Source organism: Paroedura picta, chromosome 2, assembly GCF_049243985.1.
Source record: "Paroedura picta isolate Pp20150507F chromosome 2, Ppicta_v3.0, whole genome shotgun sequence".
Classification (NCBI taxonomy): domain Eukaryota; kingdom Metazoa; phylum Chordata; class Lepidosauria; order Squamata; family Gekkonidae; genus Paroedura; species Paroedura picta.
The window spans coordinates 10,906,386-11,194,743 of NC_135370.1; the positions used below are offsets into that span (position 1 = coordinate 10,906,386).

At 47.1% G+C, this 288,358-nt stretch overlaps 4 protein-coding genes and 1 long non-coding RNA gene across 8 annotated transcripts in view; 1 reads left to right on the forward strand and 4 right to left on the reverse strand.

The window, feature by feature from the left end:
* Positions 1 to 2,161: 2,161 nt before the first annotated feature.
* On the reverse strand, positions 2,162 to 58,212 carry FAM171B (family with sequence similarity 171 member B). 3 transcript variants are annotated; one of them, XM_077319365.1, is made up of 8 exons: positions 57,880 to 58,212; positions 23,111 to 23,344; positions 19,940 to 20,032; positions 16,507 to 16,665; positions 11,238 to 11,408; positions 9,778 to 9,894; positions 8,260 to 8,365; positions 2,162 to 3,692 (listed from the first exon to the last, which is right to left on the reverse strand). In XM_077319365.1, exons 1-8 carry the CDS (start codon positions 58,061 to 58,063, stop codon positions 2,375 to 2,377), a joined length of 2,382 nt encoding a protein of 793 aa, XP_077175480.1. In that variant the 5' UTR covers positions 58,064 to 58,212; the 3' UTR covers positions 2,162 to 2,374. The 3 variants fall into 3 exon arrangements, with proteins under 3 accessions (XP_077175480.1, XP_077175482.1, XP_077175481.1); XM_077319367.1 differs by having other exon boundaries at positions 8,260 to 8,368; positions 57,880 to 58,206; XM_077319366.1 differs by lacking the exon at positions 9,778 to 9,894 and having other exon boundaries at positions 8,260 to 8,368.
* Positions 58,213 to 69,310: 11,098 nt separating this feature from the next.
* Positions 69,311 to 152,478, reverse strand: ITGAV (integrin subunit alpha V). Its single transcript, XM_077319368.1, has 30 exons — positions 152,039 to 152,478; positions 132,814 to 132,941; positions 119,860 to 119,951; positions 117,070 to 117,184; positions 113,581 to 113,642; positions 110,900 to 110,945; positions 109,308 to 109,433; positions 107,836 to 107,880; positions 105,535 to 105,578; positions 105,390 to 105,446; positions 103,425 to 103,477; positions 100,384 to 100,586; positions 96,973 to 97,164; positions 96,700 to 96,745; positions 95,143 to 95,250; positions 93,845 to 93,903; positions 93,427 to 93,581; positions 92,811 to 92,948; positions 91,703 to 91,770; positions 88,664 to 88,811; positions 86,258 to 86,350; positions 85,953 to 86,032; positions 85,081 to 85,161; positions 84,134 to 84,239; positions 82,621 to 82,779; positions 79,166 to 79,279; positions 75,936 to 76,049; positions 75,421 to 75,531; positions 73,134 to 73,256; positions 69,311 to 71,890 (listed from the first exon to the last, which is right to left on the reverse strand). Exons 1-30 carry the CDS (start codon positions 152,461 to 152,463, stop codon positions 71,795 to 71,797), a joined length of 3,387 nt encoding a protein of 1,128 aa, XP_077175483.1. The 5' UTR covers positions 152,464 to 152,478; the 3' UTR covers positions 69,311 to 71,794.
* Positions 152,479 to 179,628: 27,150 nt separating this feature from the next.
* On the forward strand, positions 179,629 to 191,785 carry LOC143828608 (uncharacterized). Its single transcript, XR_013227761.1, has 2 exons — positions 179,629 to 180,357; positions 191,471 to 191,785. It is a non-coding gene; the product is annotated as an uncharacterized LOC143828608 (long non-coding RNA).
* A 9,603-nt stretch (positions 191,786 to 201,388) lies between these two features.
* LOC143829070 (adenylate cyclase type 10-like) lies at positions 201,389 to 273,968 on the reverse strand. Of its 2 annotated transcripts, XM_077319369.1 has the most exons (35): positions 273,613 to 273,968; positions 268,303 to 268,407; positions 267,112 to 267,150; positions 265,094 to 265,237; positions 262,317 to 262,522; positions 258,951 to 259,047; positions 255,273 to 255,361; positions 254,945 to 255,136; positions 254,080 to 254,201; positions 252,835 to 252,911; positions 251,243 to 251,429; positions 249,704 to 249,759; positions 244,227 to 244,380; positions 241,874 to 242,066; positions 240,758 to 240,844; positions 238,084 to 238,367; positions 235,675 to 235,811; positions 234,589 to 234,711; positions 232,837 to 233,118; positions 231,604 to 231,948; positions 229,776 to 229,838; positions 228,113 to 228,184; positions 227,663 to 227,713; positions 225,961 to 226,009; positions 224,714 to 224,945; positions 221,332 to 221,439; positions 217,975 to 218,147; positions 215,477 to 215,636; positions 214,141 to 214,345; positions 213,960 to 214,056; positions 210,556 to 210,671; positions 208,153 to 208,270; positions 205,347 to 205,542; positions 202,986 to 203,168; positions 201,389 to 201,661 (listed from the first exon to the last, which is right to left on the reverse strand). In XM_077319369.1, the coding sequence occupies exons 1-35, from the start codon at positions 273,776 to 273,778 to the stop codon at positions 201,467 to 201,469; spliced, it is 5,103 nt and encodes a 1,700-aa protein (XP_077175484.1). In that variant the 5' UTR covers positions 273,779 to 273,968; the 3' UTR covers positions 201,389 to 201,466. The 2 variants fall into 2 exon arrangements, with proteins under 2 accessions (XP_077175484.1, XP_077175485.1); XM_077319370.1 differs by lacking the exon at positions 265,094 to 265,237.
* A 7,970-nt stretch (positions 273,969 to 281,938) lies between these two features.
* The window catches only part of ZC3H15 (zinc finger CCCH-type containing 15), a 16,304-nt gene continuing 9,884 nt past the window's right edge, over positions 281,939 to 288,358 (reverse strand). Inside the window, exons 6-10 of the mRNA XM_077319371.1 lie at positions 286,471 to 286,653; positions 285,669 to 285,815; positions 285,416 to 285,517; positions 284,623 to 284,749; positions 281,939 to 282,266 (exon numbers count right to left, since the gene is read on the reverse strand). Coding sequence (XP_077175486.1) covers positions 282,073 to 282,266; positions 284,623 to 284,749; positions 285,416 to 285,517; positions 285,669 to 285,815; positions 286,471 to 286,653 — 753 coding nt within the window. The 3' untranslated portion in view covers positions 281,939 to 282,072. The remainder of the gene's footprint in view (positions 282,267 to 284,622; positions 284,750 to 285,415; positions 285,518 to 285,668; positions 285,816 to 286,470; positions 286,654 to 288,358) is intronic.

Consider the following 288,358-nt stretch of genomic DNA (forward strand, 5'->3'; position numbering starts at 1 on the left):
TTCTCATAGCTACATTTCATGCAAAAAAAAATCTTTTGGTAACCCTTTTCAACTCTACAATAAATTCTCTTCCGTTAATGGCTGTTGTCCTATTGGCCAGATCCAGTGTTTATCTTCTTCCTGCTTGTAAGTTAGCAGTAGGCAGTGCCCGAAAGCCTGATTAATATACTCCACAGTGCACAATGTGGCTTAGGAAACAATTTGGGGCACATACAGATAGACAAACATAAGGTGAATAGTGGACCTTGATGGAGAAGCATGCTGAACATGTTTTATACAGATGTACAACTTTCCCTTTGAGTTTCCATTGAAGTCCCTCAAATCCAGACATACTAATTTGCATATTATGCAAATTGCAAATATGCAAATCAGGCATATCAAGTCTGCATGTTATTTTGTGTGCAGACCTGGCAATGGTGCAAGAAGCCCGGGCAGGGTCTGTTTACCTGATGCTCAATTGGTTCTCTCTTCCCAAGGCAGCAGAGGGCAGGACTCACAGTAATGGGTTTAAACTACATGTAGAATGGTACTGGCTAATGTCATGGGGGAAACGTTCACAGAGTAGTTCAGCAGTGGGATGGGCTGCCTAAGGAGGTTGTGAGTTCCCCCTCACTGGCCATGTTCAAGCAGTAGCTGGACAGATACTTATCCTGGATGCTTTAGACTGATCCTGCATTAAGCAGGGGATTGGACTCCATGGCCTGTATGGCCCCTGCCAACTCTATGATTCTAAGACATGATGCATTGAGGGAAGAAGGCTATTGAATCATTCAAAAAATTGTTAAGTATAGCCCACGTTTCCACTGCAAAAAGATTGGGTAGGGAAGCCAAGTTTTCTATGCAAGGGAACAATGACTGTGACTGCAGACAAAACCAAATGTACCTTTAGGTCGTAATTCTGCACTTATCTAAACTCTTTCTATCCTGTTTTTCTCCCTGACAAATGGGACTTGGCAGTAAAATTCATTGGAATTAATGGGATGAGTTGCTAGCTGAAAGTGTTTAGGACTGTACCATCATATAATTTTGGCAGTAATGAATCATTACTTAAATATGGGATTGACTATGACTACTGTTGGCCAGTAACATGCTGGCTATCAGATTAGGGGATAAATACAGTACAAAACATTAGGCCAGGACTGGTCCCATAAGGCCAACCGGGCCAGAGAGAAGAACCTTGTGGTTATGGCTAATCTTATTTGTAATCACAGTTGAGTCCACCACATTTTCACATATAATTTCCTCTAATAAATGATGGACTCTCAAGACTGGGGGTCAAAGTACTTCAAAGCTAAACGAGGCACACAAGTCAAATAACTTTTATGTTCTAGTTGTTTTTTTTTATAAAGGCTATGCAACAGCCTTTTTACTGGATGAAATCTCTTCCCCAAATCCCTTCTGGCTATTTGCAATATTAAGACACTGAGGACCAGGTTCTGCCCTGTTTATATTGGCACGAATCAACTTCATGTCCTAAAAACAAGAGCACAATCTGGTTCAATTCATACTGGAGTTGAACTTGAAAAGGGGAAGAGTCCGGACATCTGAAATAACGTCCAGAACAGATAACATCCCTGAATTCCCCCCACCTCAGATTATACCGAGAACTTCATGACAAAACAATATGCAAGACATCGGCCAGAGAACCAGGATGATCGGTCTGTAAATGTGATGCTTAGGTTTCCGGTCTGTGGTTCAGATGAAAAGAGGCAGACTCTTGATGCCCAGTTGGATAGCTACATCCGGTTAAATCCACAGTAGAATCTCCATTACCAAATGTGGGCTGTGAAAAAGAAGCTACATTTTTTAATCTGTCTGCCTCCTTCCCCATGGCAAGTCAATATCACCCGGGATGAATGGCACAACACTCCTTTACCGAGTGCCCGACTCCCGACCAGAGAAATCAGACATCATCAGGTTTCTTACAGAGGACTGCATGGAAACCTTCACAGAAGCTCCACAAATCTATTTTAACACATTTTTAAATGATTGCTCAAACAATGGATGACTGTGATACGATTCGGTTTCAACGAAACATTCAGAGCAGGGGTAGTCAAACTGCGGCCCTCCAGATGTCCGTGGACTACAATTCCCAGGAGCCCCTGCCAGCATTCGCTGGCAGGGGCACCTGGGAATTGTAGTCCACGGACATCTGGAGGGCCGCAGTTTGACTACCCCTGATTCAGAGTCTCAACTAGATACTAAGAGCCTCTTCCGGCTGCACTGATGAAGGAGCATCGTCCTCTTCCAAGTATGTAACTTTATACTGAACTCTGATGGCCCTGTGATGAACTGAATACCGCATATAAGAAGCAGAAGGATCGAGGGGGGAAATCCCACAAGTCTCCAGAATACCAGAGATGGAACCGTCCTTCTAATTGATGGGGATGAGCGGCCTGTCTTCTCTCTTTTTCCGAATGTTGCTTTTGCTCTCTCGTTTGGTCAGAACGGGCCTTCCCCGCTTCTTTGCGGGAGGAGGGCTGGCCTCAAACTCTTCAGCTGTGCTTTTTGTCCTAGGAGCCTCTTCGGTGGGCTGTCGAAGGGCTGGATCAATCCCTCCACCTGGCATCTGTTTGACCGTCTGTTCTTCAGGGGTGCAAACGGTGGTCCCACTTTCACTGCCGCTGAGATCCAAGTCTTCCAGGTAGATGACCTTAGGATGCTGCATACTTTTAATGAAAGTCTTCTCCCTCTCCAGTTTCCGACTGGGGTTAAGCTCGTTCATGTCCACGCCAGAGTCCAAGCTGGTGTCGTTGCTCTCGGTTTTCCTGCCCTTCTTGAGATCGATGAATGAGTGTCTCACTTGAGCTATTGGCTTGCCGTCCAAGGACACAAACCATGCCCTGGGATGCGGAGACTGTTTTCCTTTCGAGAGCTCCAATAAGGTTTGCTCTGAGATGCCCTGAAGCTCGGAAGAAAACGGTGTCATTACCACAGCCTCATTGAGCGTCCCCGGGACGGAAACCGACTCCAGCAAGCTGTTTGTGTAGCGCCCCCAGGTGGCAGCTTGGGGTGAAATGCTCTGCTGCCCGTCCGACACGGCCGTTTCATCTCTGGAAGTCGGCGGCTGCAGGTGAGAGTGTGCTAGCATTTTGGGTAATGTCTGGGTATAACTCTCCCGACTCAAGGGCTCCATCATTGCACTGTAGACTAACTGCCCTTTCCTTGGCAAAGTGGCCGATTTGGCGGTGTGTAACTGCTCTGGGGAGTGGAAAAGGTCAGATGTTTGAAGGATGGCGACAGGCTGTCCGTAAAGGTGCAGCAACTGTTCCGGGAGAGGGGAGAGCCCGTATATTTCCTCCTGCGTTGAAAGATACTGGTTCTGCAAGTGTGAGTCTCTAGAAGGAGAAATGCACCGTGTTGCTTGCAAACGTCTTGCTCCCCTGCTCGGTTCCCCGGATGGAGCTGAGCTGGAGTGAGTGTTCCTGCTAGGCGACCCGCACAAAGTGCCTTCTGAGAAGTTTTTGAAATTGTCACGGGCTTTTCTCTCTTCGGCCTCTGCCAAAGGCCCTCTCTGCGGGCTGTAGGATGACAACTTGGGTGAATACTTCTGAGATTTGTCTGCTGGCTGGAATGACCCTTTGGCGGTTCCGAGGTGATTTATGTGACTGGTCGATGTCATCTGGTCCCTTTTTAAGGTGTCCAGTTTAGTCATATTTTTCCCTCTCCTTCTTGACTGGCTGCATCGATCCCTAAGAAAAAGGGAGGCATTTTTTTTTAATTGAAAAATCTTTGTATATCAGGAAATGACGGTTGCAATCCTGAAAACCGACAAACGGCAATCCATGGGATTTAAACAGCCTTTGTTTAAGACCGCAACCGAAATGGAGAGCATCCCGCTTGTTTCGGGCATGTACCTACAAAACTTTAATCTACTAAAAATCTACTAAAAAAGAACACTAAACAGTCCTAAAGCTAGGAAGTTTTTTTACATGTGAGCAGCAAAACAGAGGGAGATTAACTCTCATTGAGCAAAATATTATAAATATGCATATTATAATGCATGCAGCTTTCAGGACAAAACAGACCCGTAAGGAATCACTGCCTTTTTTGGTTGTTAAGAATTATCCATATTTACTGCCTTTGGGGAGGACAAAGCAAACTCCTTTCTTGCCTTATCTCCTAACAGATAGCGGATGAACCGTATAAACAGTTCAAGACCATTGCTGCAAAAATGTAATCATTGGGGGGGGGGGGCTTCCCACTGGAACTCCATCCTCTGGTCTCTTGAAAATTCCTGAAATGCTTCCCCCAATTTCCAAATCTATGTAATATGTCAACAAACAGAAAGCCAGCATGGTGTAAACTGAAGGGGCTTTAAACTGAAGCCACAAGGGGAAGGAGACGATCAACATAGGGCGTGTGAGGAAGGAGACCGATCAGGGGCAGCCCAACCAGGAAGGCCAGCTCATAGGGAACCAAAAGTAAAAGGATTCAGATGTCTTTATACTAACGCCCGAAGCATCTAGATGAGGGGGTGGAGGGACTATTCATCAAGTTTGCAGATGACACCATATTGGGAAGACTGGCAAATACTCCGGAAGATAGAGACAGAGTTCAACGAGATCTGAACACAATGGAAAAATGGGCAAATGAGAACAAGATGCAATTTAATAAAGATAAGTGTAAAGTTCTGCATCTGGATCAGAAAAATGAAAAGCATGACTACTGGATGGGGGAGACGCTTCTAGGTAGCACTGTGTGTGAACGAGACCTTAGGGTACTTGTGGATTGTAAACTCAACATGAGCAGGCAGTGTGATGCAGCAGTAAAAAAGGCAAATGCCATTTTGGGCTGTATCAACAGGGGCATCACATCAAAATCACAAGATGTCATAGTCCCATTGTATACGGCACTGGTCAGACCACACCTGGAGTACTATGTGCAGTTCTGGAGGCCTCACTTCAAGAAGGACGTCGATAAAATTGAAAGGGTACAGAGGAGAGCGACGAAGATGATCTGGGGCCAAGGGACCAAGCCCTATGAAGATAGGTTGAGGGACTTGGGAATGTTCAGCCTGGAGAGAAGGAGGTTGAGAGGGGACATGATAGCCCTCTTTAAGTATTTGAAAGGTTGTCACTTGGAGGAGGGCAGGATGCTGTTTCTGTTGGCTGCAGAGGAGAGGACACGCAGTAATGGGTTTAAACTTCAAGTACAACGATATAGGCTAGATATCAGGAAAAAGTTTTTCACAGTCAGAGTAGTTCAGCATGGAATAGGCTGCCTAAGGAGGTGGTGAGCGCCCCCTCACTGGAAGTCTTCAAGCAAAGGTTGGATACACACTTTTCTTGGATGCTTTAGGATGCTTAGGGCTAATCCTGCGTTGAGCAGGGGGTTGGACTAGATGGACTGTATGGCCCCTTCCAACTCTATGATTCTATGATTCTATGGGCAATAAGAAGGAAGAGCTGGAACTTCTCATGCTGATGGAAAGGTATAATCTAGTAGGCATCACAGAAACTTGGTGGAATGATTCTCATGACTGGAATGTAATAGTGGATGGATATGAACTGTTCAGAAAAAACAGAATAGATCAAAGAGGTGGAGGAGTGGCACTGTATGTGAGGAAACGGCTTACCTGTCAGGAAATTCTAGTGAAGGAGAGCATATATCTACAGTGGAAAGCATCTGGGTGAAAATAAGCGAGGGGAAAACAAACAGTGTGGTGGTTGGTGTCTGCTACCGACTGCCTGACCAGCGAGAGGACGTGGATGCTGCACTTTGTGAGCACCTTGAGAAAATATCCAAGCGGCAGGACCTTGTCATCATGGGTGACTTCAATTTCCCAGATGTGTGCTGGGAAACAAACTCTGCAAGGCGTCCTCAGTCATGCAACTTTTTGACCTGCCTGGCTGACAATTTCATTTATCAAATGGTAGATGAACCCACAAGAGGTTCAGCCATACTGGACTTAATACTGACCAACAGGCAAGAGTTGGTGGATGAGGTGAAGGAGGTGGGGACCCTAGGGGGAAGTGACCATGTCCTCATAGAATTCCTTTTGAAATGGGGAGGCAAGGAAGCTTGTAGCCAGACAATCAATGACTATCCCAGAAAGACGAAAACACTGCAGGAGCGCTAAGAAGCCTATTTGGATGAACAGAGAACTTCAAGAGGAACTAAGAAAGAAAAGGAAAATGTTCAGGAAATGGAGGGAAGGACAGAGCTCTAAAGAAGAGTAACTACAGGTTACTAGGCACTGTAGATCAATCATCAGAAAGGCCAAAGCTCAGAGTAAGCTAAGATTGGCCAGGGAAGCCCACTGTAACAAGAAAAGATTTTTCAATTATGTGAGGAGCAAACGTAAAGTAAAGGAGGCAATAGGCCCACTGTTGTGTGCGGATGGACAATCTCTAACGGAGGATGCAGAGAAAGCAGAAAGGCTCAGCGCCTATTATACATCTGTTTTTTCCCACAGGTCAAAGGGTTTAGGCCCATCTAGAGATGGCAGTAGCCAAGAGATAGTGTCTGGATGGCAGGTTGACATGGACAGAGAGGTTGTCGAGAGGCATTTAGCTGCACTGGATGAGTTCAAATCCCCTGGGCCGGATGAAATGCACCCGAGAGTGCCCAAAGAACTTTCCGGAGAACTTGCACAACCTTTCTCCATCATCTTCGGGACCTCTTTAAGGACTGGAGATGTCCCGGAGGACTGGAAGAGAGCAAACGTTATTCCGATCTTCAAAAAAGGGAGGAAGGATGACCCGGGAAACTACAGACCAGTGAGTCTGATTTCTGTTGTGGGTAAGATAATGGAGCAGATATTAAAGGGAGCGATCTGCAAACATCTGGAGGACAATTTGGTGATCCAAGGAAGTCAGCATGGATTTGTCTCCAACAGGTTCTGTCAGACCAACCTGGTTTTCTTTTTTGACCGAGTAACAGGTTTGCTGGATCGTGGAAATTCGGTTGATGTCGTTTACTTGGATTTTAGTAAAGCTTTTGATAAGGTTCCCCATGATGTTCTGATCGATAAATTGAAGGACTGCAATCTGGATTTTCAGATAGGTGGACAGGGAATTGGTTAGAGAACCGCACTCAAAGAGTTGTTGTCAATGGTGTTTCATCAGACTGGAGAGAGGTGAGTAGCGGGGTACCTCAGGGCTCGGTGCTCGGTCCGGTCCTTTTTAACATATTTATTAATGATCTAGATGAGGGGGTGGAGGGACTATTCATCAAGTTTGCAGATGACACCAAATTGGGAAGACTGGCAAATACTCCAGAAGATAGAGACAGAGTTCAACGAGATCTGAACACAATGGAAAAATGGGCAAATGAGAACAAGGTGCAATTTAATAAAGATAAGTGTAAAGTTCTGCATCTGGGTCAGAAAAATTAAAAGCATACCTACAGGATGGGGGATAGGCTTCTAGATAACACTGTGTGTGAACAAGACCTTGGGGTACTTGTGGATTGTAAACTAAACATGAGCAGGCAGTGTGATGCAGCGGTAAAAAAGGCGAATGCCATTTTGGGCTGTATCAACATCACCATCACATCAAAATCACAAGATGTCATAGTCCCATTGTATACGGCACTGGTCAGACCACACCTGGAATACTGTGTGCAGTTCTGGAGGCCTCACTTCAAGAAGGACGTAGATAAAATTGAAAGGGTACAGAGGAGAGCGACGAGGATGATCTGGGGCCAAGGGACCAAGCCCTATGAAGTTCCCAAGTTGAGGGACTTGGGAATGTTCAGCCTGGAGAAAAGGAGGTTGAGAGGGGACATGATAGCCCTCTTTAAGTATTTGAAAGGTTGTCACTTGGAGGAGGGCAGGATGCTGTTCCTGTTGGCTACAGAGGAAAGGACATGCAGTAAAGGGTTTAAACTACAAGTACAACGATATAGGCTAGATATCAGGATATCAGAGTAGTTCAGCAGTAGAATAGGCTTCCTAAGGAGTTGGTGAGCTCCCCCTCACTGGCAGTCTTCAAGCAAAGGTTGGATACACATTTTTCTTGGATGCTTTAGGATGCTTAGGTCTGATCCTGCGTTGAGCAGGGGGTTGGACTAGATGGCCTGTATGGCCCCTTCCAACTCTATGATTCTGTGATTCTGTGTAACAAGTTTCTGTGCTGGATCAGGGTTTGGAAGATCCAAATTCCAATCCTCACTGGCCTGTCATCCTTTCTCTGCCTGCTTTGAGGAGAAAGAGAAGCAGGAAGAACTTGAACTGAGCTCTGGGGGTGGGGATAGAGGGGCAAGCAAATTCATGAAATATAGAGTGAACTCCCTCCTCCCCGCTCTTGCCCTTACCTGCAGTAACACAGGAGGACTGCAAAGAACCCAGTGATAATGATAACGGTGCCTCCCAGTATGATCGTGAGGAACACTGTGTGGTACTCCGTTATATCCGTAATACCTGCTGTAAAAAGCACAAACATAAATAAGGAATAGATGCCTTTGTGCCTAAGGACATGCTTTCACTAACAAACCTCCTTTTCTCCTCTGTCTTTCCTAACTCTTCTTTTCTTCATTTGATATTTCACAGAGACTGAAACATGCAGTCTGATCCTGCGTTGAGCAGGGGGTTGGACTAGATGGCTTGCATGGCCCCTTCCAACTCTATGGTTCTATGATTCTATGATTCTATGTGTCTAAATCAAATGAAACAGGAAGAGTTCAAGTGGGAGGCTTGGATGATGCCCATTTATATCTGCTCTAGTCTAGAAATCCCATTTAGCGGCCATCCAGCGTGGCTGCTACATGATCTGTTATAGGCTGATAGTTCAACAAAACAAGACCCCTCAAACAAAATGCACAGGATTCCCTTCTGGCAAGATAATCTAAATGAAGCCCGGATAGGGAAGGGGTGGAAGGCATCAGGCAGATCAAGAGAGATACTTTTAGTTCTCTTGTTTATTTATTCAGTTTATAACTCACACCCTCTTTTCAACAGAGGACTTGAGGCAATTCACAGCATAGATAATAAAACCTATAAAATACGAATAAGACAGATTCTCATGACAGTTCAACCAGCTGTCAGTTCTGGGACAAATCTGAGCCACCAGCCAAGCTCATCCATTATCTTAGTAAATTAAATGCTGCACAAAACAAGGCAGCCAGCCTTCCAGGTCTTCCAGAACCTTAACAGATTTGCCAAGGCATGAATTTCCATGGGAAGCTGGTTCCAGAGGGCAGGGGCAGTCACCAAGAAGGCCCTTGCCCTATTAGATGATAAATGGGCTATTTGTGGATCAAGCTTCTGCAGCAGACCCTGAGATAAAGACCAAAGGGGTCAAAGTTGGGGGGAGGGACAACTTTATCTTGGAGCAGTACACCTATACACAATGACAGTGGTATGAAATATGGAAGAGTATTCACAATATTTAATTTGTTTTTAAATTAAGGGATGGAACTGCTCCCCAAAATGACACATACAATAACAGCAGATGGGGATTTCCCCTTCTGAATGACTTAAGTCAATGCAAGAGATATGAGACTCCTATGTCTTCTGGATTAATTCTAGGCATGGTTTGAAGTTACCACCCACATAATTCTTTCCCACCTGAACTGTTCAGGGAAGCCCCTTTCAACCATGCCATACAAAAGCATGCAAAAAAGCATTGCCCTAAAAAACAACAACAACATTTCTATCTCTCTTCTTCCCATCCCAAATGACTTTAAAGTTTAGGAGGGAGTTAGGACAGAGTCATTCTTTCCCAGTTGCATTATTGTCCCCCTGACCTTTCCTTCCCAACTTGGTTAACAATCACTGTCCTGAAAGCAACAACTGAGTTGTGTTCAAAATCATTCTGTGTTTCCATGATATACCTGCTGTTCCAGGCAGAGTGGCTGCAATCCAGTAACCAAGGCTTGGAGCGGTGTATGCCCACACTAAATGGTCACCTGCATCCTTTACCATGCCTGACCCATGATTTACCCAAGCACCTGGGGGAAAACAAATTATGCGATACTTTTTTTTTAAAAGGTAAAAGGTCTTTCAATCAAAACACAAGCAGTAAAAGCCACAGGGTTCTAACTTTAACAGCTGTAGGAAACGGCAAGAGCCCACCAGCACATTAAAGACTTACAAAATTTGGGGCAACGGATAAGCTTTCCCGGATCACTGCTCACGTCTTCAGATACAGCATATAAAGCTGTAGCTGAAGAAGTGAGCAGTGACTCACAAAAGCTGGCCACAAATTTTCGTTAGTTTTAAGGTGTTGCTGTCTCCATCCCTGAAGTGTACAGGGAAGCTCTTTTGCTATATAGAAAATTCACATTTATCAGAGATTCTATGTGAAGAAACCAGCTGCAGAATCAGGTAAGCAGCCCTCATTTGGAAGAATACTTTGGGCTTTTAGGCCTGAGGCTGATTTTAAAGTTTGCACTAAGCAAACTATTCCAGGTCTGGAATCAAAACAGGTTATTTAGCATGACTTTTATTTATTTGTTCATGATATTTCTATGTTGCCTCTTCCAAGTGCCACTCGTGGGGGCTTACAATTGAAAGCCACACTATCAAAACACGATATTAACACACATGCATAATGATTCAGGATTGAGTAAGCTTTAAGATCAGGTATATTCTGCTCTGTATGGGGTTACTCCAAGCTAAGCCTGTTTAATTCAAGGGACAGGCCACGACAATCTAGCTCTGGATACCACTGTTAAATGAATATACGCCCTGCTGACATTCATGCAAGTAAAATATATTCCCTGTTAAGAACTCATTATAGATAAACCCTGGCATTGCCTTTGAGCTATTTATTTTGGAGGCTATAAAGAGCCCCTGGTTCACAAATGCTTGTGCTGCAGATCGACCCGTTAAAGGCTGTAATCCTGGGCATATTCACTGGTGCTTGTCAGTGGGAGTTTCATTTAAGAAATCTCGTGGGAAATTTCCTTGGGGAAAACATGTCCAGGGTCAGAGGGCAAGTCTCAAAGGTCACCATGGCTCTCCCTGTGCCTCCCCCATGCTACTCTCCAAGACTCAAAGCTTCAGACTAGGGTTGGGCGATTCGGCCGCCGAAGCGGCCGTTCCGTCCGGGCGCAGCCAGCGCCGCGCCGCGCCGCGGGGGGAGGGCGGTGCCGGCAGCGGCGTGACAGCGGGCACAACCACGCAGGCGCGGAATTCCGCGCCTGCGTGGTTGCGCCCGCTGTCACGCCGCTGCCGGCACCGCCCTCCCCCCTCGCGGTGCGGCGCTGGCTGCGCCCGGACGGAACGGCTGCTTCGGTGGCCGAATCGCACAACCCTACTTCAGACCTGTGCATGAGTGCAAAACTCTTACCAGTGCTCATATCGAAGGTCCACGCCGGGATCCGACCCCCTGCTTTTACCGTTCTTGTAGGCAGAAGAGGCAACGTGATGTGGATCGAGCCGTCCACTTTCAGCTCTTTCCCGGCCGAAAACAGGTTGATGCATATTGCGGCAAGAGGGGTCAGTTCAATACTTTTGAAACCTAAAGATACACAAAGAGAGAGGAGGATGTGTTTAAAGCGCTGAAACTTCTCCTGAATCGAAGGCTGTGTACAGACTTAATGCTTTCAGAGCAGAGAGGGTGGATCGACTGACGGCCTCTTTGCTGTCCACAATTCCAGATTCGTTCCCTTTCCTTCTGTTGCAGGTACTGGTCATGCCAGTTCTGCATGTTTCCAAGTCAAATTTGGTAAAATCTGATTCTTCTTCCCTGAAGGGAGATTGAAGCAGATGACACAAGTATGCATAGCTACTGCAGGCTTTCTCAACCAGGCTTTCAGGAAACCCTGGAGTTTCTGGCCAGCCCTGGAAGGGTTTTCCAAAAATTAACTATTTACATATCTTTAACCGATCCTGTGGAGCGGATTAAATAAAAGGGTAAGGGCTATTGGGGAGGAGTTAGGGCGGGCCCTGTCCGGGATAAAAACTCGGAGGGCCCAATCAGGAGCTGCGAAGCGGCTCCTGATTGGGCCCTCCGAGTGTCTATCCAGGGCCAAGCCGCGGTGAGGCTGCTCCTGGGGCCGGGAGAAGGCCGAGGGATGCTGGCGGGTGGGTGGGGGCTGCAGCCTTCTCCCGGTGCCGGGAGCAAGTCCAGGGACACTCCCGGGTGGGTGGGGGGGCCGCGGCTTTCTCCTGTCTCCGGGAGCAGCCCGCGCCCGGGAGAACGCTCCAGGTCGCGCCCCAGTGGCTGCAGCATCCCAGCCCCCGGGAAGCCTTCACCCTGCAAAAGCTTCCCCGGGGACAATAGCCTAGCGCCCATTTTATTCCAATAGAAAATGGACTTAATTTCTAGTATATTTATGATTTGTCAGGTGATTTGACCATATATGGTCATGTCAACGAACACACCCTCCCAAAATGTCCAGTGATGAGCCTGGAGGGGGTGGGAAGGGGAGGGGCCCTGGGTGGGCATGTACATAGCTCTGCTTCCCAACCATCTTCTGCACAAGTGTGCCACTTCTGGGGTTTCTTGAAGCCTGGAGAATGCTTCAGGGATTTCTCAATGGTAAGAAAGTTGAGAAAGGCTGAGCACCTGCTTTTGATTCTCTTTTTTTAAACTAGGAAAAGGAGAAGGATGGAGACACTCACATATCAGCACATATATGGCTTCCAAACAAAAGAAAACAGAACAAGGCTCTCTTTCCTCTGCCACTGCACTGGCCCACCAATTCAAAGTAATGTTTTGAAAACAAGCGCTCATTGGACAAAGACGGCATTTCCATTCTCTAGTGTTATTTTTTAAAGTGTTTAAAGCTATCCACATGGAACAAAGCTCTACTTCTCCATCATTACCTTTTCTGAATATCTAGCAACTGAGACAAATTGGAACAAATTCTTCACTGTAACCATTAAGAGGGGACATTATGCAAAAATGCACCACTAGATGGAAATAAAATCTTCCAAACAAGCACCCAAATCTCACAGGAATGCCTGGATCCCATTTAACATTGATCTCTCTCTCTCTCTTAAAAGATCTGAATACTTATACCAAAAGGGGAGGGGGAGTTTTTCTCCCTTTGCAAATCAGCAATGAAAGAATTTCTCTACCATTTAACGTGAAAGTAGGAAGACGTTCACTTAACTGAGTTAGCGACAGATATACATGATGTGAGAAGTTGATCACTATGTACACCTTGATCTGGTTTACCATATTTAATTTTCAGACTTGGTCCTATGAATAAATTAATCTGGACCTTGTTAAGTAAACAAAAAGAAACACCTGGAGCCAGTTAATGGCATCCCCCCCCCCCACCAGGTCAAAATTCAGATTTTTGATATGCCAAATTATCATCAAGTAGAATATTTAGCTTAAACTAAACAAAGAAAAAAGTGTTTAAGGACAATTCAGAGCTCAGTCCCCCTGCCTTATCAAAACTGCCCACCTAGGGTCTCTCCCTTTTCTCCTAGCTTGAACCAATACAGTCCCCTGACAGAAATCACCAAAGGCTAATTCTCAGATTCCCTTTTTAAAACATTCCAGAGAGTCAGTTGGTTGCAATAAAACTTGTTGAAAATCATGGACCAATTAGTTTCCACCTGCCCTGGGTCATAACTCCCCCCTCCCCACTGGAGCACATTAATAATTTAAGATTGCTTCAGAGAGATTTCAAGAAAAAATGGGAGGGGGGGAAGAAATGGGAGCTGGTTTATTTGCCAATTCTTCAACTGCAAAAAGGTTCTGGGATAAATTATTCATCTCCCTCCTCCTCTCCGTGTGCTCAAGGGCCTGCCGCATCAATACGATCCTGCCGTCCACGGAAGGGGTTGAGGAAGGATTGGGGAGATGTTAAGTTAAACAAATCAAAATGTGCCATGGTAAAGGCTGACTCTAAAGCTTGTTCAGCAAACATATACATTCCAGGTTGTCCCTGCAGTCAAAATTCTACAGATACCGGGACAGACAGCAAGATTTAAGGCAAAAGAGCAACACAGTTTGAAACTTTTATGGCAGATCAGCTTTCTTCATGGAACAGTTCAACACCAAGATGTCATAAGAACATAAGAGAAGCCATGTTGGATTAGGTCATCCAGTCCAACACTCTTTGGCACACTGTGGCCAAAACCAGGTTCCATCAGAAGATCCACCGGCAGGGCCAGAAATACTGATGCAGATAACCCTCTATTTTCCTTTCTCAAAATTATTTTGAGAGCTTGAATTGTGATGAATCTATTCAGTGACATTAGATCTAATGGAAAAGGAGATTAATTTAAAATATATATATATACTGGTTCATCTAGAACAGGCTTTGTCAATAATGGTTTCCCGAATGGGTGAGAGTTAATTAATTTTAAATTTATTTTTAAAAATTTGTTCAAGATTTATTGGGTGATATGATTATATATGGTGATGCTGACCCGCCTCCTCCTCCCAAAATGGCCAATGATGGGCCTGGAAGGGGTGGGAAAGGGAGGGGACGCAGGTGGGCATGTGCACAGCCATGCTTCCCACCTATATTCTGCACGATCTCACCTCTTCTGGAGGTTCTTGAAGCCTGAAGAACGTTTCAGGGTTTCCCCAACAATAAAACAGTTGAGAAAGGCTGATCTAGAAGAAGGTAGGAGGATCAAAATCATTTGTTGCCTAGCACACACCTGAGTTGTTAATCCTTCACCCCAAAGAAACCTGATGAATTTGAAAGGGAACAAGGCTCTCCAATTGCATAGAGTACAATCGTTGCAGATTTTTCAATCTAGTGGCAGGGATTTGCTGAGGCCAAAAAGAGGCCACTGAGGTCATTTTCGATCTTTCTCTCCTGGCTTTTTCTATGACCTTGATAAGGAACAGAAATGAAGGGAATGCATAGAAAAGACAAATCTAGAACACAAATCTAGAACACATCTGTCTGGCAGCCAGCTGTCAATATCCCTTGTCATTTTGAGAACTGTCAGTAGGGGCAGATTATAACCCTTCACTTTATTAATTGGTCCATTACAGTATTTATTTAATTCATTTATAGCCATCCGATGGAGAGGCTGATTCTGCGAAGGCTTAAGGGGGTGGCAGGTTACAGTGGATGATCGATAGGGTTGTGAGTGTCCTGCATAGTGCAGGGGGTTGGATTAGATCAAGGATAGTCAACCTGTGGTCCTCCAGATGTCCATGGACTACAATTCCCATGAGCCCCTGCCAGCATTTGCTGGCAGGGGCTCATGGGAATTGTAATCCATGGACATCTGGAGGACCACAGGTTGACTACTTCTGGACTAGATGACCAAGAAAGTCCCTTCCAACTCTATGATTCTATCCTTCCTTACATCATCAATCTTCTGTGCAGTGCCACATGGGGACTTGTGCATGAGCAGGCCTGCCATTGGAGATGCTACATGCGAGTGCCAGAAATGTGTTCCCACCCAGAGACCACGTTCCCATGCAGCAGCAGCCCCTACCCTCAGTTCCTCTTTTGGCATCGGAGAAGGTCATCTTTTTGGAGTCTTCAGTATTTCACACTGGTCAGGAACTGGTTCCCTGATTGGGTGTTCTGGCTTTTGATTTTGTACTACGGCTCAGAAAACCCTTTTTAAAAAATGCACCCATTGAGGGGCGAGGTTGATCCAAACTGAAGCCAGGTGGGATGATTGTTGGCATAACTGATGATTATTGGTGGTTCAAGAGAGTATGTTAAAACCTGTCTACGTTAAGAAGCCTGCTAAGTCTGTTTACATGTACAGGCAGAACAAGATGGGAACATTATGCAGAGGACACATGGATACATCTGAGGAAGAGTGCTTGCACTCGAAAGCTCATGCCTTAACTAAATCTTTGTTGGTCTTAAAGGTGCTACTGGACTCTGATTTTATAATGCCACCCATGGGCATTGAAGAACACTTACAGTATTTGCTGGCGTATAAGACTACTTTTCCCCCCTGAAAAGCATGCCTCCAAGTGGGGGGGGGGGTCGTCTTATACACCGGGTGCACTTCAGTTGGGATAGACATAGCTACCCATAGTGGCCTCCCGATGCCCGCCCGGTGCCCATAGTGGCCTCCCGATGCCCGCCCACCTCATTCTACATACCATCCAGTATCGCGCGGTATCCAGCGTGGCCGCGGCGGGTTATCAGCGTGGCTGCAGTGAGCATCAGCAGTGAGACAGGGGTGCCAGCCTTTTCGGCGTGACCGGCCCGTTCTGCTCTGCGGGAAGCAGCGGTGCTCCGACCCGCCCCTTGTCTACGCAGAGCTCGCACATGCGCATTTGTGCACTAGTGCCGGTCACAGGGAGATGCAGGGGCGGGCCGGAGGTGCTGCGGTTGCGCTGCGGCCGTACAATGGTGACAATGACAGGTACTGTAATGTAATGTAACAAACTCTATATTTTGAGTGGAAATGTTGGGGGGTCGTCTTATATGCCCAGTCACCTTATACGCTGGCAAATACGGTAAATCAATAATTTCTCATCCACAACACAACATGTTCAGGCCTAGAATCTTCCAGTCGAAAGTCACTACATCTTTAACACAGGCTCATGGAAAGCCCATTCAGATCTTTTATGGTGACACTTCTGGATTGCAGCTGCAACACTTTCAGTAGCACATGGGACAAGAATGATAAAGCCTCAAGAGCAGGTAGCAAATCTAACATACCTGACATATTTAAAAGAATCCCTGTTGTATAGAGGAAATGGTCCACTTTCAAAAACTGTTGTGGCACTGTGAGATACGCTGTTACATTGGTAATGTGGTGGTTCCTAGGGAGTTTTATCAGTTTTTTGGGGAACTGAACACTTGGCTGAGATTTGGCATCTGAAAGAGATAAATAATTCCAAGTCAACAATTTAACAATGCTTTATTCAGACAAATAACATATTTATATCTACAACACCATCTAGAAACCCATGTTTACATACCTCCTCATACCCCCTTTCCAACATTTATAGTTAGGAATGTTCTATTTAGAACTCTTTACTGCATGTCAAACAAATAACCATCATGGTATGACCACAATTATCTTAAAACAGCCCCTCGGCGCTGCGGACTAAATAAAAGAGTAAGGGCCCCGAAGATGAGGAAGGGCCCTGGGATGAGGAAGGGTGCCGATAGGCCCCTTCCCCTGGACTGACCAGCGGAGGGCCCAATCGGGAGGCGCGAAGCGCCTCCCGATTGGCCCCTCCGCTGTTCTGTCCACCCCCAAGCTGCCAATCAGCAGCCACGCACAGCGCGGCTGCTGATTGGCTGCTTGCCCGGCCAACAACCAATTGGGAGGCGCGAAGCCCCACTCCCCACCAGAGCTTTCCTTTGCTCCACGGCGGCCATTACTTTGCTGGCCGCCAAGAGCGAAGGTAGGCTCCCTGGCCTCCGCCCCTTAAAACACCTTCCAAGCCCCGGGGAAGGCGCGGATTGCCTTCCCCGGGGCTTGGAAGGCGTTTTAAAACAGCACTGCCGCCTTAAAACGCTCCCCAAGCCCCGGGGCCTGGAGAGCGTTTTCCTACATGGGGGGGAGGGGAAGCAAACCCTCCCCTAGGGCCCGCTGTATTTTTTGGACAGCGGGCTCTACTGCTAGTCATCAATAAATCTGACCCAAATTCTCCTCTATGTGAATTCTCCTCTATGTGTCTCCAGCATGGTGGAGTTGGTGAGGAGCAGTAGGCACTAGTCTGGAGAACTGGGTTTGATTCCCCACTCCTCCTCCACAGGAAGCCAGCTGAGTCACCTTTGGCCAGTCACAGTTCTCTCAGAACTCTCTCAACCCCACCTACTTTATAAGGTGCCTGTTGTGGGAAGGGGAAGGGAAGGAGATTGTAAACCACTTTGAGACTCCTCAGGGTAGAGGAAAGGAAGGTATAAACCTTCTTCTTACTTGATACAACTGGTGGAGGTTACAGCCCTCAATGGAACTTCCAATTTATTCCAACAGTTCCCAAAGTAAGAGGAAAACGATGGAATCAGAAATGATGCTATATGGATGCTGCTCTATAAATAAATATTTATTAGGTTTGGAAAACAAAATATTTAAAATGATTTTATGCACATGGGACTTGAGGGATCCAAAGATGTAAAAAATAACATTGCCTGAGAAATACTGAATGCTGATCAAAGATGAGCATTAAATAAATAAATAAAATTCAAAATAGATTAAGTAAAATGGCCAAGGTGCGGTGTCAAGAGAGAGGACAGACGATGGAATTGGCACGATAGACAGATTGGTATGATCGATATGGCAAAATGGGCAGAAAATATCAACAGATAATACTAACCTTTTTACAAGTTACATTAAAGAACGTACAATCCACATATACGTACACTTAATTTTTAAAATTATTTTTTATTTGCACATGGTTATGTTACATTCAAAGCATGTACAGCTGAATGTAGGAATTAAACCCTAAGTTTATCCAGGTACCAGCCTCTGATTTCATATGGAAACTGAACACGCATTGGCTTTTTCTTACAAACAGGTATATGCATGTGTTGGCAGGGTGTACATCTGTTTACTATAATGTGCTGCTTGTGTTCTGAGAACAGGTGGTGGCATCAGTGCAATGTTGCTGGGTGTTACATTAAACATACAGACTAGGGTTGGGCACCTCAGTGCCCGAAGCGGCCGTTCACCCCTGCTGCAAACGCCGTGGAACTCCGCCCCTGCGTGTGTGTGCCCATCGGCACGCTGATCCCCGTGCCACATTGCTGGCTGCAGTGGGAGTGAACGGTAAGTCAATTAAAGTGGCACAACGAAACGGACAGAGGAAATCAGGAGATATTTTTCCTCCTGGTGGAAGACGACTTATGGTTAGTTCTTATATGTGAAAATCCTGCCCAAGACTGGGCCCAGAGGTAATTAAGATGTGTACTAATATGTACTAATATGTTACAGTATGATGTTAGCCAAGGTGGTTATAGTTATTAGAGCAGGAATTCAGGGTTCCAGGGAATCCTGACATTACACAAAACCTCCCCAGGGGTTTCATGACCTTTCCCTGAAGTTCAGATGGCTGCTGACATTAGGGTTGGGTGTTTCGGCTCTGCACCTGTGTGTGTGCTGACTGATGTGTCGATGCCCGCACCTCCCCTGAAGCGCCCAACCCTAGCTGACATCACTAGACGTCATCGGAGCCCATTTCCCCTGGAGCCTTGTCTCTTTCTCCACAATGGAAATGGTAAATGACCAATTGGCATCTTACTTCATGGGATCACATGATCACATTTCTCTGAAGGGGCAGGTCACTACTTCTGGAGTTCCCCAATGCCTAAAAAATAATCCAAGGGTTCCTCTACAGTCAAAAGGTTGGAAAAGGCTGTATTAGAGTGTCAGACAAAGATATGGGAGATCCAAGTTTGAGCCCCTTCTGCCATGAATGCTTTCTAATTGACCCTGGGTCAGTCACTCTCTCTCAGAGTAACCTACCTCACAGGGTTGTTGCTATGATGATAAAACGGAAGAGGGGAGTGCTGTAAGCCCCTCTCGGTCTCCATCAAGAAGTAAAATAGCTCTCTCTCTCTCTCTCTCTCTCTTTCTCTCTCTCTCTCTCTCTCAAAAAACAAAATACTATTAAGTGGGTGAGAGACAGGAGGCTGAAGCTATTTGTTGAAGAAGGCAGCACTTTCTATGCATGCGCAGAGGGACTTAATTCAAGAACTACGTACAAATGCTGGAAACTGATTTTTAGGCTAAACTTTACTGAACTCTTAGCCCCAATTAAAGAATTAATTCTGGTGAAAAATAAAATAACTGTATTTCCCATGACCCCATTCAGGAACAGGGTGTGCACATGTTGATTGCTTGGAGTGTTACAATACTTGAGTTACCCCAGGGACAGGACCTAATCTGGCGTCAAGTTTGATGCAAATCTTACACCTCGGGAGACCCACGGGGGAAAGCCTGAAAACAATCCAGTCAATGCATGCAGGAATCAATTAAACAGTTCAAGTCTGAAAAAAATTCTTGCAGCAATGGACAGACACACTCCCTTTTGGAGACCAGACTCCTTAATTACACATGATGAAACTGCATGCAACAACTGAACATCATGCATCCTCCTAAACAAAATTCTTATCACATCCTTGCATTACTGTTACTTACCAGACAGCTTCCCAGTTATTAGAACTGTATCCTCAAACAGCCATATATTTGCTTGGCTTTGAGGGAACAGCGAAAGTGTCACAGATGAATATACTGCAGAAAATACAATAAGAAGAATGTATTACTACAAAAGTATGCATCGCCAAAAGGCATAGTTACAGAGGGTGGTGGTAAATTTGGGGCAAAAAGAAACTTGGAGAAAAATAACTGATTTTATTTCCCAGATTGCATCAGGAAAAAGCACTGGCTTTACTGACTTTGATTTAGTAAAAATTGCGTGCCCTCAGTAAGTGCTTTCCCGGGACATTCTTCACATGAGCAAAACCCCTGCATACAATTATTCCGTTGCTTGTACAACTGCCAATACGCACTAGGAGAGGTCTGACAGACTTTGAAAAAACATAACTGATTTACAATGGAAGTTATGTTTGCCCTTAACTTCTAAAACATTTCTGTGGGTATCTTTATCCATTTTGTTCTGATTTTTTTTTTAAGTATGATGCACAATATAATTAAGAGACTTATAAAACTAACTTGGAACTGGCGTTGGCAATGTAGAACAGCTGGTGCGGATTGAACACGTCTGAAGGAACCGTAAAAGTAATGATGGTTTTTATTAAAGTGGGGTTTCAGTCTGTTTCAAAGACTGGTTGAGTGGTGCAGAACTCCATGGCTAGGGTTGCCAGCTCTGGGTAGGGAAATAACTGGAGATTCCAAAATTCCCCAAGGGTGGAGCCTGGGGAGGACAAGGTTTTGGGTGGGAACTTAGCAGGGCATAATGCCATACAGTCCACCCCCAAAGCTGCCATTTTGTCCCGGGAACTGGTATTTGTAGCCTGGAGGTGAACTATGAATTCCGGGGAATTACCAGGTCCTACTTGGAGGCTGACATTCCTCCACGATCCTGACCAGACCTCCATGTGGTGGGATGCAGCATTCTTGTCTCCCTCCTGCAACGTCCTCTTAAGAGCTGACTAGGCTACCCCACCTCCCATGGCTGTTTTTGTAGGTTCATATTACAACCACACAGAGTAACAACGTTCATAACACAGTTTACAACCTTAACCCATGTTCTATAGCTGAAGCTTAGTTTGCACCCCAGTACTGACCATGCTGAAAATATATTTATCGCTAGCACAGTACTGGAAGACAGCAATAATACTGAGCAATTATTATTATTATATGTGGACATAAGTTGGGATCTGGTGAGGAATTACAAGGGGAGGGGATGTCTTCACTGACCCACCATAATATCCCCCTCAAGGATTCTATGAGCTCCCAGGGAACTAATTTCTCTCTTTCTCAGTTTTCTTTGAACTGTCAGCTACCCTTATCATTCTCTGCCTCCTAGAACAGACTCCGATGGCGCTAGCCCATTTGATTTGTTTAAAATAAGGTGACCAGATTTTAACATTGGTAAAGCGGGATACCACTGACCGGGGGGGGGGGGTTCTTGATTAAAAATTTGCTCTATATGGAGCAACAAAATTTTTCATATAACGCATAGAATGCAAAAATAGTATTGTAATATATATTTTTAAATTTCAACATAAGTACAATTTGCCAGGTGCCCCCAGATGCCCCTCCAAAAGTGGGACAATCTGCTCACCTTAGTTTAAAAGTAACCTACAAAGCCCTATTTTTCTGCACACAATAATGTATTACCCCCCATTTTTTTGGTGCTGGGTAGCCCCATTGTACTGCTTTATGTTCAGGGGTGTGTTTCACTATTATTAGGAGTAATTAACTGTCTTCATAGCTGCACTGGGAGTAACTCTGAACACCTCCAAAACTCAAAGGAATCACAGGACAGAAGCACCTCTACTCTTCCTGTGGTGGGGGTTCAGGTGGGACTTCCTCAAGCTCCATGTAGTACCAATCCCATGCAAAACCCATGGCCTCCTAGCAATGGAATGAGGATCGTTCACTGTTAGAACTGAACACTTCAAAATCTATCCAAATATTCTTTCTATTATTAAAAATGTCACACAAGGCAACTAATTAACAAGCACATAAAAACAGCAACATCAACTCAAAGAGAATACAACAAAACTAAGAGAGGAGCATAGAAAAATAAACCACAGTATTGTGGTAAAATTAATAAATCATCATTATTAAGGCATAGAACAGCAGCAAAGTAAGTCTAATAAAACAAGCAGTAAAACCATAAGAAAATAAAAAACTATGGCCTATCATGATGAAACCAGCAAAACGTCAATATCCACCAGGTCAAGCAGTAAAATCATGCACAATTCGGATGGAAAAGATGCTTTTCTGAAGTGGGGAATTCCACAACCTAGAGGCCGATACTGATGTACAACCAATACTTTTTTTTCATTGACAATCTGTAGAAAAGGACACCCATGGATCTTGATTCACAAGTAATTTTATATAGGGCAGGGAGCTCCAGCAAGTTTCCTGGCCCTAGGATACTTTAAAGGTCCTGCTGAGCAGTGGTCCCCAACCTGCGGGCCGCAGCCCGGTGCCGGGCCGCGAAGGCCATGGTGCCGGGCCGCGGCTCCCTCTCCCCGCCCCCCCCCCCCGCAGTAAAAAACTTCCCAGGCCGCAAGCTTGCGGCCCGGGAAGCTTCTTACTGCGGGAAGGCAGGGAGAGGGAATCAGGGCCGGGCATCGCGCATGCGCGGCCCGATGTGCGGGCGCGGCCCGATGTGCGGGTGCGGCCCGCGGGCGTGGTCTGCGCGGGTGTGGCCCGATGCCCTGCCGGGCCACAGCCTCAGAAAGGTTGGGGACCACTGCTGCTGAGTATTATAAATAAGGCCTAAATGCAAAGGTTCTAAGAGCAAAAGTAACAAGACATTAACTGAAACCTTCCTGATTCACAACCATAATTTGAGGTAATATATTCTATACCCTCCTTCCAGCATTTCAACATAGACTCTTAAGGACATTTTTAACCCTCCTTCACTATTCTCTGCATATATTCAGTAAAGATCTTCCCACAAATACAGCAATTTTTCAATTTCATTTAAGATCAGTTTTACGTTTGCTTCAAGATATGTGACCTTCACACCCACGTTCAGGCTTGGTCTACTTTTGGTAGCTTCATTAAGTCACATTCATTAGGTGATAATCAGGTGGATTACTCAAGGAAAGAATGAAAGTTCAACATCATTCACTTTAATAACAGGGTTCTTAAAAGAGGCTTACTTACTTGGCATTTTCCCAGTCTTCCAAGGCAAAGGTGTTAACATATAACCATCTTTATAAGATGTGATAGTCAAACTTAGGCCTAGCTGATAGGGAACTCTTATCAATATTGCTCCATTGTTGCCAGTTAGTGTGGAATTGGTCTTGGTGTAATTGACAAAGACTTCTACAACAGCCTGAGGTAGGTATTGATGACTGATGATATCGTTGACTTGTACTTTCAGTGTAAACATAGATCCTTAAACAGAAGATGAAAAAAAGACAATCACAACACTGCAAAATTCAATTCCACCATGTGTTTGAAAGGGTGATTTTTAGACTTGCTTCCATATCTCAGTAGGAAGAAAAGTTGGTTTGTGTACCCCGCTTTTCATTACTTGAAGAAGTTTCACAGTGGCTTACAATTGCCTTCCCTTCCTCTCCCCACAATAGGTGGAGCTGAGAGAGCTCCGAGAACTGGGACTAGCCTAAGGTCCCCAGCTGCCTACACGTGGAAGAGTGGAGAGTCAAACCCAGCCCCAGATTAGAAGCTGCCACTCTTAACCACTACACAAAGCTTACTTGAGCTTTAGATGCCTGCTTGAGCTTTAGATTTAATTAGATTTAATTTAGATACTTGCTTGAGCTTTAGATTTAATTATTCAATCAGGAAAGGTATGCTTTGTGTACTACAGCTAAGTCCCACCTTCAAAAGAATACACAGCCAGAGTCGAAACACAATCTTGACATCTAGAGCTTTCCGTACATCTTAAAAAATAGCGTTACGCCAGCATAATGGCGTAGTGCTAAAAATAATCACACCTCTGGCTATTCCTCACCTTCTACCTGTCTTGCTTCCATCTGCTGCCTTTTTGCGCTCCATGCACTCTGCATGCCTGCTTGAAATGGCAGAAGAGAGCAATGCGCTTTACATGTGACACTCTTCCACCTGTCAATCAAGCCAGGCAACCAATCCCCGTTCTCTAACTTTTAAAGGGCTAATTTTATTTTTTTAAATTCAATCTTCTTGAATTTAATGCCTGTGCATCTAATCATAGATGCATAGTGCTTTTTGAATGCCACCCATTATGGACTCATGAGTCCTGATACTGAGAAAAAAAATCTTGTTCCTGATTGGGAGACTCATGCTTTGTGTGACTACTTGGGGAAAATGTTTTTGTTTTGCCTGCACACTTGTATACCTATTTGTATGCCTATTTGGGCAGGACATTGGAGGTGGAGATAGCGCTTCTCCTCCTCCACACATTTCTTTAGCCTGTGGTCTGCTGGTTGCTCTCCTCTATCTGGCACTTTTTAGCTTGGGGAATCCACTTTATGCGATTCTCCAGCTAGTGCTTTAAAATGGTGGATGTTGCTAGCTGTTTGCTGCTTGGACGCTGGATGTTGGCGACATCATGCAAAATGCCAAAAATGTGGCATCTTCAGCAGGTAAGCATTTCACTATATTTAGTGCGTGCAGAAAGGCCCTCAGAATACATGAAAAGTTGGGCAAGCCCAACCTTATTTTAGGCTAGTCTTTCTCAACTTTTTTATAGTCGAAAACCCCGAGGCATTCTTCAGGCTTGGAGAAACCCCAGAAGTGACACAACTGTGCAAAGTATGGTTGGGAAGCATAGCCGTGTACACACCCACTGGAGGCCCCTCTACTTTCCACCCCCTCCAGACCCATCATCGCCCATGGGGGGGAGGGCAATGACATGACCATATGTGGTAATATCACCCAAATGTTTAACAAATTTAAAAAATATTTTAAAAATTAATTAACTCCAACCCATTCGGGAAACCTGTCCAAGGCCACCATGAAACCGTGGTTGAGAAAGCCTGTTTTAGGCAATATGAGCCAATATGCTGGGGGCCTCTGCTGCCACTTCCTTAGCAACAAACAATCCATATATAAACCTAGGCCTGGTTTGCATAATTCTTCTCCATCAAAAAAGGTGGAAATTTTGCTACTGTCCAAGCTCTCCTTTATATGCAGCTCTTATGTCATTTACAAAATATGCGTGGCAGATATGGACACTGATTTTTCCTACCACATCACAGATGGATTTTTTAAATAAAATCACTGTTTAAAACCATCAAGTGAAAAAAAAATTGTCATGGATATAGCCTAGAACAGTGGTCCCCAACCATCGGACCGTAGCAAGGGGTGAGGAAGAATGGGGGGTTGAGAAGGGTAGGTGGCTGGGTGATTGGGGGCGGAAAAGGGGTGGCGGAAGTGAGTCGTGAGGGGGGCCACCTGGAAAGTGTGTGCGGGGGAGAAACGGGGCGGGAAAGTGGCGGCGGAGATGCATCGCAATGGGGGGGCAGCCTGGAAAGAGTGTGCGGGGGAGAAGGGGGGCAGGAAAGCGGTGGCGGAGCATGGGAGCGAAGCGGCGGCGGCAGAGAGAGGTGTTGAGGTGCAGGCCAGGGGGGGAAGAGGGGGGAGGCGAAGGGTGCGGTGGGCGGCCCGAGCCCCCCCCCCGCCCTCCAAGGGCCGCATGGCACATTAGGGCGGGCAGTTGCCCATCAGCCTTGTCGGCGGACAGCCGCAAAATGGAGGCTGTCAGCCGAAGGTGGCCCAGGTTGGGGGGGGGTGTTGGGTGGCGCAAAGGTTTGTGGACAAGGGGCCAATCATTGCCCCCCCATCACAGACTGAGCCCTCCCCCCACACCCCTTAGCGTTTTATTTATACCGCTCCCGCGGAGCGGTGTAAAGATATGTACCCTTGCTGATGGCCTGTATGGCCCCTTCCAACTCTATGGTTCTATGAATTAGCTATTCTTAAGATATCTTAAAACCCTATAAATATGAGAAATGGAATTGATCAAGAGCTTCTTCTCATAAGAGGCTCCTTACCTGTAATCTACTTATGTCTTTGGGGTAAGATATTATATGGACTAATTATGTCCTTGCTTCCTTTAATTATTTATGTAACAATAATAGATGATATAGTTTTCTCTTGAATTAGTCAATATTAAGAATTCAATAGTTACACTTAAGTAAGGGCTTAAAATGGAAGCAGATATTTTCTAATGGCCTTATTTGAGTAATATAACCGTATTGAACCTAAAATGTTATCGAGGTATTCTTCCAGGCAGAAGTTAAACCATCTGATAAAGGAAAGCTAAGTACAGTATTTGCTGGCGTATAAGACTACTTTTCCCCCCTGAAAAACATGCCTCCAAGTGGGGGGGGTCGTCCTATACGCCGGGTGCACTTCAGTTGGGATAGACAAAGCTGCCCCTAGTGGCCCATAGTACTGTAATGTAATGTAACAAACTCTATATTTTGAGTGGAAATGTTGGGGGGTCGTCTTATATGCCCAGTCGTCTTATACGCCGGCAAATAAGGTAGATGCCTAGGGCTTCTTAAGTGCATGCCTGTATCTGACCAGAGTAATCCAGAACACAATGAAAGACTATTTAAACATTTATATGTTTCCATCCATCCTCCCATAGGAGTAGGGAAGTAGAAGTCTTCCATTCTGAAATTCATGTACTTCCTGGACAAGACTGTATACAACAATTAAAATATAATGATTTAAAGCTTTGGTACATTTAGGACGATGAAGAAGTGTTGTTTTTTATACTCTGCTTTTAAGTGCCCAAGCGGCTTCCAGTTGCCTTCCCTTCCTCTCCCCAAAACAAACACACTGTGAGGAAAGTGAGGCTGAGGGAACTCTGACAAAACTGCTCAGTCAGAATAGCACTTATCAGGGATGTGACCAGCTTAAGGTTACCCAGCTGGCTACATGTGGAGGAGCGGGGAATCAGACCGAACTTGCCAGACTGGAAGCTGCCACTCTTAACCACCATAAAGGCTCCTGGCTGGCAACCCCCTGGGAAAGATTCATTACCAGTAGAGCAGGTGGCAATGACATCACAGCACCAGCAATGCTCCAGGACACCCTCCCCCCCAAAGTGGCATGTACAGGTGCCTTCCAAACGTGTTTAGGAAGTGGACCAAGCCAGAAGGGACTTTTTGAGAAGGGCTTCTGATTGGTCATTGGAGATCTGATTGATGTGCAGATTTTTTGAGAGTTCCTTTAGCAGTGGTAAGAGCCTCTTGTGGCGCAGAGTGGTAAGGCAGCGACATGCTGTCTGAAGCTGTCTGCCCATGAGGATGGGAGTTCGATCCCAGCAGCCGGCTCAAGGTTGACTCAGCCTTCCATCCTTCCGAGGTCGGTAAAATGAGTACCCAGCTTGCTGGGGGGTAAACGGTCATGACTGGGGAAGGCACTGGCAAACCACCCCGTATTGAGTCTGCCATGAAAACGCTAGAGGGCGTCACCCCAAGGGTCAGACATGACCTGGTGCTTGCACAGGGGATACCTTTACCTTTAGCAGTGGTTGCTACCACAACACAAAGATCTTCACTGCAATACTGAAGAAAAGCAGGAAAATGTTTCTTAAACATGTTCATTTTAAAAGGCATCTAGTTAAATAGAGCTTCTGTCTCTAATGTTGAAGAGTTACTATTAGAGTTACACATGACCACACGCCCTGATATGTTTTGGCTTGGCTCTGCCTCTTGCGGCAGCCATCTTATGGTTGTGCCCACCAGCCTGGGTCAGAATTCCAAAGGGGCTCGTACCCTTATTTGGAAGTAAGATCCATTGGACATTAAGTAGAGAGTGATAGACCCATGCTGAACAGAGAGGGGAATGGGTATGTATTTTACTGTCCACCCTCTTGATATTATGTTATAGTTCTAATTTGTTTAATGGGTGATTTTAGGGGATTTCATGTTTTGTATGGATTTTGTAAACTGCTGAGAGACATTTGAGAGCAGTGGTATATAAATATAAATAAATAAATAAGTATACTTTAAAAATCACAGAGGTAGAATATAAACAGTTGCATTAAATTCCTATTTCCCATTAAACCAGGTCAGTTTTTATGTGATTTTTTTCTTTCCAGCCTCCACTAGAAGGGATTTAACAACAGAGGCATGCATGAACTGCAACAGTCTACTTGGGCAAATGTCAAGGAAAACCAAGAGCCATAGGGAAAGCTGTGCAACTATTCTTTGACAGACCAAAGTCTTTACAAAGCGATTCTAAGATGGTGGACTCTGTGATTTAAATACATGCCACTGCGGCCTTTACATCCGTGTATATTCTACTGGATGTTGTCAGGCCCCGGGGGGTTCTGGTCCAAAGTCTTAGTGAGTTGGCTTGGCTCTGGCCTCAGATGGCACAGGGGAAGGGGGTTTCCGGGCACTGATCCCTTTCTCCTGCTCACAGTAGCCCAATTGCTCTCCTTGTGTCTCTGAGTCTTGCCTGTGTTCTTCTGCCCCCAGCCTGTTCCATGCCTGATGTTTAAATTCACCTTCTTAAGGCAAGATGCCACCGGGTTTTCCAATCCCCCCCCAGGTAGGATTCATGTAATGCAGGGGCAGTCAACTTGTGGTCCTCCAGATGTCCATGGACCACAATTCCCATGAGCCCCTGCCAGCAAACGCTGGCAGGGGCTCATGGGAATTGTAGTCCATGGACATCTGGAGGACCACAGGTTGACTACCCCTGACGTAATGGACATCCCTCATGCTCAGCAGGGCACCCTCTCTCTGGCCCCACTCTCCTGCCTTACCCATGCCATGGGGCTTCTGGCCCAATCTCCAGCCTCCCTTAACTGATGCTCCTGTTTGCCATTTCTTCCACCCCCACCACTGGCTTCCTCCACGCTCTGCCATGGCTTGAGAGAGGAAGGCCATGTCTGCACCAAACAAGGGATGCCCCAGTGGCGCTGGCAACCATCCCTCCTTTCCCAAGAGCTTCATCACTCATTTCCTCTTCTGGAATCCAGTCTCCGCCTCATCTGGTAAGTGCAGGAGTGTGGATGCCACCTATGGACAGTTGTCCTTCAATATCCGCAGTCCCGCTACATGTTCCCAAGGAATTATTTTCCTTTGAACCAAAATTTAAATTTCCAAAAAATCAAAAATCACCCATTTCCTTTCCAGTAGTTCACTTTACGACATTTGATCTATTAAAAAAAAAAGGGTCAAGAATTCCCAAGGAAGGCTGTGATTTTACTACAGCCGTTTATTCTAAAATTGGTGGTTGTAGCCATTTTACTCACAGTCATGCTTATGTACCCATGGACACATGCTAGAGACTCAAAGAAAAAAGAAAAGAAAGCTTTCACTTACCTAGAAAACTGCAGCCTATTTTAAAGGCCAGTTATCATGATGAGTAATGACTGGGGAAGGCACTGGCAAACCACCCCGTATTGAGTCTGCCATGAAAACGCTGGAGGGCGTCACCCCAAGGGTCAGACATGACCCGGTGCTTGCACATCATGATAAGATCTAAGGGGTTATGTACAATGAAATGTACAATGTACAATGTACAATGAAATGAAAGGGGTTATGTACAATGAACATTTGTTGCTGTTGTTACCCATTAAGTCACAACTGACTTATGGCAACCCACATACACTACAAATTATTCTGAAGAAGTGAACAAATTGTGATAATCTTTAAGGTGCTACTGGACTCTTGCTCTTTTCTTTACTACTACTACTACCACTACCACCACCACCACCACCACACATTATTGTTACTGAAGGAGGAAACTTCTTTTATTGCTCTCCATAATGAGAAGACAAAATGTTATCTAGTGCTAGAGGAAAACAAATGAAAAATGGGAACATTTCCCCTTCGTTTCTCCCCTCCCCACTTCAACAGACAGGCTTCATCATGTTACTTTCAAAAACAGCATACAAAGACAGAAAGAATCCCAACTTCAAAGATGGTGTTCCCCTATCACTGCCAAGTGGGAGCGGTGGGAAATAAATTTTTCAATCTTGCTTTTGAAAAAAGAAAAAGATGTTCTCTGCAAGTCACAAAAATCACTATTCTTTTCCCAGGGAGAAACAAGATGACTGATCTACTTTTCTATTTACAGAGCGGGAAGAAACCTCAGAGGGCCATCCGGTCCAGCACACACTCCTGACAGGTGCTCCTCCAATCTCCTCCTAAAAACTTCCAACAAAGGAGACTCCACCACCCTCCAAGGAAGCATATTCAGTCTATGAACAGCCCTCACCATCAGAAAATGCTTTCTAATATTTAAGTGCAACATCTTTTCCCATAATTTGAACCCATTGCTCCTAGTCCTGCTCTCTAAAGCTACAGTAAACAAGTTAACCCCCTCTTCAATATGTCTACCTTTTAGGTAATTGTGAGGACCTCCTGGCTGCCTGGCTGCTAGGGTTCCCCTGGTGCCTGACCCAGCACATGGGGTTCAGTTCCCCTTTTGGAGGGCACCCGATAGGTGGCAGGAAGGGGATGTCCTCTGAAAGGGGAAGCTGTCAGAAGCTTCCTCCTCCTTGCCGAAGCCTCCCAATTAGCCTCCTCTGGCTCCAACTTAGGGCCACGCCAAGCTGCCAACACCACTCACTGCTACTCCCTGCTCCTCTTGTGCTCCTCTCCTCTTGCCCCTCTCTCCCCGTCTCCAACTCTGCCACTCCACGCCTCCAGGTCATCCATCCAACCCTATCTTGTCTTTCTTCACACTGTTTATTCCCCCATTGTCCCTTGCTGTCTGCCCTCCAACCAAGATTATAGCAACCTCACCCTCCTTCTTGGCATCTTCTCCTTTGTTCCCACCTTTCCCCAAGCCTGTTAGCCACGGGCCCTGACAGCATTTCCAGGCATGCTCTGTGGGGCAGCGGCATCTCTGGCCACTTGCACCGCCTGCTTCCTCCTGCCATGCTCTGGCTTGGGCACCTTCACATTCCACTCCACTGGCCAATGGGTGAGTTGTGCATGCTACAGGTTTGTGGCATGAGCCTCTGGCTGACAACTCTGGCCTGTTTGGGGGCCCTCCAGGATGGTGGCTCAGTATGGTGCCTTCCTCTTTTCCAAGCTACACATGCCCAACTCTCTCAACCTCTCCTCGTAAGGCCTGGATTCCAACCCCTCAACCATTCTAGCTGCTCTTCTCTCAACACGTTCCAACTTCTCAATATCCTTCTTGAACTGTGGCACCCAGAACTGGACATAATATTCCAAATGAGGTCTAACCCAGTGGTCCCCAACCTTTTTATCACCGGGGACCACTCAACGCTTGACAATTTTACTGAGGCCCGGTGGGGGGGGTAGTTTACTCCTCTTCTCTCAACTACTGCCTTAACGCTCTCTGATCGCTATGGTAATGTTTAAACATCCCTTCAAAATAAGATACAGACACGCCACAACAAGGAACATAAGGAACATTTTATTTTCATGGAAATTTTAACTCATGACAATAATCAATGGGATAAGCTGTTTACAGGAACCGGGTAACGCCTGAGCTTGTTTCTCTGCAATGAGATAGTCCCATCTGGGAGCGATAGGAGACAATGACACCCAAAGTGTGTTGTAAAGGGCCAGGGGGGATGAAGTAAAGGGCTGGGGGGGGGAGAAGGCGTCCTTCGTGGCCCACCTCCAATTAGTCGACAGACCACATGTGGTCCGCAGCCCACAGGATCGCTAGTCTAACCAATGCAGAATGGAGTGGTGCAATTTTGCCTAGAAATAGCAGGAAAGGGGGGAAAGAGATGGTCCCAGCAAGTTCTTCCTTGTCCCCTTCTTGCATCCCTTAATTATCAACTTATATATGTTCAATGTCTCTGAAGAAGGATGGTTCAGGTGGGTAGCCATGCTGGACTGAAGCAACAGAACAAAGTTTGAGTCCAGTCGGGCATCTTTAAGACCAAGTTCAAGTCTGGATGTGAGCTTTTGAGCCATGCACGCTTCATCAGATACAGGGAAAGTTACTTCCATAAGCAGTGGCCATCTTCCATCCAGTTCTTTCTATCTGCCCAATGATTTTTAAAAAAAACTGGTAATTCTTCACATGTTCATTCAGTATTAACTAAAACACAGAGAAGCCTCGCAGCTAGAAAGACAGCCGATTTAGAATACATAATTTTTCTCCTGTTCATAATTATCAAAAGATAGCAGGAACTTGGCTACAAAATAGGGATGTGCACTTTGGTGCGGCGATCACTGAAGGCCGAGGGGGCTCATAGGTGTCAAGCGCTGACAAAACTCACAACCAAAACTTCTATAAGAAGAAAGCTTTAATTGGCAGTAGATCAGATCACTATAACATTTGAAGTCAAATCTGTTCGATACCAGAACAGCAGGCACTTATTAATACTTTTCTCCCGCCCAAAACTTGAGCGTTCCCAAGGGAGGGGGGAGCCCCTCACCCAAGTGCCATCCCCGGCTTCCTGCCAAGGAGTTGAAGTTAGCGCGGCCTTGGCCAGGCCGACGCCTCAGGCTAGCTGATAAGCTGTTTACAGGAACCGCAGGAACCGGGCAACATTGTTTCACAGTAGGGGGAATATGCAGTGTGAAAATGCAAGGATCAAAGCAATGGGGAATCAAAGGAAAACTACAAGCAGGGGTTTTGGTTACATGGGAACGTTCCAGCAAAGGCACAGCACAGACACAGCATACAAGATGGAGTCAGACAGGTTCACTGAACAGTAATCATGGCAGAGAGCAGGGACTGATCCTGACAATAGGAGGCCAGTGCCACAGTGCGGAGCGGAGGGATGGCGGTGGTGTGCCAGCCGGCGGCCACACTAAGACACGCTGGCCTCCCATGCACCACCTAGAGCTTCGGTGATTGCCAAGGCAGTGAAGAGCACATCCTTCCTATGAAAGCTGCTGTGGCCCTGCAAATTCTGTAGTGTGGGTGATGAAACTTGGTTTTTCCAATAAGCAGCTGGAAGAAGCAATATTTGGATCAATTCATCCTGTTCCTATTCAATCACACCCTTGGGGGCGGGGGGGGAGGGAGAATAGCCAATAATAGATTTCTAACTAGGGAGCACCATTTAAAAAAATCAATTGCATGTTCCTTGTTCATTTTAAAATGCTAGATCTTGACTCAATTGTTAAATTAAGATTAAAATTAGGCCAGCTTCCTGAGGTAATTGTTGCCTGACTGCCGCCATTGCTCCTCCTGCCGTTATTTTTGAACAGACTGACCCCCCTGAGACGCCTGCCCTGGGGAATCAATGATCAGGCTTGACAGAAATGTCTTTTCTCTGTAGAAGTATTTCACTCCTTCTAAAAAAGGCAGTAGTTCATCAAAAGGGTTTTAAGTACTCACAAAATTTCCGATTTCCCTATCACAATCTTTTCAAAAATTGTTTTATATGTGGGAGACAAAACGTAAACTTTGGAAATGCGAATACCCTGCACAAAATGTAATAACCACTCTGTCGGTAAGGCAGCAGACATGCAGTCTGAACCTCTGTCCATGAGGCTGGGAGCTCAATTCCAGCAGCCAGCTCTAGGTTGACTCAGCTTTCCATCCTTCCGAGGTCGGTAAAATGAGTACCCAGCTTGCTGGGGGGGTAAACAGTAATGACTGGGGAAGGCACTGGCAAACCACCCAGTATTGAGTCTGCCAAGAAAACACTAGAGGGCGTCACCCCAAGGGTCAGACATGACCCGGTGCTTGCACAGGGGATACCTTTACCTTTACTTCTTACATAGTATCAATGAGGCACAAGAGTGGGAAAGGAAGATATACTGTGAAATATCAGCTTAATATTCTTAGTATTGATGGTTCTGCAAATGAAATAGCGAGGCCAGCACTCACTGAGGCTGCTAGTTGTCATGGTGGTGAGCGGCTGGAGGGGCATGTAACCAGTGGGGTCCTCTGCTGCATGAGCATGTATGACAGCATGCTTGCACTAGTGGGGCAGAACAGGGCAGGGCCCTGTGGCACCTATATAAGGCAGATGTGTATTGGTCCCAGTCTCTTCCTCCTGGCTTGCCTGTGGATAGCTTGCTGTTTGTGAGGCAGGTTTCAAACGTGGCAGAGGTTTGGTGCCCCAGGGAGCAAGGAGGCTCGTTGTTTGAGCATTCTTCGGCGGCAACAGTGCTAGCGAGGAGGCAAGAATTTGGGAGCGTCCCTCTTACCCGTCCCACAGCATCTGCTGTGGCAGTGCATAGGCACCACCACTGGAAGCAGCCGAGTGGGCCGTCCGCTCCTTGTGGGGGCAGTGGGTGGTGAGAATGTGCCCCATGCCCCTGAATGAGGCGCAGGGTGCTGCAAAAGTCCCAGGGAGGCCTGGGCAGCAGCAATCCCCTCTGGGCGGCAAGGGGATCCACATTCCCTGCTGGGAAGTGGGGTGGGCCCCCAGAGTGCCTTTGAGAGTTGGGGGATGAGACAGCAGTCGGCTGACTTCCAGGTCAGGCTCCCTTCTCGTGGTTTGCCAACCCTTGTATTAAAATAAAAGCTGTGGCCATGTTAAAAGCCAAAAAATATGTTGCATCTCCTTCCAGCCAGCCAGTGCCCTCCTGCAAGTCACCATGCAGTATCTCTCCCCCACTCTTATCCTTATCCATTGTTGTTCCTCTATATATTTATGAAACAGCCTGGGGGGTGTGACATGTCCAGCTGTCCAAGTTAGAATAGGGCCAATTAGGGTGCAGCCAGCTTTGCCCTGATTGGCCCTGCCCCTGCGGCTCCCGCCCTCCGGCCCTGGACTCTAGCCTCTTTGCTCTCAGACGCCTCAGTTCCTGGAGCCAGCAGCAGGTGAGGGGAGAGGCCCTGGGCAAAGGGTCGTGGTGGAGGGCTTGTTAACGAGGGCTTCTTGGCCTGCTAGGCTGAGCCTGCTGACGAGGGCCTTCCGGCCTGCTGACTGCTAGTTAAGTACTGCTAAGGAGCTGACTAGCTGACTGCTAAGGAGCTCTGTCCTGGCCCTGCTAACGAGCTGCCCAGCCCCCACCCGCCCCACTTGATCTGGCTGTGGCCCAAAGCCGCCTTAAGCTGCCTGGCCAGGGGACCTTTACAAGGCCCGTTCTTAGGAATGGGCTTTGAAGCTAGTTCTCTCTATAATATCATGTTATATCCTTGTTTCTTGATTGAATAAAAATGTATATTAAAGGGAGAGGGTTGGGGAACCTCCTCTCCAATTTTCCTGCTTCCCCCCCTAAGTCTTCATATCTCTACATGTGACCTTGCAGCCTTTCTGGGCTAAGCAGGTTTAGGCCTGTTCAAGTGCCTGAATGGGAAAAAAAAAATAGGAATCTGCTGCGATTGCCTTGAATTATATGACAGAAGAAATATTCATTATTATCATCATCACAGACACACTGGATATTCTTCATTTTCTCACTGAGAAATCTTACCAGAAAATCTAGACATGCTTTTAGAAAATGGGTGTATATTGGAGAGCTGGAAATTTCAGGCTCCCTCAGGAGGCTCACTGCATGGATACGAATCAACCTGACCATATGGCCTCTGCTCATAAGAGACAGCACTGTCCAATCCATCACCACCACCTGCGTCCATCCATTCAGCAGCTATTATCAGGAACATTTTTATCGAATTCAGGGCTGCTTACATAGGACTTTCCCTCACTTAACTCCTGCAGCATTGACTGGCCGACAAACAAATGCAGGAATTCCTTCCAGTCAGCAAAACCACTCTATAGTCAAAGATTTATCTCTCCCTGCTTCTGAAGACAGCTCTATGCTTCCACAGAACTTTTCCCCCCCTGAATGGCTTGAGCAGAGTTGCCTGAAACTCAACCCCTCCAAGACAGAGGTCCTGTGGCTGGGCGGTACGGGGGCTTATCAGGAAGCGCATCTACCCACCTTGGCAGGGATGCAACTGACCATCGCGCCCCAGGCCAGGAATTTGGGGGTGACCTTCGATGCCTCATTAACTCTGGAGGCAAAAAGGGCAATAGACTTTTCCAACCTTTTGACCGTGGAGGAACCCCTGAAATATTTCTCAAGTGTCTCAAGACACTCCAGAAGTGGTGACCTGCCCCTTCAGAGAAGTGGGTGCAGAAGTAAGAGCCAGGAGTGAATCAATCAATCCACTGATCATTTATTGTTTCCCTTGTGGAGAAAGAGAAAGACCCCTGTATTTCAGGGGTCCCCAACCTTTTGGCACGTGGGGGCCGCATTAGTATGCCCAGTGCCTAAAGAGACCCACATCTTAAACCAAAATTTAACAAAATTATTAGCCTACTGAGGGTCACAGCAGCAGACAAGCATGTTGGAGGGCTGCACGGAAAGTGATCAAGAGCCGCATGTGGCCCATGGGCCTCAAGTTGTGGACCCCCACTGTAGAGCAACAGGGACAGTGGCCTCCAGTGACATCTAGTGATGTCAGCATCCATCTGAACTTCTAGGAAAGGTTGTGTAACCCTGTGGAGCTCTTCCGTGACCTCAGGGTTCCCCAGAACCCTGGTCGGGAATCCTTGGATTATACACTCATCCTTTCTCCACTCCAAATGGGGTTGCCAGCTGCCTAAATGTAAAAGAAGCGCCATCTCTTTAATAGAAGTTTGATGGGATATTATTTACCAGATGACGCTCTTTAACTTGCATGCACATCGGAAACTTCAACTGCCCATTTCCCGACATCAAATCCCCATAAATAGCCCAGGCTAGCCCAATAGGGTCAGATCTTGGTAGCTAAGCAGGGTTGGCCCCGGCTAGCACTTGGGTGGAAGACTTCCAAGGGTTGTGACACCGAGGCAAACCACCTCTGAAGCCTCTTGCCTTGAAAACCCCATGGAAGGGGTGGCCAAACTGTGGCTCTCACAATGTCTGTGGACTACAATTACCATGAGTCCCTGCCAGCCATTGCCCAACCTTGCCCTACAGGGTAGCTGCAAGTCAGCTGTGACTTGACGCCATTTTTCATCACCAAAGTCAGGCCGTTTTCCTCCAGCCCTGCTGGCAACTAGGGTTGGGCGCTTCGGCGTGCTTCGGCGATCACGGAAGCAGCCGAAGCACGCCGAAGTGCTCAACCCGAGCTGCAAACCTCCGTTCCTGAAATGGCTTTTCTTCGGAAGCAGCCTGCACTGCAGTTTTAGCAGATGCGCTTATTTGCATGCGGCGCTTTCCTTGGCTCTCTCTTCTCCATCCTTGAGACAGATTTATGTCAGTGTGGAAACCTCTTTCTTTTCTTTTTTAAAAAAAGTCTGCCCTAATTTGAAAATGCCAGGCATATGTTTAAGATTTATTTTCCTCCAGCATATCTTTCCACCTCACATGCTAAACAGCTGCAAGCTCCCATGCTGGGTGATTTGTTTGGTTTTAGCTGAATGAACAACCCTCATTCTCCACATTTTACTCATGCCTGAGTAGAACATGCTATTCCCTGCTCTGCCTTATTAGACACACAAATCGGGCAGTGACCTATAAAGATGACATCAGGCTTCTGAGGGCATCACGCTTTCCCATGTGCTAGCCCAGTGCAAAATGTGCCATGTAGAGCCAACAGCAATGTAAGAAGAAGAGTTTGTTTCTATACCTGCTTTTCATTACTCAAAAGCATCTCAAAGTGGTTTACAATCACTTCCCTTCCTCTCTCCACTGTCTGTAATGGGGCAGGACTAAAATCTTGGTTGATTCCCTCTCATAGAAATTTTAGCACATTATTTACTCTAGGGTGCAGGTTTTTACACGTGCACCACCTGACAAATGCCTTCCAGGAGCAACTGCATATGGACTGCTTCCTGGATGCTATAACTGTATCAGTCATTTTTGTGCCTTCTTTTTAAAGGAGAGACCGTTCAGCCTCCAGACAGTCAGACACAAAGTTAGCTCAGGTTAATTCAGACTGGCAGCTGGATAAGATTCTGATCCTTGATACCTGTAAGTTGCCCAGGGGCCTCGGTGATGACCCTATGCTGGTCTCCGTGTCTGATAAGCTGATCACTAGGGATGTTTCTACCCCCTTTTTCTGGAGCCTTGATGGGTCTCTGAGATTCAGAGAGAGGGAACAGGGGACATGGATCATAAACTGATCCCTTCATCTAGCAGAAATTATTAATATTTGGCAAACTAAGTTCAAAAAGGCCTCTGGCACCCCCAGGAACTGGATTGCGCTCATGTGCCCCATTCTGGGACTGAAATTGTCATCCTCTGCTGTCAACGGGGCTCCCAGGTGGCTGGTGAAAGTCTGGGGCTGCCTTTGTCCTATGTGGAGCCTTCTGCCTTGCCGCCAGAAGGGTTCATCCTAGAAGCAGGGGCCTGCACCTCAGCAGCACTGCTCTCCTTGTGCCGCTTCTCCCTGGCCCTGCTGTTTGGCTTGCATCTGTTAGGAGGCAGAGTGAGCTGGGTCCCCTGCCTCTCCATCTGGGGCCTCCCCATTGGAGAGGAAACTATCCCCCGGTAAGCCAGTTGCCATTGTGAGAAAAATTCTATAGGTGGGCCCTATTGGCAAAGTTATAAGACAGCAACAATTTTAGAAACCCTGACTCTCCCTCAATTTCACCTAAAAGATGCCCAGTTATCTATCAGCTCTAAGGGGGAAGAGGAAGGGTGGAAGGTGGGGGGGGGGGCGCGGGAAGATGGAAGCTGGAATTAGGGAAAGAGAAGCAAGAGAAGAACAGATTCTAAGGAAGGAAGAATTGGAGCTCTCTCGCCAACTACTGTCCCTCTAAGGCAGGAGGGAAAAAAACCCTTCCGACAAGGATTCTCGCCTCATGTGGAACACATCCACATAAGGTGGGGCTGGCACAGACTCCTTTCTTCCCCCAACTCCTCCCTTCCCTCTCACTTCCACAACGTTCTTCCTGGTCCCTCCCCCTCCCTCTCTCTTAGACACACAAGAAGAAACAAACACCTTCCCCACTGCTGGCCTTACCTATTGCTTCTCCGACCTCCTCCCCGGTCCCTCCCCCCTCTCAGACACACAGACACACACCCAGACTACTTCCTCCCCCCTCCTTACCTTTTGAGGCAGGAGGACTGCCGTGCTTGGCTGGGCAACCCCCTGGCTGCCTGCTACAGGGCTCCTTGGGCGCTCCTGCGGCGCAGCAGCTGTGCCAGCCTCCATGGGTGGCGGCCCCACAGGTGGGGTGGCCTGCTCCGCCACCCCAGCTACCCCGGCCTCCGCAAGTGCCGGCTCCATGGCTGTGCTGACCTGCTCTGCCACTACAGCTGCCGGCTCTATGGCTGGGGCAGCCTGCTCCATCACCACAGCTACCCCACTGTCTGCTGGTGCCAGCTCTGTGGTGGGCCAGCCTGCTCTCCCACCGCGCTGTCCCAGCCTGCGTGGGCATCAGCTCCGTGGCTGGGCCGGCCTTCTCTGCCACCATGGTGGCCCTGACTTGGTGGGTGGTACCCATGCTGCTGGGCCAGCCTCCTTCGCTGCTGCCACCACTGCTGCCCACCTCCTTGGCATCTGCCACTCAAGGTCTTCTGGTGCACTCGGTGGGTGGGATTACGGGCTACTTCCATTTCTGGCGAGCACGCCAGAAGATGTGTTCCACAACAAAAAACTGGAAAAGCAATAATTCCCACCAGGGAAACAGGACATGGAAGAAACAGGCTGACAGGTTTTATTGTGAGCCACCACAAGCCAGCTTGCTGGGAGTGGTGGTATATAAATCTAATAAATAAATAAAAATAAGATTAACTCCTGCCTCCCTAGCGATAGGCAAGAATCACCCAAGACAATGTCCTCTACCCCAAAGGGGAATAGTTCTCCTTCAATTTTAACTTCCCCACCCTATTAGTCAAATGATAATAATAACAATAACAACCACCACCACCACCATATGGGAATTCCAAAAATAAAGCTGTTCAAGAGTCACGATGAAAAGAAACTGCTACACTTCAGCACTAATTCCAGCAAAAGTGACAACAAATGTATCCCATCTGTCTGACATCTGAACATTTCTTTGGGTTGATATACTCCTAGCTGTCATTTGTGCAGCCTTCAACCATTGTTACAGGCACAAGGTTATAATAGCAGGAGCTTGTGAGCAAAGCTGACTCCCTGTCAAACAATGAGAAACCACGGCCCATTGGGCTAAAATTCTTGGTGACTGACAGGATACCATTGTGCAAGTACACAGAAACCAAGAAGAGTCTAAAATTTTAGGCCACTGCAGGCAAGGGCATACGGTGGACCTTCTGCTGGCATCTGGGTTTGGGCCAGAGTGTAAACAGAGTGTTAGACGAGATGGGCTACTGGTCTGATCCAACATGGCTTCTCTTATGTTCTTGGGACAGGGTTCCTCAACCAGGGTTTCTTGAAACTCTGGGGTTTCTTGACAGCCCTGAAAGTGTTTCCTGAATGGGTGGAAATTAATTAATGTTGCATGTGGGTGTGGGTTTGGGTGTGTATGTATGTATGTGCATATATGTATGTATGTATGTATGCGCATATATGTATGTATGTTTATATATTAAACCTTTTGTCAGGAGAAACCATATTCTGCACAAACACGACTTCTGAGGTTTATCAAAGGCTGAAGAATGTTTCAGGGGTTTCTCGGAGGTTGAGAAAGGCTGTCTTAGCAGTTCAAGAGTTGCCAATGGGGAACATGGTTAAAACCTAACCAGATTTTAATAGAGTAGAAATTAAAAAGTCAGACAGGAGTTCATGTGATAGAAATGGATAATCATATGAAGGTTTTTAAAAAATACAATTCTGATCATTAAATTACATCCTCCAGCAACTGTAATTAATTATAGAATGACTGCATTCTGCTAACTCAGGCATCTGGTTCTGTTGGCATAAAGCAGGGTAGTCAAACTGCGGGCCTCCAGATGTCCATGGACTACAATTCCCATGAGCCCCTGCCAGCAAACGCTGAAGGGAGTCACTGGATCCAATTCACGGTTTTCAGTGGACCACTTAAACCTGAATTCTACACCATACATCCATACCACACTTCACAGGAGAAGAGTACATCAATAGGATGTTCTGGTTTTAAATCGTTTCATTTTCTTTCAGAAATCTCACTTAAGGCTGAGCGAATAATGCTACTTTTATTGCTATAGTGTGAGAGGCAGTCTTCTCTTGAACAGGTTTGTGAAAGAAAAAAATTCAGTTGTTCTTTAGCTCTGAGGAAGATATGACAACACTACTGATAACATGTAGACGAATTTCACAACACAGCTTAACTAGAAACACAGAGACTGTCTTTTTCATTTAGTTAGGTGCAAGAAAATTTCGTGGGTGCTTAAAGCTTTAGCTTGTTTTATAGCTACTGGCAGATGTCCAATTTTGCCAATCCTTTTCTTGGTACTCCTACTGCTTTCAGTTCTGAATAGTGCAGTTGTTTAAGCAACAGACCACTGATCTAGCTCTACACTATGACAATATCGGTGACTCAGGCTGCACTCTGACACATCAATACATGTAATTCTCCATGTGACCAGATCCGTGGATACTTAAATCCAGAGACTGGAGTCATGAACAGACAAGATGATTCTTTCTACAAACCTGAGAAAAGCCTCAGATTTGAAAACACACAACACAACACAAAGCAGTGGGGTGTTTTTTTTAAAAAAACACACCAAATAACAGAAGCAGTGCTTATACCTTTAAGAAATAGATGCCCTCAGCAGTGGCCACTGTGGGGTTACTAGGCAACCACAACTGTAGTGCTAGTTAGAATCATAGAATCATAGAGTTGGAAGGGGCCATACAGGCCATCTAGTCCAACCCCCTGCTCAACGCAGGATCAGCCCTAAGCATCCTAAAGTTCTGTCAGTAAAACAGCAAAGGGGGACAGGGCCCTTTCCAGCACTTCTTTGACTTTCAAGGAAGACTCATAGGGTACATGCCTGACGGCAACCACTACACGAATTAATACCACATGACTTGCATGAGCCACCCAGGTCCAGCTGATTACTACTGTCCAATGAGCAGCTTCCACATGAAAGCCAGTGTGGTATAGTGACTAGAATAGCCTTTCTCGACTGGGCTTCAAGAAACCCCAGAAGCAGTATGATCATGCAGAATATGGCTGGGAAGCAGAGCTGTGGACATGCCCTCCTGGGGGCCCTCCCCTTCCCACCCCCTCCAGGCCCATAATTAACTCCCACTCATTCAGGACCCTGTTTGAGAAAGCTTCAATAGGAACTGGGAAGCCCATGTTCAAATCCTCACTCTGCCAACGAAGTTCACTCTGTGATCTTAGGTCAGTTACACACATTCAGCTCAACCCACCACACAGGATTGTTGTGAGGATAAAAATGGAGGAGAGGAGAATGATATGAGCTGCTTTGGGTCCCCATTGTGGAGAAAGAAGGGATATAAGTGAAGTAAATAAATAACGAACATAGCTGGTTGAAGGGCAGATAAAAGGCAGGGTGGCTGATGGGTGGGAGGAAGAGAAGGAAATACAGAAAAGTGAGGATATGGGAGTCACTGTGTGGATGGAAACAGGAAATAGTGTGGGAAGGTGGATATATGGGAGAAGGAAACAGGAAAGCTGATGGGGGCTTTCCCTTCCCTAGAAAGTGGCAGAGGGGAACGTTAGATGCCCCATAGAAGTCCTTGTGGGTCTCTCACTTATACTTATCTGAATATCTAAAAGTAAGCCACACACAAAGTTTAAAATTGGGCTGAATGTGTGCATTTTTTGGCTATATAAATTTCCAGGGACATGTCTATGAATTTAAGAAATACAACCAAAAAAGTAAAACAAGAGACCTTTTCTCAGAAAGGTGTATGCTAAATGGGATGGGGTGGGGTGGAGAATGATAACTTTAATTTAGCCACATGCTTTCCAAAAGTTAAGTCTGAAATATCACTTCACCATTCCTGTTTGGTCCAATTTCCACTTCACTCTGGGCACTGCTAATCTATAAAACCATCTGTTGTATGGCATCCAATTACATCCTTCTCTGGAGTCAATTCCATTTATGTAGAGTTCTGAACTGTGTAATCCATTAGGAGATAAAAAGGGAGAGAAGAGCTGGACGCATTCCTGACAGCAAGAGATACTTAATACATGGTGCGGGCAAAAATGTGCATCTCCTCATGACAGATATACACACCTTCCCTCTACATCGACTTACTAGATGCGTAGAGTTTCCATTACTAACCACTTCTACATGTCATGGGAAGGCTCTCAATTTATGTGCAGTGACGACTATTTCCATAATGGAATAAGAAAGTATTCCTTTGGCTACACTATAGTAATCCACAGTCACTATTCTAATTTCAGTTTTTACAATAGCTAATGTGTTTGCATAATATACAGTCTGAAATAAGTATTCTGAGAAATTTTAATGTTTGGAAGTCTTCCAAGATTTAAGAAATACGGCTGCTGCACAGCAATTTGCAGTAGACGTCACATCAGGAAAGAAGTGTGTGTTCATATGTGTGGGAGGGGGCACTAGGGATGTGGACTGGGAGCCAAGAAGGCGGCTGGCCGAAAAAGTTTGGAAACCAAAGGATTAGAGTGTCCAACTAGGATCTGGGGGACTCAAGTTTGATTCCTTAAGCACTGCAGAAGCTTGCTGGGCGACCTTGGGACAGTCACAGACTCTCAGCCAAAGTCAACCTTGCAATGTTGTTGTAAGAATATATGGAGGTGGGAAGAATGATGGAAACTACTTTGGGTCCCCACTGGGGAGAAAAGCGAAGAATAAACAAAGCAAATCTTTAAATCGTCCCGCGGCGCAAGGCGCCGCAGACTAAATAATACAGTAAGGGCTGTGGGGGAGGAGTTAGGGCGGGCTCTGTCCGGGATAAACATTCGGAGGAGCGAATCAGGAGCCGTGAAGCAGCTCCTGATTCGCTCCTCCGAGTGGCACTCCAGGGCCAAGTGGCCAATTGGGAGGCGCGCAAAGTGCGCCTCCCTGTTGGACACTTGGCCCGTCTCTCGGACCCCGTGCCACACACTCCACTCCCCCGTGCCACACACTCCATGCCTGGCTGCCGCCATGAGGACCAGGACGCCCCCGCTGAGCCGCTCCGCCACCACCGCTGCGCCTGGCCCGCCACCCCAGGACCACGCCTGGCCCGCCGCACCACATGCCTGCCCGCATCGCAGCAGCCCGCGATCCACCGGCCACTCGTGACTCGCAATGGGAGGCAGCAGGTATGCCCACTAAGAAAACTCGACCCCCCCCCCGGAGCCTTCCCCAGTCTGTCGGGGGGGGAGGAGGAAAGAGCCTCCTGCGACCTCGCCGCCCCGCCCCACGCCGACCACAGCCGCTGAGAAGCCTTTGGGAGTCGCCAGGGGGAGGGACAGGCCATCTAGCGCCCATTTTATTCAGATATAAAATGGGCTTTTTATCTGGTTTTAAATAATATGGTAGCAGACCCAGGGCTCTTTACATTTAGGTGGGTAGCTGTGTTGGTGTGAAGGAGCAGAATATTGTCTGGGGAAGTGTGCATGCACACAAAAGCTCACACCATGGTGCCTGACTGGACTCAAATTTTGTTCTTCTAAATTTTACAGTTTGAATCCACTTTTACTGCACTGGCAACAGGATTTTACTGCAAAAGGAACGTGCAAGTGGTCAGTGAAATTGATTGAAACTGCATTCTTTAGCTGCAAAGAAATGGGCGGTATAGAAATCTAAATAAATGGATGGATGGATGGATGTGTGAAAGTGCCCAAAATACCTGGCTGTGATATTTCTACAGGCTGGGTTTCCAATGAAGACAATGCATGAGTGAATCCAGAGGAGTTTCATATCAACTGATATCTACTTGAATACAAATATTACACAACACTTTATTGTCAATTGTGTATTTTATAAGCATGGCACGGCTGAATTTGCCAGCATTAATCTCCAAATGTCTTTACGCCAATAAAGGTTTTCTGAATTCTGAATCTCAAAATGTATGTCATTCCCTGACATCTCCTCTTCTGTCTCAGCCTTTATTTATGAGATGCCCACTGTCAAATTAATTCAGGCGCTATGCACGAAACTTAAAAGCTACATCCACTGTGATAAATAATATATGCCCCATAAAATATTTAGGCAGCACAGTTGGTATTTACATGGAAGGAGGATGATCTGTGCAAACAGCGTTTTCTTTCAACGTTGTTTCACTAAATTTTTCATATCAATGGCAAAAACTGGAGAAAGGGGCAGGTGACCAACAGGTTTCTTCAAGTAGCAAAATAATAATTGGTTAGACTTCTTATTGAAGTGCTTGCGGATGGACTTCCTAAAAAAAAAGAGAGATAATAATTCAAGGGAAATTATGAATTATGCTGCTTCTTCATGGCTTTAGATGTCTGAGAAGAGTTAAATAGTATCAGAACCAAAAAAAGGCCCCCAAATTTGTATTATTTAAAAATCCTGAGTGGAAACAGATTTAGCTAAACCTATCAGGAAACTGTTTCCCCGCATTTCCCCCCCATGCAAAGACAGGGGCTGTTAATCAATTATATTGAGCAGGGGTGGGCAAACTGTGGCCCTCCAGATGTCCATGGACATCTGGAGGGCCATAGTTCGTCCACCCCTGATATTGAGCCTCAGCATCTTCCTATATAATAGCATCTTTTTCTGAATCTACAGTGTAGTATTGTGCATCCTAACTTGGCTGGCCCAGGCTAGCCTGATCTTATAAGATCTTGGAAACTAACCAGGGTTGGCCCTGATTAGTAATTGGATGGGGGACCACCAACAAAGACCACGTTTGGTATGCCGAGTCACCAGTGGCCAACTACCTCTGTTTGTCTCTTCCCTTGGAAACCCCACAACAGCCTTTTTGAAACTTCTGACAGTGGAGGAGCCCCTCAAATGCCTGTTCAGGCTTCAAGGACCCCCCAGAACTGAAATCCATTGGCCATGCCTCCTGACCACACCCACCGGAAGTGACATCGACACCCACAGTTTTCAACCTCCTTTTGGTCCCTCCCCCAACCTTTACTACTACTATGGTGGCTCTGGAAAGAAGGGCAGGAGTTGAGAAGACTGCCTAGACACCCCACACCATGCCACAACCAACTCGCCCCCCCCCCTGATTTTAACACACAAAGCCTGCCCACTGAGCCTTCCCAGTGGAGACAGCCAGTTCCCTAGCTCACAGTCAAGTCCATTAAGGCAGTGGTCCCCAACCTTTTTATCACCGGGGACCGGTCAACGCTTGACAATTTTACTGAGGCCTGAGCGGGAGTAGTGTTTTGCCACTTGAACTGACTGGTTCAGGAACAGGTACCGGTCACTGGACCGGAGGTTGGGGACCACTGCATTAAGGCATTCCCTGTACTGTTTGCTGTTAAGGTTGTTAGAAAATACAGTGGCTGGACCACCACGTACCTGGGCTTTCAGCTTCTTTAAAAAACAGGCAAGATACAAATAACAGTAAAACCCTTCCTTCACGCAACAAAAATGTTGTTATTTCAACAGCAGTGTAAAACAGAACTGCCATAGGTTGGGGCTTTTTTCCAGATCTTATTTAAGCTTTATGCTGCAATAAAGACCAAGAAAACACCCAAGGACATGGGTCAGTTCCATCAATGGCACAGTTCCATCAATGCAGTTGCCAGGTTGCTAGTGGTGACCAGAAGTCTCTTTCGAGCAACAGTAGCGGTGGGCAAGCAAGATGCATAAGAGAGACTATCCTCGAATTCACTGAGGATCTGGATTTGAAAGGAAGGAAATGGATGGCCTCCCTTCCATCATGGGAGAAGCCCGTTGCATTTTTTACCAGACTGTACTATTGCTCTCCAGATTGAACTTGCTTTCATGTTGCTTCTCCCTCATACATTGCAAAGTTCCCTTCCACAGGCTAAAACTCTGGTCCCTGATCTCGTCCACCTTGATCACCATAACCTTCTTCTCTCTGGCCTGATCCTGCCATCCCTCAGGGTTCTTAGTTGTATCCTGAACTCTACTACACTATACAAAATGGCTCACAAATTTATTTGGATAAATTATTGGGACTTGAGGTGTACACTACTGTGTACAGTGTATTTTATGCAGGATCCTATTATGTAATTTCTGTATAGCTTAATGTGACCTATATATTATTTTATGTTTGATAAGATCATAATTAAAATTATAACAGAACCTAGATGATGTTAATATCTCCTCCCCACATGTAAGAAAAATATGTAGCATTAATGTTTATGTATTATTTGGCAACTAAATTCTGGGATCCTTGGGAAGTAAGTACATGAATATGTTTATTTAAAAAATGTTTTAGATATTAGCTTTTTAGGAATCGATACTTCAAAAGATGAGAAAGTTTGGATGTATAAAGTTGATATTGGGCAAAAACAATTATATTAAACAAAATGTAGGATGAAAATCAGTTTCTTTTTATCTTTTCTCTAAATCAAAATTTATATACAAAAATTGACCTGTTAATATTTATGCTACACCTCTGTTTCCTTCTAGTGGTTCTAGACTTCTGATATCCTAATGCGCTTGTTACTAAAGGTCCCATTTTGCTGACTGGCACTGATTCACTATGTGTCATCATCTCAAGTCTCTGGGACAAAAGCGGACTAAAGATATAATGTAAATAAAGTAAAATACCAAAATTATTCCCCCTTCCACTATCCAAGGTATAGTCTGCATGGGGCTTTTTGCCTAGTCCCAGTTTGAATGAATCCCTCCCATATACACAGAATTCAATTTGCATTTTGATTTTTGGTCTTTAAATTTCCCCTCTGCAACAAGCTTTCTTCATTCATGGTGACCCTACCTTTCCCCACAATATCCTGGAGTGGATATAACCCTTGATATTTCAAACACCACCATGAGTAAATGTGCAGATCTTTGCTCTTTGTGAAATAACTCTGCCTCCAACACTGTAGCAAAGAAATCTTCCCTGAATGGCCAGGGCATCAGTTCAAAGTCTTCCTGGTTCCTGGTTGCAAGGCTTGTCTTAAAGTGGCTGTGCTCCAGAAGCCCTAATCTCTCTGTAGAGATTTGCCTCTTGTTTCCCCCCCTCCTCTGCTGTCTCCAATCCTGTTTCTCCCCCTCATTCAAGAAAAGAAAGAGGTTCCTGCTGCACTTGGCTCCCTCCCCCTCCCGTTCTGGGCTTCCCCAATCAAGTGCAGAACACTTTCTGTTTCAATGGGGGGGGGGGGGAGAGGAAGACCCGAGTTCAAATCTATCTGAATTCAGCAGGATCCACAACACAACAAAGTGCAGAATCAGATCAACATTGCATGATATCCCTCCTCAAATCACTCCACTTGTTTCCCCATACCTACCTTAACTAGCACAAATTTCATTACCCCTATTTTTAACATTTTCAATCATTACATCAGCCTTTCTCCACTTTTTTACCCTTGAGAAACCCCTGAAACATTCTTCAGGCTTCAAGAAACCCCAGAAGTGGTGTGATTGTGTAGGATATGGCTGGGAAGTATAGTTGCGTACACATCCATCTGGGGCCACTCCCCACCCCCTCCAGGCCCAGCATTGGCCACTGGGTTTGGGGGGGTTGCGTCGTATCACCCAATAATTGTTTAACAAATGTAAAAACATATATAAAAATTAACTCCCACCCATTGAGGCAGTACTTCCAGGGCTGTCAATAAACCCAGGGTTTCATTAAACCCTGGTTGAGAAAGCCTCCATTACATCCTTGGCCACAACTGTTGTTCTTCCAACTCAGCCCAAACTTCTCTAACAAGGCTCCTCTATTGTTCCTTCTTGTCTCTAAGATAAAATGCTGCCTCTGAGAGCCATCTATCTTTTGTTCATAAATTATGTAAACCACATATAGACTAATGGCACAGTAGTATAAGAAAATACAGACCACAGTTAATACATATGTATAAAGATTTTGCACCCGGTGCAGAAATCTTGTTAAATGTTAGGCATCTGAGCAACAACAATCATCCTAGTTGCTATAGCAACCTTTGATACAATTTTCAAAATGCATCAGCTAGCCTACTAAACAATCAACAATTTGGTTATTGCAGCTGAAAGATTCTCACTTTGGGGCATGCTAAGATCTGTGGAAAGATTGATTTCTTCAGCACAGAAGACTACTTTTGGTGACCTGCACTGTTTTGTGCTGATCAATCCATCTTTATTTAGATCAAACTTCATTAAAAAAGTCCAGACAGACCAGAGCATTAAAAAAAACACAAACATAAAAACAGATAAGGGTATCACCAAAACCAAAGAACAGGAGGGCGAAAACAATCTAACGTCCTTAGAACGTAAATAAAATAGGATAAATCCCGATTTAAAAGGTCTAGATTTCATGGAAAAATCATTGCCCTGACTTGACATTTCTGACACAAGCAATATAAGTATTCGGTTAACATTCATGAACACAGAATAGCTGTGTACAGGACAAGCTAATTTCATAGATGGGTGAATAGGATAATTTAATGAGCAAGGTTTAATATTGAGAGTCTAGGAAAGATGTTGAAAGTAAATTTATATGAATGTTAATTGCAAACACGGGAGGTTTTTAAACAGCTGCTAGTTGAAGCATGTGCTTCTTCATATTTGAAGCAATTACCTATGAAATTAGCTACAGATAAGTATGACAGACTACAAAAAATGATTTAATTGCTTTGATACAAGTCCAAGAAAGACAGTCTCTGGATGATCCTTTTCAAATGCTGCAAGGTTTTTAAACTCTACCAGTCAAGTAAAGATGTCACAAAATTTTAAAACAGTTTATACCCTGAAACTACGCACAGCTTGGATCTGAGAAACCACACAACTAGTCAAATATGCCAATTGAGGATTAGAGTCAAAAATAAGCAGGGGCCACAGAAGTAAGCAATACACTCAGACAAAGGAAGACTCTGCGAATGCAATAAAGCAGTGGTACATGTGTAAATATCCAGAGGACTAAGCAACCAATTCAAAATACAGAACCACTAAATGTAGATAATACCTTTTAATGTGATGACATATTTACAAAAGGTCTATTAAACGGATACATTTTGAACAAGAGTCTCTAATTCCATTGCATAGCTACCAAGCGGCACAAAACCCAGCTAATACCAGATAGAATCGGTCTCCAGTAATTCCTCATTTCAATCTTGCCTTTCTCAATTATCTTTAAAACAAGCATCTTCAAAAAGTATTATATATTTACTAGAATTAAAGCCCATTTATAAAAATGGGCAGAGCAGGGGCGGCCCTCGGAGGCTGCTCCCCGCTCAAAGTGATGGGTGGCCGAAGGTAGGTGGCTGGTGGCGGGTCGGGCTGCTGGCGGCCAGCGGCGTGGGTAGGGCTGGGGGGCGGCACGGGTGGGGGCGCAACAGCGACCAGGCATGCGCGGAACTCTGCGCATGCCTGGTGCCTTGTGTCGGCGATGACTGGGGGGCGGGGCGGCCGTGGGAGAGTTATACCAGGCATGCGTGTAACTCCGCACATGCATGGTTCATCTGGGTGTTGTCCCGCTGGCTGTGCGGGCTGTGCAACCTGCGAGCAGCGGTGGGCGGGAGCAGATGGCAGGGGCAGCGAAGGGTCAACGAGGGGAAGGGTACGTAGGGGCGGCGCGATGGCAGCGTAGGGGGGGTGGGGGGAGATGGCGACGGGTGGGTAGCCGGGGGTATATGGGGGGGAGGGGTGGCGATTGTAAAGCGTTTCATGGAGGGGGAGACGGCGACAGGTGGGTTGTTGGGAGGGGGCAAACGTGCGACGAGCGGCATCTGTGGGGGGAGGGCCAGTTTGGGAGGGCTCTGGAGCTGGGATGGCAGGCGTTGGGTGGGTGGCGCGGTCTGGGGGTGGGGGGCCTTACCCTGTCCATCGTGGTGGCAGCAGGGTTCCAATGTGGCTGTCGAGGGGCCCAAGGTGTCCCTCCATGCGTAGCAGTGGGCAGGGCGGCAAGCGCAGCCTGGGTGGGAGGCTGGTGGGGAGGCTAGGCAAGGCTCCTTTCCCAAGCAATGTCCATGGTTCGCCAGCGGGAAAGGAGACGCGGCGGCCCTGCTCCTTTCCCTGCAGCGAACCATCTACGCGCCAGTCCAGGGCAGCTAGTCCAGGGCGGGCCAAGTAGCCAATGGGGAGGCCACTTGGGGATTGGCCACTTGGCCCCAATTGGCACTCGGAGGGGCCAATCAGGAGCCGCTTTGTGGCTCCTGATTGGCCCCTCCGAGTTTTTATCACGGACAGGCCCTTCCCTTTCTCCGCCCACACAGCCCTTACTGTTTTATTTCATCCACTCCGCAGGAGCAGTTAAAGATAGAATCATAGAATCATAGAGTTGGAAGGGGCCATACAGGCCATCTAGTCCAACCCCCTGCTCAACGCAGGATCAGCCCTAAACATCCTAAAGCATCCAAGAAAAGTGTGTATCCAACCTTTGCTTCAAGACTGCCAGTGAGGGGGAGCTCACCACCTCCTTAGGCAGCCTATTCCACTGCTGAACTACTCTGACTGTGAAATTTTTTCCCCCGATATCTAGCCTATATCGTTGTACTTGTAGTTTAAACCCATTACTGCGTGTCCTTTCCTCTGCAGCCAATGGGAACAGCATTCTGCCCTCCTCCAAATGACAACCTTTCAAATACTTAAAGATGGCTATCATGTCCCCTCTCAACCTCCTTTTCTCCAGGCTGAACATTCCCAAGTCCCTCAACCTATCTTCATAGGGCTTGGTCCCTTGGCCCCAGATCATCCTCGTCGCTCTCCTCTGTACGCTTTCAATTTTATCTACGTCCTTCTTGAAGTGAGGCCTCCAGAACTGCACACAGTACTCCAGGTGTGGTCTGATGTAGTGTCAATATGTAGGGTCAAGCCTTTGTGTGGACATACGTCCCTCAATGTGCTAATGACCTCAACAGGTCTTTAAGGTATTCAAGTCTTGCAAGGTGACACAAGCTCTAGACTGGGCTTTCTTGATGGCTCTGGAGGGGCCCCCTGAATGAGTGGGAGTTAATATTTTATATGTTTTTAAAAACGTTGAACACTTATCAGGTGATTTGACCATATATGGTCAGGTCAACCTTCTCCCCCAAGGCCATTGATGAGTCTGGAGGGGCTGGGAAGGGGAGGGGCCCCGGGTGGGCATGTACACAGCTCTGCTTCACAACCATATTCTGCATGATGGCGCCACTTCTGAGGTTTCTTGAAGCCTGAAGAATGTTTCAGGAGGTTCTCAATGGTAAAATGGTTGAGAAAGGCTGGTCTAGACGTATGCATACTGAATCTCCCCATGAAGAGAGTATGCATGTCTCTCGGACAGCAAACCCCTTTCTTGAAGCTGCGCTACAAGTCAGAAATTAGGGGTGAGCTCCTCAGCACAGTTTAGCCACCTTGGCGATCACCAAACTCCAAGGTGGTCAGTGGCCCCTCCTCTCCATGCTGCGGTGCTGGCTGCCTCAGGCTTCAGTAATCACCAAGGCGGCCAAACCACGCTGAAGCGTTCACCCCTATCAAAAACTCTATTGGGCGTACACCCCCAAGCCCTGGGATTCCACTATATCTTTGCAACCTGACCTACATACTTTCTTAGAAGCTAGTGCTAATCATTGCTTCCTGTTCATGATTACCTCTACTGAATGTAATGGGACTTAGAAGAAGCGTTACTTTTTATATCTCGCTTTTCACTACCCAGAGGAGTCTCAAGGCAGTTTAGGATTACCTTCCCTTCCTCTCCCCACAACAGACAGCCTGTGAGGTAGGGGGGGCTGAGAGAGTTCTAACAGACTTGCTCTTGGAGAACAGCTCTAAGAGGACAGCTTTCTGCATGTGGAGGAGTGAGATCCAAACCCAGCCCTTCAGATGAGAGGCTACCGTTTCTTAAGCACTTTGCCAAGCTTACTTCCAATAGGATGCAGCTATTGGGATCGACAGGGGCAGCAGCGTACTCCATCTGGCACTCTCTGTCCTCCCTCCCCCTCGATAGTGGGTAACCAAGGGGTAGAGTAGATAGGAACTGGATTTTTACCACATCTTGTTCTATTATCTGAATATTATGTATGATATGCTTTATATCTTTTATTGTATGTTTTTATTGGGGTTTTATATGGAATAAAGCAGATAGACAGACAGACAGACAGGAGACCCAATTTGCCAGGACTGCACTGTAAACATGTACAACATGTGGAAACTTCGGTTTCACACGCACAGTGTCTCCATGAGAACACTGTCCAGCCACAGGGGTTGTTGCCAAGTTTATGATGAACAGGAGCTGAAACAAATTGTTAAGAGGACTGAATTACTGGTGCTTACACGCACACACGCACGCACACACCCACATCTACCCCTCCTTCACGGGTGCATACCATTTAAGCAGCACATTTTAAGTGCTCCTCGTGTTTCACATTTGTCCTCTCAAAAGAACCTTCCTTTTTCTCGCTTCACTCCACAGAGTGTCAAATCACATTATCCGATGATAAGGTTTTTACAAGTTCTATTCATGTTAATGGAAAGGAGGAAAGGAAATTTAATAAAGTCAATTAAATTAAAAGGAGCTATCCTGCCTAGCTGTTCTGATGTGGAACAGAACTCTGCCTGGTATTTTTGCTTGCAAATCAGCAAAACCTTGTTAAAGCTATCTCCTCCCCCACCCCCACGAATCATATAGGCCAGCCTTTTTCTGCCTTTTTACCCTTCAGAACCCCCAGAAGTGGTGTTATTGTGCAGAATATGGTTGGGAAGCAGAGCTGTGTACTTGCCCTCCCAGGGACCCTCTCCAAGCACATCATTGGCCATTTTGGGAGGGGAGAGTGGGTTGACATGGTCATGTATGGTCATTTCACCCAATAAATGTTTGACAGATTTTAAAAATATATATAAACAATTTACCCTCACCCATTCAGGAAATCCTTCCAGGGATAAGAGGAAGCCTCAGGGTTTCACAAAACCTTAGTTCAGAAAGCCTGATATAACCTTAAGTTCTTAGTGTTTATACAACTGTGGAAAGCTCATTTCTCAAGGAACATATTCAGGGATGGCCGAACCATGGCACTCCAGATGTCCATGGACTATAAAATTTGAAATAACCTTTGTTTTATTACTCATGACTAGAGGGGAAGCCCATTTTAGAGGATAAAATGGGCGCTAGCATGGTGTGTGTGTCGGTGGGAGGGGGAGTTTGTAGGCAGGAGGATCTTGTAGCCATAAGCATGAGAGAGTCTGTGTCCCTCCCCTTCCTGCTAGCGGCGTGGGCCGAGCCACCTAGCTGCAGCCCTCTGTGGACTCAGAGCGGAGTTGAGGCATGAGTCCGGAGGCACTGGCACCTTGTGATGGCAAGGGCAGCAGGAGACACAGAGCATCCGGACAGCGGGCAGTGGCGTGTCTGCATGCAGGACATTAGTGCGGGAGGAGAGAAGCTGCAGGGGCAACACAGGCGCCGGCTGCTCTCTGTGCCCTCCTGCAGCAGCAGCCGGTGGCGAGGTGTGTCGGCTGGAGTGAGGGAGTAGCCGGGCAGCGTCTAACGCGACTGTAAATAGCATGCATCCGGGGCTGCTGGGATCCGTGTGGGGCACGTGGTGGGGACGTGGAGTGAAGAAAGGGGAGATATTAGGAGGGGGAGTGAGGCACAGGGAAAGCGAGGCGGAGGATCTGCAGCCAAGGCATGGAGAGCAGTGCGGGAAAGTCTGCCGGGCGAGGCCAGCACGTTCAACAGCAAAAGTGGGCACAAAGCAGAAGAGGTGAAAGACTGCCAGGAGGGTGAGAAGCATCTCTCCGGAACCTACCCGCCTCTACTTCCTCCATGAAGGTAGCTGTGGTGGTGGGGTGGGTGATCAGTAGGCAATGGTATGACATAGAGTTGGCCGTTGGCAGGGTGGAGTCACGGAGTGTGGCGGACGCACAGGCTCCAGCAGCCAAGTGCATATGCGAATAAAGTGGCGATTGGGCAGGGAGGGAGGGTGGGAGCTGTAGGGGCAGGGCCAATCAGGGTGCGGCCAGACAGCCTGGACATTCTCCACCCCCAAGACTGTTTCACAAATATTACGAGGAACAATGGATAAGGATGATAAAGGCACAAATTATGCTATTTTGCATAAACAGGCTGTGTGTGTGTATGCACGCAGACATTAAGTAATAGCGACCCTAAGAATTAATGAATTCCAAAACATCCCATCTAGAGTTGCCAGCTCTGGGTTACTAAATATCTGAAGATTTTAGGAATGAAGCCTGGGGAAGGACCTTAGCAGCTTATAATGACTCCCAAAGTAGCTATAAATAATAAATCTTGGTTGCCTACAGATAATTTTTAATAGCAGGAGATCTCCAGTGTGTCACCTGGAGGGTGGCAGCCCAAATCCTACCATTAACAGCCTTGCTCCAGTCTTGCAAACTGAGGGCCATGCCTTCCTTGACTGAATCAATCCATCTTATGATGGGTCTCCCGCTTTTCCCAGCAGTTCTATCTTCCTGATGCCTGCTTTCCTGAAGTCATTGAGTCATGGGATGAGTGTCTCAGGGACCTCTTGGGGCGGCCATCTGGCCCTCTCCCTGGAGTTCTCCCTCCCTGGTTCTCCAGCCTTTGGGCCATCTGGACTCCTATCATCAAGTACTGAATATTATGGCTGTCCTTTCCTGCCTTTAGGTGTCAAGTTGTAAACCAGGCACATTCTTTGACGATAACAAAACAAAATCAGAGTCCAGTGGCACCTTTAAGACCAACAAAAATTTATTCAAGGCGTGCGCTTTTGTGTGCAAGCACTCTTACTCATACTAAAGAGATTTCTCCTATAAAATCCCAGACTGTGATAACAAATTATTATTATTATTATTATTATCATTGTCGTCATCATCATCATCATCATCATCATCATCCTGGCGGAGATGGAAAAATGCCTGGCCAGCTACCTGTTTGACCTGTGCCTCGAGTGTTAGTGAGGCATCCATGGTTACCCCCAGGTTTCTGGCCTGAGACGTGATCTTAAGTTGCGTCCCGGCCAGAGAGGGCAAGCGCGTTTCCTGGTCTGCTCCCCTATGGCCCAACCACAGGACCTCCGTCTTAGAGAGGTTGAGTTTCAGGCTCTGCTCGGGCCATCCAGCCAAATGTCATGGAGGGGGCAATGCCAGGCTCTGTACCTGGTTCAATTTTTTGACAGACTTACAGCTGAGACAGAGTCCATTTGCGTCTAGCATGATGTTACCCCAAAACACATCAGGGGTTTTTATTTTAGCTGCAGCAAAAAGAAAAAGTCACAGGGGGACTAAATGCCCAGAGCTCCTGTGCCAAGAATAAAAGGGTTGCATAGGGTTTCATGCAGCTCCCTCAGAGGCCTGGACAAATACAAGAATGCCACTCCAGGTCATCTCCAGGACCACCCCCCAAAGTCTCCCAGCCAGCCCTGGAGCCCCTGATGTGGCCTGGGGTTACCGGGTCAGCACTCACCCCCAAGCTTACGTTCTACAGAGCACATTCTACCACCTCCCTCCCTCCTTCCCTCCCACCATGCTGAAAGTATCCAGAAGTTTTTGTCAAGTCGACCTGGCTCATGGGAATTGTAGTCCATGGACATCTGGAGGACCACAGGTTGTCTACCCCTACAGTGTAAATGACACATTTTCTTGTTCTGAAAAGCATCCAGAAAAACAAGTGAAGTCAGAGATTTCTGCCAGTCACGGAGAGGAATTAAGACGTTTGCTGGCTATAACATCCATCTGGTGATTATACTTCTAGCCGCCCCCAATTGCTGAGCCATGCTCACCAACATTCTAATTAGAGATTTAAAACAAAACAGAACACATTTTGGGCTTTCAGAAATACAGTCATCTACTAGAACTTTGTTGTTAGCAAATTAGGTCAACAGCATGATGTGTCGCAGAACCCCTGAGGCACAGGTTCCTCATCTGAGGTGCCACACAGCAAACCTGAGCATCAGTTCTGCTCTAGCGTGGTTAAGAGTGGTGGCTTCCAATCTGGAAAGCAGGGCTTGATTCCCTGCTCTTCCACATGCAGCCAGCTGGGTGACCTTAAGCTAGTCACTGTCCTATTAGAGCTGTTCCTCCAGAGCAGACCTGTCAAAGCTCTCTCAGCCCCACTGTAGGGAGAGAAGGGAAGGCAATTGTAAGCTGCTTTGAGACAACTTCAGGTAGTGAAAAGCAAGGAATAAAACCAATTCTTTTTCTTCAAAACATGGAGTTCAAATTCAGCACCATTTTACCTTTTCATTGCTGATTTACGGCAACCTGGCATGATTCTGAAGGCCAGAGACAAACAGCACCCTTTGTCTTCCTGGATGGACTCCCATCCAAATACCTACCAGGGCTGACCCTCCCTAATTTCCAAGATCTGACCAGACTGGCCTAGCCAGTTTGGGGCTTCTAACCCTAAAAAACGTCCACGTGAGAAAAAGTAAAGAGGAAATGGACCCCCCTCCCACAGGCCTCAAGGTGGTCTACAAGGTGGTAAAAGCCCTATCAACACCTACTTTCTTCACAACATTGTCATTTTGAAAACTAATCTCTAAAACGCCTAATCCCTTCCCTAGCAACTCGCTTATGATTCGTTTGCCACAGGGGTAGTCAAACTGCGGCCCTCCAGATGTCCATGGACTACAATTCCCATGAGCCCCTGCCAGCGAAAGCTGGCAGGGGCTCATGGGAATTGCAGTCCATGGACATCTGGAGGGTCGCAGTTTGACCACCTCTGGTTTACCATCTAACGACCTATCCCCCCCGCCCCCGGGTACTTCTCTGGGCGTGAGGAGAGCTCCGGCCAGCAGAGGCGCATTCCCACCGCCCTGAGGGGCGCCAAGCGCGGTCCCCGACACGGCGCCCTTTCCCCAGCCCCAGCTCTCCCGAAAGCCCCCAGGGCCCCGGCCCGGCCAGGGAAAACCGAAGCGCCGGAGATGAAAGGGCTTTTTTTTCGGGGGGGGGGGAGAAGCCAAGAGCACGAGCGCCCCCCTCCCGCCTGAGGAGCGTCCCCCGGGCCCTCGCCTGCCCAGCCGCCCGGGGAGAAGCGAAGGAAGGAGGCGACGGTCCTCGGGCTGGGCGGCGGGTCGTGCGCTAGCGAAGGGAGCGAGGCAGCGCCGGAGGTGCCACCTGGGCCGCCCGCCGAGCGCCCCGAGGGCCGCAGGTCGTCGTCGTCGTCCGTCCCGGGGTGAGTGGCTGCGTTCCCTTAAGAAGACAGCCGGGTCCGCCTTGGAAGGAGGCGCGAGTCTCCCCGCGCGGCGCGGCGCAAGAGCGCACGGCCGGAGCCCTTACCTGGAGCGGCGGCGGCCGCGGCGGGTAGGGCGCTCGGCGGCTGGGGCTGGCGGCTGGCGAGGCGCAGTCGGGAGGCGTTTGCGGCGTCGGCGGCGCCCGGGCGGCCCTTCAGCGGCAGCGGCGGCGGCAGCAGCAGCAGGAGGCCGAGCGCGGCGGCCAGTCCCGAGCACGACATCCCCGGCATGGCGGCCAGCCGGAGGGCAGCCGAGGCATATTGCGGGCCCGGCGGAGCGGACGGAGCGCGGCTCGGCGGCACCTCAGCCGCGCCGCGGCGCACGAGCCTGGCTGGCTGGCTGGCTGGCTGGAGCCCACCGGGAGGCGGGGGGGGGGGGGGGCTTCGCTCGCCCACGTGACGGGGGAGGCGCCCACGGGCAGCCGGCCGCGGCCTCCCTCACCTGGGCTGGCGGGCTGCGCCACAAGCGCTCGGCCAGGTTGCGAGGCGCGGGGGGGGGGGGGAGGGGGGCGCTTTGTTTGGTTGGTTGTTCGATTTATATAGCGCCCGCCCTCCCTCCCTTGCGGCGCTGGGGGCCTGACACCGAACACGCAGGAGAACATAAAGAGAAATACGCTGCCATTCGGAATAAGATCAGTTGGACAGCGGTGGATTCGTGACTGACGGCAGCCACCTGAGCAGCAACTGTGAGCCCCTCAGCGCCTGGGGAAGAGCGCCTGCGCTCCAAAGCTCACGTCTTGAAGAAGTGTTGGTCTTAAAGTTGCTGAGCCCCAAAGTTGGTCGATTCGGGGTTCTGTTCTGGGAGGCCCACTGGACGGGGACCTTAACCACGTGCTTAGAGGCTGTCAACCGCTGAAGCCCAGGGCCAGCGGGCAACATCAGGGGAAGGCCTTGGCCTCTGTGCCCTGCTGCCTTTCTACAGGAAGAGGTTGGCCCCTATATGATGGACGCCTGGTCTTTATTTTTATTTGTTTGTTTGTTTATGTGTTTATTTATATACCACCCTCCCCAAAGGCTCTGTGCCAGCAGGGCTCTTCTGATGAATATGGTTGGGGAACAGAGCTGTGTGTATGTCCACCTGGGACCCCTCCCCACCCCACCCAGGTCCATCACTGGCCACATTTTTATGGGGGGGGGAACAGGTCAACATGATCATATGGGGTCATATCACCCAATATTAGAATTAATTATCTCCCACACACTGGGGAAACCCTTCCAGGGCTGTCAAGAAACCCCAGGATTTCATGAATCCCCGGTTGAGAAAGCCCTGGTTGAGAAAGCCTTGCTGTCAGCTGTCCAGAGGAACTGGTTGGCCCCTGTGTAAGACACGATGCTGGGCTGGATGGACCCCCTGCTCTGTTCCAGCAGGCCTCTTCTGATGTTCTTATGAAGGCCTCCCATTTCCGTTTCCAGTTCATCCTCATGACGACCCTGGGAGGTAGGCAAGGCTGAAAATGGGTGACTGGCTCAAGGTTCTCCAGCAGGCATCCACAGCAGAGTGGAGATTCAATCCAGATCTCCCAGAATTGATTTCTGTCACTTGTTCTATGTGGGCCTGCCCTAGACCTTGACCTGGAAATTCCAATGGGTAAAAAATGAGGCTGCTAGGGTCTTCACTGGAACATCTTGGAGGACCCATATCCAGCCAGTGCTGAGGCAGCTGCATTGGCTGCCAGTTGTGGCCTGGATCAGGTTCAAGGTCTTGGTGTTGACCTTTAAGGCCCTTCGCGGTTTGTGGCCCACATATCTGAGAGACCGTCTCTCGCCCTATGTCCCTTGCAGGGTTCTGCGCTCGGCTGGTACCAATGTGCTGGTTATTTCTGGCCCCAGGGATGCTCACCTGACCTTGATCAGCGCCAGGGCCTTTTTGGTCCTATCTGGTGGAATGAGTTGCGGGCCCTCTGAGAGCTTTCTGCCTTTTGTAGGGCATGCAAAACCGAGCTGTTCCACCAGGTATGGTCAAAGCCAGTGCTAGAACAGGTGGTATGGGTCCCCCTTGATATTGGCATCGGATATCTTGACGCAGGTTGGTCTCTCCTTATGCCATCTTCGTAAGGTCTTTCCCCATATGAAATTTTGTCAGCTCTTTGGGGTTGTAATACTGTTGATTGGGGTTTAATGGGTTTCAGTGGGTATTTATGGGGTTTTATTGTTGGATTATTGTCGTTATCCGCTACGGGCTGGTTTCTGAGAGCAGCGGGTTATAAATCCAATGAATAAATAAATAAATAAATTCATTGTATAGCCATTATGCATTGCTAGGTCTCATTGGCTATGTGGATAGGCTAAAAGGAGAAGTGATTGGCTAATAGAATTGTGCTTGCCCGAAGCACACTTTCCTAGGAGTTTTCTCCCTCAAATGATACGGGACATGATTAGAGCTACTTGGAATAACTCCCTATGTTGTGTGTGCCCTTTGTCCTATGCACCTCGCTTTGCAGACTAATGTTTCTTTGAAAACATATTTCATTGGAGTGGTCACATCATAAAGATAGCTGCTTCTTTGATGTGCTCATTGCAGTGGTGATCTGAAAGCTGAATAGACCAGAGTTAGGTAGTGGAGCAAAATCTAGGAACCTGCTGATGACTGCTGTTGTGCAGGTCTCTGTACTTTTGTTGGACACACGTTAATTTTACATGATTATTTCTCCACCTGTACTGCCTTGCATGACGTTTTGACCCTTCTTCGTAATCACATCACTCTGTGTATGTGTCATATACCTGAATGGGATGTCTCTGTCTTGTATTTATGGGACTGCATCTTCCGCTGTAATCCCCCAAAGAGCACTGAGATCCAGTGATCAACACTTGCTCAGGATACCCAGGCCAAAAGAAGTAAAACTGGCCTCAACTAGAGCCAGGGCATTTTCAGACCAGGGTCCAATCTGATGGAACTCTCTTGGTGTGGACTTCTAATCAGGCTAGCCGGGTTTGATTCCGCACTCCCCCACATGCAGCCATCTGGGTGACCTTGGGCTCGCCACGGCACTGACAAAGCTGTTCTGACCAAGCAGGAATATCAGGGCTCTCTCAGCCTCACCTCCCTCACAGGGTGTCTGTTGTGGGGAAAGGGAAGGGAAGGCGACTGTAAGCCACTTTGAGACTCCTTCAGGTGGAGAAAAGTGGCATATAAGAACCAACTCTTCTTCTTCTTCAGTAATATCAGGGCTCTCTCAGCCTTGCCTCCCTGACAGGGTGTCTGTTGTGGGGAGAGGAAAGGGAAGGCGACTGTAAGCCACTTTGAGACTCTTTCGGGTGGAGAAAAGTGGCATATAAGAACCAACTCTTCTTCTTCTCCTTCAGTAATATCAGGGCTCTCTCAGCCTTGCCTCCCTCACAGGGTGTCTGTTGTGGGGAGAGGAAAGGAAAGGCAGGAATATCAGGGCTCTCTCAGGCTCTCCTACCTCACAGGGTGTCTGTTGTGGGGAGAGGAAAGGAAAGGCAGGAATATCAGGGCTCTCTCAGTCTCACCTCCCTCACAGGGTGTCTGTTGTGGGGAGAGGAAAGGGAAGGCAGGAATATCAGGGCTCTCTCAGTCTCACCTCCCTCACAGGATGTCTGTTGTGGGGAGAGGAAAGGGAAGGCAGGAATATCAGGGCTCTCTCAGTCTCACCTCCCTCACAGGGTTTCTGTTGTGGGGAGAGGAAAGGGAAGGCAGGAATATCAGGGCTCTCTCAGTCTCACCTCCCTCACAGGATGTCTGTTGTGGGGAGAGGAAAGGGAAGGCAGGAATATCAGGGCTCTCTCAGTCTCACCTCCCTCACAGGGTTTCTGTTGTGGGGAGAGGAAAGGGAAGGCAGGAATATCAGGGCTCTCTCAGGCTCTCCTACCTCACAGGGTGTCTGTTGTGGGGAGAGGAAAGGGAAGGCAGGAATATCAGGGCTCTCTCAGTCTCACCTCCCTCACAGGATGTCTGTTGTGGGGAGATGAAAGGAAAGGCAGGAATATCAGGGCTCTCTCAGGCTCTCCTACCTCACAGGGTGTCTGTTGTGGGGAGAGGAAAGGAAAGGCAGGAATATCAGGGCTCTCTCAGTCTCACCTCCCTCACAGGGTGTCTGTTGTGGGGAGAGGAAAGGGAAGGCAGGAATATCAGGGCTCTCTCAGTCTCACCTCCCTCACAGGGTGTCTGTTGTGGGGAGAGGAAAGGGAAGGCGACTGTAAGCCACTTTGAAACTCCTTCAGGTGGAGAAAAGTGGCATATAAGAACCAACTCTTCTTCTTCTTCAGTAATATCAGGGCTCTCTCAGCCTTGCCTCCCTCACAGGGTGTCTGTTGTGGGGAGAGGAAAGGGAAGGCGACTGTAAGCCACTTTGAGACTCTTTCGGGTGGAGAAAAGTGGCATATAAGAACCAACTCTTCTTCTTCAGTAATATCAGGGCTCTCTCAGCCTCACCCACCTCACAGGGTGTCTGTTGTGGGGAGAGGAAGGAAAGGCGACTGTAAGCCACTTTGAGTCTCCTTCGGGTGGAGAAAAGTGGCATATAAGAACCAACTCTTCTTCTTCTTCTTCAGTAATATCAGGGCTCTCTCAGCCTTGCCTCCCTGACAGGGTGTCTGTTGTGGGGAGAGGAAAGGGAAGGCGACTGTAAGCCACTTTGAGACTCTTTCGGGTGGAGAAAAGTGACATATAAGAACCAACTCTTCTTCTTCTCCTTCAGTAATATCAGGGCTCTCTCAGCCTTGCCTCCCTCACAGGGTGTCTGTTGTGGGGAGAGGAAAGGGAAGGCGACTGTAAGCCACTTTGAGACTCTTTCGGGTGGAGAAAAATGGCATATAAGAACCAACTCTTCTTCTTCTTCGGTGATATCAGGGCTCTCTCAGCCTTGCCTCCCTCACAGGGTGTCTGTTGTGGGGAGAGGAAAAGGAAGGCGACTGTAAGCCACTTTGAGACTCTTTCGGGTGGAGAAAAGTGGCATATAAGAACCAACTCTTCTTCTTCAGTAATATCAGGGCTCTCTCAGCCTCACCCACCTCACAGGGTGTCTGTTGTGGGGAGAGGAAGGAAAGGCGACTGTAAGCCACTTTGAGTCTCCTTCGGGTGGAGAAAAGTGGCATATAAGAACCAACTCTTCTTCTTCTTCTTCAGTAATATCAGGGCTCTCTCAGCCTTGCCTCCCTGACAGGGTGTCTGTTGTGGGGAGAGGAAAGGGAAGGCGACTGTAAGCCACTTTGAGACTCTTTCGGGTGGAGAAAAGTGGCATATAAGAACCAACTCTTCTTCTTCTCCTTCAGTAATATCAGGGCTCTCTCAGCCTTGCCTCCCTCACAGGGTGTCTGTTGTGGGGAGAGGAAAGGGAAGGCGACTGTAAGCCACTTTGAGACTCTTTCGGGTGGAGAAAAATGGCATATAAGAACCAACTCTTCTTCTTCTTCGGTGATATCAGGGCTCTCTCAGCCTTGCCTCCCTCACAGGGTGTCTGTTGTGGGGAGAGGAAAAGGAAGGCGACTGTAAGCCACTTTGAGACTCCTTCGGGTAGAGAAAAGTGGCATATAAGAACCAACTCTTTTCCTCTTCTTCTAATGAGATCAGGGCCCTCCAGGACCTTCAACCATTCCAGAGGGCCTGCAAGACAGCTGTTCCACCAGGCCTACAACTGAGGCTGGGAAATTAACACCGAAGAAATGCTGGCCTCCCTGCTCACAAAACAGCAAGGCACCATCCACAAAACACCAGCCCACCCAAAAGAAATTGGTTCCCCTTTATAAGGTTTTTAAGAAGGCGGTTTAATAATGTAATGTAATTTATATATTTTTCTTTAAAGCATTTAATAACTGTTTATCAATGTAAATTAATTGCTTCTGTATGCCTTGCCGTTACCCGCCCTGAGCCAACCGGGAAGGGTGGGCTATAATAATAAAGTTATTATTATTGTTATTACTGTTGTTGTTGTTAACCTAGGAGCTGCCCAATGTGGGCAATCAACACATTTTCTTCAGCAATTGCAAAACAACTCAGATTCATATTTTTGTTCTCTATTTTTACAGTCGTAGATCTTTTGGAGATACCGTATGGCATACATTTAATTCAGGACAACTTCAGCGGATTGTACCCCATTTCATGTTTCACTGGGCTTGCCTTTGGATTCCTGTGTTGCTCCAGCATTGATACAGAATCTGAGACTCTTCACGTGATTGCACACAGTAATCCTTGACCAGGAGTTGGAAGAGAAGGAGAAAAGTACTTATGCATGATCAATCAAATCAAATAAGCATAAAGCCCCAGGGTCTCCAGAAGGAAGAAGAGTTGGTGTTTATACCCTGTTTTTCACTATCCAAAGGAGTCTCAGAGCAGCTTCCAATCTCCTTCCGTTCTTCTCCCCACAACAGACACCCTGGGAGGTAGGTGGTGCTGAGAGAGCTCTGAGAACTGTGACTAGCCCAAGGTCATCCAGCTGGCCGGATGTGGAAGAGTGGGGACTCAAACCCGGCTCTCCAGATTAGAGGCCCCCACTCTACACCATGCTGGCACATTAAAGTATAGCAACCCCTTCCCTAGATTCCCGGAATGTTTTCTGCTCATACCAAGGCTGTGATATGACAAATTCATACATGCGCATTCATATGTCATTCATTTCATGCATGACCAAAACAGCGCTCACAAATCAACAAATGTAAATGGTACTTTATAATCTCTGGTTTCCAGTTGAGGCATTTCATCCATTCAGGATGAATTTGCAACTAGGGATGTGTGATCTGGCAGCCGAAGTGGCCGTTCGTGCCTGGCGTAGCCAGCGCCGCATGTGCGGCGCTGGCTGCACCAGGCGCAAACGGCCGCTTCGGCTGCCAGATCCCACAAGCATATTCGCAACTGTGTGCTCTTCAGGTATGTGTTCATACATGCATATTCATCATCAAGTTCAGACAAGCAATACCAGTCATGCATGTGTGAATGACTTTTGAAAGGACTAGCATGGATCATGAGCAACAGAAAAGTTCATATCACATCAAATGAGATGCTTTTTAAAACGGATTACATTGAACGATGACCATGCATAACTGAGAAGTGGATGGAGGTCCGACTGTAGCTGAAGAAGTGAGCAGGGACTCAGGAAAGCTCCTCCCCTGCCACAATTTTTTTTAGTCTTTCAGGTGCTCCTGGATTCTGGCTCTTTTCTACTGCTACAGGCAAACATGGCTACCCACCTTGATCCCTCTTCATCGGAGAAAGTGCCTCAACAGAATTGTGTATCAGACAAATCTTTAGCCAGGTTGTTAGTGGTAATTTTGTAAATAATTACTCAGGACTGATTAGAAAATTGTTTTGGATATGCTCTTGAACAGTGGTCCCCAACCTTTTTATCACCGGGGACCACTCAACGCCTTTTACTGAGGCCCGGTGGTGGGGGGGGGTAGTTTACTCCTCTACTCTCAACCACTGCCCTAATGCTCTCTGATCGCTATGTTAATGTTTAAACATCCCTTCAAAATAAGATACAGACACGCCACAACAATGAACATAAGGAACATTTTATTTTCATGGAAATCTTAACTCATGACAATGACAAATCAATGGGAACCCTGAGCTTGTTTCTCTGCAATGAGATAGTCCCATGTGGGAGTGATGGGAGACAATGACACCCGAAGTGTGTTGTAAAGGGCCGGGGGGGATGAAGTAAAGGGCTGGGGGGGGGGGGGGGGAGAAGGCGTCCTTTGGGGCCCACCTCCAATTAGTTGAAGGACCACATGTGGTCTGCGGCCCACAGGTTGGGGATCGCTACTCTTGAATACTAAAAGAATACAAAACCCCATAAAACGTGGGAGTTAATTGTTTATATATTTTTAAAAAATTGTTAAATATTGATCTGGTAATATGACCATATATGGTCATGTTGAATCCCCCCCTGCTCCAAAATGGCCAATGATGAGTCTGGAGGGGGTGGGAAGGGGGCTTGTATACAGATGGTCTGTACACAGCTGTGCTTCCCAACCCTATTCTGCACCATCCTGCCACTTCTGTGGTTTCCTAAAGCCTGAAGAATGTTTCAGGGGTTTATAAATGGTAAAACAAAAAGGCTGAGTTAGACCCTGGAGCAGAACATAGTCCTTAATCTGGGGTACACAACCTTTTAAGTAAAAACACCACCTCCACCACTCAATCTTTACCTATGGTAGCTGCTGCACTGGCTAATAAAAGAGGGGACAGGGGAGGAGTGTACTTGGCCAGATGCACCGAGAGTCAGCTTAGCCGCAGGGGGGTACCACCAGCATCCCAGAACGTTGCCTCAGACCCAATGTGTGGCTTTGGGGGTCCACGAAATGACAGTGGGCATAAAGCCCCACTGCCATTAAGAAAATGCTTCTTAGCCTGTCTTCAGGCATGTTAAGATGGGTGAAATCTCCTCATGAGGGCTAGAAGAGGTCAAGCTGGGTGGTTATCCACACTACTGGGAACGATTTGGAGCAGTTGGTAGCCAGCTGCCGGGAAAGCCAGTAAAAAAACAGTCCTGTGCAGAAAATTCTGCTCCTGAGTTTTGAGATTGCTCGTGGCATCTCAGTTTGGAAACTGTAACCCTTTCAAGGCAATTTTCTTGTTGTCTTGGTAGTCATCATAAAAAAGGCAACAGAACTCAAGCTTCATGTTTGGTGCTGGATTTTCTTCCAACATTATCTTGCTGCGACACTGCCAGTACCTCAGGGACTCATTTGGGTTGTGTCATGATCCTGTTCACATGTTCTTCCCATGAAAGACTGCCTATAGGCTTCTTTGGTTCTCACATGATGCTCCTGTTTAATAGTGCTCTTTTGACCCCGTTTAATAGTGTAGTAAATTTCCACAGATCTCTCTCATAACTTGTGCCCTGATCTTGGTGGTTGATGCGGTGGTTTGGAAATACGTATTGTCTAGTGAAGCTTTCTTGGGCTTTGTGTGGGAACACAGCTTGGGGAAAAGATAACCCCTGGCATTGTAAGTTGCACACCAAGAATCAAATTGGGGAACAGTGGAACCATCAAGGTATGCTAACTTGTTATTAAGTTTCAGCAAGGGATTCCTTGCTCCTGAATGTCATTTCTTTTGAATAAAGAGGTTTCTTTGCACCAAAGAGTCTGCTTATTGGAAATTTGACAGGACTCTGTCAGGTTGCTTGCTCAGAGAGGGTCAAATCAAATGGCCTGTCCCACTGCTGCTCAGCATGAGGTGAGAGTGTTAGGACATCTACCTCTGTGTGTAAGCACAGCCCTATGCATGCAAACAAACTTCTCCTCTCCTAGAATGAGTGAATGAATGAATTACTGGTTTTTAAACTATTAAATGTTTTAACCCATGTTGTCACCTGCCCTGAGCTACCAAGAAGGGCAGGATACAAGAATAAGATTATTATTATTCTACTGCATTATACTTCCCAAACCACAACACCTCTCACACCCCACATTAATGCTTTTGAACTGAAATAATAATGTAGCGACCTGCGCTCTGCCATTAACTTCATTAATTCATGTTATTTGCAGGGCTAAATACTGAAAATTTCAAAATGCCCCACTACAGCGGGTGAGAGTTGTAACTGCTTGTACTAGTGAGAATCCATATCGCAAAGACTTGGCACAAATGCAGAAGTGTTTCTACCAAATAATTGCATGAATATTCAAACAACTGATTCTGCAAAACATGGGTAATATATTAGCAAGCGTGTTTCGGTGTTGCTGAAGTATCTTAAAGAAAAAAAATAAGTTGATATAAAATCATAATCCAAGGACCAATTCTACCAGTTCTTTTTTTAAAAAAAGGAAGTCCCCGTGCCACATGGCTGCGTTGGCAGAGTTTTGGATATTGTTCTTGTTTTGCCATCGGGTGGGATAGTCCTTGAAAGCTCATACCCCCCCTCCCGGTCTTGTTGAACTCTCAGGTGTTAGTGGACTCAAATCTAGCTGTTCCATAGCAAACCAACTCTGAAACTATTCCAAAGAAATGTTTAAATCTCCATTTTCACATAAATAGACCTTGTGTGCACCAGAATTCTGTCTCTGGATTATGGTTATCTGCAAGGGAAAATCTCATACAGATGTCAGGAACAGCCTCATTAGGTACAATCGTAAATGAAAAGCCCTCTGTTAGGACATCCAATCTAGTGTTTCATATAGAGACTAATCCAGGGTTTCTCAACCAGGGTTTTGTGAAATCCTGGGGTTTCTTGATGGGTTTCCTGAATGGATGGGAGTTATAAAAATTGTTAAACATTTATCAGGCGATATGATCATATATAGTTATGTTGACCCACTCCCCCCTAAAATAGCCAATGATGGGCCTGGAGAGGGTGGGAAGGGGCGGGACCTCGGGTGGTTTCAGGGGTTTCTCAGTGGTTAAAATTGAGAAAGGCTGGAGTAATCGGTTGACCTGGAGGACCAACAAATGGGGCATAGAGGCCAAGGCCTTCTGATTTTGCCGCCCAACTATGGCATTCCAAGGCCTACTTTACTGCCTCAGAGGAAGAAAGTTCACTTTAGTCACTATGGCTAGTAGGTACCAAAGAACCTCATTAACCCCTTTCTAAGTGGCACGGAAGAAATCAAACCATTTCAGGATTTGAGGTTTTGAGTAGATGTTCCCAGTTGTTTATGCATGTCTTCTAATATTGTCTATATGGTATTCCCAGAGATTATTATGCATTATTACATAATATTACAGTGCCATTAAAATCATGTGTAAAACATTAACTATCTAAACAAAATCTGGCTTTTACAGGAAAGGAGTTAGAGCAGGGCTTCTCAACCTTCCTAATGCTGCGAACCTTTAATACAGTTCCTCATGTTGTGGTAACCCCCAACCATAAAATTATGCAAGTGTTCTTTCACAGAAATTAAACCTAAACTGACCAATGCAGCAAAGATCCACTGTTCATAGTTATATATAAATTTGTTTTTTTCCGGGGTTTCTCAGTTCAGTTCTGTCCAAACCATGCTGATCTTGCTCTTTTCCGCTGTTCCAGACAGATGAACGCTCTATCTTGATCTTCCCCGCAAGGCTGTTGTGTGGATGGCACCCCCCCCCAGGCAAACTGCTTGCCCTGCTGTAACCCCTGTGAAAGGGTAATTCGACCCCCAAAGGGGTCCTGACCCCGAGGCTGAGAACCACTGAGTTAGAGAAATTGAATTATTTGGACCATTGAGTATGCGGGCGATGACATCCCCTTCGTGGGGTTCAAGAATTTATGTGGGAAAAATTTGTTAGAAAAATACCTTATAGCAGGGGTAGTCAACCTGTGGTCCTCCAGATGTCCATGGACTACAATTCCCATGAGCCCCTGCCAGCAAACGCTGGCAGGGGCTCATGGGAATTGTAGTTCATGAACATCTGGAGGACCACAGGTTGACTACCCCTGCCTTATAGTGTTAAGCAGCAAAGGGCCTGATCCAGGGTATGTTTTCTTATCATTTAGTTCCATATAAGCAGATTTAGGGATAGAAACTAATAATTAAAAAGCAACAAAAAAGACAGTCTTTTTGCCTCTGTCACATACAAAATACAAATTCTTTGACAACATATCCAGTAGAAAAGATGTAATAAATTTTATTGTGCCTACTTTCTGTGACAGCTTTCATTTTTTTTTCTTAAAAAATATTTACATACAGTACAAGCTCATTCATCAGGATGGTCTGGAGGACAGTAAAAAGAATTCTGGGTATACCAGAGTACTATTTTACATAGAGTTACAGTGTCGTTGGCCAACATAGAAGATACAGTGTGGAGGAAAGAAGTTGGGTAACTAAGTACAGAAAATCATGGGCTTTACTGTGTTTTGTAGCTGATATTTAAAATTTTAGCAGCCTGGTGCCAGCATGATGTAGCGGTCAAGAGCAGGGAATCAAACTAGGTTTGATTTCCCCACTCCTCCACATGCCACCAGCTGAGTGACCTTTGGCTAATCACAGTCCTTAGTGCTGCTCTCACAGAGTAGTTCTCTTAGAGCTCTCTTAGCCCAACGTACCTCACAAAGTGTCTGGTGTGGGGAGAGGAAGGGAAAGGTGTTTATAAGCTGCTTTCAGACTCCGCTTGGACCGTTTATGCACTGGGAACTTCACTGCCCCAGCTTCCATGCAGGAGCACAAATTGGGGGCGGATGGGGTGCACCGGGCCAAAAGCTCCCCTGTGTGAATGCAGGAAGAGGTGGGCCAACCTGCCACAACTAAAACTCCAGCCTGCAGCCTGGCATGAAACCTCCAGTGCATAAACAGTTTTGGTAGTGAAAAGTGGGTTTTAAAACAACAGGTATTCTTCTCCTGTAGGGTGGACAGTATCCCATGCATCTGCCCAGCAGTGGTAGGTTAGCTGTTATAGCAGCTGGGGCTGTGACATCTGTCTCCGATAACCTCTTTTAGTTAAAAAGAGTTCTGTTTTATTTGAACTCCTGTGAAAGCATAAGAAATTATATTTAATCTGCTTTTTCTGGATGCAGAATTTGGATTCCCTTGCATAGAATCTGATTTTTTTTTAAATGCTGAAAATCAAAATTGCCACTTCCTGCAGGTAGAAGCGTATTTACCATGTCTCATAGTTCCAAGAATCAATCCATGTTGCCACAGACCATGAGAATTTGAAATTTTTAGGAGAAGGGCTGTTGCTCTTCCATAAAAAAAGGAATCTAAAGTGTTTCCACATTAAGTGTTTTGTGAATAAGTTAGTCAGTAGCTACTAGAGGTGTGAACCTGAAAATATTGGTATTTTCTGATATTTCTGAATCCCAATTTTGGTATGGTCTTGGGATTCAGAATTTTTCAGAAATCCTGAATTTTTCTGGCTGCACTATGGGGCTCACTAGAGTCAAGGGTTACCATAGGGTATAATGCAGAACCTACCTGGGACTCGGGGTGTGTGTGTGTGCATTTTTTAGGGACAGCCATCAAATTTTCCAAAACCTCCCAAAGCTTGACAAAGACTGCACCTAGGGTCCATTTCGGGGGCTTCTCAAAGAAGGTGCCCCCATTTGTTTCAATGGAGGGGAGGGAAAGGTGTTTAAAGAGATCGCACTCTCTTTAAATGCTTGCTCGAATTATATGTTGTAAACTGCCCTGAGACAGATGTGCTGAGAGGGGCGGTAAGAGAAATAGAATAAATAATAATAATAATAATAATGTCATGAGTGAACCCTGAAGGCATTAAAAGAGACTCTTTAAACACATTCTTCAAGCGGCGTGTTCACCCAGAATGCATTTAAAGGGACTGCAATCCCTTTAAATGAGCTTTGACTATCCAGTGGTCCTGAAAATTCCAAATATGTTCAGGATTTTTCATGCTTGGCCATTTCAGATAGCCAAAAAAAAAAAAAAAAAAAAACCTCAAGTCTATATAGGAATGCACACCCCTAGTAGGTACCATAAAACAGAGGTAGAACACTCCTTATCTATGATAAAGTCATCAGCAAGGAAGATCACTGTAGCAGATCTTTTGTATAGTTAGATATTGCTGGCTTAGAAATAAAATGTAACGGCAAGTGAGTACTTTGAAGAACTTGTAAGTACCTTAGGAAAGTCCCGTTGGGAGCATTCAAAAGTGAAAGTCGCTAGTTAATGTCCACATTGCTCGTTAACCCAAAGTACTAGCAACCGCAGGCGTAATGCTCAAGTTAGACCAATCCATAACACAATGAAGTAAATTTCGCCTTCTGAAGCTGGATAAGGAAAATCATGGCACTAAAATATGCTCAAGTATTAGCCACACATGTGAACGTGATTAATATGAGGAAAGTTAAAATGCAGTGCTTGGATTCTGCAGTTAAGATCATTCCCGATGCTCAAGGGACATTTTGCAGCACAGTTTTGGATTTCTCTGTCCCTTAACGGGGAAAAATGACTATTTTTAAAGGAAGACGTTGGCAATCGTTAAGTGGTTCAGTAAACGACACAGCTAAAACACTGTTTAGTCCAGGGGTGGGCAAACTGTGGTTCTCCAGATGTCCAGTGAGCTGGCAGGGGCTCATGGGAATTGTAGTCCGTGGACATCTGGAGGGCCATAGTTTGACTATCCCTGGTTTAGGCCTCTGATGTCCCTTCTCCGTTTTCGTGGGGCTGCAGCTGCTCCCTTTCTTGTTCCTCCTGAGGTGGCCGCACCCGTTTGAAGAATCCCATCTGCATCGAAGACAGAAAGAGAAAACACCAAATTGCGTAACGGGAGTAAATTAGCAAAAACCACAGGTGTGGAGACCAGACAGGTTCCTTCCTGTGCACAGATGGAAGTGTTAAAATTATTCCTCATTGTCAGACTGCTTGTACTAAGGGAACGCAATCATATCCCCGCTATCTCTCCTGTGTATGCAAACACAGGGTATTCCTTCTGACACAGTTTCAAAGATAAATGGAATGAAATCGGGTGAGCCATCTGTGGTACATTACATTGCTCCATATGCAAGCAGTTGTTTAGTTTAAAAAAATTATGTTAAGGTGCTCCAAATTGCTGCAGCTGTTACACTACTACTTGGGCAACCGGAACTGCACTAAGTACATTTTTGTTTCTGCTCTCCCATTACTGGATCTAAGCCAACATTTTCCTGCAAATCTAGAGCTTTAATCTGATGCATCTTTGTCTTTTTTTGTTGTCAAGTTGCAGCTGATTTATGGCGAAACCACAGGGCAGCCTTTTTTAATCTTTTGACTACAGCGGAGCCCCTGAAATAATTGTTCAGGATTTGAGGAGCCCTTGAAATGATGTCAACTGGTCATGCCTTCCTGCCACACCCCTGGAAGTGACATCATCACCTGCATTAACAGGCAGAATCGAGGAGCACAGGGGTGGTGGTGGTCTCGGGATGGTGTATATCTAATAAAATCAACATAGTTAAAACAATTCTATAAAAATCTCTAAAATCAGTGTCCCATACATTCCCATCACCACCCCACCCCTAATTGCCTGAACTAGATGGTATAGAAGGGAGTGTTTCGAGGGGGGGCGGTTCTTAGATATTCCCGGTGGCCTGGCATCAATCAAACGCCTGGTGGAAGAGCTCCGTTTTACAGGCCCTGTGGAACTGAGTAGGTCTCTACAAGGCCCATGTCTCCTCTGGGAGCTCGTTTCACCAGGTAGGGATCAGGACCAAAAAGGCCCTGGCCCTGGTCGAGACCAGGCACATCTCTTGTGAGCCGCTGACCACCAGTCTGTTGGAACAGCAGAATGCTGTTTGGGGGACATACTCAGAGAGCCAGTCCCTCAGATATACTGGGCCCAGACCGCAAATGGCTTTAAAAGTCTTCCATGCAAATACTAATCAGGACTGACCCAGGTTAGTTTCCGAGATCTGATGAGATCAGGCAAGCTTGACATCAGCACCAAGGTTAAAAAAGAAGAACAAAACAATTAATTAAATACACCACTTACTCTGTGCATGACAAAGATCAGAAGAGCCAAAAGTAGCAGCCCGGCTAGGACAGCCAATATGATTACCCATATTTGTACTGTCATGGGAGCTGGTTGGATACCCCACAAGATATTTGTGGTAACCTAAAGTAAAAAAAAATTAAGAAAAAACAATCTGAGTATTATGATGTTAATGGAAAAATGTGAAAATCCAGCACAATCGCAACTGTCTGACAGGCAGTGGTTAGAGTTTTGGACTAGGATCTGGGAGACCCAGGTTTGAATCCCTATTCTACCATTGAAGCTCGCTGGGTGTTCCTCAGCCAGTCACAATTTCTCAGCCTCACCTGATAACCTCAGGGTTATCATTAAAGTAAAATAAAGAATAGATCGACGTAAGGCACTTTGGTACTCCATTGGGGAGAAAGTTGGAGCATAAATGCAGTAAAATAAATACAAATAATATTAATAGGATGAAACAGTACTGTGCAAATTAAGAGGAAGGAAGGAAGGAAGGAAGGAAGGAAGGAAGGAAGGAAGGAAGGAAGGAAGGAAGGAAGGAAGGAAGGAAGGAAGGAAGGAAGGAAGGAAGGAAGGAAGGAAGGAAGGAAGGAAGGAAGGAAGGAAGGAAGGAAGGAAGGAAGGAAGGAAGGAAGGAAGGGAGTGAGGACTTCCTAGCCTATGACAAAGACTTTTGTATATAATTTGATTTTTTGGGAACGCAGAATTTCCCCCCAAACTTTGTCCATAATTCAGTTCCCTGAGAATCTTAGCATTCCAAGCCTATGTCCCTACTTTTTGATGGCTTGCTTGGAACCTTTCTTAAGATTTCAAGCAAGCCAGAGGTGTAGCTGGAGAGTGGCACAGTTTTTGAGTTCTGCCTAGTTCTTGCCCCTCCCCATGCAAAATGCTATAATGTTTTCTTCATTGACTTATTTGTTTGCATACAACCTCCCCAAAGCAGCTTATATGGTTCTCCTCTCTTCCATTTTATCATGAGTGGACAAACCGACTGCAGATTTGACAGTATGGGATTTGAACTGCTTTGGCACAAAATTTCATTGTTAAAAACAGAGCATATACGGATCCCTGATTTCACCATAAACTTTCTTATGCCTGTTATCCCATTACAAGTGGAAGACATGCAGAGCGAATCCCATTTCTCCCCAGATTGCAGAGCTCAGTGTGGCTCCAGCCCCCCCCCTCCCAATACCTGTGTTGACAATGTCTGGGAACCCCCCTGAGCCCAAAGTGGCTTCCAGTGGCGCCTCTGCCATCCCAACTGCAACGATTTTCTGGGTGCATGGTGCTCCTAATACAGGCCAATACACCCTCAAGGAATTAGCCCCACCTGGGTTTTTTCTCCTCCATCAATCCTGGTCTAAAGGCCAGGGAGGGGGGAGTGGTGATACTGGTCTGAGAATCTTTTTCATTTAAGACACTCCCGTTCCCAATGATCCCAGGAATTGAGAGTGTTGGCCTCGTGGGGAGATTGGCTGTTTTGTGTACCGACCATCTAATAGATGCCCAGCCAAACTTCTTGGAGCTGGTGGCTGGGTGGGCCTTGCAGTTGCTAGGCTATTAGTTCTGGGATATGTTCATGTCCATGCTGAGAAAGCCACCTCCTCTCAGAATTTGGGCCTAGTGTCTGCCATGGCAACGTCCCACGTTGCACCCTTGACATACACCCGATGGCAGCAAACAGCCTTGGAACCGAGCAAAAAGATGCATGGTGCCAATGACTGAAATTTGTAGAGGGCAACAGGGACATCTCACATTCAAATAAATAAATACATTTTAAGAACACCTTTTTATGATTTGTTTTTTTGCCATGTTTCAATGTTACAAAACTGCTGTTTTTATTCTGTGATTTTGCTCCTTTTAGACATTATATGCTGTAAATTGCTTTAGAGATCTTTGAGAAGCTGGACCAGCTGGTATCCTATGTGCGCATGCCTGGGAGGAAGCTGAACTGAACCCAGGGGGCTCTTTCCAGCCAATGTGCAGAGGATTATGGCGCCTATAATTTGTGGCTTGTGCTGTCTGGCTATCTAACCTCCGGGCCAAAATGGTAATCTGTGCACCGGAGCCAGCCCTACTAAAACAACAATGCAAAGATCAAGCTATTCATCTAAAGCTTTTAATTGAAGGCTAAAATTTAATTAAAAGCTTAAGCAGCATGAAATCAAACTTGTTCAACGTTGCACCCTTTAATATCAGCTATTAAAGCACAATTGTTTTTGCCTGTTCTTTCTGGCTTAATTATGCTGCTATGAGTCAAACCCATTTCAGATATGAAGCAGCTTACTATGGTAGAATTGTGAACATCTTCAGGAAAGGGAAGATTCCTGTATGGGAACTCGATCACATTGAAGGACGCCGATGACTTGAGTGAATATGAATGGTTCTGGTTTTCTTTCTGCAAAGGGAAGGGCATGAAACAAATATCAGAGCATATCTACCTCCGGGGTCTGCAAACTTTTTCAGCCTGTGGGCACTTTTGGAATTCCGATACACAGTGGTGGGAGCAACCATAAAATGGCTGCAGCAGGAGGTGGAGCAAACCACAAAATGGCTTCCAGAGGAGGTGGAACCACACACACAAAAGAAGGCCAAGCGCAGGGGAGAAGAGGGGTAATTTAAAAAATACACCAGGAAACAGAGGTGAGAGAGAAAAAAGTAAATTCTGTGGCGGCAGCTTACAATGAAACAATGTTATTTCAATCCGTATAGCCAATCAGCTTTTCAACAGCCAATCAGAAGCCCTATCTGGTCGCACCCACTTTCTAAAAATACTTGGTGGACATCAGGAAAAGTGCTCACGTTTATGAAGGTCTGAGTCCAAAGGCGAGACTTCAAATACAGAATTGCACTCTTCCCCCTTTCCAAGCGACCAACTTGGCAGAATATCCTCAAACATTCTGCAGTTCCACAGCCCTGAAATTAAAACAAAAGACACACAATTTACAGTGGTTTTAATGTTACATTGCATTTTCAGACAAGCCAGGTAGCATAGAATCCTCCATCCGGACACCTTGTTCTTTGATCTGTAGTGGTTAAGAAAGTTTTCAGAAGTTTTGTTTCAGTTTTAACAAACACAAAACCCAGTTCCTTGTGGCACAATTAGTACGCTGCCAGGGGTTGGACGGGAGAGACCCAGGTTCAAATCCACCATACATTTAATTAGGCCAGACATTTTATATCAACCTGACCGACCTCACAGGGAGTTTCAGGTGGATAACAGTGTGGGGTCTGTAGTCCAAGAGCAAGAGCACCTTAAAGACCAACCAGATTTCCCAAATATAACCCGGGGAACCCTGGTGTCATGCAAGAACTCCTCAGGGGTTGCATGGCCTTTCCCACAATTCTGGATGGCCCCTGATATCACTAGATGTCACTGGAGCCCACTTCCCCTGTTGCTCTACAGGCCTCGTCTCTTTCTCCACAAGGGCAATGGTAAACGATCAGTAGGTATTTAATACCCCCATTTTCTCTACCTTAAAGAGTCTCTAAGTAACTTATGATCTCCTTCCCTCCCCCTCAACACAACAGGCCCCTTGTGAGGCAGATGGGGCTGAGAAAGCTTATTACGCCACCCTTCTCTGAAGGCTCCGGTTAAAAGCACAAAAATCATTAGTAAAATCGTTAAAAACATTACAATCACTAACTACATAATATTACTGGCCTCATCAAAAAGACTCAATCTGTCAATTTCTGTTGAGTGATAAAGATGTTAATGTCACTTTTCTTACAGTTGATTTTTATCTACTGTTCTTAAATCCAAAACGACTGGTACAGTATGATTATATTCGTTTTCTTTGTTCTCAACCTAATTTTATGCCAACAGAGGCATTGTCTGTCTGTCTACTGATTATTAATCATTCGTTGTATACTTCATCCTTGCTCCAGGGGTGGAAGGGGGAAGAAGAAGAAGAAAAGTTGGTTCTTATATGCCGCCTTTCCCTACTCTGCTCAGTTTTATCAGTGCCGTGGCGAGCCCAAGGTCACCCAGCTAGTTGCATGTGGGGGAGCGCAGAATCAAACCTGGCATGCCAGATTAGAAGTCCGCACTCCTAACCACTGCACCAAAATGCCAGCATAGGTCAGATGGAACAGCTCTGTCTTGGAAGCCCTGTGGAATGACTAAATAATATGTTTATATGATCTTTGGGAGTCTCCAAAGCAGCTCGGGATAGAATAGACCTATGTTTGTAGATCCAGGCCCTGTCAGAACTAGTACAGTTCTGCAGGGCCTGTAAGATAGAGCTCTTCCGCCAAGCGTATGGTTGGGGCCCGTGAAATGCCTAAATCTACCGTCCCCCCAAAAAGATGTCCCATTGACCGCACATCTAGCTCAGATGGCGTCCCAGCCTGGGACTGTTGACGTTGATGGTGTTCTTCAGACTAACTTCAGTTGTCTTTTCAATTTACTTTTAAATTTTAAACTTTGGGCATTTTAATCAATTATCCGTTGTTTTAAGAGCCTCTTGTGGCGCAGAGTGGTAAGGCAGCAGACATGCAGTCTGGAAGCTCTGCCCATGAGGCTGGGAGTTCGATCCCAGCAGCCGGCTCAAGGTTGACTCAGCCATCCTTCCGAGGTCGGTAAAATGAGTACCCAGCTTGCTGGGGGGTAAACGGTAATGACTGGGGAAGGCACTGGCAAACCACCCCGTATTGAGTCTGCCAAGAAAACGCTGGAGGGTGTCGCCCCAAGGGTCAGACATGACTGGGTGCTTGCACAGGGGATACCTTTACCTTTACCTTTATCCATTGTTTTATGATGTTTTAAATATGCTGTCCACCCTGAGCCAGCCTGCTGGGAGGGCGGTATACAAATCAAATCAATAAATAATTCACAGTGATCACGCTTAGAATGCAGGGTGGTGTTGCTAGATCGTTGCCTTCAGCGTTGCACTAAAAATGTCAAGCAGAACATAAAAGAGAGGAAGGTGCTCTTTCCCCCACCCATGGTGTCTTTTCCTGACACCAATAAAACACTTTCAGACCACAGGAGGCCTCGCCCTTGAACTGACTGAGACGGAGATCAAAAGATAAGTTGTCAGCATGTTCTCTTGGGATTCCAGCGTCCTTGACATTCACCATCCCTGGAAAGGCTTGGGATAAGAAGCTGTTTGTCAAGCCTGGGGAATCAGCCTGTGAATCATACATCCTGGGTATCCAATAAACACAGGGCATTAAATCACTGCCAGCAAGGGCCATTAACGCCCACCGCTGGCCACACTGCAGCAGCTGAGGTCATGCCACACCACCCTCCTGTTGGGGGGGGGATGCTTTTAGGAACTGTCATCATGCAGACATGCACACTGCATTTCAAATGGCCCTCAGTCTGGGCTGGAAGGCAGAGGCTAAGATGGATTGTGTGTTCTAAGTGTACAGTGAAAAGTCTGCAGTGCAGATCAGGGCTGTTTATTTCCAAACCTGAAAGGGGACCCAATATGCTTGATGAGTATGTATAAATCAGTTCCCTTTAGGGTTTTTCCAACAGGGTAGGATTAAAGGCCTTGACTTGGATGGCTCAGGCTAGCTTGATGTCCTCAAATCTTAGAAGCCGAGCAGGTTTGGTGCCGGTTAGTACTTGGATGGGAGGCCTCCAAGGAAGTCCTGGGTCACTTACACAGAGGCAGCCAAGGGCAATCCGCCTCTGTTCAGATCTCACCTTGAAAACACGACAGCAGGGGTGAATAAATGCATGCCGGCAAAGGCTCATGGGAATTGCAGTCCATGGACATCTGGAGACCAAATGTTTGGCCATCCCTGCCCCATGGGCAGTTGCCTAAAACTTGGCAGAACTATCCATCACCCTTCTGAATAAGGTTCTGCGCTTCGGTGTCCGAAGTGGCCGTTCCAGGCCGAAGCAGCCAGTGCTGCGCTGCAGCACTGGCTGCTTTGGCCTGGAACGGCCGCTTCGGACACCGAACCACACACAACCCTACTTCCAAATGCTCCGGAAGTAAATGTTACTACAATTTTCACACGCCAATGCAAATAATGACAAGGATTACTGGCAAATTAACCTGCACCAAGACATTTACCAAAGTTTGTACATCTCCCTCGACAGCGCTCAGATCCCTCCGGTTGATATGGTGATCACGGTTGTCTTCTCCGTTTGACGTTTCGTTCTTGTCATCTTGGCCGGTAGCTGACATCTACAGAGGCAGCATCAAGAAAAAGTTTGTTGGTTGGTGTCTAAACATGGATCCAGCAAACCTACGAATTCCAGAGAGTTAACTGTGGTACAAAAGCTGCGAATGTTTGGCCACTCTTGACCGGTCTTATTCAATAATCTGCTTATTCACCAAGCCTCACCAGGTGGGTCCATAAGCAAGTGACTTCTTGAGCAGGAAAGTCTGTGCTTCCAGGTGGGCTGTGTTAGAATGTCCCTCCATCGTAGCCTGTCCAGACCTCCCGGCACGGAGGCTGGACTTACAGGACTCAGCTGACCCCCCTCCACCTCCTAGGGTCCTGTTGACAGCAAGAGGGGTGGCCTGACCCCAGACTCATACCCCAACGACCTGAGGCACTATGGGAATGTGCCTCCAAAAGTGGCAGTACAGAAGATGGGAGGCAGCCAACAGAAATGCCTCAGCAGCAGCAGCAGCCAGCCCAGAGAGTGCCACACCCAATCTCACACCTGATACAGGGCCCAGCTTAGAAGACGCAGCTCCGGACTCTGAGGCAGACTAGGAAGATGGAGTTCTAGCAGCAGCAACATTTGGGCGGCAGCCATTTTGTTGCTGCGTCCGCCATGCCGTGCCAGAATTTTAAACGGTCCAACGCAAGCTCAAGATGCCTGGGGACGCCTGGTGCAAATCAATGCAACAGTTACAACGATACGTCTAACAAGCACCATAAAAGGATTAGGAATTACAGAAATGTGAAACAGAGCTGTTGTCTGAATAAAGCCACAGGGCTCTGGAGTAAGGCTCCTTGTATGCTGACCTAAGGGACAACCCTCTCCTTTTATTGAAAAATAGGTAAATAGGGAAGCAAGCACCAGTATTGTATGCTAAATTCCATCTACAAACCCAGTCAATCCCATGAAGTAGAAACTGAAGAAGGGAGATCAACCACAAGGCTGAATAAATAAATCTTCTTTAATGTATTTAATGTCTGTTTATATTAAACTCAAGAAAAATTCAGGGAGCCAAGCTCAAATGAGGTCCGGATTCACTCTTGTTTTTAATCTAAGCCACTTTCATCAGTAGCTTGCTCCTTTTATTTATCTGTTCTGTAATTTCCAAGAGGTAAGTTCATCATAGTACTTGAGAATATCCAATAGACCATAGGTTCAGTTCTCTAACTGGAGGACCCTCCATGTTCAAGTCACTGTCAAATCAAGGACAAGATGTGGTCCACTGGCTTAGATGGTTACTGACTAGCCACCATTGGATAAAGGATACTGGACTATAAGAGGGATTCCCAAAATGGTGCCCATGGGTGCCTTGATGTCTGCCAACACCTTTTCTGGCACCCACCAAGTCTCTGTAGAAAGTGGTTAGGGCTAGTTAGGGCACTTGCTCCACAGAGCTTTTGACTGCCTCCTGGAGAGACCATTGGCTCTGTCTTTTGCAGCAGCCATTTTGTGATTGGGCTCCACCTTCTGCGGCAGCCATTTTGTGGTTACGTTCAGCCGCCTGTGTCAGAATTCTGAAGGTGTCTGCAGCCTCAGAAATGTTGGGGATCCCTGGACTAGACAGAAGGGTAGGTGTTTATACCCCACTTTTCTCTAAGCTCAGGAGTGTCAGAGCAGCTTACAATCACCTTCCTTTCCTCTCCCCATCACAGGCATCTTTTGAGGCAGGTGGGGCTGAGGAGAGTTCTGAGAGAATGGCGACTGGCCCACAGTCACCCAGCAGACTTCTTCTGGAGTTGGGGAATCAAATGCAATTCCCCAGATTAGAGGCAGCAGGCCTGATCCAGTATGGCTACTCTTAAGCTTTGTCCTTCAGCTCCTTCAAATTCCCCCTAATTCCCTCTGTCCTCCAGAGCCTTCAGATTCCCTCAATACCACTGTGCTCTTGAAAAGGGAACTTCCGGTCACAGAATAAAAGGAACAGTCCTAAAGGCTGGGGTGACTGAGACAGGCTCTGTAATCCTTTGCCAGCAGGAGCAAAAGGACAGCACAAAACACGGGAAGCAAGATCACAGACCATCCCCCTGAGGTTCTGGGCACAGTGCCCCAGCAGATTTTTGTTGGGCAACGTGATAGAGGCAGGTGTTAATGCACAGAGCGGATGCACAGCTCTTGTGATTCAAGGTGTTCGTAACTCATGAATCCTACTGAATATAGTGAATGACTTCATGGCTTCCTGAAAAAAATGCAAAGTATTCCTGGAATGGAATAAAGCAACATTACTATTCCCCACGAACTACTTTTGACCCACGGTTAAAGGGAAGGCTGAGGCTCTCACTTGATCAATTGAAAGTGCTCTTAGAGGGTTACAATCAAAGCGAGACATTTTTCTTTGTAATTCAGGCATGCTTGCTGCACACATGAAAGCTGTCTTTTGAAATTCTCTACCCCTCCCCCCAAAAAGATCTGACAAAGAATTGTAAAAAGAAACGTGATCTCCTGCACAGGGAATCCATCTGTAGACCTGTTTGCAATGCCATTCTGAAATCACTAACCAGGGCACAGAATCATAGAGTTGGAAGGGATCCCCAGGGTCATCTAGTCCAACCCCCTTCAGAATGAAGGAAAATAGAACATTGCTACATTTATTTATATATAATCCATTGATCCAGTGGTAAAGGACAGAGCCAGTCTTGCCAATGCCATCCATTGGGGATTACCAATTTCAACCAGGGTCAGAGCTTTCTCCGGCCTGGCCCCCGCCTGGTGGAATGAGCTCCCAGAAGAGATCAGGGCACTACTGGAGCTAGAACAATCCTGCAGGGCCTGCAAAAGGGAGCTCTTCCGCCAGGCATTTGGTTGAGGTTGACCAAAGCAACAACATCTACTGGGCCCCCCAAAACCCCTCCCCCCTGAACTGAACTCTGAACTGACCAACCTTGGGATAGTTAACATGTTAAAATCATTTCACCAGTTACTGAATTGTTAATGTAACCACTGTCACTGCTGTTTATTCAACATCATTTCAGAATTATATGGTACTTATTCCTCTGTTCCCCATGTTCTATGTAAGGCACCCTGAGCCGAAACGGGAGCACAGTATATATAAATACAATTACTTAATTAATATATTTCCCCTCCTTCTCCTTAGAAGTCACTGCTGCCTGATATTTAGCCACATATTTAGCAGCAAAGGAACAGGAAGGAGCAGAACCTAAGAAACTATCACCAGCTGGATCAGCAGATCTCTCAAAGGGGCAATCAACACACAATCACAGAAAACAGGATCAAGTTTCAATTGCCCCAGGGTCACAAGCGCATCATCTGTCTGAGTAGGATGCTGTCTGGAATCTATCCACCAGAAGAGCAGAGAACGAACACCGGGATTAATTTTTTTAAAGGCCTTCCTTTTACCTTTATTTTGAGCGGGTTGATCTCCATATCTGAAGTGCAGTTCATAGGTCCTTCAATTTCGTACTGGATGATATACAGCAAGGTGTTATTGTTGTACTTGTACGGCCACTGAAGATTGAGCATCACTTTGCTGAAGGCACTTGGGCCATTATTCCTGAGCTGGAGGGAGGGAAGAATGGAAAAGCAAATGGGCCATGAGGGACTATATTCTTTCAGTTTTTTGCCAAGACATCCAATCCCATCTGGTTGTTGCGGCTCCAAGAGCTGGCTTGTGGGCTGTCAAGATCCCGTCTCCCTCTTTTTCATGGTCTGGCGATATAATGCTTTTTTGACCTATTTATATGTACTTGGCCCATCTTATGAGGTTTGACTTGCTGTGTGCTTTTTAGCATTGGCTGAGTCTTGTTCCCTTTGACCTGTCTTCAACCTGTGTTTTAATTGTGTAGTGGTGTTTTCATAGAGCCTCTTGTGGCGCAGAGTGGTAAGCAGCCGAAATACTGTCTGAAAGCTCTGTCCATAAGGCTGGGAGTTCGATCCCAGCAGCCGGCTCAAGGTTGACTCAGCCTTCCATCCTCCCAAGGTCGGTAAAATGAGTACCCAGCTTGCTGGGGGGTAAACGGTAATGACTGGGGAAGGCACTGGCAAACCACCCCGTATTGAGTTTGCCATGAAAACGCTGGAGGGCGTCACCCCAAGGGTCAGACATGACTCGGTGCTTGCACAGGGGGTACCTTTACCTTTATTTTCACAGCTTCTCCCCAGCAGTGTTTCATCATATTGACTGGCAAGCCAGTCTAAGTACATAGGAATTCATGTAGTGTCTGAAAGTTTAGTGCACACTTTTGATGGGAAACTTGGCCCTGAGAAAGTGGGGTGAGCGCACCAAGATTTGAATTTGGGGGGGGGGGGGGGAGGATTGTGAGGGATGCATAAAAGCATGCTTGTAGTTTTGTTGGTCAGTTTCAGCAAGGAAAACCCTTGCTTCTGTTCGCAATTTCTTCAATCAAGAGACATTTACAATGGTTCTGCTTACTGGAAACTTGACAGGAGACTGACATGGGTACTGCTGAAGAGTCCTGTCTCTGTTTCTGATCAAACCAAAGGAAGCCTCCTTCTTACAGCTCATGGGATTTGTCTGCCCTGTGCCCTTTTGTAGGCTTTACTGTGGAAAATCTCACTTCCCTCTATGTCTGCTAAAAGCACCTGGGGTACACCAGGGGTCTCTTACCCTCCTGCAGTAATTCAGCTGAGGCCATAGTAGATACCAGGCAACAAGGCACAGATCATAGAGTTGTTTCTTTTAATGGCTGTCTAGGGCATAATACAGCCTTTCTAAACTTTTTTTACCATTGAGAAACCCCTGAAACATTCTTCAGGCTTCAAGAAACCCCAGAAGTGGTGTGATCATGCAGAATATGGTTAGGAAGCAGAGCTGTTGACATGCCCACCCAGGGTGAAACCTTATGTATATCCTGCATTAGGGCTGGATCTGCATTAATGCAGTGAGATTTACCTCATAGATGTGTTGAACCAGAGGCCCGATATCATCTTCTGTTTCTGGGTTCTCCTTGGGTTGCCAGTTGGGTATCGGGAGAAAGATGTGATCAGGGGAGGAGACACTGCATTGGTCAAGGAACACCACAGTCACAGTCAGACACTGAACAATCTGTGGAAGTCGCTACACAACTCAGAAAATAAGCCTTTTGGTCAGTGGTTCTCAACCTGGGGGTCGGGACCCCTTTGGGGGTCAAATTACCCTTTCACAGGGGTTGCGGCAGGGCAAGCAGCTTGACCAGGGGAAGGTGCCACCGCCATTGTTGCTGCTCCTCCTGAAGGCGCCCGCCAATTTATATACAATTTATAACCAATTTATGTCTGACCCTTGGGGTGATGCCCTCTAGCATTTTCATGGCAGACTCAATATGGGGTGGTTTGCCAGTGCCTTCCCCAGTCATTACCATTTATAAAGAGCCTCTTGTGGTGCAGAGTGGTAATGCAGCAGACATGCAGTCTGAAGCTCTGCCCATGAGGCTGGGAGTTCAATCCCAGCAGCAGCTGGCTCAAGGTTGACTCAGCCTTCCATCCTTCCGAGGTCGGTGAAATGAGGACCCAGCTTGCTGGGGGGTAAACGGTAATGACTGGGGAAGGCACTGGCAAACCACCCCGTACTGAATCTGCCATGACAACGTTGGAGGGCGTCACCCCAAGGGTCAGACATGACTCGGTGCTTGCACAGGGGATACCTTTACCTTTACCTTTTTTAACCAATTTATATACAATCATGAACAATGGATCGTCACGCTGTTGATCAGTTTCAGTTTAATTTCTGTGAATGAACACTTGCATAATTTTATCGTTGGGGGTCAGCACAACATGTGTGCTTTTTAAGGGTCGCAGCATTGGGAAGGTTGGGAACCACTGCCCCAGGTGAAGGGAAGGAAAATGCGATTCAGGACTCACCCTCTGATTTCAACCGCTGCTAAGATAGCCAAGTCTGCCTGATAAGATGCCATTGGACTTCGGTTGTCATATAAGTTTGAGCTGTAGAAAAAGTACAACGGCATAGAGAGAACATTTAGATTCCGGACACCATCAAGGGAAGACTTGGTGGTTTTGTCCCAGCAGTATACCGGAAACCTAATGTGTCTGTGTGTGAAATGCCATCCCATCCCAGATGTCTTTCCAGCAACCACAACAAGATGCTTCAAGGTGAGCGAGAAGGGTGGGTTTGTCAGTGCCTTCCTCTGCAGAGTCTTCCTTGGTGGTCTCCCTTCCAAGTACTGATCCTGCATAGCTTCTAAGACAGGATGAGACCGGGCTATATGACGCCCCCTTCCTGGGAATCTAGTACTGTTCCTACTGGGCTATTCCTGTGATGCCTGAGAAGTGCCTCATTTCTGATTCCCCCCCCCCTCTTTTTATACTGTTTGAAGTTTTACAGACACCCAGCCATTGTTTCTTGCATCATACTCTCCAGAGGACAGGGATATTTTGATATCACGTGAGATACTTGTGTGTGTGTGTGTGCCGTCAAGTGCCCTCGTATTGTCCCAAAATTCCTCACTGCCCTCCTTTTACACCCCCCCCCCCACTTTGGGAACCCCTAGTCTCAATTCACAGGATCAGCATGGCTGTCAAATGGCCATGTGGCCTCTGCTCAAGATCTCCAAAGAAGGAGAGCCCACCACCTTCCGAGGAAGCCTGTTCCACAGAGGAATCACCCTGTCAGGACGTTTCCCCTAATGTTTAGCCAAAAACTCTTTTGGTTTCATTTCAGCCTGTTGCTTCTGGGCCCCTGTCTGGGAGCTACCTGTGACGTAACCGCTCCATACCTTTGTATCTGAAGATCAAACTTCACAAAAGTATCCATCTCAGACTCTTGATGCACATTGAAATGAAGACCGGCCGAAAGCTTCAACACAAAAGAAGAAACAGGAGGTCAGGAAAGCGTTAGGCAAAGAGAAGTGGACAAATACCACCTGAAACACTTTGCCAACTGGAGAAACCCCAGAACGTGTTACTGCCCCTCCTTAGACATTGCCTGCTATGCAAATGCAGGCTCGAGGCCTCCACAATGTAGCTTTCCTTGCTATTTTGTCCATTCTGGTAAATTAGTAAGTAGGTCATTCATTCTTACTTTTGTCCCGGCTTTCATGGGGTTTCCAAGATCACAGACGACCAGCCGTGTCTGATTCTCTGTTTTAAACGCACAGGACAGCCTTGCGAGAGCCTGCAGGGGAACAAAGTTGGTGGCCTTAAAAAAAACAAAAAAACACGCACACACAGCCCAGCACATTCTGTGCATCCCTAAGAACGCCAAAGTTAGTTCTAAATATACTTCCTTCAATGCATGCAACCCTTTCCAAGTCTGTCGGATAAGGTTTATCGAAATACGGCTCCAAGCCAGTTACAAAAACTCACACAATTTACAGGCCCATAATCAAGGCAGTGTACAAATGACCAACGATAAAAACACTTAAAAATCAAACATGTAAAACATTATAAAACTATCCAAACATGACAAGATTACCTAAGGCAAATTTCCAACAGCACAGTTTTGTCATTCTTTGCATGCCATGGCATGGTATTTGGCTATTTGTTTTGTGACTTCGGTATTTCCCCCAGAAAGGAGCCTCCCCCTCCTCAGAGTCACTGGGAATCCGGGGCAAGAGGGGGGGCAATGATTTTATTTCAAATTCCCACCTAAGGTGAGCATCTGAAGAGGACATGCCCTTTCGTCTCCAATTCCCTGCCTCCACATATGCATATTCTCTCTGCTTTTGGAGTCTTTCTGTAGCACCCCTCAAGCAAAGCAGACAGTAAAACAGCGCACCTCACAAGAGTGAATGCCCTCCTGTGGTTCTCAATCTTCTGAAAGGACAAATAAGCTGCTGGTTTCAGAATATATCTGTTTTCGGACGGGGAGGGGGAATGAACTTGGCGCTCTGCGTCATTAATCCTTTCTTTAATGACTTGACTTGCTTTGTCATTGCCCAGATGCAGTACAGCTTGTGTAGAGAACTTAAGATTCTTCCTACCGTTTGGTACTGCCATCTAGATCTAAAATTATCTTTAATAATTAAAGGTTTGGGGAATAGTGGGCCTTGAGCCACATCATAATAGATGAAAAGCCAATGCTGGCGTAGATCTTTTGCATGCCAGTTCCCAGGCAGATCATAGAGTTCAAGACGCATTTAGGGGCTTGTAATACAGCTCTAAGAAACTTACAAGGAGATGCCTGAAGCAGGGGAACCAAGGAATGTTCCATACAAAACCTGTGCAATTGTTTTTGCCTGGAATAGCCTGAGAACAGCTGGAACAAAATGGACCAGATGTCCCTGGGCTACAATTCCCATGAGCCCCTGCCAAGGGATTGAACACCTCTCCTATGAGAGGGGACATGAGAGAGGTTTACAGAATTATGCAAGAAATATATACATACATTCTAATGCCTTCACTGACCAGACGTGTTTCGGCGTTACCACCTTTATCAATGGTCAGGCATCAAATAAAACCAGCATACATAAAAATCAATACTTGTTGTAGCCAGTTGGCTCCTTTACATACAAAGATATATTCAATATACTATGGACCGATAGTCAGTTCTGTGGAGCAGAAGGCCAGATAAAACTAATATTTAAAAAACAGGCCCTGGCCAGGGCAAGCTCTTTAAGTGTCCGGTAAGTGACTTGTAATCAGGATTCTGTGAAGGCTCAAGCGGGTGGCAAGTTACAGTGGATGAGCCATAGGGTTGTGAGTTTCCTGCCTTATGAGAGAGGTTGGACTAGATGACCCAGGAGGTCCCTTCCAGCTCTATGATTCTAGGAGCCCACCTCCATCAGGAGTATGCTGCTCCACACCATTCCTTGCCTGCTGCTCCAACATCTTTCAAATAATCATCAGTTAGGAATAATATATGAAAACTGCCTTGCTGGATCAGACCAAGATTCATCAAAGGTAGCATTCTGTTTCCAAGAGGAGACAGCTAGGGTTGTGCTTGGCGGCGTCTGAATTGGCCGTTCCAGGCCGATTTGGACGCCACCGCGCACAACCCTAGAGACAGCTAGACGTGAGGCATAAAGTTCCTGTCCTCTTTCTGAAGGCACCCAGCACCCACCTGTAGCCTTTGGAACAGCAGCTTTCATTCCGAGCCAGGACACTAACAAAACATTTACTTGGCTATGAACAGTCACTTTGCTGCCCGTGACATGCCTACTGACATGGCTTGGTTCACATGAATGCAAAACCTGACAGGACAAGTAGTCCGTTTGCTTGTACCCGCACTGGGTGTGCACGCTAAGTACATGCTCCTACAACATGGCATGACACCTATTTTGGGGATCTGCCCGTTGTCCACAATCTCCTGGCACATGAGGCTGAAAAGGGCATCACCTGGATGCTGAATCACGGCATGGACTTCCCCCATGTGGCTGTGAAAAGGAACCAAAGATTTCAATTCACCTTGGGACTGACAGTGTCTGTGTCACCTGCTAGCATTCCTGACCATGCCGTTACCAAGTGACTACAAGACTGGAGGACCTACCTCATGGTTACGGACAATGCCAATAAAGTCGGCTTGAGGAGGGAGGGTAACAAGGAGTTCTGCTTCGTAGGCACCTTCCCCTTGATTCTGGGCGTTTACGATCAGTGTTAAAGGGTTGTCATCACCGATATAGATCTGCTTCTGGTCGCTGTACAAGGCCAACACGGAAGAAAAAGAGGGCTCTCTAAATCAAAGTGTGCTCATGAAAAGATGAAACGCAAGGCCTGGCGCCACCCTAGAATTGTGCTAGGTCAGCAGGCTGCCCCTGAAGGGCCGAATGGACATTTATCTAGGCAATTACAACAAGGTATGGCAGTCATAAACTACATGCTGAAAAATGTCATGAATATTTTTCGTTAAAGGCTCATCCCCAATGAATTACTTCATCTAGTATCTTGGCCCTGACCGGGAGAGCTCAAGCTAGTCTGATCTCATCAAATCTCAGAGGGCTGGTCCTGTTTATTATTTGGATGGGAGACCACTAGAGTGATCTAGAGGCAGGCCATTTCTGAACATCTCTTGCCTTGAAAATTCCACAAAGACCGTTTATGCACTGGAGGTTTCATGCCGGGCTGCAGGCTGGAGTTTTAGCCGTGGCAGGTTGCCCCACCTTTTCCTGCACTCACATGGGGGAGCATTTGGCTTGGTGCACCCCATCCGCCCCTGATTTGTGCTCCTGCATGGGAGCTCGGGTTCCCAGTGCGTAAACAGTCAAAGGGGTCACGGTATTCAGCACTTTAAATACTAAGGAATTTTCATGCCGCTCAGGCTACAGTGAAGGAGAAAGGTTAAATGAACAGCCTTAGCACCACAGTGAATATGGAAATGGGTGCAAATCAACACTGATGCTACACAATAAATTATTTCCCTCTCACCATGTTATCAAAAACGATGCTGTTTACAGCAATTAAATTATAATCAGCAGGAAAAAAAGATAAAACAGCCAAAAAGCAACAAAATGTTCTAGATTGAATTAAGCAAAGCAGTCACTGATGAATGATGAAAACTGTCTTTAGAAAGGAGGTGCAAAAGCTACAGAGCAACCCCTGTGAAGTGGTGCTTGTGACATCCCTGACAGGACCCTGCTCTAATGACATTCATCGGAAGACTCATGGGGGGGAAATTTCTTCCCCTGCTACCTAGCTGGGATTGGCAGGCATCGATTTGTACCCCAACGTGTTCATGACAGCCACAATGTGTGCTTGACAGCCACAACCTCCACACAGGCCAGTTGAACCCACAAAGAAACACAATTGATAATGGCTTAAGGTATGTTTGGGTTGGCTATTTTAATTAAGGTAGAAATATTTGTTATATAATTTTTAAATTGTCAAATTTATATTTAGGATTTAGCCACCGATGAAAGAGCTGACTTGTGAAAATGAGAATAAGCTTGGTTCGTGGTTAGGAGTGCCGACTTCTAAACTGGTAAGCCAGGTTTGATTCCCCACTCCTCCTCCACATGCAGCCAGCTGGGTGACCTTGGGCTCACCACAGCACTAATAAAGCTGTTCTAACTGAGCAGGAATATCAGGGCTCTCTCAGCCTCACCTCCCTCACAGGGGGTCTGTTGTGGGGAGAGGAAAGGGAAGGCAGGAATATCAGGGCTCTCTCAGTCTCACCTCCCTCACAGGATGTCTGTTGTGGGGAGAGGAAAGGAAAGGCAGGAATATCAGGGCTCTCTCAGCCTCACCTCCCTCACAGGGTGTCTGTTGTGGGGAGAGGAAAGGGAAGGGGATTGTAAACCGCTTTGAGACTCCTTTGGGTAGAGAAAAGCGGCATGTAAGAACCAACTCTTCTTTTTTTAAGCTTGTCGAGGAGTGGGGAATCAAACTTGGTTCTTTCGCATCACATACTGCCTGGTCCTTTTGACTGGAGATGTTGGAGATTGAATTTGAGATTAGGAATGCATGGTTTGGCTCATCCTAGCCTAACTGCCCATGCCCTGCATTTAAATGGGCCGAGTCAGGGTGGCTGAATCACAATTTGGCCCCAATTTGTCTGTTTAAATGCATCCCACTGCTTTCTCATGCAACGCCTGAGGGGAGGGGGGGGAGCATGCACCTAACAACTGATAATGGCAGGCATCCTGCCTGCTCCTTTTAAATCCCTCCCCCGCTTGGGAAGAATTAAAAGGGAGCAGGTGGGGCACCTGGCATGATCAGCTGTTTCGTGCACTGGATGCTCCCTTTAAATGCTCATTTAGTCTTTGCAGCCCGCGAGGTTGGGTGACTGTAAGGAAGAGCAATACAGCTAACAGCTGATAAAGACAGATGCCCCGCCCACTCCCTTTAAATCCCTCTCCAGCTGGTGAGGGCTTTAAGGAGACTGAGCAGGGGGGGGGGGTTCGGCATTATCAGCTGCTTGGTGGGCACTCTTCTGCCCCCTCCTTCTCAGACAGTGGAGATGTTGTTACCTGGGAAGGGAGGGGGGGGGAACCAAAGCATGTACAAAAAAAAAAAAAAAGCCCAGAATTGACAGGGCGAAATCTGAAAAGGTGAAGGGGTAATCTTGGATTTGGCTGAATCCTTTCTGGCTGAGTCTGAAACAGTATGAATTTTTATATGTGTTTGTAGATCCCTATCTGGGACCTTCTGCATGCCAAGCACAGGCTCTTCCCCTGAGTCAAACCCTTCCAAAGATGTGTCTGGGAGGGTGAACATGTCCTTGAAATCCTGCCTGAAGAAAAGCACTTGGGGAGAATTTACAGTTGGGGTGGAAATCACAGTGATTACGGTTACACAACCTCAGAGTGTGCCCTGCATCTCTGTCTCTGTCTCTCTGCCATTTTTCTTCTCTAAACTCCCTTCTTCCAAGGATAGTGCACTTACTTTAGAGAGAGGTGTTGGGCCACTGTTAAAAGTTCTTGCATGTAACATGTAGTTTGCCCTTAAGTTTATAGCAAGGGAGTTTCATACCCCACATTTTAGGCTTCCTTTTGCATCGCAAGAAATGTAGCTAACCTTATCTGTACACAGGGTGAAATACATGCAGTTCTTCCAACTCAGTTCTCTGCTGTTTGCACAGTTAAAACTCTACCTGCTGACGGCCACCCGCAGATCGGGACGACAGACGTTATCTTCACCGCAGTCCAGAAGAATATGAGCCTAAATTAAAAACAAACAAACAAACAAATGATTACAAACCCCCTGCTGTTAGGTTGTCTACAAGGGTTGGGTGCTGAAGCGCCCTACCTCCAGGTAGGCCTGGGAACTTCCCAGAATCACCACTGATTTCTAGATGACGGAGATCAGTTCCCCTGGAGAAAACAGCTGCTGTGGGGAATGGACTCAATGCACTGCTGGATTCCCTTACCTCCCCAATCCCTATCCCCCTAAGGCTCTATCACTGAACCTCGAGGGGTTCCCTGACCCAGAGCTGGCAACCCTACCTTGTCATTTACTTGAATCTGCAAAAATTACCACTGACAAGAATGAGGAGCATGAAACCTTCCCCCCATGGAAAGGCTGAAGTGGTTCTTGTGGTTTCATGCTGAGAGGACACCTGGTCACAGTGGAAAGTTGGCCCCTCCCCTCCTCAACACTGGAATAGGAAAGTGTACAATGAAGAGCCAGCTTGGTGTAGTGGTTAGGAGTGTGGACTTCTAATCTGGTGAGCCGGGTTCGATTCTGCACTCCCCCACATGCAGCCAACTGGGTGACCTTGGGCTCACCACGGCACTGATAAAACTGTTCTGACCGGGCAGTGATATCAGCTCTATTTCAGCCTCACCTCCCTCACAGGGAGGCCAACTTCACTATGTTGTGGGGAGAGGAAAGGGAAGGCGACTGTAAGCCACTTTGAGACTTTGGGTAGAGAAAAGCGGCATATAAGAATCAACTCTTCTTCTTCTTCTATTTTTTTCCACTGAAATCTAAATTGACTAGAGGAGCTTGTATCAGCTTTCTATCCTAACATTCCTCCAACAGATTTTACAAGGTGGTATGTCCTCATATCTGACCAATGAAATGGGGCAAAACATATTATGAAGACCCCCCCTCACTCTGAAATGTGCAGACTGAACCACACCCACCCCAGTGCCATCCAGCTTTGCCAAATCTTTCAGACTAAATCGGCCTATTTCTGAGAATCACTGCAATAATTAACTTTAGGAGACTTTACATGACTCAGTCTGTGAATGTTGTACCTGTTTGCTGATGTTCGCAGGAGTAAACTGGTCTAGGATGGGTTGCAAACCAGTTGAATCTGAAGCTGTTTTATAATCCAGTTGATATTCCATGAATATAGTGATAGGAGTGAGCTTGTCTCTGAATTCAGATTCATCCTAAAATGGAACAGAAACCAGGTCAGTGTGACTCATGACAAGAACACTATCGCTCACTGATACTGAATTTACAGTCCAATCCTGAGGATTTGCATCCCTTTATGTTCACTGAAGCCAATCTGTTTGGATTGAAGGATGAACCATTAGGTGTCTTATGAAACCACTATAATGATGCTTTGGAGATAAATTTATTCCTTAAAGCTATCCAGTTTTTGAATGGAAATAGCAAGATTCCACCTCAAGTCACCGGATAAAGAAAAATGTGCTTTTATAGCCTTCCATTTCAAATGAAGTCAGAATAGCATCTGACAATTCTTAAATTTCCCAACCCAAAGGGCCATTCCCCCCTATGTACACAGAAAAACCTTTTCCAAGACAGAAGGTCACTGGCAGCCTAAACCAAACTGTAAATGTTAGACAGTGGACCCTACAAATGTTGAGCCAACATCCTGAAGGTATGAGATTCATGTTCACTTACCCTTAAAAAGGCAAAAAGTTCTTCACAGTGCTTTCGGCCTCCTTTGACGACAGTCATATTTTTCGAGTGGCCAGACTGTTTGCTGTGGAGAAAGAGGGCTCTCCTGATAGCTCCTTTTTGCTTGAGTTTGTCCAACAGCAGTTCCACATGGAAAGCTATCAACAGATGCAAAAAGTTCTGTTTAGTTACGGAATGACTAAGTCTGTGGTACCCAGCCAGGTAATGTGCTGGGTGGAGGCCAAGAAGAAAAGGGACCCAGTATCCTTAAATCCAGGTGAAACAGGTCAAAGGTTCAGGGGAAGAGCCAGCTGGCCGACTCATGACAGGTGCCATAGTGTTACTACTACTACTAGTAATATAAATGGGTGGAAAGGCAGTATAATATCCTTCAAAGAATAAACAAACAAATTGTACTTACTAAGGTCCTTGGGGAGGCTCCCTTGGCCATCAGCATTTAAGCAGAATTTCACTTTAAAGCTGTTGGAAGAATTAAATAAATTTTAAAAAAACACCCTATTGTTTGGCGAAGATGGACCTAAACACAACCCCTACATTTACAGGAGGGACTTTGTCAGTGTAGGTTGTATCCCGGATCTTGCCCACTAGAGCGATCAACAACATCGTGAGTTGGTTGTGTTAGTGGCACTGCATTGAAAAATATTCTGCCCGCTCTTCTCCATTTCCAGTTATGAATTATACTTTCATGAGATAGTTGCTTGCCTGCATAAGCCTAAAGAAGTGAAACTGGCTCCAATCAGAGCCAGGGCCTTTTCGGACCTGGCCCCAGCCTGGTGGAATGCGCTGCTGGCAGAAATGTGAGCCCTGACGGAGCTATCAAAGTTCCGCAGGGCCTGCAAAGCAGCGCTATTCCACGAGGCCTACGTCTGAGGCCAAAACACACAGATGAATTGCACGACCCTCCCCCCCCCCAAGGACACCCCATGCCACCCAGATATATTGAGGCAGAGCACCAGGACTGAGTTTTCATTATTGATCGTACAGTTTTTGCAGCCTGATTTTAACTTTGTTGTCAAATGTGTTATATGCTGCCTCAAGTCTGGCAACAGAGAAGTGTGGCTAATAAACTGAATCAATAATAATAAATCACCCGGAATTTTGTAGGCAGCTTTTCTAAATGGTGAAATGGTGTACCTATTGAAGGAACACTTGGGAGGATCAACATAAGACGGCTATTTGGATATTCAAAAGAAGTGGCAAGAAAGGCCACATAAGAGACTCCTGTTTCCTCCCCATGTGCTTCCTGTTGCAGTCCAAAGCAGGGAAGATATGCATTTTTCCCATAGGGAGTTTCACGCATACCTAATCAAAGTGTGAGTATGTATTTCCCCAGTCCCATTTCACAATTCCTCTGTTGGATAGCCTTGTGCTCTGCTTCACTGGCTATCCAGAGAAGGTTTAGGATGTGGAATTCGAGGAGCACAGAAAGCATTAAATGGGACTCAACACCTTAATTAAGCCACTCTCCTCACCATCTGGAGCAGTCTAAAGTCAGGGGGAAATTTAGAGCAAACCTACTCCCAATATTTGGATGGTTCATGCAACTTTCCACATTGGAAATGTACGACTGTCTGGGAAAGCAAGCACGGTTCATTTAAAATTCCATTCCTAATTGCTTTTGCCCCTCTGAAGAGGCCCTCTGTCTATTAACCACTCCTGAAACATTAATTTAAGATACTCAAAAGTAAGCTCGCTTACCAGGAAACTTTCTGGCCACTTTCAGGAATGTCACAGGATTTGCTCTCTGGATTGAGAATGGACGGGGTAACTTCCAGGACTGCATTTACAGTAATGACCGGCCGGGCCCTTTTAAAAGAACCGAACAGTAAACAAAGAAACCGTATATCTCAAAATACTTCATGCACTTAAAGTAGGACGAGAGAGTAACAAGTAGCATCATAACAGATGCAGTAGAAAAGACAAGAGGGTCCAGTTGCACCTTAAAGACTAATAAATTTGTGGCAGGGGAGGAGCTTTGATGAGTCAGTGCTCAGTTCTTTGAAGACTCACGAAAGCGCCTCCCCTGCCACAACCTTTGTTGGTCTTTAAGGTTGGGTTTTTCAACCCAGTTACTGGGGTACAGCAGTGTACCTCAAGAGTCCCTAAGATGTACTGTGGCATGGGGGATTCCAAGATGGCGGCCACACGGAACCTGGAGCCACTGCAGCAGCTGCAGCAGCACTGCTTCTTCCCCTGCGGCTGGGCTAAACTGGCCCAGTGGGGCTTCTGTTGGGCTTCGGGGCTGCCTAGAGTGGGAGCGGCATATTTTAATGTGCATATAGGGCAATGCAGGCAAAGTGTGGTGAGGTGAGGTGAGGGGATGGGTGGTGGTGGTTTTTATTTGCATGAATTTATTTGCATATTTTAATTTTAATTTGTGTATGGGGGTGTGGCTGGCTGACATCACTTTCATGGTACCTCAAAGCCTGAAAAATATTTCAGGGGCTCCGCCACAGTCAAAAGGCTGAAAAAGGCTGCTTTAAGGTGCTCCTGGCCTCTTGCTCTTTTCTACTGCTACAGACCAGGCTTTCTCAACCAGGGTTTCCTGAATGGGCAGGAGTAAATTAAGGTTTCATATCTATTTTAAATTTATTAAACATTTATCAGGGGATACGACCATATACGGTCATGTCAACCCACCCGTTCCAAAAATGGCCAATGTGTGTCTACAGCTCTGCTTCCAAACCTGCATGACTGCATCACTTCTGGGGTTTATTAAAGTCTTAAGACTATTTCAGGGGTTTCTCAACAGTATAAATGTTAAGAAAGGCTGGCTACAGACCAACTAACATGGCTACCCATCTTGATCTGTAACAGGTGTAGTCTGCGGTCTGGGCTCCATGGTAGACCATCTGCTTGGCATGTCAAAAATTTCAGGTTGGATCCCCAGCATCTCCATTTAATGGATCGGGGGTAGGGGGCATGAAAGACCTCTGCCTGGGACTCTGGAGAACAGCTGCCACCTGACCCTGATTGACCCAGGGTTTGACAGACAGTTCCATGGACAAGTGTATCCAAAACTAACAAGATAACCTTGTGAGAATTCTGTAGTCATTCTGCCGTGAAAGAGAGATTCTCTCCTCACCTTAGCCTTTCTATGACGGTCAAGGGGTAAACAAAGCATTCTGGGAGTACAAAAGCTTTCCTTGCTTGCTTGTCCTATACTGCCTGATAAAGGGAGGCCAACTTCACTATGTTTATTACTACAACAGATGTTTCACCAAGCTTTCTTTCACTTTTCTGAAGCTCTCTTACCTATATAAAGCAACTCTGTCGACACCAAAAGCTCCTACGATCAAGTCTGAAAACAGAATATGTTAATATAGATTTGGAAGTGAATCCGCTTTCTTTTTTTGGCAGGTGACTTTAAATCAGGAAGTCTATAAGAACATAGAAGAAGCCATGTTGGATCTGGCCAATGGCCCATCCACTCCAACCCACACTGTGGCCAAACCCCAGGGGCCATCAGGAGGTCCACTAGCAGGACCAGCATCAGCTGAAACAACCTGGTCATTATTGACACATCACCTGGGTAGCCATTTTTGTCCACGTCAGTAGCTCCTTTCAATGAGTATCCAAAGCTCGGTGGCATTGTTTGAGATGCCCACTGTCCTTCGAGGGTTTGAGACGGGATTCCGTTCAGACCTGTGACTCTCCCATTGTAGATGTACACCATCCCTTTCCTGTCCTCTCCACCATAAGGAGCGGACACCGCAATGTCTACCAGACAAAAACACGAGGAGTTCTTAAGATCTCCAAACAGGAAAAAAAATGTGTGAAATGTACCATATTTACCAAAATGTATGCTTAAAGAAGGTCAGCTTGGTGTACTGATTGTGCAGCAGCTTCTAATCTGGCGAGTTGGGGTTGATTCCCCGCTCCTCCACGTGCAGCCAGCTGGGTTACCTTTATTTATTTGTTTGTTTATTATTTAGATTTCTATACCGCCCATTTCTTTGCAGCTCTGGGTGGTTTACACTGAACATTATATAATACAAATTACATGGAACGATAGTAACATCAACTTTCAAATAAGGCATCAGAACATTGCAAATCCATATCTTTAACCACACCTGGCAGAGCAGATAATATAATCCGTTAAGGGCAACTAAGGTGGGCCCTGTCCGTGATGGAGAAGGATGCCCATAGGCCCCTTCCCCCGGAGTGACCATCGGAAGGCCCAATCGGCAGGCCCTCCGATGGTCACTCCGGCGCCAAGGGCCCAATTGCGAGCCGCACACAGCGCGGCTCACAATTGGGCCCTTCACGCAGGGCTGCCTAATCGGAGCCGCGAAGCACCTCCCGACCCACCCCCCCTTCCTCCTCGCCCGCAGCCATGCGCCCGCTGCCATAACTCCCCTCTCCTCTCCAACGCCAGCTAGTGGCCTCCGCACCCAGCCGCCACCTCGCCTCCAACGCTGCCCCAGGTAGCCAGCACAGCGGGGGGGGGGGCCCGCCAAGCCGCGACGAGCCACGCCTGAACACACTCGCTGCTCCCCAACTCCATGCGGCCCGCCCGACCTGCGCCGCGGCCCCATTGCCCTCACAGACTCCTGTGCCCCGGAAGAGCCGCGCTGCCCCACGCCCGCACCGGCCCCGCCGCCTCCCAGCCCCCGCTCGCCCCACGACTTACGCCCACGCCGGCCCCGCCGCCTCCGAGGACCTGTTAGCGCCCGCTGCATTAAGACTGCAGCGGGCTTATTTACTAGTTATAATATAAATAACAATTAACAGTAACATTGGGGGTTGATTCAGTCATGGGTTGGTTCTTTCAGTCATGATAATGCTGAGACTCCTTCTGGTAGTGAAAAGCGGGGTATAAAAACAGAAGAGATTCTGTGGCAACCCAGAATCCAACTAAGTCACTTTCCAATCCATTTGGAATAGTCCCTGTGTAGGTGTGTCAACTGACTGATAAAATATGATAAAAAATATTCAGATAAGTCAATGAGGGCTCAGAGTTTTTCAGTATGACTCAGCTAGCCTTGGCCAGATCCTGAAGATGAAACTCAAATACTTTGGCCACCTCCTGAGAAGGAAGGACTCCCTGGAGAAGAGCCTAATGCTGGGAGCGATCGAGGGCAAAAGAAGAAGGGGATGACAGAGAATGAGGTGGATGGATGGAGTCACTGAAGCAGTAGGTGCAAACTTAAATGGACTCTGGGGAATGGTAGAGGACAGGAAGGCCTGGAGGATCATTGTCCATGGCGTCGCGATGGGTCGGACACGACTTCGCACCTAACAACAACAAAGCCTTGGCCACAGCACACACACACAAAAAGATGCGGTTTAAACAGTATTTAGTGATAAAAAGGTCACCAACACATTGTCAGCTAAGGCAAAATGTCTTTCGCAAATAAGGACGTACATATTCACTGGGCTGCCAACTCTGGGTTGGGAAATACCTGGAGATTTTTGGCATGGAGCCTGGGGAGGGGGAGGGAACCCAGCTGGGGATAGAGTCCACCCTCCAAAGCAAGGGTAGTCAGAGTGCGGCACTCCAGATGTCCATGGACTGCAAGTCCCATGAGCCCCTGCCAGCATTCGCTGGCAGGGGCTCATGGGAATTGTAGTCCATGGACATCTGGAGGGTTGCAGTCTGACTACCCCTGCTCCAAAGCCATAATTTTCTCCAGGAGAGCTGATCTTGGTTGTTGGGAGGTCAACTGTACTGCCAGATCTCCAGGAGACATCTGGCTTTTGGCAGCCCTACTTATTCAGCGTTCAGAAATTAGCAGTGCCTTGCTCTCTGAATGGTTTTCTATTCCAACCCGTGCAAACGGAAGCACTTTTCAAAATCAGTTGGTGGCAGTAAGAAAAGAACAGGTTCCACTTGGCAGCCGTGTTGGTCTGAAGCAGCTGAACAAAGTTTGGGTCCAGGGGAATCTTTAAGACCAAGTAAGTTTCATTCAAGTGTAAGCTTTTCTGAAGAAGTGTGCACACACACAAAAGCTTATACCTTGAATACAACATTCTTGTTCTTTAAGAATGTAATAGTTGCCCTGTTGGATGAGGTCCCAAACATTTTTGAGCCTGCAGGCATCATTGGGATTTTGAGAAAGGGCGGACAGCACCAACCCAAAATGGCTGCCACAGGAAAGTGGAGCCAAACAAAACATGGCTGCTGCAAGAGAAAAAGGAGATACCCTGCTTTTCTCTACCCATAGAAGTCTCAAAGCAGCTTACATTTGCCTTCCCTTTCCTCTCCCCACAACAGACACCCTGGGAGGTGAGGCTGGGAGAGCTTTGAGAGAACAGCTCTAACAGGATTGGGACTAGCCCAAGCTCTCTCAACTGGCTGCATGGGGGAGAGTGGGGAATCCAGCTCTCCGGATTAGAAGCCGCTGCTCTTATCCACAACACCAAGCTGGCTTTCCTGGCACAGTCAAACGGAATATCTCCTCTCTCACTCACTCAGGGAAAAAGGAAAGCCTGAAGGGGCAAGGGAACAGAATCGCACACTGAATAAGGAAAGTCCAGCTGCTTACCAGCCCTCCTGTTCTTCCAGTGCAGGGGTGGCAGGGGTTCATGGGAATTGCAGTCCATGGACATCTGGAGGGCCACAGTTTGCCCACCCCTGTTCCAATGGATGGCTGTTATTACAGCTATGGAAATCCCTTTCCTTGGATTGAGGGTAGCCAATGACAAGCCTTGCCTTACACTGATCCTGCCCAATTTCTGAAACTTTTTGTAGCTGCCAAAGGCAGCACTGGCAGGACCCAGGTTCCAAAGACAGGGTGGAATATAAATCCCCAAATAAATAAAAATAAATGCAAATATCGGGGAACCCTGGATCAGACTAACAGCCGACCAACCTTGCGTTCTGGCTGGAAAGTGGCTAAGCGGAGTGAGTGAACAGCCCGAAGTGAGGTCGTCTGCACATTGCTGAAGTATAACTGTGAAACGAGGGGACCAAATCGTGTTTCGATGGCGCCTTACCGTTGAAGCCGTCCTGGTCCAGGTCTCCCAGAGGGGCGATGGAGCTGCTGAATCGGGCAAAGACCTCAAAGCCGTTCAGCTTCGTGGGGAGGAAGCCTCCCGTGGGTTGCTGCAGATACACCGTCACCTGGCCCACTTCTAGAAGTTTGCCGTCAGAACCACGGTCCATAAAGAGTGGGGCTCCTATAAGCAAATCTGTGTAGCTGTAAAAAAAAGTCTTTCAACTACTGCAAAGCAAAAATCCTGCTTCCTGCTTTCCGAATTACAGGCTCGCATCTCGAGAGACTAAGACAGGGGTAGTCAAACTGCGGCCCTCCAGATGTCCATGGACTACAATTCCCAGAAGCCCCTGCCAGCATTCACTGGGAATTGTGGTTCATGGACATCTGGCAGCATTTGCTGGCAGGGGCTTCTGGGAATTGTGGTCCATGGGCATCTGGTGGGCCACAGTTTGACTACCCCTGGACTAAGAGGTGCTGAGCCTCAAGTGGAGAGGAACCAGCTTTTGTAAGTCCATTTAGCGTTCTGTGCTTTTGGTTTAAGAACGGACGGGGCACGTATTAGACAGCCGTATTAATATATCAGAGTGATCCTTTTAAATCATATTTTATTATATGCAGAGTTGGCCAAACTGTAGCTCTCCAGATGTGCATGGACTACAGTTCCCAGGAGCCCCTGCCAACTGGCCATGCTGGCAGGGGCTCATGGTAATTGCAGACCATGGACATCTGGCAAGCCACCCCTGAATTATAATGACACGTGCGCACACACCATAATAGTGTGGTGCAGTGGCTAAAGTCCCGAACTAGGATTTTGGAGATCCAGGTCTGAATCCTCAAATCAGCCATGGCAGCTAGCTGGGTGACTTTGGGCCAGTCATACACTCTCAGCCTAACCTACCTCACAGGGTTGTTGTGAGGGTAAAAGGGAGGAGAGGAGAATGGTGTGTGAATGATGGGGGAGAAAAGGGAATTGGAAATAAAGTTTACACATAATAACGGATCACAAAGAAAGCACTCTGCACGTATACCAAGTAATTCTGTCCATGTACAGGATGCGGGATCTGTGAAAGGGCTTAACGCAGAGGAAGAAGGGTTTCACAAATGTTATGGATGCTAAGGAATTATACTTTTTGCACATTTTCCCTTCCAGACAGAGTGCCTAGTGTTCCAGGGAATGCCGCTCAGAGGGTCGCCCGGCCTCTTATTTATTTAGAATACTTCTATACTGCCTCTTTCCAGAGTCCTGCTTGAGGCGTCTTACAATGAAATCCACAAACCGCATAAAAAGCACAAGCTGCATCAATAAAACTACCCATAAAACAGAGGCAGACCATTAAAAAGCAGATGCGATTAATAAAACCCTAATTAAACGCCTGACCAAGCGATGTGTTTTAGCCTGGTGCAGAAATGAAACAAACTGCCTGACAAAACCAAAGGGAAGGGCATTCCGAATGGGAGACGCCACCACTAGGGTTGGGTGCTTTAGTGTCCGAAGCGGCCGTTCGCGCCTGAAGCAGCCAGCACCATGTGGCAGTAACAAAGCTATAAAATCAATTCAGTTACAGTACGATAAAAATCAGCCCAAAGCCTCCTTTCAAGCAAGGTATCATTGATTCCGAACAGTGATAGATGCACTTTATTTAGAAAACTAGATTTAAACCCCATTGTACTTTTAAGTACAATGGACGCAAGAAAGGGGGGAGGGGGGGAAGGAGGACTTTCGGGCCCGGGGGAGAAGGCCTCCGTCCCTCCCCTCACCCCCAGCAGCGGCGCAGCCTTCCCCCTGGACCTAGAAGCACATCCGGGGCCTCTTCGAGGCTCCGGGTGTGCTTCTGGACCTGGAGGAAGGCCTGCTTCTGTACTCACGCCATGGCGCCACTTCCCCATTGTTTTCTAGACTGTCCTGGTAAGGGCCCAATCCTGGTGATTAGGCCCTCACCCGGCCCGGCCCCGCCCACTCGCCGCCCACTTAGGCCTTAGCTTTTTATATTTAACAGTGACCCGCTGTTAAAGATGAGAACTGGGAGGGAGTGCGAGGAAAGATACAGGAAGACAAGAAAGAGAATTGTCAAGCTGGAAGGGAGATTTGGGTGGACCTGTGAAGGAGGAAGCCAAATGCTAAGGACATGGAATCTCAAAGACTAGCAAGCTGAACAGGACAGGAACCACCGGCTGCGATGGAGTCCAACTGATTCCCTAAACCAGAGCCAGCAGCACCTCCAGGATTCTGGCCCCAACATGGACTGGTGGACTATAATCATCACATCCCAAGACATAGGGGGTGAGGCTAAGGGAGATAACCAGGCTCCAGCATTGATGTTGAGTAATGATCTATCAATGATATGGCTATAACTCTGCAAACCTGTTTTGCAGAGCATAAGGTAGATCTTGCATGTGTGACCAAGACCTGGTACAGGAGGGCCAAATCATTGCTCTGAAAGAGCTGGCCCCACCAGGTTACTTGGTCCTCCATCAGTCCCAGACCACGGATCACGATGGAGAAGTGGTTGTGCTGGTCTGATAGTCTTTCTTCTACACGGCTTTCCCCACATCAGCAATCCCCAGGCTGGATGACTGTAACTCACTCTAGGTGGGGCTCCCCTTGGCCCTAACCTGGAAATTACACCTGATACAGAATGCCCCATGGAGGCATTGAGAGTTCTTCACCCCCCTAATCCAGCACTGTTGTATTCCTGAATGAAATGGGCTTGGCCCCTAGTTAGAAATAATAATGGGCAATTTGTGTTTGAGATTTCTAGATCTACAAACTGATAAACAGTCCCCAGTCTCCAGTTTGCTGTGTATGGTGTCCTCATAGGATAATGAAGTGATGTATGAACTGTCCAAATGCATTTTGGACAAGTTGCTATTCAAGGGATCTAACAGAACAAGACAGCAACAAGAATTAAAAGTAAAACCACGCCGTTCTTTTTCGTTGAGCTTTTTTGTCGCTCTTTGTTAATCCAGGATTCATTTTTTCCTCTTGCAAAGATGGATTGCTCTTTCCAGAAAACTAAATAAATAAAAGGCATAACTTACTCATCTCCATTGATATCCGTGGCCGCTACGGAATATCCAAAATATGCAGCCATCTGGGAAACAAGATGAAACAGAGAATTGTTGCAAGGGAAACAAATACTGAAGTGAGGAGATTAAAACAAATTGAGTACTTGTGGAACACTTTTTTATTATTTATTTGTTTAGATTTTTATACCGCCCTTCCCTACAGCTCTGGGCAGTTTTTGCTTCCTCATGCTTAAAAAAATGCTGATGTGTGAGGTTTTGATTCAGAGAAGAAAGAGTGTTTAACAAAGGTCAATGACATCTCATACACACTGTTTTTATTGTGAAACAGGGAAAAAGACAGGCAAAGAGAAGGTTTCTGTCTTTTTTCCTTTCAGGGGCTATAAATGGAACTGGGCAGGAGGACCAGTTGTCGTCAATGAATGAAACCATCTGGGGGTAGAAGTTCAGATTTTTCTTCCCCCTTCTCCCCATGTCCCAATCCGAATCAGAGGTCCACATAGCAGTGGTATCGTCTGTTCTGTTTTGGATCTTCTGCCCAGTAAAAGTTCCTTTTATATGTGCCAGGCCTACTTCTAAAGTTCCTTGCTCAAACAGTTTCTACAAGAGCCAGGGTGGAAAAAACCAAAACACCAGAATGTTTCCTTCCCCCTTTGCACAAAGAGTGACAAGCACAAATGCATTTTGCGCCATTTGTTGACCTAAAAGGCTAACGAACTTGCTAAATAGTCATCAGGAGTTTTCTTGCTGAAAGGGTGTGCGCTATGCCTTGGTTCGGCCACCTCAGTGGTCACTGAAGCCCAAGGCGGCTAGCGCTGAGGCTGGCGTGCTGCTGCCACCCCTCCTCTACGGGTCATGGCGCTGGCTGCCTCAGGCTTCGGTGATGGCCAAGGCGGCTGAACCGAGCTGAAGTGCACACCCCCTAGGACACATCACACACAAAGAGGCTTAGAGAAATACTTTCTGGGTCTAGAGAAGCACATCATGAAATGTGTGTTCTCAGACTTCTTAGGTCTCCAAGAGATATTACTCTTGATGACAAGCTGATGCCGCTGAATAGTGCATCCCATAATACGAATTGGGCCGATAGTAAGATTCCATGCTCCAATGAGCATTCTTGGGCTGGTTCCTCGAGTCAAAGAAATCTTTTCAAGGCCTGGTCTAAGAGGTTGGAGCGCTACTTTTTATAATCCAGAGAACAGAATATTTCTCTACTGACAGACCAGAGGTCCCCAACATGGTGCCCAAGGGCTCCATGGCACCTGCAGATATTTTTCTTTGTCCCCCCCTCCCCAAGTGTTTTTAGAAAGTGAGCTGGACCAGGTAGGGCTCTTGCACAGCAGGGGTTTTCATTTGCTGCCAAAGATCTGATTGGCTATGCAGATTCAAATAACATTGTGTTTATGGCACTTGCGATCTCCATGTTTGTATTGTTTTTCCAATGAGTTTTTAATTTAAAAAAGTATTGACCACCACCCCCAATCCAGCTGGCTTGTGGCAGTTTACATCAGCTTTAAAGTACAAAACCTGAATACCCCACCCAGCCCTCCTGACCTTCTGCCCTCCTGTCCACTCCATGGCTCTCCATCAGCCCCCCCCCCATGATAAAAGGAGGGGGGTGCTCAGAGGAGGTACCCAGCAGATGTTCCTCTCCTGGCCTCAACCAAATGCCTGGTGGAACAGCTCCATCTTTCAGGCCCTGCAGAATGATGTCAGCTCCGACAGGACCCTTTGCTCTTCTGGGAGCTAATTCCACCAGGCAGGGGTCAGGACCAAAAAAGCCCTGGTCCTGGTTGCGGCCAGATGCACTTCCTGCAGATCACCCCTCTTCTCCCTGCACTTGGGGTCCTGAAAAAAAATGAGTCCAGCTCTCCATCTTTTATCAAGCTCTTCCAGATTTTAAAAAAAATTATAAATCCTGTATTTTCTTCCCATTAGTAACACCACAACACTGCCCCCCTAATATAGATAAAATCATACCTGTTCTCCGGTAAAATTATACAACGATGCCATGGTTTTTCCATCATAAATGGACACCTGTACAAGACAGAAATTGGGAATTACATTATGCTGGTGGCTGCAGGTAAACATTTACAGCTTTGTATGTCTTACTGAAATTTCTTACCAAGCCCAACGTTCTTGCTGCTCTTGGGACACCAGAGACAAAATCTGAAGATAAAAGAGAAGATACATTCTTGTGCGGCCAGTGCAGGGGAAACAAAAGCCCTTGAAATAGCTCAACAGTTCAGTGGACCATACTGCCACATCACTCAGGACACGTCTTCCACTGACTTCAGTGGGAATTACTCCACTAATCAACTGCAAAGACTGAAAGCCTTACCTACCTAGTGAGTGAGACACTCTACAAGAAGCCCAAAACAGACCTCATTATTTGCAAGACACACAGAATACAGGGTTGATGGGAGAGGTGAGACACTGGCAACACACATATATATACTAGAGTTAAAGGCCATTGCATCTGTAAATACAACAGGCGCTAGCATCTCCTCCTCCGCCTTTTTGGGGAGGGGGGGAGGCCTATTGTGCCAGACTGCCCCTCACCGGGTTCACTGGGGACCGGTCCAGCCTCTGTTTCCGGTCCACTTTACTGTGCACGTCCTGATTGGCCCGTGGACTGGAAACAGAGGCCGGTCCAGCTCCACCCAGGAGGCCATTGCTCAAATATTATAAGAGCAGATAAGTTTTAAAGATAAAATTACAAAAAGATAATTTTGTCAGTGGGGGAACAAACAAGCAAGAAAAGGAAGGCGAATCTTGGTGACTCAGGGAAAGCTTTATGAACAAAGTGCAACTGAGCACATGATATAGTTTCAGTTCTGTGAACATGAGGCATGACATGTTTCCTCAAACCCGGCCCCCTGTCAAGCAACTCTGACACTCCACACACCTCAACCTGAAGCTGCCACCCAGTTGCTGTCTCCCCCCTCTGACCTGATCTATTACCCTGTGCATACGCTATCTGCTTGTTCTTGGTTATTACACCCTCTGTTCATATTGTTATACATGTTTTAAAGGTACTAGTTCTGCTGTTCCATGTACAGTGCCCTGATATGTTGCAATATGGGGCAGCCTATAAATAAATCAAATGAATAAATAAAATAAGTAAATAAACATGGGACCAATGCACATAAAGGGATTTATTTTTTATTTGGTGGATGGCACGTGCGTAATGTAGCCAAGAGAACCCAAGATTGTCTGGCTGCCAGGCAAGAGATGCTTGGAGGTCACTGGCCACTGCCTGCCTCCGTATCAAGACCCCGGGATTCCTTGGAGGTCTCCCTTTCAAGTGTTAGTCAAGGACGACCTTGCTTACCTTCTGAGATTAGATGGGATTGAGCTTGCCTGGGCTATCCAAGTTGGGTACATTAAGGGAGAGTGGAAATGACAAGAGAGGCCCAGTACTCTACACTAGTGGTCCCCAACCCTTTTAAGGTTGAGGACCCCTTCCGGGGGTGGTGAAGAGCCGGCGGCCCAGGCGCCGCGCCTGCGTGTTAGCACCCCCTGGTGGTGAAAACGCGCATGTGCGGCAGCTCCTCGTATGCACGTTTTCACCACCAGGGGGCGCTAACGCGCAGGCGTGGGAGTTCCGCACCTGCGCGTTTGTGCCTGCCGGCATGCCAGTGCCTGCGCCTGCATCCTCCCCGCCAGCTCTCACAGCAGAAAACTAGCCAGGCTGCGAGTGAAGCGGCCGCTTCTCTCATGGCCTGGTGAGTTTCTCTCTGCGGGGGGGGGGGGGGGAAGAGGCAGGCGTGGCGGCCCACCACCAAGGCCTTCGCGGCCCACTAGTGGACCGCGGACCACAGGCTGACTACCCCTGCTCTACACTGTATGAAGACATAATGCCTGGCTCAAGCAATTCAAATCACCTAATATATTTTTTGTAGTTATTTTTCTGAAACAGACATGTACCAATCGGTCTAAACTAGTTAGAATTGCAACTCGCAGCATTTTCAGATGTAACTAAATCCCAGTACTGGTATGGCATTGAATTGGTAAATATTCAGGAATGCCGACTTTTTCAGCTCCATTATGGTCCCCAATGATCCCCATGGGGTGTAATGGAGAACTGATCCAGGAATATCTGGGGCTTGGGGTGTTCTTACAGAAAGGAGCACGTAATTTGTGGCACAGCTGCTGGTGCTTCTCCTTAAAAAAACAAACCCAAGTTTGAAAAAGGTTCCACTTCTATGAGCCCCCAAAGAAGGTGCCCCCATCCTCCATTGCTTTCAATGGAAGCAAGGGGGGGGGAGGCATTTAAAGGGAACATAATTGTTCGTAGGTGGAATATGCTGCCTCAGAGGGTGGTGGAGTTTCCTTCTTGATTATACAATTCTTTAAAATATACTCCCTGCAAACCAAAATTTGCTGTTTCTGCCCATTCCATACAAATATTAATGAGCTGTACCTTCTGTGTTGTCACCATTGAAATCTCCCACAGCCACTGAATAACCTGTCAGTCAAATATTTAAAAAATTATGATTAAAATACATTTCGTTTTCTCCACATTGCATGACAAATTGTCTAATCCAGGGGTAGTCAAAACTGTGGCCCTCCAGATGTCCATGGACTACAATTCCCATGAGCCCTGCCAGCTCCTGCCATGGGAATTGTAGTCCATGGACATCTGGAGGGCCGCAGTTTGACTACCCCTGGTCTAATCTTTATCTGCTGGAACGCTTCAACATCTGTTTGGGTCTGTTCTTCAGGATGTGGCTATTCAGGCTGTCTAATGCCCTAACTGCCTCATTTGCTCCACCGATGGGAGGGGATGTCACAGTCTGCATGAGACCAACAGGGGGTTCTGCCCCACCCTTGCCATGGGAAATCAACCAGGGTACACAGTTACTAGCTTAGACTTTTCTATGCTACCCATTTTGGACAGAAGAGCAAGGAAGATGCCCATTTATCAAAGTATTTTTCATGTCCCAATGTCCGTCTTGATAAACAAACTGTTATTTTTTTATGGAAGGGGATTGTAGTTAAGCAGAATGTCCAATACAAAACATATAGCACAGTTGGACATGCTGTATGTTGTGTTAGTAGACCTGCTGAGGACCAACGCAGGACTTTAGGCCTGCAATGCGCAGCTAGATCCCATCTGCCGGATCTAGTGCACACTGGCGGAAGATCTATTGTGTGGCTTTTGTATATAAGTTGGGGTTGGTTGTGAGTTTCCTCAGTTCACTTTTGACTCTTGAACCATCAGACTGGAGTCACAATAAAGAGTTTATTGAACTCCCATGAATTATAAAGATCTTATAGAATTCCCTTGAACCCAAGGGCCTAACACTGTACTAAAGAAGAACTAATTTAGGCAGATTTAAAATAAGAAGAGCTGCTTCTTATATGCCACTTGGCTTAATATTATTAGACCAGGAGTCTCAAAGCTGCTTACAATCGCCTTCCCTTTCCTCTCTCTACAACAGAGCACTGCTCTGTTAGAACAGCTCTGTCAGGACTGTGACTAGCCCAAGGTCACCCAGCTGGCTGCACGTGGAAGAGTAGGGAATCAAACCTGACTCTCCAGATTAGAGGCTGCCTCTCTTAGCCACTACATCAAGCTGGCTCAGTGAGAAAGAGGAGCTATGAACAAAGTAAGTAAATCAATAAATTCCATCTGAAAACCAAAGGGCACATTAGCTCTGCAAATCCAGCCTGCACTCCCCACCCTCTCTTGCAGAAGAGCGCATTCTCTCCTTTCTGTTCTGGCAGGCTGTAGAGCTGCTGTCAGCATGGGAAGGAGTGAGCCTCCCTACTAACTGAAACCAGTGTGAACAGTGATGCTTCCATCCATGTCCTTGTCAAAAGAAGGAACCGCCCCAAATTTGTTCCCGTCCTCAATGCAAGCAGCGTTCCATTTCCTTTTGAGCCACCCACCCAAATAGCTGTCGTCAAAAGTTGCACTTGCTGCCCGGGTCGCTAGCTGGTTGTCATACTTGGTGGTGTAGACGCTGGCACTGTATTTGGACACAATCTCAGCCACCTGATCCGAAATGAGCTGGCCTGGAGGGAAGGGAGAGGAAGGAAGGATGCAAAAAGGGGATGCGGAGGAGAACACAGAAACCGTTTTTTACTCTTTCCATTCATCAGAAAGTAAAAGGAAACCGCACCAGAATAAAAACAAATGAACAGATTTGGCTTAATATTATCCCAAATTTTAAAATGACGTAGAATGCTTGAGCTGTGGTGAAAGCAAACCTTGCCCCCCCCCCCCGAAAAAAAATAAATCATGCATAAGAAAAGTGGAGAGTTACCACAAGGTACGGTTCTAGGACAGCCCTATGAATCCGCTGCAGCAGAAATAAGACTACGATCTTGAACGTAAGATCTTTTTGAGGAGAGGAAGGGATGGGATGGAAACTGTGGGAGGTTACCAACTCCAGGTTGGGAGACATTTGGGGATCTGGGCCTGGGACCTTCGGAAGACGCAGTTTTGGGTAGGGGATAATGCCATGCAGCCCCCTCTCTGAAGCAGCTGGGCGTATGGACTGCTGTTGTATGGAGTTCGGATGACATTCTAGAACAGGGGTAGTCAAACTGCGGCCCTCCAGATGTCCATGGACTACAATTCCCAGGAGCCCCCTGCCAGCGAATGCTGGCAGGGGGCTCCTGGGAATTGTAGTCCATGGACATCTGGAGGGCCGCAGTTTGACTACCCCTGTTCTAGAAGGTTTTCAGTAGGGTTGTGCGCTCTGACCACTTCAGCAATCACTGAAGCCCAGAGGGGAGGGGCAGTGCCAGTGTTGCCCCTCCTCTCTGTGCTATGGCGCTGGCCGCTTCAGGCTTCAGTGATCGCCGAAGTGGCCGAAGTGAACAATCCTAGTCTCTAGGTCCCACCTGGAGGCTGGAAAGCCCCTTTGCAGGGGTAGGGTGTTCCATCTTTTTCTTATCCATTCAGAATTCTCTATACCTACCTCTCCCCCAAAGGATTCCAAACATTTGCAAAGATCAGGGAACCTTGAGGGGAAAATTAACTGGGAGGGTGATCGGGGTTGAAAGATGGGCAGAAAAAAAATTGCTCCCCCCCCCGGCCAATTCTCCCCCTCCCCAAAGCAGCTGTCCGGGATACAGGGGCCACTGGGATCCGATTATAAACATTTCTTTGGCACTTATACACAGTGGTGGAAAGTCAAGTCCCAGCTGACGTATCGTAACCCGGAAGAGTTTTCAAGGCAAGACACGGTCAGAGGTGGTTGGCCATTTCCTGCCTCTGCGTAGCAACCCTGGACTTCCTTGGTCATCTCCCATCCATGTACTAACTGGGACTGACCCTGCTTAGTTCTCAATATTTAATGAGATCTGACAAACCTGAGACAGCCAGGTCAATGTCACAGGTCCATTGGTGGTTTTCAAGACCATCTTTTTGGCAGCAAGACCATCTTTTTGGCAGCACCTTCCCAGTAACCAGCCTTGTTGTTTATGTTTTTATCTTTGGTCCATGACCATAAATGAATCTGATCATATCTCACCTTGCCAGTAAAAGCTTCCAGGTCCCCCAAGAAGAACTCTGTCTCCCTAACATGAGAAAGACAATCAGGTAAGCGCTCTTGTAGAGTTGTTATGGCACAGTCACCTGCACAATAGATATTCCTGCTCGGTCAGAACAGCTTGATCAGGGCTGTGACTAGCCCAAGGTCACCCAGCTGGCTGCATGTGGAGGGGGAGCGGGGAATCAAACCCAGCTGGCCAGATTAGATGTCCACACTCCTAACCACTACTACAAGCTGGCAGTACTTCAATGAGCAACTTTTATTTATTTTGAAAACTTCTATCCTACCTCTCCAGACAGCCTGCCTTTTACATAACAGACAGACAGAACATGACACAATGTAAAAACACAAAGTAGCATAAAATGAGCCTTAAACAATCCTCAGCCTAAATACAGACTATACAACTTTTTAAACTTAATTAAAAACCTGGGCAAACCATTTTTTCTTTCTGCCTGGAACCCAGAAGAGACCAGTGTAGACTCCAGGTGAGCCTCAGACAGAAGTAGGATTCCCAGACCCCCCAGCGGGTGTGAAGGATCCCCCTGCTTTGGAGCCCCTTCCCCAAAACCATTTAGCCAGGTGGAAGGGGAATCTACTAGCTTAGGTCTCTGTCTGCACTGGGAATGACATTATGGTGCCAGTGGTGCATGGATCCCCTGGTATTTGGGCAAAAACTCTATGGTACAATGGGCTTCTATTGTTTTTGACCAAATTTCAGACCCGTGCATGCTGGTCATGACACTAGCAACAGAGGCTTGGTGCCTAGCCTATTCTCCATTATTTGTGGGCATTCCACATGCAAGGTGCCACTACTGAAAAGGCCCTGTTGCTGGCTGCTACTTGCCTTGCTTCTGAAGGCAGGGGTATACAGAACAGGGCTTGTGAAGAGGAGCAGGACACTATGGGAGTTGTAGTAATCCAGCCTAGAGTGACAGTTGCGTGGATCACTGTGGTGAAGCATTTCAGGGCCAGATAAGAGCGCTAGGAGTGTGGCAGAAATAGAAAAATGCCAGCTGCCAATGACCATGGCTCCAAGACATCTGGAACCTTAAAGGTAAGAATTATAGCTGGAAACAGAGGGACACGGAAGCATCCCTGTATTTTGTTCTTACTTATCCTCTGAGGAATAAGTTTCGGGCAATTCCTAGATACTATGGTATACTATGGAAGAGCCTCTTGTGGCGCAGAGTGGTAAGGCAGCCACCTGGAAAGCTTTGCTCATGAGGTTGGGAGTTTGATCCCAGCAGCCGGCTCAAGGTTTACTCAGCCTTCCATCCTTCCGAGGTCGGTAAAATGAGTACCCAGCTTGCTGCTGGGGGGTAAACGGTCATGACTGGGGAAGGCACTGGCAAACCACCCCGTATTGAGTCTGCCATGAAAACGCTAGAGGGCGTCACCCCAAGGGTCAGACATGACTCGGTGCTTGCACAGGGGATACCTTTACCTTTACCTTTATGGTAGAAAGTCCGGTAACCGTGTACCCCCAGAAAAGAATTACTAGGATTGCACTGCCTCTGAACATGGAGGTTCCATTCTCAGCTAACACTGTTTCATCTTGTGGCACGGTTGAATTATCATGATTACTAAGACCCATACGTTTCCCAGCTGTATTTTTTAAATTACAGTTTGGATTAAATTACAAGACTGAATTAATTACAAGTTTGAATTAAGCAGGCTTGCTACAAGACAAAAGGAAAAAGGAAATTCTAAAACAGGTTTTTTTATCTTCTATAATGAGATTAACAAACCAGTGGTAGGTAAGCTACCTCCTTTTCTTTAACTTCTTTTCTTCCTACATTTCCTTACAAATCCTTAAAAATCCTGAACTGATTAAAACAGGGGTAGTCAAACTGCGGCCCTCCAGATGTCCATGGACTACAATTCCCAGGAGCCCCTGCCAGCAAAAGCTGGCAGGGGCTCCTGGGAATTGTAGTCCATGGACATCTGGAGGGCTGCAGTTTGACTACCCCTGGATTAAAACATTCAATTTGGCAGCCACATCCTGAAGCATAAATATTAAGTGACAGAAATGAAGTGATAAGAATTCCTTCGCAAAAGCCCTGTGACAAACAGGCATTCATCAAATCCGTTTTTGCTGGCTCTCTTATCGGCAAGTTACATGAATGAAGAAAGAAACACTCCAACAGACTTTTTATCATCATCATCATGATTATTATTATTTAATTTCTAAATCGCCCCTCCCATGTGGACTTGGGGCAATTCACAGCAACAAAACCACATACATAGTAAAATATAACACAGTAGTAAAAATACAAAAGAAGTAACAGAGTTGTTTTTTAAACCCCACTTTTCACTACCCGAAGCAGTCTCAAAGCGGCAAACAACCACCTTCCCTTCCTCTCCCTACAACAGGCACCCTATGAGGTAAGTAGGGCTAAGAGAGCTCTGACAGAACTGATCTGTGATAACAGTTCTAACAGGACTGTGACTGACTCAGGGTCACCCAGCTGGCTGAAGGGGGAAGAGGAGTGGGGAATCAAACCCAGCTCTCCAGGTAAGAGTCTGCCGCTGTTAACCACTACACCAAGCAGTAAAACTCCAGTATTGAAAGACAGTTTAAAAGTCCCTCCCTGCCCCCCCTCACCCTCTTAGTGCCCTCTGCCAGCTACCCCAGACTGGAGAGGACAATAAATAGGTACCTGGGTGAAGTCAATGCTGAATCCCCCTTGACAAAAGCCTTGTCCTTCGGCCTCAATGTTTGCTGCAGGACAAGAGAAAAGAATTGACACATAAAATACATTCCAGCATAGGCTTTTTCCCCTTAGGGTTGCCAGCCCCCAATTGATTTTCAGACAACCAAGATCAGTTCCCCTGGGCGCTTTCAATGTGCCCTGGCAGCTGGATATTCCTGTATGGAACAGGACAATCTACTTCTAAAGTGCACTGAAAGTGCATTATCTAACATGCGCAGAATGGGGCCCTGGAGGAAATGGCTGCTTCGGAAGATGGATCCTAAAGCATTGCATCTAGGGTTGCGTGCGGCAGCATCTGAATTGGCCATTCCAGGCTGACACAGCCAGCGCCACGCTGTGTGTGTGTGTGGGGGGGGAGGTGAGGCACAGGCGCTGGTGCATAACGGCACACACATGCAGCCAAGTTATGCACCAGTGCCGTAGCCTCTCCCCCTCCCCCCCTGCGGCGCGGCACTGGCTGTGTTGGCCTGGAACAGCCAATTCAGAGGCTCCCACACATAACCTCTGCTGAGGTCCCTTCCCTTCCCAAATCTCCAGGTATTTCCCAACCCACGGTTGGCAGCCCTAGGTGCCCCTGCGGATAATTCTGAGTTCTGCCCAGTTCCCTTGGGTCAATGGGAGGGGAAATGTTCCCAGAAGCCTTTGAACCTAGCTAATGCTGACAGTGTGGCGGTTCAGGCCCTTCACCCCAGAACCTCAGATTCTCAGCCTCTGAAGAGACCACCCCTGACACAAGCGTGAGTCAGAGAACAAGGCTGGTAATGCCCCCCCCCCATCTGATATTGCTTCATGTCAGAACAGTGCCATGAGGAAAAACCGCCACCAAATTCCTCAGCCATTGCTCACCCCCCACAACAGTGACCTCAGGCACTCTGTCCCTCACACTTAACCTAATTAAATTAGGTGCAGAGGGTTGCTGCTTCCTTTGCAGGAACTATAGGCTAAGGCAGACGTTCAGGTTTTTTGTGCTGAATTAGGTCCAGGTTGCCTGGACCAGCTCAGGTTCCCTGCAGCCACAGAACAGCTGTGCAATGGCGGCTATTATAAAATAAAGCACAGCCTATTTGAACTAAAAAAAACTGCTTTTGGGGAAAGAAGGGGTCCTGCCACCCCAAGTGTTTTCCTGTGCCAAAAAAGGGCTGGAAGATGGTTGCTTTTCTGGGTTTTTTGCTCTGCACGAGGAGCAGCAAAAACAGGGGAATAACTCCTTTCCCACAGCTGTGAAAATCACTGTGGGGGGGGGAGCCCTTCCTTCCCTCATGGGGGCATTCTGAGCCCAAATGTGCTCTGCTTTATTTTGTAGTAGCCACTCCCCAAAGCTGTTGTGGGGAACCAAGTTGGGAACCCAAGATCCAACGCTTAAAAAAAAGCAATGTCTTATTTGACCCTGTAGCGCTCCGCATGTCCATGGACTACAATTACCATGAGCCTCTGCCAACTGGAAGTGGCATTATGCTGGCTCTAGGAATCACTGGAAATCAGGGGTAGTCAAACTGTGGCCCTCCAGATGTCCATGGACTACAATTCCCAGGAGCCCCCTGCCAGCATTCGCTGGCAGTGGACTCCTGGGAATTGTAGTCCATGGACATCTGGAGGGCCGCAGTTTGACTACCCCTGAGGGGGAAAAAAACAGAGTCTCCAGTGATTCCTAGAGCAATGGGATGCTACTTCTGGGTTTGCCCCCTAAGTGACATCATGTCATCCACCATGCAGGCAATTGAAGGCCGCATCTACTTACAGGAAGGACATGGCAATTCCTATAAATGCCCAGAATTGAAAAGGGTAGCTCTAGGAATCACCGGAAATTCTGTGTTAAAACAAGACATTCTTGACATAGAAGTTCCATAAAATCCCTAGACCTACTTTTTAATTTTTCTCCCGAGTAAAGGGACCTGGAGGCAGTGAATTCCTTGCTTTCACTGGGGTTTTGGCAGCCATACTATTGAACGGCCCTTCATAACTGGTGGGCTTTGTCTGCATTTGTGAATTAGATCATGCGGTCCTATAAGAACTGGTGCCAATAACACCATGACCGAGGCTTAGTAGGAAATCTAAACTACTCCTTTCCAATTTGCCTATATTTACAGATCAGTAAGCCATAGAAAGCTTTGAGATAGCACTTGTTTTGCAACAGGAAAAGAACACATTCCAAGTGAGACCAAGGAGACTTTTTAGGATATCGTTAATCCTCTGAGTAGCTTTACGACCGAAATACTAATAGGTATTTATCATTATCACGGCATATAATGAATTGTTCCCTTGTTTTGGGGGGTGATTCACAATCTCTCCTCAAATGGTTTCCTATTTAAATATGGAGGGGGCGGGCAAGAAAAGAAATAAACATTTCGGGACAGATCTTTGGTGTTTGTTGGTCTTCCGTAACGGACTGAGTAAAATTTGTCTGCCCTGTGGTGGTAAATGCCATCAAGATGCAACCGGCTTATGGACACCCTTGTAAGGTTTTCAAGGCAAGAGACTAAAAACCATCAAAACCAGCAAGAAAAGCTCCCACATCATTAAAACAATTAAAATCAGATCTAAACAACACATATTTATCTATTTGTCTATGTTGTAGACTGCTCCTCCCTGCAAGCAGGCTAGGGGCAGTAGACAACATAAAAATATGTTCATACAAAGATTAAAATCATAAAAAACATGAACCTTCCATCTCAGAGGGGCAGTATAGAAGAAAGAAAGAAAGAAAGAAAGAAAGAAAGAAAGAAAGAAAGAAAGAAAGAAAGAAAGAAAGAAAGAAAGAAAGAAAGAAACCAGCAGATTATAGAATAGAATCATAGAGTTGGGAGGTATCTCCATGGTCATCTAGTCCAGCCCTCAAATCTCCATGCATGAGAACCTATCCACACATTACATGCAGACTTTATGTAAACCTTGGCTGGGTTTTTTGGTGCTGGGAACTGAATTATTAGGTACATTTGATTTGGGCTGTGAGAAGGTAGGGCCACAGCCTCCCCGCCTCCAGTGAATTTGCAACAATAAGAACAAATAAAAAATGTTGAAAATCAAAATGAACCCAAAACAAGTATTTCTGAAGCTTCGCCCTATGCATGGGGCAACCTGCCCTACTGCATGGCCTGTGGAAAAGAGTGCAAGACACAGAGCAACTGCTGTCACACGCACTGGATAATGTACCCTCGATGCATCATACCAACTGCTTGCAACTGTTTCACACCGTTGCAGTTCAGAAGAAGAAGAAGAAGTTGGTTCTTATATGCCACTTTTCTTTACCCAAAGGAGTCTCAAATCAGTCGCCAATGCCTGTTAGAGTGCATTGAGAATGCATTTTTCCAATGAGAAAAGCAGCCAGAGAAAGAGAGAGTGCATGATATCTCCCTCCTTGTTGTGCGTTGAACATGACGGCACAGAGAAGAAGATGCTCAGGGCAGTAATTACAACAGCAAGGCATTCTCGACATACTTGACCTGCAGGGAGCATATTCAACAACTTTAGTCCCGTCATGAAGATAACAAGTTCCCACAGGTTCCCGCTCTGCTTTGTGTTCCGTTCTCCAGTGATACAATGGTGCGCACGCCTGTGGACGAAGCAAAAGAGAGAGCTTAATAGAAAGACTCACTGAAGGTCCGAAGAAGGGAGTGCGAGCATTGTAAGGCACAGAAAACTCAACAGGGAAGACCTGGCAGCACCAAAAAAGAATACTTCACCTGCACCTCTCCCTTGTATTAGGCGGCAATGCGGCAAATCAAAACAAATATTCTGCCTTGTTTGCAATCTGAGAAACGTAACAGACCTTGAAAGCACCTGCAAATTATCTGCTTTGCAACAGGGTAGGAGGGGTCCAGATTAAATGATGTCTGCTGACTTTCAGTAGCCCTTAATTTGCTGGTGCCACCCTCTCAGGAGGCAGCCTCAGCATCTCTTTTGCTCTGCCGGTCACTGGGGATCTATTGCACGTCAGTGCTGAAAAGCTCCAAGCCATCTGTATTTCGTGGAGGAGTCATTGCGTACTAGCTCTTCTTCCAATAGGGATCTGCTTGGCCATTGTGAGAACCAGGATGCTGTACTTGATGGAAGGTTGTCAGCTCCAGGCAGGAAAATACCTGGAGATTTTATGGGGAGAGTCGGAGGAGGGCACGGCTGGTGAAGGGGAGAGACTTCAGTGGGGTATAATGTCATAGTGTTCAACTTCCATAGTGGCCATTTTCTCCAGGTGAACTAATCTCTATTGCCTGGGGAGCAGCTGTAATTCCAGGAGATAGAATCATAGAATCATAGAGTTGGAAGGGGCCATACAGGCCATCTAGTCCAACCCCCTTCTCAACGCAGGATCAGCCCAAAGCATCCAAGAAAAGTGTGCATCCAACCTTTGCTTGAAGACTGCCAGTGAGGGGGAGCTCACCACCTCCTTAGGCAGCCTATTCCACTGCTGAACTACTCTGTGAACATTTTTTTCCTGATATCTAGCCTATATAGTTGTACTTGTAGTTTAAACCCATTACTGCACATCCTTTCCTCTGCAGCCAACAGAAACAGCATCCTGCCCTCATCCAAGTGAGAACCTTTCAAATACTTAAAAAGGGCTATCATGTCCCCTCTCAACCTCCTTTTCTCCAGGCTGAACATTCCCAAGTCCCTCAACCTATCTTCATAAGGCTTTGTCCCTAGAGTTGGAAGGAGCCACACAAGGCCATCTAGTCCAACCCCCTGCTCAATGCAGGATCAGCCTAAATCAGTAGTTCTCAACCTGGGGGTCAGGACCCCTTTGAGGGTCGAACGACCCTTTCACAGGGGTTGCAGAAGGATGAGCAGCTTGGCGGGGGGGGCACTGCCACTGTTGCTGCTCCTCTTGAAGATGCCCACCAATTTAAATACAATTTATAGCCAATTTACATACCATCATGAACAATGGATCTTCACTGCACTGTAATTTCTGTGAAAGAACACTTGCATGATTTTTATGGTTGGAGGTCACCACAACATGAGGAACTATATTAAAGGGTCGTGGCATCAGGAAGGTTGAGAACCACTGGCCTAAAGCATCCAGGATAAGTAGCTGCGCAGCTGCTGCTTAAAAGCCACCAGGGAAGGGGAGCTCACCACCTCTTTAGGCAGCCCATTTCACTGCCGAGCTACTGCCGCTATCTAGTTGGTACTGTTCTACACGTAGTTAAAACCCATTACTGCAGGCCCTATCCTCTCCTGCCAACAGGAACCTTTCCCTGCTCTCTTCTAAGTGACAACCCTTCTAATATTGATATTGTTATTATATAATAACAACAAGATTGGCAGTAAAGCATCTCTCTACCCCCCCCTCCCCGACAGTCACCCTAGGGCAGGGCGCACAGATGTTAGTGTGGAGACATGATCCCACAAAAGGGCCTCACCCAAAGATCTGACAGAAGAGCTCCATCCTGCAGGCCTTCTGGAACTGTGAAAGCTCGGACGGGGCCCTCAGCTCTTCCGGGAGCTCTTTCCACCTGATCGGAGCCAGGTTCAAAAAAGCCATGGCCTGGGGCAAGGCCAGCAAACTTCCTTAGGACCAGGGACCAGTTTATGTACAGAGGAGGAGGAAGAGGGAGGAACTCACAAGGCCATGCAGAATTCCTAATCTTATAACCAAGCATGAAAATACTATGCCTCTCCTGGGCCTGCAAGGTATTAGTTTGCCTTACGTCTTCTAAGGATAACAAATTTGGTTGGTCTTAAAAGTGCCACTGGACTCTAATTTTTTTCTGCTGCTTCAGAACCAACATGACAATCCATTTGAATCTATCTTGTAAGGATGTGAGATTTTTACTTGAATATTTTCAACCTGTGTACTGCATTACTGAGGTGTTTTCCAAGAGGGCCTCAGATATACCACGGTGTGGGGGATTTCAAGATGGTGGCCGCATGGAGCTGGCAGCCGAGGCTGCCCTTCAGCACCAGCCTCTACAGGGCTGCATGCAGCAGCAGCACATGGAGCCAGCAGCCTCACCTGGACCTCCCCACCCGGAGCTGACAGTCGCTCTGGATAAAGAATTCCAGAGAAAACCCCAAAGAGTTTTGTAATGTCATGAGGACAGTCATCCAATCCAGTTCATGATGGCCTGGCAAAAATGATGTAGATATATTTGGAGGAGGGGTAGGGAAAGAAGCCATACTGTGCACAAGAGGGTTTTTCCCCTTCTGTATATGTTTACAGTCAGAGTCCTGAGAGAGTTTAAAGACAGTAAGTAACACATGGAAAGCCTTAAATACGAGCCTTACCAAGATTTTATCGTTTTTAGATCTCACTGATGCTCCAAACCATTGATTTGACTTGAATTCCAATGGATCATTCACAGCAAAATTTCTGTTGCCTGAAAAAACAAACAAAATCAGTCGGGGAAGGGGAGATCTTGGAATGTTGCCATATTTGAACAGCTCAATGAGCGATGATCTCATGTGAATCCCAAAGAAAATGACTTAGGGCTGCCTCATGTGTAGGTCAGTCTTTGTTGTCTTGTAACTTGAGAACGAACTGCTTGATAACCGACAAGCTGATTATACAGAAAGATAATCCTTATCCATTGTTGTTCCTCTATATATTTACGAAACAGCCTGGGGGGTGGGATGTGTCCGGCTATCCAAGTTGGAAATAGGGCCAATCAGGGTGCAGCCAGCTTTGCCAGCTTTGCAAATGCTTTGCAAATGCAGCCAGCTTTGCAAATGCTGGCAGGGGCTCATGGGAATTGTAGTCCATGAACATCTGGAGGACCACAGGTTGACTACCTCTGTTGTAGAGCACATTAGAGCACTAGAGCACATTATCCCTGCTCTATCGTTTTTGGGGGTGAGGTGGGGGGGTCTGAAGTCCCTTGCTGCTCCAGCATCCGCCTCTCCCCTCTCTGTTCCGTAGAACAGTTCTTCTTCATGGAGTCAACAGACTCTCCTGTGCTGTCTCTGCCTCTCTCCTGTTGTAATGATGGTTTTGTTGCCATGAGGCAAATCTGAGGAAGCCTCCTATGTGTAAACAGTTATTAAGGCCAGCTTTATACACACGCTGTAGAAGACTTCATCCAGACCGAAGAAATCCACTGGCTCAGCTACATTTGTAAAGGGCGGTGGGATATCCTGCCTCCAGGGACTGCTGGGAGTTAGGTTTTCCTTTCTCTCACGCAGAGGATAGCTCCTGGCTGACGAGGTGTGTGTGTATTCTTTCTGCTCTCTTTGCGTGGAAAGAGGCACCCTGGTCTTTTGGCACCTCAGACAATGGCCTGATCTGCTTCTGTAGCTGGGCCAGTTCTGGTAAGCAAGGTTGCACTTGGTGGGTAACCATGCAAAAGAATACCTTATTTATACATTTAAAAATATTATGAAAACACTTGTAACACCACATAAACAGGCAAAAAGTGCACTTGGGGCTGCCAGAGGGCACCAGGAGACCTCTTGGAATTATGACTGATCTGCAGAAGACAGAGAAAAAGACTGCTTTGAAGAAGAGGTGGGTTTTATACCTCGCTTTTCACTACCCGAAGGAGTCTCAAAGCAGCTTGCAATCGCTTTCCCTTCCTCTTCCCCACAACAGACACCCTGCGAGGTAGGTGAAGCTGAGAGAGCTCTGACAGAATTGTTCTGTGAGAACAGTTCTAAGAGGACTGTGACTAACCCAAGGTCACCCAGCTGGCTGCATGTGGAGAAGCGGGGGATCAAACGTGGCTCTCCAGATTAGAAGCCTTCACTCTTAACCCCTACCTCAAGTTGGCTCCTTGAAGAGAAAACATACGAAATGGTTGCTTTGCAGAGTGGAAACTACAGCATTTATAGCACACTGAGGTTTCTCCCTTCAAACCAAGGTACATCACCGAAGCTCCAGTAATTTCCCTGCCCAAAGCACCAAATTTCATGAATTTTCCAGCCCAGAGTTGGCAACTAAGCAGCTGGTCAGAGGGGAGGAGATGATGCTGACGAATGCAGAATTTTCCAGGCATTCTCTAAAAGCAGCCAAGCACCACAACAGTTGTGTGAATCAGTCCTTATTAGACACAGAAAGCACCTGCTTGCCACAGAATGAGCAAAGAATAGTAACTTCATCCGGCAAAAGGAGTTTATTTGATTAATACAGCGTGAACAGCACAGAACACCCCCCCCTCCAGTTAAGGCCCCCATAAACCCAGTGAAATCCATAGAGGCATCTCCCTAACTCCATCCACAATGCCTGCTATTCTTGCTAAGAACTGCACGCTGCCAAGCAGGCAGGCTGCCCCTCCTCCCCATTTTGCCTTAGGCATCCTGGTCTGAATCAGGGCCTAATTTGTTTGTCAGCATAAAATGTAAATGTATCAGCAGAAATCGTAGCTTCTTGGAGCCAAAATTGACGCATGAGGGTTTTAATGGAACACTCTCGCTAGGCAGCTGCCAGAAAAATTAGACACATCAGATTCGTATGGTCTTTTTAATTGTCTCGCCTTCCACTACTTTGGCACTCCAGCAAGCAGGAAAAGAGGAGGATTAAGACAAAGAGGCGTTTTATTGGGTCTAGTCAATGGTCTGCCTCACTTGTTGAGGTCGAATCTTGACACCTACTAGAGGGCCTGCAAAAGCTCACGCTTTGCATAAATCTTTGTTGGTCTTAAAGGTGCCACTGGAATCAAATTTTGTTTTGCTGCGTCAGACCCACACAGCGACCTGCTTTGACTCTGACTACTTAGCAGGCATTTTTGTTGCAGAAGAATAAGAGTTGGTTTTTATAGCCCACTTCTCACTACCCAGGGGATTCTCAAAGTGGCCTCCAATCACCTTCCCTTTCTTTCCCACAACAGACACCTTGTGAGGTAGGCTGGGCAGAAAAACCCCTGATAGAACTGCTTTGTAAGAACGGCTTCTAACAGAACTGTGACTAGTCCAAGGGCACCCATCTGGCTGCGTGTGGAGGAGCAGGGAATCAAACCGGGCTCTGCAGATTAGAGGGTGCCGCTCTGAACCACTGCACCAAGGTTATCTCAGTCATTTGCTGTACATTAAGGCTTGACTATTTAAGGGTCTGTTACTAATAAGGCAGGCAATGCTTCCTGAGCAGCGATGATTAATTCATCATGGGGAAATGGACAGTCATATTTCTCCATAAGTGCATCATAGTACTTAACCACACTACACTTTGCCCACCAACTTCTCTCTTGGTTCCTCTGATTATAATTGATCCATTATCCTTTTAGATAGCAGTCTGCCTTAAACTTTGGATCAATATTGTACCAAGTGCACATTTCATCTATTTTCATGATGTGAATGGAAGTTCTTGTATAAGCCCGTAGATTATCACCCTCCAGGCTCCACAAAAGGCAGGGTTGCCAGCTCCTAGTCTGAGAAATTCCTGGACCCTGGGGAGGGGTGGGATGCCAACCTCCTAGTGGGACCCCCCTCCCCCCCATATCAAAGCTTATCCTCAGATTCCAGAGATCAATTCCCATGGACAAAACTCTTTGGAGAGTAGATTTTATGGCATTGTACACCACTGAGATCCCTGTTCTCCCCAGACTCCATTCCCAAATCCGGATCAGACCACCCTAACCCCTTCACTTGCTGGGCCCTAGCAACCCACAGGATGGTGGGGTTTGAAGAGATGAAGGACTTCAGGCAAGCATCACACAACACAAGCTACCCTCCAAAGTAAACTGCAACATTGTATTAAGCAAAAGCAAAATCTATTTCATTACAAGCTGCAACAGAAACATAACTACCACACAATTCTATATTTAGCAAGGACGTTAAAGCACTCCCCGAACTGGACATTGCGTGATTTCAAATGGACAATCGTCGACTTTAAAAGAAAACTGGTGACAAACGGAAGAAGAGTATTGAAATGGCCTTTATCTGGAAGTCTGTCTCATATTTTGGATACCATTCATCATCAACCGTTTCAGCCCCTAATTGTTATGCAGCAGAAACACTGAGAAGATTGTCCACTTGAAATCATGCTATGTACAGTTTGGGGAATGTTTTATCATCCTTACTAAATATATAATTGTGTGGTTGTCATATGTATGTTACAGCAGCGGTCCCCAACCTTTTTCAGGCTGGGGATTGGGGGGGGGGGGGAACGGGACGAAGAAGGAGGCCCAGGGACTGGGGGGGGGGAGGGAGGCGCAGGCGCCTATGTGCCGGCGCCCACAAACCTCTCTACCCCCCGCGGTGCGGCGCTTGCTGCACTGGGAGCACATTGCGGGGGGCACAAACGCACAGGTGCAGTAGGTCTATGTAGGTATTTGTGGGCACAGGCGCCCGCAAACGCCCACCAGCCCCCATGTCTCCCCCCCCCTCACAGCATGGCGCTCGCTGCACTGGGAGGTGGCCGATCACTCCCAGCACAGCGACCGTGCACCACAGGGAGGGGGATAGGGAGGTGCGCCTCCTGGCGGGCTGGCGCTTGTTCCTCCATCTGCCCCACTGTGGCCTGGAACCGAGGCCTCCACGGCTCGATGCCAGGCCGTGGCCCAGTGACTGGGGAGCACCGTGTTACAGCTCCTAAAGAAATTAATTTCTGGCTGAGTGCTGCATTGTGGTTTTGTGCCTGACTTATTTACACTGTGTGCCTCCCTTGTTGTTTACCCTGCAAAGTAGCCAATAAACTGTGTACATCGAATGTAGCAAGAAAACACCAAATGAACTTATGCAGGCTCAATAAACAGTTTAATGAGGGAACCTCCAAACAGGAGTGTGCCAATTTCCAACAGAATAACAAGCAAGTTCCGGTGAATTACCCTTGTTTTGATATACTTCATCAGTTTATCATGTAACAGTCAATGGACAAAATGAGATACAATGACAAAAGTTCTTTCTTCTTTCCATCTTTAGGCATATGCAGTGGCAATTGTTCATGCAATGAAGCATATCAAAACAAGGGTAATTCACCAGGACTTGTTATTCTTTGTACATTGGCACTCTCCTTCTAGGAGGCCCCCTTGCTAAACTGTTTATTGAGCCTGCACTGATTCATCTGGTGTTTTCTTACACTGCAAAGCAGTCATTTTTTTCTGGGGAAATGCATCAACTGGAAATCACCTGTGACTCTAGATCACTAGGCACTCCCTGGAGGCGGCAACCCTAGGGCTAGGAAGTCCAAAGATGCAGCATCAGGCTTCCTGATATTCAGATTCAGTTCCACTCTAGATGCTGCCACCATCTAAACCACTTTGCGCTGAGAAATAGGTCCTCTTTGGAACCACCCTTCACCTGAAATTCTGTATTCAGCAGGGATTCCCGTCTGGCTAGCTCTCTCACAGCTGTTCAGCACAGTTTTTGATTTACAGAACACATCCTCAACCAAAATTCCCAAGGCAGGATCAGGTTTTGAAGGCAAAAACAATCCATCCATAATGAAAAAGCCATAAAAATTTCAATTACCCTAAAAGTTAAAACACACAAACACATAGTGAACAACAGCAAACAAGGGCAAAGTCTGCACTTACTTTGTTTATTCTATTGTCAATGCTGTTGAATTCAGATCAATTTGAACTCGGGTCTTCCTCTCCCCCCCCCCCGCATTGAAACAGAAAAGTGTTCTGCACGTGGTTAGGGTAGTTCAGAAGGGGAGAGGGAGCCAAGCACAGCCTCTTTCTTATTTTTCTTGGAGGGTGGGGGAGAGGATTGAAGAAGACAGACAAGGGAGAAAAAAATCCAAGACCGACAGAAGTTGAGAGAAATTAGGGGCTTCTCCTTTAAGGCAAGCTGGTCACATGAGCAGCTTTGGCCAATCAGGGGTTCTCTACCACGGAGCAGAGCCCAGATTCAAAACAGCCTGCTTTCTCAATCCGATTCTTAAAATATTGAGGGTTAAAAGCACTCTAAGATATCGCACAATAAGGTAGGATCACTCCGGATCAATCCTGCTTGTTGCAGAAGGAAAATTTAAATCGCCCAAAATCAAAACGGAAATCACATTCTGTGTAGACAACAGGGACTGAATCGACCTGGGATTGGAATAAAAGCTCCGTGCAGTTTACACCAAGAAAACCAAAGATCTCATCTGTAATCTATCTATATAACCATTAATAAAACCAGTAAGGGGTGCTGGGAGGAGCTAGGACTCACCATCTAACCACCAATCAGGTCAGCTGTCCCGGCTGCCCCATTCCTGGTTGTCTATCTGTCCAACGAACACCATTCAGGAAGGATGTCCTGCCCAAAGAAGTCACGGCTTCTTCGGGATGTCCTGCCCCAGGTCGCATCCCCACTACAACTTCTTCCATTTGGAAGGAGTTCCAGCTTGGTAAGCAGGAGCTGGGAGGGAGGGCGGAGGGCCTGGGACTGAGGGCCGGTTGGGGAGGGTGGAAGGGAGCCCCTGCTGGAGGGAGGGTGCCCCAGGGAGTGCCCCCATCACCCTGAGCAATTTCAGCCGCAGCCTTGCCAGGCCGTGATAGAGCTGCCAGGGCGGCAAGAGGAGGAGCAGACTGCCCGCTAGTGCTTTTCTCCCCACCCGGAAAAGGCCTGCCAAGGCCTCTCCAAGCCTTGGCTGGCTTGCCCAAGGAGGGGGTGGTGGTGGCCTGGTGCTGTTGTATTCAGATATACAACAGGCTTCTCTGCTAGTAAATCAACATAAAGCCTCCACTGACGCCAAATTCCTCTGGCCACCCACCCTCTTCACTTCAGGAATGGAGGCAACTAGAAAAGGCCCTCTAAAGCAGAAAATAGACGTTCTGGGTTGTTTCAGTAACTGTTGCCGCCCCTGTTATTTTGTTAGCCTGACTTCAGCGTTGAAAAGGATCAGCCTGCGTTTTTCTATTTTGAATTTGCAGGCAGCAGCCACAGCCGGCTGCTGGCAAGATCCGTTTTAAAAATCAGAATAAACTACAAACAAAAAAGGACCTTCACGTGACCCCCCAACAACACAGCCTTCGAACAATGGCACATTTGAATGTCCTCCACTTCATTTCACCCCAAGGACTGAGCAGGGCTCCTCACAAATCCCCCCCCCCCTTTTAGACCATTGACATACATTTTCTGCCCTGGAGGAAGTCGAAGGAAGCAGTGGACCAATTCTCTTAATCGTAGCTCGGTAAATGGGTCACAGAAAACGGCTGTGCCAGGGAGACAGCAGAAGCTCTGGACAAAGCTGTGTGTTGTTGGTGTGGGATTATCCTTCTCTTACCAGGCAGCTTGGAATGTGGCTATGCTGCCGGGTGAAGAGGAAAGGTATACAATTTTTTAAGCCACGGTCCCCTATTAACACAGGAACGGGACCAAAGCCATGCCTGAATGTCAAATGGGTATTTCTGTACATATCAGGGTTTAGCAGAAGGGATGTGGAACTAAGTGGGTTTCCGGCGCACTGCGTCCAGTAAACCTCAGTCTAAATAATGTTTTCAGACAGCTCACACTGGCTGGGGAGGGGGGCCGGGAATCTCAATTTTGATGCCTACCGGTCTGATGTGCTCAATTTTCAGTGGGTGGTTGAATGGACTGGGTTGTTTTTAAAGGCAAAAGCCTTACATTAAATCAAGTGAACTAAGTTTGAGTCCAGTGACACCTTGAAGCCTAACAACTTTAATTCTGGGTACAGACTTCCATGTGCCTGTACACAAAAGCTGATGCCCAGAATTAAATTTGTTGGCCTAAAAGTGCCCCTGGATTCAAAATTTGTTCTATTACTTCAGACCAGCACGAGCGGAGGGGGTGGTATAAAAATTGAATAATTATAATTAATATTTTATTATTCATTCCCTGTTACAGTTATGTACCAAAAGAGAACCACACTTTTGTTTATTTAGCTATCTACACCTCACTTTTCTCCTTAATGGGGACTAAAAGCAGCTACATCTCTGTTTTATATTGCAACCAGAAAGTGGGAGGGATGCTTTAAAGCAGTGGTCCCCAACCTTTATTAGGCTGGGGACCGGCAGGGCATTGGGCTGCGCCCGCAGGGACCGCGCGGGCCACGCCCACGAGCCGCGCCCGGCCGCGCCCGCGGGCCGCACCCGCGAATCGGGCCGCGCCCGCAAGCCGCGCCCGTGGATTGGGCCGCACCCGTGGGCCGCGCGGGCGCGGCCCGGCCCTGATTCCCTCTCCCCGCCCTCCCCGCAGTAAGAAGCTTCCCGGGCCGCAAGCTTGCGGCCTGGGAAGTTTTTTACTGCGGGGGGGGGGGGGCGGGGAGAGGGAGCCGCGGCCCGGCGCCATGGCCTTTGCGGCCTGGCACCGGGCCGCGGCCCGCAGGTTGGGGACCACTGCTTTAAAGAAGGAATTTGAGATGCAAAGGTACCGTGCATATTATAATCAGCTTGTTTATTAATAATAACAATAACAACCACAATAAAAATATTTTTAACCCAAGCTTCCAATGTTACTCAGAGCAGGTAACAACATTTCGTAAAAACTATATATACAAAGTTAAAACCACATTAAAACAATATTAATACACAGGTCCCCAACTATTGTTCCAGTTAGGGGTTCTGGTATCAGGAGCTGATCTTTCAATCAGCCTGGAGAAAAGGAGGTTGAGAGGGGACATGATAGCCCTCTTTAAGCATTTGAAAGGTTGTCACTTGGAGGAGGGCAGGATGCTGTTTCTGCTGGCTGCAGAGGAGAGGACACGCAGTAATGGGTTTAAACTACAAGTACAACGATATAGGCTAGATATCAGGAAAAAGTTTTTCACAGTCAGAGTAGTTCAGCAGTGGAATAGGCTGCCTAAGGAGGTGGTGAGCTCCCCCTCACTGGCAGTCTTCAAGCAAAGGTTGGATGCACACTTTTCTTGGATGCTTTAGGATGCTTTGGGCTGATCCTGCGTTGAGCAGGGGGTTGGACTAGATGGCCTGTATGGCCCCTTCCAACTCTATGATCCTGTGATTCTGTGATTTTCTCCTAATGGTGGTGAGGCCAGCATTTATTGGCAGATGTTATTTCTGGCCCAACCATAAGCCCGGTGCAATAGCTCCATCTTGCAGGCCCAGCGGAACTGGTTACAGTCCTGGAGGGCCCTGATCTCCCTCTGGAGCGCATTCCATGAGGCTGAGTCCACGGCTGAAAAAGCCCTGGCCCTGGCCCTAGTCAAGGCTAATCTTACCTCTTTTGGGCCAGGGATCCTCAGTAGATGTTGCTCTGCAGAACTTAGTGATCTTGGGGAAACATAAGGGAAAAGAGTCCCGTGGAGAAGAGGGGAAATGCTCAAGAGCAGAAAATTAGCATCTATAGTTAGATAAGAAACCATTGTCCCTTCTTCAGCCTGGGGGCGGGGCGGAGGGGGCATGTCCGCTGTTTTGTGAGTGAACCAAAGTCATGCAATTTCATGTTGTAACTTCCCTTTGAAGTTTCTTTGTTTGAAGACTGCCACCCTTAAGTTCTCCCACTGTCTTTTCAGTTAAAATCTTTTGGGGCCTCTAAGGGGTCAATGTATTTGAATCTACTGAAGACCAACTTAGCTGTTCTCCAAAACAATAAAACAAGAATCAGTGTACTGCTTTTAAAATCAACTAGATGACAGTAGGGTTGTGATCACCAAAGCCCGAAGCATAGGAAGCCAGCACCATGGCACAGAGGACCACTGGCTAGCGCACCACCCCGCCGCCCCTCCTCTCTGCACCATGGTGCTGGCTGCCTTGGGTTTCGGTTATCGCTGAGGCGGCCGAACCGTACTGATGTGCACAATCCTAGTACCAAGGGGCATCACTCCAGAGTGGATTCCAGGATCCTGATTGAGGACAATTGGCCAGGATCCAAAGATTTTTGAAGCCTGTTCCCTACACAGACTGGTGCTTTTCTGGTTCCCCCTCACCAAAGCAGCTTCCCTCCTCCCTCCGGAAAGGTAGCAAGAAGACTCTTAACTGTGAAGACCACTTCATTAGGCAAAATCCTGCAAACATATGGAAAAAGAGGCTAGATAGCCACCTGACAGAAATGCAGATACCTTAGTCAGATTGTGAGTGGGTGGCAGGAAGGGATTGTGTCAGTGCTTGGCTCTTCCCTTTCTTGCATGCCCAGGGAATGCTGATCGCTACTTTGGGGTCGGGAAGCAAATTTCTTCCGGGCCAGACCAGCCAGGGATTCTGGTTTTCTTGGGGGAGTGAACTCCCGGAAGAACTGAGGGCCCTTACGGGACTAAGCCAGTTCCACTGGGCCTGTAAAACGGGAGCTCTTCCACCAGGCATTTGGTTGGGCAGATTAACATCTAGATGACCTGACCAAACACCCCCCATATATATACCTCCTGCTGGAAAAGCCAATATACTCTGACTATTCTAGTTGCCCATACAATTTAAAATGCTTTAAATAATATTTAACAATTCTTTATAATTTACCTATTTATGCTACTTTGGAAACCACCCTGAGCCAGCCAGCAATTCCAGGAGTGGCGGGATATAAATCAAAGAAGCAACATCACCTGGGCATGAACTGGGGTCGCTGTGGGTGGGCAGGGAGTTGTGAGTTTCCTACATTCTGCAGGGGGTTGGACAAGATGACCCTGGAGGTCCCTTCCGATTCCATGATTCTACTTGCATGCAGAAGATGGCTGGATCTTGGACACTCAACCCAAACTTTGTCAACTTTTTGGATTATTTTGTGCAGCTTGTAATTTAAGATAATATCTTACTGGCATTTTACTTAAAGTATATTCCTGTTTATATATAAATACTACACGATAACCAGCCACTGCCAAATGGCTGAACTCACTAAGAGCTTGCTATGAAAATCCTTTCCCATGACATGTAAGCCTTTTCCACGTGCTCACTTATTAAAAACGGGGGTGGGGGTGGGGAGAATTCAACATCATCAAGGCACCTCAGTTTGCCTTTGTCTGCCTTTGTAGAGCTAAAGAATGCTAATTAAATCCAACAGAGCAGGGAAGAAGGGCAACAACATTATTTATTACTTACAAAAAAACTGACATGCCCGATTGTTATGTTCTGTATTTGTTACTCGCAGTCCTGTGGCTGATGGTCTGCAGCTGTTTTAAAGACCCTGGTCTTCAACTGGCGGTTCAGGTCTCAAAAGTGGGTCACAGGCTCTCTTGCATTGGCTTGTGAGGCCTGGAAAAGGAGGAGCTGGAAGTCCCAGGTTCAAATCCCCATTTTGGCCATGGAAGCTTACTGGGTGACCCTGAGCCAGTCACACACTTTAAGCCTAACCTACCCTGCAGGGCTGCTGTGAGGATAAAAAGGAGGGGAACCCAAAATACTGCTTTGGGTCCCTATTGGAGAGAAAAGTGGGGGTATAAATGAAATAAATAATATGGAAACCAAGTAGGTATCATCTCGGTGATGGAAAGTGGCTGTCTAGCATCTTGAAAAGATACATAAGCAAAAGTTAATCCAGTTAATGCTGTAACACAGTTTACTAATGGATTAACTTCTGCTTATATATTCCTACCATCATGATGGTAGTTCTTAGTCTGAGGAAGAGTATATATATATATGCCTAGATAGATATCATTCTATGATTATATATATATATATATATATATATATATATATATATATATATATATATATATATATATATATATATATATATATATATATATATATATATATATATATATATATATATATATATATATATATATATATATATATATATATATATATATATATATATATATATATATATATATATATATATATAAAAAGAGAGAGACAGAGAGAGAGACAGAGAGAGACAGAGAGAGAGAGTTTGTGGTGATCACCCTTTGCTGTTTCTGGGTTTTATCCAGAAGCAATGCAGCAACATCAGTAATGTAGAGTAGCTCTAGGAACCAGGCAATGGTGACAGGCAATGAAGCTGGCCATAAGAAAGACTTCTGCCAGGCAGGAGGCCAAGCAAGCCTACTTATTGTGCACATGTATCTGATAGAGCAGGCTCCAGTCCACAAAAGCTCACACAAAAATGAATGCATTTATGGACTGATTTTATAATTTAAAAAATCCCAGGACTCCTGCCTATTCTGACCGAATCAGAACACCAAGGATACCCTTCTGTCACAATTACCCTGTGCTAGGTCAATGTTTCCCACAGCAACATAATGTGTGTATTACATACATTATCTTCAAAGTCCAGGTATATATATTGGGCCACACTGGCCAACCGGACACCCAAAGGTAGGTGATCAGGGGTTTAAAGATGTGAAAGCGCAGGTGACAACCACTGACTGGGATTTGCTGCAGGAAAACTGCAGGGCCCATGCTCAGAGAGGCCTACAAAGAGTTCGGCACGAGCCATTCCCAGACCTCATCTAATCACTCATAGCAGGCCTAAGTCCCTGTTTTACACAGCCTTGGGCGATTTCTCCATCTTATCTGATGGGATTACAGGTTTCTGCAAGAGGCCAACAGAAACAAACCCTTGAATCAGAAGATACAGTAAATGTCAAGGCCAGGCTTCAACCACTATGCCTCAAAACCATACCATTCCACTTCTATACACATAACCCCCAAGCACTGAGGCAGCAAAACTCTGAATACCAGTGATGGGAGGTGACATCAGAGGAAGGTTGACTTGCCAACAACCTCCAGGTAGTAGCTGGAGTTCTGCTACTACAACTGATCTCCAGGTGACACAGATCTATTCTCTGATCATCCTGCTGGAGTGGCAGGACTTTCAGAACTCCCTCTCGTCCTGCAAAGGCATTCAAATTTGCCTAAGCCCTGCCTAGAGTGAGAGGAGGCATGACGTATCCAGTTTTGGAGGACTTCCACCACTGGAGAAAATGGCTGCTTTGGAAAACGGACTTGATCACATTATACCCCACTGAAGTCCCTTTCAACCCCCCCACCCCCCAAAAAAAAACATTCCAGATATTTCCAAACCCAGAGCTAGCAATTCTAGAGGGAGCTCTCTATGCCTTCTTGTTGGCCCTCCAAGGCAACTTGTTGGCTGGCCACTGTGTGAAAAAGGATGCTGGTCTAGATGGACCACTAGCCTCATCTAGCAGGTTGTACTTATGTTCTTATGCTTTTTGCTGACTGTCCCACCACACCCCATTTTGCCCAGAGCAGCCACTGGATTTTCATATGGTTAGCAGCCCATTGTCAGAAACATTCAGAATCTCTCACTTCAATCCCTTGTACATTTGTAGGACGACAACGTAACATGTCACGACCCTCAAGACTTTGGTCATCATGAACACTTATGACAACACAATGTGCTTGGGTTGTTATGACCCTCCATGTAAAATCTCTCACAGGTATATTGGCTTGTTTTCCCTTCTGCAGTTCCAACGCCATGGAAGGAAAGTGCTGCTGTGATATTGGCCATTACCTGTAGAGTCAAATATAATAGGAAGGCAGTTTGTGTTGGGATTCCAATTGCACTTGAGAACTTGGCCTCCTTGAACTATTCCAGGCTGACTTGTGTTGGCCTTGGGCGCACCCACTAGAATATATGTCCTGCAAGAAAAAACAAACAGAAAAGACCATTCAAAACTGCTCCCTGTTCCATAGAAGGCAACTAATTATGCACCCAACCTACAAATTGGAGTTTAAGTCAGCCTTTCTCAACTTTTTTACCATCGAGAAACTCCTGAAGCATTCTTCAGGTTTCAAGGAACCCCAGAAGTGCTGCAATCATGCAGAATATGGCTGGGAAGCATAGCTGTGGACACACCCACCCAGGGCCCTTCCCTTTCCCACCCCCTCCAGGCCCATTACAGGCAATTTTGGGAGGCGAGGAAGGGTCAACAAGACCATATATAGTCATATCCTCTGATAAATGGTTAGCAAATTAAATTAATTAATTAATTGGCTCCCACCCATTTGTGAAACCCTTTCAGGGTCATCAAGAAAATCCAGGGTTTCATGGAAAGCCGGGTTTAAGTCAGTACAGAGCACAGGGGAATACAGCAGCCGTAAGAGCACTACTATAATGTAATAGCTAAGAAAATGAGAGTTGGTTCCCAGGGGTGGGATTAACGAAGGAGCTCTCTTTTCTACAGTTAAGACTTGCTCATTCACGCCTCCACAACAAGTGACCCACCAAATCCACCGGATGCTCAGGTAAGTGCCACCAAGTTGCAACCGATTAATGCCTTCCCAAGCAAGGGACTTCCAAGGCAAGTGATAATCAGAGTTAGCTTGCCATGGCCTTCCTCTGCAGAGCCTTTCTTGGTGGTCTCCCCCTCAAGTACCATCTCTTCTTAGCTTCGAAGAAGAAGAAGAAGAAGAAGAAGAAGAAGAAGAAGAAGAAGAAGAAGAAGAAGAAGAAGAAGAAGAAGAAGAGTTGGTTCTTATATGCCGCTTTTCCCTACCCGAAGGAGTCTCAAAGCGGCTTACAGTCGCCTTCCCTTTCCTCTCCCCACAACAGACACCCTGTGAGGGAGGTGAGGCTGAGAGAGCCCTGATATTACTGCCCAGTCAGAACAGTTTTATCAGTGCCCTGGCAAGCCCAAGGTCACCCAACTGGTTGCATGTGGGGCAGCTCAGAATCGAACCTAGAACTAGGGCACTAGAAACTTCACAAGACCCCCAGGTTTTGATGTTTGCCAGGCTCTGTGAAAGTGGAAGGGAGGGGAATCAAATCCCTGCTTGGCCACAGTACATGGGTGCAGCAGTACAATCCTGTTGCTTGGTCCTTTCTAGTCCTGTAAGAGCAACAGAAGCCAATGGATCCTTGCAGTCGCCCAGCAACCACGGCGGAACTGGCTCTGGATTACTGAGGTCTGGCTGTATTTCATGACTCTCCCTGTCTTTTTCCCTTGCCAAGACTAGAATCTGATTCAGCTGGAATGGAAAAAAAAAACATTGCCCCCCTCCCAACTGCAGCCAGCCTAGAGAGCCAGGCTGAGAGAGAGAGAGAGAGAGAGAGATCAACTCTGATAGCTAGGTCTTCTGGCAACTCAGATGTTTCCATCAAAGGGTCTGAGTAAACAGCAGAACATTCAGTGTTCAAATGCTTAAAAAGTAACATGTGAGTATTAGTAATTCCCAACCCTGGGGGAAACTTATATATTATTTATATTTCATTTCTTTCAACATACCATAGGCCAATCCCAAGCTCCAGCACCTCATCTCAGAAAGACATGGGGAAAAGAAAACTCCACTTCAAAAATAAAATAAATAGCTCCTGGACATTATAACTCTACAGAGCTGGCACTCCATATTGTTGGACCCACTCAAATAGTTTGGACTTGGCATCCCTATGAGCAAAGGTTAAAGAGGTTACGGCTCTTTGGCTTGGAGAAATTAGTATTCAATTATGTATGAGATAGAGAAGGTTCTCGTAAATTTGTATAAATGAAATCAATGAGCACTAGGCTTAGATCCGATCAAAGGAAACTCCAAGAGTAATTAAGGTGTTGAATTCCCTGCCACAGGAAGTGGTGGCAGGTACAAAGGGAGACAACTTCAAGGGGAGATAAAAATATGTAGCAGAGGTCCATGAGTGGTTAATAGCCCCAAGGTATAGATGGCACACTCTGTCAGGGGCAGTGATGCTTTGTATTCTTGGTGCTCGGGAGGCAACAGTGGGAGGGCTTCTGGAGTTCAGGCCCCACAGGTGGACTGATGGCACCCAGGTTTCGGCCACTGTGTAACATAGCATTGGACTAGATGGGACACTGGCCTGAACCAACATGGCTTCTCTTATCACATTCCTGGTAGCGGAAAGTGCCATCGAATTGCAGCCAACTCCCATGGCTTGCAAGCCAAGAGACAAACAGAGGCGGTTTGCCATCGCCTGCTTCCGCATAGCAACCCTAGACTTCCTTGGCAGTCCCCCTTCCAAGATCTGATGAGACCAGGATATCCACGGCCACCATGGGCTGGGCTAGCCTGGATCCCACAAGTCTTCATCACAAGGAAAAGAAACAGTCAACATATCACTGCAGCAATATCTTGATTCTAATACCGGCTAAGCCAGCTACTGAATGAAAAAATATAGCCCATGAGCCACTCTACCAACCTAGTGTCCTGCACTCTGTTTGCCAAGGACATGAGTGCTTGCCAAGAGAAACGTTTAAGCCTGAAGTGTTACACACTGATCTTACAGATATGAATTGCGGCCCTGGTAAACCGCAAACTAGGATGGATGCCAACATATTCCAAAAAGAATAAGACCTTTGTCTCTCCCAGAGGGCTGTGGAAGTTCCATAAGTACAGCTTTTTATATCTATAACTATATCTATACACACACACATATACAGTATATTATCTGTAACATAAATAAAGCTGGACATGAATGGTGGGAGGAGTTGGGACGCATTGCATACTTGATTGGCTGTCTGTCCAACAAACGGCCAATCAGGTAGGCTGTCCCACCTCTGCCCACATCCCCCTCCACTGCCAGCCCACTTCACTAGACTGACTATGAGGAGTAATGAGCACTAGAGGGGGCAGGGCCTGGAACTGCAGCCACAACCAGGGCCTGGGAGGGAAGGGAGGTGAGCCCTGGCCTCGCCAGCATGGGAGGCAGGGTGGGGAAAGCTGCGACTCCCACCAGCACTTCCCCCACCCCCAAAAAGCCCACCGCGGCCTCTCCAGGCCTCGATGGGCCTCCTTGGGGCTTGGGGGAAGAAAGAGGCGACTTCCCACCAGCGCTCATTGTGGCCTCTCTAGGCCTTGGCGGGCCTGACTGGGGCAGGGGGGAGGGAAGAGGGAGGAGTTGAGTCCTCACCAGCACTCCCCCCACCCAGAGAAGGCCCACCATGGATTCTCCAGGTTTTGGCAGGCCTTCCCAGGGTAGGGGGAGAGAAAGCTAGCACCAGTTGTATTTTAAATTACAACGGGCTATTTTGATAGTATATATATATATAATAAATAATTTAATAAAGCCTTTTGATGCGGGTGAAGGAAGAGAGTGCAAAAGTTGGCTTGAAAGTCAACATCAAAAAAACAAAGATCATGGCATCCGGCCCTCTCAATACCTGGCAAATAGATGAGGAAAAAATTGAGGTAGTGGCAGATTTTATTTTCCTGGGCTCCAGGATCACTGCAGATGGGGATTGCAGCAAAGAAATTAAAAGACGCTTGCTCCTGGGGAGGAAAACTATGTCAAATCTAGACAGCATCCTAAAAAGCAGAGACATCACCCTGCCAACAAAAGTGCGTCTAGTCAAGGCTATGGTCTTCCCAATTGCAATGTATGGCTGTGAAAGTTGGACCATAAGGAAGGCTGAGCATCAAAGAATTGAGGCTTTTGAACTCTGGTGCTGGAGAAGACTCTTGCGAGTCCCTTGGACTGCAAGGCGAACAAACTGGACAGTCCTAGAGGAGATCAGCCCGGACTGCTTCTTAGAAGGACAGTTCCTGAAGATGAAACTGAAATACTTTGGCCACCTCCTGAGAAGGAAGGACTCCCTGGAGAAGAGCCTAATGCTGGGAGCGATTGAGGGCAAAAGAAGAAGGGGACGACAGAGAAAGAAATGGCTGGATGGAGTCACTGAAGCAGTTGGTGCAAACTTAAATGGACTCCAGGGAATGGTAGAGGACAGGAAGGCCTGGAGGATCATTGTCCATGGGGTCGCGATGGGTCGGACACGACTTCACACCTAACAACAACAACTTCCGTAATAAATAATTGTCTGCATTAATGCTTCTGCCAGATTTCAGATTCCAAATTTTGTAACTGATCTAGTTTTCCACTATTTTATTAATTTAATAATTGCTACATAATCTCTGTTACATGTTTTGTCATTTCTACATACTAGCACTAGTTCTGAATATATCAAAATTTGGAGGAAAGTCTTTTATCTCATGTTTACATGACCGATACTCCATCTCTCCTCAGATTTCAAATCAATTGTTAATTTTGCCATTACTGCACAGTTGAGCAAGTTAAGGCGAGCCAGCATGAAGAGTCAAAACTGCAGAAAGATTGCACCATTAATCTATCATGTTAACCTGCCCCACACATCCTAGCAATTAATCCATTATTCATGTTACTTAGCATGTTTGGGGAGAGCAGAATTAGAGATTTCAACTTCAAACACTATGGTCTTCCTCTAATGTAAGGGCAGCCAAACTGTGGCTCTCCCATGAATTGGACTACAATTGCGTGTCTGTGCTGGCAAAGGCTCATGGGAACTGTAGTCCATGGACATCTGGAGAGCCACAGTTTGGCCAACTCTGCTCTAATGTAAATTCTAACTATAGGCATAGTTGTCCCAAGTACATTTCCTCCGAAATGATGCCCAATTACTTCAGCAGAACCTACTGAACAAATTGTTGGGTTTACAGTTACTCACTTTGTTTCTTGGCTTTGGAATCAACACGGGAGCAGCAAGAGAAACAGCACATGAAATGAGTCACAGACTAAAAATAAAGAGAGGCTCCAACATTGATCTGACGTAGCCTAAAGCATAATTAATTGGAAGAGCAACTCGACTTAAAAGGGAGTTGCTAACATCTGTTTATACAGCCGCTGACAAGTGAAGCCAAAGGATTGGTGGGAAATAGAAGCCAGGCCTCGAATGCCCAAGAGCAGGGGTAATCAGCCTGTGGTGCTCCAGATGTCCATGGACTACAATTCCCATGAGCCCCTGCCAGCATTTGCTGGCAGGGGCTCTTGGGAATTGTAGTCCATGGACATCTGGAGGACCACAGGTTGACTACCCCTGCCCAAGAGGAATGATCCACAAAGAGTTACAAGACCCCAAAGATTATCTTGACAACAGGTAAGGTCAGGCTACGATATCTGGTGGACAGCCGAAAGGAGATATGGTGCTCACAGGCAAAGCAAGCCTGTATAATTTGTAATGCTTTCAGCCATCTTTAGGGATGGGCTGTAGGTCAGGGAGAGAGCCTCTGCCTGGCATGCAGAAGGTCCCAGGTTCAATCCCTGGCAACCCCAGTGGAAAGGAGCAAATAACAGGTGATTCAAAAGACCTCTACCTTCAACTCTGGAGAGTTGCTGCCAGTCTGAGCAGACAATACTGGCCCTGATGGACCAAAGGTCAGATTCAGTATAAGACAGCTTCACGTTTTCTGTGGAACCCTGCAGGTACTGAACAACCAGAATCACCAGAGCGGGGGGGGAGGGGAGATCCTGTCCCTTTAAGAGAGGCTCAGTGGGTGGAAATAGGCAGCTGCAGTGCCTCATGGCATAAAAATAAATAGTATTACTGAGTAAATAATATGCTATGATATATTAAAGGGATAGAACACTTTTTCTCCAAGCTGTTGACAAGTCTAGGCATGGAACACTGGTGGGCCACTGAATAAGCAATACAAAAAGGAAACACGTTCACACACATACGAGAAATCTGGACAAAAGACAAGTCCCAAGTCAGCTGTAGCACACCTGTGTGATGCTACTCTGCAGTTTACGTCACCAGGCAGGCAGAGTTCATTAAGAAAGTTCAAACCTGACAGTCAAATCTATTTTGTTCTGCAGGCGATTCTGGCACAGCCTGACAGGTCGCAATACAGTTGAGCCTCCTTCCATCACCCCTGCCCTGCCTTCCCCTGAGGACTGTTTCCTTCAGAAGGGGAGCTCTTCACCTATGTTTTAAAGAGGTTACTTCCTCTCGATATCTTTGCCCTAAGATGTGATTCATCAGCCGCTCAACATGTTTTGTCATGCAGCACCCATCTTTTGTCCTACGTTGGATCTGAGTGGTGAAGACAGCGGCAAAGATAAAGGCTACAGACAGTCCCATGACACTGTCACCAGGCTGCCAACTCCAGACTAAGAAATTCCTGGAGACCTGGGGGCGGAGTTTGGAGAGGGCAGGGGACTCAGAGGTGTATAACACCATAAAGACCACCTTTCAAAGGAATCATTTTCTCCTGGTCACTTGTAAGGTGGAGATCAGAGGTGGGGCCTGAACATCTCCGGGCCACAACTGGAGGTTGTCAGCCTTATCTAAGAGTCACCAGAGGCCACACCCCAAGGTGGCACAGTAGCACGCAGCGTCTAGGGCAGGGGGAGTCAACCTGTGGTCCTCCAGATGTCCATGGACTACAATTCCCATGAGCCCCTGCCAGCAAATGCTGGCAGGGGTTCATGGGAATTGTAGTCCATGGACATCTGGAGGACCACAGGTTGACTACCTCTGGTCTAGGGGATCCAAGCCAAATCCAGGCTGCCATGGCGTGGCTTCTTGGCTATGACAACTGAGGAAAGCCATGCCTGTTGTTTCTTGCACGTTGCCACTCTTGGTTGATTGGCTTTGGTCACTTGGGCAGTGAGCTTACCTTGCCCATAAAGTAGCTTGAGGAAACCCAAAGGTCACTGTAAAGAGGATATATGGACTAAGACCCTATGCCAGGGATAGTCAACCTGCGGCCCTCCAGATGTCCATGGACTACAATTCCCAGGAGCCCCTGCCAGCGGATGCTCCTGGGAATTGTAGTCCATGGACATCTGGAGGGCCGCAGGTTGACTACCCCTGCCCTATGCCATCAATGCTCTTAGTTATGTTCACGACACCGCAGACTCTCTGAGAAAAACTAGGGACAAAGCCTGTTGCATTCAGAAATACAAGCGGGCACTAGATTGGGGGGCATGGGGTTGAAGAACTCTGAGGATGGCCTCTCCCTGCCCCCAGGACCTGGAACGCCTGCAGTCTGGAGGCCCCCGGGAAGGGAACTCACCAGCAGGGGCAGTCCCACGCAGCAGAGATCCTCCGAGCCTCGGAGGGAAGTGGAAAGAGGAAGGGGTGGTCAGGGGTGAGAGACGGAAGGCAATTGGCTGGCTGCTGGACAGACAGGCAAGCCAGTTGGAGGAGGAGGCACTCGGGGTCAGGGCAGGGCAGCCATCCTGAGTGGGTGTTAAGCACTGAGTGGCACCTAAGCCACGAGACCAGCTCCTTCTCCTAGGCCTTACCAGAAATATTAAGTGGAACAGATGCCATCTTCCAGAGAATACTATTTTAGCCACCATGGATGTGGAATCCCTGTATATCAACATCACACAGAAAGATGAATTACAAGGCATAAGGAATACAATTTCTGACAACACACCACAGCTGATTCTGCCACCCAAGTGTGCCATTTTGTTCTTACCCATAACCACTTCAGATTTGGCAACAACTTGTTCCTTCAGATCACTGGTACAGCCATGAGCATCTCATGGAATGCCCAGGACTCAAAAATATGCTAACATCTTTATGGCAGACTTCGAGCAATGCTTCCTAAACTCCCACCCACTCATACCTCCCTCAGGCCAGTGATTCATTGATGACGTCTTAATCATCAGGACACATGGTGATAATGCCCTGGACACATTCCACATGACTTATATCCCCACCATCAACCTGACAATGAACCAGTCTATGCAAAAAAATACATTTTTGGACACTACTGTAAAAATACAGACAGACCCAAAAGAGACAATGGATGCCTAGAGACCTTATACCAAAAACCTACTGACTGATAAACATACCTGCATGCCTCTAACTACCATCCTAAACATACCAAACTATCCATTGTGTACAGCCAGGCTCAACGCTACAACTGCATCTGCTCCAATGTCACAGGCAGATATTATCACCTGAGAGAGCTACAACAAACTTTCTTTGAACAAAAGTTCAAAGCTACAACAAAAGCTACAACAAACCTTCTTTGAACAAAAGTACCCACCCAATAAGGTCAAGAAACCGCTTAACAAACCCAGAATGATACCCAGAGAAAACCTGTGAGAAGACAGACCCAAAAGAGTCAATAACAGAACACCACTAAAGGTCACTCATTCCTCCCAACTCAGGACAGTTTAGTGCATCGTCAGTGACTTACAACGTCTACTAGAAAATGACAGTTCTCTTTCACAAGTACTGGGAGGGAGGGGGGAGCAAACTGGGAGCACACAGACAACCCCCCCCCCCAGTTCAAACAACTCCTCGCCACGACAATGCAACAATGAACATGAGCACTGGTACCAGAGCTTGCCACAAACCCTGGTGCCAACTTTACCTCCACACACACTCAGACAACACCATCACTGAACCTAACAACATCAACTATCCCATCAAAGGCTTATTTGTGTGCTCATCTTCTAACATTGCATATGTCATTACAGGCCAACAGTGTCCTTCTGTTCTCTGCACAGGGCAAATGAGCCAAAGAATTAGTGGACATGTCTGACATAAAAAATCACAAGACTGAGAAACCTGTAGGAAAACACTCCAGCCTTCCGGTGCATTCAAAGAGGGACCTCAAAGTAGATGTTGCAATGAAACATCAAGAACACAGATTGGAAAGGGAAATTGCTGAGATGCAAGTTATTACAACAGTCAAAACAATGGAATCTCCAAGACTCAACAGGGATATTGCTATCTCGTTCAGCTGCAATGCTATCTGCATTCCTTACAAACCTCTCTTCATTTCATTCGGGACAATGGGACTGTAATGTGTAATGCAATTCAGAGTCTAACTCTCTGACCTTAGGACAGGAGACCGAGCTCAGCACGGCTTGTCACTTGTAGGGATGTGTCCATGTTTGGGTGGGGATGGATGGGGCTAGCGACAGGTCTCTTTTCATGACTTCTCTTTACAACTGGGAAAGCATCTGCCATTAAACACTAACCTTACTTTTATGATTTTTGTGAACGGCAACTGAACCCAAAGGTGAACTGAACTTGTTATTCTAGTGAGGCATTCTTTCTTCTTCATGAGGCTGCACATATGTTGGATAGCTTCATAATGCTGTTAATTTACTGCTAATTTACTCTCTCATATATCTACTCTTATGAGCCTCTTGTGGCGCAGAGTGGTAAGGCAGCCGTCTGAAAGCTTTGCCCATGAGGCTGGGAGTTCAATCCCAGCAGCCAGCTCAAGGTTGACTCAGCCTTCCATCCTTCCGAGGTCGGTCAAATGAGTACCCAGCTTGCTGGGGAGTAAAATGGTAATGACTGGGGAAGGCACTGGCAAACCACCCCGTATTGAGTCTGCCAAGAAAACGCTAGAGGGCGTCACCCCAAGGGTCAGACATGACTCGGTGCTTGCACAGGGGATACCTTTACCTTTATATCTACTCTGATCATTCCTACGTCATTGCCTGAGAAAAGTATGCATGCACACAAAAGTTCACAACTAGTGTTGAGTGGTTCGGTTCAGCTCGGTTCAGCCGCCTCAGTGATCACCGAAGCCTGAGGCGGCCGAACCAAGCCGAACTGCTCAACCCTACTCACAACTGGAATAAAACTTTGTTGGTCTTAAAGGTGCCACTGGACTTGAATGTTGTTCTCCTAAGGAGGTATTGTATAGAATGAATAGTCTACTATACAGAGCACATCCTTACTGTGTGGTTTTCCTTTCACTCGCCTTCCCTCTTTTCTTCACACAACACAGGGCAACTGACCAGGAGGGTGGGCTGCATGCAGCAACTTCTTTTGGGCCCCAGCTTGGAACTGCCAAAACAGGGGACTGGCCTACATTTCCCAAGGCCTCATTAATGCCTGACTGGTGGGCGGAGACTGACTTAATGAGCTGTGAGCTGCACAGGCTTGCCCAGTGAGCTCTGGGAAGTCCTTTCGGAATTCCCCCAGGTTTCGAAAATTGTTTGCCATTCACTTCCTTGAGGTTTGACAAATCTAAAACCCAAAGAGCAACTGAAACCAAGTGAGCAGAGATTTGGTTACAGGCTGTACTCTGGAGATCGACAGATGTTATTTTTGAACATACATTATTGTCCCATTTGAATTTAAACAGAACATGGGGGGGGGGGGAGATGTTAAAGAACTAAAAGGAAGTCTTATGTCAACGTTTTCTGTACTCCATTTGGAAATTGGACATTATATAGAACACTGCCATATAGCCATATGGGGGGACCCTGGGACCTAGCGCCCATTGCATTCCTGGTTTCAATGGGCTTTATTACTATATGCATAAGACAAGATATGTTTAGTTAGTTAAAAACGTAGAATCTTAGAGTTGGAAGGGGCCACACAGGGACACCCCCTGCTCAGTGCAGGACCAGCCTAAAGCATCCATGACAAGTATCTCTCCAGCAACCGCTTGGAGACTTTCGATGCAATGCCTGTTGATACAGCCCAAGACTGCATTTGCCTTCTGTACTGCTGCTTATATTTAGCTTACAATCCACAAGTACCCCAAGATCTTAGTCACACACACTGCTGTCCAGAAGTGTATCTCCCATCCAGTATGCCTGCTTCTAATTTGTGTAACTCAGATGTAATACCCTGCACTTATCCCCATTGAGTTGCATCTTGTTCTCATTTGCCCTCTTTTCTAGCATGTTCAGATCTCGTTGAACTCCACCTTCCATGGTGTTCGCTACTAGGCCTTTTTGCAAGCAACCTGCCTACTGCACGGGGTCCTGAAACCTGTGAAGAGCGCCGAAAAGGGCCATGGCCAAGAAAAGGTTGAGAATGGCTGTTCTATAGTATTGCAACTCTCATAATAAATACCGTATACGTTTTATGTTTATTTTTTCTACCAGTAAAAAATTCCATTCTGAAACAACCGAGAAGAACAGGTAATCCATTAGTATGGTGGTAGAAAATGCCAACAAGCCATAACTGACTGTCAGCGACCCAAACAGGTTTTCAAGGCAAGAGACATTGAGAGGTAGGTTGCCACGGCCTGCCTCTGCATGACCCTGATATTCCTTGGAGGCCCTGCTTAGGCAAGATTGGGCTAGCCTAGGCTATCCAGACCGTAACTGATAGTCTTTTATGGAGGCAGGTTTTCACCGATTGCAGGCCACTTCTTTCTGCCGCGTCTCCAGAAGTCATGTGTCACCAGAAGTGACATCACCCCGACACTCCCCCCAGAAGTGCCGGCAGGGATTTGTTCGGCTGGGGTCCTGCCCCTTCCCACTCCCTCCAGGCCAATCATTGGCTATTGGGGTGGGCAGGTCAACATGACCATATACATGATCATGATCACAGCATGATCAAAAAAACTTTTAAATAAAAATATATATTTAAAGGTGAATTAACCCTCACCCAATTGGAGAAACCCTTCTAGGGCCTCCAGGGTTTCATTAAAACCTGGCTGAGAAAGCCCAACCTAGACAAAAGGCAAGCCGTAACCAAATGGCTGGATGCATATCAAAGTAAAAGATCCCAAGAAACAGATAGCATGAATATATATATGGCAGAATAAAATCAGTCCAATAGCACCTTTAAGACCAACAAAGGTTTATTCAAGGCGTGAGCTTTCTAGTGCTCGAAAGCTCATCACGCCTTGAATAAATCTTTGTTGGTCTTAAAGGAGATTTTGGACTCTATTTTTGTTGTGCTACTTCAGACCAACACGGCGACCCACTTAAATATATGCCAGAATCACTGACTTCTGACACACGGCTGACTGGAATCAGCATTAATCGCACATCACATCCTACACCGAATCTCACTTAGCACCCTGCATCCCGACATGAACATCATGGCCTTCTGAGCATGACTGCCTATAATGAACAGAACACTTGAAGAACAGGCAAAGCTAGTGCAAATCCCCCTAATAATTTCCCATGTAGGAATTCCTTCGTAGCATATAAAGGAAAGAGTCAGCGCTCAGATAAGCAGTAGTCCCTTGTGCCTGTGTTGGGGAGGGGAGATCCACAAGCATAGTTCTAGCCCAGGTTTAAAGGATTATTTCTGGAGTTACACACGCACTCTCTTTTTCTTCCTAAGTGGAATTCTCAGCGGGCTAAATTCTAGTTTAGCATTCCAAGTGCTGGAGACGGGAAGGGGGGAACACTTATTATGCATGCCTGAATTCATACATCATTGATTGCCAGAGTTGTTTTTTAACCAGGATTGCCTTATCATGCTCCCTGCAAGTGACAACAGATTGTAGGACAATGGTAGTCCTCCCCCCCCCGCCCCCGTTTATGTTTAACTAAAAGAACAATCACTTTCTTGACTTTTATAAGAGTGTTCTACACAGTCAGGTAGTGAAGAACTTCCAACAATGGACTGGTGGGGCTTCCAGAGTGTTCCTTGGTAGGAAAGCGAGGTCTGAAATCTATCCTGCTGTTCTCTCTGTGAGGTATCTGTGCAAGCTTGATAAACCCATAGGATTAATCAGCTGCAACCTGTTTGATCAAGTGACAGTCCAGAGAGGGAGCAGCCACCTAGTCCTTTGAAGTTGGCAGCAATGGCACATCAAAGACGAACACAGAAAGAGAAACCTGGCAATGCCTTTTAGGGCTCCAGGTATGGAGCGGTCAGGACAGTGTCTTTCCAAGGTTGCCAACTCCAGGCTTGGGAATTCCTGGGGACCTAGGGACAGAGTCTGGGGAGGGCAGGGGCCTCAAGGGTCTATAATGCCATAGGTATCCCCTGTGCAAGCACCGAGTCATGTCTGATCCTTGGGGTGACGCCCTCCAGCGTTTTCATGGCAGACTCAATACGGGGTGGTTTGCCAGTGCCTTCCCCAGTCATTACCGTTTACCCCCCAGCAAGCTGGGTACTCATTTTACCGACCTCGGAAGGATGGAAGGCTGAGTCAACCTTGAGCCGGCTGCTGGGATCGAACTCCCAACCTCATGAGCAAAGCTTTCAGGCAGCTGCCTTACCACTCTGCGCCACAAGAGGCTCTTATATGAGAGCTCTAATGCCATAGAGTCCATATTTAAAGTAGTCAGTTTTCCGAGAGCAGGGATTCCCAACCACAGGTCTGTGGACTCCCATGGGTCCCCACATTTCTCTTCCTACCCTAATGGACTCAGCCACAAACTAGGGAACCGGTGGCTTCAATTGCTCCAAAGTAGGGGTGTGCACTTCGGTGCACTGTGGTTCAGACGCCTTGGCGATCACCGAAGCCCGAGGTGGCCAGCGCCATGGAGAGGAGAGGAAGGGTGGCAGTGCGCCAGCCAGTGGCTGCACGCAGGCACAGAACTCTGCACCTGTGTGCGGCCGCCGCCCCTCCTCTCCGCAGTGCTGGCCTATGCATTGCTTCAGGCTTCAGTGATTGCCGAGGCAGCCAAACTGAGCCAAAGTGCACACCCCTACTCCGAAGTGTGAGTCAGTTCCCTCGTGGCTCCTGTATCCAGGAGAGAGGGAGTAGCCTGCATGCCTACTCCCATCTTAAACTGCACCCTCAGTTTTTAAATTTAAACTGTCTGACGTATCCTGACTAACTTTGTTTATCCTGTTTATCTGCTTTATGCCAATAAAGGTATTGTATTGTATTGTAAAACTGCACCCTATCTGTCCCCACTCAGTCCTCCGGAAGCCTGCCTATTAACACAGGTGATGATGTCACTTCCAGTGCCATGTAACTTCTCTGGGGCGGGCCAGCTGACATCACTTCTGAAACTCCTCAAAACCTGAAAAGGTATTTCAGGGGCTCCTCCATCGTCAAAGGTTGGAAAAGGCTACTGTAGAGGAACTGATCTCTGTGAGGCGGAATTCAGGGGCAGGTCCTGGAGCTCTCCAGGCCCCATCTAAGAGGCACCGGAGTGCGGCTGTGTGCTTTGGCTCGGTTCAGCTGCCTTGGTGATCACCGAAGACCAAAGGGGCACGTAGGAAGCCAGCAGGCTTTGGTGATGGCCGAGTCGGCCGAACCAAGCTGAAGCACACAACCCTACACCAGAGGCAGCAATCCCAGGCGGCAGAGGGGCAGTATCCTGCTCATACAGCAGCCCGAGGAAACCCAAGGATGCCCTAAAGAGGTATGGTAGATCATGAACAGAGCTGTCAGGACAACCGATAAGTGCAACTAGGAATCCTAACTAGTTTCAGAAAGTAGCTGTGTTCATCAGTAGAAGACCTACATCCAAGTCCAGCAGCGTCTCTAAGCCTGGACTCTCACTAGAAACTAGAACAACTTAACTGAGGTGGTTGTACTTTGGCCCCATCATGAAAAGTCATGAGTCACTTGAAGAAACAATCACGCTCGGAAAAGTTGAAGGCAGCAGGAAAAGAGGAAGATCCCACAGGAGATGGATGGGCACAGTCAAGGGAGCCACGAGGGCCCTCCGTTGCCAAGACTGCAACTCCAAGGCTGTTAACAGGAAGATGTCTGGGTGGCTATTAATTCAGATCATAGTCTGGGGAAGGGTGCTTGCACTCGAAAGCTCACGCCTTGAATAAATCTTTGCTGGTCTTAAAGGTGGTACTAACTCTGATTTTATCAATTCAGAGGAACTTTTTTCAACCTTTTGACAGTGGAGGAGTAACTGAAATAACTTTTCTGGCTTCGGGGACCTTCGGAAGTAATGTCAGCTGGCCACACCTCCCTGCCATGCTCCCCCAGAAGGGCAGGAGCTGGGGGGTAAATGGGGGACCCCATACCCCACCTGGCTCCCCTCCCTTTGATATTTACACCCATGGCCATCTGGAACACTAGGCAGCAGAAATGTTTAGAATATTTTCTGCTTGTGTATGATTCAGGTATTCACAGTGATATACTTTGGGCTGAAGAGTTCAGCCCTGCTCTGACACACCTTCATATTAGCCCTGGAGAAAATAATTAGCTTGCAAGATTTTGGAGTTAAGCCTCCCAGGGTGGTTGGTGGTTTCATAAGCGGACGGGCTTATGATTTGGAAGTGCACTGCATAGTAAAGTATTTCAAGTAAAGTAAAGTATTTCAAGTAAAGTATTTCCAGTAAAGTATTTCAAGACTGAGTGTGTGTTTCTGAGGCTACATTTTAGATGGAACATTTGTGCAGTGACGTAATGGCAGTGGAGGTTAATTGGGTCGTAGATGCAATGACCCACACTGAGTTGAACCCAGGATTCGTATCCCTGTTCTGTTGGGGGCGTTAAGCTGGTCACTTGTTCTCCCTGCTTAGCCTGCCTCAGAGGTTGGTTGTGACAAGGAGATGGAAGAGGTGAGAAACTCAAGTTGCTGTGGCGCATGGGTGGAGCATGACTTCTGTTGCGATCACTGTACTTCTGGGCTTCCTAGAGACAGCTGGTCAGCCACTGCGGGAACAGAACGATGAACTCAACGGATCTGATCCAGCATGGCTCTTCCAATGTCCTTATGTTGTAAACCAGTGGAGTGAATGAGTACCGCTCAACCTGAGAACCCCTATTCTCTGACATCGCAGGTATTGTTTCTGAGAAAGGGTCAGAGTTTTAAGCAGGCTGTAGCCAGGAAGTACTTGTGGCTGAAGAAACTCTTGGATCTTATTTTACTTAAGCGTTTTTGTCTTTCTGATGAAGGAAGGAAAGTGGCATGGTATAGTCCAGTGCTGTCAAATCTCAGATGCTAACCCCGCCCCCCCTAAAAAAAAAAGCCAAGGGTAACTTATTTAGTAGGCACAAACCAAAAGCATAACCGAACACACGATATTAATGTACAACCAGAGGTAGTCAAACTGCGGCCCTCCAGATGTCCATGGACTACAATTCCCATGAGCCCCTGCCAGCGAACAATTCTCATGAGCCCCTGCCAGATGTCCATGAGCCCCTGCCAGGAATTGTAGTCCATGGACATCTGGAGGGTCGCAGTTTGACTACCCCTGAACTATGCAATGTATCCAAATACAAGCCGACAGGCATAGAATTGCAACATAATACAAAATGCATAGGAATATAGTAACTCTATTGCAGCCTTTTTCAACTGTTTTATTTATTCATTCATTCGATTTATATACTGCCCCTCACTGCGACATCTCACATTGAAACCCACGAGAAACCCCTGAAACATTCTTCAGGCTCCAAGAAACTCCACAAGTACTACGACCGGGCAAATTATGGGCAGATTATGGTTGGGAAGCCAAGGTGTGAACGTGGGGGCCTTCTCCTTCCCACCTCCTCCAGGCCCATCACTGGCCATTTTCGGAGGGGTAGAGGTAAACATAACATTTATGGTCATAAGGTAAAGGTATCTCCTGTGCAAGGACCGAGTCATGTCTGACCCTTGGGGTGACGCCCTCTAGCGCAGGGGTAGTCAACCTGTGGTCCTCCAGATGTTCATGGACTACAATTCCCATGAGCAAACTGGCAGGGGCTCATGGGAATTGTAGTCCATGAACATCTGGAGGACCACAGGTTGACTACCCCTGCTCTAGCGTTTTCATGGCAGACTCAATACAGGGTGGTTTGCCATTCCCTTCCCCAGTCATTACCATTAACCCCCAGCAAGCTGGGGACTCATTTTACCAACCTCAGAAGGATAGAAGGTTGAGTCAACCTTGAGCCGGCTGCTGGGATTGAACTCCCAGCCTCATGGGCAGAGCTTCAGACTGCATGTCTGCTGCCTTACCACTCTGCGCCACAAGAGGCTCATATATCACTAAATACATGTTTAACAAATTTTTAAAATATATAACAAATTCATTAACTCCCAACCCATTTGGGAAACCGTCCCAAGGCCATCACGAAACCCTGGTTGAGAAAAAATAGTGCTTCTACTTAAACCAGAGCATCCAGGCATGCAGAGGAGTAAAGCCCAGATGTTCCTGCTACAGGAAACCAGTTGCTTTTGGTCCTGGAGTTAGCTTCCTCTAGCCTAGACATGCAATGTCATTTAGTTGAAATAACAGAATCCAAATTTATCCAGGGCTGATTAAATCATTTTTATGGAATCATTCAATATTCATAGAAAACATCAGAGTAAACTCATAAAGAAGTACACCAGGTGATTTGATTTGTGTCTTCTACACAGAGTAGACTTGGCTTCTTTGGGAGGGAGTTGGTTTGTATACTGTGTACCCTACCCCTTTTTTTGTATTAGATCTCAGAAGCTAAGCAGGGGCAGAATTTGGAAGGGAGACCACCAAGGAAGACCACCCCAGGACAGTTGCCACTTGGAGGCATAATTCTGATTTTAGAAAGTGCTCCTCAAATGGCTTTCCCATCTAAAACCCCATAAAACAACAGCATCCTGTTTAAAACAAGAAGACCCCAATACAACATAGTAAGCATTAAAAAAAACAAGCCATCGTCTTAAACTTAAAAACACCTGTAAACCTTTGCGTTCTTTACAAGTATTCACAGGGGTAGTCAAACTGCGGCCCTCCAGATGTCCATGGACCACAATTCCCAGAAGCCCCTGCCAGCAAATGCTGGCAGGGGCTCCTGGGAATTGTAGTCCATGGACATCTGGAGGGCCGCAGTTTGACTACCCCTGCTCTAAAACAACCCTCCCAACCTTCTAATTAGGATAAAAGGACCCAGAGATTTCCATTCCTTCTCATATCTGATGAAGGTTTGACTTCCAAGAGCTTATATCCTGAAACTCTTGGTCTCTAACGTGCTACTGGATTCGAATCTAGCCAGTAAACTGGAATGACATCTAGCACTTAACAAGATAAAAGCAGGCACCAGGCATATTTGACTGGGACAGGAGTTCCATATCCAGAGGGCCAACACAGGAAAGGCCCTTGATTTTATTTATTGTTCTCCCCCTCCCCAATCTCACCCCTGAAGGAATGCTCAGAAAGCCTCTGCTGCAAAACTGAATTGTTGCACAAGTTGATACAGCTGCAGGTACGTTGCCGTGTTGGTCTGATGCAACAGAACAAAGTTGGAGCCCAGTGGCTCCATTAAGGCCAGCAAAGGTTCCTTGTGGGCTTTCATGTGCCTGCACGCTTCTTCAGAGACTTCTGGCTGCTCTAGAAACAGGGAATATATCTGGCCCCCAGAGGCTCCAACCAGCATTCTGAATGGGGCCTAAACAAGAAACAGCTGTCAGCTGCTCCGTGCAACAAGGAAAAATGAAATCCGGTAAATAAATATTTCAGTGTTGAGGGTATATTTTTTATCATTTTTAAATGCAGGGACATTACTAGTTTTGCTATACAGCTCTTCTGTACCAATTGGTAAAGGGTACCCCCAGTCCTGCCTACTCACTCATGCCTGGTCCCTAATCTCCCACTGTATTTTACAGCCTGGGAAAAGCGAACTACTTTCCCCTTGCCCTGATAACAAGTTGCCCCCCTGGATCTGTAAGGCCAGAATAGGTGCAGGAAGGGGGCTGGCCAGGCTCCAGCTTAGTCAGAACAAGGGTTTTGGCCAAATCCCGGACATCTCTTAGGTGAATTTTCTCCCAGAGATTTCGACAGAAACCCGCCCTCAATTAAAGACTGAACTCCTCGGCTTAGAAGGCAGTCCCAGGGAAGTCAGTGGCGCTTACTTCCGAGTAGAACACGCCAGAGATCAGATGCTACGGGCCCCTAGGCGCGGAGCCTGCCCAATCCGCGAGATCAGCGGGGATCTGGCTTCCCGGAGGGGCGGCTGGAGGAAGAGGTCCCTGCGCGTCGCTCGGAAGAGGAAAGGAAGGGAGCTCAGGAGAGCGACGCGGTTCCAGGGCTCCCTTCCCGGTCCGCCCCGTCGGCTCAGGCGCTTCCCAGGCACGTCCGAGGTCGGTTCCCCTGTTTGGCGCAGCGCAGCGAAAGTGCCCGGGAAGCGCATCCTCCCTGCCCTGGATCTCGCCCGCTGGCCCGGGAGGGTCTAGCCCAGGGGGGGGGGAGGCAAACTGCGGCTCTCCAGAGGTCCAAGGACTACCATTCCCATGAGCCCCTGCCAGCGTTTGCTGGCAGGGGCTCATGGGAATTGTAGTCCTTAGACCTCTGGAGGGCCACAGATTGAGCAGCCCTGTTCCAGCCCTTCCCTTTTCGGAAGCGGCGCGCTGCGGGGAGGCTCCGGGGCAGGCGCGCTCTTGCCTCCTCCTCCTCCCGCCCGTTACTCACGAGGAGGCGTCGGGCGCGAAGAAGTCCACCGCGAAGCCGAAGTAGCTCCCGCGCGCGCCTGCGAACACGGTCGGGCCGTCGGCGTCCAGGTTGAAGGCGCTGCCCGGCACGGCCAACCCCAGCAGCAGCGGCAGCAGCGGCAGCCAGCCCAGGCGCGCCATGGCCGGCGAAGGCGCAGGAGGTCGGGCGGCTCGGCCCGAGGCGCTGCCTTTTTGTTTTGTTCTCCGCTCCGCCGGGACGGGCGCGGGGAGGCGGGCCGCGCCAAGAGCCGCCCTCTCGCCGGCCGCGGGGCGGAGGCGAGCGCGCTCCTCACGGGGCCGCGCGGGAGGCGGAGCGAGGGCCGCAGGAGCCGGGCCGGAGGCGCACACGGCCGCTCCCGGCCCCGCCGGGAGTCCCCCGGGCCGGCTTTGACGGGAGAGCGCCATTGCCGCCCACCGGTCCCGCCCCCCGGCCTGCCGTCCGCAGGTTGCCTGAGCTGCGAAAGGAGGCTCCGGGGGGAAGCCGAGGGGGGCTGAAGCAGCAGGGCCGGTTGCCCAGGGAACCCAAGCAGTCAAAGGGCTGGGCCAGGGGTAGTCAAACTGCGGCCCTCCAGATGTCCATGGACTACAATTCCCAGGAGCCCCCTGCCAGCGTTCGCTGGCAGGGGGCTCCTGGGAATTGTAGTCCATGGACATCTGGAGGGCCGCAGTTTGACTACCCCTGGGCTGGGCCTTCCCGCTGAGCTCTGCAGTTCGCGCCCCATTTTCATTGTTGTGCCTGGAGAGCAAGATCTCTGCCCGGTGGCCCTTAGAACAAGGCCAGGATCCCAGAGACAAGCTAGGGCTGCTGGCACTTAGGAGTCAGCCCAGTGACGCTCCACTTTGGGGCTGTCAGTCCGGGCCCAGAGCCCTTCTAATGGCCTCAGAGACGGCCACGTCCCTCTGGGGGCGGCTGTCCCAGTCCCTGAGCATAGACTCCAGCCCTACTGTTGGGCCAAATAAGGCTCACTAACAGACTTCCACAAGAAAGAAAGGCCTTTATCAGTGCTGATAAGGAGAAAGCTTAGCCCTCTTTGGGGAGGACCTAAATATTTCTCAAAAAAACTGAGCAACCAGTAAGGCAATATATATATATATATATATAGCTCCTGTCCTCCCCCAGGACGGCTCTGGGTTGCGCTTCCACTGTGCTTCCTTAACTGCCCCAAAATCTACAACTTCGTACATCGTGTGTACATACATTATCCCTGGGCAGAGAAATTAATATTATAATGTCCTTAATAAGCTTTCAAGCCTCCACTCAAGCAGTTGACCTTTTGCTCTGTGGCTGAAAGATTATCTTTCCTAACTTGAGGTTAGAAGACCATCCTGTCTTAGTTTGGGGTCAGACTTTTAGTTCCCCTTTCCAATATTGCTATGCCTTGTGGTTTTACCTTCTGAGCACAGCATGCTGTAACGTCTTGCCTGAACTTCTACATGTCAACTAGATTGAACTATGGCTAAACTCAAATTATAGTCCTTAGACATTATGGCCCCTCATTAGGACTGCTTATTGGCCCAAGGGCCATCATTCTACTCTGAGGACCGTCATTCCACGCCCAGAACACTCATGTCACTCCTAGGGACCACTGTTCCATTCCAAGCATAGATTCCCAGAGGCTGTCATTCTATTTGGGGGTCATTCCAGACCCAGAACATTCATACCACGCCCAAAGACCATCATTCCAGGCTCAAAGCGGGTTTCTCTAAATCCTGTCTAGAAAAGGATGCATTTGCTGGCAAGGGCTCATGGGAATTGTAGTCCATGGATATCTGGAGGATCAATTTGTTCTAATTTGTTTCAATGTACATGCACGTCAATTGGCATTCCTTTACCCTATGAGTGCCAGTGATTTGTTTTCATACATTCCCCTACAACTCAGGGTCAAATCCAGACCTCTTGTAAAATATAATACTTCACTTCTAACTGCTTATATTAACGGTGACTCACTGGTACAGTCTAGCTCTCTGTAATGTTTAAATATTTACAAAATGCCGTGACTGTCCAAAAATGGTATCAGGAGTTACCAAGAAAAGGACTGAGTTGTTATTGCTTAGCTCAGCTATTTACCTTTCATGTATTTTGCCAAGAAGGGCTTGACTCAGATTTGTTTGAAACTGTTACCTTGAGAGTAGACACAGGATGGCTGTCCTGTCTGTAACCTGTACTGGCTAGATATTGGGGGTGGGGGTGGGGGGGATTTCACTGTCAAAGTAGTTAAGCAGAGGAATGGGCTGCCTAAGGAGGTAGTCAGCTCCCCCTCACTGGCTGTCTTCAAGCAGTGGCTGGACAGATACTTAGGCTGATCCTGCATTGAACAGAGGGTTGGACTAGATGGCCTGCACGATCCCTTCCAACTGTATGATTCTATGTAATGCCTTTAAAAAGTGGTAGGTCTCCTTGTGATAACGGAAGCAGAAAACCAAGCCATGCAGAGAAAAGGTCCAGTTTCTATAGGCCTCGACAGAGGGAAGTAAGCAGTGGGTCCCACAAGAATTGTTACTGGGGCTGGTGCCAGTAATTTGCTCAGAAATGATGTGGAACTGGGAGCAGAGTAGTGGCCAAGTTGTGATGAGTAGTGATGACACCAAATGATTCAGGATGGTGAAAAATAAGTTTCACTGTGAAGAGCTCCCAAAATACTAGAACTCAAGGGCACCCAGTGGAGTCAATGGGCAGTAGTTTCAGGATAGACAAAAGGAAGAACCTTTTCAGTCAATGAGTGACTAAAACATGGACTTTGCTGCCAAAGGATGCAACGCTACAGACACAGATGGCTTTAAAGAGGATCAGTCAAATTTTTGGTGGGTAGGTCTATCAGTGGTGTCTATGATGACTAAAGGGAAACTCCAAATCTGGAGACAGTAAACCTCTGAATAAGAGTGCCAGGAGGCAACTTCAGGGGGAAGATTCAGCCTCTGCTCCCTGTTGTTGCCAGATCAGGATTAGAAAATCCCTGGAAATTTGAGGGATAGAGCCTGAGAAGGACGGAGTTTCAGGGGATATAATGGGGTATAATCCCAAAAAATCCAAAGCAGCCATTTTCTGCCGGTGAATTGATCTCTGTCACCTGGAGATTGGTTGTAATCCCAGGAGATCTTCAGGTACCACCTGGAGGTTGGCAACCCTGCTTGTTGGCCATCCAGAGTTACTGGCTGGCTACTGCATGAAGATATTGGACTAGATGGACCACTGCTGTGATCTGTTAGGGCTCTTCTTATGCTTCCTTGTATGAAAATCTATAGCTTTGAACCTAAACAAAAACACCTCTCCCTGAATAGCCCACTGTGGAATGAATATCACCTGATAAATGTTGAACGAATTAGTATTTTAAAAATTAGTGTTAATGTTAAAAATGTTAAAATATTTTTAAAATGTCTAGTGTTTTACAAATCTCAAGAATATATTAAAATTAGTTAACTCATGAATCCCTGGTTGAGAAAGCCTGTATTACAGTGTTCAAGAAGACAATAACAAATTCTATGACTGTTTTACCCATTCTTACTCTGAGGTAGGTCCAATTGAAGTGGGTGGGACTTCTAAGTAAACACAATTAGGATGTTTGCTTGATTCAAACATGCAAACACTTTATCACACACCTCACTGGTGATTCACAGCTGCTTGTGAGAATGATTTCTCCTGGAAAGTTTGTTGTTTCAGACTAATGTAGTCATAATACTCCTAGGCTACAATCCCAAGCACTATTAGGGAACAAGTCTCCACGGCACTTGCCTATCAGAAGGGTGTCTGCATTTGCTTTATTGACTACAAGAAAGCTTTTGATTGTATCACAACAAATTGTGGAAAGCCCTGCAAAATTTGGCGGTGCCAGTGCATTTGATCCAACTGATGCAGTCACTCTACCGACTGGTTCAAAATGGAGAAAGGAGTGCGCTGAGGTTGTATTCTTTCCCTCTTCCTGCATAACTTGTATGCTGAGATCATTATGTGAGAGATTGAACTCAAAGAATCAATCACTGGAATTAAAATTGAAGGAAGGAATATAAACAATGCTGATGACACTACTCCCCTGTCAGAAACTAAGGAAGGCCTAGAACAGCTGATTACAAAGGTCAGTGAAGTAAGTAAGAAATTTGGCCTGTTCTTAAACACTAAAAGGACACAAATAATGCCCACTGCAAAAAAAAAAAGAAAAAGAAAAAGAAAAAGAAAGACTTCTCACAATAACAATCGATTGTGAAGAGATGGAATGCGTTCAAGAATTCATTTTTTCTTTGAACACAAATTGATGAGGGTGGCGATTGCAGTATGGAAATAAAACATCGAATTGCTCCAGGTCGCTCAGAAATTATCACCGAATCGGACATGGGAAAGCAAGGACATAAGCCTGTCTCCCCAATGTAGGTTTGTTAGATTTATCAAAGTTCCAATAATCATTTATGGCCGTGAAAGTTGGGTGACGGAAAAATCAGATAAGAGAAGAATTGACTAAGTTGAACTCTGGTGTTGGAGAAGGCTTCTGCAGGTTCCATGGACAGAAAAGTAACGAACAAAGAAATACTACAGTGCATAAAGTCTGGTATATCATTGGGAGGCAAAATCACGAAACTCCAGCTCACTTCAGTCATATCATGTGATCCAACTCAATGGAGAAAGCTAGGATTGGTCAATGGAAAAAGGAAACCAGGCCAAGAAAGGGCACAGTGGTTGGACGCAATCAAGATGGACACCGGCCAGAACATTGCATGGTTGAAGGAAGTGGTGCAGGATCAGGGATCATGGCAATAGTTGTGCCATGGGATTGCCAAGGGTCAGACACGAATGAATGGCTGACAACAACAACAATCTCCCGGTACTTAGAGTGAATTACTTCAGAATAAATATTTATAGGTGTTGTGTATGTGGATCTTCCAAGGACCAGAGCTTGAGGTCCAAGGCAGAATCGTATCCCAAGCCGCCAATTGGCTTGTGTCTGTCTGGTCTCCCCGCGGGAGACAGTGGATTTGTAAGTTTTCCACCATGCCCTGATTGGAGAGCATGTGGCCAGATCCACTAGGGATCCAATTGGTTTAAATCAATCTGTAACCAGTCACCCACCACCACAGGAAGTTCCTTTGTTCCAACATGTATATATTGGGGGTTTATTCAGTGTTTTTTCGGTACAGTTTGTACCATGAGCTGAATCACAATAAAGAGCTGAATGATTCCAATTCCTCCATGTTTCTTGACCCACAGACCGAATAATAGACTCTTACTGAGGTCCTAAAGGGAAGTTGGAATTTAGTAAGACATGTGTCTTTTGGCGGGGAAGATTTCTCTGATTGAATTCCTAAGGCATGGATGGATACATTTTCAAGGCTTTATATCCATATATATTGGGTGTTATAGAGGCATTGGTCTAGTTACTATTGCTCCAGATTAAGTTTGAAGACTCGGGCACCTTGAGAAAGCACTCAGCGAAACTGGTGAATGATGAGTCAACTGCCAGTTGGTTGCCATGATGGCCATGCCTTTTTACTGGAAGAAAATTCTTTGCTGTTTGTTGTTTGTTAATTCTGTATTCATATTTGTGTCAAACGCACAGGAAACTCACAACAAAACTTATTCAAAAGAAAAGAGTTTTATTGATTAGCACTATACGCATTGGACTGAAAGTCAAATCTGACCAGAGGCCAGATTTGCCCCAGCTTATCAATACATTTCTCCCGCCCAAAACTTGACAGTTCCCAAGGAGGGGGGTAGGAGAGAAAAGACATGTGTGTTAAAACAACAGGATTCCATTCTCCCAGCCTTGAGAGAGGTGACAACAACCCTGTGAGCCCACAACAAGATAAAGGTTAACATAACATCACTACTCTACTTTATAGCTTACAAACTACAAGGCCAGGGCAAGCAGGCGCCAGGCCCAATCAAGCAGTATAACTGACATGGAGGAACTCAGGCTAATTTATGACAGAGATTCTACAATCCTGACATCCCTCCGCATTAAAACTAACTCACTCCCCCACCTAGCCGGCATCCACCGGGCGAGGACAATCAGGGAATGCTCGATGGAAAGCCCGGAGAAGGCGGGGTGCCTTCATATTCCCAGCCTCAACCCACTCCTTGTCCCCAGAGGGAAAATCTTTCCAATCGACCAAATACTGGAGGCGACCCTTATGCATACGAGAGTCTAAAATTTGGTTAACTTCATAGTGGGTGTCTTTGTCGATGTATATCGGCACAGGCGTAGCTGGAGGAGGGTGCCATTCATCCGGGACGGGGGCTCTCCGCAGCAGGCTGGAATGAAAAACCGGATGCACATTCCTATAAGTCTTTGGTAAAGCAAGTTCCACAGTTACAGCATTTATTAGTTTAACCACTTTAAATGGGCCCACGTATTTTGGGCCAAGCTTCTTGGATTTTTGTTGACACCGCAAATTCTTTGTGGACAAATAGGCCAGATCCCCCACTTTCCATTCAGGTGCAGGTACCCGTTTTTTATCTGCCTGGGCTTTATAGGCCTGTTTCGCTCCTTTGAGGCTGGCAACTATCTCCGGCCACCCTGCACTGATGGTTGCAGCCCACTTATTTATGTCAGGGGCTTCGGTGGAGCTAAGTTCCCAGGTGGGTGCTGCCACTAAATCAGTCCCATACACCACCTTGAAGGGGGATACCCCCGTTGAGGCGTGGGCCCCATTGTTATAGGCAAATTCAGCGAGTGGCAGTAAGGAAACCCAGTCATCTTGCTGATGATTGATAAAGCAGCGTAAGTATTGCTCCAAGATCTGGTTGACTCTCTCGGTCTGGCCATTAGACTCGGGGTGATAGCCTGAGGTGAGGGCTTGTTCTATGCCTAACAACTTCAGGAGCTCCCGCCAGAACTTGGCAACGAACTGGGGGCCCCGATCCGTCAGAACACGTGTCGGGATCCCGTGCAGACGTACCACGTGGTTAATAAACATTGAAGCCAATTTGGCTGCAGTAGGCAAGGCCGTGCACGGGATAAAATGAGCCTGCTTTGAAAAAGCGTCCACTACCACCCAAATGACGGTTTTCCCTTGACTGGGAGGTAAGTCCGTAATAAAATCCATAGTGACATCCGTCCAAGGCCGAGAGGGGGTGGGCTGGGGCTGCAACAGCCCTTTTTTCTTTCCCCCAGCAGGTTTTGAGGCGACACAAATGGGGCACCCCTGCACATACTTTTCCACATCCTTGCGCAGAGAGGGCCACCAATACTGTCTCCTGACCAGGTGCAGAGTTTTCACAAACCCAAAATGTCCAGCTGTTTTCGCATCGTGACAAAGTTTTAAAACCTCTCCCCTGGCCGCAGCCGGGACAAAAAGTCTCTCGCCTTTGAAAAAGAGCCCCCCCTTCTCAGTCAGATCGGGGCGGAGGGAGTAGAATTCCGAGTCCTGTGACAACTCCTTCTGGACCCAACCCCCTGGAATGGGCGTTGCAGACTTCGTGTGGCTGCGCGTCACCGCGGCCATCCCCAGTTGGGCGGGGGTAAAAACTGTATCCACCAATGGGTCTCGTTTGCTGTTGTACTGGGGCAGGCGCGACAGGGCGTCTGCCAGAAAGTTCATTTTGCCGGGTAGATGTTTAAGGGAGAAGTTAAAACGAGCGAAAAACTCCGCCCATCTCATCTGCTTTGCCGAAAGCGAGCGGGGCTGCTTGAGCGCCTGGAGGTTTTTATGATCCGTCCAGACCACAAATGGCACTGCGGACCCCTCTAACCAATGCCTCCAAGTGGAAAGAGCCAATTTGACTGCGGCCGCTTCCTTCTCCCAAATGGCCCAGTTTCGTTCCGCCCCAGAAAATTTCTTTGAAAGATAGGCCAGCGGGTACAATTTCCCATCCTCCCCCTCTTGGAGGATCACGGCCCCCATTGCCACGTCCGAGGAATCTACTTGCACGGTGAATTGCCTAGTTGGGTCAGCATGGGCCAGCACCGGTTCGGACGTAAACAACAATTTCAGTCTGTCAAACGCGTCCTGGCATGGGGGAGTCCAATGGAGAGGCGCCCCCGGACGGTTAGCTGTCTTTCCCCCTTGTTTGGTTTTTAACAAATCAGTAAGAGGCAACGCTACTTTGGCAAAATTGGGGATAAAGGTTCTATAAAAATTAGCGAACCCCAAGAAACTTTGTAATTGCCTCCTAGTACGGGGGGGTTCCCACGCCAACAGGTCCCGCACTTTGCCCGGGTCCATTTCAATCCCAGCCTGGGAGACCCTGAAGCCCAGAAACTCCACCGCGTCTTGGTGGAACTCGCATTTTGACAGTTTGGCAAACAACTGGTGCTCCCGCAAGCGGCGGAGCACCTCACGGACCAGTTTAGCATGACTCTCAACATTTTCTGAATACACAAGAATATCATCAATATAAACCAACACCCCCCGGTACAATAAATCATGCATAATTTCATTAATCATATTCATGAACACGCCCGGAGCGCCGGCGAGGCTGAACGGCATTACGGTGTACTCAAACTGCCCCAGGGGAGTGTTAAAGGCTGTCAAATATTCGTGTCCCTTCTTTATTCGGACCCGGTAATAGGCCTCCCTTAAATCCAGTTTCGTGAAAATTCGCGCCTTCCCCAAGTGGCCCAATAAGTCCTTTATCAGGGGGAGCGGGTAGGCGTTGCATGTGGAGACTGCGTTCAAACCCCGGTAGTCGGTGCACAAACGCAGTGAACCGTCTTTCTTTTTCACAAAGAGGACCGGGGCCGCCAAGGACGATGTGGCCGGTCTAATAAAGCCCCTCGCCAAGTTTTTATCCAAAAATTCCCTGAGCTCCGCCATTTCCCGCGGGCTCATGGAGTAAAGCTTGGCTTTGGGGAGGGGTTCCCCCTTCTTCAATTCAATTGCACAGTCAGTTTTACGATGGGGGGGAAGTTGGTTGCACTCCACCTCCGCGAACACATCAGCAAAGTCCCGATACTCGGGAGGAAGCGCTGCCCCCCCGGATCCCAATGCGGCCACAACCCCCGAGCTCGGGGGGCTCTGCGGCCGAGCGTGCTGCTCGCAAGCGGGAGAGGTGAATTCCACAGTCCCTTCTTTCCATTTCACTAGGGGGTCATGTTCCTTCAGCCAATCCAATCCCAACACGCAAGGGAAGGCAGAGTGAGGGGCTACCAAAGGTTGGATTTGCTCCCAATGTTTTTTTATGTCCAAGTCCATTGGGCGCGTTTTTGCCGTGGCTTCCCCTCCGGGGGCACATTTCCCATCTAATTGGGTGATTGGCAAGGGTTCTCTCAGCGGCACCTTTCCCACCCCCAAAGTCTCGGCCAGCGCCGGGCTCACTAAGGATTGGGTGCACCCCGAGTCCACGATACATCGGACACCCACTGTTTTCCCCGACTTGGGGTTGGAGAGATTGGCAGGTAAGAGCAGCAAGGGGGAATCACTCACCGCGCGTTTGCCCCTGTTGGCGGCCTGCTGGCGGGGCGCCTTTACAGCAGACCGTCCTCGTTTCCCGACTGCGCCTCAGCTTGGTCCTCCTCCTCCAGCCCGCTACTTTCCTCCGAGTCATCCACCGCCGGTACGGCAGCCACTGGCACCAGAAGAGACTTGGCACTTTTCTTCGGAGCGGCTTTCTTGGCGGGCTGAGCTTTCGGTGGGGGGCTGCTCGCGGCTCTCGGGGTCGATCCCGCTTTTGACGGGCATTGTGCGAGAAAATGCCCCGCTTGGCCGCAGCCCAAGCACAGCCCTTTCGCCATGCGCCGGGTGCGCTCAGTCGGCTCCAGCTTCGCTCGGGGCTTGACTTTCGCCGGGGTGGAAGTCTTCGCCACGGTTTTACCCGCCAGGACCTGAACCATCGAGGCCCGCTCCAATCGATTTTCCATCTCTCCAGCCAATTGGACCCACCCGTCGACTGTAAGCGGGTCTTCCAAAAGGAGGCATTTGTCAGCCAGAGTGGGATTGAGGCCCCCCACAAACGCCAGTACGCGTTGGGGTTCGGTCCAGTCCGGCACCGAAGACGCCAGCTCCTTAAATTCCCTGGCATACTCAACCACTGACAATTTTCCTTGCCGGTGAGCTCTGAGTTTCTTCTCTGCAGTCTCCCGTTCGAACGGCTCCACGTACATCTGGCGCATGGCCCGCAGGAAATGGTTGTAGTTACGGATGGCTTGGGGATGGTAACGGTACAAGTCCACAAACCATTTGGCAGCCTTGCCTTCTAGGGCTTCCCCCACAAAGCGCACCCGCTCGGCGTCGTCATGGAAAGTAAAACCCATGTCCATCATGTAGGCCTGGAGATGCACCAGGAACGTAGGAAAATCCGCGGGGTTCCCCGAAAACTTAGCCTTGAATTTATAGGTGCTCCACATCTCCACTCCACGGAGGTGGGGGGGTAGGCGTCCTCGGCCCCAATCCGCTGGCGCTGGGGCTGGGACCAGGGGTCTTGCACCACGGCCGATGCCTCGTCCTCTTCCCGCCGCCGCTCTCGCTCGATCTGCCACCCTCGCCGCCTCTGCTGCCCACGCGGCCGCCGCCGCTGCTTCTCGTGCCGCTGCTGCTGCTGCCGCCTCGGCTCCCGCAACGTCCGCCGCCGCCGCCGCCGCTGCCGCCGCCGCTGCCGCCGCCGCTGCTTCATCGTCTCCGTCCGCGCCGTCGCCTCCGGCTCCGTCGCCGCCAGCGCCGCCCGCGTCCTCTCGCTCCTCGTCTTCGTTTTCCCTTTCCCTCTGCGCTCTCGCTCGAGCCGCCGCCTCCGCCTCGATCTCCAGCTGCGCTCTGGCCCTGGCCACCGCTTCAGCGTCCGCTGCTGCTTGCGTATCCGCCATGCCGTGCTCCCGCAGGGCAAGCCCACCGCTCGCTCTGCGCCCGCTGGAATCGTGCGCACCACCACCGAGCACTTCCTTCAACAGGCGTTGTGTCCGGCGTTTCTCCTCCGGATCCAGCCGACCCGAAAGGTCCTGCAGCCAGTTGGTCACCCTGTCCAGCTTGTACTGCAAGTCCTGCGTCTCACCCACAGGCTCCAGTCCGTAGCTAGGCAGTGCCAGGTGCTCCGGCCACAATTCGTCCCCAGTAGGGCGGTCGTACTTTGACAATCGCCTACGCTGGGTGACGTGTCGTTCCAAAAATTCCTCGGGCCCCGGGGTTGTCCCCGAGACTGCCCTCAGCATGCCCGAGCTGTACGGCCCTGCACCAGCGCCGTCGCCCTGGGAAAGGTCCCAATCCAGGCCTTCTCCCTGCTCAGAAAAAGTATGTCCCTCGCCCTGCATTTTTGCAGGTGAAAGGAGTTGTGAGATTTGACTTGATGTCAAACGCACAGGAAACTCACAACAAAACTTATTCAAAAGAAAAGAGTTTTATTGATTAGCACTATACGCATTGGACTGAAAGTCAAATCTGACCAGAGGCCAGATTTGCCCCAGCTTATCAATACATTTCTCCCGCCCAAAACTTGACAGTTCCCAAGGAGGGGGGTAGGAGAGAAAAGACATGTGTGTTAAAACAACAGGATTCCATTCTCCCAGCCTTGAGAGAGGTGACAACAACCCTGTGAGCCCACAACAAGATAAAGGTTAACATAACATCACTACTCTACTTTATAGCTTACAAACTACAAGGCCAGGGCAAGCAGGCGCCAGGCCCAATCAAGCAGTATAACTGACATGGAGGAACTCAGGCTAATTTATGACAGAGATTCTACAATCCTGACAATTTGCTTCTATAGCTTGCAAGTAGTCTTGGTGGCCACACCTGTCTTATGCAAGGAAACGTCTTCGTAGCTGTTTGTGTGATGGTTCAGGGTAATTCTGCGCCTCCAGCCATTCCTCACCTCCTGGCTCTCTCACTTTCCTCTGTGGCCTACTTGCACTTCTTGGCACATCACACACCTACTTGAAATGGCAGAAGAGAGCAATGCACTTTACATACGGCTCTCCTCCGCCTGTCAATCAAGCCAGGCAGCCAATCACCTTTCTCCATTTTTTAAAGTTCCCACAATGCCAGCTAATTTTTTAAAAGTAAATCCACTTTATGTGATTCCCTAAGTAGTGCTTTAAAATGGAGGCTCTGGCTCAGGGGTAGTCAAACTGCAGCCCTCCAGATGTCCATGCTGGCAGGGGCTTCTGGGAATTGTAGTCCATGGACATCTGGAGGGCCGCAGTTTGACTACCCCTGCTCTGGCTACTGGCTTGCTGCTGGGACGCTGGATATTGACTACATCGTGAGAAATGCCAAAGATATGGCGTCTGCAAGATGTAATGCTTTCACTATATTTTTTGGGTGTGGAATGGCCCTCAATCTTTCACTTTTATACTTTTTGTTTATTCTGTTTGTATTATTTCTACATATCGGTTTATGTCACTGATATGATTTTCTCATAATCTAATTTCTAAAAAATTCTCAAAGACATTGCTTCTTTTTTCTGAGCAACTTTTTTGTTTGTTCGTTCGGTTTCATTTTGTAATGAACTTACCTTTCTCCCTTGTTTTGTTTTTGGATAAAAATGTACTAACAACAGGTGTCGATGGAGCAGTTACCAGTGCAAATCAGACTTCTGTAGTTGGGCATTTTGTATGATGAGATAAGCCTTCTTGCTAAGGTTTTAAAATAAGCAGAAGTTTTAAAATAAAATGCCCTTGTAAAGGGCAGGTCAGTTCAAATTTATAACGCTCATCGTTCCAAAATCCTTCTCATGCCAGAGATAATACAGAACAGTGATGCCAACCGGAAGAGCGAGCTACTCAGTCAATCACCAGCTAACTCAGTTCTCAGGGTGTCTTTACAAACCTTTACAAGCCAGTGTGGTGGTATGGTTAAGAGTGGTAGCTTCTAATCTGATGAGCTGGGTTTGATTCCCCGCTCTCCACATGCAGACAGCTGGGTGACTTTGGGCCAGTCACAGCCCACATAGTGCTGTTCTCACACAACAGTAATATCAGGGCTCTCTCAGCCCCACCTACCTCATGGGGGGTCTGTCATAGGAAGAGGAAGGGAAGGTCATTATAAGCTGCTTTGAGAAAAGTGTGGTTTAAAAACCAAGGGCCATTCTGTACAATGACCAATGTTGCTAAATGCTTGCAGTATGGAGAAACGCTATATTTAATAGTGGAATTTTGTCATTCTGCATACCTTCAATTCTAGTGGAATATTGAAGTCCCAGTAGCGGTCTATTCATTCCCCACATATTTCCGGTCTCACTGGAATTGCAACAAAGGAGGCGATATTTTTCTGCACTTCTTCCCGCCCCTAGCCGTCAATCAAACAGAACAGCCAATGAACTGTTGTGTTCGTGCTCCCGGAAAGCCCCTTTCCCTTTAAAAACTATTAAAAAAACCCCAAAACACCAGCAGCAATGAATATTTATTCATTCATTGTCTCAGAAAGACTTTTTTTGCTGGCGTAGGAGCTGGCACTTAATCATTTACAGGCTCTTCAAGTAAACCCCCCCCCCAATGGGCGCGATTTGTGGCCGAAATCACGGGCAGTGTCAAACAGGGGGCTGTATGGTGCTTGGGAACTTTAAAGACAATTGCAGAAGGGAGCTTTGTTTTACTGTTAAGCACTTCTGTGGAGGGACTTCAGCCGGAGAAGCCTCCCTCGTTCGTTGCTTTCGCCAGTTTAAGGGGGGGGGGGAATGGCGCTCACTTCTCCGGAAGTTTGGGGGCGAGAGCGGGGGATGGACATTCTTTCTAACGCTATTTCGAGAACGCACATGTCTTTCACTGATATGTTGCGGCTTGTGCTCAAAAGTGTAGCGTTTTTTTCAGGGGGAATCCACTTTTCTGGATTTCCCCCTAAGTGCTTTAAAATTTCGATTGTTGCTGGAATTTGGTGGGAGTTTTGTGGTTTGTTTGCGACGTCATGAAGAATGTTAAATTAGTAATGTTTACATAAGGTAAGACTTCGGCTACATTTAAGTCGTGCGGAATGGCTCCAACTCTTCTTCTTCTATAAGCCACACCAGCTCAAAGGGAATGCTGCATTAAAAATATCCCTCAAGGTTTATCACTTTTAACTAACATACTTTCATCAAGCATGTGGTTCATACAGTGTTCAGTGAAACTTAAAAAAAAAAAGAATTAAGCAGAACATGTATCAGATCTGTTTGTCTTCCTCAAGCTCCCGCCTTTTACTAAACAGCCTTTCTTCCTTGTCCTGTTTTGATTCTACAGGAAAAGCAGCTGAATAAGGAGTTGTTTTGCTGATTCAGCGGTCTGTCTCCCCTGCACCTCCTGTCCCACCACGTTGAGTCATCAGCCAAACAAAACGGAAGTCGCAGAGTCATTGCTAGTCTGAGATTAAGTCTCTGCCCACTGAAATTAACAGTCTAGACATAGCCAAATAAAGAACAGGCTGCACCCACCATCTAGTTTCAGGACAAAGTCTTGAGTCCGGTGGCACTTTGAAGACCAACAAGGTTTAATTCTGGGTATAAGCTTTTGTGGGCATGCACACTCCTTCAAATACAGTGAGACAGGTTTCCTCAAGTCTTACCTACAGGGAGAAAGGGTAGGGTAGTTTCCAGGAAGGGCTACTTAAGAGTCAACTTTTTTACGATTGAGAAACATTCTTCAGGCTTCGAGAAACTCCAAAAGTGGCGAGATTGTGCAGAATCTGGTTGGGAAACATAGCTGTGGACACACCCACCTGGGGCCCTCCCCTTCCCACCCCTTCTAATCTGGCAAGATGAGTTTGATTCCCTGCTCCTCCATGTGCAGCCAGCTGGAAGACCTTTCGGCTCGTCACAGCCCTGATAGTGCTGTTCTCACAGAGTAATCCTGTCAGAGCTCTCTCGGTCCCACCTCCCTCACAGGGTGTGGGGAGAAGAAGGGAAGGCAATTGTAAAATACTTGGGAGACTCCTTTGGGCAGTAAAAATGGGATATAAAAGCAACTCTTCTTCAATAATCAAGCATTCATATCAGTCTGTCGCAGTAATGTTTAGCGTCTTAGATAAGCCCCAACCCAACGTCATTTTGCCTACAAGCTCCACTGAGAGGTGGTTCTGCAGGAACAGAAGATTTCCAGGTGGTGGCTGGAGATCTCATGGGATTACAATGGACCTCCAGTCAACAGAGATCAGTTTGCCTGGAGGAAATGGCCACTTTGGAAGGTGGGCTCTCTGGCATGAGACCCATTAAAGCCCCTCCCCAAATGCTGCCCGCTGGTGCCAGCACCCCAAATTCCCAGATATTTCCCATCTAGAGCCAACAGCCCTACCCCAAAGAGAAATGGAGTTGGAATAATTTAGTTTGTTTCTCTACTCTATCCCTAATTTAATTTATAAAAACAATGGCAGTGGATCAACAGAATGACTTGTTTTGTTGCAAAGAACATGTTTCTGTTCCCTTTTTGTCGAAGGATTCAAAGTGCTAATTTCAGTATGAGAATATCAGATTAACGGGCGGTTTTGTGAGCAAGATCTCGTATCACCTCAGGGAAGAAAACATGTACGTGTAATCCCATGTGCTCAGATGTCGCGCCACAAGATGAACGGGCGATGGCTTTAGCATCAGGTTCCAGACAGTGAACAAAAATGAGCTGAGATTTTTCTTCATCTTGAGAGTTAAACTCAATTGTCAGTTTGAAAGCGGCATTTCAGGGGAGATTAGAGGAGGCTAGACTTGTGCAGTACCTGGGAACTGGACCACATCTGCACCTACCCTTTTCAGAGGTTCACCGTACAAAGGAAATGTATATGAAAACCTCAATTCCTTGTGATGGAGCAGTGTGGTGGAAGGGTTATAGTGTCATGCTAATTATTATGCATTTGATTTATTAACTGCCCCTCTGCATCCAGGCTTGGGGCTGTGTACAACCTTCAAGGTCATATGGGCCCAGCATACCCGAGGGGCTGTCTCTCGGAATATATCCCCTGAAGAGCCGGTGCCAACCGTCTAGTGGTCCCTGGACCTTTTCGGTCCTGGCCCTTACCTGGTGGAATGAGCTCCTGGAGGAACCTACCCAGTTCTGCAGGCTCTGTAAAACAGAGCTCTTCCCACCAGGTGTTTGGTTGAGGCTGGGCTGCCAGGAATGTCTAAGACCCTCTCCCCGAAACGGTCTCCCTGAAACAGCAGTTTCTAGCTATTATTGTGGGTGGGCACTGTGTTAGAAACCTGTAAGGACACGGATGCTTTTGAGAATTTATAGTTTCAACCTCTGTTTTTATGTGATGTACACCACCCCAAGACAGCTGGGCTGAGAAGGGCAGTCTTGTAAAATGAACTATAAATAAAATAAATACATTTCTGCAACAAAGTTAAAATCATAATATAAAACTGTCCTGATGATCTACCTCCTTATATCTGGGTGGTATGGGATATTGGGGAGGGGGATGCACAGTTCAGCTGTATGTCTGGAAGAACGTCGCCATTTTGCGGGCCCCGCGAAACTTTGATAGTTCCATCTGGTTTGTGAGGCAGTAGAACAGCCCCTCCCCATATGGCAGAATCACCGAACTCTGGCTGATTGTCTTCTGCTTGCCCTCCATGTTTGGTGAGGATTGCATTTATGGGGTAAAGTTATGGTCCCCCAAAGAAGTTGTCCCCAGAAAAGCTCTGTCTGAAGAAATGACCACCTGTTGGCGTTTTGTGGACTGACCAGTTATTAATTCAGCAGAATAATTAGATACTTTGAGTATTGAATCCATAAAACAACGGGAGACTGTGTTTGTGTGTGTTCAATAAGATGCTTATGCATTACCTAGAACAGGGGTAGTCAAACTGCGGCCCTCCAGATGTCCATGGACTACAATTCCCAGAAGCCCCTGCCAGCGAATGCTGGCAGGGGCTTCTGGGAATTGTAGTCCATGGACATCTGGAGGGCCGCAGTTTGACTACCCCTGACCTAGAAGGTAACAAGAGCTGTGTTTATTCCCTGATTATTTGTATCTTAATAATCTCGGAGACAATGATGTATCTTCCCAGAAGCAGATCTCTAAGTATGCAGTTTCTCACTACACTGATAAGAAACAATGGTGTTTTATTTTCCCTTCTTACTTAAATTCCAGAGAGAATAAATGACTCACTGAAACGTCCATTCTACTGCAGGACCTGAAACAGTCATATAATTCCAGTGGCTTCTGAAATGGAACAATTGCTCCTGGGGGTTTGGTAGGAATTATATTATTAGAAAATAGATTTAAGGCCCACTGTAGGCCCAATACAGGCAGGCGACTGGGGGTTGGAGGGACCCCCCACCCCCGTCCCCCCTCGAGGGCCTGGCTTCCTCCTAGGAAGCCTTCCCCCCTCCCCCCGAAGCCGCAGCTTGACCCCGGGGAAAGGAGCAGGCCCGCTGCATCAGAGACACAGCAGGTCTGCTCCTTTCCCCGGAACGAAGCCTTTAACGCCCCCCCCCACCCGAGTCCGTGGCTTTGTTCCGGGGAAAGGAGCAGGGCGGCCGCATCTTTGATGCGGTGGCCCTGCTCCTTTCCTGCGGCCTCCATTGGGTGACTCACCTGCGGAGAAGGCTGCTCTTCCCGCGGCTACTCCCCCGACGGCCAAGCCGAGGGTCAAGTAGCCAATGGGGAGCTGTGATATGCGCGGCTGTCAATTGGCTACTTGGCCCTGGAATGAAACTCGGAGGGGCCAATCAGGAGCTGCGAAGCAGCTCCTGATTGGCCCCTCTGAGTTTTTATCCCAGACTCAGCCCGCCCCTTTCTCCTCCCCTTCGCGTTTTATTTAGACCACTCCATAGGAGCGGTTTAAAGATTATGTGTTTTCCCATGAACTTTTTCCTGAAGACAAATGTCCTAAAAATGCCACATTTGAGCAGTCGTCTGAAACCAACAATAACTGTTAAATTACAAATTATTACAATACGTAGGTCAATGGAACCCCCAGGGCTTAACTGAGATATCGGTTTCTTATCTCACTACACATGCTAAGTCTCTCAGTTCTCACATACTTCTCCTCTACCTCGATATCTTGATTTACTGCATCTGAAGAAGTGTGCAAGCATGTGAAAGCTTACACCTTGAATAAAACTTTGTTGGACTTAAAGGTTTCATTAGATTCAAACTGTATTCTGAATACTATAGCATGATAATGGTTCTATAAACAATTTCATTTACATAAGTGTGAGAGTACTATACCACAATATTTGCAAGCAAATAACCCTTCCCGCTGACTCACAACTTCCCCTCCCCGGTCCTTTTGGCCATTCAGGACAAAAGTTCCTGCATCTTTCACTTTGTGTCTTGATAATGAAAAGGGCAGAATACTTCATTTTGTAGAAGAATTAAAATTGGGAATTCAAAGGAAATAAAGGCAATTCAAAAGAAATAAAGGTGATATAGGATCAGGGGTCACTACTGAAGAGCATTTACACTTTGTGATGCTAACGCTTGTAGACCTTTGTATATTGGATACTATAGAACCATTTGGAGAGTGAACCATATACATATCACCATAGGATTAAGATTATATTTTTCTGATATATGTTCATCATTGAATTCATTTAAAGAGGATCTATTGATAAAATATTAAGAGTTTCACATATCACTGAGGAAGATATCGAAAACGAAAAATACCTAGGAGTTCATTTTGATTTGGAAATTGATTTACAGTGGAATAAACTGTTATTTGCCATAGCCAGCTTGAAAATCATTTATTTTGTTTGACCATTGGTTGGAGGCAGGAAACTGGTCTGGGTAGACATATCTGTGGGACTGCCTCTCTGAATATGTCTCCCATAGGATGCTGTGGTCAAGTGAGAAAAATGAGCTAAGGGTTTCCCGGCCTTAATCAGAGTCAGGGCCTTCTAGGTGCTGTCCCTGCTGAACACTCTTCCAGAAGCCTTCAAAGCCCTCTGGCCCTTTGACCGTTCCACCAGGCTCGCACCGGGCCTATGGTGGAGGCCAGAAGTAGCATCTCATCCCGCTGGACTCTCTGCCTGACCCCCACCCAGCTGAGACTTTGCATTGTAGTTCTGAATGATCCCCTCCCTCCCCACCCTCATAGAGCCAGCGCTACAGTCATTTTTAATATTGAATATTTATCCTTACGATTTTAAGTTATAAGATTTTAAATTAAATGTTTTATTGGTGTGGCATTCATTTGAATTGGTTTTAAATTTTATACCGGGATTGTACTTAAGCTATGAAACATCATCAGTCCTGAGTTCCTGGCAGACTAAAAATCCCATCAATAAAATAAAAATTAAATGTTTGGTTCACCTGTCAAGGTTTGGTTCAGCTGTAATCTGCTGCTATTTTCTCAGGTAACTTCCTCACTCATGTGATCTTGACCAAGCATACAATCTGTCTGTAGTCAATAACTCTGTTACAACCATATTTGCTCCTTTTCTCTGGAGATTTTTCCCTGCGTGGAAAGCAGGAAACCCCCCAGATTAAAGGGGAATGCCCACAGGACATTATGCTCATTCTGAGCATGACTCATAGCATCCCTAGGGTATTCCCCTTTATCCACAGAAAAATACAATCCCTTTTTCTCTGTTGTAGAGGGTGGGGGACGGAACTGTAAGGTCACCATGGGTAGAGCATCTATGTCCTACCCCCTCATCATCATGCTGAGTACGGAGACCAAAACTAAGCTTCACTTTCGAAATGGAAAGGGACAGTTTGCTACCACTTACAGATTGGTCTCCTTTTTGCCCTTTCATGGGCATTTTTCACCTGTAGCATTACAGAATAGATCTAAAGAAGAAGAAGGGAAACAGCTGTTTTTTGTATCCCGCTTTTTCATACCCGGAGATTCAAAGCGTTTTATAATCCCCTTCCTCTCCCCACAACAGACACCTGAGAGAGCCTTGACAGAACTGTTCTGTGAGAACAACTCTGTGACAAACCCAGCTGGCTGCATGTGGAGGGTTGGAGAATCAAACCGGGCTCATCAGATCAGAAACCGCCCGTGTGTGCAGGTCAAGGTAATTCAGCATGGCACCATGGCTGTATGGTCCATTCCAGATTGCTTCAGGTCCATCCTTCTCAGAATACCCGGGCACGCCAGTGACCTTTCAATATACATGTTTGGTGATGCAGAGTGTTATAATGGAAATACATGGGATGATTATGAATGTAATTTTCCGAACTGTCGCAGTGTTCCTTTTCCGAATGCTGCGGCTCTTTCTATTAGAGTCCTATTTGACTGTATGCCTTCAGATAGAAGTGGTTGGAACCAGATACGCTAGGGCCCCACAGATCTTTAAACTGGCTCTGGTGCCGTGGCCTCAGTTTGGCCGCCTCGGCAATCACCGAAGCCCGAGGAGCCCAAGAAGAAGGGGGGCATTAGTCTCATGATTGGCCGGAGAGCAGTGTTTGGCAATGACATTTCAGGTGAATCTGACCACCTGCAATGGGAAGCCAGAGTGCAATGGCTTGCTAGTCAGGTGCTTGAAAGCAAAGTTAACTCCCCACATGGCAACCAATACCCCTTATCATGCTTCGAAAAGTTTGGCACGAGAGTGACCACTCCAAAACCCTCCTCCTGCAAGAGCTGTTTCTGGGACCTATGCCCAGGGTGTCCCTCTAGCCATGGCCACCCCTCCTTGGTCTGCCTTTGAAGTACACTATGATGGAGGTGGCATCTCTTGTGGCAACCATTTTTCCTCCCATGGGGTTAGAAGCATTACAAGGGCAGACACATGGGATGCTTTTGGGGGCTGGCCAGCAAGGCCTAGCTGGGGGCGATTGGTGCTGTTCAGCCCCCACCACAAGGGCCATGTCTATCCAGTCCTCAAGGTGCACTTGTTTCCCCTCCCATGCCCAAAGTTCCCCTCCAGATATCTTTGGGGAAATGTGTGTTCCTCCATAGAAAAGTAGATCTCGGTGTCTTGAGGCCCTGCTACACATGTCTGTCAAAGAATGGTGATTCAAGACCTGCAGGGGAGTCCAGTGGGGGGCATTGACCAGGTATGTGCATATGAATCCTTTGAAGGTGGCCATTGGGAGCACTCACACAGATGTCGCCAGTCCTCCCACCGGGGGTGTCTCATGGCCTGCCAGAGACACGTCATCTGCTTTTGGAAGGCTGTCCTCCCACTCTCCTTAGGGACATCCTGCCGTGCCTCAAGACCGGCCAGGAAGTCTAGCTTCATCCTCTTGAATGTTGTGTGGCATTGGTCCCAGGTGTGCTGGCACCCCCGCTCAGCCAACTTCCATGCCGCCATCGCAGAGGCACAGCGAGTCTGGAGATGCGTGCTGGTCATGAGTCTGGGCAGGCTCCTCACGTCCAGCAGGGCCTCGATCTCCGCCAGCTGCCAAAAGACTCCTCTCCATTTTGGAGAATGGCAGGTTTCCCCCCAAATAAGCGACACAACACCTTCCCCCTACAATTGTACACAATGTAACCAGCTGGTGGACCAATCTGGGCTGATGTCCAATGAAGTGTGCCCGCCCTCTGGCCATGCTGCCCCTAACGGGGCTGAGGGGGAACCCTGGAAGTCGCCATGACCGCCCCATCCTGTCTGCACCCCTCCCTTCACTCCCAGAGCAGCAAAGTTAGACCAGAGAATCACACATGGTTCAGAAGTATTGCAAGCTTTATTTTTGGCACTGTTTTGGTTATTTTTGAGTCTTTCCACAACTCTGTACAACTCTGCCTCCATGGTGAAGCAGACCTTGAGGACAATCTCTCCCACAGTTGAGATGCCCAGTCCAAACTTCTGGGAGACCAGTCTGTAGAAGATGCTGTTTGCCAGATTTCAGAGAGTCACGGGCCACCCTCTTCTCCACCAGGATGGGCAGGCACATGTTGGTGGTCTGCTGCTGCAGCCTCCCTCAGAGCATGGAGACCAGGGTGTAAGCTGCACGGAGCTTTTATTGCAATTCCAGGTCGATTCAGTCCCTGCCGTCTACACGGAATGCGATTGCCGTTTTGAATTGGGGCGATTTAAATATTCCCTCTGCAACAGACATGATTGATCCGCAGTGACCCTACCTTTGCTTCGCGATTTCCTGGAGTGCTTTTAACCCTCGATAAATTTAAAAATTGCATTCCTAAAATGTGCAGCTGTTTGGGTTCCCGCAACTAAAAGCTGCCGAGCCTCCAATTGCTCAGGGAGTCCGTTCAAATGCTTCCGGTTGCAAAACTTTCCCCCAAGATGTATTGTTTCTTTTTGTTTCCCCCTGGAATTTGTTTCCCTCTGGATTTGCCTCTTCCAGTGCCTGCAATTTAGACAAGCCTCCAATTTCAAAAGGACGGCTGCAAGCTTTCCCTGTGTGATGGATCAGATTCCCTGTAAGTCACAGAGTGGGAGGCTGGTACTGGCATAATGGGGAAGAAAAGACAAGGAGCCGGCTCCCGGCTCCCCTCCCCCTGCGGAGCCTAGTCGCAGAGCCTCCAGCTGATTCTCCACCGGCAGTCATAGAATCATAGAATCATAGAGTTGGAAGGGGCCATACAGGCCATCTAGTCCAACCCCCTGCTCAACGCAGGATTAGCCCCAAGCATCCTAAAGCATCCAAGAAAAGTGTGTATCCAACCTTTGCTTGAAGACTGCCAGTGAGGGGGAGCTCACCACCTCCTTAGGCAGCCTATTCCACTGCTGAACTACTCTGACTGTGAAAAACTTTTTCCTGATATCTAGCCTATATCGTTGTACTTGAAGTTTAAACCCATTACTGCGTGTCCTCTCCTCTGCAGCCAGCAGAAACAGCATCCTGCCCTCCTCCAAGTGACAACCTTTCAAATACTTAAAGAGGGCTATCATGTCCCCTCTCAACCTCCTTTTCTCCAGGCTGAACATTCCCAAGTCCCTCAACCTATCTTCATAGGGCTTGGTCCCTTGGCCCCAGATCATCTTCGTCGCTCTCCTCTGTACCCTTTCAATTTTATCTACGTCCTTCTTGAAGTGAGGCCTCCAGAACTGCACACAGTACTCCAGGTGTGGTCTGACCAGTGCCGTATACAATGGGACTATGACATCTTGTGATTTTGATGTGATGCCTCTGTTGATACAGCCCAAAATGGCATTTGCCTTTTTTACCGCTGCATCACACTGCCTGCTCATGTTTAGTTTACAATCCACAAGTACCCCAAGGTCTCGTTCACACACAGTGCTACCTAGAAGCGTATCCCCCATCCAGTAGGCATGCTTTTCATTTTTCTGACCCAGATGCAGAACTTTACACTTATCTTTATTAAATTGCATCTTGTTCTCATTTGCCCATTTTTCCATTGTGTTCAGATCTCGTTGAACTCTGTCTCTATCTTCCGAAGTATTTGCCAGTCCTCCCAATTTGGTGTCATCTGCAAACTTGATGAGTAGTCCCTCCACCCCCTCATCTAGATCATTAATAAATATGTTAAAAAGTACCGGGCCGAGCACCGAGCCCTGAGGTACCCCGCTACTCACCTCTCTCCAGTCTGATGAAACACCATTGACAACAACTCTTTGAGTGCGGTTCTCTAACCAATTCCCTATCCACCTAACTATCTGAAAATCCAGATTGCAGTCCTTCAACTTATCCATCAGAACATCATGGGGAACCTTGTCAAAAGCTTTACTAAAATCCAAGTAAATGACATCAACCGAATTTCCCCGATCCAGCAAACCTGTTACTTGGTCAAAAAAGGAAACCAGGTTGGTCTGACAGGACCTGTTGGAGACAAATCCATGCTGACTTCCTTGGATCACCAAATTGTCCTCCAGATGTTTGCAGATCACTCCCTTTAATATCTGCTCCATTATCTTCCCCACAACAGAGGTCAGACTCACTGGTCTGTAGTTTCCTGGGTCATCCTTCCTCCCTTTTTTGAAGATCGGAATAACGTTTGCTCTTTTCCAGTCCTCCGGGACATCTCCAGTCCTTAAAGAGGTTCCGAAGATGATGGACAAGGGCTGTGCAAGTTCTCTGGAAAGTTCTTTGAGTACTCTCGGGTGCATTTCATCCGGACCAGGGGATTTGAACTCATCCAGTGCAGCTAAATGCCTCTCGACAACCTCTCTATCCATGTTAACCTGCCACCCAGACACTATCCTTTGGCTACAGCCATCTCTAGATGTGCCTAAACACTTTGACCTGTGGGAAAAAACAGATGTAAAATAGGCACTAAGCCTTTCTGCTTTCTCTGCATCTTTCGTTAGAGTTTGTCCATCTGCACCCAACAGTGGGCCTATTGCCTCCTTGACTTTACGTTTGCTCCTCACATAACTGAAAAATCTTTTCTTGTTACAATGGGCTTCCCTGGCCAATCTTAGCTCACTCTCAGCTTTGGCCTTTCTGATGATTGATCTACAGTGCCTAGTAACCTGTAGGTACTCTTCTTTAGAGCTCTGTCCTTCCCTCCATTTCCTGAACATTTTCCTTTTCTTTCTTAGTTCCTCTTGAAGTTCTCTGTTCATCCAAATAGGCTTCTTAGAGCTCCTGCAGTGTTTTCGACTTTCTGTAATAGTCATTGATTGAGCATGCAATAGCTCTTGTTTGAGTAGCGCCCACCCTTCACATGCTCCCTTCCCTTCCAGCATTCTCATCCATGGTATGACACTCATCATGTCTCTGAGTTTATTAAAGTTTGCCCTATGAAAATCCAACATCCGCGTCTGGCTACAAGCTTCCTTGGCTCCCCATCTCAAAAGGAATTCTATGAGGACATGTTCACTTCCCCCTAGGGTCCCCACCTCCTTCACCTCATCCACCAACTCTTGCCTGTTGGTCAGTATTAAGTCCAGTATGGCTGAACCTCTTGTGGGTTCATCTACCATTTGATAAATGAAATTATCAGCCAGGCAGGTCAGAAACTTGCATGACTGAGGACGCTTCGCAGAGTTAGTTTCCCAGCACACATCTGGGAAACTAAACTAACGGAGGAGAAATCTTCTGCCCTCCCCAAATCAAGTGCAGAGCACTTTCTGTTTCAAATCGGGGGGAAATAATCAGGAAGACCCGAGCTCAAATCAATCTGAATTCAACAAGAGTAAATAAAATAATTGCAGATTCAGCCCAGCTCCTTGAAGGTCCCTCAGGTCATCCTGAAGTTCAGGATCCACTGGTCATCACTCCATGCAGACTGGACAAAATTCTCCCACCAGTCAGTGCTTCTCTCATCCACCCACATCTATTTTGGAAGTCATACCTCGGTGCGTGCAAACCACCGAATCCTGGCTTGCCTTCCCCTTAGGGAGGTCTGGATGCCCTGGAAGTGCTGGGGACACTTGGAGAGGGGCTGACATGAAGTCCCCTGGCAACTTCTATGGAGCATTCACAATAGGTAATTTGTGGTCTCCTGCCTGATGCCAATGAAGGTGACAGAGATCAGGTTGATGATGGTGCCCACCTGAGCCATCACGCCCATCACCTGCAATCCTCCATTTCCATAGATGCCCGAAATGGCCACTCTCCAAGAATAAAGGAAAACGGTGCATAGGTGTGCTGTGAGGAAGGTTGATTAAGGTCATTTTGGGAGTGGTCAAGGTGGAGTGGAGTTGCGCTCTGCCAATCAGCAAGCATGGCTAGATAGAAACCAGAAAACCAAAAATGAATCTAGATCACCATGAAATGAATACTGAAGAGAAATCAAAGAAGAAGGTTTTATTGTTGGGGTGTTTTCCCATAGCAACACAGAAATTCAATTTAGGGACTGGGGGGGGGCATTTGAGTCCCCAACAAAACCACTGAGAGGGGATTGGTGGCTTCCGTTGATTGACAACTTGAGGAGTGGGGAATAAAATTTGGGTTGTCCACACTTCTGGCTTCTCCGCTGCCTCATCAGGAAGGAAAAAGCCATGAAAATGTAGTGGGATGATGTGGGAGGGCGTCTCCTGGCAGGAAGCGGCCTAACACGCAGTTTACCATCACACTTTTAGAGACAGGAGGCAGTGCATGTGTTCTGCCTCCGTGCAGAAATGGTCAGAGACAGAGAGAGATTAGACTGAGAGTGTCTCTGTTCACGTTCTGGTTTATCTGTCAGAAAATGTAATCACCATTTCTGTATTGTGAATATTAAAATGACAGAATGTAACAACCAGATTGTTAATGTCATTTAAAAGAAAAATAGAGTGTATCTCTGAAGACCAGATTTTGCTCAGAGAAAGTTACTGTTAAAGATTGTGTTTGACTGTTCTCTAGTATGTAAGTAAACATATTCAATATTACTACAGAAGATATACCTTATTCTTATTTAAAATAAGAATAAAATAACTAAGGAATTGCTGTTGTTACCTGGCAGCTTTAATGTACAATTTTTTTCTCACTCTGCTGAACAATCTCTAGCTGGGAGATTAGTGTAAGTTGTCCAGCTTCCACAAAAGATTTTGTCATATTTTTCCCAGTTAAGATATTGATAGAAATCAAAATCCTATCATTAACCTCAATATTTTTTTACCATTAAACCCAAGAAAAACTCGGAAATGGTGTAGGCCCTAGAGACACCGAAACAACATAATCTAGGGCAGTGGTCCCCAACCTTTTTATCACCGGGGACCACTCAACGCTTGACAATTTTCCTGAGGCCCGGTGGGGGGGGTAGTTTACTCCTCTACTCTCAACCACTGCCCTAACGCTCTCTGATCGCTATGGTAATGTTTAAACATCCCTTCAAATTAAGATACAGACACGCCACAACAATGAACATAAGGAACATTTTATTTTCATGGAAATTTTAACTCATGACAATGACAAATCAATGGGAACCCTGAGCTTGTTTCTCTGCAACGAGATAGTCCCATCTGGGAGTGATGGGAGACAATGACACCCGAAGTGTGTAGTAAAGGGCCGGGTGGGATGAAGTAAAGGGCCGGGGGGGGGGGAGAAGGTGTCCTTCGCGGCCCACCTCCAATTAGTCAAAGAACCACATGTGGTCCGCAGCCCACAGGTTGGGGATCGCTAATCTAGTGTACAAAATTCCTGTGAAGTTGTTTGTTTGCAACTTTTTTATAGCCAGTAATTGTTTAAGAAGAGGGCAAGGCTCCAAAAGGGCCAGCTGAAAGTAGTTATTGATTGATTAATCTGTATTCTTCCCCTTTCAGGGTTACTTTCTTGAGGCGGTTCAGAAGACGTTATAAGTACAATCACAGTAAAACAGGTAAAACGATATCCAGTCTGCCTTGGCCTCCTTTAACTGGTACCTTGACACCCAGGTACCTTGACTGTTGCCTTTTATCTCTTTGAAATGGCTATAAACAGAACTCCACTGAAGGTTAATGAATGGTGCTTTATGGGAGGAACTGCCAGACATTATTGAACTATTGTACCCAGACTGGACATAGTGCTCTTTGGACACAATGGATTTATCATGGTCCTAGCTTCAAAGCCCGTTCGTAAGAACGGGTTTTGAAAGCCCCCCCCCCACGTGGCCGCTTCCCCGTGGCCCACAGAGCACACCCTGCGCCCACCCGGAGCACCCACCTACATGGCCCTTTTAATTTTATATATAGGCCAATGGTTAAGACGGTGCCAAAACTGCTAAAGCCTTTTGTGGTGATGTCCTGAAGGGGAAGGATCCCACCCATGGCTAGGTAGCATTGCCAAGTATAAGCTGTCCCAGACAGGCGGTAGCTTCCCTTCTAGTGCTAAAAGCTGTGCCCCTCCGGCTGCTGCGCATCACTTCAGTTTGCCCCACGCTAGTGATGTCAGGTGGCAGGTGACAGTAGATGAGCGATTGGGATGTGAGTGTCCTGCATAGTGCAAGGGGTTGGACTAGATGACCATGAGGTCCCTTCCAACTCTATGATTCTATGATTCTATGATTCTATGTCATAAACACAACCAGTAGTGACTGAGGTCACATGTGAGAGTTCCATCAGTAATTGGTTGCCCTTTGGAAGACGACTCACCATCTCCTTCCCAAGTGAAAGAAGACAGACAGGATGGAATTCAGCGTCTTTTCCTCGTTTCCTGGCTTCATATCCTGGTGGCTGGCTCTTCTGGCTGGAATAGAATGGTCGCCAAAGTGCCTTGGCTGCCCGACAGATTGCCTCTGTCTGCCGTCCGTAGTGGATTGCAGAGGAAAGAACTTACAAAACTTCCCAAGCAACATCCCACTGACTACCAAAGAACTAGTTCTGACGAAGAATAATATCAGTTCTTTGCCCCCCATGGAAATCAATTTTTTAAGTGAATTGGTCTATCTGGACTGTAGCCATAATCGGCTCACCGTGGATGTGCACTTCACCCTTACCGGGATAAACCGGTTGATCTACTTGGACCTCAGCTTCAACCGAATCACTTATATCTCTCACCAGACTATATCCCAACTGCAGAACCTCATGCTGCTGAATCTTTCCGGCAACTCAAACCTAACCCTGATTGAGAAAGAAGCTTTCAGCAGCAACCACATGCTGGCATATTTGGATTTGAGTGGGTGTGGCCTGCAGCACATTGATGCTGATGCATTTGAACACCTGAGCAACCTTCATACTTTGGGGATCAGTAATAACCCCTGGAGATGTGACTGTGCCTTGCTAGAATTTTGTAGCTGGATAGAAGACACAACAATTGAGCTCACAAGTAAGACCGTTATATGAGATACATGGTCTTTCTGTTGTTTAAAATGCCCTAGGAATGACACCTGTATGTTACTCCCTTAAATTACTCCCATGTCTTTCAGCACAAATGATTGGAAAGAATATTTAGAGGCTCCCAATCACCTCTATCAAGGGTGATCCAGACTTTTACTGATAGTATATTACACAGCAAGGTCAATAACATACATTTATACAGAGGATCTCTTTCACACACATATAACAACACCAACAACAGCAATGTAATTTTTTATCCTGCCCTTCCTGGTTGGCTTGGGGCGGGTAACAACCAAAAATATGCAATTAGCTTTTACACTGATAAACAGTTTTTTAAAAATCTTAAATTGAGATATATTAATCAGATTGTATTATGGTATACTCTTAAGCTGCCTTGTTAATGAAGATGAAGTCCCTTTTTCTTCAAGCAGATTCTTTTGAGGACAAGCTCTTAGGTTCATAGCAAGCTCTACTGCCTTTAGGCCAGCCACATATGAGTAATAGCTCTCTTTGCTAAAAAGATAAAGTACCATCAAAGACAGTGGAGTGGAGGCCACACTGGTTCTACTTTGTCCAGCATCTCCCCCTGATCCCAGTGCATTCTAAGATAAGTCCTTTTACACGCAAGCATTTAGTCCTGTTGTTGTTAGGTGCGAAATCGTGTCCGACCCATCGCGACCCCATGGACAATGATCCTCCAGGCCTTCCTGTCCTCTGCCATTCCCCGGAGTCCATTTAAGTTTGCACCGACTGCTTCAGTGACTCCATCCAGCCACCTCATTCTCTGTCATCCCCTTCATTTTTTGCCCTCGATCGCTCCCAGCATTAGGCTCTTCTCCAGGGAGTCCTTCCTTCTCAGGAGGTGGCCAGAGTATTTGAGTTTCATCTTCAGGATCTGGCCTTCTAAGGAACAGTCAGGGCTGATCTCCTCTAGGACTGACCGGTTTGTTTGCCTTGCAGTCCAAGGGACTCACAAGAGTCTTTTCCAGCCCCACCCATACAACCTCTTCAGCAATCCTCTAATTCAGACCAAATGTGATGAGGTTTTTAAGAAGATGCTGATATATGGAAGCCTCCAATAACCCCCCAATTGCTCCATTGAGTCCTCATTAGGTCCTCCAGTGTTTGTGCTCTAGGTAAAACCAATACTGTAGAAAGTGCTGGACCAATGATGTTCTTGGAGTTCAAGGGAACCAAAACATAATGATTTTGTCATGGAATGTGGCATGTTTTCTAACCGGGAACTGGTCAAGAAAGGGGGAGTGGCCCTGGAGGGTTCTAAAGGGAGAGGATTCTAAAAGGGCTGTTAGTCAGAGAGGGAGACTTGGTATTGGAGAGGAGTTTGAGGTGGAGGTTTGGTGGCAGAGAGAGGAAAGAAATAGGAGGTCTTCTGGGCCAAACAAGGTTGCATGTCTCAGAAGGACAGGGGAACTGTGGCAGCTTCAATATTCCCAGGCCACACAGGCTACTTGTGGGCTTAAGGAGAGCCCCAGGGCTGAATCTGCATGGAGCTTTTATTCCAATCCCAGGTCGATTCAGTCCCTGCCATCTACACTGAATGTGATTTCAATTTTGATTTGGGGCAATTTATATTTTTCATCTGCAACAAACATGATTGATCCATAATGACTCTAGCTTTCCCCCGCGATATCCTGGATATAACCCTCGATATTTGAAAAACCGGCATGAGTAAGCTCATGGGAACTGTAGTCCATGGACAGCTGGAGGGTCATAATTTGCCCAACCTTCTTCTATGGGAAAGTAAGCCCTCTGCCGATATGACCATCTTCCCCTTGTCCTCTTCCCTTTCCTACCCAACCGCATGCTGTGCTGCCCTCTCTCTATTGCACGCCACAAACCTGTTCTCACCTCCCAGTAGGATGTTCCCCATTTCCTTCTTTTCAAGCAGCAGAGTTACATCTCCTTTCTGCCTCCCCCACCATTTCCTTCTACCTTGGAAAAGCCATGATCTCCATGCTGGTGGTCATACCAAGATGGACAAAGAAGTTAGAGCTACTTGGAAGTGTACATGCAGGACATGTTAGCAGTTGGTGAAGCCTTCAGATGTTGCATATCTGTACCTGCATTGCATACAGGAGGGCCCATATTCATTGCCTGGTTTGGCCAACTAAAATGATCCTAGAAGTTGAGGTGGGAAAGACTGTGGGGGCAGGTGGGAAGTATGGTGGTACGAGAAGGTGGCTTAAATGAAGAGGTGGGAGACATTGAAATCTTTGCTTATGGTTGAGGCCTCCATGCTCAAACCCACTCAATTAATCTTCATCTAAGGCAGGGGTGGCCAAACCGTGGCTTTCCAGATGTCCATGGACTACAATTCCCTTGAGCTCCTGACAGCATCTCTTCATGCATTTTCACTGGAGACTAGGCAGGGGTAGTCAAACTGCGGCCCTCCAGATGTCCATGGACTACAATTCCCATGAGCCCCTGCCAGCATTTGGGAATTGTAGTCCATGGACATCTGGAGGGCCAACATTTGACTACCCCTGGACTAGAGGGTGTTTTTTCTAATGATTAAAAGGATAACGGTCTGCAACAAATTTCAGCATGCGCCTAAACAGATTTATGACAAATTGCAGCCAGTAGTTCATGCAGAGTCAGAACCGTTGAGGGGGGGGCCTTAACTTCTTCTTGTGTAGGAATATCTCGATTTTCCACAGTCTACTTTTACTCTCCCTTGTAAGTTCCTATTTCTTTGGGTCATTGTTTCTGTTCTGCATTTGGTTTGCTCCCTCTAGTGGTCCGGTAGATCATAGAATCATAGAATAATAGAGTTGGAAGGAACCTCATGGGTCATCTAGTCCAACCCCTGCACTATGCAGGACACTCACAAACCTCTCGCTCATCCACTGTCACCTGCCACCCCCTTGAGCCTTCACAGAATTAGCCTCTCCATCAGATGGCTATCCAGCCTTGCCTTAAAAATTTCCAAAGTTGGAGAACCACCTTCGGCCCACACCCACCATTATCGTGATGCCCTCCAACATGCCAGGTAGGCCCTGGGGCTCCGGCATCAGCTGGGAGCCAGTCATGGGGGGAGGCCTCGGCCCGGCCAAAGGGTCAGCCCCGCCGCATCACAGACGTGGACGCGATGGGACTGCCCCTCTGCCCGACCCGAGGCTAGCACCCACTGTATTTAACATACAGTGGGCTTGCATTCTAGTGATTCTATGATTCTGTAACCTGTAGCCAATACCCAGCTCCTTTCAGTGTCTGAAGCCCATCAGTCCTTGCCTTTTAAGCAAAGCCTTCCTTGTTGCCATAGGGATGGTTATGCTGTAATGCTGAGTATCCTGTTAAATGATGTCACAAACGTCTTCAGACAAACATAAAGCTTGCCCACAGTGGTTGCTGTGCAGTCTGCAAAGACCTGCTCTGTAGCATACACCTTGCTGATATGGCTTATGCTTCCTCTTCCTTTGGATGTTCCTGGTGCCTCTTATGGGGCTGGCGGGAGCTCAAGGGCCTTGCCCTACCTCCTGCCACTTCAGTTTGGAAATCCCCAACTGCAGCAGGATCGCCGACTCTCCTGGATTCCACCAAATCCCTCTTCCCAAGCCAGGTTGATCCTCATCCTTGGCGGGATTGAAGAAAATGAGCAGTCCGACCAAGTTTTAGGGAAGCCAACAAACGAGGCCAGGTTGTCCCATTCCTGCAGATTATAAACCTCAGTGGCAACATCATTGAACAGATCACTGAGGAACATTCCGGGCCTGGCATGGCATGCAGTCTTTGCTCAAGGTGGATCTAAGCCACAATCCCCTGGCAGTCATTCAGGATTCCTTTTTTTACAGGCTGCCCTCGCCACTGAAGTGATGACTGGGATCCTGGAGAACCTGCTGCAGACCTCTCTGCAGTTGAGGACACTTGTCTTGCCGAAGAAGCTGTCCTTCTGTATTTGCCGGATTCAGGAGGACATTGATGTTTTGGGTGACATTGTCAAGCTGGAGTGCACAGGGTCATGTGATAAAAATTTGACTCTGTGTGAAAAAGAAGAGCCTCTGATGCAAGAAATCACAAAGGCCTTAGAAATGAGAAAACTGAATGGCAGCAGCCTGCTTAACATTTTGCCGGAGAAGGCCATGCACAACAATGCCATGGCAGAGAGAACTGAACGCAACTCTCTGGTTTTGGCCCAGAACTACTCCAGCTTAATTTCCAATTTTAACCTGTTAAATTTCATCAAGCAGTTAATGCAGAAGAAGGCAGATGAGCCTTTGGACGTAAACTGGGCAGACAAAAGTGAGTTAAAAAACCTTTTCTTTCTCACCAGTCTGCTGCGAGCAGCGCTGAAAGAACAAATTGTTGACCTCAACAAGGTCAGTACAGAGGCAACTGTCCAAAATGAGCAGTCTGACCAAGTTTTAGGGAAGCCAACAAATGAGGCCAGGAAAAGGTCTGCAGATAGCGGGAGGAAACTAGCAGAAGGCCCAGAAGCTCAGTGCACCCTTCCTTTTCTTCAATCCCGCCAAGCAGCTCTTCCGTCCTCTTGGAAATGCTCCATTTCAGACTCTCAGACGAATGTTCTAGAGCCAAAAGGCTCCATGGAAGTAGGCAGTGAAGACCTCCCTAATGGTGAAAACTCTGTGGTAGTACTGAAGAAGGTACTTGGGTCACAGATACTGACTAAAGAAGAGCTGCTGAAACCGCTCCTACAGGGAACTACACGTTTTGCAGGAGAAATCTCAGCAGGTGACTCAGAACCCTCCTTGAATGAGCCCTCACCTCAGGGGACTTCTGTTTCTCCCCCTTCGGGCTTCTTTCCACGTCAAGATGACAACATTCAGGGTGAGGGTGAAGTCTTTGAAAACGAGCTGAATGAGAAGTTGACTGACCTCATCCCAAACACACCGGTGAGGAAACTCATCTCTCACATGATCCGCATCCTGAAAATAGATTGCACGTCACCCACACTCAAGGTGGCTTGTATGAAACTCATCACTGAAACAGACCTCCTCATGAAACTTTTCAGAGAACGCATCAATGAAACCTCCTCCCTATGGAATATTTGGCCCTCCTTGGATGCAGCTAATATGACCACAGCAAGCACAACAAAACTGGAGAAGCCTTCAGGCAGGCTAGCAAATGAGGGGATTTCAGCATATGGATATGGACACAAGCTGCTCTTGGCTATTTCAGGGACCACCGTCATTCTGATCATCTTGGCTGTTATCTGACTACTTGAGGTCTGGTCTCTGTGTTCTGCAGCCGAGGAAGGAGCTTTCTGGGCAAAGAAAAGAAACGCCTGCCAGATGAAGAGCTTCCCAGAACACCCTCTCCATTGAGGGATAAGCCTTTTTGGATCAAATATATATATTATAATTGGGATGACAATAACACACTGGACGAGGAAGAATCCTTGGAGGAAGTGGGTCTGACCAGTTGGAGCATGGGAATCCCACCATTACCAGAGCCCAGTGTTGAAAAAATATTATCTGAACCGATGCTGGAACAACGGATTCCCCCTGTTACTCCACCTCCATCACCAGCAGCTCTTGCTCCTCCTCCTACTCCTCCAGCTCCTCCTCCACCACCACCACCACCACCTGCTGCTGAACCACCACCATCACCTCCTCCTTCTACTGCACCACCATAATTATAATAATATTTATTATAATCTGGATGAACGAGAGAATAACACACTGGACAAACTGCATGATGAAGAATCCTTGGACGAAGTGGATCTGACCAGTTGGTGCATGGGAACCCCAACGTTACGAGAGCCCAGTGTTGAAAAAATATTATCTGAACCAATGCTGGAACAACGGATTCCCCCTGTTACTCCACCTCCATCACCAGCAGAACTTGCTCCTCCTCCTGCTCCTCCTGCACTACCTCCACCACCTCCACCACCAACACCTTCTACTCCTTCTGATGTCCATTGAGAAAAAGAAACAACAGAGGCCACCAGTCCAAAAGCAGCATCGTCAGCAGCAGATGAAGACATAGAGAGCTCTGCTGAGTAATCGGAGAACCCCCTTCAACAGAAGTTATGCGTGAAGGACCAGAAAGTGGAGAGAGGGATGAGGAAGGTGAAGGTGAAGGTGAAGAAGATGAAGAAGAGAGTGACTGATCTCTCTCAAGTTTTAGTGTTGCTTCTATTAAACATGTGATTAAAAACCCACCTCTGACATAAAGTGTTTTGATTGGGTTTGACTGAAAATCTGCAGTCATGTTTCCATCTGTAGAAATAGCAGCCATTCATTATTTATAGATTTGTTTATTAATATTAAAATGTTTTTATTGCCCTTCGCTGTGGGCTCTTATCTAATAAGAATGCTCCTGACTACTGAGCCCTTCATTGTGAAGTGAAGAAATAGATGAGCCTTTGGGGAGGGCGGTATCTTTAACCGCTCCTGCGGTTAAATAAAGCCCTAAGGGCTATTGGGGAGGAGTTAGGGTGGGCTCTGTCTGTGATAAAAACTCGGAAGGGCGAATCAGGAGCCACGAAGAGGCTCCTGATTCGCTCCTCCAAGTGCCACTCAAGGGCCAAGTGTCCAATGGGGAGGTGCGCAAAGCCCCTCACCAGGACAGACCAAAATTCCATTCACCCAGCCCAGTCTGGCTGCCAGTCTGCTCCTGACCACCGCAGGGCGAGGAGGTCAGTAGGGCTGCCAAGGGAGATGAGAACACAGGCTGCACCAGGCCTTTTTGCCCCAAGGCTGTTCTGTCATGTCCAACTGCAAATGGCCTCAGAACCCTGACAGAGCTGGCTGGAGGTTCCTACCCCCCTTTCAGGCATGCTGCGAAGGAGCCTCTGACAGGTCCTGACTGAGGGGAGGGAGGCATTTCCAAGAGCAATGCAGGGGAGCCTGAGGGCCTTCCTTTTGAGGGGGGGGGACTTTCCCCTTCTGCCAAACAGTTGCCTGACATGGAGGCCACAGAAAAGCCCCTTCTCACTTAAAATACTGCTCTGGCAGGGGGTTAGACACAGCCAAGCCAGGTGTCTTTCTCCTTTGCAACTCTCTGCAGATTTGAGGTCACTGCACAACATTATTCTGCAGAACAAACTGGCTCTTTTGTCTCCTGTTTCATCTGCACAACAACCCTGTGCAGTAGGCCTCAAGTCCTTCAATTCAACAACAACCTGTGTGGGAATCCTTAAATGTTTCTTGTCTACCACAACCCTGTGCAAAGTAGCCCTTTCTTCCTGGGGGGCTCATCTTTATACTCTGCAGGTGAGCTCTCCAGGCCCCATCTGGAGGTTGGCTACCCATGGGTTGGAAATATTCCTGGAGGTTTGGAGGTGGGACTTCAGAATCATACAATGCCTCAGAGTCCAGCCTTCAAAGGAGCCATTTTTGCCTGCAGTTGGTAGGGAGTGGTGCAGGTGTGTCCCTCCTGGGCTATGGGTTATGGCCAGTCCTTACCAGCAACAGGCAGATCAGCATCAGTCCTGTGAGTCTGGAAAGTGCAGGAAGATCTAAATAAATATTTACAGCCTGAAACTGTAAATAGAGAACAAGTAAATGTCTGGAGACACATGGTAACTGAATGACTTATTGGCCTTGCAAATAAAAAAAAACAGTATAAAAAACCTTACTAAGGTCAAGACTGCTGTGCACAGAGAGTCTTCCTCTTAGGGTTTCCAGCTTCCCTGTGTGGCTCGCTATCCCACCTCCCTCACTGGGAGTCTTCTATGGGGAGAGAAAGGGAAGACAATTGAAAAATGCTTTGAGACACCTGAGGCCTGCTGGGTCACTGTGGCCCATTCCCAGTTCTCTCAGATCTCTCACAATCCCACATACCTCACAGGTTGACTATTGTGGAGAGACGAATGGAAAAGGTGTTTGTAAACCTCTTTGATACTCCTTTGGGTAGTAAGCAATAGGGTACAAAAATCCGTTCTTCTAAGGAGCAACCATGAAAGAAGCATGTGTGCACATAACATTTTATCAACAGTGAAAAAATGGAAAAGGAGGAAAAGGGTGGACACCTGTGTACTGTGACTACCCCATGTGTATTAGGGCAGAGGGGCATTTCGGTGAATATGGCCTAATTCACACAAGAAGGAAAATGACGCAGAACTGGAAGGAATTGGTTGCCATGTAATCTTCCCCTAAGAAGAGTCTCCAGTCTGATTTTCCCTTCACACATCTGAGGACATGGCTCTGGAAAGCTCATCTGTAACCACTATGCCAAAATTCCCAAAGGTCAGTCCTTTCCCACACTCAACGAACAGTCCACACCACAGGTTCTTGACACCCATATCTCCACACCCATGCCCTCATTTGCCACCATGCCACCACAACCTCCCACACAACACACACATTCAACTCCATGCCCTTACAGACTGGACAACTCCTCCCCTTCCTCTTCCCACTGCCAAGCTCTAGCACCCATTGTATTCTTGGATACAACGGGCTTTGCCCCTAGTATAAATATAATAAATAAATAAATAAATGGAGTGTGGAACTTCTTGCTGCCTATTCTCTAACTCAATAATTTTTTTTAATGGAGTAAGGTTTAGCTAGGAAAGCCATGCACTTTACTGTGGAACTGAGTGATCAGAACTAGCTATACAGTCCAATCCCTTGCAGACTACCCTAAATGCATTGGATTGGAATCCAGCCAGTTCATCCCCTCCACCTGCCAGAGAAGGCCTGCTGATGCACTTACTTTGTTTATTCCATTGTGGATCCTGCTGATTTCAGATCGATTTGAACTCGGGTCTTCCTCTATCCCCCTCCCCCATTGTAACAGAAAGTGTTCTGCACGCAATGGTAGAAGCTCAGAACAGGCGGGGGGAGACAAACGCAGCAGGAGGGTACTTGTCAATGGTTCAGCATCTTCTTGGAGAAGAGTGATGAGTACCCCAAGTATCTGTCCTGGGGTTGTTCAACATATTTATAAATGACTTGGATGAGGGATTAGAGGGGATACTTATTAAATCTGCAGATGATACTAAACTGGGAGGGGTAGCAAACACAACTGAAGACAGCAACAGAATACAGGATGATCTTGATAGGATCGAAAAGTGGGCTAAACTGAACAAAATGAAGTTCAATAGGGACAAATGTAAAGTTCTGGATTTAGGTAGGAAAAACCAAATACACCAATATAAGATGGGGGAGACTTGTCTTGGCAGTAGGATGTATGAAAAGGATCTAGGAGTCTTAGTAGACCATACATTGAACATGAGTCAGCAATGTGACTCAGTGGCTAAAAAAGCAAATGGGATTTTGGGCTGTATCAAATGGAATATCATGTCCAGATCATGGGAGGTGATGGTACCGCTTTACTCTGCTCTGGTTCGGCCTCACTTGGAGTTCTGTGTTTAGCTTTGGGCACCCCGGTTGAAGAGGGATGTTGACAAACTGGAGCGTGTCCAGAGGAGGGCAACAAAGATGGTGAGGGGTTTGGAGACCAAGACGTATGAAGGAAGTTTGGGGGAGCTTGGTCTGTTTAGCTGAGAGAGGAGACGACTGAGAGGGTATCTGATAACCATCTTCAAGTATTTAAATGGGTGCCAGATAGAGGATGGAGCAGAATTGTTCTCTCTTGTCCCAGAGGGGCAAATGGGTTAAAATTAATTCAAAAGAAATTCCATCTAAACTTCCAGAAGAAGCTCCTGACAGTTAGAGCAGTTTCTCAGTGGAACAGGCTTCCACAGGAGGTGGTGGGTTCTCCATCTTTGGACATTTTTAAACAGAGGCTGGATAGCCATCTGATGGAGAGGCTGATTCTGTGACGGTTCAAGGGGGTGGCAGGTGACAGTAGATGAGTGATTGGGATGTGAGTGTCCTGCATAGTGCAGGGGGTTGGACTAGATGACCCATGAGGTCCCTTCCAACTCTATGATTCTATGATTCGATGTGCAAAACAGCTGAGGAACACACCAACAGCAAAACAGCTGAGGAAACAGGGACAAGTGAGGAAAATAAGAATGACTAATAGCTGCAGTAACGATTAGTGTTGGAAAAGACAGCAAGACTAACAGGTGAGGGGGTAGTATCCCATTATTTACTGCCCTTCTGTTCTGACCATCCTCAATGCCTCTTTGGCTTTACCTTACTCTTCTTACCACTACTCCCCTTTCCCCCCTGGTTGACTTAGCAGGGGCAACACTCCCACCCTTCCCACCACACCTTATTTTCCATGCTGCTTCTCCAATTGCTGTCAGGCCTACTCACTCATGGCACCACTGCCTCTGCCGGCCTGGTTGGCCCACCTTCCCTCCTGCTTCCCTCTCTAAGGAAGCCACGGAAAGAGAGCTGTATTGGCCTTCTCCTCCTCCAGGTCTCTGCCTCTGCCACTTGCTCACCTTTTTCCCCGGCAGGAGGAAGGGAGGGAGGAGAAAACAACAGTAGAAGGGGGCACTATATCCTCCTCTAGCCACTCATGCCTCACCACATGCTTTCCAGAGCAAGATGAGTGCAGTTTGAGATGGAAAGAATACGAGGTCTGTTTTTCTTGCCATTGCTGGTGCAAGTGTAGACCAGTGGTTCTCAGCCCTCCTGCCACCATGACCCTCGCCACTGCCCCCAAAGGAGGTCGTAGGGTTGCGCGTGCGATGACGATCATGGAAGGCCGAAGCGACCAGCACTGTGGCGCGGTGGGGAGGGGAAGTCCTGGTGCCAGTCAGCACCCCTCCCCTCCACGCCACGGCAATGGCCACCTCAGCCTTCCATGATGGCTGCATGCTCACAAGCCTACGACCCCCTTTGGGTCGCCACCGCCAGCGGTTCTCAACCCCTTCCCCCTTTGGATTGCCAAGGCTGCTGCCGCAGCAGCGGCAGCCTCAGCAACCCCCCTGGAAGGGCAGGACCCCCAGGGTGAGAACCGCTGGTGTAGACAATGTTTCCTCGTTTTGTAGTTGTTATAATCCCTTCCCTTTTTGTTTTTTAAAAGGAATTTTTTTAAATTGAATTTTTCTGGAACCCTGAGGGCCCTCAGATCTATAAAAAATGTCTCCTGTCTATACATGGCCCCATTCTTTGTATTTTTCAGTCTGCACTCAGGCAGGTTTGGAATTAGATATGGGGCAGAGCACTCTGCACCCTTCTCTTGTTATCCTTAGGAATCTTTTTATCTTACCAGTTGCTGCCTAAAGTGCTGATCCGTCTTGTGATTTATTCTTACAGATACTGACAACATCATCTGTGACGAACCCAAATTCTTTAAGGGTTTACAGCTTTTTGGCAAGGTGCAACACGAGCTCCATTTCTCTTGCCTCGTGCACTTGGAACCCAGAGACTTCCTCAATATGGCTGTGATTGCCTTCTGCATCTTTGGTGGGGGAATGCTAGCGGCTTGGCTGGTGGGCATAAGCACAGTGATGTATTATCACCCTACCTTGAAGGCTCATGATGACTCTGAAGAGGAGGAGCATCAGATGACTTAAAAGTGCTCTTTGGAACACTGCAAGTGTCAACATCCAAAGAAAGATCAGAATTGGAGCCTCTTTGTTGAATGAATGATTTTATTTACAGTCATTTAGACCAAAATTTTAGATGCACTACTATACAATAGCAGTTTGTAAAAGGAAAGGTAATACATGAAAAGGTTAAAAATGCATCAACAATAAAACTTAAAACTTCTCCACCATAAAAGTCAACATTTAAAAGCATTAACTGCCACTGACTATTTTACAAGGACAAAATGAGCCATAAAAGCAATGAAACTAGTAAAGCTGTTAAAATATAAAATGAAAGACAAGATTAAGAGACGTACGATAAAAACAATAAACCAAAAAACATAAGAGGTTCTGTGGACCTGTTATGGCTATACATGAGTGACCCAGTCTTTCCTAGTTCTTAAAGCTAGCCATGCAAATTTTGCTACTTTGCTAGTTAAAAAATTATCTGTATCTGATAGCAATATGTGCAGGCGATGCTTTCTCAGGTCGTGAGGGCATTCTATAAGCATTGGTACTGAGGCACATGTGCGAATATGATTATACAGCCTGCACTCAAATAAGATGTGTTCTGTGTTTTCTACTTGACCCCCATTGCAGATACAGAGCCGATCCTTGTGAGGGACTCCATCAAATTTCCCACTCAAGTAAGCAGAGGGTAGGGCATTGTGACGAAGGAGAGTAAAGGATCTCCTGTGCTCAGGATTTACCACTTTTCTTAGATATTGCATCAGGGTGTTCCTGTTTAGAAGATCTTTCCTAAAAAGTGGATCCTGGATATTGTTGAGATCATGTTGCCTCTCTACTTCTATCACTCTTGCCTTAACAAGATCTATGGCCTTGTTGTAACCCATAGACAAAAACAATTGTACCCATAGTAGCACAACGTTTTAGTGAGTGCAATCTAACCCATAGACCATAGTAGCACAACGTTTTAGTGAGTGCAATTTGCCAAGGTGCGACAAATGTGTCTTTCACTAATAGACTTGCAAGACCTTGCTGTTGGAAAAGTAGTTTTAGCCAGAATGTAAAGGTAGCTATCCAAAGCCTGGACTGAACGTTGACCATACCTGTCTCAATCCTAACTGCTGTGTTTGAGATGTTGTTTGTTATTGCCAAAATTGCCCTCAGAAATTTAGACTGGACCTTTTCTAGACTGCCCAATCTGCCCGTTATACTAATTGGAGCCCCATATGTTAGCTGAGCAAGAGCCTTAGCCTTGAAGATGTTAATTGCTGCTGGAATGTAGCGGCCTCCTTACTGCCTGAAGAATTTTTTAATTGCACCTGCACTTTTCTGTGCATTTAAAGAGATGTTATTAATATGGGCAGATCTTGAATAGGTTGCCTGGAAAATAACGCCAAGATATTGTTCTATTAGGGTGCCATTTAGTCTCCAGATATGAGATTTAGGTCTCTTACCACATACCATGATCTTGGTCTTTTCATGGTTGATTACCAGGCTATTCAATTGACACTAGGAGTTTAGCGCTCTTAAGACTCTTCTCAGTCCTATAGGACGGGGGTCCCCCCCTGCCCCCTCCCCCGCAGTAAGAAACTTCCCAGGCCGCAAAAGCGGCCGATTAGCTTGCGGCCTGGCAAGCTTCTTTTTGTGGGGGGGGGGAGAGGGAAGCAGGGCTGCGCATGCAAAACATGCATGCGTGGCCGCAAACACGCATGCGCGGCCACGCATGGTGCAAATGCGCATGCGCGGCCCAGCTGCACATGCGTGGCATGTGTGGCCGGGCTATCACCCTCCCCACCGCCGCCGGTCCGCAGCCTTAAAAAGGTTGCAGACCACTGCTATAGGGGGTCTGGAAAATATGGCTAAGTCATCAGCGTATAATAAAAGTGAGATGTGTCTTTCCCCAACTTTTGGTGGGTGGAAATTTGGTTTCTTCAGAGAGTGGCCAATATTGTTTATGAAGAAACTGAAGAGGGGCTAAGATACAGCCCTGCTTAACTCCCTTTCCAGAGTTAATTATATTAGTTAGATGACCTTGGGGAGTACACTTAACTCTGATAGCTGTGTTTTTGTATGAGGTTTTAATTAAGAAAAATAGACGTCTGTCAATGGATGTCCTTTCTAATTTGGCCCATAGCAAATTTCTAGAAATAGAATCAAATGCAGATTTAAAAACAATGAAGGCAATATAAAGGGAGGACACTGTTTTAGATGAATATTTAGCTATCAGGTGATCGACTAACATACAGTGGCCCAGCGTTGACCTTCCTTTTCTAAAGCCTCCTTGTTCCTCTATGAGCAGGTTTTCTTCCTCTAGCCAGTCTTAGAATTTCGAACTTAAATCATTATTATTATTATTCGATTTATTTCCCACCACTCCCTACAGGCTCGTGGCGGGTAACAGTAGTCTTAAAATCCCCTATTAAAACACCCACTAAAAGACTATAAAAATACCCAACACGGCGGTACATACCCCTCTCCCCTACTCGAACAAGGGCATTGGAGGATGGAGAGTAATGATGACTACTTCAAACCCCCCAGGGGGGCAATGTTCTTCCTCGTCAATCCCAGCCTCCACCATAGACCTGGCGGAAGAGCTCCATTTTACAGGCCCTGCGGAATGCTGGCAGCTCCCACAGGGCCCACAGCTCACCCGGGAGCTCATTCCACCAGGTGGGGGCCAGGACTGAAAAGGCCCTGGCCCTGGTCGAGGCTAGGCGTGCTTCTCTGGGGCCGGGAACGACCAATAGGTTTCCTCCCGCAGAGCGTAAGACCCTGCAGGGCACATAGGGTGATAGGCGGTATGTGGGTCCCAACCCGCGTAAAGCCTTAAAGGTTAAAACCAAAACCTTGAACCGGAACCGGACAGCAATTAGCAACCAGTGCAGCTGCCTCAGCACTGGCTGGATGTGGGCCCTCCAAGGTGTGCCAGTGAGGACCCTTGCAGCTGCATTTTGCACTAGCTGAAGTTTCTGGATCAAGGACAAGGGTAGGCCCACGTAGAGCGAGTTACAGAAATCTAATCTGGAGGTGACTGTCGCATGGATCACTGTGGCCAAGTGGTCAGGGGACAGGTAGGGCACTAGTAACCGGGCCTGGCGAAGATGGAAAAATGCCTGGCCCGCTACTCTCTTGATCTGCGCCTCCATAGTCATGGAGGCATCGATGGTCACCCCCAAATTCCTGGCTTGGGGCGCGATGGTGAGTTGCGCTCCCGCCAAGGTGGGTAAATGTGCTTCCTGTTCCTGCCCCCTTTTTCCCAGCCATAGGACCTCCATCTTGGAGGGGTTGAGTTTCAGGCGACTCTGCTTGAACCATTGTCACTGCTTCCAAACATCTGGAAAATGGTTCCGGGGGAGAATTCGGGTGGCCGTCCATTAGGAGATAGAGCTGGGTGTCATCAGCGTACTGATGGCAACCCAGCCTGAAGCTCCGCACCAGCTGGGCCAGAGGGCACATAAAGATGTTGAACAAGGTGGGGGAGAGAACCGCGCCCTGAGGGACCCCGTAAGGGAGTCTATAAGGACACGAGAACTCTTCCCCTACAGCGACCCTCTGGGTATGGTCTTGGAGGAAAGAGCGTATCCATGGCTGTGTCCCCTATCCCTGTTCCGGCAAGGCAGTGGACGAGGATCTCATGGTCCACGATGTCAAAGGCCGCTGACAGGTCTAAGAGGACCAGCATGGCCAACCTGCCTCTATCCAGCTGGTGACAGAGGTCATCTAGCAGGGCGACCAACACCATCTCCACCCCGTGGCCATGACAGAAGCCAGACTGATATGGATCGAGTGCTGAAGTTTCTTCCAAGAAAGCCATGATCTGGTCCGCTGCGGCCCTTTCCACCACCTTGCCCAGAAATGCTAGGTGTGATACTGGGCGGTAGTTGGCAGGGTCCCGCAGGTCCAGCGTTGGTTTTTTCAGGAGAGGGCGAACCTCCGCCTCCTTCAGACTCTCAGGGAACTCCCCGGAACTCAGGGAGCAGTTGATAATGTCCCTGAGTTGGCCTCCTATCCCCTGGCCACCTCCTTTGAGGAGCCAAGAGGGACAGGGGTCCAGGGGGCAAGTGGTCGCCCTGACCGACCCCAGCAACTTGTCCACTTCGGAGGAAGAGAGCCGCCTGAAGCCATCAAACCTCACTGCCAAAGGTGGCCAACAGGCCTCCAGTTCCTTTACTGTATTATGCCTTGCATATAATTTGCTTACAGTACTCAATAAACTTATAGGCCTATAGTTCTGTGGGTCATTCCTGTCACCTTTTTTGTAGATTGGAACTACCACTTCGACCTCCCACAAATATTTTTGTATTTTTAGTTGTTTGATCTCTTGCACAGTTGTGCAGACCTCTCAGTGTTTTTTGAGGGACCTGCACTCCTGATCAAACCAGATTTTAGAATGGCCATGTGCATGTCTGCTTGATTCTGATCTTATGCCTCTTAGAGTCTCCTGGCAGCTCTCCATGGCCATTTATTCACTGGGAACTTCACTGCCCCAGCTTCCATGCAGGAACACAAATCAGGGGCAGATGAGGTGCACCGGGCCAAGTGCTCCCCCATGCGGGTTCATGAAGAGGTGGGACAACCTGCCATGGCTAAAACTCCAGCCTGCAGCCTGGCATGAAACCTCCAGTGCATAAACGGTCTATAAGGGTATCAAAGGCACATACAGACATAGCATTTTCATTGCTTAATAGGAACTCTTCCGTCCTGTTAACGAAGGACTGAGAGTCTAAAATATTGCTGATAAATTCATCTGTCTTCATATTCCACTTAACTTTAGGAATGCTGTTTTCCTCATTAGACGTGCCTTCATATCGCTGTAATAAGCAGAGTTGTTTAGTAGGGATGGGACAGCGCACTTTAAGTGGAAAATGGTCACTATCATAGAAAGAGGATACCTCAAATTCTACTGAGCTCTGCATCATGTTTTTAGATATTATTATATAGTCAATGGTATATTCTGTCTCCCGACCAGAAGGTTTCTCAGGAGGAAAGTCTCATTTTATGGTGGAGATTGAAGAATCTTTTGGGTTTTACTTCAGTGAGCCCAAAAATTGAGGGCATTTCCACACCTGTTAAATGTAGTGAAATGCTTACCTGATGTTGTTGTTATATTCCGTCCCCTCCATATGATGTCACCAACATCCAGTGTCTGGGCAGTAACCGGCTCACTACATCCTCCATTTTAAAGTGCTAGTTGGGGAATTGCAGAAAGTGGATTCCCCAACATATTTAGCGCTACCTACATCCAGGCGATGCCAGAAATATAAGAATATTTTCCGCCATTTCCAGCAGCAGATGTGGAGTGTAAGACACGTGAAAAGAAGGCAGACAAAGTTGAGACAGCAAAAAGGTGAGGAAGGGCTTGGAGGTGCAATTTAGCGCTACACCATTCCCCTGGCGCAACGATATTTTTACTAATGTGCGGAAAGTGCCTGACTTCCCCCCCCCCCAAGGGACCCGAATGGGTACAAATTGAAAATTTCCCCTTTCACAGTTCCAACAGGAATTTACTGAGAACACAGGACTCCCTTCCCCTTTGTATTTTCATTGTTTTTCTCCAGCAGCATAACTGATTAAAAGTTACAGCTAAGAGTCTTTTAGTTCTTTGCATGGCTGTTATGGCTTTGATGTCAACACTAAATTCAAATTCATTCACAACATGTGTGTATGTCTGTGCCTTTTTTGAGTTTTTTTTTTTAACCGGTAATGGAAATACCCCCCTTCAAGGATCGCTGCCTTGTTGTGGCAAGGGGGCTTGCGTAGTTCAGTGAAGCTATGAGCTATACCGTGCAGGGCCACCCAAGACGGACAGGTCATAGCTGAGAGCTCTGACAAAAGGTGATCCACTGGAGAAGGAAATGGCAAACCACTCCAGTATCTTTGCCATGAAAACTCTATGGACAGTTCCAATAGGCATAACGATATGACGCCGGAAGATGAGCCCCTCAGGTCGGAAGGTGTCCAATATGCTACTGGGGATGAGCAGACGGCTAGTACGAGTAGCGCCAGAATGAATGAAGCGGCTGGGCCAAAGCCGAAAGGACGCTCAGTTGTGGAAGTAACTGGTGGCGAAAAGACAGTCCGATGCTGTAAAGATTTTTATTCCATAGGAACCTGGAACGTCAGATCCATGAATCAAGGCAAGCTGGACGTGGTCAAACAAGAAATGACAAGACTGAACATCGACATTTTAGGAATCAGTGAACTAAAATGGACAGGAATGGGTGAATTTAATTCAGATGACCATCAGGTATACTACTGTGGACAAGAATCTCGCAGAAGAAATGGAGTAGCCTTCATAATCAATAAGAGAGTAGGAAAAGCAGTCTTGGGATACAATCCCCAAAATGACAGAATGATCTCAGTTCGAATCCAAGGCAAACCATTCAACATCACAGTGATCCAGGTCTATGCCCCAACCACTGCTGCTGAAGAGGATGAAGTTGATCAGTTCTATGAAGCCCTACAACACCTTCTAGAAGCAACGCCAAAAAATGATGTGCTTATCATCATGGGGGATTGGAATGCTAAAGTAGGAAGCCAAAAGATAACCGGGATAACAGGCAAGTTTGGCCTTGGAGTACAAAATGAAGCAGGGCACAGGCTGGTAGAATTTTGTCAAGAGAATACAATGGTCATAGCAAACACTCTTTTCCAACAACCCAAGAGACGACTCTACACATGGACATCACCAGACGGTCAACACAGAAATCAGATTGACTATGTGCTCTGCAGCCGAAGATGGAAAAGTTCTATCCAGTCAATAAAAACAAGACCAGGAGCTGATTGTGGTTCAGATCATGAGCTTCTTGTTGCAAAATTTAGGCTTAAATTGAAGAAAGTAGGGAAAAGCACTAGGCCACTCAGGTATAAACTAAATAATATCCCCGACGAATACACAGTAGAGGTGACAAATAGGTTTAAGGAATTAGATCTGATAGACAGAGTGCCTGAAGAACTATGGACGGAGGTTCGCAACATTGTACAAGAGGTAGCAACTAAAACCATCCCAAAGAAAAAGAAATGCAAGTAATCAAAATGGCTGTCTGAGGAAGCTTTACAAATAGCTAAGGCGAGAAGGGAAGTGAAAGGCAAGGGAGAAAGAGAAAGATACACGCAATTGAATGCAGAATTCCAGAGAAAAGCTAGAAGAGATAAGAATGCCTTCTTAAATGAACAGTGCAAACAAATAGAAGAAAACAATAGAATGGGGAGGACCAGAGATCTTTTCAAGAAAAGAGATATAAAGAGAACATTTCATGCAAAGTTGAGTATGGTAAAGGACCAAAATGGTAGGGACCTCACAGAAGCAGAAGAGATTAAACAACGGTGGCAAAATTATACAGAAGAACTATACAAGAGCGAGCTTAACATCCCTGATGACCACAATGGGGTAGTTACTGACCTGGAGCCAGACATCCTGGAATGTGAAGTCAAATGGGCCTTAGGAAGTCTGAGCAACAATAAAGCTAGTGGTGGTGACAGCATTCCAGTTGAACTATTCAAAATCTTAAAAGGACGATGCAGTAAAAGTGCTACACTCAATATGCCAGCAAATTTGGAAAACTCAACAATGGCCACAGGATTGGAAAAGGTCAGTTTACATACCAATCCCAAAGAAGGGCAATGCCAAAGAATGTTCAAACTACCGCACCATTGCACTAATTTCTCATGCTAGCAAAGTTATGCTCAAAATCCTACAAGCTAGGCTCCAGCAATATGTGGACCGAGAACTTCCAGAAGTACAGGCAGGATTTCGAAGAGGCAGAGGAACTAGAGATCAAATTGCCAACATACGCTGGATCATGGAGAAAGCTAGGGAGTACCAGAAGAACGTCTACTTCTGCTTCATTGACTATGCTAAAGCCTTTGATTGTGTGGAGCACAACAAATTGTGGCAAGTTCTTAAAGAGATGGGAATACCAGAGCATCTTATTTGTCTCTTGAGAAATTTATATGCAGGTCAAGAAGCAACAGTGAGAACTGAACATGGAATCACTGACTGGTTCAAAATTGAGAAAGGAGTTCGGCAAGGCTGTATACTGTCACCTTGCCTATTTAACTTGTATGCGGAGCACATCATGAGAAATGCGGAATTAGAGGAGTCGCAAATTGGGATCAAGATTGCAGGGAGAAATATCAACAACCTCAGATATGCAGATGATACCACTCTAATGGCAGAAAGTGAAGAGGAACTAAAGAGCCTGTTGATGCGGGTGAAGGAGGAGAGTGTAAAAGTTGGCTTGAAACTCAACATCAAGAAAACAAAGATCATGGCATCCGGCCCTCTCAATTCCTGGCAAATAGATGGGGAAGAAATGGAGATAGTGACAGATTTTATTTTCCTGGGCTCCAATATCACTGCAGATGGGGACTGCAGCAAAGAAATTAAAAGACGCTTGCTCCTGGGGAGGAAAGCTATGGCAAATCTAGACACCATCCTAAAAAGCAGAGACGTCACCCTGCCAACAAAAGTGCGTTTAGTCAAGACTATGGTCTTCCCAGTTGCAATGTATGGCTGCGAATGTTGGACCATAAGGAAGGCCGAGCGTCAAAGAATTGAGGCTTTTGAACTCTGGTGCTGGAGAAGACTCTTGCGAGTCCCTTGGACTGCAAGGCGAACAAACCGGTCAGTCCTAGAGGAGATCAGTCCTGACTGCTCTTTAGAAGGCCAGATCCTGAAGATGAAACTCAAATACTTTGGCCACCTCATGAGAAGGAAAGACTCCCTGGAGAAGAGCCTAATGCTGGGAGCGATCGAGGGCAAAAGAAGAAGGGGACGACAAAGAATGAGGTGGCTGGATGGAGTCAGTGAAGCAGTAGGTGCAAACTTAAATGGACTCCGGGGAATGGTAGAGGACAGGAAGGCCTGGAGGATCATTGTCCATGGGGTCGCGATGGGTCGGACACGACTTCGCACCTAACAACAACAACAACAATGGAAATACCCATATACTACTCTATTGACATGCCATCTGCCAATTAAAAAAAAAAACCTTTAAGAGTCACCGAACTCTCACTTGGAGGAATGGCTGCTCTAGTCACTTGGCCAGGGAAATGGCTGCAAGGAAATGTAGGGTTTCAAGCCAATGGTTAGCAACTGGTGGAAGGCCAGGAAAGTAGGGGGGGGGAGGGTGTGCGCGTGCCATCAACATGACAGCATGATATCGCTTCTGAAGAAAATCTGGAAATGATGTCATGCCTCTCTAGTTGGAAACTCTACTGTAACACTAAAGAAATTCTGGCAATTTGGGGGTATGTGTGACACCACTTTTGGGTTTTCCATGGAAGAGACATGATGCCACTTTGCTGGTATCAGTTTGTTTTTTTGGGGGGAGGGGGGTCCTTGTAGGAAGTCTAGGACACTACAGCTGTGTGAGAGGGACCAAACATATACAGACCTTCCTAAAAACAGAGCAGCACAGCCCAATTTTGCAGCAATCTTCCCTAAAAAAAATTGCAGCAGAGTGGGTTTGAAAAACCTGAGAAATGCACAGGAAAACCACCATTTGTTATGGTGAGAGGCAGAAGAAGTGCAGCTTTGAGCTTAGGCAGCCTTGTTCTTAATGCAGGCATGCCTTCTGCCAGCCCCGTAGATTGGGAAACTTCTAGGAAGCTGAATGGAGAACCATCAGTAGGCATGCAGATTAGCTGTTATTTAATAAACCCAGTTCAGCCCAAGTTTTGTTATCGAGTGCTTTATTGGTAGGTTAGAGGGTAATTGCCTGTAGATACGAAGAGCTCCCAGGATACTAAAGAACTATGTCATCTGGTCATCAATCTTAGTTTCTGGTGACTCATGGCCAAAATATAGCTCTGGCATCTTCAGCAGATACTTATATTGCTTAATTGGTCCAAAGTCGTCTTCTGACATACCTGGTTTCCACACTGGGAAATTTGGAGCGAACTTTAACCACCAGTCTTCCATGGGCTCCTGTCCAGTGAACCACCACTTCTAAGAGAAATGAGAAATGAGGAAACTGCTCACCCAACCTTCTCAGAGGTCTAGACAAGATTGACCCTTTAGCCCAGGGGTGGCCAAATAGTGGCTTTCCAGACATCTATGGATTACAGTTACCATGAGCCCCTGCCAATTGGCAGGGGCTCATGGTAACTGTAGTCCATGGACAGCAGGAGAGCCAACCTTTGGCCATCTTTGCTTTGTTGTTGCTATTTGTTTAGGATTACATGCTGGCATTTTGATATGTTAAAAAATAAAACACTGCTTATCAAGTGTGTCTCTCCACTTAATTGGAAGCACCAAGCCAGATGGGAGCATACCTACAAAACTGATATGTCAGTGTCCAGATTGTTAATAAACTATCGTGCTGGTTCTGACTACTCCCACAGCACAGGAAGTGACGGCACAGAAATATTTTCAGATGATTTGATACCTGCACTTGGTTTGCTCTTCTTCACCAAAGGGAGCCAGCACTGAGAGCCAGGGCAGGCCTATGCCACTCCATTATCCCCACGCCCCACCCAGTGTCAGAAACAGGGCCGAAACTGGCCTACGCCACTCCATCACCCCACGCTCATCCCAATGCTAGAAACAGGACTGCAGCAAGTCTGTGCGGATCCATCCCCCCCCCCCCCCCGGCCAAGATCAGAAATGGCTCAGCAGCCTACTCCACTGGGGCAGGATCAGGGCTGGGGCAAGCCTATGCTGCACTGCCCCCCACAGAGTTAAGTTAAGATGAGAGTACTAACCTCTCTGGGCTCCAGTTGCTACAACTTACAATGAGCCTTGGCCAGTAAGGATCTGTATGGCTGGGGCCCCTCTCCTTCTAACTTCTCCAGGTCAACATTCACCATTGGGGGTGGGTGGGGGGTTTTGACATGACCTTATATGGTGATTAGGGTTGAGCGCTTCGGTGCCCGAAGCGCCCAGCCCTAATGGTGATATCTTATACTTTTTAATTTTTTTATTTAAAAAAATTAACTAACTCCCACCCTATTGGGGAAATTCTTCCGGGGCTGTCGGGACACTCCAGGGTTTCATGAAGCCCTGGTAGAGAAATCCTGTGATAGATGTGTAAACTTTTAATTTCATGCCATCATTTGAAAAGATTTTTTTCCTAGTATGTTGGAATGTCCAAGTTTTCTTGGCGTTCAGTATTTAAGGGTTTTTGTTTCTGTTTGTGTTGAGTTGCATCCTGGTTTGACAGGGAGCGCTGGAACCTGAGAAGAACTCCTCAAAGGGCAGTGGCCGAAAAAAGGTTGAGTGGCTGACGTAGAGTCCCAAGGAAGGTTGTTACTGCTGGTTCATAAGACCTCACCTGGGAAAGTTCCAGCCAAGATTTCTCCAACATGTTTTCATTACAGTTCTCAAATGCCATATCAAGAAACGTTTCACTCTGTTGATCATTCCCAAGCATCAAATGGACGTAAGCTTTCATGTGGTAAACCCTGGGGTAGTAGACCGGGCTTGTAGAGCACTGGGTCAATATCTGTTCCAAATGCTGGCAAGAGAATAAGGGAGATTGACATCAGGTCGAATCAAGGGCAAAACAAGATGGAAGGTCTAACACAGCCTTTCTCAACTTTTTTACCATTGAGAAACCCCTGAAGCATTCTTCAGGCTTCAAAAAACCCCAGAAATGTAATAAACAGTGGGGTATAAATTCTCCTCAATTCCTTTTGGAATTATTAGCTGGTCTGTTCCCACTGTTGAAAGAGAGGCTACTCAAAGCGCTGTCTGATTTTGGAGCTTAAGTAACGCAGGGAATCATGGGGACCAGGATGGATCTCATAACAAGGGGGAAATAGCAATGAAGAGAAAGTGAAAGTAATCTCTGCAGACTGGCACAGGACTCATGCCACAAGAAAGGAGAGGATCAAGCAAACAAGTGGAATGAGTGACTCAGCCTAGGGTATCCTCTCCCATTTGGGGGGCAGCATTCCTGGAGAAAAAGAGAAAAATAAGGTCTTCTCTATTTACTGGAAGTTCTGACCATAGAATTCCTGGAAGTGACAACAGTAGCTCTAGGAATCACCAGGAACTCTATGGCAAGAACTTCCTATAAGTAAACAAGTTTTCTCTTGCCTTTCCAGGGTGTAAGCTACACGGAGCTTTTATTCCAATCCCAAATCGATTCAGTCCCTGCCATCTCCACTGAATGCGATTTCCATTTTGATTTTGTCCGATTTAAATTTTCCTTCTGCAACAAGCATAATTGATCCTGAGTGACCCTACCTTTATCCTGCAATATTTAGGAGTGGAAATAACCCTCAATATCGCATTGAGAAACCATGAGAAATCATGCAGCTCGCTGGAGCTCCGTGGTAGAGAAAACTTGATTGGCCAAGGCTGCCCAAGTGACAAGCTTGCTTTAAAGGGGAAGCCCCTAATTTCTCAGCAGAAGCCGTAACTTGGATTTTTTTCTCCCTCCTCTCCTGTCGGCAATCCTCTCCCCCCCTTCAAGAAAAGAAAGAAAGGCTGTGCTTGCCTATCCCCTTCCCTTCTGAGCCTCCCTAAGCACGTGCAAAACACTTTTCTGTTTCAATGGGGGGGGGGAAGAGGAAGACCCGAGTTCAAATCGATCTGAATTCAACAGGATTGACAGTGGAATAAACAAAGTGCAGATTCAGCCAAAGATACTGCCACCCCCCCCCATTAGGACTCCATTTACCAATCAGATGAGTGTCAATAGGTAAGGACCACAATTACCTGGACATTTCCCAACATACGCAGGCAAATGGGAACCCTGTCTCCCACTGATAAAAAATGAGTTAAACCTCCTGACTTAATTTTTTTTAAATTTATTATTGTACTTTCCCCTGCCCTTCCCTGAGGGCTCAGGGCAGGTTATAACCGATACAAACACACAATTCTTTATACAAATTTAAAATATAAACAAATCTTAAATTTTAATCACATCACTTATAAATACCATTTCTAAAAATGCAAAAACACAAATTTACAAAAAAAACACAAGAATACTTGCCCAATTCTGCATGGACTACAGGCCTTTGTTATGGCAGAACCCGTAAAGTCAGGTATTCACAAAATATAAATAATCAAATTATATGAACATTTATTGTGCACAATTTATAAAGCGAAGAAGTTAAAAACAGACAAGACCCATAGGCTAACCACTGAAATCACATAACATGCACCATACAATGCTATACCTGACAGGTTTTGACCCCAAAATGGGCCTTCCTCAGAGGCCTGAGCACACTTGTAATACAATAGAGCAGCCTTTCTCACCTTTTTTACCATTGTGAAACCCCTGAAACATTCCTCAGGCTGCAAGTGGCATGATCAGGCAGCCTATGGTTGGGAAGCAGAGCTGTGTAAACACCCACCCGGGACCCCTCCCCTTCCCCTCCCCTCCAGGCTCATCATGGGCTAGTTTTTTGGCGGGCCGGTGTGACCATATATCAGGGGTAGTCAAACTGCGGCCCTCCAGATGTCCATGGACTACAATTCCCAGGAGCCCCCTGCCAGCATTCACTGGCAGGAGGCTCCTGGGAATTGTAGTCCATGGACATCTGGAGGACCTCAGGTTGACTACCCCTGCCATATATGATCGTATCACCTGATAAATGTTTAACAAATTTTAAAAATATACAAAAAATTAACTCCCAGGCTTCTGCTATGACAGAACCACTGTGTGCTTGCCCACACTCCTCACCTTTAGAGTCTTGCCGCGTATCTCACGGACGCTGTCAGGCTTTTCTTCTATACATTTTTGCAGCAGCAGAGCCTCGCATTCCACAAACTTGCAGAATCCATAGTTAGCAAAGAGTGAGCCACTTGTCCTCCTCACCAGCCTTCTGGCCTGTTCAAATGGCCCTTTGAATTTCTCCCAGTAATGAAGTCTGGCAAACCTTGATGTGCAAGACAGACCCACAGGAATCGCTTTCTAGGTAAGAGGAGACTGGGCCCTTCCCTTTCGGAATATACCTGGATCATTTATCTGGCCCCAAGAACCTCATGCTACAAATTATAGCATCCTAGGCCCAAGGCTGAGGGGTGAGGCAGCCTGCCCACATGCCTATGGATGCCTACACACCTCTAGCTGAGATCTAGGGATCCCCCCGAATTAAAGCTCACATCCAGACTGCAGAGATCAGTTCCCCTAGAGAAAACGGGTGCTTTGTAGGGTAGACTCTATGGCAGGGGCGGCCAGACTGTGGCTCTCCAGATGTCCATGGACTACAATTCCCATTATCCCCTGCCAGCATGTGCTGAGGTCTTTGTCCTCCCTGCGCTCCATCCTCAACTCTCCAGGACTTTCCCAACTTGGATCTGACAACTGTACCCCTCCCACTTCCCTTTAATCTGGAGATGAGCTATAATTCCAGGGATGCCCATGTCCCACCTGGGAACTGGCATCCCTACCATGGCCATTTGTGGCAGTGGAAGATCTCCAGGTGCCATCTGGAAGTTACAACAAAAGCCAAAGAAAAGGGGAAGGAAAAAACAAACAACAATTGAATTAAGAACCAGAAGGTTAAAGAAATCCAACTTTAAGGTCCCATTAATGCTGTATGTCAAAATATAATACATGTGTTATATGTAAAATGCATGTATTTATTACGAATAAATTAAAAACACTTGTAGGCTCAAACAATAACCTCAAATCAGAATCCTGCCATTATATCAAATATAGAACTAATGTGACCCTGACTGTACACATTTTGGTCAAACAGCCTTTTTAAGTGGTCAAGCACAGTAATTAGCAATGGCTCCCCATTGCAATATTGATACAATAGTTTCCAAAAAGTGGACCAAGAAGAAATTGTTATCACCTTCAAGGCCATTTGGGATCAAGGTCCTGCGTACCTCAAGGACCATCTGCTTGCTCAGAGCCCCTGAGGAGCAACTTGCTCCAACAGACTGGTGATTCCTGGCCCCAAAGACGTTCACCTGGCCTCAACCAGAGCCTTTTTGTCCGTGGCCTCAACCTGATGGAACGAACGCTCCAACGAAATAAGGGCCCTACTGGAACTCAAACAGCTCCATAGGGCCTGCAAAACGAAATCTCCTGCCAGACTGCGGACGGCAATGAGGGCCTCCCTGTAACCTGGTACCTTTGTCAAGCAACTTTGATGACCCACACGCCTCTAGCCTACAGCTGCTATTTAGCCATTGCAGTTCCCTCCTGATTTGCTGCAGATGCCCCAGTGTACATTGTTCCTAAACTTTGATTGGTGTTTGACTGCTCATGACTGTTATGTTTTCTTGTTCATATTGTTGCACTTTCTTGGCAAGGGCCAGCTTGGTGTAGTGGTTAGGAGTGTGGACTTCTAATCTGATGAGCTGAGTTTGATTCCTCGCTCCTCCACATGCAGGCACCTGGGTGACCTTGGGCTCGCCACAGCACTGATAAAGCTGTTCTGACCAAGCAAGAATATCGGGGCTCTCTCAGCCTCATCTCCCTAACAGGGTGTCTTTTGTGGGGAGAGGAAAGGGAAGGCGAATGTAAGCCACTTTGAGACTCCTTCGAGTAGAAAAAAGCGGCATGTAAGAACCAACTCTTCTCTGCTTCTGCTTCTGCTGTTTCGTGTCCACTACCCTGGGATGTCACAGTGAGGGGCAGTATATAAACTGAATTAATTAATATTGTCAATATCTGTGACACAAGGACGAGATATAATTCCAGAGGTCTCATGAACTTCTCTCCTGGTTAAGTGCACCTGTCTGGGATGGTAGTATGCCATCCTATCCTGGTCCAAGGAAATATCGTGCAAATGCACTATGGAGCCAGTGTTTGGCAGTCCCATCTGGAGGCTGGCAGCCCTAGATTTATAGCTAAACAAGAAACCCGTGAGAGGGAAACGTACAACAAAAGTTACAAACTCTCTCCCATGTTTGAAGGGAGTCTGTGCCTGTTAACACCTCTGAGATGAGATACCATTGGAATTCTCAGGAAGATTTAGAATTTGAAAGCATATGTTTCATTCTAGATAAGCTAGTCAAAAGGGATTCTGGATAAGCAAATTAAAAAATGAAAGGGAGCCTTTACTGAAACTCTTACTACAACAAAATACTTGGAACTTTTGTTAAACATTTACCTCTCCATGGTCTTCATGCTTAACTACCTATACTGTGTGGTCAATTTATTTTTTGTGATTTTAACCCTAGATTTGTAGCTGCGTGAGCTATGGCCATCCCTTCATGAGACACAAGAATGTCTATCCAGACGTGATCAAGCTAGATACAGTGGCACAGAGAACAATTCAGGGCTACTCCCCTTGGGGACTGTGAGGCAGGCACTCCAGAACGCAAAACAGGTATCCTAGCAAGCACTCCTATGACATTAAGATGAAACACTCCTGCCACAGGTATGAGAACCCATTTCTGCGACTGCCCAGAAAATAGTGACCTGTGCATGCTAGCTCACAGTGCCAAAATAACGCCTCAGGCGATGATGTTGTGTTTGCACGACAACTCCAGGATCGGGAGGGAAAACACAAGCTGCTTTGAAACGTTACCAAATTGCCATGGAAGAATACAGGCCGAGCATGATGCCGCTTTGAGACATAAGGATGCAGTTGGCTGCGTTGGCGTGGATGAAGTCCAGGCAGAACTCAAACGGCTTATAGGAAAAACCTGCCAAAGAATACCCGCATCAGTGAACAAGCATCCCTGGCTGAAGCAACCAATGTCCTGTAAATTATGTGAGAGGGAGCATTAAGAAAATCATTAAAAGACAGCCCTTCTCCTGCTGCTTGAGAGCAGTTCATGAACTGTCCAAGAATGACAAAAATTGAACTATTTAAGCTGCATGGAGGCCGAAGGCTCACATCTGCCAGGCCCGCCTCACGAATGGGGGCGTCGTAATGCCTAAACTATATATAAGGCCTTTGTAGGCAACATACAAAGAAAGCCAATGGACAGTACTCAATGGACAATACACAAAACAGATAAAATGCCTAACTATGTAAACACACACATGCCTGAGTTAAGAGTTCACTGGGTAAATCTTGCTTGGATGGGAAGGATGTTCCACTCTCTGACTGGACCCAAAAGAGAACCCTTGAAAATATGGGCTGAAAGGCGTTATGCTTTTGTCGGTCCAGGTGACTCAGGAAAGGAGATATCTGAAGATACTTAAAACATTTAATTACCCAGACACCATGTGTCCTTGGGGTTTCCTGTAGCTTCATCTTATATGTTTTCACAGCTGTTTGTGTGTGGAACAATCCCTTTTATTATTTGTATACTCAGACTTTGAGAGGGGGTTATGCCCCCTATGAGCCAGCCCCTTTAAATTCAAAATACCATATAGAGCTGAGAAAGCGGTTTGTTCTTGGGGCGTATGCATACACAAATCAATATTCAAAGGGTACTGATATTTATTGTTGCATCTCTCCAAAGGAAGATTTTAACTAATAAACGATTACCTCAGCATCTAAGGGGGTGGTTCCAAAATAGTGCAGTGTTGAAAATGTAATTAATTAGTTATGTGTCAGGTGCAGAAATGACAGTAAAAGTGTCAGAATGGAGAAATTCTCAATTGACTCTCCACCATTCAAGGACAGATCTTTGTGACAGATGAAGATATTCACTGTCCTGGAGAAGTCTTATATGATACATTCGGGGGGGGGGGGGATGACTAAATGACTAAAGATATTTCTGGGATAGATTCAAATGAGTAACCGTGTTGGTCTGAAGTAGCACAACAAAATCAGAGTCCAGTAGCACCTTTAAGACCAACAAAGATTTATTCAAAGCATGAGCTTTTGAGTGCTTGCACGCCTTGAATAAATCTTTGTTGGTCTTAAAGGTGCTACTGGACTCTGATATTTCTGGGGTGCAAGAAGCTGTGATGTATAAAGATGCATAATGCACACACAGGGATTCCAATGACAATCATAAACCAATGGAACACTGCGATTTGAACAAGCTCCACATTTCTAACCCTGCTTCCTCAAGGTGGAGCACACATTAGTGGATGTACACTATGTGCACTTCAAAGCATGTATATGGACCATGAACGAATGGGGTGAAATTAATTAAAAAGAAATTCCATCTAAACATCCGGAAGAAGTTCCTGACAGTTAGAGCGGGTTCTCAGTGGAACAGGCTTCCTTGGGAGGTGGTGGGTTCTCCATCTTTGGAAATTTTTAAACAGAGGCTGGATAGCCATCTGACGGAGAGGCTGATTCTGAGAAGGCAAAGGGGTGGCAGGTTACAGTAGATGAGCAATTGAGATGTGAGTGTCCTGCATAGTGCAGGGGGTTGAACTAGATCAGTGGTCCCCAACCTTCATCTGGTCGGGGACCGCCTCCGGGGGTGGGGGAGAGCCAGCAGTTGCTCATAAACGTGCATGTGCGTTTTGGCCACTAGGTGGCGCTAACACACATGCGCAGAGTTGCAGTGCATGCATGTTTTGGCCACCAGGGGCGCAAACGCACATGCGCGGCAGTTCCGCGCGTGCGCGTTAGTGTCACTGGCGGGCCGGCTGCCGCTCCAGCTGCCGCACCAGCTGCCGTGCCGGCCTCTTTCCCCCTTCTCGCTGCAGGGGGGGAGGCAGGCGCGGCCACTAGCGGCCCGGTACGATGGCCTTTGTGGCCCGGTACCGGGCTGCGGACCGGGGGTTGGGGACCCCTGAACTAGATGACCCAGGACGTCCAACTCTATGATTCTATGATTCTATGAAAGGAGCCAACTTGGTGTAGTGGTTAAGGGCAGTGGCTTCTGAAGGAGACAGTGTGATTCAGTGATTCTCAACTTTTTTACCAAATACAAGCCTCAACCCATCTCCCCTCCAGTCGCTTCTTTGCCCACTTTACACCAGTATACTTTGATAACATCTTCCAGTTTAAAATGTTAGTCTCCTGTTTAAACAGACTTGTGGATCGGGCTCATAAAGATAAGCACCCAGGACGTACCAGCATGGAGCAAGAGATCCAGACATGCGGAAATGAAGTAAGCTTTGCCGATGACGTTGTCATCTCGAAAGGAGAGATCCTCCAGCCAACTTAGCACGTGTACAGCTTCTTCATGCCTATAGTAGAACAAAGGCGGGAAAGCAGGGAGCGGGGAACCCTCTGTTGGATTACAGCAAATCAATTCTTAAAGAGGACTGGCTTGTCAAATGACTAAAGTGAGGCTATCTACTTTGGCTCCATCATCAGAAGAAAAGACTCACTGGGAAAGGCAGCGATGCTAGGAATGGAGGAAGGCAGCAGGTCAAGAGGGAAGGCTCAACATACGGGCAGAGAGTTACAGTCTGTCTATTTCTTCTTGAATCAAAACATTCTAGAAGGGCGTTTACATTAGCAAGAAGTAGGACTCTGCCCCCTGGAATACTAGTAGGGTAACATGAAAAAATCCCATATGCACAGAGATTCTGTGCAGGTCCAAAAAGTAGGGTTGGTTTATCCATGTAGCATGTGCTATGGGCCCCGTGCTTCCAGGGCCCCCACACTGTGCCTTCCTCCCATGGATCAGGGCTGCAGTCTCTCCCCCATTTCCCCTCTTTAAGGGCACTCAGAGGGACACCTCATTCCATTGTTGGGGGGCCCTCCACCCCCAATCTGGCTGCTCCTACTGCAACTGTACTCAGTTAAGGCCCCGCAATCCTTAAACCATTCCTGCCACAAAGGGAAGTAGACTCAACTGAACATATGCCCTTCAACTGTGATTTTTATAATCAGATCCAGAAATAAACCATTGAGCCATTGGTGGAATGTTTCCCTGGTCGGTGAAATAAAATCAGCCTTGAATATCTTTTGTCTGATAAAAACAATCAGACTACATGCCAAGTGGGTAGATTCTGAAGATATAAGAAAAATGTGGAAATTTGTAAGTGAAAGATGATTGTATAAGGCGCTTTACGTCAGAATTGGTAGAATTTACATTAAAAAAAATAATTTTATTAATTTGTTTTATCATTGTATTCATTTGTTTTAATTATCCAAATAGTTGATTGTCCACCTATGTTTTATTTGTATTGTTTTTATCGAAATTGTATTGGTTTTAATGGTTGTGAGCCACTGTGAGCAAAATGGGCTGGGAAATCTAATTACTAGAAATCTAATAAATAATATGTTTTTGTACATATCTAGATTGAGTGTCCTTAAACATAAAAGATGACTGGGGAAGGCACTGGCAAACCACCCCGTATTGAGTCTGCCATGAAAACGCTAGAGGGCGTCACCCCAAGGGTCAGACATGACCCGATGCTTGCACAGGGGATACCTTTACCTTTTACTTTAAACATAAAAGATGTTATTGTTATGTATGGGTGATTTGATCAGATCAAAGACCAAAAGAAATATTTGTTGTTGTTGCTCAGGCCTTGGAGGTCATTATTTCACAGGGTTACTCTAAGTTAGAAGTGACATGATGGATCATCACACGCACACATGGCCCACCTCCTCTGCAAATGCGGAGCTGGTGGAAACCATTATGTCACCAGCCCACCTAGCTTTCTACAGTCCTTAGGAGAACCCTCAGTACATGAGGGTCGACTGAGAACCATGAGGTTGCAACAGAGGAATCAGTCTTGCAGGATCATCAAACGTCCTGTTGGAAATCAGGAACTGTTTCCTCCACTCCAGAACAAATGGGTTTGGTGATTCCAGGAGCCTTCACCTTCTCCCATAACATCCATCCAGGTGCGTAGCCATGTGGGTCTGAAGCAACAGAACAAAGTTTGAGGCTACTGACACCTTTAAGACCAACAAAGCTGAATTCTGCATATAAGGTTTTGTGTGCTTGCGCATGAAACGTTCTGCCCAGAATTTGACTTTGTTGGTCCTACAGGTGCCACAGGACTCAAACTTTGTCTTGTTACAGATGTTAAAATTTGCACCCTTCATCTATGCTCAACGGTTGGAGGAGAGGCTGTGACTCAGGTTTCAGCCCCTAATTTGCAAGCAGAAGGTCGCAGGTACAATCCCTAGCATCTCCTTCTAAGAGGACTGAGTAGAAAACAATCTCTGACTGATCCCATGGAGAGATGCTTCCAGTTGGCCATACTGACTTTGACAGGCCAGTGGTGCTCCCCTTGCCTTAGACCAGGGGTAGTCAAACTGCGGCCCTCCAGATGTCCATGGACTACAATTCCCAGGAGCCCCCTGCCAGCATTCGCTGGCAGGGGGCTCCTGGGAATTGTAGTCCATGGACATCTGGAGGGCCGCAGTTTGACTACCCCTGCCTTAGACAGTGGGGGCACAAGAAATAAAGCTGGTGGGTGGCACATGGGAGGCTCGCTTGGCGTTGGGAGCCAGCTTGGTGTAGTGGTTAAGAGAGGCATTTTCTAACCTGGCGAGCCAGGTTTGATTCCCCGCTCCTCTACATGCGGCCAGCTGGGTGACTTTGGGCTCGTCCCAGCCCTGAATACTGCTGCTCTCACAGACCACTTCTGCCACCAGGGCTTTCTCAGCCTCACCTACCTCAAAGGTTGTCTGTTATGGGGAGAGGAAGGGAAGGCGACTGTATGCCGCTTTAAGACTCCTTTGATTAGTGAAAAATGGGGTATAAAACCTGACTCTTCTTCTTCTAGATGTTGACACTCACCGAGTCAGGCTGCAAGCAGAGACATAAGGCGCCACCTTGCAAAGGCCAAGTGTCCGTGCTTTGTGGATTTATAAAATGAGGCAAAGAGCAGATAGGAAGACGGATGTGGCAACGAAGGAGTGAAAGCCATATGAGACTGTGCTCATTCAAATTGCCTTTTAAAATGAATGATGGAACGTCTGCAAAGGGTTTATGCATGCTCAATAAACAAACCAAAAAAAGCCAGCGCACAAATACCTCTGTGCTGGTCGCAGCTGCTGTGCATGCCATGAGCCGAACTGGCGGCATTCCTGTCTAGAACCCACTGCAGAACTTTCTTAAATCCAGGGATTCTATGGCAGATACACCAGCAGGTGAAGCGAAAAGGGTTCTCTGAAGGTAGACATTTCGAAATTGGCAGATAGGATCCGAATTAATGGGGTTCAACTACATGTGAATGGTAGTGGCTAGATATCAGGGGGAGAATTTTCCACAGTCAGAGTAGGTCAGCAGTGAGGGGGACCTCCCCACCGCCTGAGGCAGCCTATTCTACTGCTGAGCTACTCTCTGACCCCCCCCCCCCCGATATCTAGCTGGTACTGTTCTACATGTAGTTTAAACTCATTTCTTTGAGTAGTTGGGCAGTGGAATGGGTTGCCTAAGGAGGTGGTGAGCTCCCCCTCTGGCAGAGACTTCTCATGGAGGCTTAATGAGTAGGGGGTGGGCCTAGATGGCTTGTATGGTCCCTTCCAACTCTATGGTTCTATGACTCCATCGATATGCAAAGTACCTGTTGCTGAGAAAAAGAGCGCTGAAGAGGTGTGCTAGAGTGCTGTAGTCGAGTTTAAATTTCTTCAGCTGCACACACATCTGGTGCCCTCGATACCCTGCAAAGAAAGCCAGGCCTGAAATTGTCCTCCCTCTGAGGATACTGAAGTCCTCATCAGTTGGGTGCTGTCAAGCAGACTTACCCAACTGAATGGCCAAAGGCAGGTTCCCCAAGCACAGTTTCATGTAGGCTAAAGACACCACCAGTTTGGCTATTGTGACTAGTTCTCCTCCGACAATCCCAAGGTGCGAACTGCGTTCGATGACCATCGCCTCGTACTTCATCCAGTCCTGTTGACGGCCTATCATCTGACAGCAGAGTGAGAGCTCCATGTAAGCGGAGACGATCTGTGATGTTGCAAACGAGAAAACAACAACGGTGTTCAGCTGGAAATCTCTGTAAGGGGACACTTGCAGCTGAATTAAAAGAGGCTTGTTAAGTGGGAAGCTGCAGCAACAAGCTTGTGTAAAAACTTTTTTTCTTTAATTGCAGGATTAGGGTCTGATGTTGGAGAAAATATGTATCTTACAATGTCTGAATGACAGCAGAAATGTTTTCTTCATCTTTGGGAATCTGCATATATGTCTTGTATGTGTCTGCAAACATCTGCTTGTGACAATGAGCCACCACCATCATTTAGAGATGAAACCAGATGTCTTACAAACAGACCTAGAAATATAAAAATATGAGTCTGTGCCCTACAGCTCTTTGCATGGTGTAGTGCGGGGGTAGTCAAACTGCGCCCCTCCAGATGTCCATGGACTACAATTCCCAGGAGCCCCTGCCAGGGAACGCTGTTAAGTTCTTTGTCTCCAGATTGCTACTCTTAAGGGCAGTTTCCTGCTTCTTTTCGGAAGCCACAGTCCTAGTTTATCTCCCTCTCTCAGTTAGGCATGTAGTCAGCTCCTGTCTCTGTCTTTCCTCTGCACTATCAAGTATGGTAGTTCTTTAATAAACCTTTTTCCTATTCTTAAATCAGGGTGTGCAACCTTACTGCCTTATTTACTCTGCTAACATCTACTATATGTTGAAGACTAGGAAGTTAGCAGGATACTTTGAAAACGGCCTATCAACTGATATTTTCTGTAAGGATTTCCTAAGACCCGCGGGAGATTGTCTGGCACACCCACACGTTCTCCCTTGGAAAAACAAAAGGCCAAACGTTGGGATGAGGTGGGGTGCTGCGCTAAGAAGAGTCGGAAGGTAAGAAGAGTTGGCATGTAAATGGAAACAGAATGCTATTTTGTATCAAACTGGATGACATACTTTGGTGTTAAATCCCTTAGTGGTTATTTACATGTAGATAACATTGTTGAAACAGCAACCAGTTTTGCTATCTGTAGACATTAAATGCCGCTCACAACAAGCTGCAGGTTTTTCTGCTTTGGTGATCCCGGCTGTTCCCCATCTTGCCTCTTGCAAAGGCGAGAAAGCTGCCCGAGTCAGGCAGAAGAGTGCTTTGGCTTAGATGGGCATACCTGGCATTCGTCGTGGGACTCCTCTGCACAGTTGACCATCATCAGAGCCGCCAAGTGGGCCAGCTTCTTACTGTTTATGGAAGGGTCCAGGCTGAAGATCTGCCACAGCAGAGAAAAGCAGTGGCACTGCTGATTCAGAACAGCCAGCCTTTTCTCGTTGCTACAAAACACATCACAACCTGTCAGCGTTATTTCGTAATGGAATTGCAACCAGTGGGACAGACTGCGAGGAATTTGTTGATGAGGTTTGAGCGGGTAAAGAGGGGATGCAGGAATATCTCAGCATCGATAAAGACCAATGATAGTTATTGGCATTACAGATGTTGGGTCACGTGATCTTAACAACATCATATGGGCCTCCCGTGGACACCCCCCCCCCGGATTATGTTCCCTGATAGGCTATATAGGAACCTCGCAGTGATGCTGAGCTGTTGTGCTGTTGCGATTTTTAATACAGTGACTTCTATTGTTTTCAAGTTTTTAATATTCATGTTTTATACTAGCTGCAAAGCCTGTTCCTAAGGTTGGGCTTTGAAAGGCCCCCCCCCGTGCCCCCCCCACTACTTAAGGTGGCTTTGGGCCACTCAGCCTCTGGAGCAGCTCGCAGCCAAATCAAATGGTGCAGGTAGGAGCTGGCCAGCTCATCAGCAGGGCTGGAATAGAGCTTGTTAGCAGGCTGCATGGAGGTCATTAGCATGGGCGGGACAGAGGTTGTTAGCACAGGGCTTGGACTGAGCTGGTTAGCAGCCCAGGACAGAGCTTGTTAGCAGCCCCAGACAGAGCTCGTTAGCAACCTGGAGGGCTTGCCCCCTCCATCACCACCCTTCGCCCAGGGACCTCTCCCCTGACCTGCTGCTGGCTCCAGTAGCGGGGCATGTCTGATAGCAAAGTGGCTAGCATTCAGGAATGGGGGGGGGAGCTGTAGGGGCAGGGCCAATCAGCTTCGCTGGCTGCACCCTTCTTGGCCCTATTCCAACTCGGACACCCCGGAAAAGTTCCACCCCCCCAGGCTGTGTCACAAATATTAAGAGGGACAATGGATAAGAATAGGAATGTGAATGATTTGTTGTACACTGCCCAGAGCCACAGGGGAAGGGTGGTATAAATTAAATAAACAATAATGATCTGTGGCTCATACGGACCTTGAAGCTTTATAGGTGGTGCTCACTATGGCTTGGATCCAGTATTATTTATTGATTATATGACCTGTGTGCACCATTGAGACATAGGGAGGAAGTTTGCCATGGCCTGCACGAATGTCACAGCCCTGGTCTTCCTTGGAGGTCGCTCTTCTGAGCGCAAGCCAAGGCCAACCCCTGATTAGCTTTCGAGATCTGATGAGATTGGCTTGCCTGGGCTATTCAGTGATGTGCAAGTAGAAAAAATGACAACTCTAATAATAGCCATTATTTTTCTAATCCTCTTTCCTGTGAGGTTCAGGGTGGGTAACATCAGTTTATAAAACAGCCATACGTAGCATTTTAAAATATTTTAAAACAGTTAAACCTCACACGTTGTCTGTTGTGGGGAGAGGAAAGGGATGGCAAATATAAGCCACTTTGAGACTCCTTCGGATAGGCATATAAGAACCAACTCTTCTTTTTCAAAAGAACTGATTGTCTTTGAAGAACTTTGGTGGTCTGTGTTTACCGAATCCACACACTTCAGACATGTATCTAGGATGTGGCTAGCAGGTCGCATGCCCTGGGCACCACATTGAGATGAGCCACTGAGCCCTTGGCAGCCCTGCCTCAAGAAAGAGTCTCCTGTGCCACCAAGGGTGGCCCAGGGGGCAGGCATGTTGACCCTGAGGATGCTGCCCTCCAATCCCTGCAAGGTAGGCTGAAAGGGTGCCTAGGGAAGGATATTTCAGCTGAGAAGGGCCAGGCACAGGGTGCTTCAGGCTCTGACCTGTTGACAGAGCAGCCATTCTTGGCCTCTGGCAGGCCCACCTGAGGAGGGATAATTCTAGCATGGTGGAGAGAGCCCGGAGGGCTATCCAGCTCCCCCCCTCTTTGGAGCAGAGCTAACATCCCCTGTGCAGGCACCTGAAGACTGCAGGAGTGCACCAGGACCACCAGAGACCTCATGGTATGTACCCAGGGGGCATCTGCATGCCCTTGGGCAGAAGGGTGGCTGGGCTTCCCCAATGGAAGCTACCTAGCCCTTGGGAAGCAACCAGGGGTTGTGGGTCAGGTTGAGGACATGAGCTGGGCAGGGGGAGTGGTTAAGAGTGGTGGAGAACTGGGCTTGATTCCCTACGCCTCCACATGCAGCCATCTGGGTGACCTTGAGCTCGTCACAGTTCTCTTAGACTTCTCTCAGCCCCAACTCCCTCCCAGGGTGCCTGTTGTGGGTAGAAGAAAGGAAGGAGATTGTAAGCTGCTTTGGGACTCCTTCAGGTAGTGAAAAGAGGAGTATAAAAAGCCAGCTCTTCTTCTTCTTCAAACTCAGATGACTTTATGCCTTTCTTAAAAAGGTGTGTGATAGCATCCTACCTGCTGGGCGCATCCCAAGTCTGCTTCTTCTGATGCGACCTATGTTTGGAAGTTTCCACCATGGACATGAAAAAGGCTCCAATAATGGTGATTGGGAAGCCTTTGTTCATAAACTCCAAAGCTTTCCTCACCAGCCTTTTCGCCAAATTCAGCTGACCCATATTGTAAGCGACCTGCAAGAATGTGTAGGAGACACTGTTGGAGCAGGAAGCGCTAGCAACTTCAGTCATGAAAGGCTTAGAACGGTTGTTCCTGTTGTATACTTCTGTGCTGGTTAGCGCTGAAGAAGTAGAAAAAGAGGACGGACTATGCAAATGTCGTAGTCATTGGAAACATTGACTGGTTGATCAAGATACTGGTTAGTGTGTGTGTGTTTCTGACTGAATTCAATAGGCCAGGGGTGGCCAAACTGTGTCTCTCCAGATGTCCATGGACTACAATTCCCATCAGCCCCAGGGGCTGATGGGAATTGTAGTCCATGGACATCTGGAGAGCCACAGTTTGGCCACCCCTAAACCAGACGGTTTCCCTGCGTTGGTTGTTCTCCTAGACACTAAGAGCTGAGGAAGCGAAAATGGCATAAGTTAGAAAGCAGGCTGTTTATTCATTCTCTTTATAATGGTAAAGTGGATATAGAAGCTACACATATGTCTGCGGGATTTATTCAGTTTTACCCCAAACAGAAAGTGTCAGTGGTCAGGTGTGGGTCACAGTCGCACAACTGAGTTTTCTGAACCAGAAGCACACGAGTAGTTCTGTCCAAGAAAGCTGCAGTAAGCAAGGAAATGAACCAGAGCCATGCAGTTCTGCATTCCCAAGAGCCCCCAAGAAAGGCAGCCCATTTCAGTGATGACTCATTTTGCATTCAGAGTCAGAAGAATGGACCTGATCTTCCAATCTTCTGGGTGTATTTTGTGTGTGCATGTTTCAGGCGTGGATGTGTTCTTTTTCTGTACAATGGGACTATGTGTGCATGCGTGGGTATACATGGAATTAGGGGTGGGACTCAAGAAGAAAGTAGGCCTAGTACTCTAGTATTAGAGCAACTTTTTCCAACCCTTTGACCGTGGAGGAACCCCTGGAATATTTTTCAGGCGTTGAGGGACCATGGAAGTGGGGACATGCCCCTTCAGAGAAGTGGGTGCGGAAGATGCAGGAGCCAGCCAATCAATGGATCGATCATTTACTGTTTCCATTGTGGAGAAAGAGACTACAATGGGAGAGCAACTGCAGAAGCGGGCTCCAATGATGTTTAATGAGGTCGGCAGCCATCCAAACTTCTGGGATAGGCAGCTTAACCCCTGGAGAGCTCTCGTGGAAGCCCACGGTTCCCCAGAATCCTGCTGGTTGGGAATCCCTGTGTCAGAGTGCTGCTGGTGATCCAATGATGCTCCTGTCTGGTTGTGCCAAAAGTGACCCCGGTTTATTTCTGTCCGGCCCATCCCCCCCCCCCCCCGAATAAGTCTCCCAACATGCCGACTGATAAGTGGGGGAGGAGAACAAGTGAAAAGATATTGGAAGGGATGAATGGGAGAAACGGTGGCATTTTTATCCACGACCTAAATTTTTGTGCCTTCTTTATCTCTTGCTTCAGTGGTGAATTTGACAATGATCCACTGGGATCCTGGCTGGGGGATTTAGTTGCATCTTGTAAATCGAATGAAAGCAATGTATTTCCTTTGAGAAGACAACATCAAATTGAAATTTAGTAACAACCGACAGAACAATATTTAAATCAGGCGTGGGCAAACAGCGACTCTCCAGATGTCCATGGACTATGGGAATTGTAGTCCTTAGACATCTGGAGGGCCACAGTTTGCCCACCCCTGATTTAAAGCATTTTGAATTACTCTATAATACCCATGGGCATCCAATAAAGAATCATGGGGGATGCAACCCCCCCCCCCTTCTGCTTTCCCCCATGATTGCTCTGGATTGTGAGGTGAAATGAAGGCAGCTGCTTGCAACAAAAGCTGCAAAGGACACTGCCTCCCACCTCAAGCATTTAAAGCAGGGGTCTCAACCCCCAGTCCGTGGCCCGATACCGGGCCGCGAAGGCCATGGTACTGGGCTGCCAGTGGCCGCGCCTGCCTCCCCCCCCCGCAGCGAGAGGGGGGGAAAGAGGCAGGCGTGGCCGCTGGCATTCCAGTGATGCAAACGCGCACGCGTGGAGCTGCCGCGCATGTGTGTTTGCGCCCCCTGCTCGCGAAAACATGCACGCGCGGCAGCTCTGCGCCACCTAGTGGCGAAAACGCGCATGTGCGGCAACTGCGCGTGCTCGTTTATGTGCGCCGGCGGCGGCCGGGCTGCCGGCTCTCTCCCATCCTCGGAGGCGGTCCCCGACTACAAGAAGGTTGGAGACTGCTAATTTAAAGGATTAGTAGGAATATATGCTTGTGTATGGAAATAGGGCCTGAGAGATCTACACATGACTATGGTCATGTCCCTACATCTAATTTCAATACAATACAAAACCTTTAATGGCATCCAAAATATAAAACAGCTTACAAATCAGTTCTGTAATACGGATCTATAAAACTATACAAATTACGGCAGACAAGGGAGCAGCATCTAATTTCCAACCAGGGCTTGCCAGCTTTGGGTTGGGAAATACCTGGAGCCTGGGCAGGGATGGAGAGCGGGGTGGGAGAGACCTCAGCATAGTATCATGCCAAGGAGCCCACTGCCATTTCCTCCAGGAGAACTGAACTTGGTTGTCTGGAGGTCATTAATACTAGTGGCGCCTGGAGGTTGGCAGCCCCAGTTCTACCCTCTGGTCTTTATTCAGCAGCTTCCCATAATCCTCTGCTCTGCAGCCCCTGCTGACCCAGCCAAGGCAAGAATTTGCATGGCCTTGCTTCTGGCAGAGAGGAGGCCATTTGGCTCATATTCTGCGGGTTGATTTTAATTTCTACCGGAGAAGGAATCAGTGTCTAGAACAGCCTTCTTCGGCCTTTTGACCATGGAGGAGCCCTGGAAGCGATGTCAGCTGACCATAACTCCTTGCCATGCCCCCATGCCCCCCCGAAAGTGACGTCACCACCCACTTTAACAAAGTTGGGAAGGGGGGGGAGACGAGGAGGTTTAAGGTGTGAGTAGGGTTGCAGGCTCTGCCCCTTCCCAGGTACAGAAACCATGAGAGAACTCATGCTCATGGGGGCGGGGAGGAGCAGTGGAAGCAGCTGGCTCCCTCGCTTGTGGCCAGGTCTGTTCAGGCTGGAGGGGAAGGACCACAGAGCCCCTCTGGAGCTCCCACAGACACCAGGGGTCCGTGGACCGCTTGTTGGGAAACCCTGGCCTAGAAGTACCCAAATGGCCCTGCCTGCACCGTATTAAGCCAAGACGATGTCTTCTTACCTCTCCTTTGAGACTGTACAAAACGGACTTCTCAAAGTTGCTAATGATTTTCTGCTTGGGTTCCAAGTTTTTTAACAGGCTCTCTGCTGTATTCAGATATGTAAAGGCCTCAAACGAGAAAAGCATAGAACAGTGAATTTCATTTTTTGTAACTTTCTTGGCACCACACTCCCAGCACACCCACACCCACACCCACACCAGCCACCAGCCACCAGCCACCAGCAGGGGAGGTGGGGGTGTAGGGTTGCCAGAACCAGGTTGGGAAACTCCTAGAGATTTGGGCATGGACCCTGGGAGGACAGAGATGTCAGTGGGGTACAATGCCATAAATCCCACTTTCCAAAACATCCATTTTCTCCAGGGGAACTGATCTCTATAGTCTGGAGACATGCCTCCACACCAACGGGATTTCTGCACCTGATAAAAATAGGGAAATGCTTACCTTTCATTGTTGTTATATTCTGGCCCCTCCACAAGACGTCCATGAAGCATCTGGACACTAAACGGCCGGCCACATCCTCCTTTTTAAAGCGCTAGTTGGTGAATCCCCAAAAGTGGATTCACCACCCTATGTAGTGCTATCTAATGGAGAGCAACCAGCAGCCCACCAGCCAAATAAAGGTATGGAGGTGAAGAAGTGTTATCTCCACCTCCAATGTCCCGCCCTTGCACCTGCCTCCCTCTCCCTTCTCCTGGGGATGGGTTGTTGGGTTTTTTTAGTGAACTACCTGTAGCAACGTATAGGTGTACAAGCATGCAGGCAAAGCCAATTATTATTTTTCCTAAAAGTTGTCACACAAAGCATGCCTCTCTAAAGTTCCCTCTACCCCAAAATCAGGGACAAGATTTTTTTTTTTGAGTATCAGGACTCGTGATTCCATAAGGTGTGGCAATAGAAAAAACACTATCCATTGAATGTCCTTTAAAATGTTGAGAAAGGGGATTGGTTGCCTGGTTTGATTGACAGTCGGAAGAGAGTCATGTGTAAAGTGCATTACTCTCTTCTGCCATTTCAAGCGGGCATGTGGAGGGTGAAAAGGCAGCAGAGAAGAGCAAGATAGAAAAAAGGTGAGGGGCTGGGAGGTGCGATTATATTTAGCATTATGCCATTCAGCTGAAGTAACGGTATTTTTACAGATATGCAGAAATGACCCTAATTCCAGAGGATCCCCATGCCCTATCTGGAGACTATCAAATTTCACAATTACGGTTCCTGGTAGAGCACAAGGGGCATCTAGGGATGGAGCCAGGATATGTGTATATGTGTGCGTGTGTATTAGACCAGCGCTCAATAGTCTGGGGCATGGAGGGAGAACCCCCCCCCCCAAAAGGAAATAAGGCTTCTATTAGCTGGACTTGGAGATGGGGACTTGACCAGCTAAATCTTTTCTAAAGTGAAAAATGTTCCCCTCGCCACCAATGTATCTGTTGAAATGTATGTGTTTGCTGAATTTTCCATTCCAGGTAGTGAAATATGTATTCCTGGTACAATAGTCAACCTTCCAGTGGGGCCTGGAGGCCTCCTGGAATTGTAATTGATCTCCAGAGATCAGTTCCTCTGGAGAAGATGGTTGCTTGGGAAGGTGGGCTCTATAGCAGGGGTAGTCAAACTGCGGCCCTCCAGATGTCCATGGACTACAATTCCCATGAGCCTGCTCTATAGCATTCTACCTGCTGAGATCCCTTCCTTCCCCAAACTCCACCCTCCCTGGCTTCCATCCTATAATCTTTGGGAATTTTCCTACTTGGAACTGTCACCTGTCTGGTACCTTCCAGTTTTATTTCTTGCCATGGTCTGTAGACTAAATTGGCATATTTATAGAGAAGGGCTTCTTCTGCCCATTTTGGTTGGAAATGATCCCCACCCCTTTATGCAGTGGTCCCCAACCCGCGGGCCGCAAAGGCCTTGGCGCCGGGCTGCGGCTCCCTCTCCCTGCCCCCCCCCCGCAGTAAAAAACTTCCCAGGCCGCATGCTTGCGGCCTGGGAAGCTTCTTACTGTGGGAGGGGGGGGGAGAGAATCAGGGCCACGCCCGCGCATTGCGCAGGTGCGGCTGGGCCGCGCCTGCGCCATGCGCAGCCAAAATCGCAATGCATTGCACTTGCGCGCAGACGCGCATGCGCGCAAGTGCTGCGCATGCGCGATTTCGGCCACACATGCGCAATGCGTGGCATGAGCGAGCGGGCAGTTGCCCTGCCGGTCCCCAGCTTCAAAAAGGTTGGGGACCACTGCCTTTATGTTGTAAACCATGGTAGCCAGTAAAACTGAGCCAAGGGCTAATGTAAATAAAAATAGATGCATGTATATAGAACAATAAATAGAGTGACTTCCCTTCACATGTTGTATTTACACAGTTAAGATACAGCTCATTAAACTGATAATTCAGAGAAGTATCTATCCTAAATTAAATCTAACTAAAACAATGAATACAATAAAATGCTATAAAATCAGAGTAAGGGCTGTTGGGGAGGAGTTAGGGCAGGCTCTATCCGGGATAAAAACTCGGAGGAGCGAATCAGGAGCCGCAAAGCCAAGTGGCACTGCAGGGCCAAGTATCCAATTGGGAGGTGCGCAAAGCACACCTCCCTATTGGACACTTGGCCTGTCTCCCGAACGCACGCCTCCAGCTCTGCAGTCCTCCCGAGCCGCCATCCTCACCGGATGGCCGCCAGGGAGGATGCTCGCCCCACGCCGCTGGAGTTGGGGGGAAATCCTTCCCCTCCGCCCGGCGGCTGCCCTTGAACACCGATGCAGCTCCTACCTACTTTCCCCTTCCCTTCCCTGCCCTTCCCACCCACATCGCCACCGCGTCCAGCCCCCGAGCTCCTGGAGCTGCTTCCCTGCTGCCATGCCTCCCAAGGGCCTTCGCCGCCTCTGCGCCCAGGCCCGGCGCTCCACGAGGCTGACAGCGACAAGCCGGCCACCGCCCATCCGGTCCACCGCCAACACCCTGCCCACGTGTCGACAAATGGCCCCAAAATGGCCGCCGAGACAACAGGACCGCCGTGGCTGCAGAAAGACGCCCACGAAAAGTCCTTCCCTCGCCAGCCGCGCCTCGCCGCTTCCACGGATGCTCCTCGCTGCTGCTGCTGCCCTCCGCAGCACACCACCCACGGTCAGTCGCCCCGAGGAAAGGGGCCCCAACACCTACACCCACCAGGCCCGGGACCTCTGCCCGCCTGCCCAGCTGCCCGCCACCACTCACTCCCGCAGCTAGCGCCTGCTGTATTTATACCACAGCGGGCTTAATTTCTAATTGAAGATAAATTTAAACAAAAATAGTTGTCTGTGGTACCTAGATTCCGGCTGTGTTTCAACCATGTGGAAATGGAGAGATTAAAAGGGTTACGTGCCTCATGGGTGAAGGTATCCCACTCACTCACCATGTAGTTGTTGGAGAGGTGTACATAAGCAGCTGCACTCTCCAGCAGGTAATAAAAGGCACGGACGGTGTGCCCCAGAACCCTGAAGTGGTTGGACAAGGGCACAATGATGGACTCCACAGTCTCTTCACAATTGCAAGAGCCCCTCATCTTGACCTTTTTCACGCCATACTCAATAAACCAGATGATTTCATCCAGCCTGTAGAGAAAGGTTTTTTCTTCCTCTTCCGCCCTGTCAAGAAAGGAAAGGGAGAGGAAAAGGGTCATTGCCTCCCGGTTTAGGCTCCACCCCTCACCCCAACATGGAACACTTTATTCTTGGTGCCTGGGGGCAACAGAGGGAGGGCTTCTGGAATTCTGGCCCCCTCGGGAGTTTGGCTACTATGTGACACATGGGGTCGGACTGGTTGGGCCATTGGTCTGATCCTTTTATATTCTTTATTTTTATACTGTATTTTTATAATTTGATTTCTGTACCGCCACTCTCTGTGAGCTGGCTCGTGGCGGTTCACAGCATATGTATAAAAACATGTTTACATAAAAATAATCTTATGACAATAAAACCCCCAAATCTTAACCCATAAAATAAAATACAGTCGAACAATAAAATATGATAGAAGAAGATGGCGGCACAACTAAAGCACCTCCTCAGCCTCAGCCTCCCATGCAGTGGGCTGGAGTGGCTAGGGATGTAGAATACAACAGGGAAGTTCGAATCATGGTTCTAGGTAGGTCTAGTACACATGAACCGGGGTGGGGGAGTCTGAAATTCCCCAGTACTCATCGTGCCCAGCCTCAATGGAGATCAGCCATTGATTTGCATGGGAGCTTCTTCCAGGAACGGAGGGGAGAAATATTGATAGAATACACAAAGTCACTTCAAAGGGGCAGGGAGGGCAAAGGGGCATCACATTTTAACAAGCTATCTACAGCCCGTTGTATTTGTTCACACAATGAGCTTTATTGCTAGTGTGAACATAAAAGATGTACATGGACAGGGCTGGCCCAGAAGCCCTCAGAAGCCTCCTAGACCAAGTTTCTCTTTGGCGCCCTTCACACCACCCACCGAGCCAGCCCAAAGCTTCTCCAAGAACCCATTTCTGGGAAACATTCCTATGGGGATGCCTACATGTGTCTATCCCCTGCACTCTGGGTAACAGGAGCATGTTATCCCTTAAGAGCCTTATTAGAGTATTGTACCCCAAATCATAACCGAATATTCAAGAAGAGGAAAGTTCTTGCCAAACCTAAAGGAATCTTGTAGGGTCAATGGTGCCTGATACATCATGACCATCTCTAAGTGGAAAAGAAAGAAAGAATGTAAGTGCATTGTTCTAGAGCACCTTTCCACGAGAAAGTAAGCTAATAAGGGTCATAGATATAAATACACAACAACCCACTAAGCATTTGTTTTGACTGGCTCCCTGCTGAAGTATCAAATGGAAGCTGTAGAGCACCAAGACTCCTCGGATTGGACTTCATGGCCAAGCCACTGATGTGGGGCACCTTTCCCCCTGCATCTTTAGGGTATTTGGAGCAAGGAGATTTAACCCTCCATATGAATACCTGCCTGGCTGGGCTAGAGCATGTTATTTGCCAAACTTCTTGAGGAAAAAGTCAAGGGCAATCTATCAGGACTATTGTTATTTAAATTGCACTGAATATAAGTAACCAATCTGGTCTTCAGAGAGATTTTGAAAGATACCAAGGAAGGGAGCAGCAAAGATGGGGTGGTATATAATTGCCCAAGGAATATTCTGTCCTCTTGCTTGCATGTTTCCCCTCTCCTTCCCCCCCAAATTGGCAAAGCAGAGAGTTCTTTTCCTGGAATGGGAACAGTTAATGTGAAACACACATATTCTGTTTTGGTTCATCATTAGTTTGAGGCTTAGATATTTGGGTCATGAGTATGGCTCCTTTTCACAGAGAGCTGGCCATCTTCCTTGAAGCAAGAGGAGAGGGGATCACAACGCCAGTCAAAAATGGTTATATCATGACATCCTTAAGGAGTAAAACCTGTGAGCAATGCTCTTGTTCTGTGCCATTTCGGCGGGCCTCTTGTGATCCTGCTAAATCTATCCCGTTATTCCTAGAATGTAGACCAAAATGGTACCAGGACAGCAATTCTTCAGGTCTACAAACAGCAACAAACTGGCACAAAAGAACTGGGAAATGTTTCAATTCTCTTTCCCCAATTTCCTATTTTGTATCAAATTTTGACAAAATCTGAGCTCCAATGCCCCAAATATGTACCATACTATGCTGAATCTAGTGCAATTCGACCCCCCAAATGGGTCTTCCTCAGAGGTCTAATCCTGAACACAGTAGAGTATGCTGATAGCAGCCAGTGAGATAGTCTCCCCCCCCACTTTATTATCTATGAATAGCAAGATTAATTAAAATGAAACTGATGGAAGATGTCCATCAATGCATGTCAGAAGCTACTGACACACCCGAACTTTTTAGCAGCTTTGGAGAAGGAGTAGTTCAGCAGTGGAGTAGTTCAGCACAGTCATAGTTCAGCAGTGGAATAGGCTGCCTAAGGAGGTGGCGAGCTTCCCCTAACTGGCAGTCTTCAAGCAAAGGTTGGATACACACTTTTCTTGGATGCTTTAGGATGCTTAGGGCTGATCCTGCATTGAGCAGGGGGTTGGACTAGATGGCCTGTATGGCCCCTTCCAACTCTATGATTCTAGGATTCTAAGGAGATGTACGCTTGATAAATGGACATTTTCTATCAACTCCATTTGAATGGGTCATGTTACTCACAGAGAATAAATTGAAATTTTTTTTAATGCCACAACCCAAACTGTATTTTTCTGGTTCGTGCCCATCCCCACCGGAGAGCGATTCTTATCTCTGAATGATGGCATGCGGCCAATGGGCCACTTTTACTTTTTAAATCACAATTTCAAATTTCCCAGTCACAATTTAAGAAAATTAGCTTACCTCTTCTAACCAAGCGCTTTGTTAATGCAGCATTCTCAAAATTACTTGACACTAAAGAAGAAATGCACGTTAGCAAAATATTGTCAGTGTGATTTATTTTTTATTTATTTATTATATTTGTATACCGCCCTCCCCGAAGGCTCAGGGTGGTTCACATAAAACAGAACAGAAACAATACAGATAACTTTCAGGGGTAGTCAAACTGTGGCCCACCAGATGTCCGTGGACTACAATTCCCATGAGCCCCTGCCAGCATTTGCTGGCAGGGGCTCATGGGAATTGTAGTCCACGGACATCTGGAGGGCAGCAGTTTGACTTCCCCTGACTTAGATTAACAATAATGAATGAAGTGAAACAACGAGCAATCATCATCATTAAAAAATGACGGTTTTAAGACGGTTTTCATTACATGTCCTCTGAAAGATGGATAAAACGAATTTTGTTACCTACCAATACTTGAGTCCATTTCAACAGGGCAGAGAGATGTATATCGTTTGTAGAGAAAGTCAAAGGATGACTCCGCTAGAAAGGAAACAGAATTCAAGAGAATGTCTCCCTTAGAAGTACAATTACTCAGAAATGCAGCATTAGAAGCATTAATAAAACTAACAAGAGAGCCTGTATGCAACCTCACAGCTCTTTTGATAGAATGAGGAGCAAATGTGCCTTTAGCTCAGTGACAGAGTATCTGCTGGCCTGCAGAAGGTCCCAGGTTCAAACCCTGACATCTCCAGTTAATGGATTTGGCAGGAGCTGATGAGAAAGACCCCTGCCCCAGACCCTGGAGAGCTGAGTAGGCAATACTGAATTTGATGTAGCGAGGGTGTACGTCACTATTCAAGTCTATGGTGTAGTGGTTAAGGGTGGAGGCCTCTGATCTGAAGAAATGGATTTGATTCCCCATTCTTCTTCCACAGGCAACCAGCCAGGTCACCTTGGGGCAATCACAGTTCTCTCAGAGCTCTCTTAGTCTCATCTACCTCACGGGTTGTCTGTGGTGAGGGAGAGGAAGGGAAGGAGATTGTAAGCCGTTTTGAGACTCCTTTGGGTAATAAAAAGCGGGATCCACACACACACCCCCACAGCTCTTTTTCTTCTTCATGATATTTCTGCTTGCAAAAGAGGAAGTGACCAGATCCGCACTTTCCTACACCACTGCCAGGACTACTGCACTGTAGAAAGAGAAATCTACTTCTCTACAGCAGTGGTCCCCAACCACCGGGCTGCGGCCCGGTACCGGGCCCCGGAGGCCCCAGCATTGGGCCGCAATTCCCTCTCCCCGCCCCCCCGCCCCCCCGCCCCGCAGTGAGAAACTTTCCAGGCTGCAAGCAAATCGGCCACCAAAGCGGCCGATTAGGTTGTGGCCCGTCAAGCTTCTTTCTGCGGGAGGTGGGGGGGAGAAGGAAGCATGGCAGCCGGTGCAAATGCGCATGCGCGGCAGGTGGCCTCAAACGTGCATGTGTGGAAGCTTCTCGCGTGCGCGCACATGCGGCATGTCTGTGCATGCACGTTTGCGCATGCACACGGCGCAAACATGTGTGCACGGATGCCGTGCATCCACACATGCACGAAATTGCCACGCATGCACATTTGCAGCAGTGCATGGCGCAAACACGCGCGCGCTGACCTGCCATGCATGCGCGTTTGCTCATGCACGGCCGCCGGATCACCCTCCCCCCACCACCGGTCTGCAGCCTTTAAAAGGTTGCAGACCACTGCTCTAGAGGATTCCTCCAGCTGGAAATTACTTCCCCTCTAACTACTTTTAGTTTTGAGAAGGAAAAAAAAAGGGGGGTGCATTTCCAGCTTGGAACCTCCTTTCCATCATTGCAGCCTTGATGTAAGTCACCCCCTACCACTACTACCCCAGGGTTTTTGACCAATCAACTCCACATCTGGAGTTCCAAATTAGGGTGTGTGGTTTGGCCGCCTTGGCGATAACCGAAGCTCGAAGCGGCGCATAGGAGGCCAGCGGCATGGCACAGAGAGGAGAGGAAACGCACGACCCTATTCCAAATACAGTCTGGCTAGTTGGTCAAAGCTTATTCTAAACACGTGCTCTTTTTTTCTGTTGGCAGTCCAATCCGTTATCCTATCAAGAAGGATACTTTACCTTTACTCGACTTTTGCTCAGACAGGGTGTCAAGCTTAGCAACGGCATCCTTATTCTCAGACCCTGCAAAACAGAGAGACCCCTTCTTGTTCCGCTGTTTCATAACTAGGTCCCAAGGCATGAATAAACCCAAATCGAAGTTCATTTCCGCATGAGGAATCTATCCCTGGACAGCATTCAAAGGTTGCCTGCTTTTAGCGCCCCCTCCACGTGACATCGCCTGCATCCCAGCTGTGTGCAGGAGTTGGGTCAAGTTTTGGCCATTTTTAACTCACAATGAGGGAAATCGCCCAAACTGGATTCACCACCGTAAATCGTGCGTCCCATTGGTGAGCAACCAGTGAGCAACCATATGGAGGGGAAAACACACAATAGTCTCTGCAGTGTTGTCCCACCCTCACACCCGCCCTCCCCCCTCCATTTCCTACTCCAAGTCTTTTTTTTAAATGATGTGGTCCACAAAGCTACATTGTCAAGGGTAGAATAAAATCTTCTTTAAAGTGTCCATGGTCTTTTGGGGAACAGGCAGGCAAAACTCAACCCCTTTTCTGTTTTCTGGAGGTGGGAAATGAGCTTGGAAAGCGGGGGGGGGGGGGGTCATGTGATTAGGCTGCTTTCTCCAGATCATACAGGGGCCTTAACCCCATGTTTTTAAGCCAATCAGAGAGCTTTCTGATCAAATTTCTGCTAGACCAATAACCTACCTTCTCTCTACTGCTTCTCAGTACCAACGTTTTGATTTATAGTCTGTATAAGAAACAAAATGATCTATCGAAGAAAGGGTTGTTATGAATCGGGATATCTATTTTATTGTCGTTTTCATACTACTGGATTTTGGCTGGCCCAAAGGTTGTCTTGGCCTCAAAGATGGGTTCCAACAACTTTAGAAGTTGGACTAATAGCTCTGGGGGACAATCGGAACTAGAGTTGGGTGCTTCGGCACCCAAAGTGGCACTGGCTGTGCCAGGAGAGACCGGCTGCTTCGGGCGCCGAAGTGCCCAACCCTAATCGGAACCATTCAGATTTCCATACAAGGAAAAGAGTTCCCAAACCAAAAAGAGTCCTAGATACTCTTTCTTTCACTATTGATTTATATTAATAAATCAGCACCTGACGAAACAAGAATTTCTTTCTCACCAAGCAATAAACGTTATGAGTAATGGTCTGGGACCTTCGTACCTGTAGGACTGCCTTCTTCCTTATGCCCCCCAGAGAAATAAACATTTGTACTCACAAAATCTGCTCAAGAGAAATCAAACTGGTCTCAACCAGAGCCAGGGCCTTCTCTGCCCTGGCACCAGCCTGTTGGAACGCTTTTCTGCATAAGATCAGGGCCCCGTGGGGCTTAAAACAGTTCCGTTGGGCCTGCAAGACAGAGCTGTTCGGCCAGGCCTATGGTGGAGGCCCACAGGACATCCCCAACAACTGGCCTCCCTACGCAGACAAGAGCATCCATATGCCACATGGGTAACATCACAGCACTTTAACCCCCCCTCCTCCCACTGGAGAGAAGGTAGGAAGCTCCTGGGTTTTTAATGTAAGCTGGTTTTAATAATTTGAATGCCTTAACTCTTTTATTGTGATGACATGTTGTAAGCTAAGTGGAAGAAAAACGTCTAAATAAATAAACAAAAATAGAGCAAAATAAATGAAGCAAAACTGTTTAGATGGTTACACCTTATAAAACACAGTGGCAAGACCAAGTCTCTCTCTTCCCTATCCATTTCTGGGGGGTTCCCAGCCCCCTGCCCCTATAGTCTGACTCAACCCCCCTTAGGACACCACCACATCCCCCCAAGGCATGCGTCGGCGAAAGATTCATCTTTACCTTCTTGTTGTGACAGATTCAGAGATAACAGGGTTTGGGAAACAATGGCTGAGGCAGCCTCACTCATAACATCCCTATCCGGCTCGATGATACCCTCGACTTTCCACTGTGTGCTATCTATTGTGTAGTGATGGAAGGCCACAAAATCCCCTTTCCCACAGCACTTGCATCGATGCGCGTCGCTCTCCAGGTACTGGACGCACTTGAGGTGCAGCTTGGTTTTCTGGCTCTTGAGCCAGAGCTCGTAGGCGGCTTCCTGCAACAGCGGGGTGCAGAACCCCATATATTTGCAGTGCATCACTGCCTCCTCTTGCGTGAGTCTCTTGGCAATGGCTGATCCGAGATCTGGAAGACAAGTGGATTGTTTGACCTCGTGGTTGCTTTGGGAAAGGACCACGTCCCTCCTGCAAAGTGGCCACTGTGACTAGAAGTGGGGGGAAAAAGTATTCACGCGTGAAAAATAAAAAGCTAAACCGGTAGATGGTTACTCCTTATAAAAGATAGTGGCAAGCCAAAGTCACTCTTCCTTGGGTAGATTCCAAGAATGTGACCTGTTCCTTAGCCCTAGCAAAAGCAGCGCTGCAGGCTCACTGGGAGATGGTGGGAAGCATCATTCTGTCTGTGTGCTACAACTCATTAGAGCAGGCTTTCTCAACTGGGGTTTCCTGAAACCCTGGGGTTTCCTGACAGCCCTGGAAGGGTTTCCTGGATGGGAGGGAGTGAATTAATTTTTAATGTTTTTTAAAAAATTGTTAAACGTTTTTGGGATGATAAGACCATATATGTTCGTTTGAACCCAACCACTCCTCCCAAAATGGCCAATGAGGAGCCTGGAAATTGTGAAAGGGAGAGGAGCCCTGGGTGGGCGTGGAGACAGCTATGCTTCCTAACCATGTTCTGTCTGGTCACGCCACTTCTGGGGTTTCTTGAAGCCTGAAGAATATTTCAGTGGTTTCTCAATGGTAAAAAAGTCGAGGAAGGCTGCATTAGAGACACATTAATCATCACCTTGTATAACAAATTTGGAAGGAGCCATAGAGGCCATCTAGTCCAACCCTCGGCTCAGTGCCTAAAGCAGCCATCACTGATCTCTCTCTTTTCTTTGCATTTGCTTTGTCCCACCCTTCCTCCAAGCAAATCAGGGCGGTGTACATGGTTCTTCCCCCACATGCCATTTCGTCCCCCCATTTAACAAGAAATGGACCTATAGAAAACCAAAAGAATGCTCCTAACCTGAACCTCGTCCACTTGTTACCAAGGTCTTGGGGAAGTTGCCAAGCTCATAGGTGAACACATCCATGGTTTGGATCGTAAGCCGTGTTTTGCCTTCAGTAAAACACTCAAAGACATGTGTTTCCACCAAGGCTGCCAGAGTCTGGTTCATCTTCATCTTTGACCATCTGGGGAGGATGTGGAGCAGCAGATGTGTGCTGAAAGTCACTCCGATGATGGCGGCGCACTTCACCACCATCTGCTCCGAAGGGTTCATGTTGTCTATCTTAGACAGAGCAACTCCTACCCGAAGGAAGCAGACAGAAAAGAAGCTGGGGTGATTTAGAACATATCAGAGTTCAGGCCGTAGTGTGTCAAATAGGTGGACTTTTAAAATGCCACGTGGGGCACGCAGGGCAGGCAGGTTCTATAGATGGTGTCAGTCCCAGCTGAGAAAAGAAAGACACTTGCATACTGGCTATGGATGCATCAGAACTTGCCAAAGGAAGGGATAAATTCACTGTGCAACTGGACCAGCCACCTTTTAGAAGAAGAGCTAGTTTTCATGACCCGAAGAAGTCTCAGAGTGGCTTCCAATCGCGTTCCCTTCCCTACAGACACCCTGTGAGGTAGGTGAGGCTAAGAGACCTTTGACAAGACTGCTCTGTGAGAACAACGTTATCAGGACTGTAAAGAGCCCTCGGTCACTCAGCTGGCTGCTTGTGGAGGAGTGGGGAATCAATCCTGGCTCTCCAGATTAGGAAGCACTGCTGTTAGTCAACAAACCAATTTACAGGAACCATTTAGTACACAGAAGTAACATCTTTAGAAGGGTAGATGGCCTCCATGCTTTCACGCCTTATTCATTCAGATGCACCTCTCTTCTAGGCTGGACTCGGGGAGGGGGTGGGGGTGGATCGCAGTGCTCTCTGGGGCTTGTATTCAGAGAGGTGGTCCTGTAGATATGAAGCAAGTTGGAAGATTCTACCTGGTTTACCTGACGCAGTTGGTGCATCAATTACCTCCCACGCCTCCTGTTCCTGCTGGACACCAGTTATTCCCCTAGGACTTTCTCTCTATCCCACCACAAGATTTTCTTCACATTGACTCTCTTCGGATTACAAAACTTTCTTCTGGGACTACAAAGCAACAGGCTGTCTTTCTCCAGGAACCAATGTGGAGATCTGGCCAACCCCAGGGTGAGAAGATGAGCATATCGATTTGAGTTGCATGTGTATCCTTTTCTTTTCGTCTGGCTCACTGTTGTCCTAAAAGTTCCCTACATTTATGACCAGGGAGTGGGAGGAGAACCATGAGAGGGCGGGAAGAATCCAGGCTGCACGGTGCTCTGTGTCACGACCCAAGGAGTGTGATCCACAGTTCCCCTCAGAACCCACAGAGAGGAGTCCCAGGCATTGGAAAGATACTGAAGTTAATCTTTATTGAGGAAAGTCAATAAAGCGCTTTGGCGGCCGAGTCGCACATCCCTAGCAGCAAATGAATGCTTTGCGCTTCAGAAGGCTAGAGAAAAACCAGATGCCCAGGGTAAAGAGAGGTGCAGCCCAGGAGTACAAACCCAAAGACTGATATGGCAGATGACACTGTGCTATTGTGAGGGGTGGCCCAACAAACAGGGTTCCTTGGCCCTTATAGACAGCTGAACCAGGTGCCCAGGGAGGTAGCTCCCTGTTGGAGACTGATAGGCAGGATGTGAGCCAAACCAGTGAGTGTTTGGGCATCCCTTGTTACCTCAGAAAGGCAGGTGTGCCTCACCTTTTAGAGTCGGAGGAAGCATTATGTTGTGGAGCTTCACATTTTGCGTGATGGTGCAAATGTAGGATGGCGTCTGTTCAGTGTCAAGGACTTCGGACTCTTGTGGCTTGATCACGGTGGTGGCTTCACAAAGGAGGAAAAAAGGAAGATGTAGTGAGGTAAAAGAAGGTCAAGTTGGTGGTTGGCAGGCAGATCTCACCGGCAAAGAATCACTACCCTAATGGTCACTCTGAAGGTGCACTGGAAAAATCCAAAGCACATGACTAGGGATTCCTTTGTTTAAGGTGGGCTCCTGCCCACTTTCTTCAGGAAGTGTAGTTCAGTGTGTGCTCAGAACCAAGCATGCAGCCATTAGGCTTAGCTCTCTCAATTTGCTGATGTGTGGCATGTAGTCCACCTACAGCTAGCCACAAGAGGCTTGCAATGTATTTCATTCGTAACTTCTCTCTAAGCTTTTTGTACTCTGCTTCCATAAGGAGATTGAAGCAGATTAATATGATAGATTTTGTAAATAATCTTTCCCAGTAAAGATTACTCTCTTTCAATCTTCACAGCGCTGTGAACCTGGATCTGTGCCTCATCTGCAAAGATAACTAATAAGTTCATAATTTCAAATGCTTTCTTACTCTGCAGCTTCATTTTCTTGGAGGGTCTCAAGACCAAGCCAAATCCAAAAGCCACACACACAGAGGAAGCCCAAATTCACAGAGAAGAAAAATACACTGAGAAAGAGTAGTGGGAAAGACTAAAAGAAACTGCTGTTATAGAAACAAAATTATTTTAATCTGCATAGCTGATAAGATCCTCAGTGGCCAATCGGAAATCCTGGTAGGCAAGTGTCCCCCTTTTCCTGGGTGGTGCCAAGAAAGGTAGACATGGGCACCATGTTTGGGGCTCCCTGACTTAGATCACTGTAGGTAAGCATTTAGTGTTGTGCCAAGGGCCAACAGTAGTCACGTGGGTCTTCTGGCTGATAGCATTTGCAAGTATGCCCCCCCCCCAAGTCACAGAGTGAGTCTCCCTGCTCTAGAGCATGTAATTCCAAAAATATTGACTTGCGTGGCTTGCTAAAGCCTAGCAGCTTACTGAAAAGGTTCTCCCACTCATCCTCATTTTCCTCATTTTCATCCAGAATATAGAATTCGAGGACGTTCTTTGTGTGGAGGTTCCGGAGGAGTTCTTCACAGTAAAAAGGGTTCCCATGGCTTCTTTGTATTAAGAACCTAGAACAATGTTCAAACGCTGGTTGAAGTGGGAATACAAAGGAAGGGACAATCTAGACATGACGTTTTCCCACTAGGGCAATTTTTTGCCCCATTGAAGGGTTGCATGTGCGCTGAACACCGAATACACCATCCTCCAAAGGGGGCAAACCATGCCCCCCTGCACTGTTTGGATCACACAAATAATGCAGAGGAAGCCTCCCTACTCTAGGGACCAAGCCCTATGAGGAATGGCTGACAGACTTGGCATGTTCAGCCTGGAGAAGCAGAGGTTGAGAGGGGGCATGATGGCTCTCTTGAACTATTAGAAAGGTTGTCACGTAGAGGAGGGCAGGGAACAGATCCTGCTGGCAGCAGAGGATAGGACCCACAATAATAGGTTTAAACTACATGGAGAACAATATCGGTTAGATATCTGGGAAATTTTTTCAAAGTCTGAGTAGATCAGCAGTGGAATGGGCTGCCTAAGGAGGTGGGGAGCTCCCCCTCACTGGCCATCTTCAAGCAGCAGCTGGACAGATACTAATCCTGGAGGCTTTAGGCTTTTCCTGCCTGAGCAGGCCCCTTCCAAGATCCTACGATTCTATGCCACAGTCCCAGTCTAAATCATATCCTTGTATGAACGCCCATTCTGGGGAACTGAGGCCTAACTCATGGGATTACATCAGCTCTTCTCTGGGCCCTAAAACTATGGTGGAAAGCAAAAGTGCCCATTGAATGAGCAATATTTGCATCTGAATTCTTCACTATTTGAACTCCTTTTCGAAGTAGAACCCGGGCATGAGGAATTCTCAATTGTTCTGGAAAGAGAGGGGTTTCTGAATTGTCCATGGGCCACTGTGTAGGAGGCTGCAGCATTCCATGAAATCCATTCACAATGTCTTCCCGCTGCCCCTTGTTACCCATACCCAAGAGTATGTTACTAAAGAACTACAAGGAGGCAGCCTGGGCGTGACAGTTCCAGCACCTTTTTTTTGGGGAGCCGTTTTTACCAAACGCATGTTAAAGGTAGGTGCTACTGTCAAGAAGTACTAAAGAAGCTGCTCTCCCAGCTGGACTGGATCCAGACTGGAGACTGGATCTAATCCAAGCTTTTGGCTTTGACGTTCAAGGCTCCAAGAGCAGTTTGAGACCTCTGAATCTCGGGGACTGCCTTCTCCCTTTTCATCCTAAAGAGCAGGGGTAGTCCACCTGCGGTCCTCCAGATGTTCATGGACTACAATTCCCATGAGCCCCTGCCAGCAACCGCTGGCAGGGGCTCATGGGAATTGTAGTCCATGAACATCTGGAGGACCGCAGGTTGACTACCCCTGCCAAAGAGCATTAAGACCAGGCAGTTTTAATCTGCTCAGGGATCCTGGCCCCAGGGAGAAAAAACTGGCTTTGACCAGGGCCTTCTCAGCCCTGGCCTTGGTGTGGTGGAATGCTCTGCCTGAGGAAATCAGGGCCCTGCGGGACCGTAAACAGTTCCAGAAAGCCTGCAAAACTGAGCTGTTCCACCAGTCCTACGGTAGAGGTCAGGCAATGACATCAAGAAATACTGGCCTCCCTACTTGGAAGAACCACCAACAAACTCGGGGGGGGGGGGGGACACACAGGGAATTAATATTAGAAGGCCGTTTTTAATGGACGATTCTTATTCACCGCCATGATTTTAGTAGGTATGGCTTAATAATATTAACCACCCCTGATTTTATACTCTTCTTCAGCATCAAGCTTTAAAGCAGGCAGATTGTTGTCTTATTTTAACCACCAACACTTCCAAAATCAGACTGAACAATAGAGGTGAGAGTGGAAATGCTGTTAACCACCACCCCCCTCCCCCCCGAGTTGATTAGATGGGGTTGGTATACAAATCTCTGGGTGCAATTTTTCAAAATGCAGAAACGTTTTGCTGTTTTTTGCCCCTACCCTGTCCTTGGTCCCCCAGTTGGGGGACAGGTGGCCCCTTGCTGCCCACCGCCCATCAATCAGTGTTGGGTAAGCAGGAGGAAGGACGCCTCCCCCCAAAATGTCTTTTCTGGTTTCTGAAGTTTGTTCATTCTTTTCCTGTTTTCGTGCAGACATATATTCTCCAGGAAGCCCAAAAGAAAATGGCATGAGCAGAGCACATGCATCAATGGGACAGGGACCCATTTAAAAGCAGAAGCAGATTGATGACTTGGATAATGGAAAGCAAAAGGGGAGTGCATAATCAACCCAGGCCTCCCCTCCCCCTTCCTAGTTTTCTTCTCTCACCAGTGGAGCCAGGGACTTCCACTGACCTACTTACATCTCAAGTTCTCTGGCGATGCTGACCACGCCGAGGTCCTGGCAGGCCTTCTGAACGATCACGGCAGGGGTTAGCTCCTTTAATTTAACGTAAGTGTTTGCCATACTGCCCAGGATTCGAGTGGCGGTAGAGCAGAGGATGAGACCCTTGTACTCAGAGGGAGACAAAGACATGACGATAAAGATGGGAATGGCTCTCAGCAAGTTATCCAGGAAGACCCAGGAGGCAGGATCAATGAACTGACCTTCGTCGATGACAAAAATAAGAATTTCTTTCTCGGCTGCCTAAAAGGAGGGAGGGGAAACATCAAAACCTCCCCAGAATGGGGCAATTTGACAGCCAGGGAGTTCTTGTCTCTAACAAAGAGCCAAAGTAGACTTTAGGGATGTTCGACAGTTTGATTGCCTTTCATCACACAGACAAAATCTCTCTGAAAAAGGTTTTCTTAAAAAAAAATATACCAGCCTTCCAGAGCATTGAGCGACCATAAAAACTCTCCTGTGACTGTATAACTCTAAAGATGGAAGACAGGCAGCAGGGGCTAAAATGTGCCCGGATTTATCAGAGGATAGAAAGGCCACCTTGTAGCCCCACGTCCTCAACTCTCAATTTGACTGTTTGCTTTATCTGATCAGACCCTGCCTCAAGAAGACACTGAGGGGGAAAACCCAACCTCTTGTTCCTAGTGGCTGCTAACCACGACGGCTTAAAGTCACCCTGTTCTGTGTTATCCTGACCCACGGAGGATGGTTTTGTTTCCCTTTCATCTCTGTTTTATCTGTTTTTAATGTTCCATGTTTTACCATGGTTCTGATCTAAGACCGTTTAAACCAGGGGTAGTCAAAGTGCGGCCCTCCAGATGTCCATGGACTACAATTCCCATGAGCCCCTGCCAGCAAACGCTGGCAGGGGCTCATGGGAATTGTAGTCCATGGACATCTGGAGGGCCGCACTTTGACTACCCCTGGTTTAAATAATAAAAAACGGAATAAGTAAGTTTGCCTTAGGAGTGATAGGGGCCAGGTGAAAGATGCCTGATCTGACTTGCTGTCACATGCGATGGCTCCAACAGAGTGGGTTTGCGCATCTAAAAATGCTCTCTTGGGAACTGGTTTTGCTAGTGGAAATGGCAGTGAGTGTGCAGGGGTGTTGTTATCTGGATTTCAGTAAAGCTTTTGATAAGGTTCCACATGAAATTCTTGTTGACAAGTTGGTAAAATGCGGTATGGATCCTAATTCTGCCAGGTAGATCAAGAACTGGTTGACAAATCGTACCCAGAGGGTACTTGTTAATGGTTCTTCATCTTCTTGGAGAAGAGTGACAAGTGGAGTACCCCAAGGATCTGTCCTGGGGCCTGTGTTGTTCAACATATCTATAAATGATTTGGATGAGGGATTAGAGGGGATACTTATTAAATTTGCAGACGATACTAAACTGGGAGGGGTAGCAAACACAACTGAAGACAGCAACAGAATACAGGATGATCTTGATAGGCTCGAGAAGTGGGCTAAACTGAATAAAATGAAGTTCAATAGGGACAAATGTAAAGTTCTGCATTTAGGTAGGAAAAACCAAATACACCAATATAAGATGGGGGAGACTTGTCTTGGCAGTAGCATGTGCGAAAAGGATCTAGGAGTCTTAGTAGACCATACATTGAACATGAGTCAGCAGTGTGACTCAGTAACGAAAAAGGCAAATGGGATTTTGTGCTGTATCAAATGGAGTATTGTGCCCAGATCACAGGAGGTGATGGTACCGCTTTACTCTGCTCTGGTTCGGCCTCACTTGGAGGACTGTGTTCAGTTATGGGCACCCCAGTTGAAGAGGGATGTAGACAAACTGGAGCATGTCCACAGGAGGGCAACAAAGATGGTGAGGGGTTTGGAGACCAAGACATATGGAGAATGGTTTAGGGAGCTTGGTCTGTTTAGGAGGAGATGACTAAGAGGGGATCTGATAGCCATCTTCAAGTATTTAAAAGGCTGCCATATAGAGGATGGAGCAGAGGGACTGACCAGAATCAATGGGATGAAATTAATTGAAAAGAAATTCCGTCTAAACATCCTGAAGAAGTTCCTGACAGTTAGAGCAGTTTCTCAGTGGAACAGGCTTCCTTGGGAGGTGGTGGGTTCTCCATTTTTGGAAATTTTAAAACAGAGACTGGATAGCCATCTGATGGAGAGGCTGATTCTGTGAAGGTTCAGGGTGGCAGGTTACAGTGGATGAGCGATTGGGATGTGAGTGTCCTGCATAGTGCAGGGGGTTGGACTAGATGACCTAGGAGGTCCCTTCCAACTCTATGATTCTATGGCCGCTAAGCAAGGAGAAGACTTCTTTGGGTGGGTTGGAAGTGCTATTTGCCCCATTGGGGGGACGTTATATGTAAATGAATGAGCTAAACGTTACGTTTCCCCAGGGCATTTCAGGTCAGAAAATGTTGTAGGGGAAGGTCCAAGCCATCTTTCACTGTGAATTGCCGTGCCAGCTGCATCGTGCTCATTCACGTCTGGGGAGTGTGGAACTTAAGATTGTGTCTCTCCATCTGACTAGCAGCCAGCCCAGGGTAATGTGTAGTTGCGCCTTTAGTCAACATGTCAATTTGCTAGTAAATTAACCGTTGGTGCATATAATTTGGAGAGCATAACACTCTGCATGATCAAAAGCGCTTACCTTCTTAAGAATCTTTACAAGGATGGCTTCCATCTCCACATCCCTCTTTTCATTGTCCATTTCAGAAACTTCCTCTGAAGTAGGAAACTATCCCAGAAACAAGTAGTAGTTTGATTAATGGTTAATGAGGTGAGAAATCTCTAGGAAATGTCATGGAAAAGGCAGTCCCAGAGACAGAACAGGTTAGACTGTTGGGAATTGTATTTCTTTTAAGCAGCTTGGTGCGCAACTCTGTTACATATGGCAGTTTAAACTCTGCCCAGATTAGGGAGGCTGGATGGCAGATTTGGGTCAGCCTCTGTACCACGGGCAAAATGGCCACAGAAGACAGCCTGCTGCTCAGAAATGCTGGATGCAAACAGAAACTGAGCCCATGTGAAACGCTGTGAGAACTCGCGTTCTATATTCAGAAAGTAAGAAGGTTGTGTGGAATACGTTGTCCCACTTCAAAAAGGTTTGAAAATTGCCCCCTTGATACAGCTTCACCTGCCAGACTGTGGGCAGTCATCAAAAACTAAGTCAGTTATCATATTGGGGCAGTGGCACAATGAGGCACTCCATGTAGAATGCCGAGAGTCACTTTTCAGCCCCTCCATTTATACCCATTCATATACACTGGACTAGCGGTCCCCAACCTTCTTGTAGTTGGGGACCACCTCCGAGGGTGGGAGAGAGCCGGCGGCCCGGCCACCGCAGCTGCATGTAAACGCGCACGAGCAGTCGCCGTGCATGCGTGTTTTCTCCACTAGGTGGCGGTAACGCGCATGCGCAGAGCTGCCACACGTGCGCGTTTTCGCCAGGAGGGGGTGCAAACACGCATGTGCGGCAGCTCTGTGCGTGCGCGTTTGCGTCACTGGCACGCCGGCGGCGGTGCCTGCCTCTTTTCCCCCCTCTCACTGCGGAGGGGGGGAGGCAGGTGCGGCCGCTGGCGGCCCGGTACTATGGCCTTCACGGCCCGGTACCGGGCCGCGGACCGGGGGTTGAGGACCCCCGCACTGGACAATGCACTTCCAGTGTGCTTTTCTAGCTGGATTGTCCTATGTGAAACGTACAACATCCCCTGGCTATGATGCCCATGTCTCCTCTTCCACAATTACTGCAGACTTACAACTTTACCTTAACATGAAATAACTTGTTGAGAAGGCAAAAATAGGAGTCTGGTATTAGTCCTTGGATTTTGTTCAGAAGGATGCGCTGCCTGGTGTCGTAGGTTTTACAGGCATCAATCCCCAGGAATATAGCCATGAGGGTCTGGATGGTGAAGAATTTCTGTAATCCATTTATCTTCCCTAATTCCATAGCCACAACCCTGATAAATACAGAAAAATGTGAATGAACCGTCTTCAAGGGGGCAACAAGAACAAAGCGAGAAATGATCACGTTGCAACCTCAATAGCACGCAGCAAACTGGAATTAAACCTAAGATTAAGAAATTTACTGTAGGATTGCCAGCACTTGGTTGGCCACCTGTAGGACTATGGGTAGGGGCAGAGACTGCATAAATCAATTTCATACGATAGTCTAGGAATTCCTTAAATCGCTATGGTTCAAAACCATAAAGATTTAAGGAATTCCGTCAAAATTGGAAAAATGGTCTCAGGATGTTGACAAGAGATGTTGGAAGTGTAGAACGGGGGCCCTCAACCCCCAGTCTGCGGCCCGTTACCGTGCCGTGAAGGCCATAGTACCGGGCCGCCAGCAGCCGCACCTGCCTCCCCCCCCTCGCAGTGAGAGGGGGAAAAAGAAGCAGGCGCCGCCGGCGGCATGCCAGCGACGCAAACGCGCACGCACGGAGCTGCCGCACATGCCTCAGATGAGATTTAAACATGTGGTTCAAAATTTGTGTAGTTGTATTTGTCTCAGTGTGTGAAAATCATACCGTATGTTGTATAAAGTGTGACTGGAAGTTGAAATTTGTTATATTGAAAGACTACAAGATTTGTTAACATGGAAATGTATTATCAATAAAGCAAAAAAAATTTTCTTTAAGGAATTCCTAGAATGTCATGTGAAACCAAAGCACATAGGACACAAATCTCAGGAATACATTCAATGAGACCCTTGTGCCTGACGCTATCAGCTATCAGGCAGTCTAGGAATTCCTTAGATCTCTATGGTTAAACGCCATAAGGCATTCCTAGACTGCTGTGTGAAACCTATGGCTGTTTTTTAACTATAGAGCGCTGGCAAGGTCCTAGAGAACTGTGTGACCACTGCCACCCCTCATTTTGCTCCCACTGCTCCACTGAGTAGCCAGGGGAACACTAGTTGGCTAACAGCATCAGGCACAAGGGTCTCTTTGAATGTATGCCTGAGATTTGTGTCCCCCATCGATCAGAAATCGTCTGCAGTGATGCTTTTATCTGCAGTGATGCTTTTATGTCGTAATTCTTATGAGCATACTCACTACCTCTGATTATCCCAGGGTCGTAGGGTTATCAAATTCCAGTTGGCTCCTGAAATTAAAATTCATCTCCAAACTACAGAGATCGCTTTCCCTAAAGGAAATGGCTGCTTGGGGTGGGGGTGGGGCTGACTCTAGGGCTGCCAAGTTGAGATTGGGAAATTCCTGTGCATTTTGGGAGGACAATGCCATACAGTCCACCCCTCAAAACATCCATTTTCTCGAGGGGAACTGATCTCTGTAGTCTGGAGATGAGCTGTAATTCTGGGAGATCCCCAGGCCCCACCTGGAGGCTGGCATCCCTAACTCTATGGCATTACACTCCACCAAGGTCCTTCCTCTCTATAAATCCCACCCTCCCCCAGCTGACTCTCAAACCTCCAGGAGTTCCCCACCCTACAGGGCTGCTTCTTAGCCATGCCTTCAGGTTGCCCAATCCACCACAACACTGGCCTAGTCTTTTTCAGTGGCAGCTCTAGCATTATGGAGTGCCCTCCCCATGAAAGTATGGATGGCCCCCATGCTATCCACCATCTGTAAGGGCACTGCGGCTCAATGGCAGAGCATCTGCCAGATATGCAGAAGTTCCCTAGTTCAATTCCTGGCATCTCCAGTTAAAAGATCTGGCAGTAGAAGACCTCTGCCTTACACCCTGGAGAGCATCGCCAGTCAGAGGAGACAATACTGACTTCGGCGGATGCAGGATCTGATTCAATAGAAGGCAGTTTCATGTCTTCATCTGTGGGGCAACCAATGTGCAAGTGCTTGATGCAGAGCATTATTACCTTGCACTGGAAATAGTTAGTATAAAAACTGACCATGCTTTTGGAGGACAAAACACAGCTAAATTACATCAGCAGTAATTTTTTCCCAGTTCATTGGTAAACCTAGAAAACGGATGGATGGTGGCTCTGAACAGAAGTGCTTGGCTCAGGACGGTGATAAGGAAACACTGTACTGCTACGGTCTATTCCAGCCTAGGGAGTGATCAGTGGTTTGAGGAACAGAATGTCGGCTCCCAATGTGGCTTGGAACGTGCAACCAAGGGAGGAGAAACATACTAACTTTTGGCCAGCCGTTTGCCCCATGTAGGCAATTTCAGCCATTAACTGGCTTTTCCCGTATCCAAAGAGGCCTTCATACAACATGATATGGCTTTTCCGGGAGACTTTGAAATTTTCCAGTGTGACTTCAAAGAGATCTGTTTCTCTTTTCCTTCCTGGGGGAAAACAATAAAACAATTAAGATATCTTTAAAATAGCAATATAGGTAACATTTGTTGAACCCCTCTCTATTCCAAAGCTTCTTCTAATGCAGGGGTAGTCAAACTGCGGCCCTCCAGATGTCCATGGACTACAATTCCCAGGAGCCCCCTGCCAGCGTTTGCTGGCAGGGGGCTCCTGGGAATTGTAGTCCATGGACATCTGGAGGGCCGCAGTTTGACTATCCCTGTTCTAATGACTCATGGGTCTTGGAAGTGACCTCCCATTTCTTGCCTGGAGGTGGACCTAGGGAAGGACTGGGGCATGTTGTGTCTTTATTCAACCTTTCTCAATTTTTTACCATTGAAACATGCACCAGGCTTTGACAAACCCCCAAAGTAGCACAATTGTGCAGAATATGGCTAGACCGCGTAGCTGGGTACATGCCCACCCAGGGACTCACCCCTTCCCACCCACTCCAGGCCCATCATTGGCTATTTTGGGAGGAGTGGTGGGTTGACATGACCATTTATGGTCACACCACTCAATAAATGTTTGACAATTTTAAAAAATAGATATTAAAAATTAATTAACTCCCACCCATTTGGGAAACCCTTCGAGAGCTATCAAGAAACCCCAGGATTTAATGAAACCCCGTTTGAGAAATCCTAGTCTAATTGTAAGGGCATAAAATCTAAACTTTACCACAGACAAAGTAACACATCTATCATCAACAGGTAGAAGATATTGTCAGAGCCAGTTGAAATTCTCACACGCAGACTCTTTGGTGCAAAGGAAATCTCTTAAGTGAAAACATTTACGGACAGGGGCAAGGAATCTCCTTGCTGAAAGTGAATTACAATTAAGCCAGCATACCTACATGGGCACCCAAGCCCCCTCCCCCTGTTTTGAATCTTGGTGCGCGAGGGCCAGGTGCAAAACTCCAGTAGCGTTTGCACACTAAAAGCCTGTGGAAGCCATGACACGTGACACAACATTCCAAGTCATTTCCTTCAGCTACCCAAGGCCAGGGCAGGAGATAACAGGGGAGAGAGTTCTGTGGAAATTCACCACACCAGTGATTGGGGTCAGCTCAGACGGGCTCGAACACATCACATAACAGAACCAAAGAACAAGCCACAGAAACAGGTCAGTGCAAAAGATGAACTATCAACACATGGCAGGTCAGTTAACCAACACGACAAGGCAAGGTAGAAAAACAGCTCATGCCAAGAACATGTGAACTTGCAAACAGGATCTTGACAGACATAACGGATAATTCTGCCTGACGGAATGGGCTCCCGGAAGAACCGAGGGGCCTGAGAGAGCTAGCAAAGTTCTGAAGGTCTTGCAAGATGGAATTCTTCCCCAGGCATTTGGCTGAGGCCAGGTGGAAGGAAGCAGATCTTGCCCCTACTCTGAGTGCCCAACTGAAACAGCTCCCATAGATATGATGACTGGGGGTGGGCAGGGTCAGGGGGGTGAGAACTGGCTTGGAAAGGGGGGGGTGGATTGTTTTTTTTTTAAAGGATATTTACTGTTTTACTAGCCACAGAGCCCGTTGCATCGAGGAATGCAATGGGCTCTAGAGCGGGGCACACAATGGCGGAATACCATTGATTGTAGGTGTGCTGGTGGATGGCGGGGGTCCCAAGGTCGGGGCTGGAGTCTAGTGTCTGTGGCGGGGAAGGCCGGGCACTGCTGACGTGCTCCCCCCAGCAGCCAGGCTTGTGCGCAGAGATAATCGCAGAGAGCCGTGTGGCCACCTAGGGATAGTGGCCTGCGGCCTCAATGGAGCACCTACCATGGACGCCATGGATAGTGGCCACTGGCATGGATAGTGGACCATGAAGGGTGACTGGGCTCCATTTCCAGCCTTAATGGAGCACCTATCATGGCTGTGTGGGGGCGGACCCTCCAAAGACTGTCCCAATCAGGGTGTGGCCAGCTTCATTGGCCGTGCCCTGATTGGCCCGCAGAGCGTGGCCAGCTGGCCAGAAATTGAGGCTGGACACTCTCTGCAACCCACACTCCACCCACTGGGGCTTTTCCCAAATATTAGTGCTACTAATGGTTAAGATTGTAAATTGCTGGTTGTAATCTGCCGTGAGCTGGCAGGCCAGGGAAGGGCAACCTAGAAATGAAATAAAAAATAATCTCATGAACAAGTGAGGAAACCTGCTCAATAGATTTTGCTCTTATAAGGTAAAGGTATCCCCTGTGCAAGCACCGAGTCATGTCTGACCCTTGGGGTGACGCCCTCCAGCGTTTTCATGGCAGACTCAATATGGGGTGGTTTGCCAGTGCCTTCCCCGGTCGTTACTGTTTACCCCCCAGCAAGCTGGGTCCTCATTTTACCAACCTCGGAAGGATGGAAGGCTGAGTCAACCTTGAGCCGGCTGCTGGGATCAAACTCCCAGCCTCATGCCCAGAGCTTCAGACAACATGTCAGCTGCCTTACCACCCTGTGCCACAAGAGGCTCTGTTTTGCTCTTATAGATTAGTACAAATAACTAAATGCAATGTGGGGCATAGTTTCTGAAGAGTCTGCGAGTTCAGTATCACAGATCATGCAATTCTTTGAAAACAATCAGCTCTGTTATTCAATCCAACACCAAGTCCAAACACCAAACAGGAAACACAGGCACAACATGAATTTATATATACTTTGGATTGGCCACCAAAGAACCTGATTGGTCCTAAGCGGAGGCAGTTCATTGGTCCTTTTAGAGAGTTCAAATACACATCATGATTGGCTGCGATTGTACAGTTTGCCCTTATTTGCATAAGGATTAGTGGCGTGAATGGCCCACATGCATTACAGTTTCCATAATAGCTCTACCACAAAAGCAGAGCCTCTGGGAGTGGTTAAAGCCCCTGCAGTAGCCCCAGCAGTTCTGCGATTGCTGGACCATTTACTCCAGCCATTTAAAAAGTTGACAAAAATTGGGACTGTCCAAAATGTAAAATAACTTGGCCAAACATAAAAAAGAGAGGCTGAAATGCCCCCCTAAGGCAAGGGCTACTTCTCCTAATCCATCCTGGATAATTAAACATGGGTGACTTTGTCTGGCGATGCTTCTTCAGTAACATGTGAAGACTAGCAGCATCCCATGGGGTGGCACCGTCTAACATGGCCCCCAAATCCCCTTGCTTGCTGATCTCTCTCTTTCTTGCAGCGTCTTCCCACCCAATGAGACTAGAGGTCCCTTCTGGACAAATCCCAAAGAAAACAGTGGCTCAGCAGTCACATGCAGCCCTCTGACCTACCCCTGTTAGGACCCCTGAACATTGTTCCTCCTCGTGGCGCCTCCCTCATGTTTCAGGAAAGAAGAATTGTTCATTTATACCCTGCTTTTCACTACCCAAAGGAGTGGTTTACAAACACCTTTCCATTCCTCTCCTCACAACGGACTCCCTGTGAGGTTGGTGGGGCTGGGAGAGCTCTGACAGAACTGCTATGTGGGAGCAGGACTGTGAGGAGCCCAAGGTCACCCAACTGGCTGCAAGTGGAGGAGTGGAAAATCAAATCTGGTTCCTCAGATTAGAGTCCGCTGCTCTTTACCCTCTACACCACGCTGGAGGCCTGTGCTGGAGGGGGGGCTCGTGGTTGGCATGTGGCTTCCCTCTGGAACAAATCAATGAGGTCACAGAAATAGAACACTAGAGCAGGTGTGGTGGAGACAAAGTGACAGGAACATCTTATGGCTCGCTTGTGAGAGCGTGGCAAAACGTGACTTCTTTACCATGGAAATTACGTCCACAAGCTCCTGCCTGGCCCAATTGTTTAGGTTGATTAGGTCTCTTACTGCTCTCGAGGCGGGGCACCAAATTTCTAGGAATTCGGATTTAGGCTGTGAGGCCTTTGAGAGCTTCTTTGCGTGAGAGAGTCTTATCTCTCTGCCGTGACCTCCCTGTCACATTGGATACAGAAAGGGAACTGGAAGCCTGTTGGCTGTCTTTGGAGGTGACGTTTGATGGCTTCAGGAGGCTCAATTTAGCCAAAGTGGACAAGCTGCTGGGGTCGGTGAGGACTACCACTTGCTCCCTTGATCCCTGCCCATCTTGGCTCCTCAAGGGAGGTGGCCAGGGGATAGGCGGTCAGCTCAGGGATATTGTTAATCTCTCCCTTTCTACTGGGGAGTTCCCTGAGCTGCTCAAGGAGGCGGTGGTCCGCCCTCTCCTTAAGAAACCATCTCTAGATCCACGGGACCCTGCCAACTACCGCCCAGTCTCACATTTGGCGTTCTTGGGAAGGTGCTAGCTCCTGGAATACTTAGAGGAAACCTCAACTCTCGACCCATACCAGTCTGGCTTCCGTCCCGACTGTGGGGTGTTGGTCACCCTTTTGGATGATCTCTGATGCCAATTGGATTGAGGTGGTTCAGCTATCCTTGTTTTGTTAGACCTGTCGGCCACATTTGATGTGGTCGACCACGAGTTGTTAGCCCATTGCCTCGCTGGAACGGGAATACAGGGCACAGCTTTGCGCTGGATATGCTCCTTTCTCCAAGACCAGTGACAGAGAGTTGCAGTGGGGGATGAGTTGTCGTGTTCCTGCTTGCTCCCGTGTAGAGTTCCCCAGGGAGTGGTGGTCTCCCCTACTCTTTTTAACATCTTTATGTGCCCTTTGGCCCAAGTGATCTAGAATTATGGGCCTTGCACTCTACAGGTTCCAACATTGACCATTCCTGGCCCTAGGGAGGCTCGCCTGGCCTCGACCAGGGCCAGGGCTTTTTTGGTCCTGGCCACTACCTGATGGAATGAACCCCCTGGGGAGCTCCAGGCAGTCTGAGAACTTTCTGCTTTCTGGAGGGCTTGCAAAACAGAGCTCTTCCGCCAGGTTTCTGGTTGGGGCCAGTGCTAGGTCCCCTCTCCTGCTGGCACCCAAATTTCTTGATGCCGAACATCTGGTTCCCCCATGCTACTTCTGTCAAGTATTGTCTTAGGGGACAACGTTTTTTGCCATCTGTATTATATTGTACTAGTAAGCAAGCCCGCTGTAATCACAATACAGCGGGCGCTAGGCCAGGCAGCCCCCGGCAGCCGCGCGCAGTGCGGCTGGCGGGGGCTCCCTGGCCGACGGCCTGACGCGGCGGAGGTGCTTTGCGGTGGAGGCGCTCGCAGTTGCTCCCTTGTTGGCAGAGCAGGAATCGGAGAGGCCAATCGGAGAGGCAAAGCGCCTGCCGATTGGCCCCGCCGATGGTCTGTCCAGAGGAAGGGACCAATCGGCACCCTTCCTCATCCCGGACAGAGCCCGCCCTAACTCCTCCCCCTAAGCCCTTCTTACTGTTTTATTAAGAGGGACAAAATATCACAGGATGTTAGAGCTCCACCTACCCAGTAAAGGATACTCTTCATATCGCTGCTTGGTCAGATATGCCTTGCCGAGCATTCTAAAAAGAGGGAGCAAGGAAAAAAAACACCAGTTTAAGTCTCACAGGCTCTGCCTTGCAGCACATATTACAGTAGGGGTAGTCAAACTGCAGCCCTCCAGAGGTCCATGGACTACAATTCCCATGAGCCCCTGCCAGCGGTCGCTGGCAGGGGCTCGTGGGAGTTGTAGTCCATGGACTTCTGGAGGGCCGCAGTTTGACTACCCCTGCATTAGAGGATGTTCGAATAGCCAAGGGCTGAAGAAAATTCTTGAAAAAAACAGAAGGAGTGGAGCACCTTTGAATGGAGCAGAGCTTCCCCCGAGAAAGCAGCAATATCTGAGGGAAACTTCAGCACATGCAATCCGTTCAACATACAGCCTTCTTCAAGAAGGGAGTTTCAGTAGGCAGGTCGGAGGACTGCTTAGAAGGCTTGTTTCAGCCATTGAAGAAAAGGAGCCAAAGAAAAGAGGTGCCCACTCAAAGGAACTAACGGCCATCATTACTACATGTTTTCGCCGCAAGGAAATCACTTGCTGTTATTGGTTTAATGCTCAATTATCTATTGTCTGTTCCAGCTTGTGCGGAATCGTGGTTGCCATGCCTTTCTTTTGCAAGGAAGTTCCTTGTTGTTACTAGCTCTGTAAAGGTTCCATTTTTTTACTTTTTACAGTTTGTTTACAGTCTTTGTGGGATTTCTTTATATTTGTTTATGTCATGTCAGCTATATGCTTTTTTCCCATATTTAATACAATTACAATTTTGGGGGGAATGAGTGGGCACCTTTTTTTCTTCAAGTACAACCCCCTGCTCAGTGCAGAATCAGCCTAAAGCAGGGGTAGTCAAACTGCGGCGCTCCAGATGTCCATGGACTACAATTCCCATGAACCCCTGCCAGCGAATGCTGGCAGGGGCTCATGGGAATCATAGTCCATGGACATCTGGAGCGCCGCAGTTTGACTACCCCTGAGCATCCATGAATGGTGGCAGGGGCTCATGGGAATTGTAGTCCATGGACATCTGGAGCGCCGCAGTTTGACTACCCCTGAGCATCCATGATAAGAAGAAGAAGAAGAGTTGGTTCTTATATGCCGCTTTTCCCTACCCGAAGGAGGCTCAAAGCGGCTTACAGTCGCCTTCCCATTCCTTCTTCCTATCTTCCAGGCCCTGATAAGTCTCTGCTTAATGATGGCCAGTGAGGGGGAACTCACCATCTCCATGGGCAGCCTAAGAAGCGCAGTCTGTTAGGGGCAGAGTTCTTTCAACCCTCAGGGGTGGCCAAACTGTGGCTCTCCAGATATCCATGGTCTACAATTCCCATGAGCCCTTGCCCAGCACCATGCTGGCAGGGGCTTATGGGAATTGTAGTTAACAAACATCTGAAGATCGACGGTTTGGCCACCACTGTGGGACGCCCCTCACTGGGGTCTGTGTCAACCACTGGAACATCTGTTCCGCCCAAACAAACTTCCCTCACCCAGCATTATAGGGAGGTGGTACTTACGTTCTCTCGGTGACAAGATATTTATAGATTGGTCCAGGGTTCCGGATTCCTTTCATTTCTGAATCTGGGAGCACTTGAAAGAAATAGTACGGCAACTTGGATTCCGCGTAGATGATTTCATCGCAGGTCACTAACCCCGGATGATACATCATCATCCGTGCAGCCAGGTTCACTTTCCGACCAATGACTAGAATCACAGGAAATGTGAACAACAGGGTGGCCTGGATCACAGTTCTCCATCAGCTCCTGATACATCACAGCATTTCTCATTGGTGAGTAACACAAGCAAACAGAGCCAAGGGTATGGGCAGGTTACCCTAATCAACAAGGGCAGCCCTTCTCGCCCTTGTTTAACAACGCTGGGCCAGGTGGGAGGGTGGGCTGCACTCCCCCCCCTCCCCCCCCCAGCTGAGAAACCCTACTGCCACGGAATGGGAATGGGAACAAAGAAGGTGCAAAAAATGTAAAACCGACACAATGCGTGAACATGGGCATAAGATGTTTTACAGGTGCTATTGGATACCTAAGGTTATTAGCAAAATGTCCAAACAAGCTGGTGGTAAATGTTGGAAATAGTCAACGTACTATTAGATCTCTTTTCCATATGTGGTGGAATTGGAAATGGATCAGAAGGTTTTGGATAAAAGTGCACGATAAATTGCAAACTGTGTTTAAGTTTGTGTTAGAGTCCAAATACATATTGTTAAGCGTTGAGTCTGCAGGTGTCCCGCAACAGAGTGCTGAATAGGGTCGTGTTTGGCGGCGTCCAAATGGGCCGCTCCGGGACACCGCAGCCAGCGCCTCACCACGGGGGGGGGGGGGGGGGAGGGTGCGCGGCCGCGCACCCTCCCCCCCCCTGTGGTGAGGCGCTGGCTGCAGCGTCCCGGAGCGGCCCATTCAGACGCTGCCGCACACAGCCCTAGTGCTGAGTTCCTTTTCTACACAACAGCATCAAGATGCATCATCGCCCCTGGATGGAAGCAGCAGCAGGCTCCCCACATGGACTCATGGAGCACAAAACTTAAAAAACTAGCAGTGGTTATTGTTAAAAAAAATTAAAAATGTATTATAAATAGAAAAAGAACATAAGCATGATGGAGAAAGTTGAATGAAACATCAAAGAAGAAGAGTTTGTATTTATATTCCGCTTTTCACTGCTTGAAGGAGTCTCAAAGCACACCACAGACACACCGTGAGGTAGGTGAGGCACATAGGGCTCTGAGAGAAATTGCTCTGTGAGAACAGCTTCCAATAAGACTATGGCTAGGCCCAGAATCACCTAGCTGGCTGCATGTGGAGGAGCGGGGAATTAAACCTGGCTCTCCAGATTAAAGCCACCTCTCTTAACCACTACGCCAGGCAGGCTCTCTAGACCAGGGGTAGTCAAACCCAGGAGCCCCTGCCAGCGAATGCTGGCAGGGGCTTGCGGGAATTGTAGTCCATGGACATCTGGAGGGCCGCAGTTTGACTACCCCTGCTCTAGACAGATGAGCGAGGAGAAGCTACAGGATTTCAGACAGGGGATAATCTTCCGACAAACTCCACAGCCTGCCTTGGATAATGAATAAGGAGACAGCCCACAAGGGTGTTACCTGTATATTCATGTCTCACATTATGGCCAACAACTCCACAGAAGACTGGTCCACTGGTGATCCCAATGGAGACAACACTAGGACAGAAACAGAGGAGCATGATGTCAGCAGCATGAAAGGAAACAGAAGAAGAAGAGCTGGTTTTTGAAACCCTGCTTTTTTACTACCTGAAGGAGTCTCAAAGTGGCTTACAACTGCCTTCTCTTCCTCTCTGCCCGGTTTGGCAAGGGGTTGTCATGTGACTGTGTTTGGATGCTGTTACACAGTTTACTGAGCCTCTTATGGCGCAGAGTGGTAAGGCAGCAGACATGCAGTCTGAAAGCTCTGCCCATGAGGCTGGGAGTTCATTCCCAGCAGCCTGCTCAGGGTCGACTCAGCCTTCCAACCTTCCGAGATCGGTAAAATGAGTACCCAGCTTGCTGGTGGGTAAACGGTAATGACTGGGGAAGGGAATGGCAAACCACCTCGTATTGAGTCTGCCATGAAAACGCTGGAGGGCGTCACTCCAAGGGTCAGACATGACTCAGTGCTTGCACAGGCGATACCTTTACACAGTTTACTAATGTAACAGGATTAACTTGCTTAAATATTCCCACTGTCATGACGGTCAGTTCTTAGTCTGACAAAGAGTACTTGCACTCGAAAGCTCACGCCGTGAATAAATCCTAGTTGATCTTAAAGGTGCTACTGGACTCTGACTTGATTGTGCTTAAAATAATAAAAACATTTTGTTGTGAAGAGACATAACTTTGCAGAGAAAGGAGAAAGAGAGAGAAAGACCTGTCTAACTGTTCTGTTCATTCTGTCTGTTCCAGAGGTGAGCAGGGAGGAAGTATGCTCAAAGGAGCAGGAAGGCTCCATTGTGCCAATCAGGGCGCTGGAGGAGATGATTTGAAAATATCAGGAAGTTCCCAGTCTCAGTATGCTAAACACACATTTCTTTGGTGCCCCCTGCAGGACATTCTCCATATTCTGTTCAAACATGCACACTGCAGATCTTGCAGATTCCAATAATACAACTATAATAGCATCAGGTGAATACAGCTGAGATTGGGATTAGGGTTGTGCTCCACGTTGTCCGTGGAACTGGGTGCTCCGGGACGCCGCAGCCAGCGCCTCACCACGGGGGGGGGAGGGTGCATGGCCGCGCACCCTCCCCCCCCACGGTGAGGCGCTGGCCGTGGCGTCCCGGAGCGGCCGGTTCGGACAACGTGGCGCACAACCCTAGAGTCTTACTTTACTTACCTAATTTTCATGAGAGAGCGTGCACAGAACCTGTGGATTTTATAGGCACAGTCGAGAGCCTGTGAGCTTTCGTTCGCCAGTTTGTCTCCAGGGAGACCGAACACACAAAGGAAAGTGCAGCCCTTTGGGGAGAGGGAAAGAAAGGAATATAATAAAGAGCTGACTCAAAGAGCAGCTATGCACCATCTGTGAAACCTGCATTCATAAGCCAGATTTATATGGACAGCTGTATGGGACAAAGGGGATGTGGATGGAGCCCAATGTGACACTAAAACTGGTTGGCCATTAATATTGCAACAGATTCCCCCCTCCCCCGTAATCCATTATGCAATCCAGAGAGCGTGAACAATGTACTAATAACTAATAGATCACAAATATGCCACCAATTATTTACTTGTTCATGCAAACCCACTTGTGTTGGGTTAGGAAAGCATGGCTCAGCTGCTTTGGAGGGAAACGCCTTTCTTCCACTTTCCCCCCTTTGTTGGGCTTCTGAATTGCTGTGGTGGTTAAAACATCCATAGTGCTTCCCCCAATACCGCTCCCTTCCCCCTGCTTTTTGTCACCGCAGAATCTTCTGTGGACTAAAAAAAATGTTCTTGGTTGACCATTAGAAACCTCCGAGGAAGATCGCGTGGTGAAAACGGGTGACAGAGTAAAAGTGGCACCGCATGGAACAACCATAGTGCTTCAGAGACGGCATTTTGCTACTCTTTAATAAACAATCTAGTGCAGGGGTAGTCAAACTGCGGCCCTCCAGATGTCCGTGGACTACAATTACCATGAGCCCCTGCCAGCAAATGCAGCATTGATACCAGCAATGAATAACGTTCAGTTTAGAACGATTGTTTGAAAATCTTCTTACTTTATCAAACATGAAGACCTTGTTGATTTTGCCTCGGAAGGGGTAGACTGTCCCTGTGATAAAGCTGTTGGCGTCCTGAATGGCCTTTGTCAAGTGATAGATATTGGCGCTCCCAAGAAACTGCAGGTTGACGAAGACGATGGTCACCGGGCGAAGCTCCGATAAGTACTCCAGTGGCTGGCCATCATCGATCTGAAAAACAGGCCAGTCTCTCTCCACCTTCTATGATACTAGGGAGGAAGAAGCCTTTCTATTCCCGTCACACCACCATCCTTAAGGTTTCACGAACACACTTTAAAAAGAGCCATTCAAACTCTTGGTGAAGTACCTTTCTCAAGACATTCCTTGTCACAAATTTTCTGAGTCCTTTCTCAAGTTCTTCATTTGGAGGCAGGACTGAGGTGTTTCTTAGAATGCCTGGGGATGAAAAGAGGAGATTTTGAATGAGAAAATTAAGGACAGCAGGCATAGTACAGAACTGAAGCAGGAAAGATATTCTCTTCTGATATTATAAAACTTTTCGCCTGTGACTTGTAAGGGTCTTTCTGCTCAGCACTAACAGGTAATAAAACTGCAATTTTACCTTTAAAAATCTGGCAGAATACTCAGTTTTATTAGGTTTTAATAATAGCCCATAAGCCATACATCTATTGATCGATGAATTTAAAAAGAGAATAAGACAGAAGTCTGCTATGTGAACAATTTTGACAAACCGCTCAAAAACAATCACAATCTTACATTATCAGGGAAGGAGGAATATTTCAAAATCCATTTTCTCAAATATTTATCTCTTTCTGCTTCATATTTTGGACAGGAGAAGAAAATATGGGATAATGAATCTCCAGAAACTCTAAAGAAACCAATTGTAAGTGGATTTTATTATTTATTAATAGATTTATATAATGCCTCTCTTGGACGTACAGAAATTTAAACTCTGTAAAACCAGTCTATTCCACATACAAAAGAATATAAAAACAGATTAAAACTTTGAACCACAGTTAGACGCAGCAGCATCCACTAAGATTACTGGCTTCAGTGAATTATAGCCTGCCAGGTTGATGGAGTGACCATCAGGGTTTTCCCTCTTAGACCGTTTATGCACTGGAGGTTTCATGCCGGGCTGCAGGCTGGAGTTTTAGTCATGGCAGGTTGCCCCACCTCTTCCTGTACCCACACGGGGGAGCATTTGGACTGGTGCACCTCATCTGCCCCCAATTTGTGCTCCTGCACAGGAGCTGGGGCAGTGAAGTTCCCAGTGCATAAATGGTCATATAAAGCATCTTGCCTTTACAGAAAAGAGAGTGAACTTTGTACAAAGATATCTGCAAGGTGCCTTGGCAGCTTTCCTGATGCAGGGGGAAAGGCCCCTCCTCACACACACACCATCTACTTGAAGATGGACAAGATTAAAAAGATAAGCAGGGGCCTTGAGTTGATTGGATACATGTTTATCTAACTTTGTACACGTGCTTAATCAGATAATGACAGAATTTCGACATGTTATTCGGACTATAAAAATCTGTACCTGGTGTGACGCTGGCTGGACAATGGCTTTCAGCCACGACAAAGGGCCACCCCTTTTAATGCTGCAGCTATTAACATGGTAATTGAAAGAATTCTCTGCCATTGTGCATAATTTGGGCCTCTCCCCACAATAGGTTAAAACAAGCCTAAACTCCCTAATGTTGGATGCATCAAGGTTGTCGGGTACTAGGAGGTGTCAAAAGAGGAAAGAAAAGCAGAAGAGGTGGGAGGAACTTAAAGCAGGTACAAAAAATCTACCAACAAAGATTCTCGCTCCTTAGGTGAAATATCAACGTAAGGAGCAAGAATCTTTGTTCCCTCCACCCTCCCATCCCCTCTCCTTACCTTCTGTCTTCCATGGCTGCATGGGCAGGGCCAGCCCAGCAACGAGCAGCTCTGCCAGTCTCCCCCCCCCCTGCCCCAGTCTCCTGCGGCTGCCTTTGGCCTCTTCGGAAGACTGGCGGCAGCGACACCAGAGCATTTAGTGTGCCTCAGTGCTCTGGCGCCGCTGCCCATCCATTGGCGCAGTCCTTGGGTGTGGGATGACAGGTGTCACATCCGTCTACTGCTTGCATTTGGGGGACCGCACCAGAAGATGTTTCACATCAACAAACACTCCAGAAGTTTGAAACAGACACGTGAGAAATTAGGTCAGGGTTGAATGGGGATATATATATAAGGAAAGGGGTGGGGGAGTGATAGTTACTGTCACATTGCAAAGAAGTCTGTGGGACCAATGAAGATGACCAGGGTCTTGAAGAAGGAGAGAGGCCAACACACAGGAGGTGGTGTGTGCAGGGTGCCAAGAAACACAGACACAGGTGCTAGGCGTTCTACTTTTAAAGGAAAATCGTAACCTTGGGCTGACATGTTTTCCCCTAGAACAATCTGCTTAATGTGGTTTCTGCGGTTAACAAAGAACTAGAAGGCTGGTGATGAGTTTGTCTACAGGAAGGTCAAAGCATAGGGTGGAACCTCAGAAATTTCCCAGACTCCAAACCAGGGGTAGTCGAACTGCAGCCCTCTAGAACAGGGGTAGTCAAACTGTGGCCCTCCAGATGTCCATGGACTACAATTCCCAGGAGCCCCTGCCAGCAAATGCTGGCAGGAATTCCGGGGAATTGTAGTCCATGGACATCTGGAGGGCCGCAGTTTGACTACCCCTGCTCTAGAAGATGTCCATAGACTACAATTCCCATGACCTCTGGAGGGATCATGGGAATTATAGTCCATGGACATCTGGAGGGCCGCAGTTTGATTAACCCTGCTCCAAACAATAACTGTGATTGAAATTACTTTGTTGATGGATTAACAGAGTTTGAGTCCGGGGGCACCACCAAAGTTTTATTCCTGGGGTAAGCATTGGGGGCACACCCACACATTTCAAACTTTGTTGTGCTGATAAGTCTTTAAGGTGTCACTGGGCTCAAACTTTGTTCTCTTGCTTCAGACCAAGACGGCCATCTGCCTGAATCCATTCTCGGTTGACCAAAGTTTGACAGTGTTGGGTGGATCCATTGCATGTGCTTTGTGAAATATTCTGGCTCTCTACTTTGCCATAAGTACCTGGGATCTATGGGGAAACTGACTGTAAGTGAACCATCCTTGCTTCATAGTTGAGCTCAGAGTAGTGAGATGGCCAAACCAAATAGGAAAATGGTATGGACAGAGAGTGAGATGGCTTCAGATGCATTTCCTATCTGAGCCTAATTGTCTCATTTTCCTTCTGTTAGCTGAATACCATTCATCTACGTGGCTAAATCTACAGGAGTCTCTTTAGACTCCTTGTATTTGTTACCGGAAAAGTTTGCATTTGATTTAATAAAACACAGACTGCTAAACATAGAATTACAAGAAGTTTGTGGTAAAGCTAAATAGCTGCTCTCTAATGAGCTTGGGAATCACTCCAAGTTCTCAATCCCTAGTTGCTAATGCTATGCTATATGGGAGATTTCATTCATTCATTCATTCATTCATTCATTCATTCATTCATTCATTCATTCATTCATTCATTCATTCATTCATTCATTCATATACCGCCCTCCCTGAATGCTCAAGGTAATTCCAACAAATCCGTTTCCAACTACGCTTTGCCGTTGTGGACACTGCTTGGAATCAATTGCTCATGTTTTTTTTCCCTTCATTGTCCATTACATTTTAGTATCAGAGCTAGATTTCTTAACCTTCTGCTTTGCGAAAGAGAACCGCATTCTGAGGACTTTAAGATTCCGTTTCTTTTGCTGTCCTACAATCCTGCTTTAATTGAACCAGTTGCAGGATTTTTGTAATTTCCAATGAGGAGTCATAAATGTATTCTGTCCACTTTTAAGTAGGATGTCCACTTTTGTCGGCTTTGTTGGCATTGCTCTAGGACCGTTTGTTTATCGTTCTCCTTTTATATTTGCCAACAAAGGCTTTGTTGTTGTTGTTTGACATAGAAAGTTCTGCTTGTCAGATTGTTTGACATGGCAGTAAGACTTACCAGGACTGTCGGGGATATGATTATCCTCCAAGTGCTCTGCACACCTTTGATAGAACGCATCTAGATCAGACGTAGGGACGTCCTTAATTAACTTCAGCTGCAGGCAAAGAGAACTCGTTATTCATCCATGTTTGTTCCCAGCTGTCATGTTCACCCCTGGCTCATGCCATGCCATCCTTGACCAAAGCCCCAGAAGTCCTCTTGGGGCTCTGGCCCGGAGTTGCCTTCTCTTCCCCCCTCCCTGTTTCCCATCTTGAACCATATTGGTGTTCAGATGTTAAGATTGTGTCTTCCTGCCTTAAGTTGTCAAGTTGTAAACTGGGCTACCACCAGTTACCTGCTTTAGTGGGCATGCATTCTCCATGGGTTTTATTATTCTGACCTGTAGCTAAAGAACAGGACAGAATAATAGACAGCTGTACCTTGACTGCCACATAGAGGTAGCGATACCAGTGAGTACCAGAAAACACAGCAGTTGGGGTGCGTATAAAAATTGTCACTCCTACCTTCTTTGCAATAGAACTATTGTGGATTGGCTTTATGAAATCACCAAAAGAGTCAATGAAATGTGCTTGGCCCTTGAATTTTGACCGGGTAGGAAAGAAAAGGAGTCATCCATAACTGTTCATGTTTATAGCATCACTAGAAATTAAGCCCGCTGTAGAAGAAAGACAGCGGGCGCTAGCGAAGGGGGAGGCAGACTGTAGGCAAAGAAGGAAGAAGAGGAAAGGAGGTATGGGAGGGAGAAAGAAGGGCAAGGGGTGGTTGAAAGGATGGGTAGAAGGGAGAAAGGAAGAAAGAAAGTGAAGGAGAAAGACAGGAAGCAAGTAAGAGGGAGAGACAGAGAGCCAGGAAGGAGATGGAGAAATAAAGGAAGTCAAGAAGTCAGGAAGGAAGAAGGAAGAAAGGAAGGAAGGCAGGCAGAGAGGTAGGTGAAAGGGGAGGGGACAGGGTGTGTGTGAAGGGTGGGGGGGAATCGTGAGGGGGGTGAATCAGGAGGGGGAGGTGGCGAGGGAAGAGGGGGTAGAGAGGAGTGTGTGCATGGGTGTGTGCGGTGGGGGAAGGGCTGGGCCATGCGGCCAATGGGAAACCGGGCTTTGCGTGGCTCCCCATTGGGTGCTTGGCCCTGGAGTGGTACTTGGAGGGCCCAATCAGGAGCCGCTTCGTGGCTCCTGATTGGGCCCTCCGAGTTTTTATCCTGGACAGAGCCCGCCCTTTCTCCTCCCCCTTAGAGCTTACTCTTTTATTTATTCCACTCCACAGGAGCGGTTAAAGATTGTGTATAAAATGGAATACAAAGGCCTGCACACTGTCTCATACTGTATCATAAGAACTGTAGTTCCTTAGTTCTAGTCCATGCATTCTAGCACCATAAATTGTCACGATGCTACAAATTTCACATTCCTTCTGCTCTCTGATCGGGTGTACGTGCATGTGTTATTTCTACTGGTTGTGTGCCTGCACTGTGTCTGTTTCTTTTCTTTACCACACAGGTTTTGCTCCCTCTAGTGGTTGCTTCGATCTTTCATAGTGTCTCCTTGTTTAGGACACACTTCTGCTCCCTCTAGAGGTTGCTTTGATCTTTCATAATTTCTCCTTTTTAAGGCACTCTTTTACTCCCTCTAGTGGTTGCTTTGATCTTTCATAGCTGATGCTCCATTCTTTCTCCCCTGAGTAGCACTTTAAAAGTTCTCATAAAAGTCCTGGGGAAACAGCTATAAAAAAACCAAAGATACCTCTACAAGGAGCAAAACACAGGTGGTAAAGGGGAAAAAATGTAGTAGAGGCACGCAACTGATAAAATAACATGTGCAGGAAAAGTTCTCTGTACAAGTCTCTCTTTATTGTTGCTATTAATTGAAAAAATATTATAGAAATAATGTTAAGTATAAAATAATATTTCTGGCATTCCTGTTCTGATTTGTGACTTATGGAGTTTTGATTTTGCAAGCAGCTTTGAACTTAGCTTTATTCATATCACAGAGTCTATTGCACCCTTTGAAACACTAGATATCAAAACAAAAGAGCATTGCCTGCAAAAAAGTTTTTGTACCCTGCTTTTTGCTACCCAGTGGAATCTCAAAGTGGATTATAATTGCCTACCCTTCCTGTTCCCAGAACAGACCTCACCTACCTTGTGAAGTAGGTGAGGCTGAGGCAGCTCTGAGAAAATTGGGACTGGGACAAGTTCACCCAGCTGGCTGCATGAGGAGGAGTGGGAAATCAAAACCAGTTCTCCAGATTAAAGGCCACCATTTTTAACTGCTATACCAGCTGGCTCACCACACAGGTATGTTGGTGATGTCGGGGGGGGGCAATGCTCTGGTTTGGGGGCAAAACTTTATGGTAGGTTTCTGATTCTACCAAGGAGGGTTTGCTCACAAAGCAGAGTGTTGCCCCCAATGTGTCTATGTCACTTCTGGATGACATAGGTAGGCATGTTTCTGGCTCTCTCAGAGAATGATAATCAGCCAACAGAACACAGTGGTGGGATTTGGCTACCCTTCAATACTGCCAATCAGGAATGTTATAAAATCAGAACAAGCAGTAATAAATGACAGGCTAAACACAATTTGCCCATAAGAAGAAGAGTAGATTTTTTATACCTTGCTTTTCTCTACTGTCATATCCCGTGTCTAGGGTAGTTCTGGAAGGTTGGCATAGGGCTTAATTGGGTCAATCTAACTCCTTCCTCAACCCCCCCCCCCACCTCTGCTCTCTTGGTTTACTTTCATCTGTATTTACAACCAGAAAGCACATCTGCCCATTCCCCCCCTCCTGCCCCCCCGAACTTGGTCTTATGTATCAGTGTCCTTGGCTCACAGAGAGGTGACAAAACAGCCAGCTGCTGCTGCTGATCTACCATCTGGGGAAGGAGACTAGATGTCCCCAGAATTCACACCTAAATGATCAAAGTGAACAACTGTTCCCACCTGAACCCCCAGACCTATATCAGACTGGGGAGAATCATAATTCCTTATCTCTGCATGTTCTGCTCTGCTTTGTGGATGTTCTCAATAAAGACTGCCTTTCCTTATACATTCTATGGAATTTTGTTGGAATTTTATCTGAAAGAAGGCCTCTTCTATGCACCAGAATCCTTGAGTTGCGACATCTACCCTACGGAGTCCCAAAATGGCTTACAATTGCCTTCCCTTCCTCTCCCTACAACTGCCACCTTGTGAGACAGGTAGGGCTGAGAGAGTTTTGAGAGAACTCTGACTGGCCCAAGGTCACCCAGCAGGCCTCAGGTGGACAAGGAGTGGGGACTCAAACCCAGTTCTCCAGATTAGAGTTTGCTGCTCTTAACCCCTACGGCAAGCTGGACTTCGTTTCTTTCAACAGCCCAGCTCTACCCATGCTCACCTTGACTGCTCGTACATCTGGGATCTTTTCTACCACAATTAATTTCCGGTGACAGAGCTCCCAACAATTGGGTGACAGAATGATTTCGCCGGCTTGTGCTAGGTTCTGAGCCAGGCGCACCTCGTCCACTGCCCGGCCAATGACCACAAAGTGTTGGTGCTTGTTGTTCCCAACAATAACTTTTGAGATGTGGCCTGCAGATAGCCCTGGCAAGACACAGAATATATTCATTGTGGAAACGGACCAATTCTTTAAAGATGTACCTTCAAACCAAACCCCGGGCTACAAACTCTTCATGGCTTAAGAAAATTCTTGTTTTCTTCCTTCCCTTTAATTCATGCTCAGCTACCCTCAGCATTCCTTGCATCTAGAAAATGTTCTAGAGCAGCGGTAGTCAAACTGCGGCCCTCCAGATGTCCATGGACTACAATTCCCAGGAGCCCCTGCCAGCGAATGCTGGCAGGGGCTCCTGGGAATTGTAGTCCATGGACATCTGGAGGGCCGCAGTTTGACTACCCCTGTTCTAGAGGGAGGACGTCTCTTTTTTAATTTAAAAAGTAATTTCCCTGCATCCTTGGGAAGTCCCTCAAGCTTCCAGGGACCACGGATGACCCCCCATTTGCTGCACTGCTGCAAGGCTCTCCACCCTCAGTCTCTGTTAGAAGGAGCAATGGGCTTAGTTCCCGTGAAATCGTCATTTGTTTTAACTACAGTTAACTTGTGAAACCAGAGTCCTGATTACAGAGCATCACTCAAGACCCGGTTTGCCTTGGCCTGTGGTGGTTTCATTGGGTGTTCCCAGGGAGCAAACAAAGATCAGGACACCGCATTCATGCAGTACACAAAATCATAATTAAGACTCACTGTTGTTAATAAAACAGCTCAGGACTTGGCAGACTCTAATTAACCGTAGTCAGTTGGGGAGCCTTGTTTAGTTTGGCCATATCTGAACTCAGCCATCAAGATACACTAATGAGGATAGGATACTTTTTAGCTTCTCCTCATTTCTTCAACCAGCCAGATTTTGGGCTGTTCCTCCTGCCCATTCCTTCTGAAATAGGGTTCCCAATCCCATGATGGGGTCCAGATGAGGGTTGGGCACTTTGGCTTGCTTCGGCTGCTTCGGCGATCATGGAAGCCCACAGCGCTGGGTGCTGTGGGCTTTCGTGATCACCAAAGCGGCCGAAGCAAGCCAAAACGCCCAACCCTAGTCTGGATTTCTCCTGGAATTAGAATCATAGAGTTGGAAGGGACCTCATGGGTCATCTAGTCCAACCCCCTGCACTATGCAGGACACTCACATCCCAATCGCTCATCTACTGTAACCTTCCACCCCCTTGAACCTTCACAGAATTAGCCTCTCCGTCAGATGGCTATCTAACCTCTGTTTAAGAATTTCCAAAGATGGAGAACCTCCCACCTCCCGAGGAAGCCTGTTCCACTGAGAAACCGCTCTAAGTCAAGAACTTCTGGATGTTTATATGGAATTTCTTTTGAATTAATTTCATCCCATTCGTTCTGGTTTGTCCCTCTGGGGCAAGAGAGAACAATTCTGCTCCATCCTCCATATGGCACCCTTTTAAATACTTGAAGATGGTTATCAGATCCCCTCTCAGTCGTCTCCTCTCTAGGCTAAACAGACCAAGTTCCCCCAACCTTTCCTCATACGTCTTGGTCTCCAAACCCCTCACTATCTTTGTTGCCCTCCTCTGGACACGTTCCAGTTTGTCAACATCCCTCTTCAACTGGGGTGCCCAAAACTGAACACAGGACTCCAAGTGAGGCCGAGCCAGAGCAGAGTAAAAATTACAACTGCAGAGATTAGTTCCCCTGGAGAAAAGGGCAGGAAGGTGGACTCAAGAGCATCACCTCCATGCAAAGCTCCCTCCTTTCCCCAGACTCCTCTTTCCCCTTGCATCGTCCCCAGATCTTTAGGAATTTTCAAAACTGGAACTGCAACCCTATTCTGGAAGAGAGGGATTCCCAACTAGGGATCCATGAGAGTTCCCCAGGGGTCACATGGCCTTTCCCAGCAGTCTGGATGGCTACTGACATCACTAGACATCCCTGGAGCCTCCACAATGGAAGCAGTAAATACCTGACTGGTTGGCAGGCTCTCACATTTTAGATCCACACCCACTTCCACACCACTTCCAGGGTTCCTTGAAGCCTGACAAATATTTTAGGGGTTCCTTCATGGTTGAAAGGCCAAAAAAGGCTGGCTTGTACGGGTTAGGGCAGGGGTAGTCAAACTGTGGCCCTCCAGATGTCCATGGACTACAATTCCCAGGAGCCCCTGCCAGCAGGACCCCCTGCCAGCAATTCCCAGGAGCCCCTGCCAGGCTTCTGGGAATTGTAGTCCATGGACATCTGGAGGGCCACAGTTTGACTACCCCTGGGTTAGGGTCATGTGCAGCAGTGTACAAATCGGCCATTCCAGGAGCTCCGCGCCTGCGTGTGTGCACCAAGTTATGCACCAGCATCCGTGTCTCCCCCCCCCCCCTGCGGCACGGCCAATTCGGACGCTGCTGCACAAAACCCTAGCCTATATCATCAATTTCCAGAGACAGCAGAGTGTGCCAGTCAAAAGAAGGGCTGCTTTTGCAGACTGGCATCTGTATTACCAGCTGGGTGGTCAAGGGCCTAAGAACAAAGACCCCACTCCCCCCCAAACAGACTTACTACCTTCTATTACCCTCCCCCCCACCCAGGGTGACCACCATCTTACGACAAGCCCAAGGACGTTCAGAACTTTGTCCACGGAGGGGAGACGGCACCTATCTTTATCCGCATTGTCAGGCCCACATCTGTCTCACGAACTCCATAGTACTGCTGGATGCTCAAGCTGCACTTGAGTGCCAGGGTGATGATGTCATTTATATGCGCACGATGCACCTTCCAGAGGGCCAGCAATGCATCACCTACAGAGAAGGGGAAGAAAAGATTGGACTTGTCTATTTACTTATCCCAGGGAGCCCAAGGGTGGTGCCCGTAAACACAATGGCGTCCCGTGACACCATTTCTGATTAGAGGTGTGCGCCGCATCATCTGAATTGGCCACGCCGGGCCACCGCAGCCAGCGCCTCCCCGCGGCGGCCCGGAACAGCCAATTCGGACGACGTGGAGCACACCCCTATTTCTGAAGCCCTCCAAGTGTTTTCAGGGAGTAGCAGGGCCAGGTAGGCCTTTTCCCCAGCAAGGTTTCTGACTAGCTATTGGAGATTTGATTGGCTGTACAAATTATTTTTTAAATGTTACTTTGGCAGTAGCTGAGCTGACTGCACAAGGTTCTACAGCAGGGGTAGTCAAACTGCAGCCCTCCAGATGTCCATGGACTACAATTCCCAGAAGCCCCTGCCAGCATTCGCTGGCAGGGGCTTCTGGGAATTGTAGTCCATGGACATCTGGAGGGCCACTGTTTGACTACCCCTGTTCTACGGTATGTTACTGAAGTTAAGCTAAGGCAATCATTTTGTGGCTGGCTCGGCCTCCTGGGGCAGCCATTTTTGTGGCGGCCATTTTGCTGCTACACTCTTCATGCCGTGTCAAAATTCCAGATGCGCCCACAGGCTCAAAAAGATTGCGGATCCCTGCCTCTTACGGTTTCCAAGCCACTGTTCAGCTGCCATTCTTAAAGCAGCTGTGACAATTTTCAAGCAAAATATCTCTGGCCTCTGCCTGAGGGGGGGGGGGGAACCCTAATAGCCCTGAATCAGAGTATTTATGTAATGCTAACCAATTACTGTAGGCATCATGTCAGGATCAGGCATCTGATCTCTGCCATGATTTGTGATTGGTATTGGGCATACACACATTTTAACCCAGGGTTTTCCAGCCTTTTGACCATGGAAGAACCTCTGAAATATTTTTCAGGCTTCGAGGAAGCCCATCAGTGGAGAGATGAGTGGTGCCATGCCCCTTCACAGAGGTGGGCACAGAAGGAAGATGCAGGAGTCAGCAAGTCAACTGATGCATCATTTACTGTTTCCCTTGTGGAGAAAGAGACGAGGCCTGTAGAGCAATTGGAGAAGTGGGCTCCAGGGACGTCAGCAGGCCCTCTGAACTTCTGGGAAAGACAACCCCGGGTAAACTCTCGCGTAACCCCAGGATTCCCTAGACCCTGGAGGTATTTTGCACGGAGCCAAATAAAACAGTTTTAAAAACAACTAGTTTAGACCGCTTTATTATACTACAATCGTTGTTCTGTATTGAATATAGTCTGTTGAAAAACTACGCTGCAATGCTTTCTGCATGGAACAATTCATAGCCCTGCCCACTGTAGATTTGCCAGCTCCACTTGCTAGACTCTATTAGAAACTCAGTGACATGCTTTGTTCTCTAATGCAGTCACTAATCTGCATAACCAAGGAGTTTCTCTGCATGACTAATATCGCGCCTGAGACAGGCAGGAGATAAATGTATCGGTGAAAAGCGTCTTTCAGAAACAATGCTTAAAAGACACTTAATGCACCGAAGAGGCAGTTCGCCATGCAGAGGAAAATCAGTTTTGCAGAGTAAATTCACTCTCCTGTGCAGAGATCAGAAAAAACACGATGTATTTATTGAGTTTTCATCAGCCTTTTCCATCATGCGGAATAGGCCCTGGTTAAGAATACCTGGTTCAGCCTATTTGACAGAGTCAGATGAAAGTTACTAGACTCCAATTTCAGACTCAACCAGGCTATTATCTCCCAAACAGATTAATAATTAATTATTGATTGATTGATATTTACAAGATTCATACCCTGGGCTCTCTAATTTTTTTTTTTTAACCATCTTTCTCTGTGATTTTTACCTGCAAATTTCAGTATGTCGCCTCCAAAATTCAGCACCTCTGTTGATGAAAGAAAGTGAGAGCACAAGTCACAGGGGATAAATAAATTTGCATTGAATTAGGGGAGAAACTCACAATGAAGTTTTGTAAGCCATGTAAATAAGCTTGTAGTGAGATCAACCAAAATGAGGCACACCAGCATGCACGTTTCCTGTATGGGAGTGGTTCTTGGAGCCAAAATTCCTCGAACCAAAATTCACTGGCGATTACTATTTTGGATTAACAAGGTTCCTGAGAAACAGCTTTACCCCAGGCTTAAAATTAATAGTCATTCTTTTTTTCCTTGGAAGGTGTTTGGGTGACCGTGAATTCTCCACAATGTTAAATAAAAGAAAACAAAATCACAGTTCCTCAGGACTCTTTGGAGGTTGTCATGACATTGTAAATGGGTATAAACTGAAAGTAAGCCCTAGGCTTAGCTGTGGGTTTACTGAAATTCTTAGCTCTCTGAAGGCTGATACCTGCTCTTAGGATTTCCACTTCCTTTCACAGGCTAGACCAGGGGTGGCCAAACTGTGGCTGACAAAGAGTTCTTGCCCTCGAAAGCTCACGCCCTGAATAAATCTTTGTTGATCTTAAAGGTGCTACTGGACTCTGATTCTATTGACTTTGCTTTGGACTGCTTGGTGTGGTCTCAGTTCTGTCACGGTTGGGGATCGTCAGCCGAGCTGCTCTCCTAAGATCCTGACAGTCTGGTTCAGGCCAGCCCGTTTTGCTTCTCTCTTTTAGTGGGAAAGTTTGGATGGTGCCTATCCCTACTCCAGACTGCAGGAACCCGTTTCTCCTGGAGAAAATGGCTATTTTGGACGGTGAACTCTGTGGGATGACACAACCCGAGTTCAAACACTTACAATCATGCTAAACAGCAAAGATTACTCAACACAAACATTTGGACAGTATAACATGAGCCCTCGATGAATCATGCAGGCAGAGATGACACAGGATGAAATTACGATGGCTGATTGATTATGAATCAAATGTTCCGCCCAAATGTATCACAGACTATCAATACACCCATTTGTTAGCATGGGGCCCCTATGCTTGTGGGGCCCCTGGGCAACTGCCTAATGTGTGTGCATGTGTTAAGACTATGAAAAGGAGAGATGGGTCATTCTTCTTGTGACAGATTATACTCACGGCTGCCAAACTCACCCTCCACAATGTCACCCACATATTGATTGAGCGTCTGGGTCAGCTGGTCAGCACCATAGTCCAAGTTTGAGCTCATGCTGAAGGTCTCTGTCAGTGCTGTGAAACCTTGAATGGGCATAAACAGAAGATGCCTGGCAGATCTGTATCTTACTAGCTTTTGCACTGATGAAAGAGGAAGGAGCGGATCCCGTTGGACCATGTAGAAGTTATGAATCAGACCACTTATTGCCTGATGCATTTACCTGGGAACAATTTGCATCGTAAAACGTAATGCCGTATTTAATGGAAAGGAAGGTGACCCTGAACATCAGATAGCTCCCCAAAACAAACACAAATTATTACTTGCAATTGTAACTTGCATGTGGATTTAAGAAGACTTTTTAAAATGGCATATCTGGGGAGGGAAAAACACCCTAGTCTGGCATTTTGAGTAAATGCTGTAGGTTGAAGCAAATGTCTACTTTGCAATTTACACTGCATCAGAAATGCATATGAAAGGAACACCACATTCTGACCAACATAAAAGAGCTTGCCATTCCATCAATAAATACAATGTGCAATACATAGATGCGCTGTTGTGTCTGTGTGATATGCACATCAATCCTCTTTCTTTCCTCCAGATGCTGAAGTTGCCCTGAGAGACAGGAATAGGTTTCCTGCCTCCCCCAAATGGAGCAGATATTAAAGGGAGCAATCTGCAAACATCTGGAGGACAATTTGGTGATCCAAGGAAGTCAGCATGGATTTTTCTCCAACAGGTCCTGCCAGACCAACCTGGTTTCCTTTTTTGACCAAGTGACAGGTTTGCTGGATCGTGGAAATTCGGTGGATGTCGCTTACTTGGATTTTAGTAAAACTTTTGATAGGGTTCCCCATGATGTTCCGATGGATAAATTGAAGGACTGCAATCTGGATTTTCAGATAGTTAGGTGGATAGGGAATTGGTTAGAGAACTGCACTCAAAGAGTCGTTGTCAATGGTGTTTCATCAGACTGGAGGGATGTGAGTTGCGGGGTACCTCAGGGCTCAGGGCTCGGTCCGATACTTTTTAACGTACTTTTTAACATATTTATTAATGATCTAGATGAGGGGGTGGAGGGACTACTCATCAAGTTTGCAGATGACACCAAATTGGGAGGACTGGCAAATACTCCAGAAGACAGAGACAGAGTTCAATGAGATCTGAACACGATGGAAAAATGGGCAAATGAGAACAAGATGCAATTTAATAAAGATAAGTGTAGAGTTCTGGACGTGGTTAAACAAGAAATGAGAAGACTGAACATCGACATTTTAGGAATCAGTGAACTAAAATGGACAGGAATGGGTGAATTTAATTCAGATGACCATCAGGTATACTACTGTGGACAAGAATCTCGCAGAAGAAATGGAGTAGCATTCATAATCAATAAGAGAGTAGGAAAAGCAGTCTTGGGATACAATCCCCAAAATGACAGAATGATCTCAGTTCGAATCCAAGGCAAACCATTCAACATCACAGTGATCCAGGTCTACGCCCCAACCACTGCTGCTGAAGAGGATGAAGTTGATCAGTTCTATGAAGCCCTACAACACCTTCTAGAAGCAACGCCCAAAAATGATGTGCTTATCATCATGGGGGATTGGAATGCTAAAGTAGGAAGCCAAAAGATAACCGGGATAACAGGCAAGTTTGGCCTTGGAGTACAAAATGAAGCAGGGCACAGGCTGGTAGAATTTTGTCAAGAGAATACAATGGTCATAGCAAACACTCTTTTCCAGCAACCCAAGAGACGACTCTACACATGGACATCACCAGACGGTCAACACAGAAATCAGATTGACTATGTGCTCTGCAGCCAAAGATGGAAAAGTTCTATCCAGTCAATAAAAACAAGACCAGGAGCTGATTGTGGTTCAGATCATGAGCTTCTTGTTGCAAAATTTAGGCTTAAATTGAAGAAAGTAGGGAAAAGCACTAGGCCACTCAGGTATGAACTAAATCATATCCCTGACGAATACACAGTGGAGGTGACAAATAGATTTAAGGAATTAGATCTGATAGACAGAGTGCCTGAAGAACTATGGACGGAGGTTCGCAACATTGTACAAGAGGTAGCAACTAAAACCATCCCAAAGAAAAAGAAATGCAAGAAATCAAAATGGCTGTCTGAGGAAGCTTTACAAATAGCTAAGGAGAGAAGGGAAGTGAAAGGCAAGGGAGAAAGAGAAAGATACACCCAATTGAATGCAGAATTCCAGAGAAAAGCTAGAAGAGATAAGAATGCCTTCTTATATGAACAGTGCAAACAAATAGAAGAAAACAATAGAATGGGGAGGACCAGAGATCTTTTCAAGAAAATTGGAGATATGAAGAGAACGTTTCATGCAAAGATGGGTATGATAAGGGACCAAAATGGTAGGGACCTCACAGAAACAGAAGAGATCAAACAAAGGTGGCAAAATTATACAGAAGAACTATACAAGAGCGAGCTTAACATCCCTGATGACCACAATGGGGTAGTTACTGACCTGGAGCCAGACATCCTGGAATGTGAAGTCAAATGGGCCTTAGGAAGTCTGAGCAACGATAAAGCTAGTGGTGCTGACAGCATTCCAGTTGAACTATTCAAAATCTTAAAGGACGATGCAGTAAAAGTGCTACACTCAATATGCCAGCAAATTTGGAAAACTCAACAATGGCCACAGGATTGGAAAAGGTCAGTTTACATTCCAATCCCAAAGAAGGGCAATGCCAAAGAATGTTCAAACTACTGCACCATCGCACTAATTTCTCATGCTAGCAAAGTTATGCTCAAAATCCTACAAGCTAGGCTCCAGCAATATGTGGACCGAGAACTTCCAGAAGTACAGGCAGGATTTCGAAGAGGCAGAGGAACTAGAGATCAAATTGCCAACATACGCTGGATCATGGAGAAAGCTAGGGAGTACCAGAAGAACGTCTACTTCTGCTTCATTGACTATGCTAAAGCCTTTGATTGTGTGGAGCACAACAAATTGTGGCAAGTTCTTAAAGAGATGGGAATACCAGAGCATCTTATTTGTCTCTTGAGAAACTTATATGCAGGTCAAGAAGCAATAGTGAGAACTGAACATGGAATCACTGACTGGTTCAAAATTGAGAAAGGAGTTCGGCAAGGCTGTATACTGTCGCCTTGCCTATTTAACTTGTATGCAGAGCACATCATGAGAAATGCGGGATTAGAGGAGTCACAAATTGGGATCAAGATTGCAGGGAGAAATATCAACAACCTCAGATATGCAGATGATACCACTCTAATGGCAGAAAGTGAAGAGGAACTAAAGAGCCTGTTGATGCGGGTGAAGGAGGAGAGTGCCAAAGTTGGCTTGAAACTCAACATCAAGAAAACAAAGATCATGGCATCCGGCCCTCTCAATTCCTGGCAAATAGAAGGGGAAGAAATGGAGATAGTGACAGATTTTATTTTCCTGGGCTCCAAGATCACTGCAGATGGGGACTGCAGGAAAGAAATTAAAAGACGCTTGCTCCTGGGGAGGAAAGCTATGGCAAATCTAGACAGCATCCTAAAAAGCAGAGACATCACCCTACCAACAAAAGTGCGTTTAGTCAAGGCTATGGTCTTCCCAGTTGCAATGTATGGCTGCGAAAGTTGGACCATAAGGAAGGCCGAGCGTCAAAGAATTGAGGCTTTTGAACTCTGGTGCTGGAGAAGACTCTTGCGAGTCCCTTGGACTGCAAGGCGAACAAATCGGTCAGTACTAGAGGAGATCAGCCCTGACTGCTCTTTAGAAGGCCAGATCCTGAAGATGAAACTCAAATATTTTGGCCACCTCATGAGAAGGAAGGACTCCCTGGAGAAGAGCCTAATGCTGGGAGAGATCGAGGGCAAAAGAAGAAGGGGACGACAGAGAATGAGGTGGATGGATGGAGTCACTGAAGCAGTAGGTGCAAACTTAAATGGACTCCGGGGAATGGTAGAGGACAGGAAGGCCTGGAGGATCATTGTCCATGGGGTCGCGATGGGTCGGACACGACTTCGCACATAACAACAACAACAACAGAGTTCTGCATCTGGGTCAGAAAAATGAAAAGCATGCCTACTGGATGGGGGATACGCTTCTAGGTAACACTGTGTGTGAACGAGACCTTGGGGTACTTGTGGATTGTAAGCTAAACATGAGCAGGCAGTGTGATGCAGCGGTAAAAAAGGCAAATGCCATTTTGGGCTGTATCAACAGGGGCATCACATCAAAATCACAAGATGTCATAGTCCCATTGTATACGGCACTGGTCAGACCACACCTGGAGTGGAGAAAAGGAGGTTGAGAGGGGACATGATAGCCCTCTTTAAGTATATGAAAGGTTGTCACTTGGAGGAGGGCAGGATGCTGTTTCCATTGGCTGCAGAGTGGCCTGTGGTTTAGATGAAATAACAATCATCACAAAGTGCACCAGAAATATTTCATGTTTTTAACACTGTATTTCCTTTACCATGGTAGAAACGAAAAGAAGACCCAGGATTCCATAGAGGCCATAAGTCCCACAGCAGCAAAGTGGGGATGCAGGAGTCAGCATGAATCTGCCTTGTAAAATTCTCCTGAATGAGTCCAAGGGACTATGCTTTTGTCTGCTGACTGGCGGCAGCTCTCCAAGGAGTCAGTCAAAGAAAGTACTTTTAAAATTGACACTTATGCTTACCCCACCATGAATCATTGCTTATTGAGCTTTGTGTTGGAATTGCAATCAGTGAATAATTTGGTGAAGTCAGCCTTGAAGGGCTGTTGTTAAGCTGTTTAAGCAGCTGAGCTGTACCTGTGTGCTCTCTGGTTGCATCTAATGGTCACTCTGGAATTGCAGTGGATAAATCCCAGCACATGCCTGGGAGATCTCTTTGTTTAAGCTGGGCTCCTGCCCACCTCTTGTTTCTTCAGGAAGAGAAAGAGCAGTTGTGTGCTTTCGCTCAAGCAAGGAGCAAACAGCCATTTAGGCTCTCTGTTCTCTCCATCTGCTGATGTATGGGCATATAGTCTGCTTGAGCCAGCCATAGGGGCTTGCAATGTGTTTTCTTTGTAACTTTTAAGCTTTCGTACTCTGCTTCAGTAGGGAGACTGAAAGCAGATGGATATGATATAATTTCAGATATAACCTTACCCAGTAAAGATTACTCTCTTTTAAACCTCAAAGCACTGTGAGGCTAGATCTGTGCCTCAACCACAAAGGTAACTATTAACTGCATGCTTTCAAAATGCTCTGTTACTCTGCAGCTCTTATTTCTCTGGAGGGACTCAGGACCAAGGCAAGTCCAAAAGTCCCAACATTTTGCCTACCTGAGATGTCAATAAACAGCAGGACACCATCAAAGTTTTCAATGGACGGTACTTCCTGGGAGAGGTCACCATACACAATAAGGTCAGGGACATGAGCAGCTACTTTCCCAGTGGTGGAGATATTAGTCTTACGTGGACCAGCAAGTGCTAGAGAGGCTGTATTCATCACAGCTAAGTTCCAGAGATGCTAAGGCATCCAGTCCCATGCAGTGGATCTCTTGAGAGTGAGGCCTTACCCATACTTTGCTTCTGGGTTGCCAAGGTATGTGTCACAATGGCCATTTTGGGAGTGGAGGGTGTGGGTCAACGTGACTATATATGGTCGTATCATCTGGTAAATGGTTAATAATTTTAAAATATATGTAAAGAAATAACTCCCGCCCCTTTGGGAAACCCTTCTAGAGGAGTCGATAATTTTCAGGGTTCCATGACACCCTGGTTGAGAAAGCCTGGCTTATTCGATGTCTCATATCCCTAAATGCATCAATTGACATTGTCTAATCCACCTTGAGCCTCTGTGAAAAAGGTGGACTACAAAAAAAACATTACTTATATTTGGTGTTTGCTGAATCCACACAATGAAAAAGAAATGGGAAGAACAGAATCTGCTACACTCCCTCATTGGCTCCTCCCATTTATCCCCTCAATTTCTTTTCAGAGCCTCATCAGTAGAAAATGGCCAGAGGAAGTTGCAAGCAAAAGGATTCTGATATTCAAGCACAAGTGGACTGTATCCAATGCCAGTTTGCTCTTCAAAGCAGCAATTTTCTCCTGGTTGTAGTCTGCACGGGGCTTTATATCCACTTCCAGCTTGAATAAATCCCTCCCGACTACACAGTATTCAATTTCCATTTTGATTTTGGGTGCTTTAAAGTTTCCCTCTGCAACATGCATGATTGATCCGAACTGTCCTCCATGATATCTAGAAATGGATATCATCCTCAATATTTGAAAAATCTCCATCAATAAGCACATAGATTTCTGCTTTTTGCGAATTAACTTCCTTCTCCGTGCCTGGTGGCAAAGCAGTCTTCCCTGATTGGCCAGGGCATCAGTTCAAAGACTTCCTGGTTCCTGGTTGCAAGGTTGGTCTTAAAGTGACTGCGTACCAGAAGCCCTCAGTGGTTCTCAACCTTGGGGTCGAATGACCCTTTCAGAAGGGTTGTGGCAGGGCAAACAGCTTGGCCGGAGAAGCTCCATCCACACAACAGCCTTGTGGGGTACATTGAGATAGAGTATTCATTTGTCTGGAGCAGTGGAAAAGAGTGAGATTGGTATGGTGGGACAAGAGGCAGAACAGAACTGAGAAACCCCAGGGAGGGGGGGGGGAACAATGTATATACAATCATGATCAATGAATCTTCAAGCCATTGGTCAGTTTCAGTTTAATTTCTGTGAAAGAACCCTTGCATAATTTTATGGTTGGGGGTCACCACAACATGAGGAACTGTATTAAAGGGTCATGGCATTAGGAAGGTTGAGAACCACTGCCCTAACTTCTCTCAGCAGAGATTTGCCTCTTGGATTTATTCCCCCCTCTTCTGCTTTCTCCAATTCTCTCTCTCTCCCCCCCCCCATACAAGAAAAGAGACTCCTGCTAAACTTGGCTCTCCTCCCCACTCTGAGCTTCCCCAATCAAGTGCAGAACACTTTGTTTCAATTGTGGAGGCAGGGGATAAAGAAAGACTCAAGTTCAAATCAATCTGAATTCAGCAGGATCTACAACAGAAAAAACAAAGTGCAGAATCAGCCCAGGAAAACTGATTGTCGTAGTCTGGAGATGAGCTGTAATTCCAGGGGATCCCCAAGTCCCAGCTGGAGACTGATTACTCAGGTCATTTACCCGGAGGAGAACTGCCGCTTTGCATGGTGAGCTTTACGACTGGTAAGACGAATGCTTCCTTGTTTTGCTCTGGCAAGGCACTACACACGAAAAAGTGAAACTAATTTAACAAGCACTTTATTAGTGATGCCAGGCACACTGTAAACACGTGACTTCCAGGGGCATGGTAGGGAGGCGTGGCCATCTGGGGTTACTTGAAACCTGAAGAATATTTCAGTGGATACTCCACAGTCAAAAGGTTGAGAAAGGCTGCTGCAGGCTGGCTTTTGTTGGCAACAGTGGACAGATGTAGGAAATCTGTGCTGGATACAGGAGGCATCTGTGGAAAGATCTCAGGAAATAAACCTGGGAATAAGCTGTGGCTAAAGCTCTGGGGCACACTGCCATTCATGGGAGGCAGCACTGGGATACGCAGATCAGTATTTCAGCTTCGTACAAGGTCATTTTATAAGAGCCTCTTGTGGCGCAGAGTGGTAAGGCAGCAGTCTGAAAGCTCTGCCCATGAGGTTGAGAGTTCGATCCCAGCAGCCGGCTCAAGATTGACTTAGCCTTCCATCCTTCCGAGGTTGGTAAAATGAGTACCCAGCTTGCTTGCTGGGGGGTAAAATGGTAATGACTGGGGGAAGGCACTGGCAAACCACCCTGTATTGAGTCTGCCATGAAAACGCTAGAGGGCGTCACCCCAAGGGCCAGACATGACCCGGATACCTTTACCTTTACCTTTAATAAGGTCATTTAATGCAGTCCTATTCAGAGGGATATGGGAGTAAGCTCTGTTACTCAATGGAACATTTCTGAGAAAATATGCAAAGGATTGGACTGCAGATCACTGAAATACTCTGCCCGTTGGGTTGGGAAAAGCATTTTAGGAGGAAATAAAGTTTTTCTTTTTAAGTGTTCTACCTTTGCCATCTCAAACACAGCGGCAAAACAGGATACATGATGCCAATGCTGAATGAGAGGCACAAAGACGCTCACTGTTCCATATTTGTAGCCATTTACATAGAGGCAGTCCGTCATGAGCAAGTTTCCAAAGGATGGGAGAAAAACCCTTTTGCTACTATGAGTTGTTGGGCAGTATGAACCCCAATGTAATATTAGCAAAGATTTGCCATCTCCTTTCCCCTTCAAGTCACAGCTGGTTTATGGCAATCCCACAGAGGTTGTCAAGGGACATTCAGAAGTGGTTTGCCATTGTATATTAATTCTGGACTTCCTTGGCCCCATTAAGTTCTAACCAGGGCTGACCCTGTTTAGCTTCCAAGGTGAGACAGGAATAGGGTAACCCAGCCATTTATAGCATTTGCTCATTAGTACTGAAGACATAAGAGCCTCTTGTGGCGCAGAGTGGTAAGGCAGCAGACATGCAGTCTGAAAGCTGTGCCCATGAGGCTGGGAGTTCGATCCCAGCTCGAGGTCAACTCAGCTTTCCATCCTTCCGAGGTCAGTAAAATGAGTACCCAGCTTGCTGGGGGGTAAATGGTAATGGCTGGGGAAGGCACTGGCAAACCACCCCGTATTGAGTCTGCCATGAAAACGCTAGAGGGCGTCATCCCAAGGGTCAGACATGACCCGGTGCTTGCACAGGGGATACCTTTACTGAAGACATATTTAGTGCTGGTGAACAAACAAGAACACTTAGAACACCCCAATTTACTGAACTTGGGAAGAGTTCAGAATTTCTGGCAGCCAGTAAGGGATGTTCAGGATGCAGACAATAGATTCTGAAGAACTTCTGAAATACTATTCATACCACATCAAGGAGTAAAATCTCAGGTATCTCCCCAGGTCCTTAAAAGAGTGGCTCACAGCAAACAGGAATCAAACTAGGGGAGGGGGATGCCCAGCCCGGGGGGGGGGAGGGAGGGTGTCTGGGGGGACCTCCTGCACCCAGCCGCCTGCCCGCTAGCACCCACTGTATTTGGGCTACAGGGGGCCTTAAACCTAATACCTGTATAAATGAGTAGACCGGGTTGGTATATAATGGTAATGCTGCATCCATGGTGGACAGCGGAGGATTATGAGTTGATCCCATTGGCCCACAGGCCATAGCTTGTCAAAAAGGCACATGCCCAAGAATCAGGATCCATCATAACTTTTGCAGGTGTTCAATACATACCTTTAGGGCCCTTCCCGCCATTTGTGAAGCACAGCTCATGTCAACGGGAATTCTAAAGCACAACTAAGCATAGTTAACCATTTACAATTCACTAGCCACCTGACAGCCAAATAAGAGAATGGAAGCAAAGCCATTTCCCCAATACTGCCTTCTCACAATCTGGCTAGAAAGGTATATTGTAGCGCATTATCTGTCAAGACGAGTGTGTTCCCCTTCTGTGAGAACTGCATAAAACTCAAAAGGTTCTTCGCTTACAAACGGTGCAATGGGGAATCCTGGGCTTCTGTGTAACAGCAGCAGACTTGCTTATAAGACGGGTTACCCTTGATCCAGATTCAAGTTTCTGAAGGGAGGGAAATACTGGTTAGTCAAGGCAACTATTTCAACGAATCCAGCAATGACATCCAAGTGGCCAGCTCAGAAAAAAAAAAAGCATTGCTCTATAAGCAGGCGACATGCACAGATGGCCGTGTTGAGCAGCAGCAAAGCCAAAATAGGAGGGGCAGGACCCAATGAAGAATCAAACAGTAGACAAGTAATAGGGCACTGAAATACCTGTTGGATTTTCATTGCTTTTTGTAACTGTTGACTTATGAGTGCTCTGCAGTATCCCAAAGCTGTTGGGATTACAAAGGGCAGGGGTAGTCAAACTGCGGCGCTGCAGATGTCTATGGACTACAATTCCCATGAGCCCCTGCCAGCGAATGCTGGCAGGGGCTCATGGGAATTGTAGTCCATGGACATCTGGAGGGCCGCAGTTTGACTACCCCTAACAAAGGATATTTAACATTCTTTCCCCCCTGATTCAGGTGCATGTTGAATGCCTGAAGCTATGATTAGCAACTTGTTATAATTCCGTAAGTCTCCGTTTTGTCTTGAGTTTATAAACTGATAAGAAAAAAAGTAGTTTAGTACCTAGTGGTCCTTCTGTTTGACTTAATACTATAATCATAATTGTTGTATACCAGGTAGTGATTCTTGTTACTGCAGTAATTCTTATCTCTGGTTTTTGTTTCAGACTCTGTTAAGAGATTATTTCTCAGTATTGAGGCTCCTATTGACATAACGACGTGTATGTATTCATGACATTAGTCATATGTATTTCTGTTGAGCGTTCATTAACTATGTTTTGAATAACCACTAATTGTACTTTTATATAATTTTTTAAGATTGAATGTCCCTTGATAAAGCCTTTTGGTGAAACGCGTTGGGACTTTTCGGACATTAAAGAAACTTTGAAGTCTGCTGACTCTGGAGAAGTCTATCATCCTTATCCATTGTTGTTCCTCTATATATTTCTGAAACAGCCTAGGGGGTGGGACGTGTCCAGCTGTCCAAGTTGGAATAGGGCCAATCAGGGTGCAGCCAGCTTTGCCCTGATTGGCCCTGCCCCTGCGGCTCCCGCCCTCCGGCCCTGGAGTTTAGCCTCTTTGCTCTCAGACATGCCTCAGTGCTTGGAGCCAGCAGCAGGTAAGGGGAGAGGGCCCTGGGCAAAGGATCATGGTGGAGGCCTTGCTAGCTAACGAGGGCCTCATGGCCTGCTAGGCTGGGCCTGCTGACTGCCTGCTAAGGAGCTCTGTTCCGGCCCTGCTAATGAGCTGCCCAGCCCCCACCCGCCCCACTTGATTTGACTGCGAGCTGCGGCCCAAAGGCGCCTTAAGCTGCCTGGCCACGGGAGGGGACCCTTTCAGGGCTTGTTCTTAGGAACGGGCTTTGAAGCTAGTATTGTTATAATTGTTAAGCCTTACTGGTATCTCAGTGCCCTATTACTTGTCTACGTGCTGAGCAGGAGGCAAGTGCTATTTTGAAATACAACTACCAGATAAATATTAGTCAAGCATGTGAGTTTTAATCCACATAACAAATCAGACACGAAGGGAAAAGCATCTGCTATTCTGATAGATCCAGGTTTCTCAGAAGGCATCGCTTTGGATGAGGCAGTTCCGGCTCCGCCTGACAAGTGCAATCACTTCCTCAAGAAGGTACTGGCCACCTGTCGCTTTTCAAGTACTTAGGTTAAACCGTACATTTCTTTAAAGGGGAGAAAAAAACACACACACCCTTCTCCTACCTAATTGGGACACTTTAGCAAAAACATTTTAATCAATTCACTTCTCAGCCCCCGGACACAGAGTAGAGCTATTCCAATACATTTCCATGGCGCTATGTCGTAAAAATCCCAGGGGAAATTCTCTTAAGCAAGCTTATTGATAATCGCCACGTACGTTTCCCTACACTGATAGTGTGAAATGACTGTACGGCCAAGAAATGTTGCTCTGGAGGCAAAGAATATTTCGTAATGCACGGCCCACATGAAACTTGAGAATGAAAACCCCGCTACCCTATATTAATTCTCATAGTCTATGACAGAGGTAGTCAAACTGCGGCCCTCCAGATGTCCATGGACTACAATTCCCATGAGCCCCTGCCAGCGAATGCTGGCAGGGGCTCATGGGAATTGTAGTCCATGGACATCTGGAGGGCCGCAGTTTGACTACTCCTCGTCTATGACATGCTGTCCCCCTGAGCAGAGAACCTTTTCCAAGGCCAAAGACACAGTGCTTAGGAGAGTGTAACCGGGCTTAAGATAGCACTGTGAGATGCATGCCCCACCTCCAACTGGTTTCCCGTACGTTTCATTATTTTAAAGGTCCAGTCCTATCAGAACCTGGCACAATCCAAGTATAAAAATCAATCTACTACAATCCAGCGGGCCAAATCACATCAAGGGAAAACACACTTCTTGTGCTTCAGGTTTGTTTAGCATGGCAATGCTGTGTAAACTGCTACAGCAGGTGGGGAATTAAACACCCAAATGTCTAACTATTTGTCCATGTTTCCCTTAAATGTAACGTGCATATGACAAGACTAAAAAAAACAAAAAACAAAAAACAACCATTAAAAATAAAATAAAAAGCAGCATGTATCCAGAATTCGGCTTTGCAAAGTAATAATTCAGGGGAAGGAAAAAGTGACAATCTGAAGGGGTTTCAATAGAACAATAAGACGAGAAACCTCAACAGAAGAAAAACTCAACGAAGTCAAAAGCAATGAAAAACGCAGACAGGCAACTGAAGATATGCTTAGGTAGACCACATTCATGTACAGAGCTTGATAAAATGCCAGCAAAACTCATACAGATTAATCTATAACCCTCATTTCTCCATATCCATCTGACACTTTCTCTTATGGGACATTTTAATGTTCATGCTTGCATGCTGGACAGGAGTTGCCTGGCCACGACATTACTAATTCCCAGGGACATTACTAATTCCCAGTGTTCACAGGTACAAATTTCTCCTTTTGAACAACACTTGCCAAATTAATCCAGCATTTCTGGCTGCAACTGCACTGTGATATACCCGACTCCTTTCCAAACAATGGGATTAAAGCCACTTTTTGTAATTAAGTGATTTTCAGATCTGAAGCCTTGACTCATATGAGACGACACATTTCTCTGAGCTTTTCTCCCATCGGTATCTTACTGCCTGCCCTCTCTGGAAGACTTCTCTGCTCCCAAGCAGCTGTTGCTTAACTGAACTGAATCAACTACAGGGACCTAATGTTGTTTTATACTTCACTGTAAAAATGGTTGTTCCAAAGTATTATGACAATTGCTCCTCTGATATGTAGGAAATGTAGTCCATCTGAAACCGAACTCTAGTATTGGTGAATACTGAAATCTCACCAAAATCCTTACAAGTTTACACTGCCTACCAATGGACAAATGCAAGATAAGGGGAACCAGAAAGGAGCAGGTAGCATTTTCCATACACTGGGCTACTCTGGAAGGACAATATGACAATATGCTGTTTATCACACCATGTTAATCTAGAGACTGCAACTCATAACTTACAGTGCCGCAACTGTTAAGGAGTAACTGTTAAGGTGTACTGCATATTTGCAAAACATGCACCGTACACTAAATGTAGAGCCAACATGGTTCCCCCCCCCCCCATCAGTCTTTATTTACACCTTTTGTGGGTTAAGTGTAAGACTTAAACGGAGGGCCCCGTAAACATGGATCTTTGCCTCGGCCATCTTTCTGATCCAAAACCCGCATCTAAACCGCCTCACCTTGCAAATAGCAGCGCCATTTCCTAATTCACAGCACAGTCTGCACTGTTACATAATCATTCCAAAAGACGCATGTAAAATGCGGCGCTGTTGAAGGACTTTGTTGCGATAATCTCGTGTGCCTGGCAGGAACGTTCCCCTCTGCAGCACCTAAGGAAGCAGTTAGACCTCCCTACTTCTGATGGGGAGCCTGTGAACATGAGATCGCATGTTAAGAGACTCCCACCATTGTCTTGTCTGAGTGGTTTATGAAGCTGCAGTTAAGACCGAATCACAGAAAAGTGGTGTGTGGGAGAGAAGACGTTTAATGTTCTTTCCAGAATCACTTGAGGAACCAAGAACACTCCATTTAAGAAACCGCAGATAGAGACGGAGCCAACGTTCGCTTCTTCGGGCAGATGTAAATTTGCATTTTTGTTATTCATTCTTCTAAGTCAAGTGTGTTTAGTTCTTCTTCTAGTTCCTCCAAGTCCTCGCCAGTAAACAGGTTTTCATCAACTGGAACGGCATCTATGATTCCATTTTCCTGAGCATCCTCCATGTCACTGGAATCTTCCAAGTCGCTCTGCTGTCCGTTCTCCAGGCCGCCGCCCGACGCTTCACTAAGCTTGTGATCTGAAAGGGAAAACAATCGCTTTCCATCTTCCATTCTGAAGAACTGGGTCAGGCACAGAGAGGGAATTTCCCCCTACAAACCTGGAGGATACTCCAGGCTTGCGGCAAAATGTGAAAATGTAAGCAACCCCCAAACATTGCGTGTGTTTAAGATCTTACAATAGTAGGTGCAAATTATGCATGGTGATCGCTTGGTGGCCGTTCTGGGATATGCTAGACCACCACTGACCAACACCACCGAGATTCTAAGACAGAGGTTTATCACTGCAGGTGGGGGTGTGGGGCAATGGAGAAGAAATGAAAGATAGGGCGGTCAAGCTGTGGGGGGAGGGGGCAAATAGGTAAAAACAAAATCATGGAGAAGGGAAAACAGGAAGACCGAACTTTTAAAAGGTAGGGAGAGGTTGCAGGCAATGCTAGGAGGAGGGCAAAGAGGAGCAGCAATTGAGGTGCCCCCCCCCAAAGTGAGTCCCTCATGAGTCCCCTATAGCAATTGCATTGACATTAACTGAAACTGAGAATGTGGACTATGTAGCTCTAAGTAGCAAAGCAGATGTGTTCAGAAAATATCTAGCCCTGATATCTAGCTGATATCATCCTATGCATAGTTTAAACCCAATACTGTGCGTCCTCTCCTCTGCCGCCAACAGGAAATGCTCCTTGCCCTTTCAAACCCTTTAAAAGACCTAACAGCCTTTCAAACCCTTCAAGAGAGGAACCGTGTCCCCTCTCCACCGCCTCTTCTCCAGGCTGAACATTCCTCAGCCTTTCCTCACAGCGTCTGATGACTCAAGACACAAAAGAGCAATAAGTGTTACTGTGATCCTAAGCAGCCCTATTTGGAAGTAACCGAAACGGGAGACTGACCCCTCCACACGAGCATGCTGCCTACATAAAGCAGGCCCCACAGCATTCGAGGCCGGCTTCTCGAGCCAGTTCTCCCAATGGCCGATGCTTTATTTTCAAGCAGCGGCTTCACAGGATCACCAAGCTGCTACAGCAGGGGTAGTCAAACTGTGGCCCCTCCAGAGGTCCATGGACTACAATTCCCATGGGAATTGTAGTCCATGGACCTCTAGAGGGCAGCAGTTTGACTACCCCTGTGCTACAGAGATACGCAACATGCAGCCTGTGGGGAAATCCAGCCGATGTAGCAGAATTTATGTTTTCTCTTTCACCAGCTTTCAGATTTCAGTACAAGTGGGTGATCATTCATGGAGAGCCAGGGAAGAAAAAAAAGTCTGGGGAGACTCATGCATTGCCAAGCCCCAATTCTCACACAAAAGGGCTGATCTGGATCAACGGGTCCGTTCCTGCAGGAGCTCCCATGCGAGAGGAAATGTGAACAGAAAACTGAGGAGGCTGGTTGTACAAAGTCAAACTAACTGGACATCCACTGTGCAACCAATTTGAGGACGCTGCAATAGATAAGAGGGTGGAAAGCACTAAGGCTGTTAAGCGTTTCTGCAACATTTGATCTAAGCCAGGGGTAGTCAACCTGTGGCCCTCCAGATGTCAATGGACTGCTATTCCCATGAGCCCCTGCCAGCATTTGCTGGCAGGGGCTCATGGGAATTGCAGTCCATTGACATCTGGAGGACCACAGGTTGACTACCCCTGATCTAAGCCACAAAATCTACTTCTTATTCTTTGTATAATCCATATCTCATGGGAGTCAGTGGAATAATCCAATAATTTATATGGCTCTGGATGGCTCATAATGGAGGTTACGCTGCTCAGTTCCATGTGCCCAAACTCTGGCGCGTCTTCTGCAGGCAAGATTTCTTCTCTAATGAAATGGGCATTTCGCAATCTTTGCTGTGCTCTGGCAGGGGCAAATGCCAAGGCCGGAGTGTCACGCTTTAGTCCAGATGCTGAATATCCGTTAGCCAAGGGACAGTCTATAGGTGCATTAAAAAATCCACAAGGCCAGCCATGGCTACAATTAAAGGTTCCATTAGACATGGGTACTCCCCAGGTTTGCAGAAAAATCTAGGTTTAAAATATATATGGGGCCTTGATATGCAGATATCGGGCGGGGGGGGGGGTTGGGGTTGAACAGTACAATGGGATGCTATTGAACCCAAAGCAGCATCCAGCACTGAGGAAGTGCTGCCAACCATCAGAACTGTATAGGTAAGTGGAGGGGGGGGGAAATGAAGGTAAAGAGAGGGGAGCAAAAGCAGAAGCTAGAGATGGAGCAAGCAGAAGTAATTGAAGGGGCTGTAGAAAGCAACAAATGTGAATTCCCCTTTCCTGGAGGGCCCTGCAGGCCCCCGTTATGTGTACCACTGAAGACTGGTCATTACTTCATGGAACAGCCAAAAAACAGGCCACCCAACCCCTCAAATCTTACCATCCTTCTCAGCTGAAGTATACGTGCTGAATCGTTCAAGGCTAGCCACAGTAATTCCAGTCTCATCCACGGCTTTCGGAATATAAAGGCTCAAGTCCACATCATTTACGCTCACAAGCTCATCGATCTGTAGGGGAAAGGAAGAAATGGGGTTCCACCCCCGATTTAACCAGGTTTCTTAATCTTAGGCAACCATTTCTTCTCCCAATGTGGTAATCCCTGCAACCAACACATGCAACTTGTCATAAGAACACAAAGGAAGCCATGCTGGATTAGGCCAACGGCCCATCCAGACCAACACAGAGTGGCCCAAGCCCAGTTGCCATCAGGAGATCCACCAGCAGGGCTAGAACTCCAGAAGCTCTCCCACTGCTGCCCCCACAAGCACCAAGAATGCAGAGCATCACTGGACCAGACAGACTGTTCCATCTATACCTTGGGGCTAAAAAGCCACTGATGGGTCTCTGCTCCACATTTTTATCCAGGCCGCTCTTGAAGTTGTCTATGCTTGTAGTAGCCACCACTTCTTGTGGCAGGGAATGCCATGTGGCACTGGCCAAGAACGTTACACTGAACTATTTTAATTTAGGGCAGGGGTAGTCAAACTGCGGCCCTCCAGATGTCCATGGACTACAATTCCCAGGAGCCCCCTGCCAGCGAATGCTGGCAGGGGGCTCCTGGGAATTGTAGTCCATGGATATCTGGAGGGCCGCAGTTTGGCTACCCCTGAGGGCATATGGGCTATGGAATAAGTTTTTTTTCATGACCTAACTATGTTAGGTAACTGCTTTACCTCATCTTCTCCAGTGTCTTGAACATAGTGAGTGTCGTCTGCCTCTTCATCATCTGCATCCACCAGCTCTGGCCGGAACTCAAAGACTTCCCGTCCGCTGATCTAGCCAGGATGAGAGATCAAAGCACGGGGCTAAGCAACACAAAAAAACAGACGCCGTTCCGAAAGCAACGCTCAAGGCATGACACTTCCTCAAAAAGGATTATCATCACCTTATTTTGTGTACCACAAGTAACTGAGAAGCAGAGCTTACCACCAACGCTTTGCCAGCCTTGAAGTCTGCTTTCCTTCTTTCCATATCTTGTTCAGCCTTATTTATCTTTTCTTGTCTTTTCCTCTTCTTCCACGCAAGGAAAGACTCTAACGTAATTTTCGTAACATTTGGTCCTAAAGCAGCACGCTGCAATAAAAGAAAATACCCAGCGGCTCTTGAGTCTTCTAGTCTATAATAACTGGCTGCAATACTTGTTTTCACTAGGATGTACCTGGAACCTACCACAAGGTCCCCCCCCCTTCCTTTTATCATTATTTTCTTTGGCTATGAAAAGGAATTAGAACGCATGACAAGTGCTCACATCAGAAAATCTAAAATATTCGTGTGATTAAACAATTTCAAAATGCTTGCTAGCCAAGATGATCGGTGTAAAGATACATGGCGTGAGCACTGCATTTCCCCCCCCACCCCAAACATGCCAACAGTAAAACACTCACTGTGGAACACGGGTGACCTCTGGAGACAGGAATTCAATATTACGTTATGAGAATAACTGAACCAAAAAATTGTAATGCTTAAAAAATATCCCTAGGAATTGAAAGCAAATGTGTTGTGTTCTGCAGTGACCCCTTAAAACTATTTTAGTAATTTAGAGATGAGCTCAAAATCACAATTCAAGAGACTGTCGTTTCCAAAGATGGCTGGTCAGCCTTCAGGCTCAGTTCCAAACACTTTCAGCTTTCTGGGCACTCCAGGCTTCCTCTGGAAGTGTTCCTCCACACCCCCCTCCATGTGTCACGAACCGTGACAGCCCTCAAGCATCTATTGCATCACCTCTTACCTCTTTTTCTATTAGATCCTCTAAGGAAATCTGTTCTTCCTTTTCTTCCTTCTTCTTGTCCTTTTTGAGTACAAAGCCTGGAGGAAGGGCATGGCGGTACATGCAGTTGTCTCCGCCACCAGGGCAGACCCAAAACCATCCATATTTATTGTTCTCAATGGCATCAAGGAAATACTTGCAGACCTGTACAAAACATTCACCGTCAAGTTATGCTTCCCCATCCTGTTTTCTTTTTTTTCATGCATCGGGCGGGAGGCAGACCTTTCTTTCTGGCTGCCAAACACAGATTAAAGCAAGTTGTTTGCAGCTGCATCAACTTTATCAGCCTTACCTCATGCTTCTAAAGCAGGGGTAGTCAAACCGGCACTCCAGATGTCCATGGACTACAATTCCCAGGAGCCCCCTGCCAGCATTCGCTGGCAGGGGGCTCCTGGGAATTGTAGTCCATGGACATCTGAAGGGCCGCAGTTTGACTACCCCTGTTCTAAGGAGAGGGTTAATAAAACTGCCCGCTGCATTTTTCACGGGCTCCTAAGAAATTCAACTGGCTAAGTGAAATTTAGAGTCTTGGTGCATCACAGCTGTCAGAAGAAACCATCAGCCACATTAACTGAAGTCTCTTGAGGGTATCCTCAGGGTTACCAACCTCCAGGTATCTCCTGGGATTACAACTGACCTCCAGCTGACAGAATTAGGGTTGGCCACTTTGGTGTCCGCAGTGCTGGCTGCTTCGGGCGGGAACGGCCGCTTCGGACACCAACGTGGCCAACCCTACAACAGATTAGTTCACCTGAAGAATATGGCTGCTTTGGAAGGGGAACTTTATGGCATTAAGTATTGTCAAGCTTGTTACATATGGCTTAATTTGGATATTGTGACACAGTTCACTAATTTGCCATAATTTGCTTGTATCTCTACAGTTTGATGGTTGTTCATTAGTCTGAGGAAGAGTGCCTGCACTCGAAAGCTCACGTCTTGAATAAATCTTTGTTGGTCTTAAAGGTGCGACTGGACTCTATTTTTGTCCTGTTTTTAAAAATTACTTGATGTAGTACATTTATAAGAAACAAGGAGAAAACAAAAGTGTCACACCTGCCGCTGATATAAAAGGTAAGGCCAAGGCAAAATAAGGTAAATGTATGCTGTTCATGAGAACCCCAGAACCACAGTATTTTACATCCTTTCCAAAACACATGCAATATATTTCCTCTTCTAAATAGACCTACTATTTATCTCTGGCTACAATTCTATCCTGGTATCTCTGTCCAAATACTTTGACTTTTACCTCAGCCCATCTGGATCTTTAATGCTATCATAGATAAGAGATGCTATTTACAACTTCAAAAGGGCAACTTCCATTTTTAAGCACACTTTAGTAAATAGGGGCTTATCCAGATCACAAATTATTATTAATTCTACTTTTTTGAATGATTATTACTATTAATTCATAGAATCATAGAATCATAGAGTTGGAAGGGGCCATACAGGCCATCTAGTCCAACCCCCTGCTCAACGCAGGATCAGCCCTAAGCATCCTAAAGCATCCAAGAAAAGTGTGTATCCAACCTTTGCTTGAAGACTGCCAGTGAGGGAGAGCTCACCACCTCCTTAGGCAGCCTATTCCATTGCTGAACTACTCTGACTGTGAACATTTTTTTCCTGATATCTAGCCTATATCGTTGTACTTGTAGTTTAAACCCATTACTGTGTGTCCTCTCCTCTGCAGCCAACAGAAACAGCATCCTGCCCTCCTCCAAATGACAACCTTTCAAATTCAACTTACTCCACCCCCAATCTCATGTGATTCAGGGCAAAATTCCACCTAGATAAAATACAGCAATAAAAACATAACATTCAAATCTAAACCAAATTTCCATCATCCTCCGCT

What these genes read in the sequence shown, in the direction of transcription:
- FAM171B (XM_077319367.1), bottom strand. Translation starts at nt 58,063, where the DNA reads ATGCCGGGGATGTCGTGCTCGGGACTGGCCGCCGCGCTCGGCCTCCTG. An exon ending in GAAGACTGGGAAAATGCCAA is followed by an intron (nt 20,033 to 23,110) that starts GTAAGTAAGCCT and finishes TATTTTCTGCAG; the next exon opens with TATATTCATCTGTGACACTT. An exon ending in CACTCTGCCTGGAACAGCAG is followed by an intron (nt 8,369 to 9,777) that starts GTATATCATGGA and finishes TGCTTTTTACAG; the next exon opens with CAGGTATTACGGATATAACG.
- ITGAV (XM_077319368.1), bottom strand. Translation starts at nt 152,463, where the DNA reads ATGGCGCTCTCCCGTCAAAGCCGGCCCGGGGGACTCCCGGCGGGGCCG. An exon ending in CAATGGTGACAACACAGAAG is followed by an intron (nt 105,579 to 107,835) that starts GTACAGCTCATT and finishes TTTTATCTTCAG; the next exon opens with ATTTTGTCTCTGGTGTCCCA. An exon ending in ACGGATATCAATGGAGATGA is followed by an intron (nt 100,587 to 103,424) that starts GTAAGTTATGCC and finishes TTTTTTTTACAG; the next exon opens with CTACACAGATTTGCTTATAG.
- LOC143829070 (XM_077319369.1), bottom strand. Translation starts at nt 273,778, where the DNA reads ATGAATACAGCCTCTCTAGCACTTGCTGGTCCACGTAAGACTAATATC. An exon ending in AGGTCTTCATGTTTGATAAA is followed by an intron (nt 254,202 to 254,944) that starts GTAAGAAGATTT and finishes CTCTCCCCAAAG; the next exon opens with GGCTGCACTTTCCTTTGTGT. An exon ending in ACTTGGGATGCGCCCAGCAG is followed by an intron (nt 215,637 to 217,974) that starts GTAGGATGCTAT and finishes TGTGTTTTGTAG; the next exon opens with CAACGAGAAAAGGCTGGCTG.